The following is a 274,989-nucleotide window of genomic DNA, read 5'->3' as shown; positions in this document are numbered from 1 at the left end:
TAAGAATCTATAAATACAGGACTCTCTAAGAAAACACTGCAACTGAAGCCTCTGTTATTAAAGTTATTTATTTATTATTGAAGTTATTCTCTCTAGAATGCAATAAATAAAAAAATAACCACAGATGCATATACCACCTATTAGAATTGAAAAAATGGGCAAGAAATAATATAGAAAAAACTATCGCTTTCTCTGATCACAAAACAAAAGTTTCCTAACCTTTTCCAGCATCCTGTTTAGAAAACGAAGAAGTAAAAATATAGTCATTTCTGGAAGCACCACATCAACTTGATTTCCATTTGAAGAAAATATAAAAGAGAGAAGTTAATTCTTTAATTAAAAGTTACATAAGCCTCGAAAAAGCTCATGGGTATGATTTAATTACAGAAAAGGGGCATAAAAATAATTACCATCATTCTTAACTCTATAGTAAGACTTCAATATTTTTTAATGCAATGTAAAATAGCAGAGGTTATCCTAATTCCAAAACCAGAAAAGAACCCAGAAGACATGAAATCTTACAGGCACATTGGTCTTTTGTTTATTTTATCAAAAATATTTGAGAAGTTACTGCTGCGTAGAATAAATTCAGTACTACAGAAACGAGAGCATATCCCAAGCTACTAATTCGGTTTATAGAAAAAGTTTGGCACAATTGAACAAATAAATTGAGTGGCAAACGAGACTAATGAACTATGGCATATGGGATTTATCACAAACGAGACAATTATGGCAAAGTGTAAAATATAAAATTAAAAAGTCACTCCGTCACCATGTATATATAATTTTAAAATCATATCTGAGCGATAGATATTTTATAGTAAAATATCAAAATAAAAATCCTTCATGTCTGTCCAATAAAACTGGAGTGCTTCAGAGCAGTGTACTAGGACCAGTACTGTACCTAATATATACAGCAGATTTGCCAAATACAGACATGACTACCTGACGATACAGTTATTATGGCTTCTCATGAGAGCTCAGTTACAGTTTCTTATCTCTAAAAAACCCTCAAAAAATATAAGAACTGCTCCGTATTTGGAGAATAAAGGCATACGAGCTAAAAAGTCCGTCAATGTTACGTTTACCATGATAAAGAAAACATGTCCTCCCGTCCGATTAAATAACGCAATAATTCCACAATCAGATAGTAAGTAACTGTTACTGTTACGGTTACAAAAAATATTTATATGTATGTATTTTTAGATATTTACTTTATAACATACATATATAGAGCCACAAATGTACATATAATAAGAACGACTATAACTGAATTCATTTCATGTGCTGGTGTGTCACTTCCTTTATTAAAAACAATCATAATGAAAAGTATGCTTCGCCATTGTCGCTAACTATCGCAAAGCGAAATTTTAAATGAGATGGATAGATGGGAATTGTCAAGATATTATTGTTAATATCTGATCCAAAAAGAAAAAAATAAATACGGTATTTCATAATATTTATATTTTTGTAAAAATTACGATTTTTTTTCAAGCTAAGCAGTAAAATATGATAGTGGATTTAAACAGAACATCAAATTAGTTATTACAGTAACGAAAGTGCTAATTTTGTATATATTAATTTTTTTTTAACTGGTTTATACTATAGTAATATAAAACAGAAAAAAACATGTCTATGTCTATTTGTCCTTCTGGCACAAAAACTCTCCTTAGAAACGGTGAGCAATAGCGACGTGATATTCGCAAATGTAATTTTTCTACCATTTCTAGGTCAACTGTGCTATTTTCAACTTTTTACTATTTAGTTGAAATTTGAAAATTGAGCCAAACAGCGGCGTGCTGACGACCGATTACGTGCTACTGCAATACGTGAAGATGAAATATGGCAATAAATTAGTAATAACAGGATGAATAAAATTAATTAAAATGAATAAATATAGTTTATTCCGATTGAGCTAGTCATATTATATAATAAACACTCGGTTTGCCAATTAATGAGTTACTTTCACTCCTGTTCTCCTTTTCAACACCCAACGCACGCAGAGTTTTAGATAGTCTAATTTTAATATAATTACTAACAATTTTTAAGTGCATTAATGGTTCATCAAAAATAAGATACAAGGTGAATTTAATTTATTTATATGTATTTTATTATTAGTATCTATTTATAAAATACTGAAATGGAATAAAAATATGAATACTGTAATATTTTTCTGTTTCGATTTTTTTATTCTAACCTCATGCTACCGAACTACCAAACTTATATGTATATCTATGTACACCCTTATGTATATAAAACATCCGCTTTTAATTAAAAGTTGCTCTTAATTACATAAAATTAACCCTCGTTGTGGAGTTTGCGCCAAGGAGAGGCTACTACTCAATTAACCTCCATTAGACGCGACCTTTTCACGCAAAAACGAACAACGAGGAACAATAAAATTAAACTTTATTATTTACTATACATTAACATATTTAACTTTTAATTTACCAATACAATATTTTTTAATAAAAAAATGTGTATATTATAGCCTCGGTTATTACGAGCGAAATTATGCGTTTCGAGAAAGAAGGGAAAAAATCTTGTAATATACAAGAAAAACTCGTACACCGTACGCACTCTATCCACGTACTTTCGGTTTTCCCGAGTTTTCCCGTAAGGCTATATTAAAAGCAAAATGGCTACGGGCGGAAGTCTGATATTAATATTGCCACCCACCCTCTCTCCGGCATTGTTTGCTCTGAGGAGGTAACCTTTGAAAGCTACCCTCGTAAAAACAGAAGCCCAGTGATGATGAACCTTTGGAGAAGTTACGATTAAGGAACTTGATATATCAATGTAATAATAATTTAATTATATATTAATATTACGAAATCTATAAGTTTTAGTTTGATACATCTAAATAAGCGATTTAACATTGTATATGTAATTTATTATGCATTGAATGTTGAGAACCGCTGCCTTTATAACAGAGTATGAAAAACGTCGGCTCATATTGTTTGAAAAAGAGGCAACTACGAGTTATTCATTTTTTACTTCACTCGCGATATGAAACTTTTTTTGCGATAGTAACTACCAATGAAAAGCATAATTTAAATTTTATTTTATATTATTATTACATTATTATTGTAAATCTACTGCTGTAAAATGACACTGCATAAATCGTTACAGCAATGTAATCCATAAAATAAGGAATTCTAACAACACCATTCTGAAAAATCCGTGAATCGGTAGCGGTCCTTATTAAACATCTATTAACCAAAAGATGTTAAGACTAAATGTTAAGTAAAGAAACTCACGGCTTTGTTTTATTAGTCATTATTAACCAATGTAATGTGTCATTATGATATATTTGATATGTAATTAAATATATCTAAATAATTGTGTTGCAAGATTGGCTTAACGTACTTTTAAGATACCTTATAATTATTTCACAACATATTTACCGACAACATTCATACATTTTGGGAGCTTGGGAACCAGTTTCTTGGTTACAAACTTACGTCATAGAAGCCTTGTACGGCTCTCTATTTCGTCATTTAATAAGGGCAGATTATTCCGTATCAATTTTTGTTATATAGTTAATGTTCATAATGTTCTTGAATATTAACTTAAAGTGAAAGTAATCAATTCCTAGAAAATGTTTTTGCCAATGGCTAATATTACTGACCAAGCTAAGTAAATAAATATTTCCGATTTTGATAAACGTAAGCACACGTTTTGAGTTAAATTTATTACATTACACTTTGTTCAATGGACATTTTATGACCCTCGCAAAAAGTGAATTGCGACATCGTTTCATTGTTTAAAAAAATGTTTTATGATTTGTCGTTTTATGTATTCGATTGAGAGATCTCAAAAAAAGCGAGTAGGGGAACCACCTAACCGGAAGACGACCGGAAAATGGTACCGGAAGAGCGCACGCGCGTCACTCATGCTCTGTTCAAAGCTTCCGCATTTTGACGAATACATATAAAATATAGACACATCTTTATTTACTATTGATTTTATATACATTCTTTTCATCCTTACAAAATACATATTAAGCGACACAATTTCCCAAATGTTATTCTTCCTATTCCTGCATCGATTGCCAATCGAATGGAATCCGTTGGTTGTGCGTGTTTACCTTTCGACAGAGGTGTTAAGTATATTGTGTCCCTTTATAAAGTTGTTTGGGATTAAGTCCACAAAAAATGTGAAAAGCTTATTCAATTCTATTCGCAACAATGTCGTTCGTTGTGCAACCGGAAAATGGCGCGATTATCGCAGCTTTCAGGGTATTGCTATAATCCCGTGTTTGGTTTACATTTAATTTGCGTCAATGGAAACGCTTTATTCGAAGAAAAGATGCAATAAACTATTTACTGCTTTACTAATACACTACTGGCAAAAATCTTTCAAACGAATAATCGATATTTTATTGTAGTAGTTATTTTCTATGGAGTCTAACAATCAGTTTATAAGTTACTAAAAATATATTCAACTAGACATTGGTTTTGAGCGCGCATCTAATGATTTTATATCTATAATATATATAACTAGCTTTATTATATAGGATATATTTAAACTCATTCCTTATTCAGTCTCTTGTTTTTACGTATTGCAGTAGCACGAAATTGGTCGTCAGCATGTCGCTGTTCAGCGCAACTTTCAACTTAATAGTTGAAAGTTTAAATTAGCATGGTTTGCAAATATCAAGTCGCTACTGTTCATCATTTGCGTGAAGTAAAACACATACAATTTTCTGTTTTACAGTATAGTTTTAGAAAGGGAAATGTAAGATTCTAAAAACAATCTTGGTATTTAATGTGGTGAAAATTATAATATTCAATACTACATGCTTAACATGTTTACACTATAATGTAATATATGAATAATCTACTTGAATTTTTTTAAAGCAAAAACTTTAGTGGTATTAAAGGAGAGCGCGCTAGTTTTTTGCTTTGGAACACGCTTGTGCGTTATGTTCCTATTTATCATTTCATACACATAGAGTCAATCGTATCAAATCAACGTCTGGATAATTTTAAAATTAAGTACATTTTTGTGTCTATATCTAAAATCAACGTGTCCGAAATCAAACTATTTTATAATGTATTATATATATGAAGTACTTCTTTCAAACGATCACATAACTTCTCTCTATTAACTTGGTTACATTCGGTAGGAGGTAATAATCCAATAATTGATAATGGGGTGCGGCAGTGCGTTTCATATGTGATTTCCTGGTGTATAAAAGGTCTCGGCACAAGGAGAAAGACCTTTGTAATAATTCATAACCGATCATAAATCACGACTCGTAAATGAGCTCAGCAGTATCCAGCGCCCTTTTAGCCAGTTACACGCTCCCACACTCCCCCTTGGCCACTTATTCATACAGTGCTCGTGTCCTTTGTCGAGATCATCGGTAATGATAGATAAAGATTGAGTAAAAACGATCATCTGCGCCGAATGATTGAAGATATTCAATTTACCGATTTTATTATGATTTTTATTTAGTGATATCTACAAACATATTTATTTTCCCCCCCAATAATTAAGTATTGCAAATAACGGCGTTCCTGCATTTTTTTGGAAGGATTTCGCAAGTAAAAATCATGCCGAAAAAATATTTTTAATAAATATTTACATGTGTGTGAAGAAGCATTCATATTTATTTATTAAAAAAAATATTATTATGCATATTTTTATTATTTATCTATTATTTATAACAAGCATAAAAAACGCAATTTCATTTATATGTATATACAAAACTGCAAAAAAAATCTTATTTTATTGTTTTTGGACAAAATAAGTTTTTAGAAAGTTTAAGGCATTGAGGGAAGAATCAGATTTTAAAGACACGATAATGAAAAAATTAAATTTGTTACATAAGGTCACGCAAACTTAATTGCTCCTGATTTATATTTATAAGGATATTAGTACGAACTTAAGCTACGGTATAAGAATTAGTTAAAAGTTAGATATTATAGTCTGATGTGTGGAACAGCACATGTATGAAAATGATATAGTCGATATTTAAAGTATTAAGGCCAACATATTGCGTCATCGTATTGTCGTTATCATTTATCAAATTGTAAATATGCAATGTGTGTTTAAATATACATACACATATAAATATATGCAAAACCTTATCAACCTGTGAAAAATATACATTTTATGAATTATATATTTTGTCAAATTTATTTTATCAAAATACTTTTTATTACAGGTATCATACTCGTTGTAAAAACAACGGTGAGGTATATAAATAAACTGAATACCAGTGAAAGTATATTTTCACTAGCGTTTTAGTGAAGTCATATCTGAATACATCTAAATATAGTTTTTAACCTTTCATTAGGTTTAGGTTTAGCTTAATTTCTTTTAAATATTGTAGTACATATTTTGATGAACAACGTGACGTCACGATTCTGTGAATCTCTGATCATGTGGAAATACATGATCAGAGACTAAATACAAATAAATAATTAAAGAAAAATACCAGATCATCCGTTTCTAAACAAATACTGAGCAGTAAAATTATAAAGCAATTGTTTGCTACATTTAAACTGACTGAGTTAGTGAAATGTAAAAATATAAGTATACTAGTTATATACACATACACTATATATAGACGGTGACTAATACCTGAATGACCTGGATCCGAATCCCATATAGACCCTCAATATTTTTCAATTTTTATCGTGCTTAGTACATCATAATTAGTGATTATTATACTATATTATTATTATTCCGATCGATCATTACAGATTAGATTTTTTTAGTTTTTTATTATCTCACGGATATATATCGCGACGATCAATTAAAATAATAATAATATTTATCTATGATAGGTTATACATAATGACATTTATTGATCGTAAGCTATATTAACTGTTTATAATTAATAAAATATATGCCACTAATTTACAGGCTGATATCCGTATGATGTCTCATCACTGATTTATTGATAGTGTTTATCTCGATGTAACGCATTTATTATAAGCTATCAATTCTTTGAAAATAACGAACTTGCTTCGTTTAGATATTAAATTCGCTACCACATAACTTGCTTTTACTAATGAATAAGAAGTCATTTTTAAAAATAGTTGTAGTTGAGGAGTAAGATATTTTCAGATTTTTAATTTTTTGTATACGACAAATTCCTTGCAGTTTATTAAACTTTGAAACAAATTAAATATAATATAAAAATTTAGTTTTATTGTATTGCAAAAAATTGCACGCAAAATTATTTCTAAAACCGAAAAAAAGAAGATTACATTTTTTTTAAAATCATTATCTCGCGAAAAAGTATTAACAGCAAAAAAATTGTAATTGTATATAAAGTAGCAAAAGAAAATCAACTTTCTATAGTTTTAAAAAATTATTTGCAAAAAACTAAATGGAATTGAAATGGCTAGTATTATTTAGTCAACAAACACATGCAATCATACAATTGCTAAAATGAGAAAAATTGTATTTAAAGAAATTATTCAATCAAAAAATATAATTTTATCAATAATTGATGAACCAACCACCATAAGTAAAAAAACCTACCCTCATTATGTATGTTCGATAGTGTATGAAAAAGTATTGGAATGAATTCTCCGATTAATTTATTTTTGGACTTTTACTAAACTTGCGCTTTGTGACATATGAAAAGCTGTTTTAAGTTCCGGCATTTTATTTGTTTTAAAAAAAGCCCTTGTTATAGTATATATTCTCTATATGACACTAGAATTCAATAGTATTCGTTATACTTAACTCTTGCATGTAACTACTCATCGTATCTCTAACTGTAGATCGCTCGCCATCGAAACAACGGACACGACACTGATGACGTTGAAAATTACAGTTTAGCATAATTTCCCCTCGAGCTAGTAAAGCGCTGAAAGCCGTCCAGCGATTGTAGCATCGAAAACATTATGTCGCTCCAATATGTAGGGCAATAAGTGGAGTTATGACGCGGCACATTATGGCCTCAACCCTTGGTCGGACCCTCCCTTGCCATCAAACGGCAAACCAGCCAAGGGAAAACCGGCAGTCAAGACATGGATCATAGAGTAGGCTTCGGCGTATGACTTCGTCTGGCCATCATTTTTGTGAAACACAAAATATGACGCGTGTTAAGCCGTAGCTTATCAGTAATGTAATGCCATCTTTCGGTCAGTTCCGGTTCACCCGACCTGAATGAGACTGATAAGACACGGGTCGTGTTGGATGTTGTGAGGTGGGAGGGAAAAAACTAAAGGGCTTCATACAAAATGTTTTAATATATATAACACATCTTGAAGAGGCATGTTGAAAGTATTTCTATCGTGTAACTAACCTTACCGACACTTAACTATGTAAAAGTAATAATTAAAACAAAATTTTTACTCAATATCTCAGCGAATACAATTTGAAACATATATTGTATGAAAAACGTAAGATAGCTATTTATGGCATTTAAAATTAAACCGAAATTGTGCAACTGTGCCACAATTTGAATCACTGCTTAAACATATATTAACAAAAAATATGCTGCTATATTTGCGATTTTTTTTATTGCATGACTAGATTTTAAAATTTCAGAAAACTGCAACTGCATTTCTGTATATTTGCTACTCTATTCTCAGTTGACATCAATACAATATAATGTGTGGATTTTAATTAAAATATGTAATTTTAAGAAATATTTGTTCAAGTGTCTTAATTAGACTAAATGCATAATAAAAAAATACCCCGTACTTTATGAATATGTCCTGTTTTTGTGTATCTTTTAAAGAGTAAAAAATATTTCTTAATGCACGAGGGTGCATTAAGAAATATTTTTTTTTATTCCATTTAGGAAACCCATTAAAAAACTAAAAAACGTTCGTTAAAAAAATTAAAAAAAAAATTTATGAGCCACATATTGATGCACTGATATCGCAAAATCAATCAAATTAAGAACTATTATGTTATTTTTTTGTTATGTGAAAAGTAAAGTTGCAATCAACTGATTGGTAGTATGGGTTAAGCTCTAGTCAAAAATAAATATTAAATTTTAAATACCACCCCTGACAGATATTTTTCGGTCAATGCTGCATAGAAGATCCATATGGTTGGATACACCTGCTGTATTAGGTAAAATCAGAGAGTAGATTATAATGTACATAGAAGTAAAAATTAAATTATTTTGTGAAAATAGGTAATAAGGAAAAACACAGCCAGAGCTGTATGGCAAAATACCTTAACAATGTACGTTAATTGCTATAATATACAAATTAAAATATGATTTTGTTGAATATATATATAATATATATATATATATATATATATATATATATATATATATATATATATATATATATATATATATATATATATATATATATATATATATATATATATATATATATATATATATATATATATATATATATATATATATATATATATATATATATATGGTTAATATTTCTAGGAGTCGGATTACTCCGCGTACTTTTTTGATTCCGTGTGGAATCATGGTCCCTACGTTTCGGCCAGATTCGCCCGGCCATCCTCAGGGGAAAATTGAGAATATGAACATCCGGTGTGGGCAAAGCCCAGCATGTGGTTGTTCAGATCTGAACAACCACATGCTGGGCTTTGCCCACACCGGATGTTCATATTCTCAATTTTCCCCTGAGGATGGCCGGGCGAATCTGGCCGAAACGTAGGGACCATGATTCCACACGGAATCAAAAAAGTACGCGGAGTAATCCGACTCCTAGAAATATTAACCAAATATTTCTCCGCGAAAACGCATTCAACCACATATATATATATATATATATATATATATATATATATATATATATATATATATATATATATATATATATATATATATATATATATATATATATATATATATATATATATATATATATATATATATATATATATATATATATATATATAAGATATTCTATATGAGCTGCAGTAACTCATTATTTCATAATTTTCAATTACTAATGTGTACGACCTAGCTCGATTTAAATTAATCATCATGATATTCATCCGTGATATTAAGAAAATCTAAGTAAACCTTATCTGTGATGATCGATCGGATTTACAATTATTTAAGAATCATTAATTCCGATCTCCCAAATACTATAGGAATTAAAAACACTAAGGTTCATATGTGACTCAAATCCAGGGCTTTCAGGTCAATAAACAGCGACTTATACCATTCGTGTATCGTTCTGGTTGTAAGTTGTGTGTGACACTGTGACAGAATTTAGAATTTATATAGGGTATACTAACATTAAAAGAAATAAAAAATGATGTATTTATTAAATATAAATAACATTTTTATAAAATTTCAGTCATTAAAAATATCATAATTTTTTTTTTTAATAAATAATTAATTGAACTGTATAAATTTCTAGTTTATCTCGTTCTGTGTGCAAAACATTAAAATAAATTAAATATAAAGCTATGATTGTTGAGAAGATTTTAAATCGGATGTAGATAGCAGTAATCTAAGAAAACATTTGATTTCGTTTTAAACTCTCAACTATGCTAGGGGCACAAATTTTATTAAATTATTTTTGCCCTTTTATATATAAATGCTTATTATAAGGCTTATGAACATTTTAGTTTTTAAAAAGGTAAAATAAGACTTATAGCAATAAAAATACAAAAAACTTTAACTAAAATAAAAAATACATAACTTATTAAGACTTAATAATTGTTTTAATTTATCAATAAAATAAATAATAAGATTATTTCTATTACTATTACTTTTGTATATTACACAGTTCAGTGATAATGAATATTTAATATAAATTTATCCATTCACGATTTGATGAAAAAAAGTAAAGCTTATCACTGATAATGTAACTATCCTAAAGTTAGCTTTTTTCAGTATTTGTAAAAAATAATACATTCAAAATGATTGAATAAATAAGTTACTATCTTATTTATTTATTCTTTTCAAATTATGTGTTCAATTTTGAGATCAATTGAAATAATTATATATATGTACTAAACAAAAAATATACACATAAAGTAATAATCGACTTTGAAAAGTATAATATAAAAAGATAACAATTGAAAGCTCTAGGACGAAAATGAAAAAAGTGCGAATAAAGGAGCGGAAATATTACAGACGTTTCGGAATTTCCGAGCAATAAATTTTTGACCAATCAAAAAAGTCGACAAGCTATGTGCTCAGTCTCATTGTGCTCCACGAACTACTCCGCCCGAATAAGGGTGGAATTGGGGATGTTTATTACGTTTTGTAAAAATACTTTTTATATAAAAATAAAGCATAAACATGATTAAACCATGATTGCGATATAAAATTATTATTAAATTTAGTTATTAATTTTAATATAAATATTAATTTATTATAGGTAGACCAAGCCGTCCTTTTCGATATCACAATACCAAAGTTAGTGTGTGCTCTAGCGTCCATTGTCTGTTTAGAGTTATAGAGCCAAAGTTGGCGATGATAAAAAAGTAACATCCCCTTTCTCTATTGAAATAGAGTTGTAGACTTATCCAGCGACGGGCTAGGGGAGGTTTCCCTGTTTTTTGGACTTATTTGCCGGAAGTGGTGCGGATTTCCTGTTGCAATAGCATTAGAGAACTTTCTGCGTACTTGTCGTCGAAAATTCAAAGGAAAAAACAAGTTTGTTTTTTATCGTTTTTCGCGTTGGAGCAACTATATTATATTGTTTACATTACAGATCAAATTATCGATTGTGAATACAAATTAAAAGTCGAGTGATACATTTTGTCAAGAGTCTAGAAATGCTTCGTTTTTTATACATCGCCTAGCTTATGTACAATATATAAATAGTACACGCTGTATAGAATATAGGTGTGCATCGTATGCTTTACGATAATGGGGTTCGGTCAAATAGAAAAGCCTTCATCCGTAAGTAAAGTAGAAGGTCTTGTTCGCATCTCGACGACAATGGCTTCCGACCCCGTATCGTCGGTTTATCAGCGGTTTCCACTAAATCTAACTTCGTCGAAACGAGACTTCATGGAAAAAGGTCTCTCTCTCTCTCTCTTTGACCAATTTCTCATATTTTTTTCGGAGGCAGCTGATAAGTCACATTACTCATGTGTATTTCCACCAAGATGGAATATTCAACTGGGCGTGTGTCCATTGTGGAACGCAAAAAGAACATCAATCACTCTATATGTTTATAAATAACTAGTATATGTATCGATTATGACGAAAGTTTGCACTATTTCAACTATGTTTTAGAATTTAAATAGAGCTTAGAGTTAGAGGACATTATAAAATTTTGCTAAAAGTCGTCACTGATTTCCAGATTTAATATTAATGCTTACTATGTAATTATTTTATTATTTATTGATATTAATTTAAAAAAAAAATATGCTAAACAATTGATTCACTAATACAGTATGGGGTGCAAGAAAGCATTTCCAGGGGTGCGGGAGAAGTTTCTAACTTTTAAATGTGTAATATAAAATTTAAAACTGTCTTATGCTATATAAATTTAGCACGACAGAATCATGTAATCTTGGAGCCCATGATAAACTTTTTCTTTTTTTATATATGTACATATAATACATACGTATATATAATTCGACTAGCTTACATAGCAGATATATTCAGCTACCTAAATGTATAAACACAAATGCAAGGATTTAGTAAGGCCGATAATTAATAAAAAACCGCTCTAACTATAAGAATATTTTTTAATTATTATTAATTAGACCCATTTTAACATATGCCCGTCCGGTGTGGGGTAACACCAGTAGTACTATACATATAAATTACAAGTCATTCAAAACAAAGCTATAAAGTATAAAGCTTAAAAGTGCATATTAGCCTTAAAATACCAATAATGAAAGAACACTCATTGTCATACCAGAAAATATTATAGAAATATCTCGCGAAACCACACATTTAAAAAATCTCTTCAGGAACCCATTTAAGTTTGAAACAATTTTTGTAGATCTTTTTATCCATCCATGCTCCTATTTGGTTTTCCTTGTCTGGTCCAAAAGCAACCAATACATTTATTTGACACATCACACCAAAGATTCATATGTCACAAGATCACAACAAAAGCGCATTCTCAATCAAAAATGTTTAAAATTAATAAAAAATATATATGTATAATATATATTTTAAGCACGGATAATCCATACACGGATAATCGAAAGTACACGATATAATATTTGATAGCGTATGGTTAAAAGGCTTACGGATAGCAGTTAAAACTGTCAATCGGCAACAATGTACGGCTGTCACAATATTTGTTTGTCACGTTGGTGGGCCTGCTTTTATTTATGCGACCGGAAGCGTGCTGCCCACGAGACCACAGTGATTGAGATGTCAACGGGTATCGTTTTGTGATCGTCTGAATTATTGCTTCCGATGCTGCTAGCTGACCACAATAGTGTCGACGGACCACAATTACTTCGGGACATTGACCAACTGCTGGCCGATAAAATTAATGGCTTCGGACCACCCGCTAAATTCGCACTCTCAACTTCGATGAAGCAGACTGCACTTTCAAATTTGAACCACAGTCAAATTGCGGGTGGGCATTGCTTTGATTGTTTTTGTATCATTAATAAAAAATCAAATCTGACGCGTTAGCGATCGTTAATCTCCGAAGGCGCTACAAAAGCTTCGAAGAGCTAACGAGGATTTCATAGTTTTCGGTAGCTTCTCGAATTCCTGTCGGCGCGGAAAAAACGCTTCTTACATCAGGGCTAAATAAGCGCTAATAATTTATATTTAAGCAATGACGCAATTGTGATAATGTTTAATGCAGCGTAGCAGTTTTTGGCAATCGAATCACATGAGTATCGGCTGAAAAAAAATAGGTTAGCTTGCCAATCGCTCGATTTAAAATAGTAATTAGTATTTGCTGTTGTTGTATGCATTTTTTGCTAGTTTTTATTTATACTGCTATTAATTATGTTGTATAATAAATATCGATACATATCTTTATGTTTTTAATTAGTTTACTATTTTTTTAACAGCTACATTAGAGTAACTAAAAAATATATTCTGAAGAGAATTCTGAAGAGAATATTCTGAAGAGATAAAAGCTATTACAAAAAAATTGCTGTGTAAAGCTCAAATCGTTGGGAGATACTTGAAAAACTAAAACAGGGAATCTGGGTTGGCTTAAAGATGGTTAAGTGGGCGATACAAGTTTGATATAAAATCAAAAGATTTTTTTTTCAAATAATATTTTTACAATGAAAAAAAATTTAATAGTATGTATGATTTAGCAAACATAATTATTTTGATTAGTATAAAATATATAATGTTTTCAAAATTGTCCGACACAATTCTAGGTATAATAAATATCATTAAGTCAATTTGAAAGAAACGGTTGAAAAAAGAATCAAAAAGAAAAGAAAGGTGTGTAGAGTACGCTCGAGACAAAGATTCCGGTTTGTTATTATGTGCGTGAACTATGTGGCTCAAAACAATTTCGCTCAGAATATTTAATTTTTTTATTATAAAGGAAAATATATGTTTATTTAACATACATACATCTGAGCTAAGTTGGAAATTTCAACGGACAATTAAAAATATATTATATAATCGAAGAAACCAGACATTGATGTCATTAATTAAATATTTGTAAAATTCAAAATCTTTCACTAGTCAAAAAAATAATGAAGTCTTTAGCTATTCTTCAAAAGCAAAAAGATATAAAATGGGGAAAGAAATTATTCGCAGATTGTTTAATGGCTCGACGACTCTATTAAATCATTAGAATCCATTGAATAAATTAAAAAATTATCATTGGCGCAAAGATTAGAATAATAACTTTTTTAAGCCTTACAGAGAATAGTGTAAAGAAACCAACAACGTACGTATTAATGGAAAAATAATTAAAATATTTTAATCCACGGGTAAAAGAACGAAAAACTTACAGTCTATATTTGAAGCCTTGATATCAATTAACCCAGATATGCCCAAGAAATTTTGTTCTCTTAAAATTTCATTTATAAATAAAAAACAGTGGCACGAGTTTAGTGACATACCCATGGGACAGTGGGCATATCTGGGTTAAACCAATATCAACACAAAATTGTTAAAAATAAATCACTAGAGAAGATCGAACTTCTGTGCCACGCTGTAATGACGAATACCAGCGTTGACGAATCAGCGACTGTCCTTAAAAGAGATAGCGAGACAACGAAGTACACGATACATCGCTTCTCCCTCTCATATACATGTACACGCACACAATAACAAACCGGCATCCTTATCCCGAGCGTACTCTAATTAGAAAAATATGTTTTAGTGGTTCATATTTTTTTGTTATTATTTATTGCAGATTTAAATGTATTTTCGCATAATAAAACGTGTATATTCAATATTTAATATTTTATTACTTACAATTAAGAACTTTTCGCAGTGGAACAGTTAAAATTGCTATAAAAATGAAAAGGGGCAATTAAATATTAAGCAAAAATAGAGTTGTCATGAAACAGTTATATAGACATAATAATATTTTTTTGCAATCTATCTTTCATTCAGAAATTCAGAAAAACTTCTAGCATTAAATCTCATGTGAGTGAATCACCCATCAACGATTCATCAACTAACTTTAAAAAATAGTTATTAGTAGAGATGTTTTATTTTATACACTCGTTTTTCTTCCTAGTCCAAGTCCTAGTATGATAATGATTTGGACTAGTAAGCCGATAAAATTAAGAAAAATCGTACGTAGTTAAAAAAATGGTAATAATGTAGTGTTGAAATTTTCTTTCTAAATTACAATTTAAATAAAAAATTCTAAGCAAATTCATTGATATTTTAAATAATGGAAAATTTAAATTGATTTTTTAAAAGTAATGTTTTGTAATATTACTATTAATTACCACAAAATACTTGCTGTTTTTATATTTTTTTTTATTTTTCGGAAAATGTACTTCTGAGATTAAAAAAAAGTGTTTTCAAAACAGGTATTGTAAAAAGGGATTTTAAGAAGTGCCCAAATCAGAATCTCTAGCTTCCAACATTACAACAAGATCAAATAATTCTACTATTTTAATTTTATTAACTTCAAAGTTGACAGAACCTGGCTTTTGATTTCAAAGTCAACGTCCAAGATGAAAGCGTGAAGATTTTTTATCACAAAAGCGTATTCAAATGTAGTCTTGCTGGGTGGTTAATTCGACGTTGATCACTCAACGAACACTATTTATAAGCATGGCTCTTTGATATCACAACACGTTGGATTCTACGGCTCAAAAGCCTTTTCATGCCTAATGTGTTTTAAAGTGGTGCGTAATTTATCATAAGCGAATTAACAAAAACGGCGCGGACCCCCTCGCAGTCAAGAAAAGGTGACCTCTTGTGTTAAGAAAAAAAGAGCTAAGCTCTCGACGCCACAATGGTTTATTTTTATGTGTTCGATAAATAATGAGCGAAAATATTTTTTTGTGCTCTTCATTCTTATATTAGAGGATATAGGAAGCAATTTGTTTTACTTTAGCGCCGATAGGTCCGATATGTTGAATGACCCCTCGCTGAGAGATAATCTCGTTCTCCAAAAAAGTAAAAAAGTCCAATTCCAAACAATGGCATAAAAAGCGAGGGTTGTTTGTATTCTATAATATTATTTGTTATAGAGCGTCGGTCGATCCCTCTTATTACAAGTATTACTCATATACTGAGCGCAGATAGTTTTTATTCGGTAAACAATGAATAAATTCATTACTAGCTTAATTTTATTCCCACTCAGCTAGAATAATTGTATGAATTACATACGTGTTCAATAATGCTTTCACTGAAAATAATTAGCAACGTGCATTATTTTTGGAATCGATAAGTTGCTCATTTACAGATTTATAGAAAATAATTAGAAATTAATTGAGCTGGCATTGTGTGTAAAATCATAAGATTACTTATTACTTGTTTCAATACCTTTAACAAAAAACATTTTAAACTATAAAACAGATGGCAGATAATGTTGCAATTGCTTTTATACCCCTCGTGTGTAGATATAGACGGTCAGGTGTGTAAGTAAATATGACAAAAGAGATTACTTGAATGGGCGTTTGTATAAACAAGGAACTCGGGCTTAACAGGCGTGAAATTGAGGACATGGGGTCTACTACACTCTTATGCACTGACCACACCAGGTAGGCAATTGTTACCTGGAATTCATTCATGATTTCACTTATGTCACATTCTTTTCAAAGACTGCAATTCTTGCCACGCTTACGTTATGTTTTCTATTTAAAAAAAAATATAAGGAATTTTCATATATATATTCTCATCATATCAATATGTTTATAATATAATATTTGTAATAGAAATAGTGCTTATTTATAATTTCAGTATTATATAATTGATACCGGTGAATATGTGTGCAAAAATTTTATCCTAAACTTATATCGCTTGGTGCATTGTACTTTATTCTATTACAAATTCTGTTGGCGACAGGCAGTCTAGCAAACTGAACAACGAAATGTATTCGTTGTTGTTTGTTTATCAATAGCAATTTTATGCCATTTTAATGTTTAAATATAAAAAGAATAATACTGCGATACAATTAAATATAAACTAAAAATACTCATATTTGATTTATGGTATTTTAAAATACTATCAATAAAAAAGTGGTTATTATTATCTTATCATAATATTTAACTGATAATTAGTCGTGTTTTTTCCACAAAAAGTCAAAAATCCACGTCAAAAGCAATAAAATCGTTCCGTCGCCGTCGCAATGGAAACGTTCAAAAAGCAATAAAGTCAACAATAATTTTCAAACAAATCTTAACACAAACGGAGCCGCGTCAAAAAAGTACAATCTGTCCCTTTGAAAAATAATGTTTATTGTGAAAGTACTATCTAGTGGTTTTGAAGGCAATGTTCCGCTCCTTTTATTTATCGTATTATGTGTATAAAAAATAGCCAAAGGAACTTAGATACAGAAATTAGATATATCTCAAACAACTAGTTTATTTCAGATTCATATTTTGAGGTCGGTTTTTACTTTTTTTGAAAATATATTTTTACAGAGTTGGGCTCCTCAAAGAGATCGCGCCCCAGGAATTTGTCCTCCCCCCTCTCGGCAGACTTGCCCATATTATCAATAAGTCGATTACGACTTTATTATTTACACGAAAGATAACAACATATTATATTAAAAGTAAACACTGAGCCTTTTTTTTCGATATTAGTGCAGCAATATCTGGTTTAATAATGAAAGTACCGATGCAAATAGTATTTTAAATAAGCTTATTAGTTAATATAAATATACTACATATTAAAATTTATAACAAAATTATTGTCAGTATTGTTGAATATATATTATATAACACTTTTATAAATATAAGTTATGTTCATTGTTGTGTGTACTTTATTCGTATACAACATCGTTGATAGTAGTTGAAACTCATTATGTTCATTGGAACGACGCAAGCGTCTCTAAGAAGGCATTACAAGTTCAATAAGCTTCCTTAGTTCATTCAAATCGACTGATCCTCCCTCAGGGTAGGACAATACATCGCCCACCCAGGGCGATTGAATCACGACTTGCCAAACTGGACAGTGAACCTACAGATTTATTTCTGTTCTGTTATAAGTGTGGTTTGAGTTGGCTTTCTTCAATGAATACAAATAAACAGAAGCATTTTTATGTTATTATAACAGTTATTTTTGTATGATATTCAAATTATATTTTAAGTGTCATAATATATTATAATATGTTTATGTTTAACATTTTTCTGCCAAGATACAAGACAGCTTTTTGGCAATAGTTAACAAAATAAAGCAATATGGTTTTGAAACAATTTCAGTTCGTTATTGAGATATTTTTTATAATATATATCGAAGTTTCACGTCCAATTAATTATAGCACCAAGATGTATTCATTGTCAGCAAACAAATTCGGTTTTTAGATATATTGAAAAAATTAATGAAAATTGTACTGATAATACAAAAAAAGTATACTCTAAAATGCAGGCAATATTTACTGTATTTAATTAACAGTTAAATAAAAAAAAATAATGTGTTTTTTAAGATTAATACAAAAACAATAAATGTACTTTGTTCTAGTTACAAGTCAATGCGGTTACATGCTTAAGTAATAATGTCATATCATTAAAAGGGACAGTCCACTCTGTGCTGTTGACGCGAGCGGTCGCATTCGCGCTTCGCTCCGTTATCGTACGAAGGACACCCCCGCTACCGTTCTGCAACGATAGACACGCCCACTGCAATTAGCTACAAAGACAGCGCCATGAAGAAGGCGCAGACGCGCAAGCGTTCTCTTGGAACGTTGAAGGCGTACCTAAACGCCTCACAATCAACTTCAGGCCTGCCAGACCACGAGTGGCAGGTACCCAAAAAGACATCGAAAGTTTCCCAGGATGCTAAGATGCCTCCGACCACGAGCCAAAACAGGTATGAAAAGCTTCCCGAAGTGATCGAAAGGAAGCAGCAGAGGATACCGCCTGTGATCGTAGAGATCACGGGAACACACCTCCAGACGATCGACTTAATTAAGTCGATCACAAAAACATCGAACTTCTCGTTGCGATACACGGGAAGTGGCAATGTATCAGTACTTTGCGCGTCGTTTGAAGCACGCGCGTTGTTAATGGATGGACTGAAGGGCCAACGCGCCTTTCACACATTCACCGCCGACGACGATAAAACAGTGAAATCCGTGCTGAGAGGGCTCCCAGAGGTCCCCACCGAAGACATTGCCGCAGATCTCGAACGTCAAGGACTTAGCGTCGTCAAGGTGACGGCAATGAAGACCAAGACCGAGAAACAAGGAGACTCCAGGCTCTACCTTGTCCAGTTTCCGGCTAATACAACAACGAGCACTATAAGAAGCATCCGGTACGTTTGCTTCACCAAGGCCACGCTTGAAAAGTACAAGCGTAATAAGTTGCATTTAACGCAATGTTTCAGGTGTCAACAATTCGGCCACGCTGCAAGAAATTGTCAACGAGCTCCCAGGTGCGTCAAATGCCCCGGAAACCACGCCACGAACGAGTGCTCTAAGAAGGACCGAGAAGCACCCGCCATCTGCACTGGTTGTGGAGGAGACCATCCGGCCAATTTTAAGGACTGCCCTCGTAGGTTAGAATACCTACAGAAAACTCAGAAGAGACAACAGAGACCGACTCCCACTGTTCACTCGTCGCAGCTGAACAACATATTCAACCTCGAGCAAGCGCAATTTCCTGCACTAAAACCAACGAAACCAGCGTTGGTAAAAACCTCAACCACCCCAGCAGTGATCTCATCAGCCACTTCATGGAACGCCCAGGTTGGCGCCGCACCAGCACCAATAAACAAGGCGCCACAACGTCCCCAAACCAGGCAGCCTGAGGAGCCCCTCTCAGACACAATGCCAACTTCAGAGCTACGCAGGATGTTGCTCGTCCTTCAAGAAATCAGGACCAAGGCTGGAAAGTGTGCCAGCAAAATGGAGATCGCCTTGATGATGGTCGAATATCTCGATGTGCTCTTCTAAGGTGGGGCTCAACGTTTTGACGTGGAATTCACGCGGATTCCGAAATAAAACTGGAGAACTGGAACTGCTGATCAGTGAGTACAAAATTGATATTGTCGTAATCACCGAATCTTACCTCAAACCACACGTCAACGTTTTTATACCGAACTTTGTCTGCCTCCGGAGGGACCGTCTCTCAAGGCCAGGCGGAGGGGTCGCGATATTTGTAAAAAAATCAATTAAACACGCGCGCATTACAACAAACACGACTAATCTTGAAACTGTCGCGATACAAATTAAACACGATAATAAATTAATAATAATTGTCGCGGGGTATAATTCTCCCGGTGACAGGTTGCTTCGAGGTGACCTTGATGATGTGTTTCGTCTTGGAGAATCCGTGATATTAACTGGAGACTTTAACGCGAGACACATGCATTGGGATTGCCCCGGTGCGAATCGATCCGGTAAATTAATCTTTGATTATTTACACGATACGGACACTACTGTAAATTTTCCGAAATCCCCAACGCATTATCCTACCAACCACACGACTCCGTCAATTCTGGACATAACGTTGGTCAAGGGTAATTCCCGGATTTCAAACATGCACTGCATCCAGGCTCTGTCCTCGGACCACCTTCCAGTATTCTTTACGTTGGACGGTGAGGTCGAGATGGTGTCTGAGGTCGTTTTCAATTATGCAAAGGCTGATTGGAAGCGATTCAGAAGCATAGTAGAGTCTCGGGTATTGATTAAACGACAGAATTATACCTCAAATGACACTAAAACTATTGACGATGATATTCATTACTTAACATCCGTGATCGAGCAGGCCAAAATATCATCAATTCCGTCGCGTAAAAATATTTGGAATAACATAGAACTCACCCCAGAAATAATTAAACGTATTAAAATTAAAAATAATATGAGAAAGCAATGGCACAAAAATAAATCGCCCCAACTTAAAACTCTAATTAACAAACTAACTGATGAAATTCGCGTTCAAATTCAAAACATCAAAAACGCTTCGTGGTCGCGTAAACTAAAAGCTTTGAAACCGGGAGATAATTCCTTATGGAGAATGACGAAATCGCTTAAAAATAAAAACTCAAATATACCACCTTTAAAAACCGGAAACAACGTAGCTAACACGACTCAGGAGAAGGTCGAGATTTTAGCTGAGACATTTTCTACATCTTATCAACTTACGCAAAATTACATTGACCAAAAAACCCAAAATAAAGTAGACCGGGCAATTAAAGATATCAGTAAAACTCCAATAGATAAAAAATCCATTAACCAAGTCGGCATATCAGAAATTCTTAGTATTGTTAAACGATTATCAAATAGAAAGGCTCCAGGTATAGATAAATTAGAGAATATATTGATTAAAAACCTTCCTTTTGTTTGCTTTAAGTACTTAAATAACATTTTTAATTCATGCTTATCTTTTGGATATTTCCCAATAATCTGGAAAACGGCAAAAATTCATCCGATAAAAAAACCTGGCAAAGCAGATAACATACCAATTAACTACCGCCCGATAAGTTTACTTCCCTCATTTAGCAAATTATTTGAAAAAATTATATTATCTCGATTAAAGGAATCTCTTAATAGCAAACTCATTAATGAGCAATTTGGTTTCCGCGAAAATCACTCGACTACGCATCAACTTAATAGATTAACAGAGCACATATCTGCCGATTTTAATATGAAAAAAAGTTCTGGTCTTTTATTATTAGATATGGAAAAGGCTTTTGATACAGTATGGCATGATGGATTAATGTATAAACTTTTAAAATATGAAACTCCCTATTACATTATTCACATGTTACGGTCTTACCTGAAGAATCGAAGCTATGTTGTTTCGCTAAATAATACATTTTCGACACCGCGTAAAATACCAGCTGGTGTTCCTCAAGGAAGTATACTTGGCCCGTTTCTCTTCATTCTATATACTAATGATATTCCAATGTTAAAAAATACTAAACTCTCAATGTACGCTGACGACACTGCAATCCTTACTAGTTCTTATGGTCTTAAACCTATTGCAGTTAAACTTCAAAAATCCCTTGAAAACTTAAATAAATATTTTATGAAATGGAGAATTAAAATTAATCAAGACAAAACAGAAGCAATAATATTCACTAAACGTAGACAACCCTTGCCTGCACCCATTAAAAGTGAACAAGGGCATAACATTGAATGGAGAGCGAGCGTTAAATATCTGGGTATACACCTGGACTCCAGACTAAAATTCAATAAACATATAACTGAACTCCGGTCGAAAGGGCTCGGCGCCATTGCGGCTCTAAAATCAATATTTAATAGAAAAAGTGCGCTTACAATAAAAAATAAAATTCTAGTCTATAGACAATTAATCAGACCTGTTTTAACTTACGCTTGTTCAGTGTGGAGTAACGCGAGTAATAGTAATTTTAATAAACTTCAAGTAATTCAAAATAAAGCCATAAAAATAATTTATAATACACCGTTTTATACTAACCTTAAAAAACTCCACACCAAACATTTAATTCCTACCATTAAAGAATACTGTTATTATCAAACCGAAAAATACTATAAAAAAATCTCGCGAGACCACGCAAACCCACTAATTTCAAGAATCGGTGATTACGACAAAGCAAAACTTAAATTTAAATACAAACATAAAATGCCTAAGCACATATTGCTTTGATGCAGTTAAGCTCATCACAGTGTCATCAGTTTCAGGTCTACAGGGCTAGGTTTATTTACCTTTGTATGTGTTTTATTTTGTATATTATGTATTTTGTATAATTTGTTTTTCTCATCTGCTTCATTCTTTTCCAAAATTTTTTTTTTTTTTTTGGAGTTTTTTTAAATTTGTAAAAGGTTTTATGTATTTTTCCTTTAATTTAGTATATTCTCGTATAATTTATTATTCTTTTTATGTTATTGTATAACTTAACAATTTGTAAACAATGTAAATGGTTATGAACCAGTATTGTGCATTTAATATATCTGTATGCTATTTTACCTATGTCTATTTAAGAAATAAACTTTTATAAAAAAAAAAAAAAAATTAAAAGGGACATTAAATGCTTAGAACACAACAAAATACATACTGTGTATTTGTGGTTTCAATAACCGAAAAGAAACATAGTAGAATATTATCATGAATACTATAACAACTAAATTTATACCGTATTCTTTCCATCGCAATGATCTAAATATTAGGCAATCTCAAAATAAATATCGTTTTTTCTAGTTGAAATTAATGTTATCTAAGTGAAAAAATGTAATTTTCTTTGGTAAAAGTGTTAATATTCAATTCCAGAACCTGAGATTATCGCAAATATTACAATGTCCCAAGAATGGAAGCCAGTCTGGCATGAAAGGGGAGATTATGATTTTTTCTCAGGTTGGCAATATTGGCGTGCTGGAGCTAATTAAGCGGATCCGCGGTGACACGACTGAAGCGAGGAGGGTGGCAGCCACCGAAACTCATTGTCGGCTGTCATAGTGGCTAAGTGGATTAGAAGTATAAAGGGATCAACGATGGGCTGACGTTTCTTCCGCCTTACCTTCGCCCTGGCGGCTCATTGTCTGCACAAGGGCTGAGCTTTGCCTCCGCATCACACCTTTTCAATGAATATCATTGTGTGCACACACGAACACACGTGTAAAATTCCAAGAATATTTTTTTGCGAACAAAAATTATAATCATACAGTCAATTTTGTTAATTTTACAATTAAATTTCGGTTTTATGCTTTGATTATTTCTCGTTTCAATAAAACATTGCAGTAAATTTCATCAAAACACTATAATAAGTTTTGGATTTTCAATCAAAGTTATTGTTTTTGGTTATCTATTGTTAATTTATATTATTATAAAAACTTTTTTAACTTCTAAGCTCTGAATTATAACTTTTATTAATACGATTAATTTTCCGGAATTTTTAATTGCTTTTTAATGTCTGTTTAACTGATATCAGATTATAATTTACCACATATAGTGTACTCTCAATTATCCGGGTGCAGATTATCTGTGCTTGAAATAAATTCAATTTTTTCAATGAGAATGCGCGTCTGCTGTGACTAGGGATTCCAATCCCGGGCCAAAATTTTGATCCCGGGATTTCGGTATTACAATTAGTCGATCCCGGGATCCCGGGACCAGTCCCAGGATAATTTTCATGTTATTTTATCGATAAAAATAATTTAAAATGAATAATACAATATATTTTTACATCTGTTTTTTTGACGAACAATGTATAAAGTACGTATAATTTTAGTCTTGGGCTTAAAATAGAAAATAATATAATAAAAATAATAAAATTAAGGTCTTATATATTTATTTAAGAAGATAAAAAATTAACTTTTGACAATGTATGTACATATGTACATTCATAGACACAATTAATGGAAAACATTATTTTGAATAAGACTCACGAAGTAACATCAAAGCATCAAGCGTTTCATCATTTAGCCTTGATCTGATTTTGGTTCCTAAGCAGCCTGCTGCTGAAAAAGCACGTTAAGACTCACAGCCTCAAAGATTCACAGATGACACGTGCAACTCGCGCAAGTTTGTACACGAAATATTACGATTTTGTCAATAATAATTCGATTATGCTAGATAAATCAATCAATCCAAAAAATTCGGGATTATGTTTTATAATCCCGGGACTCATTGGGTATTGAAAATCGTTCGGGATCCCGGGATTCCGGGATCCGAGATCCCGGGATTGGAATCCCTAGCTGTGACATATGAAACAAACGTAAAGTAAGGGGACTGAAATGAAAAATACTCCTCTTGATTATTATAACCACAAAGAAGCACGGATGGATACAGTTTTTCGAATATTAGTTAAAAATCAAATGGGTTCCTGAAGTGAGATTTTTTAAAAAGTAAACTGTTGCCACATAACGCAGTATTGAAGATATAACGCAATAGATAATATTCCTTCTCATTCGAATGAAAGACGGTCTTATGGTTGCAAAATTTTTACCGTCTCATGTAGTGATAGCGAACCATGACACGCGTGTCAAAGGTGACATGTAAGGTTTTTCGGGTCCGGATATCCGAACTTGGACCCTCCAGGCTTAAGTAAAAATGGTCTAAGACTCGGCAGGTTCAAGTTTTTTTCTTCAAACAAGAATTTTCTAATATGAACTGAAGAATTTGTTAAGTTATTGAATCCAGATGTATTTCTAAAACGTTATTTTGAAGGGTTAAAAACAAGCGGTAAAAAAATACCATATGCATATTAACACATGTCAATTTTTGCTTTTGATAATATATCGATTAGAGCAATTACAAAATTTATCTTCATTCAAGAAAATTACACAAACTAAGATTATAAATTGCCCTGATGTGAAAGGGACAATAATTTGTATGAAACAAAAAACATTAAAATTATAGTTATTAGAAAATAAGTTGAAGGAAAGCCAAAAATTTAGTACTACACTTGAGTGGATGAGCATGAAAATGTTAAAATATTTAACAATCAATGTACATGAAAACGATAATGAAATGACTAATTTTGGCTTAGTCAGATTTTTTAACTCATGTTTAGCTACTCTGATACTTGATAATATAGATTTAAAAAAGCATATTGTTGGATCAATCAATGATGTGACAGTGTAATGGTTAAGTTTGGAAAAATATCTCACAAACTTTTTAACCTGTGTTTGAATCACATTATACACCTATTCGTTTGCTATTACTTTACAAGCAAGTTCCAAAATGTAATATCAAAATAAGATAATGGCAATAATAAAAATAAAGACAATATTGATGCTGTGGAAGATTTTTCTTTTAGTATGAATTTAAGAAAACAAAAAAATTGAATTAATAAATTCATATAAAATCAAAATGTTTTTTCAGTCGTTATTTTTAAAAATCCACTGAGCGAAATAATATTTTACAAAATAAAATAAATAATATTCAAGAAAATGAACCTAAATTAGCATTGAACGTAAAAACTCATTGGAATTATTTACTGGATATGATTTCAAGATTTAAAAAAATATTTGATACCATTAAAGAAGTTTTTAAAGACACTGGGAATTTTTTAATGCAATTGAAAACATTAACCTTAAATTATTAAACCTATTAAATAAACAATTTCAGCTTTTAGCATTGATAACAAAAACCTTATTACTTCTTAATTAGTAAGCAAATCTATGCTAACTCAATTTAAAATTACAAGGTTTTGATACGTTATATTTGGATATATAAATGCCTTGCAAAAAATGTAGAGACGCAAACTAATTATTTTCCTCAAGTAAAAAAGTATTTAGAGAATGCCAGCACAAGTATTCTGTACTAGTATATTATAAAATCGTTACTTGATCAGTTCAACGAAAGATTTAATGAATTTAAAAGCCTGGTACAGACAATTAAAATAATCAAGTATCTGGATGTACTTTGCAATTAAATGGTTTCCAATGGATACAAATTTATGATTTGAAGATGCAATTTGCAGAGTTTCAAGAAAAGATACAAACATAAGAATCTTGAAATAAATCGTTTGAAGAACGAAGAAGAGTGCCACTACGAACAAAAAAATTAGGAGTGCTTGAAACCGGTTACGTGACATTTTTAGCGCCTTCAAAAATTTAGCGATGGCTTTACTCATATTTTTTACGAGATATTATTCTCAGCGTTAAATAATATTAAGACTAATTAAAAGAGCCGACTGACTGATGAAGTTAGTAGCGCTTGATTGGGCTTGCAATGAGATAAATTTAAGTGGGTCTGAATTGATGGCGGTAGAACATATGCGGCCAAAAAGAAGACCTAGATGCTCATTTAATTAAGACTGTACAAAACCACTCATTTCACATTGTATCCATCAACAAGCATTATGTGAAAAATATCTGGATATGTCAGTAGTCTTAAAGCTTGTCGTTTCGACTGTTATTTCTATTCGGTATCACACACTGAACCATCGTAAATTACGTGAATTTATTTCAGAACTTGGAACGAGCCACTTTTTCATTAAATTTGCATTAAAAGCTTTGTGACGAGCTTAAAAATATTTTTTTGATCTTGATGTCATTAGAAATGATATTAGATTTTTTCAAAATGCTTTTACGTGCAAAATAGTAACTCTTCCATCAGAAATTCAGTTGGAAATAATTAATTTTTAAAGTAATGACATTTTAAAAGATAACTTTCAAAAAAATTGTGACTGTTGGATTTTATATAAATCTTCCACAGTCTGACTTTCAAGAATCGTATCATTTTGCTCGGAGAATCTTTTTTATATTTGGTACTACTTGTGCGAAAAAAATGGAATATATTGAATCTAAATATAGGTGATAAAAATTTGATAATCGGCACTAATAAATTTACACCTAATCTAAAAATTTACTATTCTCATTAAACGCGATTCTTATTAAGCATATGATATTAAAGCGTGTGAATATATTTTTCAATATACATATATCATGACACAGACTTCTGTGTAAACTTTACTGGACTATATCGATCAAAACGGATTCCAAAATAATGATACAATAGCTTTTAGAAAAATTCATACTGATACATGAAAATTATTGTGAGATCCTCAAAAGTAAACGAGAATCAAATATTTTATTAATAAATAAAAAAATGTGAATCTGTGTTGCAAATATTTTATATATATACATATTTTAAAAGCAAATAAAAATTGATAATTCTGATCATCCGTGATATTTTTTTAGTACACTAGCCCAGATAATCCAAAGTAATATGTATTTTTAGCAAAAGGATAAATTTGATGTACAATTCAATAAAAAAATCGCAACCTAAGGATGAAACCTTATTACATTTTATTTATACTTGTTGTACATTTATATTAAAAACAATTATCTAACTCTCGTGGGAATGTCATTCATTTATCAAAAACATTTTTTTCTCAAAATCCCAACGGTGGCATTCAATGGCCATCGTTCAGTACAAATTGCCTATAACTTGTATTCGCGTGATAAATGCGAAATAATCTCCAGCGTTTGTTGAACGGCGATCGCTGTGCCAACAATGGACCACTGAATAAAAAAAACATCACAAATCGATAAATATTTGTGTACATTTCGTTTGTTGTTGGCGTAGACCGCAAAATTTTACATGAATGGCCATTGAGTGCTGACAATGCATATGCCCACTCGCGTAATAATGGCTCGTCACTTGTCCTCGTGGGCGGGAATTTTCTTCTTTTGCTTCATTTTTTGCTTTATTTACTTCATAACTTTTGATGAAAAAAAAACGCATGCTAATCATTGTTATCATTGCCATTATTCGATCGTCTCACACCCACTCTCGTTTCGAGATTTCAAGATATAAAATATAATAAAAGTTTTGTGCTCAGCATTTTGGTGACTTGATAAATTGCTTACCGCCCAAAAATACTATTATATATGTTGCTAGTATACTTAGAAATTTAAAATTACACAATATCACTATGCGCTGTTGCTTTTGATAAAGATGCAAGTAACTTTTGATCTGTAATTTTGATGTCACATATTTGTTAAATATTTTTCAGAATGTAAAAAATCGCATCATTAAAAATATATATTTAATATTTTAGTGTCACAAATCATGGCTTGCTTTTTCAAAGCACAGTAGTATAACGATCTATTATACATATTATATATTTTCCTATTTTATCACTAGCTCACGGGATAGGTTTAAACTCATCCTTTATTCATTACAGTTAAATTTATTCATCCTGTAATGCATTGACGTTTTGTAGCATCATGTCGCTGTTCAGTCTCTTCAGGTTTTTCATTGGCACGTGTTACGGTAGCATATAGTCGTCTTTAATAAATAAAAGTTAAAAACAGAATTGTTTTTTTTTTGGTAAGGAAATAACTGTCGATTGCAACCAATCGTGAGATATTTTTCCAGAGAAGTATATTTTATTGAGGAATTTCGTGAATATGTTAATTTGTGTTCTACGTAATCAACAATTAATTACTTCTTAATGTTATTATTGTTTCCTGTAATATTTTTTAAACAAATTCGAACTATATATTTTTGACTATTCAAACACTTCTGGTGTTACAAGCACGTATTACATGTCATTATGATAAATTTAGATTTTATCTAGATTTATTTATTGATTTCTGTATAATCACGTTAGTCGAAATCAAATATCATGCGCTAAGGGGATTTAGTGAAAAGGCGAGATGAAATGGCCGTCTTTCTTGTTGGCGTTTTTCTGGTCCGTACTTAAGGGCTGATTCCGTCTTCCAATAAGATTCTGAGAAAGCTTTCATGCTAAAGCTCCCGTATCATCTTGTTAACGTACGCGAAGCTTGCCAGACGCTAATATTCCGTCTCCTTTTCACTAACGCTTCACATTGTACACTAAAAAGAGACGGAAAACGGTGACGTAAGACTTGTGAGCTTTTCACGTAGAGTCGAGAAGCAATATTTTTTCTCCAATTTAATCCCGCGGTGGTGGAGAACCTTTGGCTGTTATTGTTTGATTTAATTTTGCAAATAATAATACTCGATTTTAATTTCTACGAATCCACTTATTATATGGGGGTAATAATTCATATTTATGTTTGATTGATTCACTAAATCTTTTTGTATTAAAAAAATATTATATATAGATACCCAAATTGTATTTCTTGGCAGATAAAATAATTAAGCAAAACACATCGTCTATGGTCAATTGTTGAATGATACAATCTAAATGGGAGCAATATAAGTATGAAACAAATCGTTAAATATTAATATATTTTAATATATAAAAAAAATGTTGTCGACTAGTTCGTTATATAACCCAAGACGCCTGAAACTGTTTCATTGAACGAGAAATGAGAAACAGAAAAGGACGTCGCTCTTTGGACGCAGACGAGAAAGAAAGAAACAGGACCAGTCGTCGTCAACTCGAAGCGTGAGAGCTCAATAACGAGCCGTCTCAGAAAAGACGTTTTTCTTGCATAAGGACCTCTGCTAAAGCTTCCCAAAGTTTATTAAATAATTGTAATTTAATATAATATAGATTATTTGTGATAAATGGCTTAAATATTTTGCGCTAAAAGCAACAGGGAAAATGATGGGAAACATGATCAATATAAATAAATATAATTTTGAACAATACATAAAGACAAAATTAAAATAAAAAACTAATTGATTTATCTACTATAATTATATATTATATTATATTATTGTTTATTTACATATTAGAATTAAAACATATTAGCATGTACATTACCACAAATTATTGTTAACATATTAACGCCCAAGGACTCGTATACGAGTCTTGAAAGAACATTGTTTTGTGGCCGTGAACTCAGGCATGAGTCCTGAGTCATGCGTTTTCTTTTATTAAAAATTACTGGGATACTATAAAGTTTGTCTCTATATAATAATTAGAGATGGTGGTATACTATTTCTACGTACTATTAAATGAAAAATAAATTATATTTTACTTCAAATTTTTGTCAAAAGTCATCTTATCACATTGCGATGCAATGCAATGAGACGTCGCCTTTTTGGGGTACGTGGATTTTTTTTTATGAAATGTATAAGCCATAATTATTTATTTCATATAAAAAAAATTATGTTACATTTATTGAACAGAAATAAATTTCACGGTCAAACTGTCTGGCTAGGTAAACATAAAACCAATCCAATCAAATTAAATCGAAACATACCGGTTGATAGTAAATCAATTAACAAAGTTTTTCAACCTAAAATTCTGTATATTATTGCAAAATTAAAAGTAAAATCGTTACGGTATATGTAAATAAATTAGATAGCACAGTAATCAAAGAACTTCTAAAAAATATCATTCATTAACTTGCGAACATTTTTACCGGGTGTTTATTATTTTGAAATTTTCTCACCATTTGGAAAACCGCAATGATTCACAGATTAAGAAACCAGGTGAAAAAAAGCTACAATTCGGATAAATTATTGCCGTATTTGTTTATTGTAAAATAAACGAAAAAAAATATTATTGCTTTAAAAGAATCCCTGAGGAATAAAATCATGAATGATTTTTCATTTCTAATATTTTGTGTAAATTGAAAATGGTTAAAAACCAGCTATTTATAATTTCATAATATGTATTTTTCTATAATTTTTTGTGTAAACGATTTATAAAAAATATCCGTTTATATTATAATATAATTTGCACTTACCAAATTTTTCGGCGTCCTTTTCTGCTTACAACTGTCACATACACATTTATTTTTATCACTACACTTATAAACCACACTATATCTCTGCTTATATTTATTTTTATTATTTAAACTTTTTTTTATTTACACTAATCACATTTTTTGATACGTATAAAAACACTTGGCAATGTGAAGAGAAATTTCACTTTTTCTGCACTTGTGAGCTGTATCTTTCCCATTTCCATGTGCAAAATAAACACAATACTTTCTCTCACATATTGTCTACTTTTTATTTTTATTGGCTCACGGTTTTCCAGCTTATCCGTAAGCCTTTCTGGTGGATTGATAACACAGACACGGCAAGATGTGGTAGAAACTATCGAAATGTCTTCAGAATCGATAAATTCAACTGAATTCTGCATCCATCCTTTAGCCTTACTCAAGAGAAAACCTTTGAATTTAATTTTGCTGTTACGATTAATTTTTTTTATAAACACTGAACGAACAAAACAATGCGCATTTAAATAATTTTTTTTTTGTTTATTCTATTGTTTTTCAAAATATTATGTAAAAAAAAATATATATTTATTACAGTCCATTATAGTGTACATTGAGGCGGTTGTTCTGGTTCACAATCAATATTTACAATCACTTAGGGCGTTGGACAACGCGTCTTAATTTTTTTCTACAAAGGTTTCATCTCTTTCGTCCATTTTGGGGTGATTGAAAATATTTTTTTTAAATAAAATCCCGATCTCAAAATATCACTGAGTGATGAGGAATTTTCGCGATACGTTTCGGTCGATAGTTCAGAAGAGATTAAATATACTGCATTTCTCCGATTATAAAATGCATTTTTTTTTGTGTGTGGAACTCCTGAATTCGGGGGCGTCATATATTCTAATAGATAAATTTTCAAAAGGTATGTTTCAATATATTTATGCGAAAAATTATAAGAAAACTACATATTAAATTTCAATAAAATATCTTAATTGGTTTACAGGTTATAGGGAATTTACTAAAAAATATAATTGTTTGCCATTATTCTGCGAAATCACCCGGCCAGCAAGCAAAGTTTGATAAAAAAAACCTTGGGCGGTAAGCTGTTAAAATAACTTTTTAAAAAACACATACTCTCTAAAGTGGAATCGGTCATCCTTGTTAGAAAATTTTCGGCTGTGGAAAGTTTCTTTCGGCATAACAAATGCACTATTCTTTCTATATTAATCTGTAAGATTTTGGTTTTATTACATTACTCACTTTTAGACTAAAATAATTTATTAGTTTCAATTATTGAACTGATGGTAAATATAGATTTTTTCAGTAAACTCTATGGGTTTTATTGATTTTATGGACTATGTGGTATAGTATCCATAAAATGATTAAATAGCTTAAGAATAATTTGTTTACACTTCTCACACGTTTCTGCACTGGAAAATAATATATAAGAAAGTCAATGTGCATTTAATGGAGTATAATTAACGACATTAATGTTTTGCCTCTTCGCATGTTTATTTCTTCTTTAATTTCGAGCTTAGTTCTGAATCAATGTTTTTTATTGTTTTAACAGAAATCTGTCAATAGTAACTTTTTCTCTACTTAGATACCTAAAGTGATCATAATTAGATATACATTGTTTAAATTTCAAACAAGATCAACTTAAAAAACCTCTGAAAAACGAGATTTAAATTCGCTGTCAGGCAAACTTTATGGCGTAACTGTGTGAAAAGCCCTCAAAAATTTTTGCAATCTGCAGATTACTACATGAATTGGATTTTTCTTATCTGATTATTAATGTAGTTCTTAGATTACCAAAGCAAAGATAAAGCCGAATATAGTGGTTAAAAAATCGTGAACAATTTTTTGCCATTCAAATACTTCTGACCGCTATTAAAAGCTTCAAAAAAGAATGCTAATTTTTAAACATCTGTCACGGACGCACACTTTTTTATGCAATAATTGAATAAAATGCAAAAAAAATAAATGTATATGAAAATTTTTGACAAATGAAAAAATTCTCGATTTGGCTTTTTCAATATAGACATTAATGGCAATGTAATTAGGATAAACTTTTTTCAAGTTTAAGGGTGTGTAATTTTGTAGCAAACGGCACAGAATTTTTATCACTAAAAGTGAAAGCCTTTGCAGCTATTGATATAAAAATGATATATTTGCAAAGAACTGCGAATTAATACGTGCACATTAAAAAACCCCTGAAAGTTCTTCATTATTTACTGTTTGAAAAATATTACTTTTTAATAATTTGAATTGTCATATTTCAGGTATTTTAATGAAAATAAATTAATTAAAATATCACATCACAGTAATTTCTATATATTATTTTTATTATTTACAACAATTTATTATCACAAAAATTCATAAAAGTTTTCATTTTTTATTCTTCTTATTTTGTTGAATTATAACCTATTTTATATGAGGTGAAATAGCTCTATATGTACGACCTTGCTCGATTTTAATTAATCATCACGATATTCATCCGTGAGATTAGGAAAATCTAGATAAACCTATTCTGCAATTATAATTATATAAAAATCACTAATTTCTATCTCACAGAAAAATATTAAGGTTCATATGGGATTTGAACCCATGTCTTTCAGGTCAATAGTCAGCCACTTACACCATTTAATTGTAATATATTAATTATTAAATATTCGATGGACATGTTTGGCAGTTTGAGAAGGCGCGCAACGTGGGTGCTAAAAGAGCAACTACCCCCATGGAAGACTAATGGAAACAAACGACGCCTGTATATTAACCGGTAACCGTTCCACACCCCCTGAGCACACTCTCGTACAACCCGACGATCCTGTGCGCCAAAAAGGCAATGATGTTTAATACGTGTCAGTGATTGATGAATCATCTCGCGTTAAAATTTACATGAGAGATTTAAATTGAAATGCATGTGTAAATAAAAATCGATAAGACGCTCAAATTAAAATTCCATTTAGTTATTTATTACCAGCAACCCTAATTCATAATTTTATAAACTATATTTTTTCTATTGAAAACAAAAACGAGTCTAATCTCATAGATCTTTACTACATCTTTAACATATGTATATCTATTTTACAAGACCCTGTTTATAACGATTTTATTTTCTTTCAATTTTTGACTATAAATTTATTTAGTATTTTTATTATTTGTTGTTGAAATTTATTTGAATTAGACCTAATTTTCTGCATATCTATTAAAACACCATACCAAATGGATATCTCTTATATATATATAGTAAAGTCACATATACTTGTATTATATATGTGTATGTTTGTAAAAAACATATCTTTTAAATTCTGAATTAAATTCGCTCGACTCGCTAACATAATTTACACGTCCTACAACGCGATTTGTTGTCAAATATTTGATTAAGTCATTTGATGCTCGGTTTAATCTCCTCGCCCCTAAATCGCTTTCGTATAGTGGATGTAATGAACCGTCTCATAAATACAAATTTATATTCACCGAATAAAACCGCTCGGCTCGTTATCACCGACTCACCCCATTTTAATAAAATCGGCATTACGTACGGCGGCCATCCTATAAAGGGGTAGGTGCTGTTGGCAATATTGTCTATAAGAAAAATCATAGTGCGCTGGTTTTTATTCACTTTTTCAAAGTGAATTAAACGTATGGCGATAAGGACAGGAGGGACGTCACCCCAGCAAAATTTAAAGCCGCAATAAACTTTTAACTCCGTGATCGACCATCGTCCTACGTCATTATTGGGGTGTCATCAATCACGGCATGTCATTAGTGACCCGTTTTATTAAAGGTAGGCTGACCGTGCGTTTGATTTTTAGTGGGAAGGTTATGTTTTCGTTTGCACGACAAATGGACATAAACTAAATTTTTTATAGAATTAATAATATTATTAAAAAATCTGGCGATGTTATCTATAATCAATTGCGAGCAACCTGTTTTACTGGAAACAGTAGAAACAGCAGAATTTAAACCATTAAAAAATATTTGTAATGTGCCAAAATGAAAAAAAAACATGTCGGCAAAAGCTGTAAGAATTAGTTAAATTTCTGTAAAAAAAGTTTTTTATATATTTATATTTTTTATACATAGCGTACCAACTTAACCCAATATCGTATCAACTTGACCCAGACTGGGTTAAATTGACACACTTTATATTTTTTTCTAAAACTTTTTTTGACTCTAGAGATTTACTTATATACAAAATTAAAAGCCATTTATTGATCTAATCTATAATTTTCATTGTAGAAAAACGTATTGTTATAGTGAACGGCTCAAGTAAGAGCAATCAACGTGGTTCAAAAATAGCATGGTCATCATGATTACATCGTCCTCCAATCAAAAGGTGACCATTTCCGATTTATGTGTGGCATAAAAATTTTATGCGACCGATTTCGCGACTTATTGAAAGTTCCGGTTTTAAAGTCGCTCGTTAAGGAGCCCAAATGTTCCTATTGGGGTTTCTCTCTTTTGATATCGAATGGGTGTGTAATCGCGAGGGTGTACCGCCGATTCTCTCCCCCCGAGCGAAATAACTCTATTTGCAGTGCTTTATTAAGATTTATCGCTTTCTGGTTAATGTCCTAATACAACATGCAGTGTTATTGATTTCTTATTTGTACGCTTACATGCGATTACGTTTTTGGAAGAAGGGTGGATGGGCCACTTGCCGGCCGAGGGTCGTCCTCCTCCACCCACGTGTGCTTGATAAACGCCATGGTTTGATTATGCGATAAAAACGAAAAAAAACATATAATAAAAGTTTGTAGACGATGCCTAAAAACATTATTGAGCATTAAGTTTTGTATAATGGACATTTTCTTTGGAATTGTGTAGTAAATGATATCTTATTAAATAGAAAGAATACATATACATAATTATATAATAGTAATAAAATTCCAACGCTGTAAATATATGAGAATGAGTCAAATGAAAACCTTAACATTTGAATATATATCATAAATACCGCACTAATGGTAGTAAGCTGTAAGTAGGCACTATCGTTACTAATGACCTAAATAACTTTTGCAGAACTGCGATGAAATGATACGAAAAGTAGACAATAATAATACTTATTACAATTTTAACTTAAAAAAATATAAAACTGCACTATCTTATATATAATTGTTCTAAGCCGTCGTCGCTTCCGGACGCGCATAACTTTAAACGAAACATTCTCCGTTCAATTCTATACTCTATAAATCGTAACGCTTTGTATGAACGGTGTGTAACAATACACGTAAACAAAGGAAATATATTTAATTATAATAATAAATAATAATAAAAATTAAAATTTAATTTGTTCCGATTGATTTTCGAGCCGCCGGTAATGCGTTCTGTTGTTTCGACCAATCAAAAATAAGCATTCAAATATTCAAATAGCGTCGACCAATGAAAAATAAGCATTCAAATTCACATAGATAGTACCGTGACAACACTTTTAAATAATTATTATTTAATAATAAAATTTTGCTACGCGACAATAATTTTCATTAATTCGTCATTTGACTGAATAAAAATGAAATATATACATAATGTGTTGAGGATTAGAAGAATACATTGATTAAACTAGATAAACAATCATAAAATAATCTTCGTAATGAAATTTTCAAATTTTGAATTCCCGGCGACGGGCTCCGAGGCCTAAAAGTGAGTTTTTGCTTTTATAAATAATCGGATTGCAAATTAACTAGATGTGTTATAACTATGAAAATTAAATATATACATAATGTGTTGAGGATAAGAAGAATACATTGATTAAATTAGATAAACAATCATAAAACAATCTTTGTAATGAAATCTTCAAATTTTGAAATCCCGTCGCCGGGCTCCGAGGCCGAAAAGTGAGTTTTACTTTTATATTACATAAACATTATCATTGCTTTCCGATTTAATACATATATACGTTAGATTTTAAGAATTTTAAATTAACCAGTAATGTTTTAAACATGAACGTGTAATATATCCTTAGTATGTGAGGATTGAAAGTTAACGTCGATCAAATCGGCGCTGTCGGACAGCTTATAAATGTGTAGTTTCTTGGATGTTATCTAATAAACGACATTTTACAATGATTATAAATATGTGATTGCATACCTGGAATAATCGATAGCCAAAATATCTAAGAGTGGGTTATTTTTAATTCCGATGTGGCAAAATAGGTACAATTTTTGTTCTGTGCCATCATTCCTCTTTCTGAATAGCCAAATTTAAGATATTCAGTTACATCAAACTTATGTAGTATGTTCTTTATAAAAAGATATTACTTGCTGACAGTGACTTCAACACGAGAAGATTAACTCTTTGTTTATATATACCAATTCTACGTTGTAGCCATATAGGTCATCAAATTGTTCCATCATTGCTTCTGAAAAATAATTAAGAAACAATAAGACTCTTATCAAGAGTAAACATTGAACACATTATTACTACTAATATAATCCATAAATTAAATTTAAACGACAACCGAAGAACACAATTGATGGATGTACTGTAGAGGATTAAACACGTAGATTGGCATCTTTTCATCTTCTACAAAATTGTCACAATATGTCATATATTTTTTATTATTACTAGCATTGTAATATGTTTAATTAACTTCGGTATGTATACCTTTAATTGCCAAATCACCGCTGTTTGTCTTTTAATATTAGATCCTGGAAAGTCAATAGTAATTTTGTTAGAATAACCGTGTTATATTATTCATTTATAACTAAACACTTACTGGCACACCCGCAATTTATAGTTTTGTCTATAATTTCAAATGCTGCATCACTTGAATCATCTTCAATTGTCACTTTGTAACAAAAATGCCACGATTATAACATATTTCTTGCCAGATGTGACAGAACTGTCAAAGCAAATTTGGGAAGTCCCGCGCTTGAGAACGAACTAAATTGATTTTAACGAGCGAAATTGATTTTAACGAGCGAAATTTATTTTAACGATTTAAATTGTATAAAATTTATTAAAATATGTATAAAATTCATCAAATACAAAAAAAAATGTTTTTTAAAATATTTTTTTAGTTTACAGATTTAAAATATAGTATAAATAATGTGGATATGTATTAACTTCTCTATACAGAAAAAATATGTACCTAAATTTTGGCGAACGTTGGCAATTTAAAGTTTTAGTTTTTAGAGAATTTTTAAAACTTTACTTTAAAAAATATTTTAAACAAAAAGGGGCAAAGTTTCAAAATAAGTACTATTCATTACCAACCAACTACTAAGCGCACAGTATTGCAAAAATCCATCTTACTGACGCCTTTGAAACTAAACTACACAAAAATGTATAACACTAATTTAAATATTTTTTAAATTAAAAGTTTCAGAATAAAATTTCAAGATTTATTCAAAATATTTTTTTCAACATTAAAAATATTTTTTATTTTATTATGGATTTTAAATATTAATAATTTATTATAGATTTTAAATATCATTAGTTCATTATTAATTTTAAATATAGTGAAAACTTTTTACACTCATTAATTATTAAAATATATAATGCTGCGCAGAAAAACATTTACTTTAAAAAATATGTAAATCAAAATATTTTTTAATCAAAAAAGACAAAGGTTTCAAAATTATTAATATTTTTAAATCGCACTTTTGGTCTAAAGTAACAGATTAGGTGCTTGATATCTTTAGTTTATTGTTTCTTTCTCATTAGTAAATGTAATTAAAAACTGACTTTTATATTTACACATAAAACATAGAAATATTTTTTTTAAATTATAAAGTAACTTATGATGTCACCAAAAAACTTTTATATTACGAAAATTTAAATTTATGATATAATTGTGTTATGCAGCGTTAAAACTGGCACTCAAACACATAAAATACGCTAAAACACAATTAATGACTTATAATCACTCACATTGCACTAACTATATATGATCGATTATGTTGTAGCGTTAGTAAGGTGTAACAAAATATTTTTTCATATCAGTAATATTTTTGAGCGGATGTGTAACCGATGCTATTTATTATTATTATTATTTATTAAACTGTAAACCTACTTTTAAATGATACAAAATGTTACGTTTTAATATTATTTTTTATGTTGAAAACATTTTGATATTTTTTGTTTTAATAATATTTAGTAAAGTTACAAACCTATTTTAAAAAATATTACAACGAAATCTCTTTGTAACGAATACCGAAATAACAAAATTCCCAGTATAACGAATCTTTAATTTGTCCCCGAAAAACTTGCGTACAAAATGTTTTCATTATAACGAAGACTGATCTCAGTATAACGAAATATTTTGATCTGAATTTAAGAATGACGTTGCAACTTTACACAATATTTCTCCAAATTCAGTTCGTTCTTGACGTGGTGTGTGACAGATGTGTTCAAAAGCGACATTACAGGTGTTTCGCTGACCCTCAAACTTTTTTTATAAAACATTTTTTTCACAAATTTTATTGTTTCATACAGTATCCTTAAAAATGGGCAAAAAACTATCTGTCAACCTTATAAGAGGTTATTTCGATGTTGTAGTAATGTGATAATTAAAAATAAAATATATCATCTTCCTTACGTTCAATATAACGAATTTTCAGTATACCAAAATTTATTCATTGGTTCCGTGAGCTTCGCTGTATTGAAATTTCATAGTACAATTTTTAATTTATTATTATCTAGCCAAGTTTTAAACCTATTCATAAATGATATACAATATTTAGATGTATCATTAAATATCTAAGTTTCAATATAACGATAAAATCTAACGTTGTAAATCTAATAAATAATATAAAATGTTTTCTTCTGGAAATATTTAGTCAAGTTGTAAACCTATTTTCAAATGAATTGAAAATGTTAAGTACTTTTTTATAGATTGAACTATTTTGTCTATCATTGAAAATCCTAAATAGTAATGTCCAATTTGAACCATTAAATTTTAAAAAATGTTTAAAAAAATCAGAACGAAGCAAAAATTATATTTAAAACCCAAAAAGTTGAGGGTCCGGTATTCGCACACTCGCTAGCTATCGGTACCTCACGATAGTGAGGTACCGACAGCTAGTATTGTATTAATTTACTTGCAGGTTAAAATTTATTTCATTTCTAACTCCAAATTAATTAGTAAACGAGGGATTGGAAAATCATGAATATGTGATAGTAAATGTACTTTCGACAATAAATTGGCTAATGGTACATTAGCCTCTTATATAAATATTTAGGAAGCACTTATTTTGTCAAAGATGATGTTTCCTAGATAAAAGAAGAAAGCTTTGCCGCCCGCATTTTAAAAAATATTTTGTAGTGTATAAATAAATATGACAAAAAGGTTTCTGTACACAGTCATCTTATTGATTTGTATTGGTACTCGTAGATAACGCAATAAAGGATCAGCGTATAAAGTATTTTTAGAAGTACCTGAATGCAAGGATGATTGTTTAAACGCTTCTTATTGTCTGAAACACGAACTATTCATAAATAGTCAGGCGGATAATTAAGCATAAATGTCGGCAACTTGAGTCGAAATTTAACCTGATTGTTTATTATATTGCAAAAAAAATTACAAACATTAAGACGACACTAGTTACAACGTCTTCGTTCAATATCGTCAAAGAAAATGTTCCAAATTTTATCCTAGGATTTTCCCGCAAAATTTGCAAGCATATATTAACATTCAACAATATATAACAGCATAAACTTAGTAATAAAACATTCATTAAATGGTTACATATCAGATAAGCCGACTAAAAAACTCATAAAGATAATAAACATGTGTGAATCTTTAATATTATATATGCTATGGATATGAATGTATATACGCGCATATTTGAGTTGCTGTATTGTATATGTATGTATGTGAATATGTTTGTATAATGGCCATCAAGATGTATTAGAGAACCTGTTAGGACATAATAGTTATATTTATAATAAAAATTAATAAATCACATAGAAATAATAAACAAAATTTTAAAAAGATAAATAATAAATCAGTACTATTAAGGGCACTAAATTTATAGAAAATAAAAATATATACTGTATCAATTTTTCAATTTTTCATTTATCAATTTCAAGAATCATTTAGTAAACATAATCACGAATAGAAAATGTTATTGTATGAGTATAGTAGGAATTTTAGAAATGACGTTAGTTCTGTGACAGACTAGATCAAGCAAGAGGTAACACCAATTTACTTAATACATAAACGCATATATAAATATAGATACACCATATCAGTACGTAAATTTTCGGTGTTAATTGTAGTAAGTATGCTAAATAAAAATAAGTAGTCTATCTGACCAACGCTTAACTTAAAAACAACACGATTATATGTATTATATATGTATATATTCTTAGATTTTCAGAAGATAGTCAAAATTGGCTAGTCACACAATTTCGAAATAGAGAGAGAAGATATTAAAAAGTTATTTCAAAAGCGGTTCAAGGAGGGTCATTAATGATTCAATTTTAATATAAACATTATATAATAAATTACAATATATAGTATATAGCACAAAAGGAAATCGTGTATCTGGTCACGGTCGTTGGTAATTTGGAAGGTGTCAGAAATAATAGAATTGTCTCAGCGGGACACAAACTGGGAACACTTATTGAGCGTGAAATGGTCACATGGGACTATTTGTCCAAAAAATGCCACCCCCGCCCTACAAACTTGCAAGCGTGCGTTTGACTCATTCAGAGTGGACACACATTGAAGACGACGAAAAATCCAATAAATTATCAAAGAGAGATAATAAAAATCGATCTTAAGGATATCCCCACCCGCTATCGCTTTTTGGCGAATGCATTTGCAAATGAAAAGATATAAAAAGGGGGGCAGCGGAAAAAAACGGGGCCGTGGAAAACAACAAACCATGAAAGTCAATCTTTTGGAAAAACAAAACGCGGGTTAGAGAATAATTTATCTTATTTATGTTCCAGCGTCCCTACGCGAGCGGCTTGCCCATGTCGACAATATGTCGACAAGGGTTAATAAAGTTTTTATACCCTCTGCGCGGAAGGGGTTGCTAGACGAAAAAACGCGTTTTAAAATTTCAATATTGCGGCCGGCGATGGATTTAACATGGATCTGAAAGTTTTTTTATGTATGTGGTTTTGCGGTACATAAAGGGGAGTATTTATGTGACATATAAATATATAGTTGTAACATAATATAGATAAGATTTCATTCTATAACAGATGCAGGCGAGCTGTATGAGACTGCAGTTATAATTGTTATTAAATATGAATGCATTTAATTTAATAAATATCAGGAGTTACATATATCAAAGCGTTAATTATTATTTAATATTATTTAGATAAAAAAATATTAGAGATACGATTTTTTCAATTTTTGCCACTGATACTTAGATTTCCATTATATTCGTACAAGATCGTCAAAAGCAAAAGGAATAAATTGATGTGAAGGGTTGTAGCGTGCGATATTTTGTTATAAACCCCAGATTGAACCATTACCGAAACGCGCAAATTAAATATTCGCACATATAATTCGGCGTTTCCGACGCGCCACGGCTATTACGCCAATCCCGCGAATCACGCCATTGTCTTTGAGAGGAAAACCATGTTGCGTGACGTCAGCACATAATGAAAGACCGCGAAAGGCCCGAATATCGGGTCTCACCGGTCCGGATGCGGATATTGGCCCGCAATATCCAAAGTCTTAATGGCTTTATATAGAACGGCTGGCACTTACCGAAATATATGAAAAATCGTTGATAGCAAATAGAGAGTGTTATGGGCGAGGGGTATTTTTATTTATAAATATATACTTTGGCTGAGATGTTTTTATACTCCATTTCCATCCATTAACATTTTGATTTCGCATTTACGCCGTGGATCATAACGGCGTTGGCCAAAGGAGCGTCGGTTATTTCGGTAGCGAGTCAGTCAACACTAGAGCTACTGTTTGATCAGATAAGAGAGCGCAATGAGTGAAATAATGTTTTATGATATAACTATTTGTATATATTAAATTATAATTATTGTATTAAATTAAATTATAAATTTACAGTTGTAACATAAGCGCTAACCCAATGCGTCATATCGCGGTATTAATCAACACATACGAGTATGGATTGTATTTATCTGAAAGACATTAGTCTAAAATTGGAGTCTGGAAATTGGTGATATTTATTTTTTAATATAGCTTTAAGTCATGCAGATTTATACATATTGTCCTGCATAAAAATAACAAGGAGTACGAAAAAATAAAAAATAAGGATTACCATTTACATTTTCAATGAGCTAAAACGATTAGGGAATTACTGTTGATAATTAACAGGTTCTCTAATGCGCCAAAATGGGCATTATATTTACAAAAAAATATACAATTTAACTTAAAAATAAATAAATAAGTAACAGTGCACACCTAAAATAGAAGAGCATCATCCCACATATTTTTTTCAGCTACTCATAGATATCGCCGAAATCATCTTGTGCTTGACAAGCTCGTTGAGAAGCTGGGTGGCTTGGATACAAATACGGACACAGCTAGTATTCCTCTTGTAGAAATATATCAGAAAGATTTAAAACTTCCTAGAGAGAAAAAAAAAATAGAGACAATGTGAAAATATTCTATCGTAATATTTTAAATCAAAGCCTCCAACATTTTATGCTATTAAAATTAAAAAAAAAGATCGATAAGTGAGATACAAATAAACAGTTAAAAGTGATTATTTTACATTCATTTCGGGATAATCTAATATATGATCTCTCAAAATTGACATACAAATAGTATTATTCTATATTTTATGAGACACTTAAAAGTAAATTCAATTAAATATTATATGTAGCTACTTTAGGGTTAACCCGAATTCCAACGAAATTCGCAGTCGAGTACAACAGTTTTGGAATGAGACCACGTCAAGAAAACCCTCGATTTTTACTTTCGTCAGCATTTCAATGTTTTCATTACCGTTGTGTACGTTTTTTATTTTCACATTCCTTTGCGTCAAACATGTGTCAGAAGACTCGGCAACTGTATAAGTCTATCAGTGTTTCTCAACAATGTGCTCATCCTACAGGATCGAATCGTTATGCAAGATTTCGCAAAGAAGCATAACGACCGAATCGCCTTTCTTGGTCTGGTACTCACAAGACCGGATATGACGAACAAGTCAGACTAACGTGAATAGTGATGGCATTGTTGCACAAAAGATTCTTACGCTGCACTCGTTTTCCCAATAAGTACGGGTGACCATAAAATGCGTTCATAGGAAAATGTTTTTTTTTAAATACCAATGGAATTAACAATCGCTCTAAATTTTCATCTGTGTTTCTATAGAAACTAAGGTTTAATGCAAACTTTTATTTGAGTCTTAGTAATTGGCAAGGATCCGCATTTTCATCACTACCTTAAGACAGTTTCTTTAACTTTTTATTAAAATCTTAAAAGTGTGTATTATATGAATATAATGATGCAAATATTCCACTATAAATAGACATTGAAACAAATATGTAGGTTCTAAAATTGTTTGACCTAAAATGCCTTTTCATACCCTAAGTACTTAAATGCTCTTACAATTTGGTGTTCCCATATTATATCTACCTTAATATTCCAAATATCAAGAAATGTAATTCGATTGTTCTAGTATATTTTCTACTAGCAAAGTCATAAATTGTAGCAAAAAAACATTTTTTTTAATACATCTGCTTCTATACTTAATATATATAAAGAATCAAGCTTACCTTGTTGAATAATTGTTCTGTTGTCACAACAGCTGAAAATACCTGTCACTTTCAGATTATGATTGTTTAAAGTTGACATTATGTAGTAATTTCAATAATCACTCTGCTCTTATCATATGCATAGTACAAAAAACGTAGAGAAAATGATACAATTAATTCCGTATTAAAATTTCTAAGTTACTTTAAATATAGACGTGTTTCAAAAAGAATTAAATAAAACAATAAAATCATCTAATTACTGAGTTTAGTTGCTTAAATCAGCCATTTTCAGACAGGAGGTCACTGAATTTTATATTGATTATTTTTTATTTTATTTTTTCCGGTAAATAAATTTTAATTAACAGACATATGTGTGAGTACATATATTGATAAACAACAAGCGTTGACGTTTTTAAAAATTTAGAAAACAAAATATATTATAATATTTATTAATTCAAATACATGTAAAGAAAGTATATATTTAAATTTGTACAGATCAAATCTTATTTATACACATGATATTAAAATATTTTTGTAGTCTAAATATAAAATATAAAACAACTATCAAACTCTAGCAATCTTGATATATTTATAATATATAGGTAAATAAAAAAAACATATGGAATCTATGTATATAAAATAAAAATAGAACTTGGCAGTGAACTATTTCATTGAGACAGAAAAAAACATATTATTGGTAGAAAAATATTGCAAATGACACCGTTATATCATGTATTGTATTATATCTTAATTTTAGCGAAGATCTTTGTATTTCTTAAATTATATTTTTATTTTAATTTGCAAAATTTTATATTATAGATTTTAGATAATGTTCTAGATTTTTGAAGTTTAAGATCATTACTCTAAATCAATTGATTCTATTAGACGCATTTGCTTTTTTTTGTCAAAATGTTGCTATAATATTTTGCTAAATTATCGCATAGTTGTCATTTAAAATTGCCAGTTAAAGTCAAAAGTATGGTCACCCCAGCGATCAGTCTCATTGAAGCTATTGTACTTCGCCGTATCAAAAGGACCCTGGAGGATGTTTCCACCCACAAGATCTGTAAACAAGCCAATTTGCTGTGTCCTCCATTGTGACTCTTTGACTTTTACGGTTCTAGCCGCTCGCTAAGCTTGCACAATGATACTTCCGCCGCTAACAATCGCTAACATGATGTTAAGAAAAATATTACTGAAAAAATATAGATTCGCTACAATAATGTATATACTTATATAACGCAAAAGATTTATGAATGACTTTTGAATTCGCTACGAGCGACCCATTTTGATGTATTTTTTTATAACGGATATCAATCAACTCTCTCGCAATTCGGACGCATAAAAGGGAGACAAGATTCAGGAATTATTTGATGGGGTAGAAAAAATATTATCACTAATTTTATTATATTAATATAGGTTTGATATGTTTCATCACAAAGATGCGTTAATATGTATTTCAAGAATAGCTCTAAAATAGTGAACATATAAATTTAATGCGTTTTAGGTAGAATTGATTTGATACCGTACCAACATTTCTTCTTATTGTAAAATTACGTATTTGATAATGAAAGAGAAATAAAAATTGCTTTAAATTTGGCAGTCATCTATTTTATATTAATATCAAGAGTAGGGACGAGATCTGCTGTTAAATTAAGCTCGTTAATTTTTGAACAACACGTTCTCCTTATTTTTCTATAATATACCTACTTGTTAAAGTTGATCTTTTTGTTTGTCCCATTAAAAAACACAGAAACACTCTTGCAAAATAAATTTTTAAGGACGTACCTACTGCTGAAAATGTACATATATATATGTAAAGAAATTTAAAAAATACTATTATACATATATGCAGTAGGGATTCGATAGTTCGAAATCGGGTAGTAAAATAATTAATGAAGAGAATATTGATGTCAATTTCCTTATTACATATGACGTTGATAATCGAAGAAGAATTAAAAAAACACAAGTAAACCACCAGAATATTTATCTAGTAAAGAATAATAAATGTAATCAAATCTATTAAAGAATAATAAATGTAATCAAATCTAGTAAAGAATAATAAATGTAATGAATTTAAGATTTGGCAACCAATTAGAGAACGGACTCAATATCTATTTCAAACCTTTATTCTGCTCTCAACTAAGCCAACATCAACAGAAAGCAAGTATTCTCAACGGCAGAGATGCTTTTTGAGCTTTTTAAAAAATTATATTGACTAGCAATAATAAAATATGGATTTTTTTATTTTTAAAATATAATTTTACAACTGCTTTTTTGTGTATATATATAGTCAAAATTGCGTAATTGCAAATAGTTGTTATAAATAATCAACTAATACAAAAAACTATGACTTTCATTTGGTTTATATATTTTTTTAAATAAATTATTATGAATTATTTTTACACATGTATGTTTATCAAAAAAAAATGTAATTATTTTATTGATAAGCAATCAAAAGTTTCGATTCCTGGGACTAGAAAAAAGCTAAGACTTCAAAATCACTATTTAGTAGGCGTTTAGACATATCACATAATTTTAAATATTTTGTCTTAAATATTTCTTCAAAATGTATCTACAACAAAATGCTTAAAAACGAGAAATTAATGTAAATTAATGTATCAGATGAAGTGCTAAGCGACGCGACGCAGATCAAGTACTCTCTCAGTCTCTACGACTGAAAAAAATCAGATAATGAATAAGGTTGGATCCGGGATCTATTTTTGTTTGATACTTTTAATTTCAGCATACCTTTAAAAAAAAACAGTTAATTGATATTTCAATTTTAAAAACGAATATGCTGATTGGAAGGAAAAGTAGATCAATATTTTGTTTGCATTGACATCCTTATGTGAAACCGGCTTTTTAATGTTAGTTGTCATAAAAACAAAATATTGATTAAGAATGGATCCAGAAGATAAGTTAAGTCTTACATAGATTAAATCATGAGTTCTTTGCAAGCGCATATCTAACATTGAATTCGTACATTTTTTTAGTATTTTACATTAAAAAAATATATATCCACATGCATAAATATAACCATATAAAAGCAGCCGATTTGTCAATCAAGGTCAATATAGTAAATAACCGGGTTGCTATTTATAATTTGGTGATGATGTTTTATCTGTTTTAATGTAGAAGTTGTTATTGTAATTTTTTGGGTCAATATAAAATAATACGGTGCCAACAAAATACTTATGATTCTTTTTTATATAAGATCGTCTTAATTAAAGCACTACGCAGCAGAATTTAGAAGAAATATAAATTTGTATTTTGGAGAATGTTCTGCGAGCTAGAGATCTGTTAAGCCATGGCTTAAGATATCTCCATTTATTATTAATGAAGGACGTTTATTGTATGGCGCTGTTGATATAATATAAAAATACTGCACAGACACCACAATATATTTAGACGTTTATGTTGCAAAATTATACATTTGATTGCCTTCGAAAAGTATAAACTTTTTAAGGAATTGATTAAAGAAAAAGAAGCTTATGCAGATGATTTAACTCGGTTATTTTCGAGTTATTTGAGGGATCGAAAGTTCGTAACACATAGTGGCCGATAGTCTAAAAGACATTTCACCCTCGGGGGTTCTTCAAGGATCGAACCTGGGCCATTTGCTCTTTGCGTTATTTATTAATAATAAAAACGGCAGTTACAAATCGCCTTGTCGCCTTGCGACTACCTGATAGGTCACGATGCACTTAATTTAATTTATTAAAAATAATATTAAACAATAAATCTCTTTCTATTTTGAATTATCAAAAGCAGTTACTTCATAAATGAGATAAACTTAAATTTAAAATAAACACAATGACACTATAAATAACCAAAAAATTCAATCTGTATCAATCCAACCAATTAAAAAAGCAACATTGTTCCAACTACCATCAATATCAATTAAATTCCTGCCAATCCCGTTGCGCCATTCGCATACTCTCAGCATCCAAGTCACGTGACCGACTTATCCCGAGCTCGAGACGCTCCATCGATCATCGCTTCTCTCCTCGGCACAATGAACGAGAGCACCACTCGGTCCGTCGACCCAGGGCTCCGACAAAGAGCCCCATTGTAAGCGCGGGGGCGCAGCCGCTCCTTCCACGATCCTTCCTTTCTTCCCCATCCGAGTTTGATTGATACAGTCCGACTTCCGCCTCTCTCGGCTCAAACAATGGCCGGGCTTCAAAGCCGGTCTTCCGCAGTCGGCAAACACATTAAATCCATTACCGACAATGGGCGAACAAGATACCCGCGAGCCGGCCCTGTTATACTTTTTTCGCCCCCGATTGCATTCGTATTGCGTAAAGTGACGGAAGGTGACTGCGCGCGGTGAATCGATTATCATAAGGGAGCGTTCGCACGTTGTTATTTGTTCAGGTGTCGCCTGGACAGCTTTGTAAGGGATCACAATGGAAGTTTAGTATTTTTTTGCTAAAATTGAGGAACAGTTTAAAGATAATCGCTTGTTTATGTATTTGTACGGATACAGTAACTGGAATAAATGAGTATTTGTATTAAAAAATGATGGTCAAGGAAACCCAAAACAGGTAAAAATATAGGATGATAACACTAAGACTTTTAATAACAGTATTCAGGCATTTAGGACAATTTTTCAATACCATAATAAAAGCAGTAAAAAAATAAAAATTCAGGTATTTTGGTATCAACTATTCAAATTAGGTCTTATAAAATATAAAGAGATATTGTACTTTTATATAATAATTGTAAACAATTATAAGTTATTTCTATGTATAAACTTATTTAAATACATGATCGCTCAGAGAGAAATTCTATTTTTTTTAACAATATTTTTTTGTGTGTAAGAAAATTTAATATTATTATATGAAAACCGCAGGATTTTTATTACACTGAGTTCTATAAAAAGTTTAAAGAAAGTATATATCTAACTACATTTCTACAAAAGTTATTTGAGACGTTAACTTCTGCCTAGGAGGTTTTAATTTGCAATTTGTATAAAATGGCAAATGTTTTAATGCAAAGTTATGTATTACATTGAGTTTAGGGCGGCGATAGGTTATTTGACGCCCTAGGCAAAAACTAAATTTGCTTAAAAGAATTTACTTTTTAACAATAAATTATATAAAGAATTACCGCTCCTTTTACTAGAAATAATATGAAGTAGTCAAGTCAGGTTTTAATTAATATTATGAAGTAATCAAGTCAGTTTTTAATAATACATAAATTGCTTAGACAATATTAAATTTTCATTGTTTTAACACTTATTATATATAACACACTTCTTCATTTTAACAGGTATTACATAACCCATTTAAAATAAGCACATTCGTACGCAATCTCCTTGTATTGTATCAACAATGAGAGATCTCATTTGGAACATTTCCATATTTTCATCCAGCGCCCATAAATCTCCTCTTTATATACAAACGGAACGATTCGTTTATTTGCTCCCAAAAATTATTACTATCGCTCCAAGCTATTCTTAATTCTTTTTCGGTGTTTCGAAAGCCAGCACTTACAATTCGGAGAGGGTTGCAAAATTTTCGGGGTTGGAAATTTTACGCTGCGGCTTTATAATGTAAACACTGTAGCAGAAAATTTTCCCGTTCGATAGATGGCTTCCGCAGGACCGTTCCGACCCAAATGGATAGTTTCCTGAGTCGATTTGTCATCCTTTCTTTGGAATAAATTACAATTTCAGATATTGCATAGTAACCGCAGAAAGAAAATGAGATTTTTTGAGATTTTATTGTATTTTTATATTCTTATTGTATATAATAATACCACAAAAATGTTCATCATGGTAATGATGAGTACTCAATAGTTACGAGTTGTGTAGATCCTGAATACACATTTGTCTAACAGTCTCGTAAAATGTGCATAAATATACACTACATATTAGAGGTTGTTTAAAGATTTGTTGAAGGATTGCTGTGTTCTCAATGGCGTATTTAAGTTTTATTAGAATCAATAAAACTGATTGAAATACGTTTATTTTATAAATAAATTTATGATTAAAATTTGAGGTAATTTTTGCAGAGAAAGGTGATTATTCCTCTCGATAAAATATAATACGAATGTTATCAGGTAAATAATCATATACATTGCAATTATTAATACGAAATTACTATTAACTTGAAATTCAAACACCATTTTCATAGTTAGCGTACTTAATTAATTATGTAAAATATCATAAAAGTCTATTTTCTTCTTCGATTATCACATTTGAATTGCATTTATAAATTATTAGTAGGATTATTGTGTACAGCTTTGTATGTATGTACATAGTTCTTATTGCTTATAATTATTTTAAAAGGCAACGAGAGATCGACGTGACGACTTATTTGACGATTCGTAAAAATTTATAACGCAAGAATATTACTATGCTACCCCGAATAGAAAAATGAATATTGCTCTTGAGCAAATATGATGCCAATTTATTTAGCTAAAGAACCACATACTTTAAAATTATAGTAAAAAGAACATGTAATACTTAAAAAAATTAAAATATGAAAAAAAATTTTTAACGTAAATACGATAAGGATTTCATTATATATAATTGGTAATATTAATTGATTTAATTATACTAATTAAAGTATATCGATAGACAATTTAATAAGTTGTGCTTTTCATTGTAATCCTAATATTTATCTTATACCAATATATGATATCTATTAAGTCAAATGCGCACGTCCAACGACTTCGGACTTGTTCTGTATCTTATATATAATTGTTCTAAGCCGTCGCTTCCGGACGCGCATAACTTTAAATGAAACATTCTCCGTTCATTCCTCTACTCTGTAAATCGTATCGCTTTGTATGAACGGTGTGCAACAATACACGTAAACAAAGGAATTATAATAATAAATTATAATAAAAATAAAAATTGAATTTGCTCCGATTGATTTTTGAGCCGCCGGCAATGCGTTCTGTTGTTTCGACCAATCAAAAATAAGCATTCAAATATTCAAATAGTTTGGACCAATGAAAAATAAGCATTCGAATTCAAATAGACAGTACCGTGACAACGCTTTTATTTAATAATAAAATTTTGCTACGCGACAATAATTTTCATTAATTCGTCATTTGACTGAATATAAATAATCGGATTGCAAATTAACTAGGTGTGTTATAACTATGTTAACTTAAATATATACATAATGTGTTGAGGATTAGAAGAATACATTGATTAAACTAGATAAACAATCTTCGTAATGAAATCTTCAAATTTTGAATTCCCGGCGACGGGCTCCGAGGCCGAAAAGTGAGTTTTTCCTTTTGTAAATAATCAGATTGCAACTTAACTAGGTGTGTTATGACTATGAAAATTAAATATATACATAATGTGTTGAGGATTAGAATAATACATTGATTAAATTAGATAAACAATCATAAAACAATCTTCGTAATGAAATATTCAAATTTTGAATTCCCGTCACCGGGCTCCGGGGCCCAAAAGTGAATTTCTCCTTTTATATTACATAAACATTATCATTGCTTCCGATTTAATGCACAATTTTAAACGTGAACGTGTAATATATCCTTAGTATGTATGAGGATTGAAAGTTAATGTCGATCAAATCGGCGCTGTCGGCTATATATATCAACCAACGGACAGCTTATAAATGTGTAGTTCCTTGGATTTTATCTAATAAACGACAATTTACAATGATTATATATATGTGATCGCAAACCTGGAATAATCGATAGCCAAAATATCTAAGAGTAGGTTATTTTCAATTCCGATGTGGCAAAATATGTTCAATTTTTGTTCTGTGCCTTCATTCCTCTTTCGGAATAGCCAAATTCAAGATATTTAGTTACATCAAACTTATATAGTATGTTCTTTACAAAAAGATAATACTTGCTGACAGTGACTTCAACATGAGAAGATTCACTCTTTGTTTATATATACCAATTCTACGTTGTGGCCATATAAGTCAACAAATTGCTCCCTCATTGCTTCTGAAAAATAATTAAAAACACCTTTATCAAGAGTTAAGCATTGAACACATTATTACTACTAATATAATCCATAAATTAAATTTAAACGACAAGCGAAGAACAAAATTGACGGAAGATACTGTAGAGGATTAAACACATATTATATAATTAACTGTAAACGATACTATATAGTGGGTAAAATGTTACTTTGTTTAATAAACTTTGGTATGTATACCTTTAATTGTCCAATCAACGCTGTTTGTCTTTTAATATTAGATCCTGGAAAGTCAATGGTAATTTTGTTAGAATAACCGTGACATATTATTCATATAACCAAACACTTACTGGCACACTCATAATTTATAGTTTTAATTATGTTATACACTTTAAATCATCTTCAATTGAAACTTAGTATGAAAAATGCTTTGTTTAATTAACATATTTTACTGTTTATTGAATCGCACTAAGCTGTAACCCGGCGCGCGCTTGACTGATGACAGAACTGTCAAATGTAAGCAACTGAGGGGATATCCCGATACATGATCGGGATATCACCGCGCGCTTAAGAACGAACTACGAAATTGATTTTAACGATTTAAATTGTAAAACACTTATCAATATATGTTTAAAAATCATCAAATTCTAAAAAAAATATTTTTTAAAATATTTTTAGTTTATACGGTATCTAAAATATAATATAAATAATGTGGATTTTTATTAGCTTCTCTTAACAAAAAAAAAATATGTACTTGAATTTTGGCGAACGTTGGCAATTTAAATTAATAGTTTTTGGAGAATTTTTTAAATTTCGCTTGAAAAAACATTTTAAAAAAAAAGTGGGGAAAATTTCAAAATAAGTACTATTCATTACCAACCAACTACTAAACACATAGTGTTGCAAGAATCTCTCTTACTGACCCCTTTGAAAGGAAACTACACAAAATTGTAAAATATTTTATAACTAATTTAATTTTTTTAACTTATTTAAATATTTTTTAAATTATAAAGTTTTAGAATAAATTTTCAAGATTTATTCAAAATATTTTTTTCAACCTTAAAAATATTTTTTATTTTATTATGGATTTTAAATATTCTTAATTTGTTATAGATTTTAAATATGTTTAGTTTATTATTAATTTTAAATAATGTGAAAATTTTTTGCACTTATTAATTATTAAAATTATTAATGCTGCGCAGATAAATCATTTATTTAAAAAAATATATAAATATAAATATTTTTTAATAAAAATTGACAAAGGTCTCAAAATTATTATTATTTTTAAAGCGCACTTTTGGTCTAAAGTAACAGATTAAGTGCTTGATATTTTCAGTTTATTATTTCTTTCTAATTGGCTTTTATATTTACACATAAAACATATAAACAACTTTTTTAAATTATAAATCAACTTATGGTGTAACTAAAAAAAGTTCTTATTGCTAAGATTTAAATTTATGATAAAATTGTGTTACATGCAATTTATTTATTGGTTCCGTAAGCTTCGCTGTATTGAGATTTCACTGTACAATTTTCAATTTATTATTATCTAGCCAAGTTCTAAACCTATTTATAAATGATATGCAATATTTAGATTTATCATTAAATATCTAAGTTTCAAATATAACGATAAAATTTAACGTTTCAAATCTAATAAATAATATAAAATGTTTTCTTCTGGAAATATTTAGTCAAGTTGTAAACCTATTTTCAAATGAATTGAAAATGTTAGTAGTTTTTTATAGATTAAACCATTTTGTCTATTATTGAAAATCCTAAATAATAATGTCCAATTTGAACCATTCATTTTTTTTTAAATATTTAAAAAAATCAGAACGAAGCAAAAATTATATTTAAAACCCAAAAAGTTGAGGGTCCGGTATACGCACACTCGCTAGCTTTCGGTACCTCACGATAGTGAGGTACCGACAGCTAGTAATAATATAATGTTTCTTTATTTTAGTAACTTGTATAAATCTCATATGGTTTTTAACTATTATCGGAAGCAATGATAATCTTGATGTATTACAAATAAAAAAAACTCACTTTTCAGTCTCGTAGGCCATGCACGGAATTTAAAACTTGAAGATTTTATAAAAAGATTATGTTTTATAATGTTTTTATAGTTTAATTAATTTATAATTTTAACCCTCACACACTTTATATATGTATTTCATTTTTTTAGTTAAAACGTTCCTAATTAATTTGCAATACGAATATTTTTATATTTAGTCAAATCGAACAAATGCACTACATGTGCGATGAAAATTATTTTTATAAACAACTGTCACGTTGCTACCGGCCATCTTGTTTTCTTCTAAGTTTTTTTCAAAGCTTCCTATCAAAAAACAAAAGAAGTTTTAATTTTAAAGTAAGCGCATCCGGAAGCGGTTTAGAATAATTAGTTTCTAAATATTGAAAAAAATCTGAACTTAAGAATAAAAATCTAAGCAAAACACATTTGTGAGCTTCAAAAATATTTAAAATTCTTTATTGATATTATTAATGATATTATTTTCTAATAAATAGGGGGCTTTCGCCCCCTATTTATTAGAAAATAATGTAATTTTTAATTTTTCAAGATTTTATTTTCGTTGCGAAGCAAACTAAAATAAAAATTAAGTAAAATTACATTTAAAGAGTTTTCACTACGCAATTAGCTAATAATATTAAAAATTGAAGATTATAATTTTTTTAAAGTTACTTCTTCATTGCTATTTGGAAAACATGATTTTTTTACTTTGATAACAATCAAGTTGTTTTTTATTTAAGAACATTTTGTTAAATTATGAATTTTTTAGGTATCTGTGAATTTGAAATAAAACACAAATTTCATTGATAAAAAAACTTCTGAAATATAATTTACACGCATACAAATATGTTGTCACTACAATAAATAATTAGTAATTTATATTATATGCCACAGTTCTCAAAAATTCTAAAATATTATTATGTACTGACATGTTTCACAACTACTCTGAAAAATATTTCAGCGCAATCCCTATATTTCTTACGCTCATATTGCTCTATTTGAAATATTTAATTTTTTTTTAAATAAACACATGTACAACAGAGCAAGCGGTTCAAGATACTGTAAAGGAAAAATGTGAAGATATATTAAAATAAATTAAAATTAAGTAAAATCAAAGTACAATTGAATAAACAACTAAACGGTAAGTTTCACGAACTGTACCACGATTTTCGGAATAAATTATTTGCAAGCGTTGTTCTGGAATCAGCTGTCAGCTGTCAAATTGATTGTATCTAGAAAAAGTGTTGCCAATTTGAAAAACAAATTTATAAAAAAAAACACTTTTATATATAACTATAATAATATATGTAAGACAAATAATTTAAAATAAAATACATAATAAATTTAAAAATATAAATATAAATAAAAAAATATGCGAACAATAAAATGGCGAAAAAATTTAACAATTACTTGAGGGCGATATTATATATTTTTCGATATTACGTTTCCGATTATTTTTGATTTAAATATTTAACAACAGATATTGCCACTAGCAAAAATGTTATTTTGCCATTGGTATCATCATCAGGAAATTTGTTATGTGTATTTATTTTTTAAACGATCAATTCTTATATAATTATGTTTTTATCACTCTTCATTGATATATATTTAACAAATCAGCAGCTAACGTTTTCATAATTCAAATTATTAATATACTTTTAATTTTTTAATTAAAAATAACCAATTACTACATTATTATTTAACTCTCATAAAACCAAATATAATTATTTAAAAAAAAGTGTATGAATATTTATTAATATATTATTTCAATCAATTGTTTTCATATTGAAATTAAATAACTTTCGTTAAAAAACTAACCTTTGCTTAAACTGTGCGAGTTATGTTTCGTGTGAGTAATCACTTTGTGAGTGGTCAATTTTCGTGTGAGAAGTTGTTTTGTGACTATGGTTCTCAATTATTCGTAGTTTTTGGATGAAGTATTCGAACATACTCGTAATTTTTTTCGGTTTTTACCGATAATAATTTATTGCAAAATTTCAATTTTTTCATGTAAAATATTTTTTAATTAAACTTAATATTTGTTGAAATTACTTTTATAATCGTTTAACTTTTTGATTTTTATAAAATATACATAACTCAATACTCTGCTATTTACTGATCAGTGAGGACATCAAAACTAAAATGCTTAATTTTATTACATACGTTTGATCAGAAACGTCTTTCAGCTTTTTTAAATCAGAAAAATTAATATCAGCTGCGATTGCATTATTTTAAATATAAAATTTTATCGAATTTATTCTAAATACAATAGCTAATAATGTTTGGAATGAATTTTATATACACAGAGATCAGATCCGTATTGGCGTTTGTCTTGTGCTGATTTGTAAATACATTAAATATCTAGAAATAAATTAACTGCGATCGAATTATTGAACTAATTGAAATAAAATATATTTTTTTATTTTTCAGATAAGCGTTAAACGATAATAAAGGGCGGGCCTTTCCAATATTTTGATTCGATTAATGAATGAATTCTACGAATTTCGGCGATAGTATATACAGCCGATAAATACTTCATTCACAAATGATTTTCGAAGGCGTAAAAGCAAATTTGTTGAGAAGAAGCGTCTTATTGTCTCGCATTTTGCAATAAAATAAAGGCGCATAAAGGTCAGTGGATTTTGGAGCGGCTCTAATATATTGAGAGAGAAAACGACTACCTGTTTTTTGCTCAAGTATACAAAGTGTTTCATTCTAAGATTTTTTAAATTTCATTTGAGTAGGATAAATTAATATTTTACGAATATTTGGCAAGTAATTCGAGTTATTGAATATTCGATTGGGAATCCTACATTTTTTTTTATTAAAAATCAGCTATTCATAATTTTAAAATAGTAAGAATCACAACAATATATTTAATTTACTAGTAGAATAGCCCTTAGCTAGAAAAATAAATTGAATATTTAAAATATATAAACACTTCTATATTGCCGATTTTTTGTTACGTTTGCAACATTGCCGCGAACACGATGGCCCTCCACGATCGCGTGTCAAGAACGGCTCTCGTGTCGGCGCATTATGGAACATTTTTTTCCCGTGAAATAGCAAATCATCGCAGGCGAGTCACTCCCCTGGAAGTGGGTTCGAATCCCGGCCATCGTATAATAAATCACGACCCCGCGAAAAAGATGGCGGATAGTAGTGTGAATGCGCATTGTTGCGCTCGGGTCATTGTTCATGCCGGGGGAACGTGGCCAATCTATTGTCAATTTGGAGTAATTTGTCCATTGACACTGAGGTGTGCGCAGCTGCCGAAAGTCAGTCACGCCCTTCGCAGGAGACAAACGAGCCTGCCTCCATTTTGTGCTGAAAAACCGCAGGCGAACGATCACCTTTGTCCGATTTGTACAAATTCTTCTTTAATACATTTCTAAAAGCAAATCAAAATTTAAAAAAATTGACAACAACGATTTCATGCCTAATAAAATATTTTTAAAGAGGAATTTAATTGAAAAATTATAGCAAATGTTAGAGGTTAGAAATGTGCAGAAACAATTATTGATTATTGCTAGCTAATGGTCTGTAAAAGAGTTCAACTGTATTAAAAAGTAGTCAATTTTTGCGTATTTATTTAAAATAATTTGTTTGGTTTTATATTTTTGCTGCATCCCTTTATAGAGAACTGACATACTAGCAGCGTTATCGTAAGACTGCCCTCTACATTTTGAGAAGCTTAGCTTACAAACTTCACTTAGTAATGGCAAACCTAATTTGCCATTTATCCCTAGTATGATTTTTCATTTCTTAAAATCTTTTTTTTGTAATATATTACAATATCTATTTTTATTCTATTATGATTTACTTATTATATTTTGTAAGATATAATTAGTAAATCATAATAAATGTCATTTTTTAAATTTAAATTATAACAGTCAGTCATGCTTTGGACTAAGTACATCTTTAGTTATATCTGTGTTGGCACACATGTGATATTTACATTCCGATATTTAAAAACAAAAATTGGGCAAAAAAATTTAAGAAAGTTACGTTTCTTTGGTCTCAAAAGCGATTCATTGTTTCGCGATCGACCGGATTATAGCCAGATATCAGCAGATCGTCAGCATGTCGCTGTTCAGCTCAACTTTAAATTTTGAACTTAGAAGTTGAAAATAGTACAATTGACCTAGAAATAGATGCAAATGTCAAGTCACTGCTGTTCGTTGTTTAGGAAGAGTTTTTCTGTCAGACAGACAAACATATATATGTATTTTCTGTTTTATAGTATAGATCAGTGGTTCTTAACATTTTCAAAGTCACGGTGCACTTTTGATCATGGGAAAAAGTGGCGGTGCACCAGAATTAAGAGGTAGAAAAAAATATGTGGACATAATTTTTATTACATATTTAAAAAAAATAATGGTGACATACAAAATTACATACAATTTTTTGTTAAATTATATAAAAAAGTTTAATATTGAAAATAAATTTAGTTAGTTAATTTTGCCCTAGAAACAATTTTATACACGTTTTATTAAAAATATTTGTATTAATATTTGAAGGTGTTCTTTGGGTGGCAAATCTAAGTGGTGCATTTTCCCCCCTTTGTTGACCCAAAATGTCCCTGCTTAACATAATGGAATTTATATGATCAATCAAAAAATAATTAATGTGATACCTGAGCTTGACTTTTGCAGATATCAGAAATATTAGGTCGAATATTTGATATAGTTACCTTCAATTCTTCGTCTTTTCTGTCTTTCTCGTTTTTTAGTTTTCATATTAGTTATTATTGAGAAACCAAGCTCACACAAATATGACGTTGAAAGCTGAAACAAAATTTTCAGTGCCTTTGTGTAAAGAACTGGATATTCCTCTTGGACAGAAATCCAAAAGTCCTTCATGGTCATTTCAGAAAATATAATTTTTAGAGTACGATCAGTTGACAATGAGACTAATTCTTCTTCTTCGGCGTATGAAAATCAATCAATCGTAGCAAATGGATTCCGTATCCAGACATAATTTTCTATATTTAAGGATGGAAAATAATGTGCAATCTTTTCTTCCAATAAAGTTAAATGTTTTATTATTGCGGAAATAACTCCCTCGGGAATGTTTTCGTTAAGTGAAGGAAACATATCTACTTTTTTTCTATTATTAAGAGTTATTTTTTTCCGAAATCCTTTTAATTTGTCAATGGATGGCAAAAATTTTTCATGTTTTCCTTGAATGCTTGTGTTATTTAAGTAATTAAAAATATTTGCTAAATATGCCACTTTAGCATACTAATCATTATTTTGAAGACATTTTACAAAATCATCCATACCGTCATTTCGAAAAAAGATTTCTATGAATCGGCATAAAACTTTTCCCTTAGATAACCACCTGACTTCAGTGTGAAAAAGCAAACACTCGTACTTAGCTTCCATAGAAATGCAAAGTTTTTTAAACATGCGTGTTTTTAAAGGTCTTAATTTTATGAAATTCACCACCTAGTACAGGTTTTAGTGCTGCTGGTAATGTTTTCAAAACTAAAGATTATCTATGTAAAAAACGGTGCGTAGATATAATATTAGGTTTTTTTGTCTTTGCAAGGGTTACAAATCCTTTAAATGAGCCTACCATTGAAGGAGCGCCATCCGTAAAAATTCCTACACATAACTCCCATGATATTTTAAATTGTTCTAAATATGAAGAAATAAGATCAAAAACATCTTATCCTGTATGCTTGGTAATTTCTTTGCAGCATAGATTGATTCACTATTTTGTTTTCATTTATGAAACGAACGAATCCTAGTATTTGTGCCTTACCGCTAATGTCCTGTGAAACAAAATATCGCTTGGAAAGTTTATCGCTAACTGTTTTCTCAATATCATCCGACATATTTAAAAAAAAAAAATATTGTACCGTTTGAAAGAGGAATTTTCATAATTTCCTTTTTTGCTTCATCACCAAACATAATTTTTCCTATTTCACAACATACATGTAAAATTAGAGACTCTGCTATAGTATGTGGTTTTAATTGCACATCATTCTTATCAGAAATTTTAACAGTTTTTTCAAAATATTTCGCATGTTTATTTTGCATGCTTAACAATCTTTTGAAGTAATCTTTACTTTTTGATGCAAGATCGGCATGCTTTGTAGTGAAGTGGCGATTTAACTTGTCAGGATACATCGCGCTATTGGACAGTTTTTCTCCACATACAACACATAGCAGAATATGATATCCTTCCTCATTGATGCTAGTAAAACCGAAACGTAAATATTCTTCAGAATACTGTCGATTATTTTTTTGATTTTACTGGACATATTTTCTTTTGAATGAGACGTATTTTAGACTTGTACTCCCAGTGTCATTAATATTTTGGTCTGATTCACAATTTCGTTTGGTAATAAATTTATGCATTGTGGGGTATTGATTGAAACATTAAGATTTTACTATTTTGCTGATTTTTCGTTTTTACCAATTTTCTCGTGGTGCACTTGCAATATGCTCGCATTGCACTGGTGCACCGCGGTGCACCGATTAAGAACCACTGGTTTAGATGGTTAAAACTACTCGTAACTATGGTATAGGCGTTGTTTTTAATAGACTTCTTCCCTAAAGCAATTTCAAATAAAATAACTCCACAGGGATGCGTCTATTGGAAAACTTTTACTGAATATTGTTTCAATAAATTAATCCCCGTAGCACAGAGGGCAGTGCGGTATAACGATAGCGACTCAAATTGATATTGTGTTCGAAATCTGCACCGCATAGCGTGACTCAGACCTCTCAGTACGAGGGTCCGCGGAGACCTCAGGAATTATGCTTCGCGTCTATCCATCCATCCGCTATGATGTTTAGACTACGCTAATAGACCGCGCTTGATTGCGTTTTCAAATACAATTAAAATCCACAAAGCTCACTTCATATAATGTCCCGGTACGACGGTTTCAACAATTACGAAATTGTTTTCAGCAAACTATTCATAGTGTGCTATTAATAGGAAATGTTCACGGAACGAATTGATGAAATCGGTGCGCCGGATTTGGGTAAAGCAAGGCAAATCGTATGATATGAAACGTATTAATAGTTTCAAAATTGAATACGAATTCTAGTGTAAGTAAACACAGTTCTGTTTCAGTAAATAAATATAATAAAGAGATCAATATGATTAATTATATATTTATTTCGATTTAAATCAAAATTTATTTAGCTACTCTTAATTTTTTTTTAATATATATTCAACTTCGTTTTTACCTTTAATATATTTATTATTAAAATAATTTTTGTGTAAAGATATGAGTTATTATTGTAATATTTATAAAAAACATTTTTCACTGCGTCATCTATTATAGTGTTTAAAATTTTTATTTGTTATTACGAAATGTATCAATGTGATGCTGAAAAGTAGTCGATTGCCAAAATAATTTACTTTCGTCTATAAACACAAAAATATTATCAAAATGTAACTCTACCATGCCTGTAGTAATACATTATTAAAATGAAAGCAATGATTTATATTATAACAAAGTAGTAAATATTTATCTATGAATTCTATCAAAACCTTGCAGTAAATCGTTTCTAATTATATTTTTCTGTTCATTATTATTATTACCACGATTTAAAATGTTTTACTTTGCATTATTTTTTTTTTATTTTTTTTTTTTTATTTATTTTTTTTTTTTTTATTTATTTTTTTTTATTTTTTTTTTTGAGATACTTATGGCACAAAGTCAGTTGTTTGTGTTCATCGTATGTGCATGTGTCTGCCGTGCAATTAGCCAAGATTGTGGTAACCAACCCCTTTGGAGGTGAAAACCGGCAGATATTTGCGCGTAAGTAGCACAATTTAATAAATAGTATAAATAGATTGATTAATATAATATATAAATAGTATAAGATAGAAATAATTAGTATTGTTACATAAAAAAATGGCCGATAGCGGCGTGAATATAGCGGGCGTAATTACGCCAGAAAACAGAATAAAAGAAATGGATGAATTAAAAACAAAATTAAATGTATTGTTATCAAATGGTAATATTCTATCAAAAGAAAAAAAAACCATTATAACTAATACATTTGATATTATGTATAAACATTTATTAGATGTGTTAAAAAATAATAAGGACGATGTAAATAATAAAAATGAAAATAATAACTCAATATTTGAGTTGTTAAATGAAGTTAGAAAAGATGTTTATAATATAAAGGATAAACTAAATTTAAATAACAACATTATTAAAAATAAAATGCAAAAAAAACATTATTCGGAAATCGTAAAAAAAGGAAAAGATATTGCGATAATTATACCTAAAAATTTGCAAAATATTGAGCAGACAAAAAAGGATTGCAAAAATTTAATTAAACCAACAGAATTAGAAGTTGGAATACAAAATATAAGACCAATAAGCAAAGGAGGTATAATAATTACATGTGATAGTAAAGAAGATGCATCGAAAATTACGACAGATGCAGTAAAAAAACTAGGAGATAAATATAATATAAAAGTAGGAAATTTAAAGAAACCAAAAATAAAAATAATTGGAATTTCTGAAGAATTAAAATATGATCAACTAAAAAAGTGTATAATGAAACAAAACACATGTGTAGAAGAAAACAAATGCTATTTAGAAGTAAAATATATTAAAAAAAACAAATTTAATAAGTATGATGCTATTATTGAAGTAGATGTTACGACATTTAAAAATATAATGGATGTAGGCAAATTAAATATTGAATGGGATAGGTGTAAAGTATATGAAGACATATTCATATACCGTTGTTATAACTGTTATGGTTATAATCACAAAGCCAGTGAATGTAAAAATAAAAAAAATTGTATAAAATGTGGTTCGGAAGAACATTTAATAAATCAATGCAACAAAAAAGAAAACTGTGTGAATTGCTGTAGAGCAAATAAATTACTAAATCTTAATTTGAATGTGGAACACAACTCCATGGATAGAAATTGTTCAATTTATAAAAGATACGAGCAAAATTACTATAATAAAATACAATATAATATAGTATAGCAATTAAAAAAATCAAGTTCATATGGGAAACAAGAATCAGTAACTGGGATATTAATCAATGCACAAGGTTATTTAAAACATAAAGAGGAAATAGAATTAATTACTGAAAAGGAATATCCAATATTTTTAGGGTTAACTGAAACCCATATCACAAATGACATTGAAGAATTTGAACTAAATATTGGCAATTATAATATAATTAGATGTGATTCTAATTCCAGACATACAGGAGGTGTTATACTGTATATTAGAAATGATATAAAATTCAATACTATATTTAAAAATAATCAAGATAAGACATACTGGTCTATCACAGTTAAGATTTTTATTGAAAAAATTCCCATAATATTATGTATAGCATACAGATCTCCAAATAGTAATCCGAATTTGTTCATAGAATTTATAAATAATATTGCAGAATGGAGTTTTGATCAAATTTTGGATATTGTTTTAATTGGAGATTGGAATTTTAATTGGAACAAATGTGAAGATTTTTACACAGCAAAATTAGAAAAAATATCAAATATATTTGGTTTAAGACAATGTGTCAAAGAAAATACAAGGACTAATAATAGATCGAGCACATTAATAGATTTAGTATTTACCAACAACAAAAAAATTTATTGTGAAGTAAAATCAACTCCAAGAATAACTGACCATTCAATTGTGTATATTTATATAGAAAAACATAATGAACTTAAGTTTAAAAAAACAAAAAAAATTGATATAATTAAAAAAATTAATTTTAATAAATTAAGATTAGAATTACAAAAATGTGACTGGAATGTAGATAATATGGATGTTAATAGGATATGGAACAAAATTTATAAGAATATAGTAGATTGTAAAACAAAAAGTCAATATAATTTTAAAAAGGAATATCGTTACAACCCAAAACCGTGGTTTAATGATGATGTTAAAAATGCTATAAAGAAAAGAGATGAGTCATACAAAATTTTTCAAATATTAAAAACAGAACAAATAGAATATAAAGTCTTTAATGAAAAATGGAAAACATACACACAATGTAGAAATATGGCAGTCAAAGTATTAAGAATGGCTAAAAAGAAATGGTATGAAAAATTGATAGATGAAATACAAAATGATCCAAATAAGATGTGGAAATCAATAAAACAATTAATTAATCCAACTCAGAAAAACGACATAATAAAAATGGAAATTAATGGAAATATATATCAAGATCCTTATATAATGGCAGAAAAGATGAATACATATTACATTGAGAGCATAGAGGAAATTGTAAATTCAATACCAAGGATTAGTAATTTAGTACAATATAATAATAAAACATTAATTGTAAAATTTAGTAAATTTAAATCAGTATCATTAGATGAAATTCATAACATAATATGTAAATTTAAAAAAGGAACTAGTACTGATGAACTAGATATAAATATAATTAAAGAAACATGGGAAATAATAGGAACTAAATTAAATTATTTAATAAATAAAGCACTCTCATTAGGAGAAATGCCTGAAAATTTAAAGATTGCTACTATTGTACCTATACCTAAAATAAAAAATAGTAAAAAAGTTGAAGAAATGAGACCAATCAACATGCTACCGTGTATAGAAAAAATAATAGAAGAAGTAGTAATCAAACAATTAAAGGAATTTATTACTTCTCAAAACATAATATGTGAACAACAATCGGGATTCAGAGAAAAGCATTCCACTGAAACTGCATTACAAGTAGTGATAAATGATTGGCTGTTGGCTAAGGATACAAACAAAATCATTGGAGCAGTTTTCTTGGATTTCAAGAGAGCCTTCGAAACAATAGACAGAGAAATAATGATGAAGAAATTGGAGAGTATAGGTATAAGTGATATAGTTTTGAGATGGTTTAATAATTACTTATATAAAAGAAAACAAAAAGTTAAGATAAATAATGTATGTTCTGAAGAGAGGTTAGTGTATTATGGAGTACCACAAGGGTCTAAATTGGGACCATTGTTGTTTGTTTTATATATAAATGATATAGTTAATAACGTAAAAAAATGTAAAGTTCATCTATTTGCGGATGACACATTGATCTATTGCATGGGTGATAACATTGAAGAAGTTGTGAGTAATTTGAATGATGAATTAGGTGTATTAGAGATATGGTTAAAGAATAATGTACTTAAATTAAATGAGAATAAAACTAAATGTATGTTTATTAATTATAAAAATGTGTTAGATGATAGTACCAAAATAGTAATAAATAACTCTAATATAGAAATAGTGGATAATATAAAATATTTAGGAGTAATTGTTGATACAAAATTAAACTTTAAAGAACATTGTAATTACATATTAAAAAAAATTAGTAGAAAAATAGGTTTATTATCTAGATTAAGAAATATATTAAGTATAAATACAAAAAAATTAATTTACAATAGTATAATATTGCCCCATTTTAATTATTGTGCAACACTTTTAAATATGTTGAATAAATTAGATAAACAAATGTTGCAAAAGTTACAAAATAGGGCAATGAGAGTAATCTTAAATAAAAATAGATTAACTAATTGTAAAAGTATGATTGATAGATTAGAATGGTTGAATGTTCAAGAAATATTGAGTATGAATGTATTAGTATTTATATATAAGTTAGAAAATAATATGTTACCACACTATTTTAATAAGTATTTAATAAGAAATAAAGATGTACATAAATATAATACTAGAAATAAAGAAAATTTAAAAATAATTAAGTATAAGAAAACGAGTACGGCTAGGGGAATTATGTACGGAGGTTTTAATTTATATAATAGTCTTCCAAGAGAAATCCGAAACAGCAAAAATATAACGGGTTTTATAAATGGAATAAAAAAACACCTTCGTACATATAGAAATAAAATATTATAATATTAAGTCTTTATTATTGTATATTTTTTCTTTCTGTTATGTATTTTTTATATATTTTTATATATGTTTACTAAATTTGTTAGATGTAAAGATTAGCTATTAAGCTAAATAAATTAATAAAATAAATTATAATATCATGGTTTTCCAAAGAGGGTATCGGTTTTTTTGTATCGTGGTTCGATAGACATAAATTAAAATGAAATATAATATATCATCCCAATCAACTATGCATTGTTTGATCGAATTGGAATAAATAGATAATTGCCAAAGTGATACCCTAATCGTATCTGTGAGTAATCATCGAAACAACCCCTGGTAAAAAGCTAAACACCTGGATTTTCCCGACGATTCTATCACCTGTGCGTTTATCGTCGGACTTAAAAGCAATATAGCATTATCAATATTGATAACATCCATTATAGCATAAATATATCTATATACATATGTATGTATTGTATATACACACACGTGCGTATGATATTATAAGTTGCAGCTTCTCTTGACAGATTTATTTTTAAAAAAGGCGTGAGCATTTTATTTTTATAGCTCTAATTTTTATTTTTGACGTCTTATATAAATATTTTAGCTCTTACTTATCGAACATATTTAGAAACTAGTATCGTGCTTGTTGTATAAATTATCCGATTACTCATATATTATATTTATTATATATACAAGATTTAATTTATTGAATTTACATAATTTACTTTAAAAATAATATTTGCATCTGAAATATTAAGAACATTTAATGAAATATTTATAAATACATATTTTTATAAAAAAAATCATTTTATTTAATAATATTATACGCTCTCATTCAAATAAATTAAGTGGATTTAGAATGTTCTGTTTTTATAAAATACAACAAAAATTTTAAGCAGTTCATAAATATGACTGGTTATTAAAAATAAATTATATTTTCCATAGGCAAAAATATATTTTGCTTTATTTAGTACGTTGATTTTTTCAAAGGGTAGTATTATGATATTAATATGTTTTAAATAAAGCTAGGTAATAAATTCACACGCCTTGCATTCGAACAAAGCGCGGACGTGATGACCTTTGTCCCAGAAATGCTACAATACACTGTCCCTTTGTCAGTTGCATTTTGCATTTTTACAACCCTAAAATTTTAACAAGAGACGACCCACTACAACATTAATTTGTCCCCAAGATAAATTTTGTTACGTGCTGTTAAATATAAACACGAAATTCACGGTTGCGAGAATTCCAAACAGTGACACTAAATTCTCAAAGTGTCATGTATTTATTTATTAAAATACACAAACTAACATATAATAATTGTAAATTATAATTCAAGTAAAGATGTCACTGTTTCTCCAGTCACCAATTGGTATTGATTCACCACGTTGTAACGCATAGGGTTACATTTTTTTTTTAATTTTTCTTTGCTAATAAATTGGCTATTGATTTCTTTGTTAATAAATTGGCTACTCTCAATGTGCTCAAAACTTCTGGCAACTGTCCTCACCAAAAACTGGATAGATTAAAATAAGACGGCAACAATCATACACCATAATGACTTTATTTAGAGCATCATTTAATTTTTGCGAAAAATAAAATTTCGATGCGGACTCAATTTTAGCTACCACATACATATTACTTTTTAATAGTGAGTTATTTTTGAGCAATTAGCAATGGTATGGTCATATATTTCATTATATAGTTATATTAAATCAAAAGTAGGGTAAGCTAATTGATACTTAAAGCCATTGATATATATTTCGCTTTACACTATACGCCTATATTGAGCAGTACTTTGCGATAATTCCAGGCGTGACTAGATATAGCTAGTCGATATCTTTTGATTAAACTTCAAGCAAAATTAAATATTTATGATCTTATTTATAGTATTTTATATACATTTTCATGCGGATGTGCGTCATATATAAATATTTTTTCTGAAAGTCTTTCATGAATAACATTTGGATTGTATTATATGTACGTCACAAATCACAATGGTATATTTTTAACAGAATTCTACTGTTTAGAAAAATTATCCATCACCACCTTATATTGTATATTATGTTTACAGTATCTTGAGTGTAATTAATATACAATTTATATAAGTTAGTGTTTAATGAAATCAATTTTAAAATTCACAGTTTGGAAAGCGTTGGCGCCCGGGCATAAGTGAGTACAAACAAAGGGTTGGCGCACGCGGCCTCCCGGAAAGAGGAGCTGGACGTCCACCGGAAGTACGAGGTGATGCCACGTGCCGCCATTAGCGTCGTAAAAGCACAAAAAGCACAACGTCACATTCCCTGACCTCTCAACTCTATTGAAAGCACAAATCTGGTAATTATTACAAACATTCGACACGACATGCTGATCGCTGAGAACGCAAACCAGCGTCACGTAATCGAAAGAATATGAAGTTTATTATTTTTTTTATGTGAAAATTTATTTTAGAATTTGGCAATATGAATAACCACCAAAAACAGGTAAAGGACTATGTATATTAGTGTCATATAAATAAACCCACTTTGTTTATTTATTTTTTAGTAACTACCGAATATCAATAAAATGAAATGTTTCAGTTACACAAAATGTTTTGCAGTTACTAGATCATAGTATTTTGATTGCTAATATGATTTTTATTTTTAGACCATGTTATTTATTTACTAATATTTTTTGCCTTTGCTAGAACATGATATTTTATTTTCCTATCTAGGTTTGGTGGATGTTTTTATCAATATCTATTTACGTATAGTTTTTCTCTTTTTATTACATTTTTGTTATTATATATATAAATGCTAGTATTTTATTATTTATATAAAGGAACATGATATAAATTTTTAGTTAAGGAGAATTTTATTTAAAATTTTATGGCAAAAATGGTGATGTAGATTTTTTATGGTTGTTTAAATCCCATGATATATTACGCAAAAGTGTGACTTAGATCATTTTATATACAGTAACCGAATTTTTAGTACGTTTAACCACAATTAAAATATGTTTCATTTACAGAATTGAACTTGATGATATTTTTAACGATTTAATAATGAATAAATCCATAATTCGTAAAAATCTTAATTTTTCATTTTAATCTGATTATTGAATTTCGTATTTTAAAGAATTAATTTAAAATGCTTAAAAATGTATTAATCTGTAGAAGAACAGTCAGGGGAATATGTAGGTTGAAATAAAATATTCAATCTTAATTTGTTTAATCATACAATAGTAATTAGTAAAGTATGAGACCTTTCATTATAATGGGGGAATATCGCTCCAAGTCTGTTTATTTTTTATGTTCGCTTGCAATTTCTTTATACTATAATTTTGCGATTTTTAATACGATTCTTTCAATTATTGTAATTTCAGGTACTTATGTTAGAAAATGCTACACTTGCTATATTATATTTAGCAAGGGCGTTAAGAATCGAAAAAGTTTCATTACCATTGGTTGAAGCCTAATATATTTTTGCTAATAAATCGCCTATTGATGTTACTCACAATGTGCTGAAAACTTTTGGCAACTATTCTCACCGAAAATATATAAAATTGCAAAAAAAGCTGCAACAATCGTACACCGTTTACCGATGGTTTATTTAAATAGTTAATAAATGAGCTACTCATAAATTTACTTTATTATTAGCCTCATTTAATTTTTGCAAAAATTTCACTGTGATAAAAAAATCCGTCGCAAACCTCCTAACTATTCTGATCATTACTTTTCTGTGAGTGCTTAGTCTAGTCATGGTCCACTCTGTTTTAAAAGCAGTCTTTTCTTTTCAGACTTAAATAATGACAAGAAGAATGTTCACGGATAATAAAATGAGAACGGAGCGCTGAAGATGCTGTTGAATTATAACTGTGTATCGTAACGTCTCAGCGGAATGCGAAGCAATAGGAGCACCACGGTTGACCGTTTAAATAATATTCTGTTATGAATTTCTCATATAATTTATTATTTATATGCGTATTTAATTCTTCTAGTATTTTTACCTAATGCCATATTTTATCTTCATACATATAATCATCGCATTTTCTCTTGCTAATAAATTAGATACAATATTTTATGTAACTGAATAATAGCGTTGTATATTCAATTAATGTGTATCTTAATATACTTGAATATTTAACTACATATCTCCCATAAAAATATAGAAAATGACATCATTTTTCTACGTAGTTTCCATGGCATTCAATAAAGTTTTGTAGCACTTAGAAAATGTAAGGATACTTATTTAGAAAAAATATCTATGTGCGACACTCTACAATTAAACCTCTTTTTTTCCAACACCTCCAAAGCAGATTTTGGTTCTCTGTAACCACTGAAACAACATTTGGCGTCACCATCTTCATTGCTTTTGACGTGAATTTTTGACATCTAAGAAGTGATAATTGTTTTTGCACCCTCTTATTGACAAAAATTCGGTTTGAATACACTTTAATCAATACTTTCATATCAAAAATCCGTAGTAATATCGGTAAGGATAGCTTTAATATATTTAAAATATTTTCTTCTTCCGCTTATTTAAGTGTGGAGTTAGCTTAGTTTGTATTTTGGACTTCACCTAATGAAAATATAAAATTCGACTAATTATATAACTTTAATTAGTTTTAGAACTTTCGTTAGTCAAGTTTCGTTTGGTTGATTTGAGCAGCGAATGTACTTTTGCAACTATCAAATTGAGTTTCAGAGACATCTTAGAGCAGCATATAAATTCACTAGAGCCTATCAGTTAAATTATAATTTTGCTAGTAAAAATATATATCTTCTGGTGAAAATATATTTGCACTTCACAAGTGAAAATATATCGCATATAAATAAATAATTATAAGTATGTAAATATATATATATTACTACGTGTGGAAAAGTTAAAATCGTATAATTTTAATAGCACAAGCCATATAAATGATATTTTCACTGATAAAAGTATATATCTACCAGGGAAAGTGTATTCCGATATGATTTCACTGAAATAGCATATTTTAAAAAATACGTTCGGAGTAGATTTGAGACTGTTTTTTTTAGAAAAAGCTTAAATGTCGTCCCTGATTCTAAACCAGAATCATTCATTAAAGCATTTTTCAGGGGCGGGGGGGGGGGAAGTTAGTGCTCGTATTTTTTAATATTTAGATTTCATTAAAATTCATAGTATTTCATTAAATTACAAACATTTATATATTTACAAATTTAAGGGGGGAAATGCCACCACTTGCCCTTCCCCCCAAATGACGTCCCTGCTCTAAAGATACTCTTTATTATAATCAAAAGAGATCCAACATAATGTCCTTTCTTGTTTTTGTTTTCGGTTGGTGTAATTAAATTTAATTCGTCTTACAAACCAATACATTTTGCTTCAAAGTGCCTGGCAGGAATCAATACATTTTTGTGTGATGTGATATCAATTATGCAGATATTAATCCATATCAGTTTATATAACATCAATTATGTACATACATATATATTCAGACGTATATGAGATTCTGATTTATAACATTTAAGGTCGGAATAACGCAATCCATAGGTATCAGATTGCTAACTAGAGGTCGCGGGCTAGAGCCACGGCAGCAAACTAGAATTTTTATTTATAAAAATGCGCTAATAATTAATATCAATGACATATATTGATTATAAATTATATTATATATAATAATCTATAACTATATATTCGATGTCACTGATTCTCAGACTTTCAGTCTTGTGGTTAATTATACATTGTCTCACTGATTTACCCATTTGGTATTGTTTCATCCCGCTGTAACGCATTGGGCGTACGCTTATAAGGTTATAACAGAAGATTAAATAAAAAATAGTTCTCGAGATGCAGGTATTATTATTTACCTCATTACTAAAACTAGAGCGTAAATATTCGTTGGCTTATGTTGCAAGTGCTGCGAGCAGTTTTAGCTACTGTTGTGCCTTCATGTTGCATGCAAATTATAAAAATCTTAATAATATTTTCCTGTATTATTATTACGTATCGTTGATTTTTCTACCGGTACGATATTAGTAATAAATACAAGTATGCTTATACCTTGCTTTTGATAGTAATTGATTATTATATACCCTAATTACAAAACAGTCCACAAAAATGTTCGTACACACACGCAACACAACGACCCTTTTATTCCTAGTACAGATGTAATCTGACCGTGTGAGGGAAGTGACATTATTATTGCGGGGATGATATGGTCCGGGGTCGAAGCGACCCCGAAGGGAGGCGCTCGATCCCGTCACGAAACAGTTAATGGTGGGAAACAGAAATTAATTGCGCTCGTTTAATGTGAAATTTCATACATAGAGGGAGAGACAGAGAATTATTGTTTTCGTATGAGCTGTTAACTTTCGGCGCTGATTAGGCGCAGTCAACAGTTTGCTCAGGTAAAGCGCGGTGAAAGGGGGTCGCGTGTACCCCGGGCAAATATTTGCCTTGCCTGACGCGTGCCCGCGACAGTTAATTGCGCTCAAACGTCGTTTGGTGTTTAGCTTAGATCGTGGGAGTGACTTTAGCACCTACAAACAAGTATATTTTTGATAGGTATGCCCTCGCAATTTACAGAAATTGGTATGAAAATAGTATTGAGGTTGAAAGGACGTAATGCTTGAACTTCAATATTTCTAAGTTGGAATGACAAAAATATACACTGCACATGTTTTTTTACGTGTACAGTTACATTCTGATTTTATTTGTATCATTACATTTTTTTCTATATGCTTTATTATTTTTCTGATTTTATTTTTGAAAAAAATCTTTATATTCCACATTGAATGTAAAATTGTAGTGTTGTATAGTAACAATTAACAATAATATAGATACTAATTATAAATAACATTTGAAGGTTAGCTTTAACGACTACATATGGTTAATGTTGATCTTTAAAATTTTCGTATGTAATAAAATCACTTTGAAAGCATCCAGTTTTAGATATAAAATTTTCGTTATAATAAAAGTGTAAACGAAAGATTCACCAAAATATGACAAATCCAAATATTTATACTTCTTTAAAATTAAATCTAACTTCTCGTAGTTTGAGCGACGTTTATATCAATATATAGTACAGTTAAACATAATTTAAATTATAAAAAATAAAATAAGAGCTTAATTCGCTAGTGATATTTTATTTTAGGACTTGTGACGCCTGTTCCTTTCACAATAAATGATTAATCAATAATAGTTTATTTTTTAAAGTGGGTCAAAACAATAATTCAACACGTCCTTGAATAATCAAAATATTTATCTAAAGTTAAGAAAAACATTTTTAAGTCGTTGGAAATAGCCGTTCTGAATTGACCTCGACATCGTTTTCTTTCAAAGTTTTCTATCATCTATCGACCTATCATTTATGTATAATATGTAGTATATACATTTAATTCGTACCATAATTATTATTGTTAAGAGCGCTGTTAATCTGCATGTACTTCTCTTATATGGATTATTAATTTCGATTTTTAGTTAAAACTTAAAAGTTGAGCTTAGAAGATGACGCGATCGTGATTTAGAAGAGCAGTGAGACTTTCAAAATTAAGTCGGGAATCAAATCAGGCCTAGAAGACTTTAACTTCTTAAAGCCGTATTTAAGATCTGTACTCCCAATTTCCTTAATGATCATAATTGTAGAAGCGAATGAGCGGAAGGTAAAAAATATTTCTCGAAAACAGCAATAGTTTGTAAACCTTCCAAAAATTTTCCATAAAAGTTTATCACTTTTGGCGTCGAGCAAGCAACGCATTTAGTGTTAATAAACATCCAGAAAGCTTTGGGGTCATTAATATTTTGGTTTTGGCATCCTTTGTAATAATTGTGAAATTATGAAACACTTAATGCGCGCTCTTAATGACCGAAAATCCTCGAGAGCAGGTGGATTTCCCGGTCTCTTTCATAACTTATACAATGCGTACTTTATGTTTAGCAATAAAATGCTTTTAACAGATATGTCACGTCAAGTTCTTGATGGCGCTTTCGAGTGAAGTACTGATCGAATGCACAATATAGCACCTCATAGAAGGCCGAAAGAGTAGATTTTACACCAACGCATTCGCCCACTCGTTTCAAGTACATGCCTAAATATTGTACATAAGTACAAATGATTTGAATGAAATTCCACTAAAATATCAAAATCAAAATCGCCACCAAAAAATAAGAATTAATTTGTTCAATTGTTTCAGTCATACTTTTTTCTCTGATATAAAATTTTAGGTTTCTAAATTAAAACCAGATTTCCAAAATTTTTACAACTTGTATTCGTTAGCCGTTTAAATTATTTTAGCTCTGTTTTCAAAGATGTTAAAAATAATGGAATGCCGCAATGATACAATTTCAGTCCACCACTGTTTTTTTTTTGAGTTCACTCAGTTAAATTATTATATAAATATGTATATTAAAAAATATGTAGTATGTGATTATAATAGTATATTACTGTAGATATCCTTATATTATTGATGATAACAAACTTTAATAGGATGATGATTTTTTTATTACCTTTGAATAGTCGAAGGAACAGAACGGATCGATCACAGAGTGTGAGGTTAGATAAAATTTTTGGCTCCCGTATTTATACCCATAGAGAAATTTGTCAACAACAGCTATTGCTACTTCACATTTTGCGTATTTTGATAAAGATAAAGATAAAAAAACCGCTTTGGATTATTAAAAAAACGAGATTTAAATTCACCAACAGATAAATTTTAAGGTGTAACTATGTGAAAAGCCCCCATACATTTTTTCAATCTGCCGATACTCACTCAAAGAAGTTTTTTTATTTTTTTTCTTATCTGATTATAATCAGATTAGAAAAAAATGAATCTTTTAAGACATCTTCACGGAATCACGTCTGCGGACCGAATCAATTTCACAGTGGGCGAAGAAAATGTCAAATTTAATTCACGTATCAATAAAGATAAGATTATTCTTTCATCTATACATATTAAACTTTGACTCTTGAAAAAAATTGTAAAGCATTTATAAAAAAAATTGATTCATTTCGTTACTTGAAAACAGTGTTTCTGAATTTATCTGATGCTAATATCAAAGAAAATAAAAGCTGTTCAATAACACTAAATTCGATTGAATTTCATCAGTGAATTAGTTTTGTTGTATTGTTGCTTGCTTTTTGGGAAACTTCAAAAGCTCAAATTACAAAAAATGTAATTGAACATTTGCTTACAAACTATGAGAAAATTTGTATGATTTTCATATCATTTCCATTTTTTACTTTATTCATATTCTTCTCATTTTATTGGAAACAGTCGTGAATATGTCTTTAAAGATAAATTTTCTCCACTCTCATTTGGATTTCTTCCTTGATAATTTTGGGGATAAAAGTGATAAGCACGGTTAATGTTTTCATTACTAAATGAAAGCCATGGATCATGGTTATCTAGGATTTTTGGACGAAGCGATGATGGGTGACTTTTGTTGGTTTCTCACTCGAGAAACTGACAATATAAACAGAGGACTGAGCAAATTGAACAAAAATTAATTTCTGTATTTTACTTAAATTTTCTAAAACCGATTTGCTAAGCAACCGATTATTTTCTTTGTAATAAATTGCGCCTTAACATCCAAGAAATTGGGGAAGAAAAATTCTTGTGTAATTTACAGTACAATAATTTTTTTTTTTTTAATTTTGCTAAAAATTATTCAATAGTGCCTTAACCAGGATTTCAAATAAAAAGTGTATATAAAAAACTGAAAGTAAATTTAATTATCTTTAATTCTATATAAAATATTATACAATCGGCTTAAACACTTTTTTATTAGAGTGAAAAATATGAAAATTTTAACAATAATTAAAAAACTGTTTTATCTTATTAGTTTTAAAGTTTAACGTAATTTTACATATAAAATAACAAATTTAGCTCTTGGATTACTAAAGCAATGTACATAAAATACTTTTAAACTATATTTAAAGCATGCATATTTTGAAACATCTGGCACAGATCCACCCTTTTATACAGCGTTGTAAAACATTAAAAAATATTCGTACAAATATATTTTTATTTTGCTAGATATAAATATTATATTAATATATTTCTTACCTAAAGATTTAAATTAGGCAATGATTTTTACTTTGTTAAGTAAAGCGTCAAGAACAAGGCGTTAGGCTTTTAAGACCTGTGCTTATATTTACAAAATAAATAAATTAGATTTTTTAGGTATTGTATTATATATTTTTAGTTTTACTGTAACGTAGCGATCCTACTTAAAACCTCTTCTATTCGTCAAGACCTCCGCTACGAGTGACCCTCGAAATGTGTAGAGCCCTCTTTTATGGATCTGCAGAGGCTTGCGCGCGCATCCCCGGCACTCGGGGCTACGCCCACTTCACGGAAAATCTAACCCACCCCTTCAAACAAGCACCGGGAAAACTTACCCTCTTTACGACTTTTCAGGCGCGCTCAACTCCGTTTTAATCGCGGCGATTTATTATTTTGTAACAGACCTTGTCCTTGAATTGTTTTGTTCGACGTGAAATATTTTCACTAGAAAAATGTTTCAATGTTAATTACGCGGTGGGTCGCGTTGTAAAAAATGCGCGTATTTTTACATCGCGTCTAAAATACACGCGAAAGTTCAGACGGCCGCCATGCGATGACATTGAAGCGTTTTAAAACATGAAACGAAAGTTGATCGCTAATGCGAGCATGCGCAACTTAAATTCTTTCATTACCTCTCACAAAAACAAATATTTTTTTGATTGATTGATTTAAATCATAATTATATAACACAATGTACTGGTAACATTACTATAATATAATATTTAAATAAATTAGAATATAACACAATAATCGACTCGTGCTTGATTAGCATATTATCAATTTGCTTTTTACAGCGTCCTTGAAAACTATACGTTCTCATGCAAATATTCAATAAAAACTTCATAGTTCCATTCGTTTCAAGTAATCGCCATCGTTTCGCCGTATCACGACACATTTCATCAAGTTTATGGGACACGAGATGAATGCGAACAAGTATTTCATTGCTAAATTCGCTCGTATTTTATAGTTATACATGCATATTATACATAAATTTTAGACGGCAGATACAATGTGTACATAACCTCAAAATAAACAATAACAGGTGATAGGGATAAATCAAGCGACACGCAATATGAAAATATTTCAATAATACTTGTGCTACGAATCCACTATGTACATACATCATACTACTAGGTCGTCGTGTTTGCGTAAGCAGCGTTTCTCAAATGATATTTGAATGTCATATATTATTTTCTGTTGACGTTAGCTTCGTATCCATTTAAAAATATTGCTCAATAATAAATTATTTATGTATAATTAATATAACTAAGCAAATGATCTATACCTTACGATATAGTTATTAATTAAATGTAATATTGCGGATTACAAAAATATCAATAAATTTTCACTTGCTAAATGAGCAATGTCTTGTAATACAATCAGTACGTATGGCGTCACTTTCTCCCCAACGAAACATATGAATCTTACTGCAGTGAAAACATACTTTTTAGAAAAGAATTTGCTACTCAAAGTCTTCTTGGTCATGGATAATGTTCCTACCCATCTTCCAGACCTTGAGGACTATTACATGTAGAAATTCTTCCTTCTAACACCACTCCATCAGCAGCTCATTTCGGACTATAAAAAGCTTTACACCAAATAGCAATTTAAATTCATACCTTCATAAAATATTCGATTGACAATACTCACTTTACCCTTAAAGTATCTTTATTTATAGAATAAAATCAATGTATACATATATATTTTTTATTATATACTGATACTCTGGTAACATATTATTTTCTAATGTATATAAAAATACTTGGACATTTATTTCAATATTCCTCAAACATCCATTCATATATTTTTTGCAACATCGTTTTATTTAAATCATAAATAAATATTATAGCTGCACTATAATTAGTGTAAAGAAATATAATAATATGTTTGTAGATAAGAATCATTTTTAGTAGGTGATATTTTGAATATTTTCATAAATTTTACCACTCTATTTACTGCATTGTTGATAGAGTGACATCAGTGAATTGACTTTGATTTGAAATCTTTCAGTGCAAACTCAGAATTGCCGAGGTGAAATTCATAAGCGATGCATAATTGGTGTTCTGGCGTAGTAAATTTTCAAACGCGTATCATGATTAACCGTCTGTTACAATACAAACTATTTGACTACTTAATGAAATACTATACTTTTCTGTGCGTTTCTTTAGTAATTTCGCACTAGTAGTGTTGCTTATTTCTCGAGATTTTTTAAAGAAATTTGGACATATGAAAAATATATGTAATATACAGTATGTATGTAAATATAAACGAACGTAAAGAATAATAAAACAGTTATTAAAACATACGAGTACATAATTATTAGTATATTTATATATATATGATATATAATTGTTAAAATCTGACTAAAATATTTTATGTATGTTAAATTAATGGCCACTTTTCAGCACATATTTACATAAAAATGACAACATCTTATCGTATAATTTATATAACATTTACATAAAAACATTTACTATTGTTTCATTCATCAGGCGAATAAACCCTTGGCAAAAACCTAATATGTTATTGGTTCTTGCATTCTTAATTTTTTGTTGAACACCAAATGTTCGCGAAAGTCTAAACGAAATGTTTACTAATCATAATTCTTAAAGTCGGTCAAACAATGTTTTCGGGAGGTTAATCTTGAATCCCTGTCCTTTTGTAACTACCTGCTCTGAATGCAGCTGTGAATCAAGCGCATTAAAACTCATATTAAAATTCCTGATAAATCTTAAAATTTCGTATAAAATGAGAAATCTTAACTTTAAATTTTTTTAGCGAAATTCTAGAGAAATTATTATCGATTAAAAATTACAATGTAGCAAGATTAAAAATTTATAAAGAGACCTACTCGATTGTTCTTAAGAAATAATAAATTCTTAATTTTTTAGGACTATGTACATACAGTATTATTCACGAGTCTCGTAAATCATGATACAGAGATTTTTAACTTAAAAACAACTAAATTAAACCCTCAACTCACGTTTGTATTAAAAGACATTTTTTTCTGATTACATCAGGAGAAAACCGTCAATATAATAGAGATGGCACACCATGATTAATGCTATGCGATAGGCGTACCTTTACAGCATAAACTAATGTTTCATTGTTGCATTCTGACACATATAATGTTTTATAAATAATAGTGATCTTGATCAGATTTATTAAGAATACAATAAGGAATCTAATGACACCCATACCGCAAAATCTTGTAAGTTATACTATGGTTCTGCAAATTTATTTGTATAATATATCCCGAAATATCCATTCGATCCGTAAATACCAAACGGAATCAGCGAGTAATAGATCGCATCCCATTTCCTGTCCAAATTGCCCGCATCCGGCGTTTTTCCCGCGATTTTCCTACCCGCTCATGATGAATATGTCTGTCCAACTGTTCGGGAAAATTACCGGGAATTGGCAAACGAATTGTTGTACGAAATTGAAAGTGTTATATATGTTTTGTTCATGTATGTAAGAAAAAATACAACAATAACGGAAACTTTTGGCAGCCATTTCTATACGCGCCATTTTCCAAGAAAAACATCAGATCATTCATTCATCACGTTTATATTTGAGACTTCTGGAAGAACATATTCTGAAATGGTAAATATTACTGACGCTAATGCTATGAGTATAATATAAATAGAATATGAATTGTGCAGAGTGAATTTGATTTCATAACTGTGAATGCGTGGGAATGTATCTTTAAGCTTTTGCTTGATTTGATAATTTTATTCTTATTTTTTAAATTGATAATCTTATTTTAATCAATTATATCCTCCAAGAACTAAAACTTAATATATAAAAAAACTGTTAAATACAATTCTTAATTTATCAAAATTATATAATAATTGTTCCCTATTTTATAAAATAGATAGTTTTTAATATTTAATTATCAGTAGTATTGACAAATCATAAGCTAGCTTAAAATCAACTTCAAACCTTAACAAAAAATTAAAAACATTTTTTTAAATATTTTTTTGTAAATTCTACAAAAAAATTTTTTTAAAACAAATATGATTTTTTTACTTAATACTGATGAAAGCATTATTTTAAATGATCGAAAGTCGAGCATATTAGGACATGTACACTGAGACCTCCTGTCATTCATCTCAGGAAATCAACCTTAGATGCATTTCACAAAAATATAAAATATTAAAAACGGCATATTTAAAAATTACATATATTCACAAATTTCATTTGGTATGCTACTTTAGATTAATATAATCAATTGCTAAATGATTTAATAAATTCATTAATAATAAAAACTAATACGTGTCAATTTAAGCATAAATAATGTATTTGTGCCATTGAAATAAGCACACTAACGGCAGCCAGAGTTCGATACGGTTCAAAGCTCCATTTTTATCTAATCTAGTCCTCGAGCGTTTGACAATGACTTCAATTTCAATCTGTGAATCATCTAATGTCTATAAAAAAACAACAACAATAAACAGTCGATTGGCTGACTCATTTAATCTAGTGCCAATTCAATTACAAATATTTACATTTAATTGCTCGTTAATTTTTTGATTTACACAGTAAGAGAAAGTTAAAAAAACAATCAGAATAGGCGTGATTCATGCTAGATTAAAGCTCAGATTTGAGTTGACAGTTTCAACGTCAGAGAATAAACATCTCACTTGTGTTAACGTGAAATTTCCATAGTTTGCCAGAGACTGACTCACGCTTTTGGCATTTCAAAACGTTTATAATAAGATTTAATCAAAAAATGAGGTAAGTCTGGCAATTCTATTATCCTCAAGCAACTGTGTTTATTATATAATATAAAACGAGGTGATGATGGAACGTTTGCCTAGACAGTAGAAATCTGTTAAAAATATACCACTGTGACGTATAATACTGTCCAAATATTGACTTGCGAAAGTCTTTCAGAAAAATATGGATATACGACGCATATCCGTTTGAAAATGTATATAAAATGCTATAAATATGATCATAAATATTTAATTTTGGTTAACGTTTGATCATAGAAGGCGAGACGTTAATTTTAGTCTCGTTTGGAATTAACGCAAAGAAGGAAATAAGTGAGTAATGAGTGAAAATAAGGAATTATTCAGCTTTTTATTGTAAACCGTGTTTTTAAAATATTAATGAAAGGAAAATGATAAGGAAGCAGCAATGTCTCCTGATTATATTATTGTCACGAAACTTTGTTTAAGTTGATCGTTGATCACGAAAAACCCGATGGCATTAGATGTACAAGAATTCAACAAGTACAACTTTAAAATATAGTTTCTAGGATATTATACAATATATCTCAAGTAAATAAAAGACGTATTGTTCCAAAAGAAAAAAGATTTGGCGCTCTTATTTACAAAAAATGAATGAAAGTAAAGAAATTATTGCAAAATAAATATTTTTATACCACACAGTACTCGTAGACATCACAACAAAGGATCAGCGTATAAAGTATTTTTAGAAGTACCTGAATGTAAAAAGCTTCTTATTGTTTGAAATACGAAATAAGCATAAACAGACGGACAGCTAATTGCTCATAAATATAGACAACTTAAGTTGAAATTTGATCTGCTTGCTTATTATATTGAAAAAAAATATGAAGACGCCTATATTTATTACATCTTCATTCAATATCATTAAAGAAAATGTTCTGACTCTCGAATTCCTGGATTTTTTCTCAAAATTCGCAAGCATGTATTAACATTTAACAATATATAATATGTCATTTTAGCTCGACCTTGAATGAATGGACATTATTTTTTCGGTCTTATATATTACCAATTAATAATAAAAAATAATGGCAATAATACCGGTATTATTGTAATCCCTAGTTAATATTATAATATGTGTTTTACTGATATATTATGTTCTTCGTTAGTAAAAAATCGATATAACATTTGATAGAAAAAATATATTTTTACAGTATCTTATTATAAACTAAACATTTTCATTGAAATCTTAGATTATAATTACTGTTAAGCAATAAAATTTAATGAATTTCTATGTACCTTTATATTATAAAATATTTAGCTATAATTATTTATCGGACGAAGGTAATGAACTAATTTATGATCATATTTTTTACACAAATTCCCCGAATTTTTTCAACTGTAAACTTCTTATGGATTTAATCATTGTATCTAAACTTTAAAAAAGTGTATGACTAAGTATATAACAAGGTGAACTTGATTGTTGCAGATCGGCCAACAAATCGAACGCCATAAGACGAACTTAGAGCGATCATTATTATTGACATTGGCGCTGTTGTAGATCATTTGAAGATGAAAAACAACGCAAGAGCACATCTGTTCGCTATGAGACAATTTAATAGCACGTCAAAGGCGTTTCAGGACTTTTCGCGGACGCCGATAGCTGAAAATGTGTGATGGTCTAGCATATGTATTAATAGAGATAGAATGGCCGTGAATTTTCTCGCGTCGACGTTAGTCCGCGTCATCACTACACCAAATATTGTAAACAGGCCCCTGCACAATCGATGATTTCGGATAATGATATGTATTAGATTGTAACATATTCGTGTTTTTAAAAAAAAATATTTGGTAATTTAAAATTACTTCAATTAATTATATAGGTGTATGTGTATCTATCTTTCTGTTAGCTGATGGTTTTCTGTAACTTATTAGCAAAACACTGATACAAGTGGTTGTAACATGACATGAGTTAAAATTTGACATCACTAAGAGCGTTCTTTCGAATTTTAAAATAAATGATATTATGAAAATGCAAGGTTTGGACTATATGATAGATGCCCTAAAACATTTCAGCGAAGTTATAACTTCGTTGTCTGGCATTTTCATTACAGAGCTTAATCACTTTTTTTATTAAATACCTCTGAGCTCTTCTTATCGACTGCTTCTTTCAATTTGTTTAATAATTTTAATCAATAGTTTAGTTTACTGGCAGCAACTTGAATGCCTGTACTATTTCATCTTACTATAACCATAAACTTTTTCAACTAACGTTGTTGTACTAAATACAGTTTTCATCACTTAGATAAGTTATTTGCGAAAACTTTTCGTTATTATATTTAATTACTACAACCTATATCGAATATGTTTTTATATGATGTACGAGTATAGTCTTTATTTAATTACATTTTTAGTATGTTTTACTTCAAACAAATACTAGGTCATTTTCTCGATCCAATTTGCAATGAGATAATTCCTACGATCTCGATGGTAACATTTTGGCTAGAGCAACTTTCATTAAAGATCTTGGAATCACTTTTGAGTGTAAGTGGAAGTTCTCTCTACACGTAAACGACGACTACGATACATTTTTCAAGATGCTCGGATTTGTTAAAAAGAGAGCGATTCACTTTGATAATCCATCAGTCATTCGTGTCATCTATGACACTTTATTTCACAGCATTTTTGAATCAGAATCTATAATTTAAAATCCCCGAATAACCAAATACTATTTTCATAACATTTCAGTAATGGATCCCAGAACTTCTTTGAGAATCACAATCGCGTTCCCTTCTGATACCCGCTAGAACCAGGACGACCGTACTAACAGACTCGCAACTAACAGATGGCTGTCGCAGATCCAGATCCTTAATACGCTGTTATTACACATTGATATATTTTAAGTCAACTACGAGGAGCTGGTCCAGTTTGTATAATTTAATTTTAATATTTTTTTTCTTAATATTTATTATTATTTGTATATTCTTTTTTATATTTTTAATTTTTCAATAATCAAAAAAAGGGCTTTATCAAGTACACTCGTCGACGAGACTCGAAGGAACCATATCCTAGCATTCCATACCCAGTAATTTTGTTTAAAAAAATTATATTCCATCTTCTACAGGTATCTGAAAACCTTTTTTTGCACCTTAAAAAGACGTTATAATAGAACATTTTCCTCTATATGTAGGGAAAATAGGGAATGCGGTACTCGATGCTAGGATTTTTGTCCCTTTTCGTTGTATCGTGTATGGGCCCGAGTGGATTAAATATTGTAAATGAGAATAGCAACGCGAAAATCTTCGCTGGACGCCCACAGGCACACGGGCAAATTGGCCGAGATCCATTTATGGCGGGCATCTCGTGTTGCTTGCCGTCACCTATCGTCGTCCATTCAACCACCGACCGCTTTTCACATCGCACCGATGCAGCTGTCAAATTTTGACACTGCAAGGTCGTAACGCGCCTAGTCTGACATTGCTAACATATTTTAATTAATAGCATAACATATTATGAAAAACAAATCAATCAGAAATTACAAATCCAATGAAAATAAATGTTGAAACATGAGGAAAAATGGGAACATCGTTCTGCAATATTTGAATTCGTTAATTCGAAATTAAGAAACCAGCATGATAGATCAGAGGTATAAGACTATGTCTTACCTGATATACCTGAGTTCAAAGAATTAAACAATTTTGTTGCCCCCATATTGTCTCTAACTCAATCTTCAAAATATCAAGAAATATATACAGTAGAATAAAACTTTCTTGTTCTAAACAAAACTTATATTTATTATTAGAATACAAAGTTCATTTTGGATAACTTGCAATTTCTTTAAAAAAATCTATTACATCTTAAAAGCTTATGTCTTTGATCACATCCTCAAAACTAATTTTCAATCAAGCCTACATTGTTGCATAATTGCTCTGTTAAGATTTTTATGTATTTTTTATGAACAAACAATGTGATACTTGAGCAACGCAGGTAGTCGTTTTTTTTTCAATATACTCGAGTGACTAGTGCCGCTCTAAAATCCATGATCATTTATGCACCTTTATTTTGTTTTGAAATGCGAGACAATAACGCTCTATGCACTGTTTGTGGTGGTGTTTACTATGAACAAATCCACAGAATTTGTTGAAAGAAACAAAATGTTGGGAAGGCCAACCCTTTATTATCGTTTAACGCTTATCTCAAAAACAGGTATGCGTCGCAAATTTTTGTGAAGTTATAAGTTATTTGTATTTGTTGTTTCAAGACACAACGATTGTATATCAAACAGTGCAATAATTCGATTGCGGTTAATTTATTTCTATTAATTTCATTTATATACAAATCCGCACCAAACAAACGCTTGTATATCAACATCTTCCAAACATTATTAGCTATTATATCATATATACAATAAATTTGATAAAATTATGTATTTAAAACGTTAATCGAAGCTGATCTTAATTCTAGTGATTTCATTTTACATGTAATTCCACACAAAATAAACGATGAAACGACTCCGATCTATATGTACCTACAACGAATTTATTTCTGTGAAAAATATTCCAATATGCTCGGATTTGTAATGAGTCAGTCCTGTATGACACTTTGATTCCCAGCGTTCTTGAATCGGAATAAATATTTTAGAATTTGTGAATAACCAAACACAATTTTTTCTCAATCGAAAAAGTATAGAAATGGTTTTTAAGATACTTTTATAAGAGTATATTTGCTTTTTATCCGTTCTTGTATCTCAGCGCTTTTCTTTTAAGAACGTTGTAATACGATTCGCTTAGTTTTCGCAGAAAGTTGTATATCGCTAAGCATTTTTTGAACTACTAAAGATGATGTCAAATTGTGTAATCAAACTATTTTCGAAAAATTCTCCGAAACATCTTTGAGAATCACGATCGCGTCTACTTCTGATGACTGCATTGCACATTAACCTATTTAACGTCAGCTACGAGGAGCTGGTCCATTTCATATCATTTAATTTTAATATCTAATATTTTTTCTCTTTATTACTATGTATTATTTTTTAATGTGTTATAATAATATAGTGTATCCTTTATTTTTTTGCCATCATGACGCATTGGGGTTAACTGTTTAATTCAAATAAATAAATTAATGGTGTCTTTTCAATTGAGATCAAACGCAATTTCAGTTTCAATGTATTTAAGAGATCATATAAAACGTTCTTCCATCATACTTGGCTTAATTTGGAAAAATAAGTTTCTACAATTGTTAACAATAGATATAGTTGTTATTGTATTTATTTTTATATTATTTTACTGTTTTATATCAGATCGTGATCTGCATAAATATAATTAGCAATATATAATAAGAATTTTGTTAGAATACGTTATTTATTACATTATTATACAACAAATTTTTACTGTGAGAAAAATCATCGGAAATCATAAATCACGCGTAATTTCCATTTTTTAACACAGATAAATATAGAAGATCATTATAAACGTCTTGGTAGTGTCTGGCGCCTGCAATTTATTGTACCAAAAAAATCTGTAAACATACAGTTGCTTTTTGATAGCTCTTTTATAAAAATACCTAATCAAAGATTTAGAGCGCCCTTCGACGACCTCGCATAACGTTGGTTCAAAATAACCAATACGATTCTGAATCACTTCTAGAATGTAAACATATACGCTGTCTAACGACGATAAAAAATATTCTTCGATCAATGAAGAAAAACTTTACAAATCATCGCTGAAAATACGAAAGCGAAATTGGCAGCAATGACCGTTTTCATTGGCAGTTTTGCTATGATTTTATAATCAAATTATAAAAGATTTACAGCGTAATTTGTCGCCAAATGAAAGTGTTACATAATGTCGCAGGAGTGACGACATGCTCTAAATTTGGACCATAGTTATATTTAAGTTCGCGCCAAAAGTTTCATTTTATTGTTTTCGCATGCGTCATTTTGACGTTGCGCATATTTACGTTTTTGAGCAAAAACAACGCGAGAGACGCTTGTTTTCGAGACGCGTTTCTAAATAGAAATGGTAAATGTAAACTGAAAGTGTGAGACGTTTTAAAAGTGAGGATAGTGAACTAGCGAAGATGTGAAAATGTGACGGGAGTAAATAAAGCATTCAAAATAATCAATTATCTGTTATGCACACGTAAAAAATAATTGTCAATCAAATGTGACATAAATAGAGCATTAGTTTCATAGTGGATAACTCTACAAGTTTATAGTGAGAATATACAGCTTTACTTTAAAAATATTGACACTTTTCCCCCATGAAACACTTTCTTAATCATTGGCAAATGCCGCGATCTATGAAGAATACTTTGAAATTAATAAAACATATCGAAAATTTGTAACTTTAGTTTGATAAGGTACATGAAACATTGTCTGGGATGTTATTTCAACTTTTTTCCATGGGGGGAGAGGCAAAAGTTGACCAGTCAGTGATCATTTTATAATATTTCATTAAATTACATGCATTTTTTTGCAAATTAAAGGGAGCCCTTTTATAATCCACGTCAAAAGCAACAAAACCGTGCCGTCGCTGTCGCAGTAGAAACTTTACATAGATTTCATTAGGTCAGGTTTGGGTTTGAACAGCAAATACACACCGCAACTCTCAAATTGACTTTTATATATATTTTAGAGAAATATATAATTTCGCTAGTGCATATCAGTTAAATTATATTTTCGGTAAAAATATATATCTATCGGTAAAAATGTATTCCGATATGATTTCACGGAAATGACATTTTTTAAAAAAGATTTTCGGGATAGATTCGGATATTGTTTCTTTATTAGGGACGTCATTTCAGCTTTTTTAAGGGGAAGGGGCAAAAGTTCATCGGTCAGTAGTTATTTTTTAATATTTAAATTTCATTAAGATTCATAGTATTCCATTAAATTATCTACGCCCGTCAAATGACGTTCCTGGAATATGGTTTCAATACAGTCTGATTGTACTCCGCCTCGACATCTTGCAGACTGACTCAGTGATCTTTAATGGAAACATTGCATTCTATAACCAGATGTGCATTTTATATATTTTAAATGTCACTTTTGAAACCCCTTTTTTAATTCAATAAAATTTAAGCTATTTCTGATGATCACAGATTCTTCTTCCTGATGTTTCGTTAGCATTTCTACTAGGTTTATATAATGCTTTACAATGTTCAACAACTGTAAATTGTTTATACTGTTTCATATGATTGTGTGTTATAAAAAATAAATACCAACGCCCCATAACTCAATATAATTAGCAAAAGCCACCAGAGTAATAAATAACCAATAAGATTTGTTTATTAGTACTTTAATGTTATTTTACTTTATTTACTTGCGTCATTATCAGCTAATGCGCGTTCGTTTTTGATCATCGGACGGAAATAAAACATAAAAACCACATGTCGGCAGTTATTGTTACGTTGGCAGCACTGATTTGTTGTTGCCGATGGCGGAGATGACGTCACGGGGCGAAACTTTCACGCGCACTTTGGTCAAAAATACACATTGAACTCACCACAAAACAGTCCCAATAAGCTCATTGGGACATGGCCAAATTGGCATTCGATTATCGTTTATGAACGCAAATATCCATCAAACGATTCCATACTCAGATTGAAAGATACCAATCTATATTGAGATTGATATCTTTTTTCCACATGAAAAATAAATCACTTTTTCAAAAATATGTTATTGAATGTCTAATATTAAACATCGCATCATAGCAAAATATTCCAGAGACACTAACACCCCATAAGTTTGAAAGTCATGCACGAAACGAGAATAACTTGTGCTTCATATGTCATACGAAAGTCCTCTTGAAAACGCAGAACGGTCAAACCTTGATCCATTTATATTCTCTCATGTTCTTCTTTATTTAGTTTATTTTTCTTAACTTCATTAACATTAAAATATACTCACATGACAGAAGCAAGGTTTAACTTTATAATACAAGGCTATGAACTTTTTAAATTTATGTGTTACGAACATGGTAGACCAGTGGTATAAATCGGTGACTAATTCCAAAAATACATGGATCGATCGTCTTCTTAAATATTTCTAATCTCACAGATGAATATCGTTATGCATAATTGAAACAAAATTGTCGTTCATCTATTGATTGTAATCTGTAATAATATTTTTTAATTAATAAAGTACATGTCGCTGATTTCTGTCTGATGTACTCCGTTAAAACACATTGGGCTAACGCCAGGCATGTTGCAATAACATATTTCAAAAAGCACTTATTAAATAATATTAATTTGGTAGATTCGCCACTAAATATAATTCATTTCGTTCATTTCTTAGGAGTTTCAAAGGCATATCTTAAACTTTGGTTAAACAATGAAGTATACATTGAATTTCAGATCTGTCGTTTTAATTTTTAATGTTGCGGCTTTACTTTACAACCTGACAATGCCATTCAATGCGAGGTCAAGAATGTGAGCTTTCATAACTATGATAATGAGTGCTTGTTAATGACTTTTAAAAGTTTATGGTTATTGTGTAATATTGGGTGTCATGCACAATTTCTATATCTATCGTTGCGCTACTCTTTTGTTGTATGACAAATCTCCGTTTGTTTGAAGCCACTTATTTTTATTCGCGTGAGGTTCAGAGATTCATCGGTGACGTTATTGTTGTCTTTAATAATTATATTTCATTAGAACCTCAAATATTAAGAGCTGTAAAGTGTTTTATAATTGTAGATAACTCAAGGATATGAACTTACTAGTACAGAAATCAGTTAAAGACATTATCAAAATAGCTTTAATTTTGATATTCGTTCAAAACTGAAGCAACGTCATTTCTTCAAAACTTAAAGTGAAAATGTTTTTAGTAAATTTATTCAGTTTCTTAATGAGACTTTTATAATTTTATACAGTACTTGCTTTATTACCTGATAGATTCAAACTCATTATTTATTAATTTTAATTATTTTATTCATCCTGTCATTACAACTTAAGAAAAAAATTTGAAAATTTAAAATTACACATTTGCCCTAGAAATGGCAGCTAGAATGACATGTGCAAATGTCAAGTCACTATTGTTCACCGTTTGATAGTTCTTGTGACAGCCACATGTAATTTCTGTTTTATAGTATAGATAAGTTTTATTTAAATAATACGATAATTTAATACTCTTATTTAAAAGCGTAGTTAAGTTAATTTGTAAGAGCACACGAAACTTTCTATTCTCTACTAGATATTATAATTTATTATTTTAGACAATAATGTGATGACATGTCTTTACTTTCGAGTTTTTTTTTAGATAGTTGTCATCCGTTAAGAATAAGGATAGAGGTTTGTCCTCTAAATTTAATTGAAATAATCATTTTATTTTAGCCAGTGAATCATTAAATTCGCAATTTGGTATGATTCATGGAATTGGAAGCCGCCAAACGCAAATGCAGGTGTCCTTTGCGATATCGCTGATCTATCTCGTCTTGCGCAATGTCAACAACATCACCTGGAGTCGATACGCTCGTATCTGTCGGGATCGTAAATAGTCGATCCAAGACGAGAATAGCCGGGATTGTGCGAGGGGAGGTGGGCGTGGGTCCAGGGAGGGATCCCGGGAGGTCCGCCAGGAGTTCTACAGAACGGCAGTAGCCCCAAAGGTCTCACAGCGAGCAGCCCGCACTTAGCCTGCTCAAACGAAATTCGACTTTTTCATATTTTCTAGTTTTTATTATTTGGTAAGCATTCACGACATAGAAAAACTAATAGCGACACATTTTTAACCGAACTTAACATTACGTTACTCTCAAATAAACATACACAACCATATTAATATTTTAATTATTAACATCGACATTTATATATTTTGTGTATATCAAGCAAAGCAGTGGTTATAGAAGAGGGAAAGTGAAAATTTGTGCGACAACATCGAGTGCTTTTGTGATTGTGATTTGGCTATTTTGTCGAACGCTGTTAATTGCATATATGTATTGTGAAACGTGTGACACAATCGAAACTATTTATAATCTGAATTACGCTATGTAGCCAAGCTGATGAGAAGAAAATGCGTTACAAAATAGTAACGCGTTGGCGTTGGAGAAAAAATTGCACTTTCGCAACAAGTGGTTAAAATAATTTTCGCGCGTATTAGAAATAGTATATGTAATTTTAATAATTATTATGCTAATATATATTTTTCATACAGCAGTTCGATGAAAAATACTTTATGAATAGTAATTTCGATCATAGGATCAAAATTAAATGCGTTATAGCCAAATTTAAAAAATATTTTTAAATGACATTTAGATATTAATGATCGGTGTTCGATTTCTGAGAGTATTATATACAGATGTTTTATTCATTCTTTTATTATTAAAGTTTTTTAGTTAATTTATTTTAAATAACTCTATAAAATAACATTTTGATTAATATTTTTTTAATTGTAACCGAAATTAAAAGCCTTACGGCCAAATTAAAAAAAATCAAATGACATTTGATAGATGGTGGTTGTTGTTCGATTTCTGTCAGAATAAACTAGAAGTTTCCATTTGTTCTTCGAAAGTAAAGGTCATTCGGAAAAGTTTTTCTCTTAGATTAGATCCCGTTTCGTTCGGAGCTTCTGGGAAATCAATGGCGGCTGGCTCGAGTATGACACAACCGATTAAATTTGATACTCGTCAGGCTATTTGCGGAGCTCCCGGGACTCTCCCGTGCGACCGCCTCACCCCCCTCCGCCCACCTACTGTTAAGCTCCGCGGGGCCATAACGGGATGCCGCCCAAATACCTTCTATATTTAACGAATACTTGGTCTCTTACACACGGTTATGCGATGAAAATGCTACGCTATGCGTCCTTGACAGAAATGCCGACTGAGATTTTCGTTTTTCACTCGACTCTCGCCGGATGAACTCATCTCTATATTGAGATCATTCGAGTGGTTCGCTATGAGATAACATAGCAGATTATTAACAATCATATTTTGCTTAAATGGCAAAATTATACACTTTACTGTTAGTGTTGCCAGATGAAAAATATGTAAAAATTTCATTATAATCTAAAATAAATAAATGCTAATTATTTCATTTCTATGATTATATATTTTTCGTTATGAATAATATGTAATATTATAGCTTGATTGAGTATTATTTATATTTAGTAGTTTATGTTAGTCATACGCACGCGTATAAAGGGCACCAATCTAGAGAGGGTGCCAAAATCATCAATTGATGACAATTGATTAATTATAATTCCTTTGACAAACTCCAATATAGACCAGCTTTCAATTTCTTTTTAATTGTAATAAAGATGCTCTCTTTATTTATAGTAAATATAAAATGCTCCTGAGTTATTTTCCTTTTAAACAATAAATCATTAATGGATAGTAAAATATGGTTCACAAAAGGACTTATCTTATTGCGTGGCCTAAATGCGATTTTTTTAAATATTTTAGAGTTGTATATCGCGTTTATAATAGATTCTAAATGATCGTCTTATTAAGAGTATCAGTAAAACTTTTGAGAAAAATATTAAAACAATTGGAAGGGGGGGGTGGAGATATTTTTTTCCAGCTAAATCATAGGCTCTTCATTTTTTCTGTACTTTTAAATAAATAATTATATAAGAAATATATATATACATACATACATACAAGGCAAGTTTTTTAATGCTCTTAAATGCATGGGTACATATAGAAAAGCTATTTTTAACATTTATACAGCGCCTCCTTGAGCGATTCGAAGAATATCAATTAGGACTTTAGTTTAAATATGATTTTTGATCAAATCTGCATATATCGTACTGTCTAACAGTGATCCTTTAAATATGTCGTATTTAAAAAGTGATTTTATTAAAAAAGTCAATACAGAACATAACTGAAGCTTATTTGGAAGTTTTTAGTTTAATCATACACTTGCTAGAATGACAAATATGCATCACCATTCTAACCTTTCATTTGAATTTGATGAATATCAATGTGTTTCGCTACTTTACTACTCCAAAACAAACTATATAACGCTGTTCTACTTTCCTGCATATAAAAAGCTGCTGTGCCTTCATGATTTATGCCTGATTCGTACTGCCACTGGTTGGCCCCTCATCGAATACTGATAAAACACAAAAAGCTTTAAAAAAGATTTATATAATAATCATAGGTAAATCGATGATAATTTTTAATCTTGGCAACGTTCGAATAACATCTTAGTATTGAAAAAAAATGAAAGAAGCCCCACTTTATCTTTTTGCATACTTGTCGAAGTTGCTAAACAATTGATCCATTAAATTTAATTGATGTTTCGAATGGCATTTCGCTTCAGGCGGCCATTCTTCCGCGTCTATAAATACAAACGCGTTTAATTTAACATTTGCGCGTAGAGCTTTCTTCGAAGCTTTTCCTTTTTGCCAGGCTCACTGCAATTTCATTAATACACCAAGCTCGTTAGGAATTTCTATTTTCCGTCGCGCCTTGTCCCTGAGCTAATTTGCGGTACACTTGACACACATAACAACAGTATAATACTGTGATTATGGACCTATCACAGAAATATAGCTTAACCTGCATTAATGTAATAATAAATCAACAAATAAGTTTACTAGTTTAGTTCTGTCTGGTTTTTAATTTGCTAAGAAATATAGCTTTATATCTATACATTTATATATTTATTGTAAGTCTTTCGTTAACAAGCAACATGACAGACATTATCCCAATGTGTTACAACGAGGTAAACACAATCAACAACTACTAAATAATTTGTGAAACGCTAGACTAAATTCAAAGTTTGTAATCAATTACATATTTTTTATTAATTATGAACTATTATTATAGATTACATACTATAGAAATTCATCCGTGAGATTGTGAAAATCTAGGAAACCCTAATTTGTGATGATTAATCGGAACTATGATTATAAAAATCACTAGTTTCGATCTTTCAGACACGATATAAATTAAAAAACATTAGGGTCGTTATGAGATTTGAACCAAGGTCTTTCAGGTATTAGTCACCGACTGGCTGGTTGTAATGGTTGTAAATAAGGAATTTAATTAATAACGTATTATTGTAACGTAACGTAAATTTAAAAGAAAACTTTTTTATGATACGTTTCTTTATCTGATAACTGCAATGGTTCGTCACCTTCCACTGTAATTTGGTAAACTTTTTTGGTTAATTTTTGCACCTATGTACACAAAGTGGACGCCAGTATTGATATGCAATATGTTTCACCCAGTTATTTGGCGCCCCAGGCAAAAACTAAATTTGCGCCCCCCCCCCCCTATTAATACTTGATGAGTGCAAAAATATAATTCAAATTAAAGTAATAATATATTATATTTGACACCATGCTCTTTTTACGATTGTGGGTATTTAAGAATTTATAATTTATTTTTTGTTGTGATTTTTTACGTGTGAAATAATTTAAAGAGTACACAGTAGTGTATAAAAAACTAATATCAGATTATATTCTTTAACAATATTGTTTGATAATTTTAAGTGAATATTGCGCCTTTATTTGGTATCACGGCGCCCCACAATATCTAGCGCCCCAGGCGATCGCCTGTACTGCCTGCCCCTCGGGCCGGCCCTGGTTTCACCCATTGCATCTTAAAGTTGTCATTAAAGAAATTAGCAATTTATAAGCAAAATATTATTGCGTTACACAGTCAAGTACATTTTTGTAATTTAATATGAAAAATAATAATTTACAACAAAAATTAAATTCAGAACATTCATGGCCAATACAAAAATGCACAAACAATATACAAAAAATCGCACTGCTTGGCAAAATACCCTTTATTTTTTATTTAATTAAAATTATGGTACGTTAAATGTTTTTGTAAAATTATTTACAAAAAATAAAACTGTTCTGTGAATTAGATATTTATTTATAATTATCTGAGAGAAGTGGTGGTTGGGAAGGGTGGGTAGGGGGAGGGGGGTTAAGTTCTACTGGTAGACCGCCATTATTAATTTCAGTAGCAAATCGACAGCGGGGCATAAAAGTTTGCTCTCTCCTGATATACTATATAATACATAATAAGGTATACAACTATTATCATTACCACACATCAAGACTAATGGGGATATTTTGCAGCTCAGCACAACTTATTGTGACAATTTGCTATAAAAATCCTTTTTTTTTTAATTAAATACCAAAGCCAATTTATCAACGCAGTGCTTCAGATTTCAAAGTTCTATTTATTAGCAATAATTTAATTTAAAGAATATGTCAAAGATTAATCTATAATTAAGATTTGTTCTTTCAAATTGCTATTTTCTAATATTAGGAGTTCATTTGGTAATCTACTTCTTAAATAATTCATTTTTTTAATTTATATTCACTGATGATTGATATAATTTTTATTTAATACTAAGATGATATTCGAGCGTTGCAATTTTTAATATTTGTTTAACACTAAGATGCTATTGTTATTAAGTATGTACAATATGTCATTACTTATGTTTTTGACGGAATTCAATATGGTACTTGAATGGCAGGGCTTGCATATCGCGCCTTTTCTCTTGCCTAAGTTTCGACTTCCGATGTTGAAGTCATCATCTTTAGCGTAGACTAGATATTATCTCATCCGACGCACATTTTTTAACTGCGTGTTCTTTAACTTGAATGTGTAGCTTAATCTTTTTTGTTGTTATTGGAACAAGTGTATTAAAAAGTATGTATAATTGAATTCCGTGAAAGACATAAACAATACATAAAATCACACGTCAATTTAAAATATATAATATATACAATATGCAAGATTTAATATTTAAGTTCATATTTATTTTTATTTAATACGTTAATTTAGATATAATTATATTATTTATGATATAATTACTATCCACTACATATAAGCAAATAAATCACGTTTAAATTTATTTTTATTTTTGTCAACAGCGAACGAGCGGGTATTTAGAAACCTAGCAAAATGTTTAAAAGCCACTTGGACATGATCGGCAGAAACGAGACGGCGACAAAGAAAGCCAAATTCTGGCAATCTTACGTCAGGTCCCTGAAGGGTGAGTTTTCATTTTGTTATATCCCTGATAAGTCTACAAATATATATATTTTTTAAAAGCTATGATAAAACTTTTAAGTCATTCGAATTTTATATGTAAATTAAATTATATAGAAATACTGGCAATAATAATTTATTATTTTAGAGATTTTTTTTCTATATGAATTTTTACTTTAAAAATAATACTCCTATGTTTAATACAATATTTCAATGCTGTACTTTGATTAACTTTATCATTGATCGAGATAATGGCACTTTTCCAGCATAATGGACGCTTAATCCCGATTACATCGTACGTAACTAAACCTTGGATTAATTATACTACATGTTTGTATAATACATTTTTTTTATAATTATACAATACAATTAGATTTTTATTTTTATAATTATACTCTATAACAATAAGGCCAAAATATTATTTTATAAAAATGCGCTATTATTAAAAACAGGACCCAGCTACAAAATTACATCTATTGATTGTAAGCTGTAATCAATTTTATTTATTATAGTTTATAATTAATAAAATAGATGTCATTAATTTACAGACCTTGTTTGAATTCTAGTCTTTTACCATTTACTTGTAGGTATTGATTGTGTTTACATTAGTTTCACGCCTGTCAAGTTGTAGCGGAAGGCTAAAAAAATTGCCACAAAGATTAGATAATTCATCGGTTTTTTAAATGTAAAAATTTACGGTTTTTTCTAGAATTGTCACATTTCTACTAGCCTAGTTAAAAATTTGACTCGAATACTATTTTTTAATAAATATTTTATAACCAGCTCTGACTTGTTGATTTTCACTATTACTTTGACAACATATATTTTTATTATTAAATATGCTAAATAACTTTCATTTCAATCTAGGTTATAATTATAGATTTTTTAGTATCAAAAGTTGCAAAAATTGAGCTTGATATAGCATGTATTTAACTGTAAGGTGACAAGATTTGCCAACAGGTTATTGATCTTACTGTAGGAAATTTTGTTTATTTTTGTATTCGTATTCAATTATCTTTGAAGTATTGTTATTTTGGTAATTTAACATCAATCATCTTGACAATGTCGACTGATCTCAGTAGTCCATGTCAAATAGTGACGGGACAGCTGTACCACACACGAAGCGACTAATCGTGTCAATGCAAGCTCGTTAGTAATCAACAATAATTTTTTGTGATACGCTATAATTTAAGATATTCTGAGACTAAACTTAATACTCTACATCACATCTATAACTAAAATTATCACTTTGTAAAATAAACATTGATTTTTTTACTATATCCATAATTATAGTTTTATGCCAGAAAAAACATATTTAACAATACAATATTTTCTATAAATCATAGTTTTAGATGAAATGTTGTAAAAAAGATAGATATACATATATGTTTACAGTATCTATAATATTACTACAACCATCGCTTTACCTGTGCATAAAATTCCATTTTTCGATTAGGATCTGAGGACATCCGTGCCGACGACCGCTCGCACTCGCGCCGCAGCGTCTTCCCGGAGTTGTCTAGCACATGGCCCTACAACAAGTCCATCTATGACGACCCAGCTCACGCTGCCGAACGCATCAACGTGCCCGGCTACCGTTATCTGCCCATTCACCGAGAAACCTATGGCTACTCACCAAGGCCGATCTACGCACACAACTACCCATCGTCGTTGGACCGGTACAGGCCAAGTACGTACCGACCTCTCAGGGGCTGAGCGCTGCCTCTCAAGTGCCATGAGCGACTTCCTTGGCCACCTCCAATGCTTCGTTTAAGATCAACGTCATCATCGTCATCATCATTTATGTCTTTGTATATATATTTATTTTAAAACAAGATCTTTTAAGCCATTTAAAGTTTTAGTTTTAATAGTAGCACTGTAGATATTATTACATTATCGTTCATCACAATACATTTTATACATATATACAAATCAAAAGCTGGAGGTTTATGAGGAAGTTGCTGCTGTTTGAAGAACATCTGACGGCACTCAAGAGCTAATCTTATACATATAATATATATTCTCATTGTAAATATCTTGAGAATGCAGACTTTACGTGACAATAAACCGCACGTTCAATCGTATCACAACAAATTCATACATTTATCCTTACAATTGGCGGTTTCTTGTGACGGTAGCATGTGGTCATTTCGCAGGTTGAAGGTATTTTCATCATTTTGTATATAATATATCAGGTTTGATACACGAATGTTACTACAAAAAGAAATGTTAATATCTCCATTATCTTTTCTCTCAAAATACACGAATTTCTAAAAATAACTTCAGTCAAAACACTAAACACTATCGTTGCAGCAATTTATAATGTATTTTGCATGTAGATTTCAATTTGTTAACATATACAAGTCAACTGAATCCAGATGGCCTAGCAATTTGATTAAAATTCTGGTAAAACTCATCTCACGGAACACTGTGCATCTTTGGCTTTCAAAATCTCACTACTCCTGACTTTTATTAATGGGGATATTGTAAGCAAAAGGTATACAAATCTAAGTCACACAATGAGTACATACTAAAGGAATTCATAAGACGTTTTGGTTAGATGCAGGACTTTAAAATAAAAAGCAACGGAGATATTTATATTTATTATTGGAACAAAATTTGTGTCTCACCTTTAAAATATAGGGTAAAACCTTCAGCTTGCTGTAAATGATTTGGCATTTTGCTCTATTAAACACTCATTATGATAACATTAAAAAAAGCTTATTTTTCGAGGGTGTAGTTAAACATGAACATGGCTTTGTTAAGAAACCTAAATTTTCGTTTGACACGTTTTAAAATTAATCTGTTTAGGCTTTTTTTAGATCTCAGGGTCTGGCTTCGTTTATGCATAGCTATATGAGTTATTACCCTGAGACAATATTGGTGCCGGGCACAATTCTTATGTGCTGTTTAAAATGTTTCAGCGTAATAACCATCCGCTGCAGTCGGGGCAGCGGCCGCTTGCCTGTAACACTGGGGTTACCCAACGCCGGATCACGTCACAGCAGAAATTTACACCTTACATAATCCAAGTTTCCATATGAACTGAAATAGAGACTTAAACTCAAAGAAATTATATATACTCTTGTGCGCCAATTTGTGCGATAATTCTTAAACAAAAATAACTCTATCGTGATATGGATCACATTAATTTATAATTTTATATATAATATATCTCTTAACACATTAAGGACGTTGAATTGTGTATATATAATATATACATATACATATAAATTGCGATTTGCTTTTAATTTTTTTCCACAACATAAATTTGTATAGAGTTCACATACTCGCCCATTGTACTCTGTCTTGCAAACATTTGTAAATAATATACTTTTTTTATGTATCGCTGTCGAGGGAAATATGTGAGAGGAATTTGTCATCTTAATAGAAATTTTGGTTAATAAAAACTTTTGTGGGACGCGAAGCAAATCGAACATCAGTCCCTGCCAAAGGCTCGGAGTTCTGCGTGACGCGCTAGCGAGTGCATTCAGCTTTTACTCTAACTCAACGCTGTCCAACCTTTAGAGTTATATCGACGTTGTAATTTATTAACAAGCTTTTTTATTATTATAGACGTAGTCACGGTTGGACACCGTTGCTCTAACTGCACATTCCTGCATTGTGCTCTGTTCGCTCCTTCTAGCGTTTGTCAGGGAATGATTCTTGTCTTTAATTGTCCTAACTATTATCCTAAATACACACATACACATATCTATTTTATAGAGCTTATTCCTCTCCTGTAACCATTCATTAGATATGTAAATGTAAGATATGTAAATGCAAATATAATTTTCATACTACAAATTGACATTTATAAATATATTAATTAATTGCAAGATGGATGAAGAATAAGGAAAGAGGTAAGAACATTCATCTAATTTAACACACAATTACTCCCCATTTTAATCACTTTTTTATTGAGCTGAGCTTTTGATTAATATCAACTAGCGCATGTTGTGCAAAGCAAACTGAAAAATTATATAAATAATGTTATCTGCGCAAAAATGATATAAATAATGTTATCTAGCATTGAATAATGTATTATATATATGATATAACACATCACTCTTTCCTCATGGACTAATGGTGACTGAGTATATGATTTATATATAGTAATTCCATTGCCTTTTCACCAGAATTGATTTTAAAATCTAGATTGCTTAGTCTTTTTTTTGCCTGCAGAAAAAAAACACACCAATATGATTACAATGGAGAATTAGCTTAGATAGATTACTGTTATTGTATTTACATTTCATTTTCAAACCCGTCTAGAAGTATCTAAACATAAAACATGTCTCGGACACTGGTGACTGTAAAGCTGTATCCACGCTGTTATACAATTTGTTACATAACAAGTTTTTTTTAAAATGACTGTTGGATGAGAACTGCATAAATGAAGTAACTCATACAACAAGTTATATAACTTTGTTATATATTTAGTTCCATCATTTTGCTCTTGAAGTTTCTTAAAAATAAATATAACTGTTCTTATTTTATGTATTTAAATAAAACATAAAATTGACCACACGAGGAGCATTCCTCTGTTAAATAAAAACCTGTTACATTGAGCGTGTTGCATCCACGAATTTTATGTAAGACAGATAAACTGATTATTTTAGTAAATGTATAAAAGGCAATGTATCAATATACATATGTATATAACTATAAAATATGAATAGCTCAATTATAGAATAAAATATGTATTTTGAACAAAAATGAGTTGAAATTATACTATACTTTCTTCTCAATCCAAAGGAAACATGATTGCTCTATTTATAATATATGAGCATTAGATACTGCTCAATATTTTAATTTATGTAATGAATATGTTCATTATAAAAAATCATATTCGCTACTATTGTTTTAACATTGCACACAGATCATAAACAAAATTCAATTTTCTTTATTTATGTTTCGCTTTCATTCAATCATGTGTGATTTTCTTTAGGTATTATTAAATCTAAAATATACTCACATGTAGATAGTTTAACAAGAGTGATGCTTAATAATCATTATTAACACAATCATATAATTTAATTTAATTATTATAATGTATTTTAAATCATTTCTCTGTGGTGTTATATTACAAATACTTCATTTTGATGTCCAGTTTACCACGTACCCAAGAAACACGTGGATCCCTTCGACACCCACAAGGCCTGGCAGGATCATCTCGATCGCTTGACCGAAATCGACAAACTGTACCCGTCTCGTTATGGATTATACTTAAAGGACCGGGCCAGCCCGTTCCCATCTACCGGCAATCTGAAGGGAGTTGAATACGAACCAGAAAACAAACCTCATTTCGGTTTTGATGGTAAGTTTAAGTATACTTAAGCACGAAAAAGAAATAAAATATAAATAATTTATAATAATAATAAAAAAATACAGCCAATACTAACGTTTTGATAACGCATTCGAGATGAATGGCAAACGATTAATTATAATATAAGCTTAATATATTTTATAAGACACCTGTGTCTAAAACGATGTAATTTTATATTATCCGATCAGTATTAAGTGTACATTATCGAAATTTGTAAATATTTGAATGTATAATATATGTATATACTGTCCAAACTCAACTGAATATGTTTTTTACCTATCTATATGTAAATATATCCGTGAACTTTTTATGTATGTCCGTCTGCATTTACCTACGTAATTAATATATTAATAACATCTTATATTATACGGTTATGTTCTATATACATATATAAAATAAAAACATTAATTCTATGTATAAGTTCTAAAGTATATACTATAACAATAAATACAAGTATTTCAAAACTTGTAGTTTTCTTTTCTATATAGGTATAAAGGCACGAATGCTGCTACAAAAATGTGAATATCTCTCAATTCTGGATTTCGTTATTTTTTCACAATAATTAGTGATATGTACTTATATATTTTTAAATAAACAGGATTAGTGATGCAGATTGAATAAGGTTGGTGCAATAATACCGCAAGCCGATATCTTCAATTTTAATTCAGAGTGCTTAAAATGGAAAGAAGACACTTAAATCTAGAAGACTTCAATTCGAGTTCTGCTAAAGGAAAAAATCTTTTCACGGAGCCCCCAAGTTCACCATGCCTCATTTCGCCTGAATTTTATTATTGATATTGAAAACATGAGGTATACAAATCTAAGTCACAAAATAATATCCATAATAATAGTAGTTTAAGAAATAGCCAGACTGCATTAATAACAGCAATAAAAAATGTAAGGCTTTCAATAATGAAGGTTAATGAAATATAAAGCAAATTATTAAAAAAATAGTACAATTCTTAATCAGAAATAAAAAAATAGTACAATTCTTAATCAGAAATAAAAAAAATTAAGCAGAGATATTCACATTTATTTGATTAATGTTATTCGTGCCTCGCCTTCACTTCTAATATCATTGCTCAGTAACATGAATTTGGGGGGAAAAAGTGCTATGTTATGTTACAATGATATCTAATAGCTAATTAAGCTTGTGTTGCACTCGGAAAGGAAAAGGTTTCGGTGACCGCGTCAATGCAGCTTTCGATGAAGCCAACAAGTTTCTCAATATGGATCGCTCGTCTCGCGCACGGTCGCCCACGCCGATCAAACCGGGAGAATTCGCACCGAGAGACTCAGAAGTAGCCTACGACTCTGAGGGTAAGAATTGGTCGACGATCTGAACACCGGCGTGAAGATTGGAAAATTCAAATACATCATATCTTTCATATCGATCATTGATAATTGCATTTAATTGACGATTACATATATGAGGTGTTTGAAGTTACTGTGTGAATTTAGCCGAACCTAGGGAATAGAATTCCATGAGTGTATCCTCAACTGTGAAAGTGATTTTGAGGATGTTTTTCTACCCTGTGTGTCTCTTTCACAATTATGATTACAGCAACGTCCAAATTAATATCAAATGTACATATTTAAGGTACCTATATCCACTTTGTTTATATGTATATAGTAAAAATATATATTTGCACTATAACATTATATAATCTAGTATATTTTGAATGTAATAATTATTTGTCGTTGATTTTTGTGAATAATTGTAGTTTATAAATATACACATGTCGTTATATATCATATTAAAACCATTCAAGTCACCAAGATATGTATTATATTTTTGTTACAATTTAATTTTTTTTTAAAGTTATTTGAGAGTAGAAGCTTAATCTATTTCACGAAATTTGCACGAATATTAAATCTAGATACACAGTAAAGTAAAATTATTATATCAACTTTTTGGTTTAACTATAATATATACTATTTAACTTGACTTGAACAAGTTTGATATTTAACATACGTCATGTTTAGAATCAATATTACATTTACTTGTGAGTGAAATGCAAAATAGAAATAATGTACAATTATGAAATTTTATTGTCCAAGAAAACATTTCTATGTATATATTTATTAGAAAAAAAAACATAAAAATTGCCATTTCTAATATCGATTCTAGACCTCCATATATCTTTAATACACTGTTATGAGAAAAACCTTATTTTTAATTAATAATAACAGCATGCATTTTTTATTATATTATATATAGTATATGTATACATAAAAACCTCATCGAATATACATAGTATATGTATGTATACACAAGGATGATTCAAACGAAAACTTGAAATATTTTTTCTCGTAACATATTGAACGAAAAAAGTATAAAAGGATAAAAAAAATATACTTATTCTATTAGGCGATTTCCATTAATGATGCCCTAAATTATCGCAATTTACTCTTGCTAGAGTGAGACATGCATTAGCATACTGAAGTATTCAAAAACTACTAAAAAACGATCGACATAGCACTGCTCCACTTAGATGCATATCGCAATTGCGGCAGCTATTTTATGCTACTGCTCTACCTTAGTGTTGCGTGCCTGAGTCGTACTACCATTTGTCAGCCACTCTTCAAAGTATATGTGTAACTGTTGCCAATTTACAGGACAATAGAGCGATATTTTAAATATTTATTGCATTTTCAAGGATTTCATTTGACTTAGGCCTATATTTTTTTATCATTTTATATTTGGTCAATTACTTGATTAAATGTTTGTTATATTTAACATATTATAAATCAGCATGATATTAATTCATTATATTGTTAGGTATGCCGATTTTCTCTCGCGACGGACTAAGAAGGAGACCATGGTCCAGTCTATTGAACCCGAGCCCTTCAATGCCCATGTCAGCCATCACTAGGGATCCCTTTTGGTGGGATTTTCCTGAATTGAAACCCTACACACCATACAGCAGTTGGGGAAAGAGCCCGTTTTATGTACGAGACTCTTACCTCTCACCAGTTAAACGCACATACTTATGGGACAAACATCCAATCAGGCCACTTGGTTAGTATAATATAATTACAACAAACATAACTTATTTATTTATAAAAAAGCGATTAACACGTGAAATAAATCTTTCACTGCTATATTTATAAATGGGTGTATAATAATTAATAATAATTATATGAAATTAAACAGATCTGATGCTGAATAACTTAAATGTCGGAGACTTTACCAAGATTCAACCGTTTCTAAGAAATCTTTAAACTAAAAGTATGATAGACTCTATTTAGTCTATTTTGTATACCCCAACCATGTCCTTAACCTTTTAATGATAATATTTTATACACAGTGATTATAAAATATTGCTACAAAAAAATGTGAATGTCTTTGCTTTCAATACTTAAATTAGTAGATCTTATGAATGTTTTAAGAAAAAAATATATTCACATTTATTTTTATAGCAACAATAGTACCCTTACTACATGTTGATTGTTCTAAGATTGCATTATTAGCCGTGCAACCCTCTCATAATATACCATAATGATTATATTACATTTAGCCCAAATATTTTACCCCTCCTCTCTTTATATCTTCATCAGTGAAAGTAAATTATTTTATTTATGTCATTATAAAAGCTAAACAATATACTTTTTGTCCTAAGCCATACAATCCTTGATTAATTAAGTACATATCAATAGAGAATCCTTTAAACTAATTTTGCATCAAATGTAGTATTACCTAAAAAATGTATGTGTAGTTTTTAACCATCCATCTAAAAGTAACATTGTATGTTGTTCTAACTTTGTTGATATATCATCCATACAGCGGCCGTGGCGTGATTTATTCGCAGTCATTGTATTGTTCATGATCCAGTGCTTGTATCAAAATTTGGTAAGATTATTTGTGAATAATGAATGATCGTGCTATATTTCACATCCAAATATAAATAATGATGAAAATATCTCTTGCATGATATATTTTTTTATGCATTTGTCATATTTCTCATAATCAATTTATTTTTATTAAAGATTATTTTTTTATTTCAGGTCATGCTTATTAAAAATTGAAGAATAAGCTTACTGGATGTATTGAGTGATGTTACGTAACAAACTTTACTTTTTTTTAATAAAAAGTGAAGATCATCAAAACACGAAACAAAATTGGATCTCATCACAGTTGCTCGTCACAAGTTACAGTTAAATTATTCTAAGCCGTATATTATTCTATTATGCTATTATTTATTTATTTTAAAATAAAATTTATAAATAAATAAACTTAAAAATGAATATGTTTTATTTAAAAAGTCCTATAATTCGAGTTTATTTAGGGACCATTCATTCAGATTTAGTTGATAATTATGTCATTCAAGAAAATATTGAGTCGATTATAAAAAGTTCAGAAAAGTTATAGAGCATTTAAATCTTAATGAGAAAACTAATAAATATTTATCCAAGGGCCAAGATTCCTGCGCTTTATCAAGCTATTACCTAATTCAAGATATAAAAATTGTAACAATAACGTTAAAATGTCTAAAAGAATAAGATGGGTAAATATCGGAAAATAAAAGTGGATGTAGTAAAAAAAAAAAATATTTTAATAATCAATCGTAGATATACATATCTGCATGTATTTCCATAACCTTTCCACTGTATTCCTTTGTATAATAATTTATATTGAACGTAGCCAAACACAATTTTAACAATATAAAAATACATTTAGAAATCAATTATCGGTAATTTCTTCAAATATTCTGCAGGTTTTAAAATAAATATGAGTTTAAAATTGAATTCGTACCTTAATAGATATATTATGAATATTTTATATTTGCAAGTTTGTTTCGAACAAAATTGGAACACAATATTTGGTATGAATTTAGTTTTGGGCAAAAATTTAATAGGCGGTTTTCAGTCTCTAAATAAATTTAATGCTATTTGTTTACAAACGTAAATATATAAAAAAAAAAATATCATTGATAAAAAGCACCTTTCAGCTTCATAACTTCTCTATTGTATTCCATATTTGCGTCAATGGCATTGCGAAGTGTAACATTTCGTTTTTGTGCGTCTGTGATGATCGTTTGGTGATTCTGCAATTTATTCCATTCAGAGAGCAACTCTTCTTTTAACTTTGCTACTTTAGCTTCTTCCTCGTTGGCAATAGTATTATAATAGTCTCTAATTGCCGTTTGCAATAATATGTCAAGATGTAAAACTTGATGTTTTATGTCACCAGTTACAGGTCTCCTGTTTCGAAACAATAAATTAATAATAATTAAAAAAAAAATAAGTTAAAACCAGGAGCATTATTTACCAGTCTCTCTCCGAAGTGTTGGCAGATTCAAGTCTCAGCTTTTCGATCATGTTTATTTTGTCGCTCAACTTTTCCTCTTCCCACATCTCGTTCGTTATCTCGGTGACTTCTTTCAAAATCTCCGACTTGAATAAGTCGTATAATCTCATCCAGTTAACGTTGCCGACTTTTTTGTTTAGTGAATTGTAAAAGTTCTCATCGCTGCAAATGTATAAAAAATAATATTTATAATAAATATAACATTTAAACCCACTTGGGATAAAAAAAACAACCTGATTCCGTTGACAATATTAGCGAATTCCTGTAAAGCATATTCGTGCAAATCGTCGGCCGCCATAACGTTCAACGGATGGTTTGAATTTGACAGCTTGGCAAGTTTGCCATGAAGAAAAAAAATGGCTTAAACTTAAAAAATCTCTCAATGATTTATTTTATAGATGTTCTATATAAAAATGAGAATCAGACAATGTGATAGATATTTTTTTCTATTCTTATAATTTTTATATCAAACAGTGTTTAAATTTTACGGAAATTGTGGCAATTCCTTAAAAAAATATCACTATTCAAATATATCTAAAACGCGAATTCCAATTACTAATTAAAAATTGACTGAATAATTTTTAAGGTAGTTATTATAAAATATATTTTGAGCTATTTTAGGTATTTACTGAAAATATTAAAAAAAACTTTATTTTATAAAATTCACGTTTTTGACACTGTTTGTTTTTCAGAAAACGTAATTAATTTTAAGAACGATAAAAAACTGCGAGTGCTACGATCTTAACCCTTTCGTGGCCGGTGGGAATACGGTTTCCCACTTTCGAAAGAGCCCTAAAAAGATCAGTGGGAATTACGTTTTCCAATTTTATTCACTACTGCCATCTAGAATTATTATTAGGTATTACGATAAAACATTTACCTACTTCATCGATTGAACTTAAAAGTGGCAGTTGAGTTTAAAATAACACGATTTGTATTATTTCGAGTCTCGTGTGTTAGATAATTTGAATTTGTAACAAAACTTTTAAATTTTATGGACAATAAGGATTTTGACGGTTGATTTGAGTTATAAAGACATTTTTTTACTGTATGATATATAGATTAGGGGTGATTTGATCTGAATTTTAAATTAGCCTTTAGAATATCTCTAGAAAATTAGTTGATCGGTAAGTTTTGTACGCTGAAACGACCATCAAGTTTTTTGGCTAATAATGCCTGAGTACTAAAGAATATACCCCTAGAATCTGTAGATAAACATATGCCTCTAAAAAGTGAAACTTTCAGAAGGTGTAGACTTTGTAGAGTAAAAAAGAAGGCGAAACAAACTAAATGCATGTGTAGAGGTTGCGATTTACCACTATGTACATATTTCACCATTTTTTGATCTTTTTCATAAGAAATGATTTTATTTTTATTTTTACCTTAATAATATTGTTTTTCTACTTAAAATAAATTAGGTAAATAAATTAAATTCTTAAAAAAAAAAAAGTTTTTCTTTTTTGCGCACAATAAGTACTCTACCAAGTATCAGTGGGAAGTATAGATCCTAGTAACTGTTTTATAAGTTCCAATCGCTTTTTTTTAATATTTTTTTTCTATATTTCTTAATAAATAATAATGACTAAAAAATGCAAAAAAAAATTAAAAAAAATGAAAAAAAATAATTTGAGCACGAAAGGGTTAAACAGTGACTTTTATTTGCAACTACTTATCACTCGGCAACCCTATATTCAAATTTAATTCGAATGAAATATAAATATTAAACTGGAAATCGTTTTACTAATTGCGATTTTTAACATATATTTGCGGAATAAAAAACTGAGTTTTAAATTTTAAAACGTATTTATGTACCAAAACGTTTTGGTCATTTTCTCAGACGTTAGAGCCAAAAGTTGGATTCTGAGCATAGCGCTGATATTATTAACAAGTACATACCTTTTTATTTATGGATTTCAAATTAAAGATTTTTTCTGTATATAAAAACATTTTTAATTTATTTGTCAATTGAATGCCCTAAAGATGTGAATTAGTATACACTTTAATTATACAAATTTTATTAGTTATTTTGGCTATTAATCTGTGCATCCTTTAGTCTTTGATATTTAATTAATTTTACGCAATGGTCAATAATTTCGCTGTGATGGCCACACCGGTGGTCGAGAGCATGGAGAGCTGCACGCCATCGTCTGACTCTTCTAAACAAGATGACGTAAAAGTAAATATGGAATCCGATCCAGCCAAGGCCGAAGCTCCAGCTTGCAAGGAACTCGCGGCTGTCGCGGAGCCTCCGGACACAAATACGCTTATAGATACAAACAAAAAGTCAGATCTTGATACGATCCCTAGTGCTACAAAATGCATTATAGCTTCTAATAAGGAGTGCTCGGACGAAACCGGGGACGATGTCGTCGAACATTTTTTTGAAGGTTTGGACGAGGAAGCTTTCATAGCTGATTTGCAAGTTGTTAGTTCTTGGGAGGGAAACCTATTACAAAACGATATTTCAAGAATCAAAAAGAAAGGCACAATGGAGAAAAAAGGTAGTAAGATATCAACCATTCAAAAGTCTCGAGTGCGTCCCAGTGTTCATCAAGAAAGTGCTCTCAGTAGATTTCAAATGTTCATCGCGGACGACAAGACTTTGTCGTCAAAATTAGCAAACAGGCAAAAGGCAGACGGTTTTATCGATAATAAAAAAAAAGTGCGCGATAATTTGACACAAATTAAGCAGACACCGAACAAACCTAACGAGAATGCCAAAAAGGACGTCCGGACTAATTTAAAAGAAATTAAATTAGTACCAAACAAAACTGACGATTCCGATAAGTCGCAAATTCTCTCAAGGAGAGATCCCGATAAAACCAGAAGAGACATAGAAAAAGACAAGGTGAACAAAACTAACGAAACTTTAATCAAGAAAATGGAAAGCGGATTACTTCCTCCGGGCACAGAAATGGAAATTACAAGCGCTGCGGATTCAACCACCGGCTCCACTGAACGAAAAAGTAAGAAACGGCGTTCAAAGAGTAAAAGTAGAAGTAAGAGTCCGTCGTATACGAGACGCAGATATTCTCCTAGATACTCAAACCAAAATTTAAGAACTACACTACGCAGCATATCTCCACGACGATCGCCGAGAAGATCGCCAATAAGATTATCATCGATTAAAATTGGGCATACGAATCATGGCAGATATTCGCCGTTCAAATATCAGAAGAATAAGGCGAGGATAGACGATGACGGAAGAGATAACAAGCGAAAATTTGATAAAACGCACACCGATGATATATTCGAACGTTATCGGCGAAAACCCAATTCTAGATCCAAAGAATTTTCTCCCAAATATAAAAGATCCGAAAAATCTGAGAATTTCTTTTCGTATCTATCGAAGCATAATCTAATCACGCCGACGGATAGGGCAAATTATACCATTGCAAACACTTCGGTGACTTACACTATGACTCCCGAAATTAATTCTCAGCAATATTTGGTACCAAATTATGCACCTCCGTCTAATTATATAAATCCAATGATGCATAGTATGCATCCTGGAATGATTCCCGAAGGTGTTCCTCCACCTATGATGCCACCGCAAGGCTTACCCACCCCTGGAATTCACGGAATGCAAGAGATATCTCCCCAAGGAGTGCCGCCGCCTATTATGCACGTCGGTATGGAACAGCCTCAAATAATGGAGCAGTATTATAATAATCCACCACCAATTTCCTACAACACTATGCTAAATAATGAACCTAATTATATATATACTAATGGATATATACCTGAAACAATCTACACGCAGATAACACCTGTTATACAAACTACTGTGACAAATGTAACTACTATATTTTTATTATATTTGTATATAAAAAAAATAATTTATTATTTTTCATTTACATTTCAGAGTACTAACACGCAATTTTGCCCTACTGAAAAATCACATGGTAAGATATATTCAATTTTTTGTAAAAATATATTACAGTAAATGACCAGTTGCCCAAATTTATGGAATGATGGTCTCATTTTTACTAGTTATTTATTAAATTACAAATCCCGTCAATTTGATGAGTGTCAGTAGAGATAGATATATAGCCGTGTCTGCCAAACTATGCCAATACAATTCGGAACATTCGATAAATTTTTATTTTTTTATTCAAAAGTTATCATATTTTTTTGTTACATCTCTGTGTTGTGCAAAGTTCTCGGGAAACTGTCTGTTTTTGCACAACACGCAGCAAAAAAGCGATCCATCAATCAAGTGTTAATATAATAGTGAGCTGCTGTTTCTTTAATAAATTATAATAATTCCTTAAGAGCCCTACGGCTGCAAAAGTATTCATTACTTTTGAATAATCAATATTTTTTCCAGTTACATGACAAAACGTTAATCAACATAATGTTAACGACTAAACATTAAAGCGACATAATGATGCCCGAGAAAATGTTATCATTTAAATATAAAAATGAATGTTATATATTAAATAATAAATTAATATTGTATTCTATAATATTAAATAATAGTACAAGGTAGGTGTATTGCTTAACTTCGAAACAAGTGAAAATTTTCGAAACAAATTTAGAGCTTCATATTAAATAAGTGTTTATTTTCACAAAAAATTAAAGTTGCAATCCTTGTATTTTATTTCTTAATGTTTTGTTTTCAACTAATAAAACTTATTTGAAATCAAAAAATTTGGAATTTTGACTTTTAATTATTTTCATTGTAACCATTTTGTGTAAAACAACACTTATTAAATATAAAGTTCTAAATTTGTTGAAAAAATGTTCACTCATTTCGAAGTTAAACAATACATCTTGTAAATATAATATTTTATATTATAGAATACATATTAATTTATATACAATAATGTTATTATGTTGTTAGCGTTTTAAAATCAATATATGATGCAAATATTTAAAGAAATATTTAACCCATAGAATTGCTAAATAAAATATAACAACTCAATATTGAACCAATATTTTCCAATATTCATATTGGTTTAAGATTATTTTGTACAATACCAGTGACTATAGCTCAAGCTGAACGATCATTTAATTGCTTATCATGAATTAAAAATGTTTTGCGGACAACTATGTGTCAAAATCAGTGTCACCACAAAATGCTAACAGACAAAACTTTAACATAATTTTAACGACTAAACATTAACGCGACATAACACTACCCAACAGTGTTATCACAGCCTCAGGAATTTGTCCCTGACCTCCCTCCCACCCTCTAGGCAGGCCTGATTATATTGCCTATATATATATTAACCTTTTTAGTGCCAAGGAAAATTAGACGGTGTATGCTAAGAATGCCAAGTATTTTTTTGGCAAATATAGATAATTTTATAAATATTTAAAAAAATATTTCTGTAATTTAATTTTTTTTTGTGTTAACCACTATTTATTATAGGAACAAAATATACGTAAATACACAAAATTATTTCATAATCTTACAAAAAAATTAGACACGCATCCTAGCGGCCATTCATGTCGTCGTTCGTAAGCAGACACCGGCATCCTTATGGCATTCAAACGGTTAAATGTTCATAAAACATTGTTATTTTATTGTTACTATAATAATAGCTTATTCATTTTTATTAATGCTGAAGTATATTTCATTTTGTTGGGATTTTTATTTGGTGTGCTGCAAAATAAATTCTTCTCGTCCAGTGTATCATAAGGTAAAAAAGTTTGGCAGACACTGGTATATACCAGATTTTCAAAAATAAGAAGTTTTTGAAAATAAAAACAATGTTAATATATTTGCATTGTTCAAATATAAAAGGACGTAAAAAAACACTGAAAAAATACTTTCTGATACAAATCAAATCAGAAACCTGTCAATTTGACGGGTGCCATAAATCTAGTATTAATGCCTGTCATCTATTTATAATAATTAAAGATATTTAAATAATGCCATACATGGCTACTTTTTTCAAAAAATTCACAACACTTAACCGACGGGTCAGATAGTCCCTACCCATTAAGTTCGCCGATGGTAATCCACGGGACAGGTAGAATCTTCGTATTTTCAACGGGTCTTGTAGTATCTACCTATAAAAATTGAACTTATTGTGCTGATGGAATGAATGTTTGTACTATATGAAAAAATATTACGACCTTATTTATTCCTGTGAATAGAGATCAAAGATCATTTGTACACAGACACAAATATCGTAAAATAACTAATAATAAGCTGTTATAACCCATTGGTGACTGAAGTTTAAGCTAAAAAACAGATAGTGTGGTATTATATCAATATTTTTTTTATACTATCAATATAAAAATAAATTATTTACATTCATCAAGACATTCACGAATAGCATTCACCTCCTGCACAAATATAGGTGTTTCTTATATTGTCTTTCTCACTATTATACTATTTATTACTATAAATTTTTCAAATATCTTATTCTTTCGAAAACAAAAAATCAAACTCGTCAAATGTTTAAGACTTAATACTTTTCAACACAATAATTAAAATTATATAGATACATATCTATATGTGTGATAAGTAAAATGTGATGATGCAATAAGAACATAAATTTATACCCTTTTTATCTTAATCTTAATAGTGTTTTTTATTATTTTTATTCAGCTCCAGAACTTGATCCAAAAGTTGTGAAAAAACAAGAGGAAAAGGATAGAAGTATGTATATTTTTTATTTATATAAAATAGATTTAATGTTGACACTCGTTATAATACGATTACTTTGAAAACTAGAAGTTTGGTCGAAACCGTTTTAGAAACTATGTCGTATTAATGGTAGAATAATATAGTATATATTAATCAGAGCTATGGAGATAGTATCCGAATCCAACAGTTTATTGTGTTATCACAATAGTTCCTACTCCTATTAACATACCTAGTGTCCATAACTCCTACTCCATAGATTTGGTCTTAACTATATTTTACTACTGCGTTTACATCTTTTCAAGAAGAACGCGCCTTGCGCCACTAAAGTTTAATTTGTCTGATTTCTGTTTACACACATTCTAATGCGTCGATTTCATGACTTCTGCTATGGTTCTATTCCAGTTATTAAAAATTGCGAAAACGTTTTGAAGAAGTTGAGTAACCTTTGCGTGCCATCTCGCATTATGATATCGTCCGAGGAAGACGCGAAACAAAGAGATTGTGCATACGGTAGGGGAAACGAAACTGTGAATTATATATCGCCGCTGAATCGCATCCCTTGCACGTACAGCTTCACCAGCACTGGCAATCGAAACAGGATGATTCTCCCCTCTATCATATCCAGCTTAGACGACGCTGCAAAAACCACCCCCATATCGAAAACGGTCGACAAAAAAGATTGCTCGACGCAGACAGTCGACTTTCATTGCGACCGCTGTCACTTGCTCGAAAGGTTCGACCAAGAGGAGAAGTCGACGTCAACGTTCGGAATGATCACCACAAAATCTGAGTTTACGCAAGTCGAAGACTGGTGTTTGGCCAATTCGAGGATGCTGTTCATGCCGAATCAGAAAAACGTCGCGCCCGAGCCCCAGAAACCTGTGTCTCTGACGCACTTGACGCCGGCGCAGATTTTAGTCAACGAATTGGCCACAAAGACAAAGTTCATGCAGCGGTCGGCAGTGGACAACTTCCGGCAAGCCGGTGGCAGTTTAGAAGATGCGGCTAAAATGTATGGCAAACCGGAGCAGATGCATTATAAAGGTCACGTGATGAAAAATACGCAGGCCAGATGGGACTAGGAATTAGGAATTTTAACGATAAATGTTGATTTGTATTTATGTATACATGTCATGAAATAAAAGATAATTTTCAGTATTTGTAATTTAAGAAAAACATACTTATAGACTCTGTCGGTTATGCAGTCAGTACAGGCAATAGAATTTCATTGGTCCGGTTTAACTGAAAAGATATCCAATACAATTTTATCGTTTTATAGACTAATGATTATATTGAGTGTACATATGTACATGCTTAGATTTGAAGTGTACTGTAGGAGAATATGTAAATTAAAATTTGTCATCTTTTAACTAACGAATATTGGCAATAGCTTCGTACAGACTGGATGTATCGGATAGAGTATAAAATAAATTTCAGATGTGATTGTTTTGTTAATATATAATAAATATAATAAAAAAATGTTAATTTAAAATTGGACATATCTACTTCTAATTCCATAATATGGATATGTTTTGTTTTGCGTTTTAATGTTTTGGTTTTTTATATATTATATATGAAAGGATGGTAAGTTTTTAAAAATGCATTTAAACTTTTATGCAAGACTTACTGGTGTAAATTTATTTAAACACTTACTAGCCATTCATCATATCCACATCAATGTTACTATAAAATATGAATATCAAAGTTACCCACTAGCCATAATTAAACTGAAAATATTACATCTTAATCTAACTATAAGCTTGAGTTCTATTCTTACATTTTGTTTATACCATGTATGGTCTTTTCCTTCTGAAAAGAACGTAACATTTAATTACATAACCAGAAAATACATTAAAATCTTTTAATTGTAATCTTTGCAATAACATGATTTTTAACACGATAAATCAATTAAACTTAAATAGGGATTTTAGTCATTTCCACATGTTTTTCGATGTATTTTATTTTTACAATATTGCTATGTAAATATATTATTTATTTCACATAGTTAAATATACAAATCGTAACATTTGTCAATGCGGATTGAATTCTGCTTAGAGGTGTCGTCAAAACACTAGGCGGCAGGATCTCTTAATGAAGCTTAATTTAAATAGTTTTTTCTGTTATAAGTTAGTGTGCTTGTATATGATTTTCTACATTTAAAAAATATAATATACGATGTATCATAAAAAAGTGAAATTAGAAATAATGTTGATATGTATGTACACACATTACTTTAAATAATGTAAACTTAGGACGTGTTTTGAAAATATTGAACAAATATCTTTATTTAATTCCATTATGTTTTTTTTATATGTATATACGGAAAAAATCTTTTACTTTACTTTATTGCAAAATTGTTGTGTATAAAACAAAACAATGTATAGAATAAGATTTTTAAATCAAAACAAAACTGTTTTATTTATCAAAGTTATTACCTGTTCTTATATCCTCTCGGTTTACAAGAAATTGCAATTCCAGATTAACTACTTGTTATAAAACTAATTTCTTCCGTCCTTGTCTTTTCTGCATTGTTGAGAATCGTAATTCGAAATCACCCTTAACTAAATTTCTACACTATATTTCTCTGGTTAAACAATATGATTGTATACTGAGCTCCTGTTAAATCGAGAACAAAGTTCCCTTTTCTCTCCAAATGACATCTTCCTTCAACGTCACATTTAAAATGTGACAATCCTCTTTTCTTTACTAGTCCTTAGTCCGCAAACAACGCGTTTTATGATATGCTTTTATTACTCTACATCTTCGTCAGCGTTGACCTGCTTCTTTTAGCATAACATTTTTTTTATTTCGAGATCACATCCATCGAAGTGTGAATAAAGTTATGGACAATTTTACTAACATTAACTTAAGTTAAAACGTTACTAGAAATAGTATTATTTATTACAATTAGGGTATTTTTGCTTGAATTTGTACAATAATAGGTCAATAATACAAATTGCTATTATTTTGCTTAAAAAATATGTGGTAATTTCTTTCATGCATGTGCATTTAATAATACTTAATACAAGTGTCTTAATTTTCAGGGTAAAAGCAGTGAAGTGTTTTTTTTTGTTCCAGCTATAATTATACAATGTATTTTTTTTCACTAATCGGTATTTCTTTCAGCATTAAAATATTTACAGTAATCCTTGTTTAATCTGCTTGAAGCTTATACACATTGGATATGGAGGTATTTATTATGCTTACCTGAGGTTACATCATAGCTTATTATAATGTCCACTGGTAAGTGTATTGAAATATGGATATAAAGTAATAATTTTATTGATTTAGTTCTAATCCCATAAAAGTAATTTTATTATCTAAATTTGTTTTGCTTCTTGCAATAATATTCCGTACATCCCAATTTAAGATACAATCCAAGCAATATTTTTTACGACTATAGATTTCTATTTTATTCTGAAATATTATGTATAAATTATTACGTGTCTCGCCTTCCGCGTTAAGCCATTATGAATCATAGTACTACCGACAAAATTGTGTTTAATTAATAAGAAAATATCGTAATAAGTTCATGAATTTGGGAGTTGGAGTATAAAATAAAATAAATTTTGATAACGAAGAAAACTGACCCGTTATTTATTTTGTATATGTGAATTTATTTTATTCTGCACAAATAAACACTATAAAAACGTCACTTGTTTTTGATTACTTTCCATTTATTCCCTCCTGTTTCGTTTATTTAAAATACATAGATTAATATTTTTTAAAATGTTGTATATGTACATATAGCCAGTAACAGGTTCATGCTGATAATATTTATTCATATTTTTTATAATGCATAAGAAAAGATTTTTTTCCTGGTAAAAAAAGTGCATTGAAGCGCTTTTGAGAATTCTAGTAACATATCCCTATATATGTTACAGTTGGGCTTACCATACTTTGATTTATTGGAATTATATTTATACTAGTGAAAATGTAATTTTACTGGTAATACATATTCACTTGAACATATACACAAATAAAAAATTGACTTCAATGAGCATAGTTTGATACTTTCGGGATTCTAACTCTGAGGGGTGTGACTTCGCAGCAAGTAAGACGCAGGTGGAAACTAATGAGAATTTTATTAGATTATATTAGATATTGCGACAGACTATGAATGGCGATTTTCTCCAAACAGTGGTGGAGAAGCTGGCGCAGCGATGTTGTCGGTGGAAGATTCTCAGAGGTCTTGTAGGTGGCGTGGCAGCGACAGTATAGCGGAAATGTATCCCTCTGCTACGGTGCTTGTATGGTGAAGTCCCTCCCAGGATGTGAGCGTCATGACAGTATGTTGTCCGTGGACGAACGGGCGTCTGCTAGTCTCTTCGAGTCTGCCCCGTTTGGACTGCTCTTATGTATTCAGGGGTGCAAAGTTTGTTCACCAATTACAATCATGCCGCAATCATCCAGCCAATCGCTTCATTCGCTTCTTAGAAGAACGAAATAAGTATACGCCTTTAGAAAGTGACATTTGCTTTTGACATTTGCTCGAGGTCGAAGAATTGTGAAACGGAATGTTGGGCCTTACAGTGCTATTTGTCTTCCGGTGATATATTGTTTCCCGTGACCGTTTCATAAAAATAAATATTTATTCAATGCACCAGAGAATCCTTGCGTGCTATTTATAATGGAACACTTAAGCTTTAGTCGTATCGAGAGTCTTTGTGTAATTGCACTATTGTTAAATAATCACTTTTGGTCACAATATTTACGCGAGTTTCAAGAAAGGTCGTTTACAAACGTGGCTCTGTGTGATACCCACAGATACTACCGGCGAAGTAAGGTCACGAAACAAAAAATAAAAGCGGCGCAGTTTAGTCTTGTTATTCGAAGCGTTTCCGTTGTTCTGGTGTTTAGGTGTTTATGTATTTATAGTCGAAACTGGACGATCACCTGTTGTTGCTATTGGAGTTCTCTCCAAGTAGTGGGCGGGGTTATGTAACACTTGGAAGTTCCGGTCGGCCGAGTAAGTTTTCAAACCGCGTCTACAGGAAGCTTTATACAGGCGAGTTGCGTTGCAGCGGGTCGTCATTGAGTTTATAGTTAAAACTAGAACGAGCGGTTGGTACTGCAGGTCGTCATTAAGTTTACAGTTAAAACTTAGACGAACGTCGTTGCTGTTGGAGATGTGACGTTGCAATTAGACACACATTGAGCCACTGCAGTAATATTTTTTATTGAAGATTTCTAGTTACATGTTGCTTATATAAATATACAGTGAACCGTGCGCAGGACCCACACCAGGTGGTGAGCCCACCAGAGTCGACAAAAGAAGAGATTCCGTCATGCTAGTGCTACCAGAGTGCCGCTAAGTTTTGGCCATAATAAACCTAAATACATACATACATATATAAATAGACCCTCTACACAAGTAAATAGTTGTGTTAATTTGGAGATATATCCATAAATTGAAATTGATAAGTTTGCAAACTAAGCTTTGGTTAAAATAAATAATTTAACCTTTACAATCCATTAATTAATAGTAATATACAACGTCTATACTCGCATTACAAATGCTCGAGAATAATGTTGTATTTTATTGAGGGAGAATAGATTTTTTTGTAAATAATTCGACTGGTGTTTTTTAAATATAATATACATAGCCTTGGAAATGATATTATCATGTCAGTTAATATGAGCTAATACATATAGTTATTGTATCACGTCCTAAATAAATCGATAAGCGGAGCGATTGCTGTATTTAACTCTAAAAATCGACATGAACTTTTTAAACTTGCTAACATGGCTTAATAAACATTTAATGTTTTGAGATCGAGTTATTTATCGTAGGTAAAGGTCATTTTGCTACTCAAACCCACCCAAATCTACCTTTCTAAAATCTGAGATGTCACAATGTAAATACATAATAAATAACAAAAAAACTGGTTATGCACGAGTCAAGTAAGAAAAAAAAGAAATAGCAACTTTATTTATTGTTTTTATCTAGTGTTTTATTTATTTTCTAACTACAAATTATTTATAAGATGACGTTTGCTCTTAATGGTCGAAAATGTTTCGCTAAGGCCAAAGTATACGTTGCGTGTTTGGTTGGCAACAACGATCGCCCAAGTGTCACCGGCCTGAGTTCGATGGCTGTGGGCGGAGTTTCACTTGTTAAAACGAACCATGGCCCCGAGGGCGTCGAGGCTACGCCCCTTGACGACTGGGGCATGGCGATCGACAAGCTTTATCGACTGGGCCTCTCATTTTACCGCGGTAAGCTCCCTTTGTCGCAACACCGCAACCTGCACCCATTATCAATGTTTTCGCGAAGGCAATCGGCTACGCTACACGTATGCAAAAACATCAAGATTGTTATCTTAATAGAGCAATAACAACGCATAAAAATATTTTCAATATATAATGTGGTTTGTTGAGTTTGATGTATTTTTATAGAAAAGGAAGGTAAAGCGCTGCACCTTAGCTATGAAGAAAAGTTGAAGCTGATAGCTTACACGCAACAAGCAGCCCACGGATCGTTCAACGATAAAACAGCACCGCCCCTCGGAGTTTTAGACGTAATCGGAAGAGATAGAAGAGCAGCATGGCTAGAATTAGGAAATATGTCCCAGACACAAGCGATGATAGCTTTTATTCACATGTTAGATAGGTAATGCCACATGAATATTTTAGTTGCAATGCTTTTTTTCAAACTTAATTATATTTAACAATAAGAACAACGACATAATCATTTGTTTATCTTATAGATTATGTCCATTATTTAAACCTTACATAGAAGCCAATAAAAACAACAACATAGAGAAGCTAAATGAGAGGTAAGTCTATGCAGAAAATATATTAAAAAATACAGTAGATTTCTAGTTTTATTTTGTGAAAATAAAATTATTTGCAATACCGGTAATACCAGTATTGGGGCGATAATATTGATATTACAAAATGAAATAACAGTAGTACCGAAAAAAAAAATTCAAATTCGTACATTTTATTTGCTGAAAATGATATCTGATGATGATTTATGTTGCTTGAAAGCATCAGCACAAAATAAACTAATGCTCATTGTAGAATAATATTATGCAGTATTTACGTATTTTTAAACATTTATAACTTAAATTTAATTAACCATTAACGTGAGTAGAAATAAATATATATATACGAGAGATAAATGTTTCGAAAATAAATATTAAATGTGCAAATAAAAGATATAATGTAATAAAAAAAATCTACTTAGAATCAAACAAAAAATTACAAAACATAATCAATGATGAAAGGGATAATGATATAATTAAAATATTTGCTGTATCGTAACAATAATTGCAGGGGTATTCAAATGTTTGGGTTTTGCTAACTCAACTAAGTAAGCAGTATTCAGATTATTTTTTCGGTTTTTTTATTACCAATTAATTAAAATAATAATAATGCTAATACATTCAAAATAAGTTTAAGATTGATGAATGTGCATAAGAAGGCCAACATATGATGATGGGATGTAAATAATAAAAAGGATAATAATAAAGTCACAAAGCAGACGGAAAGTAGAATATCGATTTTTTAAACTATTTTAGTTTATATGATATTAGTGACATTCTTAGCTAAAGGGCTAAATAAATTCGCAGCTTAACATGTGTGTTTTCTGTATGAAGTTAAATGACAAAGCACACAAATTTGTGTACACAATATTCAATGTGTTAAATGCTATTTCATTATCATAATATACATATTAACCTATTTTTAAAACTTATAATGCAGTCATCAGATGAATATTAATTGTTTATATATTATTCTGATGACACATTTATTTATAATAGCATTTGCTTTGTGTGCTTTAATCTGCCACTAAAATAATTGTTTTAAGATGCTTCCAGTAATTGTTAATTGTCAGATTTTACAATTATATGCTTCTAGTGTTAAAGATGATAATAAAGAAATTGAAGAAATGCAAAAACGAGCCGAAGAAGAGCAGCAAAGATTGCAACAACAGAAAGATTTGGAGGAAGAGCAAATGTAATAATTTTTATTTATTTTCTGTTATTTATTATGAAATGATGGTATTTATTTATATTTTTTATGTGTTCAGAAGACGCATAAAAGACGCTTTGAACGAGCAAACTTACGATCAGTTCTTACAGTATGCGTCACAGCAATTTCCCGGAAATCCAGACCAGCAGGCAATTCTGGTTAGACAATTACAAGATCAGCATTATCACCAATATATTGAACAATTATCGCTCAACAGGCAATCGGCTGCTAATCAAAGAAATTTAAATAATGCGAACGTTACCATTGGTGACGATTCTGAAAGAAAAGCTATGTTTAATGAAAACGAGTGAGTTTATTATTTTGCTTAGATCGTATAAATTTATGTGGTTTTATTAATGTTCCTTTTGTTATGTAGATCTAGTCAAATAATAGAGGTTGTCGATAAGCATGCGGAGGCTAATGAGGATAGTTCTCCCGATCATAGCCAATCGGAAGACGGAGGTATGAATGCAACGTATATCTTTTTAGATATATTCTCAAAAATATAAAATAAAAGACCTTTGAAACGGGTTATGATCGAACATAGTTACATTTGTATGTTTACGTTGTAGTTCATATACTGAACGTTAATTCTAGGCACTGAGTTCAATTGAAATTTTATGCTCTATTTAAAAATATGCATATTACAGATGGTTTTCCCACTATAGCTTCCGCTAGCATGTGGACTCGTGGCGGTTCGACTCAATTCAAGCAAGCCGTGCGCAACGCCGCCAACGGAGGAGGCGTACTTCAAGTGGGACACGGAGAAACGGTCACGATACGTGTGCCGACTCATGTTCAAGGACGATGCCTGTTTTGGGAATTTGCCACGGATAACTTTGACATAGGTATATATCGTCATTGCACAAATATGATACAATCAAGAAAAATACCCTTTTTTAAATTTTGTTTAATAATGCCTTTTATTTTAATACTTGTTAAAAATAAAATAAAAGGAGATTTAACCTCTTAACATATTTAACTCTAAATTTGAATCTATTTTTTAATTACATCAATTAAATGAAATGTAGGTTATAATTATTACATAAATATTAAGGGTGAGAAATATATTTACACAAAGTATACTTTAAGAAAGAAGATATAAGGTTTATAAAAATGAAAGCAAAAGTTGGCAGTACTGCCATATTTGTATAGGGAACCGTTTATTTAATATGAAAGGAGAAATTGCTGCTGAAATTCATTGCTGATTTTTTTATTAATAAATACAGTTTTAAAGGCCATTCATTGTCACCGATAAACTCCAACATAGGTAAACAGTAGTTTTGCCCTTGTGTTGAATAATCAAAGAACTGCAAAAGCAATGTTAGGATGTGTCTATTGAAAACTGCAGACCTTACACGCAAAAAAAAGAGCAGTGCAAAACTTTTACATTAGGATCAAGAAAATCGTTTCCAAGCTCTTATGTTCCATATGCACTGGGATCCATAGTGATTATGTTAAACATAAATAACAAGGGGAAGGTACTAAAAGTCAGTTCCATAATATGCATTAAAAATATTTTTCGGACCTAATATATACTTTCCGATATCTTTTGTAGATACATACAATGATATATTATTTGCTTATATTGCAGGATTTGGAGTATACTTCGAGTGGTCAAAATCGCCGACCACACAAGTGACCGTTCACGTTGCGGAGAGTGATGAAGAAGGTGATATAGACGCTGATACCTTCGATGAAGATGACGATGGTTGCTATTGTTAAAATGATTGTGTCATATTCCATGTGTTGTGTATAATTTTTCGTTATTTATTTCAGAAACGTTAGAAAGGTGTACTGAAGATTTAGAGAGCGGTGCTCAGATTGAAGGGCAAACTACCGGATCATCCTTGAAAGCACCTATAAGTATAATTATCCCGATTTTTAGAAGAGACAGTCATTTAGAGGTGATAATATACTATAATTCTACTTATACTAATAAGAGTAAAATAATATATTATAGTTATATTATTTTTAGGTCTACGCTGGTTCACACACTTATCCCGGAGAAGGAGTTTATCTTTTAAAATTTGACAATACTTTTAGTTTGTGGAGATCAAAAACACTTTATTACAGAGTTTATTACACCAGCTAAAGTTTTTATATGGAAAAAGGTCCACATATTTTATAATCACACGTATCCTTTTTTTTCATCATGCATTGTGGCAGTTAATTTAGTGAAGTTGCTAGTCGACCGAATGCGGCGACGGCGACAGCTTATGCACAAAAATATATATTTAATTGTACAGTGCATCATGTCAGTTAACCGAAATAGTGCCAAGATCAAAAAATGAATGGTGATTGATAAAATATATATGCAGTATTTATTATCGTCGTATAAAATAGTTTATCAAATGAAATGTTCATTTTTTAGTGTTAATTTTTGATTATGTGCAATCTTATGTATTTTTACACCTTAAACTATATACTATGGATTTTGTTAGTTTAGTACGGCATTTAAAACTATGTGTTATGTATGTTAGATGAAACGTTTAAAAATAGTCCATTTTATGTAATCGTATAATAGGAAATGATACATTCGTACTATTTTTGATTGTAACATTTCATAAACGGCAATGTTGTAATGGAATATTTTTAAAGTATTTGATGATGTTGTGTTTAATAAATTTTATTATAAATATATATGAAAAATTGTTTTATTCTTAACCCGCCGTTGGTCGCGCGAGTGTTGCATACGCCGTTGGTCGCGCCTGAGCGAATAGCCGCCTCTCAGTTCTTTATGTTTTTAAGTTTAAATATCGAATATTTATTATTTTTTTTATTTTTGGTTTATTTTAGTGTTGTATATATAAATTAAATAAATTCTTTAAAACTTTTATTTACATAACGAAAGAAGAAAAATAAAATAATAAATATTTTATAAGTAAAATATTTTTTTTTTAGATATATGCTTATAACTTTAAAAATAACATGAAAAAATATATATTTTTTTTGATCTTGATTACTTGAATACTTAGTTATGCAATCTGGACATAATGCCGATGAATGTTCTTTGCATATTGGGTTATAGCACATGTGGCATTTGATGGGGATTTTGCGATTTTTTTCCTAGGGCAAAAATTACATTTGGGACGATTCTATTCACTTGGTTCTGGGTGATGAACTATCGCAGTGTCAGGTTTCTCTCCTAAATACTGCTATATTTTTATTTGCAAACTTTGCGATAAATTTGTTTAATTTTTTTTAATTATCTAAGGCAGTGGTCGGCAAACTTATTGGCCGAAGAGCCAAATATGTACATTACAACGATTCAAAATAGTTCTGAGAGCCAAATCTGTTTTTTAATTTAGTAAACCTTAATTATAATTTTAAACCTTCATTAAATTACAGGTACACTGAATAAAACTTGATTTCACACTTAATAAAGATTTATTAGTTGATAAACAATAATATGAAAGTAAGGTATCCATAAATTTAAATCATAACAATGACTAACAAACACTTAATGCAAACAATGTCCTTGCATCTCCTTGGAAAGTTTCAGTAAGTCAGGTTTATATGTTGTTGTTTTTGATTTTAGGCATGATTCCAGGTTCTCATCAATAAGACAACTTTTCCTGCAATTATATTTCAAATTTACTAATGTCAATGCCAAAAGGAGAAAATTTCAACTCAGTTTATTGTAGCATTAAGAAGATTTTTGACGAATGCTAAGGTCGCTTTGAAACCTGCTGAGAAATGCTTTCCTCATATTTAAAATTGTTGTTTTGAAATGGTGTTTGTCAATAGAGGAATTATTTTCTTGGCGATGCTTCAGCAGGCTCGGAAAGTGAAACAATGTTTCCCTTTCAAAATCTTGAGCAAAAGCGTTTTAAAACGTTCCCTCTTGATAACCATCGAACCTTGTTATGAAGCAGAAAATCAGCGTACTCACTCTTCATTTCAACTAAAAATTCTCTGAATTGACGATGATTAAGAGCTTTAGCTACAATGGAGTTGATGATCGTGATCACTAATCCCATAACTTTACTAATTTCTTCCGGAAATATCTGCGCACAAAGCGCTTCTTGGTGAATAATGCCATGATAAACCAATATCTCGTAATTCTTTTTTTCTTTCAAAATGGCAACAAACCCTTTTCTGACGCCAGTCATACTTTTGGCCCCGTCTGTAACCGCCAAGTACGCAGATTGACAGCTGTCATACTACTACGCTGCGCTGCGCCCCTATCGGACGAAACAGATACTACGTCAACGGTCACGTACACATTCAACGTTGCATGGAAAGGACACTCGACCAGAATTAGCGCCCGGGCCCGTGGATATTTGTGCCAGAGCCGCACTCAAGGAGCCAAAGAGCCGCATGCGGCTCCGGAGCCGCACTTTGCCGACCCCTGATCTAAGGAATCGAAAAAAAAATTCAAAATAGTTTTTTTATACTATGTATCAAAAGAGTTAAATTAAATATATTTATAAAATAAATTAAAAACATAATAATAACAACAAAAAAGTAAATAATAATAAAAAGAAACTACCAAAAAATATAATTTCCAGCACGAATCTAACCCGCGTAAATAACGTTCTCTCTCGATCCTTGATTTAACACAACTAATACGCAAAACCAAATGTATATCAAATTAGTAAACACGTGTTTGAGCCTGCAATATTGAAGAAAACATAATTATTGAAAAGTAGAGGGACCCACAAGTTAATATGTTTCATACAAAAAAAACGGCATCAAAAAAACCGATAGGGTGAGCGCTGCGCCGCCGTGCGACCAACGGCGGGTTAATGATTAATCATTAAATATGTAAAACTTTACTAACTGAACATTCGTTTTTTCAACAACTGATGGTTGACGACTGTCATTCACTTTATTGAGTTAGATATAAACATACTATTACTAAATATGTATCATGTACCATTTGTCAAATTACTATTATTTAATGTGAGGTTTTGTCTTATAAGATTTTTCTTTGGCTTCCATGTGATGCAGCTATCATAAACCGGCTGTGACTCAAATCTTATAAAAATCACAATGAAGTTTAAACCCATTCGTGCCGATGAGGGATTCGGATACCCCAACTTTTTATTATTTCTTGAATAACTCGTTTGATATTAATACTATAAATTTGAAACTTTGTTAAAAATATGTCAAGGATTATATTTCCATAATAATAATTGCATTTTTTCAATTATAAATACAACAAAAGAATATAAAACTACGATTATCCATAAAATTTGTGTACATGTGCATTGGAATGCGTGCGTGAAGACGAGCGGAGCAGAGTATTTTCCCCACTCCACCTTCCAGACGATAGTGTTACTCGATAAAACAGTATATATTATATGATATTTTTTCACCTAGTGTAGGATTTTATCATAATTGCTTGAATATGGCAGAAAAATTTATCCCTGATGCGGAGTTACTTCGAATTATACAAGACTCGGATGAAAGTGATCACGAATATGATAGTGATATTGATATTGAGGAAGGATGTAACATGACCGACGAAGAAGATTTAATAGAACGCGATAACAACGACATTGACACGGAAGAAAGGGATGAAGACTTGGAAGATCATAACAATGCAAAGACCGAAATCCAAGAACTCGACGATGGATTGATATACGTTTCAAAATCGGGATTTAATTTTCCAATGAATGGAACTTCTTGAAACAGGACGTACCTGTTTCAAAAAGTTCCATTCATTGGAAAATTATTAACTCTTGACACCTATAGATGCTATCGAGAAAATCGCCATTATGCATTAGGCTCCAAAAGGTGTCATGAGCCTCATAATTTTTTTTTTGTGTAATTAAAGGGTGAAAAACACTTTATTTATTGAAATAATTTATGGCATTTATGGGCGCTCCCCCACATATTAACAAAGTGCGAAATAACGTTAAAAACTACCAGCCGCGGGCAAAGGGTTAAAGACCATATTTACGTCCTCGTAAAATTTTTTTCTGATGTAAATACCTGTTAGCATCAATGAACGGTCTTTAGTTCAGTTGAATAAACTTTTATTCTTACATTATCAAGCATTAAAATTTAAATTAAAGAGTTACTATGCAAAATGTAATTTATTTCTAGCTTGTCGGTTCATTGGTTCTTATATTTGTAACGTACCCAAAAATGTTTCGTTTCTTGTTTTATACATACAATTTTACTCTATCGGGACTACTGGATAAAAATGACAGGTTTAAAATAAATATTTAATACGATAGTATGAAATATAAACAAAATGTATTATTAACGCATATTAACCGCTACAGATTAAAATAAATAAACTATGAAACTTTGTCAGGGATCACTTCTTTAGTGAGATCTTCTTTCGTTTCCATATTTTTGGCTAATTCTGCATACTTTTGTTTTCTGTATTCGTATTTAGCGGCGTCTAATAGAACATTGTGAATGAGAAATTTGTTAGACATGATCGGTTTCAGCGAGGGATAAGGATTTCCGCGTAACTCCAACACAGTTCTAGGAAATGTAGTTTTTTCCGTAATGTGCGGCGCCCTGTACGCCCTCGTATATGACAGATCGCAATTTTCGAATCTTGGCACTAAGACTTTAAACAATTTGTGGACGAGTTGTTCTTCGTTTAGCCAGAACGTGGCGGTTTCCATGGTTTGTTTGTGGCAATCCCCATAACGTATAGCCTCAGAGATTAACTGTTAAAAACGTAATTATTAGACATGTGGATTGAATGTCAATATACTCTAAAGTATAATGCTCACCCTCTCGGCGTATTGTCTAGCTTCATCGGCTCGTTGGTAGTTGAGCTCGATACGCTCATGTTTGATGAGAGCTGTCACGGTTTTGCGTAGTTTTTCTAGTCTGCCTTCGGGGCCTTTGGGGCACGATAATTTCCTGTGTCTGTTAGGTACATTGATTCGCAGACGCGAGACCAACTTTTCGACATTAGCCTGATTCATTTTCACTTTGTAAAATGTAACTTGGAGGCCTTCCCACTTAACCTTAAAGTGTAGGCCAAATTTCGACCATAGCCAAAAGCTTATAACAAAATCCTAAGCTTACAAACATTTCAATTAAAAATATTACTTTTTCAACACTTTCAAGATAAGGCTAGATTTTAATAAAACTGTTTTTCATTCATTACTGTAATTTATTCATATTTATAATAATTTTATGGCAACAATTTTTTTAGAATATTTAAAATATCAACAGCAACAACTCAATGGTAGAAAACGGCCTGTGGTCGGATCTCTGCAGATTTTACGCGTAATTGTAGATATTCTGTGATTCGTTCGTCTGTTGCTCGATCTTGTCGATGAACTTCTTGGTCTGCGTGCCGTAGAACTTTTCCTTGGTCTAGACCTAGAGCCATTTCTATTCGATCTTCTTAAAGATCTACTTCGCATAATAGATCTTGCTCTTGACGTTGAATGTCTCCTACGTGTCGCTGATCTCGGAACGGTGCAGCTTACAGAAGATTCCATTAAATTTGTATTAAGCTTCGTTGCTTTTGTATAAAATGTTGAATATTATAATAGAGTTAAAAAGCAAACGAATGTAATTTGGAAAATATTTTAAATAAACGAAGAAACAAAAAATACAATCATTAAAGATATTTCCTAACAATATTTTCTTAAATTTAAAATATAAAAAAATCATTACAAGTAGCTAACAATACTATATATTAAGCACTCATTACATATTTTAATATATCCCAAGTTGTTCCATTCGTTGCGTTTTTAAAGGTGCAGGTAAAATGAGTTGAAAATTAAATCCTGTAATACTTTTACTAAATTATATATTCTCCATCTTTTCCTACAATTATTATCCATATGATCATCCACTTGAAAGCAATAAATTCTTTAATGCCGTTTTTGTAAAATATTTTTATCACCTAAAAACTATTTCAGAGATCTAAATAGATGATTTATGATCATTTAACGCAATGTTTGTGAGATACGATAAGTGAGAAAGAAGTTCATAAGAAAATTGATTGATTATTTTTATTGTATTCTTGGATGCATGCGGGTGAGCGCTGTTTTGATATAAAATTACCCTTCTTTAATTTATAAGGGAAGGTCTCTTTTATGGTCTGAGTCACTTTTAAACAAATTAGTTGAACACAATATGTATCTGTCATAATTGTTTGCATATAATCTAATAACTTTTAATGAATTATTCTTTTCATATCCCACCAAGTGTATAACGTATTTATTGAAGTGTAATTCTGTTCTTGGTGTTGGAATTGGAGAATCATTGGCCTCAAACCACTGCTTTTTACGTAGCGTGTTAAAGAAAGGGATCCACTTCTAATCTTCAGTAACAATTTTACTCAAAAATATTTTTTTCTAAAATCATTTTTTATTAGTATATTGAGATTCGTTGCGCGAGATTTTCCTCAGACAATTTATGCGATACCCATTGTAGAGGGCCCATTTATATATATTTATATTTAGGTTTATTATGGCCAAAACTTGGCGGCACTCTGGCGTGATGTAAGCACGTTCTCTTGGCAACTTCGGTGGGCTCACACAGCCGGCAAATGTTCATTGCCAAAATTCCTGGAACCAAATTGTTTGAACACATTTGACACTTTCTAAATTTAATCGCATTCCTGCCAATTGGATTACAGATGTTTTTAACAAATATTGTCGCATTTTGACCAAGTTGAAACTCATAAAACATAATATAGCTTAACTGGGATTATTGTATCTCCACCTCTATTGTTAATTTAGGGGTAAGAATAATTACAATATTTTTGATATAAATAAAAAAATTGAAATATTAAAAACGTATGTTAAAAATTTATTTTTTATCAAATTAATAAAATATTGTCACTAAAACATATAATGAATTAATTGCCTTAATTCTTAAATTAATCTGTAGAAAAATATAGCGTTTATATATATTGTCGAAATGTTATATATATTGTTTATATATATTGTCAAAAAATATAGCGCTTAGACCAAAACCTAACATTAAAAAAGGTCGTGCAGTTTGACGTTTCGAATGGCGGTAGTGGATCGAAAATCCTCAAAATGTGGCATATCATAATATTTAACTAATATTAGTTAACTTTATAATGCTTAAAGAGAAAAATAGTTTTTTATTATTTCATTTTGTACTAAATATGAAGATTAAACTGCTTTTAGAACGATACGTATCCAACTTGAACTGACATCTAATATTTCATTATAATTATGGAGTGCCCAGAAAGCTTTACACATTTAGCCAACAAAAGCGCATTCGAATTAATCACTCGTTTGTGCGAAAAGATCGTTTCGAAAGATTCGACAAGCGAGGATTTGATACAAATCAAGAGACCGATTGTGAGAAGATTGCGTTCCAAAGCTTATGAAATTCTGCTCAATAAATCGAATGTGCCAGTTAGTAGAGAACCACACGAGCCCGTTATTGATTTACTCTCATGCTATTTCGATAAGAATCTGAATAAGAAAGATTTGACTGATTATTACGATTTGACGTATATAAAAGAAAAGATCGATTGGATAATCGATCAAAAAATCGAAGAGAAAGAGCCGAACTTTAATGAGATATTAACATGCATCGTCTTACTACAAAACACAGTACCGACTGATAATGGAAAACATTTGTATGAGAATCCTTTTTCGTTTGGAAAGTTGGATCAAATTTTACCAAATGTTGCGAACGTTGGAAAGAACGATCCTAAACCTTATCAACACTATCCAGCTGAAGTATTCCATATACCATTTAACATATCGAACGAGTTGAACAATGAGAAAAACAACGAAACATCTATTTATCCATATTTTATCGAAAGCTTCACTTCAAAACCAGGCATTTATTATATATTTTTATAATAATTTATAAGGATTATGTTATAAAGATTCTGTTATTAAAATAAACAGGTACAAATCTTACTCACTTGGGAACTACAGGAATTTTACATTTACAATCAAACAGCTCAAGTCAAGAAAATAAACACCCTTCATTATATATGAAAAGTTTAGAAGGATTGCAGACTTATTCGTTTAGAATGTTTGAACCGAGAGACTTATATGTTCCGATTGATCAACATGAGGTTTGTTTTATTCCATTGTATATTTGCATATTTTTAACAGTCATTAAAATCAATATTTATTTCTTAGGATAAAAAAAAGATTATGAAAAAGTTGAATTTTACTGAAGATCATTTTATACCTTTATCTCCAAATATTGCCGAAAGTGGTCCTCCAGCTACATTATGGGAATTAGCCAGTATGGAAATTAATTATAAATCGGACATTTGGGAAGAAGCTTGTAAGTGTTGATAGAAAAAAATACTCTTTAAGATTTGTATTAAATCTTATTTTTTGTTATAGCTAAAATGCCATATGTTGAAAAACGGGGATTTATATCATCATCTCCAAGTCAAATAGCCAGTTGGAAGCAAAATCATTTGAATAAAGTTGATCACGTGTGCATAGTATCCGAAGTTCAGTTTATATTACACCTCAAATATCTCACAAGTGAGTTTAATTATAAATATGTATTTTTTTAAACTGTACATATATATAAATACATTTTTATTTTAGTCGGAATTGAATCGAGCTCTTTTATGTTCAATAAAATTAATGGGAGATTTATGTTGAAGCCAAATTTATGTTTAGAAGGATTATTGCCTATTAGTATGCAAATGTATATAAGTGATCTCATTAATATTGGCACATGTTATTATAAGTTGAATCATTTAGTGACGCCTCATAATAATGGTGATGAAGTAATTCAAGAAGCATTTATATTCAAGGTAATCGATTTTTTACTTATTAGTAGGAAACCCTAGAATATTGTTATCTTAAAAAAACGTGGAAAACTATAAATATGTAATTTTAGGCAATGTGTGACAGTATAAAAAAGTATTTAGTTTGGTTTCGTCTTGAAATCGATAAAATATTCGGTGACGGTTTGATAACGATCGAGAATGAAAACAAACGATTACCGACACTGATGGAAATAATTAGAGATTTAAAACCGTTATCTGCACAAATTCAAACTATGATGAGAGTTTACGAAGTTTATGAGAAAGGTATAGTATTAATTTCTTTGTATATTATATTATTAAAATACATATTAATTATTGATTGATGTGTTTTAGAAAATTCTGATAAAATAATACGCGGAGCTGGTCTTATGGCTTGTCTTTATAATGAAATAACATTGATAACTCAGAGAGAAGTTTCAACAATATTATATGCAACTTTGCAATCGAGTTGCTCAGTATATTTTAGGTTAATTCATAATTTATTTAATATTGATAATGAATCTGTGTTAATCACTATATTTTTATTTTATGTAGATTTATTCAGAGATTTATATTCGAAGGCGAGTTAGAAGACCACTTTGATGAATTTTTCATCAAAAAAGACGATCAACACGTTGATTCATACAATAAAAGATACTGGAACAAGGGATTCATCATCAGAAACAATGAAATTGTTCCTGAGTTCTTGAAAGGAATGGCAAAATATATTTTACTATGCGGAAAATCTTTAAGATTACTTAAACTTTGCAATCCTGATGTAAATATATGTTAATTAATTTGTCTTTTAATAATTATATCATATTAAATATGTATTAATTCAAAATAGGATCCACTTTGTGTCATGTTATCGTCAGCTTATCCTCATATAAAATGTTGTTTAACATTCGAAGAAGTTGAAAGCCAAAAGATGTTGTACGATCAATATAGAACGCAGTGTTTGTATGTTTGCGGTGAACCGATTACTTTCCAGAATTTGATGATGCAGAAAGAAGCAGAAAAACGGGCTTTTAGAGAAATTGTTGTTCTAAAACAAATGGAAAACATGGAGAGGCTCATTGGTAATAATTTTTATCATCATCTTTGAACTCATATGATTGAGTTATTTAATAACATTAATGTAATTTTCAGAAGAGAGAAAACGACTATCTCGTATGCTCCAAATAAACAAAAAGCAACAGTTTGCTGCATTACGAGAAGCCGCCGAAAAATCTGTGTTAAAAAGAAAGCAAGAAAAAGAGCAAGACATTAAAGAGAATCTGTTGAATTTGGAATATTTGAACGCCAGAGACAATGTAAAGAAACTTAAGATGGAGGAAGAAAAGAAGAAAGTCATAGCTTTCTATAATGAAATCGAAAGAGAGGTTCTGAAGCGGCAAATGTTGGCCGAATGGAAAGTTAAACGATTGCGTTTAGATCAGAAGCGTCTACAGTTGATCACTAGCGAAAAATTGAACTTGGACAGAGAACGACTTGAACTTCAACACGAAAGTAAAGTTATCGAATCGCCGATAAGTCAAAAGAGCGATAGCACCGTTTTATATAATAAATTTTTATTAAATATTGAAACAACTCCATCACCGTGCGATAGTACTCCGAGCACTTCAGCTTTTAAAAGCACATCGAGCACGATTGACTCACCATCGCCCATTTTAAATGAAGATCAAGATTTCATCAATCAAAATGTTATTAATTCAGATTATAATTTAAATCTGAGTCCTTCCGACATCACTAATAGTAACAATTTAGTTCCGAGTAGGGACGCAAAAGCCAATGTTTTATATGATATATACAAATCCCAAAAAATCGAAGCAATCAAGAATAAAATGAAGGTGATGTCGCACGAGTTCGGCTCTGATAGTACTCAAGTTTTATCGGCAATCAACAACAACTTGACGGAAGCGCAAAGAAATAAAATGAGAATATTCGGTTCAAATTTTGATTCTGAACCAATTGTGTCTGATAATAATTACAATGAAGTTTCGCAGTATGATACGGAAGCAAGTAGACAAGCATTAAAAAATAAACAAAAAGTGCTGGGTCACGAATATGGCATTGATGTAAGTCTGTTGAAGAGATCGTATTCTGTGAAGCAGAGAGAAGGTTTGAGACTCGATTTACAAAGATGCAACAAACCTGCAAATGCTGATTGGACCGATGGTAAAAGTACTAATTTGAACATTCCTGTTGATTTTACACCGAGCAGTTGTACCAATACTCCCGGAGATTTTAATCTTAGGGTAAGTTGCATACATATAGTTTATAAAAGATAGTAACAGTATACTGTATATATTCTTAATAATTTTCATTAAGAATCGTATACGGTGACTTAAATACCCATGTATATGTGTTCTCTTGGGAAAGAGTAGGTATGGTAGTTTCCTGTTGCCTTCTAGACTAGATTTTTTAATAGGATATGTGGGAAGGAAATATGTAAACGATAAAAAAATTGTTTAGAGACATCACTTATACACTATTGAAGACTATTTTATTAACTTTTTGGCTGCATTCAAAAAATTTCCATACAACATCCGTGCTTTCAACTTAAAAGTTGAAAATACCACAGTTGACATAGAAATGACAGTCAAAATGACATATGCAAATGTCATGTCACTACTGTTCACCATTTGGGATTTCTTGTTACAGACAGACAGACATGTGTAATTTCTGTTTTATAGTATAGTTTCTGCTCTTCATATGAACAAATGTTGAATTTCTTGAAAATAATCCTTATGAATAGATAGTACGGCTCTTAGAGCATTTAACTAATTTTGACCAGTCGAATTTCTTATGTGTTTTTATACGTTTTAGAGTATTACAACGTTCGGCATCAGCTGTGTCACTTAAATAATTTCAATTGATTTTGCCACATCGGAAAAATTATCGAACAATTTATTGTCTTGTATAAATCGGGATAAGGCGTTGATGTTGGGTATATCACCAAAAGTTGAATTTTCATACATAACATTTAATTTAGATATCAACTTGACCCTCTGGAATTTATCCAGAAAAATGCATGTCATTAATGAAATACTATTAATCTTAATGAAATCGAAATATAAAAACGACCACTGACTGGCCAACTTTTGCCCCCCCCCCCTTAAAAAAGCTAAAATGGCGTCCCTGGTTTTTTATACATTAACTTATCCTGTTAATTCATAAAATATAATGAACATGTCAATTTATATCTAATGTTTATTTCAATTCAAAAATTTACTCACACGCTTCATACAATTCTATGATACATCGATGGCAGCGCTGCGGTGGCGAGAATTGGAAACACCAATAATTTTTTGAAATATGTTTCATTTAAATATATCTACAAATGTTTTTAAGCAAATCTCAACAGATGTCGTTAGATAACGGCTTAACTAATCCGCTCAAGCAATTTCAACCTTAAAATATGTGAAACAACTGTGATTATATGGTTCAAAAGTTGACGGCCAGGCCCGTCATCTGCGCCTGGGACTTGTTCGCCATTATGGCTGGAGTCGTAGGGTTATAACGTTTTGATGTTTGAGATTCATTTTATGATTCAAATTCTTGTTGCAAGGGTGATGATAAATTTGATCAAAAATTAAATGTACCTCTACTCAATGATAAAATTAATATTTTCAGCTGGATATAGAGACACCTTCAACCTTTGACATCGGACCATTTGGTTTACCATCAGCGATGACCTTAAGTCCCACATCAGCTCAAAACGATGATTTTAATAACGCCGCAGTATCAAATAAAGGCTTTCAGTTTCCGAACGTTATTGAAGAATACAATTCCGATGAAGAGACCGTTCCAGACGGAATATCAGGAGAACAGGCGTTACAATCGCTAGATGATAAAGTGGAATCGTCGCCGCTCAACGTCAAATCCACAGTTTGGAATTTTTCAACTCAAGATCTAAACTTCAATAACTTTAAGCCGTTCGGTATTGAGAGAACAGAAAATATCAATTTCATTAAAATGGATTTGTTCGAAAAAGGGTTCAATTTGGTCAACGTCAATTCGCCTTATCAAGATGTGAACGATATCATAGAGAAAGCTGAGAAGAAGCCGATGACGGACACATTCAAAATGATTAAATCGTCAGACGATAACGAAGATCTGCTCTTGAAAGTCAATGATGTCGATTTGTCCACGATAGCGACTTGCCTCCAAAGATCTGTGATGATCCCTCTCTCTTGCCAAATGGAAATGGTCAATAATGCCACTTTAAAATATTTCTTGGTCAACTGCGATCTGTATGATCATTTAAAGAATATCAGAGATTACTTCTTCTTGATGGACGGCGAGTTTGCTAAAACGTTTTGTATGAATCTTTTCGATAAATTAAACACAACTGAGAGTCCTAGAGAATTATTGAATTTTGCTACTCTTCATAGTATACTGGATAAATCTTGTGGATCAACAGTTTATGGTATACACATTTACGACTGATAAGTCATGATTTTATTATAATAAATGTAACTTTATTGTGATTTTAGGTGCTAATAAGCATGCTGAAAATCTATCGTTCATCATAAACGACATGCCAATGAGTTTTCATCATAGTTCGCCGGACATATTGGAGTGTCTTACTTTGTCTTATAATGTGGCTTGGCCTTTGAATATCATAATATCGCAAGAAGCCATGGAACGTTATATGAAAGTGTTCCAATTTCTTGTGAAGCTGCGTAGAATATCGTGGATACTCGAACACGACTCTGAGGTAAACTTAATTTTTTTATTAATTAATTTAGCTAATAAAGCTAATTGTTTATACACTAAACAAATATAATGAAAACATACATATAAAAAAATATTTTAATATTATAATTTATTTCTTAATGCACAAATGTGTTTTTTTTATTCCATTGACAAAACCCGCTACATTTTTATTTTTACGAATTGTCCTAGGAATATTATTATATAAATTCACACCTCCGTACAATATTCACCTAGCTGTGCTCGTTTTCTTATACTTATCTATCTTTAAATTATCTCTATTTCTAGTATTAAATCTATGTACATCTTTATTTCTTATTAAAATACTCTGGTAACGTATTATTTTCTAACATATATAAATATCTTTAATATTGTTTGTATATTCAACGATCATCTTATTATTGTAGGTATTAAAAATGTCTCTCAAGGAAGAGTTCATGGTATCCAGAGACTTACTACGTTCGCCTCAATATCACTCAATTCAACTGTATCGTTACATAATGTCATCGCTCATTAGAGCTCTCCATAGCTACATATTTACAACTTGCTTGTTAACGTCTTGGTCGGAATTTGAGAAAAGTTTGAACGATGCACGCACTTTAGACGATCTATATTCTATTCATGTCGTCTACATAAAAAAGGTGCTCTTCCGCTGTCTCTTGAACAACAGATCATCTTCCGTAATGAAAATATTGAACGATATATTTACCGTCATTTTGAGGTTCCATCATCTTTTAAACGCAAGGTATTTTTATTTATTCTATTTAGTATATTATGGAAATTATTATTCTTAATTACCTATTTACAGATGCTGGCACATAGCCGAAAACGAAATAAACTACACTCATCCGCTGTTCTCACAAATGCGAGATTCGTTCATAACGTTTGAGAAGCTTTCGAAGCATTTTTACAAAATGGTTACAAGGCTCATCGATTGTGGTTATCAGCCGCATCTCGCTGAATTGTTATCCGTTGTCAACATGAACGATTATTATAAATTATCGTCTAAGCGATAAACTTTTAAGATTTGAGGTAATGTTATGAATCCCACCTGTTTTATTTGTTTAATGCATTGGATCTTTAAGAGTCGTATTTTATTATAGTATGTGATATTAGTGTCCGGTGTAGTGATATTAACGTTCCGTACGATTTTATCATATTTATAATAATCTTGTTGATTAAAAATGCACAAAAAAATGTGCCAAAATTTATATTAATTTGTGATAAATTATAGAAAATGTTTTCATTTTATGGTATTTATTGTACATGTGATTTTTAATTTTGATTAAATTTTAGGCAATTCAATTGATTGATAAAGAAAAAAACAAAAGAGAATATAATGAGACCAATTTTATATTTTAATAAAGTAAAGGTGAAGTACAACTATAGATACAAAAATAAACGTAAATACTAAATCATAGCTAATTATTATTGCTGTAATGTGGTCCGGGTTGTTTCAATAATAAACTAGCTTCTTTTAACTGTAGCTAAGATTTGCACGAAATTTTAGAAAAACAAGGGTGAGTCAAATAAAGCCATTAAATATGTTCATTTCGTAATTTATGGAGCGAAAAGAATACAAAATGAAATTATTTTTCTATGTAGTTTTCACGGCGATTCATACAGGTTTTCTAGTGCTTAAAATAAGTGTTTACTTAGTGTACTCCTGTTGTATTTTTTTGTCGGACCTAAACCTCGCCTTTTTACGGTTAAAATATATGAGTCACTAAGGATAAGATCTGGCAAGTATCACAGATGTTTAAGATACTCAAAGTGCAGATCTTCAACCGTTGCAAACCTATAGAGCCGAGCATTGTCATGTTGTAGCAAAACATCTGAACTATATTTTGCTTCAAAGTACTGCACTTGACAGACATCTTTATATTGTTCTTTCAATTCTGAAGTTAGTCGGTGTGTTGCAATACTTTATAAAACTGCTGAGTATCATGGACAATGTAGTGTGCTGATACATGACTCATGCCATTACTTACTTGCCTTCAACTGCTGCAATAGATTCTGCTTTCACTATTCGATATACTTAACTAGATCGAGAAAAGCCTGCTACAGTTCATAGTTCACTTGCTGGAGTGATAGACATACATCACCGTACTGAACTTTCATTCGTCGATAAATTTCAACGGGCTTTTCACCCCTTTACTATTTTAAAAGGAACAACAAAGCACTGCATATTGCTGTGTTGTCATTTTAAGCTACGTTTTTTTTTTGAATGTTGTATGTCTGATTCGTGCCACCATTTATCGACAATTCTTCAAACTATACTGTAGAAAATGTACAGAATAATAATGGTAAAATTATTTTTCAATTTATTTTTGTAGCAATATATATGCATAATATCTCACCCTGTTTTCATTAATATACCTAGTATAAAATATATAAATGATTGTTTATTTATACTGTATTAAAAATAATGCACAACCACAAAAAAAATAGTATTACAGTATTATTTCGTCCAAAATATTTTCGATAAGTAGTGAAATTCTATTGAATGCATTAATAACATATTTAGATAAGACATTTATCTGAAAATTTATTAACAAATATATTATCACGACAGATAAAAACATATTAACATGTTACATACCTAGTAGTTCTATGTTAACAATTTAATTAATTTAACACAAAGTTATAAATTAAATTGGCTTTACATCGTACATTGTTAAATTGCCTGTAAAATGTATATAAATACGTTAATCGTTAATATTAAATTGCATTTACTAGTTATATAAGTGTTCACCTGAAACAATCTCGATCAGATCTTCTAAATATGTTTGTGTATTTTTATCCTTTTGGAATCCGGCAGTAATATTCAACTGATAATCTGGTCCGTATTTTAGGAAGAAATTATTATCTGGTATGTCGGAGGGTAAATTGTTTTGATTGGCGATGATCGCAGTCAAATATGTCCAAAGACGTGCCGCATTCGGTAAATTGTATCCTCCTAAAAATATATTATAATTGAATTGAGTCTTACTTTTTTAATAATTAATATAAATTAGAGTATTACCTCCTCCAAGAAACATTGTCGGTTTATTCCATTGTAAAATTTTATTTACACATTCACCTATTGATTTTAACGTTAAATTGCATTGTCCAAGCGGATCGCCGTTTAAACAATCACTTCCACATTGCACTACGATGACTTCAGGTTCATATTTGTTGTAAATCTTCAACGCAATTCTGTTAAAATAAAAACTTATTAATTATTATATATATAAAAAAATATGGTCAATTTTCAGATATTGAATTGCTTTTACTTATTTATTATCATTTAAAAAACTGCTGTTTTAGCTTGTTCAGATTACCTTTCAAATAAATGACACATGGTTGTGTCCGATACACCTTCCTTGAACGGAACATTGCAAGTGTATCCTTTACCGTTACCAAAACCGATGTCGTTCACAGAACCGGATCCTGGATAAAATCCTGGTTCGAATTTATGGAACGAGAGTGTGAAAACTTTCTTTGTGGAAGCAAATGCATTCTCGACTCCATTGCCTGTTAATTAAAATATATATTTTATATAATTCCATCAACGTAAACAATGTAAATATGTTTACCGTGATGAATATCTAAATCTATGTATAAGATCCTCCTGAATTTCTCTTTTAGTTTTTCGATACCTATGACAATATCGTTTACATAACAAAACCCCTCAGCTTCGTCTCTGAAAATATAGCAATTATATTTTTAATAAATGCATATTTTTACATGAATATTTTTGAAACAATAGATACATTTTATAAATTGTGATACTAGCGTCTTATAATGTTTTTTTATTACTTATCAAATTGTTCGTTTCATGTGTAGTATTAATTTATTTATATTGTTAATATATTAATTAAATAACACGTTCCTTTTCATGTTAATAAACATATACACGTTTAATCCATATTTATTTCATTTATACCTTTGCGCATGATGCCAGCCTCCCGTCCAATTGATAGAAATTCGAGATCCATTTATAAGTTCAGAAGCAGCCGTTAACGTTCCTCCGACAATACACAATAATGTGTTATATAAATTTTCAAACGGAGGGCAATCGTAACCTATGAAAGAATGAATTAATATTGCAGACATATTATATCAAATAAACATTAACCTTACACAATCCATATTCTAGTTGCTCTTCTTCAACATCGTCTAAATTCAAATCGCCTGCGTCTTTCATATATTGAACGTATGCGCTTGAGTGAAAAGTTTTTAGATCTTCATATGTTGCTTTCGTGCTTGGAGTGACTTTTACATGTTCCAGAAGGTCGTACGATTTAATAAGATCGTGGACTATTGAAGCCTATTAAAATTTTGAGGTTAAATTATCTCAAAATGAAGTATTCGTCTCATAATTTTAAATTTAAGATATTAAAACGTTTAATTCAAAGATAAAATAAAACTTATTACTCTCTCGGCAACTGCGGGAATATTATCACAAATATAAATAAGTTCATCATCATATATGTATGAAATTGAATTTGACATTTTATAAGCGGGAAACAAAACAAACATTCAAGATGTTGCCAGTAAGAAATATAAATCAATTATTTAACTATTTACAAATTATATTTTAAATGATATTGTATTAAAAAATCACGTTTATTCATTTCAACTTTATTGCACTACTAAAAATGCACTGGTGCTAAAAATATGCAACCAAAAAATAGGTACTTACTAAGCCTTTGAGTAGTGAGTTAATTTGTACAAATTTGTTAGTATACACCTGGAAGTTAGTTAATTTTACGTATTTTTATAAGATTATTTGTGTTATTTAAAAATTATTATTTTCTATTACATTCATAATATATTACGGGAAAAAACAGTGATTTTCAAAATGGTATTTTTCATTACTTTTTTGTATTAGTATGTTTTAATAATTTATTGTAACTATAATTAAATTCCGTTAATTTATTTTACATATTTTTTGTATGCTACTCGGATTTTGTGGATTGTTTTTATGTCAATTCAGAGGCTCTCAATATTTTTTATAAAATTAATATAAAATATTTTTTTTATGTTTAATTTTTGGCGACGGGAGGTGACGGGTGGCAATTAGACACAGATTGAACCGCTGCACTAGTAGTTTTATTTAATTGTACTACAGTTTACACGGTGTTTACAAAATGCGAGCCCGCCAGAGTTTTCCAGTCGAGAGGAATGTCCGTTACGCCAGTGTTACCCGAGTTTTGGTCATAATGAAATCTAAATGAAAATATATATATATATATAAATAGACACCCAACAATTTATTTCGTACTCTTTACTTTATTGGTATTATTTTCAATAAAAACCATTTACAAATATAAATCAAATTTAAAGAAATAATTTATAAATATATTGATTTTTATTTATTATTTATTCAGTTATATATGTAAATATAAAACTATCTGGAGTACCTCAAAACATTGATTACCGCTCAAAGATTATAGTTATGAACTTTTCACTGCGTTTGGCCATAGCTACGAAAGCGGGCAACAACATTTTGCTACATAAACACGTTAAAAAAGTGAAGCTGGTTAGATGTGAGCGAGCGTTGGAACTACTTATGTAAGATAATTTTTTAAAATGTATATTCCCCTCCTTTTAAGTAGATTCATTGCATATGCATGGAGTGCTTACTGTTCTGACCAACGCTCGCTTGCTACAGCGGAAAGTTCATATTCATTAATTAGTAATAAAACTACTTACTGGAAAATAAAACCCTGCTAGACTCAAGCTAATCGCATTTATATTTAGTTTAATTAAAAATATGCTGTAAATTATGCATATAGTATTTAAAATATATTGAATATTGCAGCGTACTATATTGTATTTATATTTACGTTAGTGAAAATCATTATGTTAAAATAGTTACGTGTTTCCTTGACTTAGGCGGATTCAGATTTTTCGTGATTTTGGTGCCCCCACCCATTTATCTAAGATGATCAGACGTTCTCATTTGAGAACGATTGTCCTCACCAAAAATTTGCTCCTCTTTTTGTTTATTTTTGTTTTCCTCGAACAAAAATGCCCGAAGTGACCATTTTTAAGTTCCTGCAGCATTCCTAAATGAACAAAAAAAAAATTCGTGATGAGATTGTTTTTTCAAAATCTGGGCACCTTACTATATCACATTGCGTACGATTCTTTTTTCACAGATTATCACAACTCCGCTGAACCCCTTCCGTTAAAATAATGGAAGCCGCCTTAGCTAAACTACAAATCTATACTGTGCGTACCGATTTATTTGGCACTCTAGAGCTACGCTGGAAGAAGTGAACAATATATCTTTTACAGCAGTTAACTTGTTTTATATTGCCAGTTCGTTACCACCACCCGCTAAAATATTTTCCAAGCTCTAGCAGAAAAAAATATGTTGATAGGTACCTACTTACGACGGACATTTAATTAAATTAAATATAATGTTACATGAAATTTAAGAATTAAAAATTAAAACTATAAAGTAAATATTCTATTTGAAGGCAAGAAATGTAAAATATATAATTGTATTTTCAAAAGTTCTTTTTAATGTTATTTAAAATTTGTCAACACGCGTTTGCTGTTTGACGATTAAAATTTGGCAAACTGATTTTTTAAGCTCTTTTAATATATACTGAATCTTCGCTGGGTGATATTTGGAAAGCACTATATATTGAACAATTTTTACAAAATTTTGTTGGTGGTAGAGATGGTAGATCGCAAACTTGTAAAATTACTTATTGGTATGTAAATTATGGTAAATATTTGGTATATTTTTACGTTAATAACCAAAATAATCCTTTTAAGGTTAATTTACGTTTTGTTGATTAGATGCACGTGATGATGAAACATGTAAAGATATGCCCGCAATTAATCGTTTTATGACCGAGATTTATAATAAAAAGTAATCATCTCGTTTGACGGATTGTGACAGACCCTTTTGTATGTTCGCTTCAATAATGAGCGCTTTGTTTGTTTTATTGATAATAATGAACTCATAGCGTTAAATTATCAACGTTTGAACGACAATGACGATACAATGTTAATTTTACGCAATCGTTCAGTTTGGTATTGAAATCAGTCGCATTATATCTGTTTACGATGGAGGTGAACCCGCTGAGTATAATTTTGGTCAAGTCCGATAGCAAAGGAGATCGCCTTTTGTTTCGATATCCGTACGAAGCCGATCTAGCCAACGACATCAACGATCAGAGGAACGGAAAGAGGAATCCTTATGCGTTAAGTGTCATAGAAGATTTGCTACAGACTCCAATGCCACAAACGTCGAATATACACAAAGGTATTAATCGTTCGATCGTAATGTTGTGAATTTGTAAATATTTTATCATAAGTAATTGATTCAATGTTTCTAAATCGATTTAGGTCAACTAACTGGATTCACAGATGAAGTTTTATCAACATTGTTTGCCGTCAAGCCGGAATTGTGCAATCGAAAGTTTGAGTTAAAGGTCAACGATGTGCGGTTCGTGGGTCATCCGACGCTCTTGCCCTTTAGGGCGAACAAAGGCGACGGAACTTCTTCGATGATATTGATTAATATAGTTTTCGCTCTACAAGCGCTGGCTAGTCATTCTGTTGGTTAGTTTAATTATGTTGAAATTAATGATAATGAAATATATTATGAAAATTCGTCAATTTCATCACACTGAAGTATTAATCATACTAATAATATTTATTTTGATATGTTGGATTAGTTGAAATGAAATGAATTGTTCCATTAAACGAATTATTTGTGTAATACTACAATGTATTCTTTTTCGAAGAAAAAAAATCCAAAGATAAACCTTACATAAATACACAAAAAAATTGTTTTATGGAACAAAGTATTTATTTTAATGCACATATCTCTCAAAATAATTCCCTGTTAAATAATATCCAAATGAAATTATAATTATTTAACTATATTAATATTGTTTTATTCGTTTCAGTAAAATGCTATTATGATTTAAGCAAAAGGTTAGGTAAAGCGCTTAGATATGAAGAAAAAAGATGTGCCTTTCTATCAGACGAGATGAAAATAATGGTAGAATATTGTTCATAAAATAAAATTAATTCTTGCGTAAATCATATAGAAGTATTTTTTTAGATAACGATACACGACGAATTATCTTCGATGGATAGTGACACTGAAGATAATCTCGACTCCTCTGAGAATTGTTCTCCGATGGACGATCCCTGTCGATCTCCGTTTCATAATATTTTACAGAAGAGTTCTTTAGCTATTAGTTTGAAGATCGTTTTTGAGGAACTCAGTAGTACTGGTAAGTTTAAGACTCAAAAGCGAGAATACTTGAACTGATATAAATATAGTTTCTGTATTTAAACATTTGCATATTTGTATCTGCTGCTTAGCTTGTATATATTGACAAATATGAAAGCTAATGGAATGCATATAGTAGAATTAATATCTTTGTAATAATTTCAGGCATTGTACAAGTACGAATAAACGACTGGACATTAGTTTCCTTTTGTTTACCACATAAAGCGCATCAATTCCACAACCGTGGATTGATTATCGAACCGGAAACGATCGATAGATGCCTTAGAAGTCTCAGACCATATCATGGATTGTTACTATTGGTAAATTTTAATGGAATACAAATTTTTACATATTTTCAGTGTTTATTTTAGTGATTATATATTTTTTTTATTGCTTAGATCGATCCAAATGAGTTATTGGATTCAATACCATCTGATAGCAATTCTTCTCTGATACGTCTAATCACGCAGAACAATCCTTTAAAGAGTTTACAAACGTTAGCCATTGATACGGACCTTCCACTTCAACAGGTTTATTTTATTACTATAAATTCATTTTAGTATATGAATAATTGGATAATATAAAACTTTAATTTATAGATTTTCCAATTAACTGGCCATTTGGTCTATTGGGCCAAAGCGACTATAATTTATCCACTTTGTGAGAGTAATGTGTATGTGATAGCTCCGGATGCTCAAGTACATTTACATTCTGCTTTGGTTGAAAAATTTGCCGAAGATTTCCCAGGCTTATGTCTCATACAGGTGAGTGTATAATCTTTAACCTCTTAACCGGGCTTGATGCCTGAAGGCTTCTTAATTATTTTTTATACATAATGGGTGTGACGCAATAAGTCATTGAATTTTAAAAAGTGTTTTTAACGGGAAGGATGAATTTTGTCATACCTTATATTATATCATCACAAGAGCCAGTGTGTGGCCGTTCTGTGATGACTTTTATAGTCATCACTTCTAAATTTTAATTTGACAAATTTAACAGCCTGTTTAAAATCAGTTATTTTTAATTAAATAGAAAAAAACAGCATGGTTAAGAGGTTAAAAACGTATTTTGGATAAAATGCAGTCCTTTTGTGTACTGTTTTTTATAAATAAATGTAGACATCAATTATGTACTAGAAGATTTTATACCGGCTACCGTTACGCTTGCACACGTATACGATCACACATAATGAAGCAATTTGCCGCATGTGCAAAAGTCGTCTTAAACTCGAACGACCGATTGGTCATTTGTTCATTGCGTGAAGTGTGAAATTGGCTGTTTTTCGAGAACTTTGCGCAACAGAGTTATAAAAAAATATATGATATCTTTTGAATTTAAAGCAATTAAAAACCAAAAATTTATGAAATGTTTTGACTTGTATTGGTACTATGTTAAAATTATTTTATCCGTGATTTTCAATTTATGGTTCGATTTAGATCAAAATTAAAATCATAGAATTTGTTTTATTTCTAGTTTAAAAAAATATTTACAAAGAAACTGAATATTTTGTAATTTAATATAAATAAAATAAAATTAAAATGCCAGTTTTGAGGATTAGTTGATGATATGCGTTGATTTCGCTTAGTACTTGTTTATTATCATGTGAGGCATGCTCAAATTTGACAGTTGCGAAATTTCTATTTGCTGTTCAAACCCAAACCTAACCTAAACTTATATAATAACAGTATAATGGTTAGTTTGTTTAGTTCAAGTTTGGGTTTGAACATCAAATAGACGTTTCGCAACTGTAAAATTTGGGCGTGGTGCCATGATAATAAACAAGTACCAAAATTTGGTTTAAATAAAATGATTAATAAGTTAATTTTTTGGTACTTTACTGTTATCGGGAGTCAAATTTATTCTAAAAAAATATTTATTAATTTTATTTATTTATATACAATTATAAATGACATTTTCTTAAGTAAATTCGTTGTTGAGAGTTATTCATTGGGTGTTCACTGTTCTGACTTAACACTCACTTGTTGCTGCTCATTTGCACCTAACCTGTTTACGTTAAATACGTTTTAAAAGTTAAACAGGCTAAGTGCGAACAAGCGGCAGCGAGTGAACATTGGTCAGAACAGTGAACACCCCATAAGCACAAAAAAACAGATTCTAGAAGGAATTGTACAGCTTCCAATTGCTTCAGTGTATATGTGCAAGCGCGGTGGTGGCCTAATGTTACCATAGATATTAAAAGATTATTAATCATGTTCCTTTTATATGTAAAGGTGATGTCAATGCTATCTCTCCCTGCTCCTTTATGGTATCCTGCACGGGCATGGGCCGGAGGAGCTGCCTTGTTTGCTAAATGTGTGGTTTGGATGTTGCAAAGGCACTTGTTGTTACAGTTGCACACTTACATACAATTTTTGCCAACTGTAAACGGACCTCCACGAAATGGTAATTTTATTAGTAACCTTATACGATCAATCAGATTGATATTACATTATATCATTTTTACCACTTTAGTTATTTAAAATAGTAGACATTTTTTTTTAATCTGAGAATGGATTTTTAGCATAATTTTTTTTTAGATATGGAAATTTCATACTCAAGGTGCTCACTATTAACTTTGGCATAACTGTGCTACAAGTTAAGTCACCTCAATCTTGAATGATTAATGCTCTGTCTAACCAAATATCATTTATTTGCCTCATTATCATATCATTACTTGCCGCCCCCGTTAGATACCAAAATCTCTTAATTTGAACATTAAGTTGACTAATATTAATATTAATATTTTTACAGGTACAAGAGATTATTATTGTGAGAAGCATAATGGTCCTAGGCCAGTGTTATCGGATTCATTAAATTCTCTCAATCATATACCACATACTTCAGCTACGACTCCATCGTCAGAGAATTCCGGAGATGAATCGTTAGTTTTATGTGGAGTCGATAATACCGAATGGATGTTTCCAGCAAACATATTCAAGATTAACGACATTAACTATTCTTCTAAAAAACACGATAAAACTGACGTAACCAAAATTAACGGCAAGGTGAATGAGAGTGATAAGAATAGAATTGATAATCCCAAGAACGTATTCAGAGAGAGTAACTTGATATTCGGTGACATCACTCTTGGATCGTCGGCTGATTCACAATCGACACTGACCGCTTCTAGTGAACACGATTCATCGATCGATAACGTCGACGATATCATCTTAAAGTTCAACAATAACGAACACGACAAGTTGCAAAGCAACGGCATAAAACATGCGATTAATGGCAATAAGAATTTAACACACGACAAGATAGTAAATGACATAGAATTGACTAATAACGTTAGTAATAATAATTTAAAAAATACTCTATTAAATATAAATATTGGAACTGATAGTATTTTAAATATCGAGAATGACGCAAAGGTGGTCGTGAATGGATTGAACAATTTGAAGATCGAAGATAACGTGGTGCTCAACGGTAAAGATTCGAACGAGAAAGAAAGATGTCAATGGACATTAAACACTAGCAATTCGAGTTCCGGTAGTAATCTATCGGAGAAGAAGTGTAATAATGTTAACGTTAAACTTGTAGATACTTCGTGAGTATTATTGCTTGGTTAAATATTTCTTAGATTTTAATATATATAATATACTTATAATCTTTCAGTTTTCAACCAAATAACACGTTAAACGTCGTACATTATAATATATGCCAAGTGGATGGTTCGAATAAAAATTCTAACGCATCAATCAATAATAGTAATGGAGAACCATTTAATGAAGAAACGTTGTTAGCTGAGTTTACCGAAGAAGAAAAGATTGCGTTATTTCAAATACCAGCTGCTCATAATCCGGAAGATTTACATTTGATGGCAACTTTATATAAAAAAGGTAGAAATGAGTTCAATAACAGATTACTTATAAATTTTAAGAAACTACACTATCTGATTTTGTTATTTTGCTACTACACATACTGAATCAATGATCATGGAGAATCTAAGGATTATACGTTTTATTAATTTTGTTAATATTTACCATATTTATAATTATCGCTATTTACTATTTTTTTAATTTTACTGCCTGTTGATTATGTATTAATATTTCTTAGCTGGAAAATCACTTAGCCATTTTTATCTCTTCTTTTACTCTCCTCACACTAAGTTTTAATTAATCATCTCGTCTTTCACAAACCATATGGCATTTTAATGTTTTTGATTGGAATCTGAATTAATTCGATGCTGAAATTTTGACTATTGCATATATTGAAACTTTGTTGGATGTTATTGAACAATACTAAAAGCAGATCGTCCTTTTCATCAAACTTAACAGTTTTTTATAAATATTTTAATGTTTATTTTTTGTATAGGATACTTTAAAGGCGAGCAACATATAGAAGAAATTATGTTTATGGAAAATTTGACAAGGTCGCAAGTGTTGCAGCTGTTGGATAAGTTCAGAGACGTTCTTATCACGTATGAGACTGAAGATCCCGCAATAGCCATGCTCTATTCTAACATGTAATCACATTGTGTAGTTCTGACGTGTTTTACACATTTACAATGCATATAAAAATAATCCCTTTTACAGTATGTATATATTTAATATATGTAATAGTGTTTTATAATAAATTTAATATATTTTTTCTATTATACTAAAAACAGTTATTGTGTCTGTGCGTACATTATGATTATTATATGTAATATTGTATTTAATATACAAGCATGTATCAATTTATAAATAAATTATTTAATTATTATTATTGCGTTTGTGACAGGGTAAATAAAAGGCATTGACAATGCTTTATAGTTTATTCTATAAGAATGCACTTAGGTTAAAGACAATCTTCAATTTTATGTATAAAATTGACGATAACCATAGCGATTTATGGTTAATTATAAATATGAATATCGACAACATGAATAGATTACTTTAATTTAACCAATAACATTTCAGACGTCTTAAGGGGAACTATTTAATTAAATTATGCATTAAACAATGATAATAATCAAATATATTGTTAAAGCAAACTAATAATTTATTTTAAATTCTCTTTTTAAATTGAAAGATCTAATTACAAAAATAATTAAAAAAGCTATAATTTAACATTACATTAGAACGATACTAAAGTGCAGGTTTTTAAAAATACATTTGATAAAAAATAATAGTGAAGCGTTTATAGCCTCTAACGTTATGTTATTAGTCAGAGTACTTTTGAATATTCTTATGTTACAAAAATACATTTGTACATCATATTCTCATTCAGGAATATTTGTTCGGAACTAATAATCAAATATAATAAATCACATTGATTCTTAATCATAATATAAATGGATGGCATCGTAGTGTTTAAGGTTATACATATAATATATATTTATTTACATGTTGATAAATTTGATTTGTACACATATATTTTATATGTAAATAAAATCGTTTCCAAACGTAAAAATAAACTTTTTACAATAAATATTAATAAATTCAATCGACGTTAGTGCAAAAATTACTCAATATTATTTATGATCTAAAAAAATGTATAATATTACAATTCCTTAAATTGTTTTGTATTATTTTTGCAAGCAATCTCTTTCAATACATTATATTCTACCCCTCTAGTTTGTATAAATATTTCGCTTTGTTTACTTTTAAGGCATATTATACATTGACAGGCATTAATTAAATACATATTGGTCATAAATTGTCTGTGCGATTAAAATGAACACTCATACATAATTGAGTTTCACTTTAAATTAATTTACGTGCTATTAATTAAAAAGGTTACAGCCAGTCCTCATTTTTGTTAGCTTCAGAGTTCTGATAGTGTTTAAGCAATTATATTATTTTGTAAGACAGATATAAATTGTATTTTAACTTTGTTCAAAAACTCTCGAGTCCGCAAAAGGGAGATATTAAAATTATTCTTAAGTACAGGGGATCAAATTTTTAATATTAAATAAATGTAGGTGATAATAATAATTCTACCAAAATAGGTACATATATACAATTCCATAGTACATGAATATAAAATTCTTAAAGATTAAATAAAATTTAAAAAATGAGGAGTGACTGTGTCAGGTCGTAAACAATGATTGGGAGTTGTTTTACACTGTGAAAGATTCAAGAATAGTATGTATTTAAAAATATTTCCCAATTCTAGTTACATATCTGTGGTATTTGGTAAATGTTTTATAATTTTTCTTTTCCTATTCTGAAAATTGAAAAATAATATTAAGTTGAATCATAAAAAACACTATTTACAAACATTTTCTATTGGTAAAGATATTGAGATGGAATAACTTCAATTTTCTTTAAACATTGCCTTAGATTAACTGCTACAGAAGTTAATATTTTCAGCATCAAATAATTTGTTTAGGATTTCTCTCATATTTATTTTTTCATATTTATCTTTATACTACATAAGCTTCACTCTAAATTCCAATTAATATGGATTAGTGAACGTTTTTGTTATTATATTAAACTACAAGTTTGAATGTTTTGCCGTAAGTATAAAATAAATCGTTTTATATGTTAAAGTATATATTGATTAAAAATATTTTAGTTTTTCATTAAGATCTTTTAATTATTTTAATATATCGTCGATTTTATAGTAAGAACACCGAAAGGCCTACCCCAGAAGCCATCATGGGCCGAATTGTAGCAATTTCTACTACAACGGAAAGAAGTAAAAACACGATTCAATTTATTTACCTATATCTGCATTAGAATAAAAATATGGATTTTTAGTATAAAAATTGGTATAAAAATGTGTTTAATTATTTAACGATATATGCATTATGATAAAGTGTATCATTATCTTCATATACTATAATTTTATTATGTTGTGCTGTCTTATATATAGAGAATATGACACTAAAATATTATTATTTTCCCTCGCTGTGAATTTTCTGCTTAAAGTAACTTTTTTAAAACAATAATACTATGTAGATCAGCACTTAAATAATTAATAAAATTATAACAATATATAAGGGATTAAGTTACGTTATTTGTACTAAAAAGACAAGGAAATTAACCAAGAAGAAGCTATCAGTTATACATTTATTTACTAAAATACACACAATGCGTAAAAAATGATCTAAAAAATAACATAATTCATATAATATTAAATCGCTATTAAAAAATCTGAAATTATATTAAATTAATCGGACCAGCTCCTCATAGCTAACACCGAACAAGTCATTGATGCTACTGGCGTATTAAGAAACTGGATGGCTATTGCCATAAGCGAGTTGGCAATAATAAAAGGATCAAAGATTCTCAAAGAAATGATTAGAATGTATAACTTTGTACAATAATACAGCGAATCATAGCACAAAGCGTCTAATAAAAAGACGTTGGGGTGCAGGGAAGGATAGTTACGAAACTCCCTCATATAAAGATATCTTAATAATCTTTCTTGGATTTTCTCAAGCATAAGAGAATATTTGGCTTTGCAGAAGTTCATGTTTCTAGATTGAAGGATGATGTTTCAAGATTTCTACGAGTCAAAGTGTTATAAAGGAAGCTAATCACTGATAATAATATCGAAATGAAACGCACTCCTTATAACAAACAGAGCATCTTAAAACTATTGTTGAAATGTAAAGAAAATTTCCATTTTATCTCAAAAATAATTCCGAGGTCTCTACTGGAAATGTTTCTATCCAGTTTATTTTCACCTAGGGAATAAGAAAACTGAATTTTATGAATTCAAGTAGATTACCAAAGCATTAATTATCAAGGCTAGTAGACCTATTATGCTGCTGAAAAAATTGGATCAATCTAAATTTTTCAACAGAACGTGGTGGGTTGCGATAGCATTGATCACATACATATGTAATTGAGGCATCAATCTTGACTGGCATATTTAACGTGGCGTTATGCCAAAAAATAAATCGCTCTATATATCAGAAATTTATTTGCGATGAATGCTTATCTTACGATCAATTTTATAGCGCAGTATCATAAGTGAAGCATCCAAAACATCAGCATGTGTTGCTAGGTAAAAAATAATTAAGATGAAACAAGAGACTTGTCATTATTATTATGATTAATCATTTATAACTGAGAAACAAGTTTAGCACAATAAATCATAAAAAATGCGTTTTAGAGAGTAGCGTGCTTTACATATAATTTAAATTATCTAAATTTTGTGAAAAAAAACTAGTAATTTGACCAAATACCACAGATATTCATTCAGGGGAAAGGGACTGAATACACACAAAACCGTCATATTGAATACGTCTCTCGATTAAAAAAATAAGCTCTATCTTTGTGCAGATATTCTTCTCACAAATTGGTTTCCATGTCTGTGGCGTTTTCCCTATTGGACGACCCTTCGAGGAGTCTCACCGCGTCCGCACCGGACACAATATTATCCACACAGGATCTTCTGTTCAGCAGTGTGTCGTTGATGAAAGCCCTCGATTGACCGAACAGCTCACCCCTATCCGTCACCGACCTCGTTATTCTCCTAAAGGGTGGCATATTCACTGCCACTTCGTACGGGGGAGGGTCTTCTGTGGGGGTAGTTTGTCGTCTGCCCCCGAACGGATCGTCAGGGCAGATTCCCAACAAAGGACTGGCGAAATAAAAACCAGAACATCTCTCGTTATCTTCCTGAGCCGACAGATTACGATCGATGGACTGTATTTGAGACATCGGCATCGGATCTTCGCTATGTAATATAACAGAATTCACAGCATTATGGGATTCATTAGTCTGTTTGATCAGAGAATCAGTTAGAGAATTCTTCCTGCAGTTCAATAGAGGAATCGGTCTGACTCTAGCGCTACAATGACTTCTACCGCTATTGATGGGCTTAGATAAGAATCCGGCCCAAGATTTTCGATTTTGGGCTTTGTAATGACTCACCGAATTTTTGTCTATCGATGCGTTGTTCGCTTTTAGGTTGTAGCTGGATTGCGTTACTAAAATCCTAAGTGGCGATTTGTTTGAAGATTCGCTTATGGAATCGTCCGTGTCGAATAGACTAGAACAATTGACGCTGGAGTCTGTGACGTTGTATTCTTCGGCTATCCTCAGCCGCTTTCTGGTGGGTGTGATATTAGGTCCTATAATGGCACTTTGGTAATTTAGAGTTTCAATATTTTCTTGCGTTAATTGGCTAATGTTATCTACGTTTGACGTCGACGGAACTATTCTTTGGTTCTGTTCAAGCGAACGGCGCGAATATGTATTATGATTAAGACTATTTCTACAGTTTGCTCCTGCGTTGAGCACCACAATTTGAGCGTCTTCTGGGTTGGTTTGATTTTCGTTGGCACTTGGGGCAGTATCGTTATTCATGGAGGATAGGAGGAGTGCTTCTGAATAGGAAGGTACTAAGGTGCAGTTTTCTCTGATGGTAGCGAATAATTCTAAGCTGTCAATGGTGCTAGTGTGAGACATCATAGCTCCTTGATCTATATTGTTCCTGCTCCTAGCTAAGGCTAGAATATTGATTGGCTGTGAAGAAACTGTACTAGGTCCAACGTTCTGGTTCACTATGGTAGCCGATTGAGTGGTGTGGATGACTTCTGGTAAAGTTCGGCGAGGACTATTGTTGGTCGGCTGCACCATGACTGGATAGTGGTTCAGACTTTGCTCAAGCTCTTGCCTTCTGGTCGCTTCGATGTCGTAGTTCACTCCAAAAATTTTTGTTATCTGAAAAAATAAATAAAAGGATAAAACTTATATAAAAAATAAAAATAGAGTACAGCTGGAACTCTCGTTGCCGAGCGTTCCTACTGCAACGGTTATCACTTCTCATAAGTCAAAGATTCACGTCAAAAGCAATAAAATCTTGAAGTTGCTCCCAAAAATATATTTTTAATAGATTTATCAGAACGATTTTTTTCTGATTTAGATAGTTCAGAATCGAGTGAAATACAATTAATGAAGATGATACCGAAGACGATTTCTTTTATATTACGTTGACAATCAAAAAAGAATAAAAAAAATAACTAATAAGCCACCAGATTTTTTCTCTGGTAAAAAATAATTAATGTAGTCGACGAAATGAATTTAACATTTTGCAACCAGACGGAGAATTTAAATCTTTTGTATAAAATTTGGCTCACAATTAAGCCAACATCAACGGAAAGCGAGCGAGTATTCTCAACGGAAGGAATATTCACTACGAAAATTAGAAATAGACCGTCTGATTCCTCCCTAAATGCATTCATTTTTCTGAAAACTTATTTTGTATAGAAAAAATAAAATATGTATTCATATTTTTATTATTTAATTTTACAACTAATATTTTGTATAAATAATTAAAATTACATTTTTGTAGTTGTTATAAATAATAAATAAATATTTTTTTTCTCTAGAGATGGCAATGTGTACATAAATAATTTCATCGTCAGCACATAGAAATATATAAATTTAAAATACCGCAAAAATAGTGGACCGTAATGTGTCAGAATTACTCTGAAGGAAGTGCTGAGTTCAGAAAATGACATAATTAATTAGGTCATATAATTTTTTTTAATAGTTTTTACTTTCTTAGATTAATATTGATTTGACAAGTTTATATAATTCTATTGGTTAAGTATATACACAAATGATGGAAATAATTTACATCTCAAAATTTACCAAACTTTTAATTGTCACTTTCAGCTCCGGAATCTAGATTACATATACATGTACATATGTATTATTTATTTACTATATAACCATATTAATGCTATCAGAGAATTCTAGAAATACTCAAATTAAATTCTACTGTATTTTATAACAATATTATTATACTCTTTGCATCCCTCTGGGAAATCTATGCGAAACGATTTTATGAATTGTTCTTTTTTTATTTATTTTTTTTAAAACAATTGTACGAGATGACTCACCGACAGAACTCATTTTAAAGGTCTTGTATTTTATATATGTATATATAATATTATGAGCTAGAGATAAATATATATATTATATAAATTAATATAAGTTTAATTCAAATGTTTTTTTCTAGCCTCTTTCAAAATATTTATGTTACCGTTTCTATGGTACTTTTTTAGTAGCTATTAAATTATTTTTCTATTAAAGTGGTTTAATGACCTTTATCTTTCATCGATAGAAAGAGACTGAATGGAAGTTTTTTCAAGTTGTCGAGGTATTTTGAAATGTTTATTTATATTTAATATATTGTTTATAAATTTACCGTATAATGTACGTATGATGTGTTGCATTCGATAAGAATACGCAAGGGCCACGAGAGCAGCAGGCACGAAAGCACCCAAAAAAGCACGTGACTGGAATACCATGGCATGCTATCGGAATCCCTGGAACGAACAAAACATAACAAGTGAGTAGCTGAAATTATATCACACTTCCGCATATACATATATTTCGTTACGCCATTTAATAAGCGTTGACATTTGGAGGCGTGGAATGATTTCGATGGAAAACAATACAAATCACCACACCCATGGCAACTAGCAACGGTGACCTCAAAATGGTAAAAATCGATGAAAACAGGTGCGTCCGGTCATCGGAAAGCAATTTGAATAATTGTAGGCAAATATAATTTATGTAGGACGGCTTTGCAAGAGCTTATAGGTATTCAGGTAGTTGTGTATAAGGACGTTTTGGATGACTAAGCTTTAAGCCAGTTGTATTTGGTCGCTTTGATAATGCTCAAGTTTGAATATAGTAAGACGTAATTAAGCCCTTCATTCTCAGTATATTTTTTGAGTTTATGGTTAGGTCTTTATTGTCATGATTAAGGGTTCTTTCTGGTGTCTTTTGAAAATCTCCCCTTCTCTTTCTTACATATAATTAGGTAAAATTATCTCCTTAGCTTGATTTAACTATCAATACTTCAGCATTAGTATGTTTATAAGTTGATATTGCGCAAATATTGAGGCGATCGTGAGGAAAAAGATAAAACAAAGTAAGCACCTGTAAGCTACCATGTATTCCTTAAATGAAGAAACGCCGACCAAATCGAGTCCTTCTCTCATCTCCATATAGTCTCCGAAACGTTCATGATCTGCGAAAAATCTCGAACGTTGATCTTCAAACTCTGAAATATATTTAAATAATATTAAGCAAAAATACATAAGCAAAAAAAAAAATCGATAAATATTGTAAACAGATTGTAATTTACTTGATATTAAGTTTCAAGTCTGGTGTGTTTATTATGCTGTCAGGGAATTTGGATCTATCAAAGTTAGTTGTAAATGCATTAAATATACACGTGATTTAGGTATGATCCTAATTAGCATATCGAATGTGATAATGTGTTTCTGTAAACGCGGGTTAGGCCAGTTACTAAGCTAGTTATTTGATGACAATCTGATTCTTGAGAAAATTTAAAATTCTGTGTAATTTTCGTTATCAATATAAATTAGGTATTCCGAATTGCAAGCATTCTGGCGTAGAAACACGTTAGAGTTGAATGTTTCATTACTTATGACAATCTTTCGCGAACGTTGGGAGAGTTGGTCATTTTATTTTTATAAATTAATATAGCAAATATTAGTTTAATACATTAGACGAAGAAATAAAGTTATTAATTACACAGAAAATTAGCGACGTCTCCCTCGGTGGCGAAAGAAAGTTTTTAACTGAAGCGTAAACGAAGTAACTTTTATATAAAAGTAAATTCGAAAGCTCGTCAAGGATTAGCCAGTTCTTGATAAGTAATCAAGTCCCCTTTAATTTGGAAGAGACATAAATAAACAAACAAACCACTGGCTGCTTCTATGTTGGAGAATGCGAATCCTTTGCTGAAGCGTATCTTAGTGATGGGACCCCTGGAGTCTAGAATCAAGTTGCGAGAGACGTCCTTGTAACCGCAGTAGGCGTGGACGAAAGTCGCTGAGGCACTGTGGGTGTTGACCCTTTCGTAATACACCTGAAAACGACATGAATTATTTAGCTAGTGAAGGATAACGATGTTACTCTATTACCACTCAAAATTCGTATTTTGCCAATTCAATTTATCTAATATTTTAATTTGCAAACCTAATAAATATAGTTTATATTGTAATATTTCATATTTATACACAGATTTATTAATAAAAACATAATGCAATGTCTTATTACTATTTTTTTTACTTATTATTCACATGATCGGTCGGTCGAGAATAGTGCTTCTCAAATTCAATGCTTCTGGAACGGAGCCATGCTGTATATCAAAAACTAATTACTATTTTATAAAAAGGGATAGATGTGTTTGATGCATACATTTTAACTGTATCATTCATAGTAAATTGGCTTTTTCGTGAAAAGGTTTAAAAAATTATAAGTTAGTACATAATATGAACGATCTTTCTTTTCACTGAAGTGATGGAAAATAGTTGTTTTTTTCGGGTTTTGAGGTCGAAGGATATACAATAAATCACATATATATTTTATTTATTTTAATTTTTATTACAAATCTGACCATCATCATTAACAATTTTCTTCAATGTGTCATAATGGCCAAAAACAAACATTTAAAAAATAATAATAAATAAAACCACATAAAATAGATGAGAATCATCCCACATAATTTTTTTCAGTTCCTCATAGCTATCGCCTAAAGCATGCTTGTGTTTGGCAATATATATTCAATATATGTATATTAACTAAATAAAATATTGAAGTGACGAAATGAGATCAGAATGTCTCCATTGAGATCGGGAACTGAATATGATTTGTCATAGACGGAACAAAAATACTAATAGCTGTTTTTGAAAGTTTTCGCTGGAGTGTCGCGAATTATTGTCGGTTGTGATCTGTCGTGATATGATTTTGTGATAATGCTGGACTTCCGTTAATGTGCCTCGTGCTAGGACTCCTCGGGGTTGGTCTCGGGAGCCTCTTCCCCTGTCTACCTCTTTGACCAAGTGTCGCATCTTTTATATTTCTGATTCGAGACAGCTCTGGCGAATTGTAGAAGAGGATGTTCGTGGGCCAATTGCATCACTCTTTTGACAGACCTATAAAATATATTTACGCCTTAAGGGTAAATATATTTTATAGGTCTGTACAATTCCAGCAGAACACTTTCGGCGATCGTTAACAAGGTGGTCCGTAAATATTTGCAATTATTAATGCAATTGTTTCATCCCGAGCTCTCTTTTTTCATTGTTAAAGTCTGACTTGGTATTTCTTTTGGTAACGTCACAAATGAGCGCAAAAAAATTAATTATAAGCCTTATAAGCGCTGCGTTTTATATATATATATATATATTAATCTTTGATAAAAAATATTTTTTTTTGTAATCTGAGATGCACGACATTTTAATCGTTATGGTTTACATGAAGTATAACCTTGAACTCGTTTGAGCTTGTTTATGCATCTCGAAATATTTAAAAAAAAATCAGTAGCTATGTGACGTCGGACGCGTAAACTGTTTCGTTACATTTTTGTCGAATAAGTGTTTTTATAATAATATCCCTTTCGATGTTTTTAATTATAAAGTGATAGTGTAATTTAGTGTATGTGCTAGAATTAAGCAGTGTATAATTCAAATTAGTGTTTATAATAGTGCTTAGTTGCATCGGCGCGGCGCGGCGCGGCGCTAGCGTCCTTACCGATGCCGCGCCAATGCGCCCCCACTACCCTACCCGTCACGCCGAAGGACAAGGTAATGTCTTTGGAATTTTCTGTGTCTTTCGAATATAGTTAACCCTTTGTGCTCGTAAGTCCACATGTGTCGACATCGTATTCGAAGCGTTGCACTCTTACGTCGACAAAACTTGAAATGCATTTATTGGCTTTGTGTTCGGGCTAATTTTGCCAATTTATATTTATTAATAGTAAAAAAACCTCTGGTAAGCACATTTTAGTAATATCGAATTTTTAACTTATACAAATAACTCAATAATCTTAAATTTACGAGTGTAAGTTTATTGTAAAATTTTTCATCGGAACATGGTCGTTTCGTTTGGTGTTAAGACCGATACTTGACAGTTTTACGGTGACAATTATTGCTTTTAAACTGATTTTTTCCTTCAAAGGGCATCTATATTTTTATGATGTGGGATGAAACGGGATCATATGCTCTAATTGTGCATAATTGTTACTTAATATTGTGTGTCTGTTATGAAATAAAGAGATTAGAAAATTTAGTATGACGGAAAAAAAGAGCGAGATGCAAGCAGAGCTCGCTATATCGCTCGCACTATTAAAATGAGCGATTGACAACTATCGACCTGGGTATCGACATTTTTAGCGGCAACTCAAATAATAAAGTCTACACCAGGTCTCGGCAACCTTTTTTGGCTGCGGGTCAAAATAATTAAAATGTCAGTGAATATTTTTGGTCCTAACAACCATATATGTGGTCTAGTCGTAGCACGTAATCTGGTACATGCACATGTATTTATAAAATCGAAATTCTATTTGATAACTCGAATGTGTCACTTTTTCAAGCTAGTAAATTACTAAATTATGTAAAACAGAATTAGTAATCTGTGTTTTAATTATTTATAAATACATATATTGATTTACTTATAGAAATTATCCGTGATATTATTACTGTGACAGTAATAGTAGTAGGAATGATATCTAACCACTTAAAAGAAGATGGATTATGCCAATATTTGATCTAATTATAATCTTAAATAATATGACAATTGGTATGGTGCGCCAAGTAAATATTGTTAACCAAATATAATACCTCTGCACCAAGAGATCCTTTTACTGTCCAGATACCCAGAGACCCGAAACTATAGAATAATATATCGATTTATAAAAACACTAAACAATTTACTAAGAGAGATTAGCACAATAGCTTATTATTATTATTCGTAAGCTAATAAAAATATTGTTTCTAAAACAAGTTTATATATGGTCCCCTTTTAAAATTGTAAATTCTACAATTTTTAATACAATTTTCATTTTAATTTTTAATTTGATTTATTTTATACACTTTATGGATTGATAGTGTACCAAGGGCATTTAGTACATCATAGGAAATCAAATTTATCATATGTATTTAATGCGATTCAACGACCTGAACGAACGTTTAACATCAGATTTAGACACGTTCATGCTAAGACTATTTCTACCAATTATAAATCTTGTACAAGTTTCAAGTTTTAGAATAATCTTTTAATGTAATCATTTTTTATGATCAATTTAATTATTTTTTAAAAACTGTTTTAATGAATTCCTAAATATTTTGGTACGTCCAAATATGGTTATAATTTCAAATAGCATTAGGGAATAACAGTATTTTCCTATTTCCAAGGTATCGGGTTTTGTAATAAGAAATTACATTTTTTGTCTTCCACTGGAATTAATATATAATTGTCAATTTGAGTTTGGTAAGACTCTTTAAGAGATTTGATTTTTTCATTGAGCAATGTTTCAAAATATTGTAGTGCTTGTTTACCTGTTATGTAAGTGTAATTATTTTATTGCAAAACATTTTATTATTCGATTTTAGTGATTATTTTTAATATTTTTCTTAAAAACCATAAGATTTTATGTCTGTTTTTATCATCCAAATTTTAATGCCTAGAAATATTGGGCGATATTTAAAGCTAGTTATGGATAAAAAAAATATTTTGTCAAATATTGACAAAATATTCTTTTTATAATATCGCATTATTGCTAAAAGATTTTATTTCGATTTCCGAAAAATATTTAAAATACGGAATTTTTTTGAGCGTTGGGGCGTATCAAAGTCAAGTGTATCTAGTCCGGTTTTGTGCTGCGTTATATACACCGTCATACCAACACCACCTAGATAGTGGTGTTGTCTATAGCGTTGGACCGTGACGTCACGGCTATGAGAAAATCCTACGCGTTGGCCTTATAATACAGAATGGTGTTGGTCATACGCGTAAGCTGTACCCACAAAGATTTTATTTTCGTCAGCTTAGTAGTTCGATCGCAGTTAATTTATTTCTATTTAAAATTTATATGCAAATCGAATAAAACTAATTTTCAAAAAATAAATACATAATATGTTTATAAAATAAAGAAAATAAATTTAAAAATATAGTTTTTGTTCCCCCTCCTAACCGCATACCCTGTTTCAAAGTCACCGCACGCCACTGATGTATATCGTATGTATGGGGATTGGGAGCTATACTCGTATGTACGTAATAATTATTAAATAATAATATTTTCATTGCCTAATCATTTTAATTGTCATTACGCTCTGGCACATAAAATACTAATTTTACCGCCTATATCACGTGAATTTTTATTCTTTGTAAATTTCTCACAATTTACTTATATTTTGTATACCTAATTCCTAAAATATTCATTATTTGATTTTCTTCAAGTATTTTTGCGCCCATATGACTGTCTGCGCATTTGACGTACGCTATTTTGTTACACCGCTACTTTGGTAAACGCTCTTATAACGCAGCGCTCATATGACGGCGCTCATTTGACGCACGCTCTTTTTACCGGCTACCATTTCTTTTCTATGGATCGAAATGATCGTTAGAATGTCATCTACGTTAATTTATTGTTTCATATTTGACAGTTATTTGTAACAAAATAAATAATTTGAATATATATTTTTATGGAATAGATATTAACGTTTTAATTATAAATACCAAACTTCAACCTTTCCAATAGTTCTCTTTGTTGTAAATATATTTCAACGACTTTCATAAAGGTTTTAATAATAGATATAAAACTTTTTGTTTAAATATTTTTTATGATAAAATATATACTTCTTTTCACTTTCGTGATTAAAATTGACAGTTTTTTTAATAAAAAAATGGTATGTTTTTATAAATTGAATATTTATCGTAATGGAAAATCGGATTATTTAATAAGATCTTAATAAAATTATAATATTAAAATATTCACCGAGTTTCTAATCGACTCAAAATACTTCCATCGAGGTATGGAATATTTTAATTTTGGTAAAATTGAAATCTCCTCCCGTGATAATCGACATCTTTTGAATAATTCAAAAGTTCTCGACATAAATACTCGACCGGAGTGTTTCGTTCCGTAGTTAATCTTTTGATGCGCCAACTTTGGAATACCGAAAACTTTCCAACAAAGTCTCCGCCAGAATTTCGCGAAACTTTGCACTTGCTCGCACGATGGTATTGTGATAATTTGAGTACACCGAATTACACGGTTTATATTATGTAACGTGTTTACTTCGCGGAATGCATCGGAATTAATTGCAAGATTGCGTGTTTTAAGCATTAATTTCTGGAGTTTAAAGCTCTAATGAACTTGTGAGAAGTAAGGTATCTATATGAATATACAGAACACTGGACCATGATAAATTAGGTATTATTCAGTAAACTGAAAATAATGTCTGCTTTAGCAGACACTTATTCACTGTAATTAGAGCTGGAATAAAACATTTAGATGACCCCCAAAAAATTCAAAATATCAATAAATACTAATTGTAAAATAAAACATTATTGTTTGAAACAAAAATTACACTTAAGATAGAATATTATGTTTATATTTGTTAACTCATTTTGTAACGCCCAGATATTAGCAAAATATTGATCTCTACATAAAATTTGCTTTGCCATTTATTTTCCGGTATTACTTTTATTTCTAAAAATGTTAAATATCTTTTAATAGGTTGTCCATTACTTAATTATCTAAGTACTAAATTAAGCTAGTTGACATGTTGCAAATTTGGTATTCACTGATATACTAAAATATTTAGCTGTTTATGGATTTTTGTTTTGTTTAAAAAGTATTTTTATGTGTATTTTTGTGGTTCTTTCTTTCTCCTAATACAATAACCACGTAGTTTTTTAATGATAAATCCAGCACATTCCTTTTATCGTTTGAAACCTTTCTATACACTGATATAAAATAAAATAATATAAATAATAATAAAACTAACTGATATTCTTAAACTGTAGTATATATTTAATTATCCTGAACATCATATATAGTTTACTTGTTCATGAAAAACGTGCTGGAAAGAGATTGGGTTGAATACTATGGAGAGATGCTTTGTGCAAAGATTTGATAAAATATGTTTTACTATAAAATAAATTAATAATCTAGAGTCTCATAGGAATTTTTTTATCATATTCGTTTCACGCGATCACAAAAATACGTACTTTGAATAAATATTCGCACAGCGTTGCCTCATTTCTACTGAATGCAATTATATATGATATATATACTATATATATACATATAAGTTCTATGCTATTATATCACAATGTGAAGTAATATAGTCATCATCCCGTGAAACATGGTCCATCGCCACTTTATTAACGTTTCAATACCGTATTTCTGCAAAGTGCTGTTTTTCAGTACGGAATCAAAGCTTTTCAAAAATATTATTATGCAGGCTGTGACATTTCATACCTAACCGCAAATTCGACACCGCCCAGGTAGATTTTCATCATTTATACCCATACATTATATAATATTGCCAACTATATAACATTCAGAAAGCTGAGCTTTCTGTGACAAAAAATATATGAATTTCCATTTAAATGCGTATATTTATATCTGCCTTTCTCGGAAGATTCGCATCCGACACTTGTTCATGTAATAAAGCAAAAGTATGTTTGTCTTTATCTCTTTCTCTTTTTTTATATATGTATATACATATATATTTTTATTTCTTCCTTCTTACATATTTATATTTTTTTATATAGGCTGCGACCCCATTTAATGCTTACTGATCTCGAGAGTTCTTAGAATTTGATGAACACACTTGTGTTTTGATTATTTCTTTGATTCGATTCATGTTCATAAATTATTCGTATTGAAATATGTTTCCAGTTATATTATTTCTGAGGTAGAGAGACTTATTTTTGTGTTTCAAACAAATTGTTGTTTGTATCCTAGTATAATAATTTTGGAGCTATAATCAGTAAGTTTGCTGAATGGATCTTAAACGAGCAATCGTTACATAGGAATGGTATTATACCACCATTCATATATAAATATCGAATCGATATTTTCATACACAATAATTATTATATTGATCACCAAGCGACTTTCAAAGCAAAATATATAGACTTGTGTGTAGCTAAAATATTTTAATAATATTAACAAAACCTATTGAAGAAAATATTCTATCGTTTCAAGGATAGCAAATCGTCGAATTTGTTTATTTCATCTGGAGAAGTGCGCTCAAAGTCACATTGAGTGAATTCAAGTTAGAGTATCAGAATATGTTAAATTATCCAATTAAATTAAATTAAGATTATTGTGACCTAACAGGTTATCCTAATGCACCACGATCGTCAAAAAACAATATATAGCGTTAAAAAAATGTGAAAAAAATTAAATGGTACGAACTGGACCAGCTCCTCGTTGCTGACATTAAATTTATCAATGTGAGTCGGCTACATACCGGTAATACCGGTATTGACTATTTTTCTCTCTAACGGGTATCAAAAGAGGACGCGATCTTTATTCTCGAAGACGTTCCAAAACCTAAAACTGGTTTCCTCGAGAATAGTTCGAGGTTCGATTAATCGTATCCCAACGCTTCAAACACTTCACCCTCGGGATTATTTCAGAAAAATGGTTAAAAATAATCATCTTTTTATATTGCGATTTATTGTGTGATGTTGTATAAGAATGATATAATTTTTTTTTATTGATTATTATTTTTAATATTGCAATTTAATTTTTTTTATTAAAAGTTGCCTTGTTTGCTGTTTTTACAAATTCTGAAAATATCAAAGAAATGCATATGTATGTGTACACAATACTTTTTGTCAAATAAAATAACAATACCTTATAATTTTTGAAACACATAATGCAACCATACAATTCGGACAATGGTATTAAGTGTCTCTTTTATTTTTTTCCATTCGCATCCCTTTTTTTGTACACACGATACATGATCTCCATGGGTTTCCTAGGGTTGCAGATGGAGGGAACATATCTGGAAAGTATCTTTCGGTCAAGCGGTGGTCTTCCTTGTGGCTTTTTCTCCACCATTGACTTAATTTTAATTCCGAGGATGCTAAGGGGTATTCAATATTTGCTACAGATGATCATTTATACGATAAAAAAATGTCAGATCAAATAAAAAGATCACAAAAATCATACAACATAGCCACAGGGACAAACTAAACTTTGGTTTTAATTTTTATGGATTTTATATAAAAATATTTTACAATCGTAACATAAGTAGAACATTTGGAAAAATATTTGAAGCATTTGACAGAAGGCGTAGCTAGAATCCAAACGTGTTAAAAAACACTAGGACCATAAAGTGTCTGTTTTATTTCTTGATTTATGAGGGGCAAAAGTATTTGATACAAATGCACATATGAGAGAGCGCGTAGAATTGAAAGGTATTTCGTGGAATGAGTTTTTTTTAATATAGAGTTCTCACGCACCCGTGCGTGCATGCGTCTAACGCCAAATTCATTTTGCACGCATCGATGCGCGAATTCGGGTGAAGTGGAAAGGTGCTGAGATACAAGGACGGACAATAACCAAATATCATTTTCCTTATCCTTTACCTTTTTTGAATTTTTTCGATTTGGAGGATATTTTGTATTTCGATGATTCCAAATAATAGATTGATAGATCAATATTAAATAAACTCATTTTTATGAAACTTCTTCAAATATTAAGTTTGGAAAAATGAACAATTTAGGGTTAAAATTAAAGATAATATCAGTCAATAATCCATCATATAGGCAAAGTGTTGTATCATTGTAGAGAATTTAACCTACTAATCTCGTGTATCGATTACTACGATAAAAACAACCTTAAATTTAAATACAAGCTTAAAATGTCAAAGCACGTATTGCTTTATAGGCTAAAACAACAAAGCAATAATTCCAGTTCTTTAATGAAATGAACTCACTTTCCTTTTTTTATTATTTTTCTTTCGCTTAAATTGTACAAGGGTTTTTATTTTCCCTTAAATTATAACCACAAACGCTTTGTTTTATTATCTTATTATTTATTAAATTGCAGCTAAAAATATATAATGAATATCTGTATTTTTTTATATTATTGAAATAAACGTATATAATAATATAATAAAAAAATGTAGAAAAATTCATACTACAGTCGCTGATATTAAAAAGCATTAAAAAACCTGTGCCTTTAATACTTTTTGTTTATATAAATATTACACATTAATTTACAATTCCGTTTATCCATTTCTTACATTGATCAGTAAAAGTGATTAAAATAAGCATTTCTGTTTATTATTTATTATTATTATTAATAAAAAAATATTGCAATTTAACTTTCATCTACCATCTTTAAAATATTGTCTATTAAAATCCAAAACTACTGTTGCTACCATTACAATGATATCATGCAATAAAATCCAAATATACCTGTTTTGTAAGACAAATTTAATCTTCTATATAAATAAAAGGCAATTTTCGTATGTATGTACCCTATAGACTCAAAAACTACTGAACTGATTTTGCTAAGAATTTCACAGTTTGTTATAATTAGTGCTTGGAATGTTTAAAGAACAGTTCCAATAAAATCTGTTAAATAGCGCTGTTGTTTTTACAGTGTTATTGGGCCGCAAACACGATCGCGATAATTTTGACGTCATATAACGTCACATCGCAGCTGTCGTATTTTTCTTTGTTTAAATACTCAATTAAGTATCACAAGATCAATAATTACAAGTATGTATATTGAATTTAGAGAATCTATGATTTTATCATATAGCAATATCAAAAACAAAACAATAAGGAAACATAAAAAACTGAATTATTCCACATGTCATTTTAATTGAATACATGAATTGATATCGAACTTCTATTGTATTTATTTAATTCATATACATATCTACTCAAATTTAGCACCAGCGCTAGTAATATAAAACAGCATTTGTATAGTATTTTATATGTAAATTAATAGTCTCGTGTATGTTATTCCACTTTAGTCTTTTAAATGCAATTCATAAAATTGTATTATGTATTTTTCTGGGAATATAAAAGTTTTCAAATTTAAAAAGGGGATGCTGCTGGAGCTATTATTAAATATATATAAATATGTACTTCTAGTTAAACTCATGTAGTTCTTGGTAACATATACCATTAAACTTATATTATAGAATAAAATAAGATTTTATTATAGAATACCATTTACTATTCAAATATAATTAAATCATAAATTCAGATATATTGTAAACATGCAACTCAAATATTGATCATATTTGTAAATTTTAAAAATACATATGAATCTATTGACTGACCTAAATATTTTGTATCGTTATTAATAACACGAATTATAGAACATGTACCTGTGTAGTTGTGTACGAATCGCCGTTTCTATAGCGCGTGACTTGTTGTTTTCTTCTGACGTAGTGATAACATACAGCTTTCCACCTACGGAATAAAAAATACATACAATCAATATTAAAGTATATGTACCCACATGAAATATGATAGAAAAGGAATTTGTTAAAGCACCAAATTATTAACAGGCGTATCGCGCAGTATAATTTAGTAATTAAAAACTGGAAAGAGCTTTAATATTTTTTAATTAAAATAAATGCTACTTGTATTGCCTTTGAAACAAATTTAATTAAACCTGATATTTTATTCTGATATTTGACTACATAAACTAATACAAACTATCATTATTTCGCTTACTAAAATGTAATTATTTTGTTAAACTTTTGTATGCAGTGTTTTTATTTTAATTAATATACGAAAAATAAGTTGCTTAAAGAAAAACTTCATTTTCATATAATTTTTAAATGTGATACATCTTCATACGGAGCAAGTGAATCTGATTAGAAATGAAACACTAATTAATTTAAAATTTTGCTACGATAAACTTTTAAGTTAAAAAAATTACTTGCATTATGTTGAACAGTAATTAACTCATTAAGTTTAACAGTTAATTAACTTAATTTTGCGATTCACGGCCAGTATATAACTCGCCAACATATCGATTTCGAGAAATTAAGTGAGTTCACTCTTGCGAAGTCAATTCGCAAGAGTGAACTCTCAAATTAATTGTGGGTTACCAACACGACTCACAGCAACGTCTTCTCTCATATTGAATTTAAATATAATCGGATTGACTTTGATATGTTAAGATAATTGCGTATTGAAAGTAAACATTTCCATTGTGTGATACGATACCTCTAATATTTTACTATTAAATTATTAGTGACGGGGAATATTATTAGATTTTGAGCTTAATATTTTATCTTAAGAGATCTTACGTGATATAATCGCATAAAATGCTGTTTACGTAATAAATAAAACCAAGATTTTATCCGGGTCTTCGGTTAATTGGCATTTTTGACAAGGGTTTTATTAGAATATAGCTATTTTTTCGTAGAAAATAATGAGAGGGATGATAATGTCTGTTAGATGAGACATGCTGACGTGATGTATTTTGTGTGTGTAAAATATACTATATAATATACGTATGTATTTATGAGTGTGCGTGTGAGTAAATGTTTGTTGAAGGTAAATAGAAAAGAGAGAAATTTCCTTTATTTAAAAGCTTTTGTGCAAAAGCTCGAAGAGTCCGGAAATAAGGTTAGTCTCGAGTCTTTCGAAGAAAACTGAAAGTATGGTCGCTATGGGGTATAAAAAAGCGTCTGCTCCTAATCTTGTTTCAACAACACAACTTTATTTAAAAAAAACTATACATATTAAACGTGTAAAATATTATTTTATGAAAAATACACAATTATTTTAGCATTATATTATTTTTGGCCAAAGCTGATACATAGTATTATTTAAAGAAATATTTTAGAAGTTCTTACTGCAGTAATTATTCACAGAATATTTAAATAAGTATTCTCTAATATTATTAGAAATGCTTAAAAATATTATCATTAAAATCTTTCATATAATTTTAAAATACGGTTTTTAACCAGACGCGTATGGTAAGATACTTTACTTTTCACTCGCTCGCGTGTTAAGTGAAGAGAGTGAGTGAGAGATAAGGGCGTGTGGAACGTATGTAACGCACACCCTTATCTCTCTCTCACTCTCGTAATTTAACAAGCGAGTGAGCAAAAAGGAAAGTATCCAATTCCATTATTATTTTTATTTTTTAATTTAACGCAATAATAAAAAATACTATACATACAAAAATATAATAAACTCTGTAAAAAATGTAGTCTTTTGTTATCTAGCTAAATTATCAGCACAATAGTAAAAAATATCACGTTGAAAAGAAAATAAATTTAGTAAGGATTTTTAATACAGAAAAGTTTTGTAAAGCAATTGGTTTTAATTTTTAATTAAAAAAATATGCAAGGATTTATGAACTGACTTAATATATTTAATAGTAATTTTGTAATCTAAATGCTAAATTCTGACCCTACATAAATTTATTTCGTCCAGACTTCGGTCGTAATATCTCTTCAAGGATCATACTATCAAAAGCATTCGGTTCAGTCTGGGATACATCTGTCAACGATCTAATCCGCCCTAACGTCACACTTTAATCACACTGTAACATCTGAGACGAGGTGCAGTACTTATTTAGGGTTAAAGTTTCCGTCTATTAAGCCACGGAAGCTCCCCGTAGAGCATGACCGTTGTATCCGGAAAACTTCTCGTCGGCTGTTCCGGAACACGTCGTACTAAGTGTGTGCACAGTGATCCGAAAATGTTTTATAATGTCAAACTTATTTTATAACTTTGACCTCGAATCACGAAATAATTTGGGTTGGTAATATTCGGTTACCGTGATTTCCCATGGGTGTGATCTATGTAAAGATATAAGGTAATCCCGAAATGGATGTCGTTTTTTTAATGTAGAAAATTGTTTTTATGTTAGTGATTTTAAATATATATTATTTTTTTCTTAGCTCTCAGACAATTGTTTTAATTCTATTAGCACTAAATGTTAAAGGCTGATTAAAAATATTCCAATAGCACCCTTTTGCTTTTTGGTTTATATCTCGTTTAGAAAGTGTTCCATTAATCAAAATAAATAGTAGTCGGAAGGAGCAAGGTCTGGACTATAAGGTGGATGAGATCGGTTTTGAATTTGTCGGCCAGTTGATAAATAATTTGAGTAGGGTTTGTTTTTATTTCTGCAGCCAGGACATCATATTTGCTGGTCTCTTACGACCTTTTTTAAGCCGATTTTTTAAAATAAATTTATATAACATGCAATTTTGTATAAAAATTTTGGGGACTATTTTTTTTAAATATCGGAATATGGAATCTATATGGGCATCAACAAAAACATGACTGTAATAATCTAATTTTAAACTTATATCGTAAAAAATAAGTAATGTTTCATATTTAATGTTTTTAAACATACGGAAAGTATCAATTTCACGAGTGATTTTAAATATAAATTTTCAAGCTTAGAAAAGAATCTTTCGACTAAATTCTGGCTGGATATATGAATATAACAATACTGTTTTCTTTAGTTGACATTTTTTTAATTCTTCAGTTCAGTCAAATTTTCATTACTTAATTTATCAAGTCAGGACTTTGATCATGAATTTTGCAGTCTAGTGATTCTACTATGTTAAGTGTATGTTAATTTATCCGGAAGGGCAAAAAATAAAAATAAGTTAAATTCAATTTTATACCTCATGTTCATTTTACATGAAAATTGTGTAACGTTAAGCTATGTTATCAACCACTGTTTTATGGTATTTTATCACTTTTTTGCTATTTGTTTTTTATGCACATATATTTTCTCTAAATATGTTCAATTAAATATTATATTTACATATTTAAATGTATTGTATGTATACAGATTTTATGTACGAATATTTTTCCACTACGCTTTACGGCATATTCAATTTAAAAATATGTTCGAAAATTTATCTTGAAAATTCGACATGAGTGAAATTTTCCCATAACGATGTTATTGGAAAATATTATTTGTTTATGATATATTTATGTATGTTTATGGAAATTTTATTCTGTTTCAGCTAAAAGCAAACTTAAAAAACGCAATTCCTATATAAATGGAAATAAGTATTTAAAAGGGTCTTTCTGTGTTAAAAAATATATGGTGTATACCGCCACTTAAATTTACTTCGATAAAACAATTATCGCTTGAATTTTTAACGAGGGCACATCGCAAATGACGGCGATGGTGGTTAATAATATATAGAATTATCTGACGTTGTCGCCATGTATATTTTATATCGAGTATTTTTATTCTAGTCTCTATATAGCCTTTGGAAATAGGTATATATTTTTGTGACGTGGTGTAGTGTTCTCAATAATTTTCTTTTCTTAAGAAATTTGTTGATTTTTTAAGAAGTTTCATTAAATGTTTTACAGCCGCTGATTTTTTAATACAGCTGCAGATGTTTAAAAATATACATGGGGTCTTGGTATTTTAATTGCAAAAAAATGTTAACGATTTTCTTAACTACTTTTGTCGGCGTTATTTCTGCTTTAGTAATATAATAACTACATTTATATTATAAATAATCAGATAAAAAGAAACCTCTTAGCGCGGAAATCGTCAGATTGCAAAAATGTACAGAAGCTTTCGACAGTGTTAGGCCACTTGCCTTTTGGTGAACATATTTATCTAGTTTTGTCTACTACATATCGCTCGAGCCGGTAAATATAATGTTTTACAAACATTTAAAAAAATACAATTTATTTTTGGTCTACCCTGTATTAAATTAATTTTGGCCAATGGGAATATATAAGTATATCTGTGTCTTTGATTACAAAAGTTATGAAGACAAGAATACAAAACATTAAAATCACATAACACACATACGAATTTTAATACGTGTATTCTATTTTCAACAGGAAATTCTACGCGATAGCATAAATTATGTATGAAAAGTTTAACCTTAACCTTTAAAATACCATTAGTTGATTATTATTAGCGTGTTTTTGGATAATGGACGCTAACTTTAGCATTAATTACGTCGACTCTGAGACGTCGCCCTAATGGAGGTCACTATTTCAAAGAACTAATCAAAATCAATTTGTTTACTTACCAAACTTTCGGTTTGGCCAGCCGCATCGCTCTCACCCTGTCGACCACGGCATTCACGTCCACCCTGTGTGCCAACTGTAGTCTGGCCGTACAGTGATAGCACTCGACCAGGTACACCAGATACAAGAGGCCCATAAATGCCACTGGTATGTAAATGTATCCATCGTCGCACGGTGACATTTGTCGAGTCCGCTTTATGGGATATCTGGAATTTTTAATAATATATTACATACTGAAACTTGACAGTCATGAGCCCAATGCGTTGCAATGGGTAAATTATTAATATATTTATACTTACACTGAAGCAAGTCTGGAAATTAGAGAACATCTGCTTTTTTAATTGTTAATTATTTATATTTGGAGATATGTTTTAAAAGTTTTCGAAATCGGGTATAAATATAAAATCCTTTTTTATTATGACCGCATCTAATATTTTGCTTAGGATTCAATATATACAAATGTATTAATTAATTAATTATTATGTGTTTGAAGCGGTCGTGTCACTTCTTGTGAAGTTCGTTCGTTCAGTGATCACTCTTCTCTGTGTAATAAATCAGAATCAGAAACAAATTGGTTGTGAAATCATCTAAAGATTTTATTAAATAGTTATAAATACATATCTCAAAGTAATGCAGTTTTTCTTTGATCAATTAATACAGTATTTTATCTTAATTCTTACTCTCCTGGAAGCATGGAGAGTATATGTTTAGTTCTTTTAAATAAGAAAATAAATTTCCATAAAGTTCGTTAATCTGTGTGTAATTTGTTGTATCATTTTTAGATACATAATTATTTAACCAGTATTACCTTTTTGAAATCCAAAATTAATCTTGATTATTGTTATATCTGATTTCGAAAACTTTCTTGATAGATCTGCTTTTATCGCAATATCACTAGAAGCATGAATCAGTATTTTTATTAATAACGACCTTTTTATATATAAAAAACGATTTTACTGTAGGGAGTCAAATAATTAATGGATATACTGATCAAATATATATCTGTTTGTGGGGTTGAAGTATGGTAATGGTAAATCGTTCCAGGGTTAAAGCTTGCACGTCCAAGGGTATATAAATCATATATGTATGAACACAGTCTAAAGATGGTTTAAGTTTAATCGGGTTCAAAGGGTGGTTTTAACTACAATATATGCGAGAAACGGTAGCGGTTTGGTGAACATTGTTATGTTAACATAAACATTTGGTTTCGGTTGTTCTAAACGTGCGTTAATCGGGTATAATGTTTAAATATAATATTATTATTATTATTAGTAGGTTCAAACTATTAGTTTACCATTGGATTCAATTTAAGAGCGGTTTGGCAATCTGACAGGTTCATCTAGTTAAATTTTGGAAGCATGCCCAAAATGTATTCTCTTCATTATAATGCTGCACCATTGTCGGATTAAAAAAAGTTATGTTACGAGTTTATATAATATAAATAAATACATGTTACATAATATATTTAATTTAAAAATATGATTTAAGCATTTAACATATGTACTTAGTAATAATTAGTAAAAGTATAATAATTTATGATATTAAATATATAAAAAATAATTATAGAGAAAAGTATTGTAATTGTTTGTTTTCTTTCATTATTCTTCACTATAATATGTATTAAGTAATCCTGAAATTAATGTGCTTTGGTCGTTGACAGCTGAGTACGTCTTATATTATATCTGTGTTGGTACAAATCTGACTTCACTTCACTTAATTAAGCCAAGTGGACAATTAATGTTATATGAATTTCATAAAAAAAATCGGAAATTACAGCCACTAAAAACATTTGTGAACTGGAAAGTGATTCATTACATATCCGTAAACGTTAAAGAGGGTTCAAAAAAAATGTGGGAAAGCATCAAAAATAGACGATGAAGTCTTGGCTGCAGATATAGAAGCAAATCCTACGCATACTATCCGTCAATTGGCCGAGATACTAAAGCAGTACTTTTTTTCGATCATTTGCTAATCAGAGATTATAAGTGAATGTTTTACGACAACAATCGTCGCAGAAGACGATGGTTGTCAGGTCAAGTAGCGAAACTTGAAAGCAGGGCTCATTGTAGAAACATTTTTTTTTGTGTATATGCTGAGATTTTAAATGAATTGTGCATTACGAAACTCTTAAACATGGCCAAACAATTGATCAGTTGGCTTGTTTATACGAAAAAAAAGGTCCGCTGCTCGACTTTTGTTAATAAACACAATAATGAGCGTCCCCATGTGGCGAAACTGACTCATAATAAAATCAAAGTATTTGGCTGGAAGATTTTACCTCATAACATTAAATTTGGAATTATCTAATTTATATGTTAGTGCTAAATTTTGATAAAGTATAGAATGAATTAGACAAAGTTTCGAGTATACTTTCCCTAGATAATGTATGCTTTACCTAGTGAGTATGTAAATTATCCGACGTGAACTTTGTCAGACAAGCATGTTTGATAACAAACAGAGCAAAAAAAAAAAATCGTTTGACAGACTAAGCGAGCGAAATAAATTTAATTCAATTTTTGTGCCTTGAACACAAATAATGAAAATTCAATTAAATTAATTTTATAGTTTTCATTTTTAATGCTTAGTACAATATTTTGTTTATAAGCTATTTATGTTTCATTTTAATTGATTAATTGTGCAAATATATCCAATATTGTGATAAACACAATTTTTAATTTTATTGTTTTACATTTCTGTAAAAGTAAGACTAAATTTATTAATATATTTAATATTTATTAAATTAATAAACTCAATATTAATGATTAAATTTAGTAATATTATTTTAATAAGTTATAAAAAGCTATAAATATACTTTCTATTCTTATAACTCACCTTAGATAAATTATTATTTGATTTTTATTATATAATCTTATTTATTATATATTTATTATATAAAATAAAAGTTATAAGAAGCTCTAACATTTTAGACTTAAAAATTAATCCTTTTATTTTTGGTTTGGCCCAAGCTAATAACTCAGCTACAATTATTTCTTAACTAAATAAATAAATTTAATTCCAAAGATCTATATTTAGCTGAATTATATTTTTTTGGTCAAAATACATTTTAAATAGAATAAGTCTAAATTCAAGGCTGATATAAATTGGTTGTACATATTAATTTTATAATAAATAATTATTAACTTTTTTATTTATCTATAAAAGATGTAAATAATAAACGTTGAAATACCGCAATTTATATGTAAGCCCACCAACGTACTAATTTAAATGAAAAACATACAAACAGTTCGCTTTGATCTGACATTTCATGAATAAACAATCTTAATTATGAATCCTCTAATTAAAAATTGAATTAATTCAACCTCGAATAATTAATTTCATTTAATAACTTTCTCAAAACAACATTATGTTAATAAATCGATATTTTTATTTAAAACATAACTATAATATATTGGAAAGTTAATTATCGATTATAAACATAATTTTTTGGTTCTTTTTGTAAATTGCTGTTTGCGAAAAATCATACGCATCAAACAAATCGATTTTTCACACTAGGTGTTGTTACACGCACATGACGTCAATGCCTTATTTAAACCTTTTTTTCGGATAGCGAATAATATATTTTATTAGAGAGCGCACGTTAGCTTTCCCCCTTGAAACCTTTGTGTGATTTAATTTACATTTTTACGTATAAACATCATTATTAGGTACTATATACACAATGCGGTAATCTGATTTTTTAGCTGGTATATAAAAGGACCTGAAATACGACATTATGCAAATGAAAGGTGATATTTGAATACATCAATTCGAATGCTATTTGCCACCACAGATTTTATATATAAGAAGTTAACATTTATAAAATCAATAATAAAATGTACCTGATATATATCAAAACTTATCGTAGACATTTTAACTGCTCAGAAAATAATTTTATACTATTTTAAGAAATATTTCTGAAAAACCCGTATTACGCGGTTTATAAATTAAAAAATTCTCTACCATTTTATCAGATACAACCTCTGTCTATTTGTGAAAAATCCAATAGTATTTGATTAATCTCATCTATTGGTTGCTTTTGAATTTCTTATATTTGTTCGAAGTCTGCTGGTTGTTCTTCAATATCTTCTCTTTCTCTAACATTTTTATTATTTTTCACCCATTGCTCGATATTTATTTTTGAAAAAACAACCGTATTAAAATATATTGTTTGATTAAGCGAGATTTGCTCTATTTCCTTACGTCTTTTTGTATTTTGACTCTAGATACGTATGTTTGTTTCATAACTTAAAATATTATGATATATAGTGATTTAAATATTTTTGCACTAACGGAATAAATTATTTTTATCCACTTTTGGACAGCCTCGCAACACTTTTATAATTTTTTGCAATCACAATGTCATAGTGAAAATGTTTTGTTTTTAAAAAGCGTTGATTAATTTTACCCTTTGATTAATGTTTAAATTTATACAAATATTACTATGATATAAAATACATAACTTTGCGAAAAATCGCAACGAATGCTTGATTAAAACTAATTAGAATTAACGATTTTCAACTGTCGTTTTGCGGACTAAAAATATTTCGTCACCGAATGAAGACGATAGCCGTGTATTCGCATGTATTCTCGGAAATACGCATTAACGTGCGCGCGTAAACGCGCCATTGACTTTTGTTATATATATAAATTAAATTATTTTTTCCTACGGAGTGCGACTGACTTCGCAATTCTTCAAAATTAATTTGGGAGCCATACAGGCCCAGAAGAACGCACTGTCTTTAACTTTTCAATGCCGTATTTAAATACGACATTGATAAGTGTAAAATTATTATAAGCTATGACCAGTATGAAGGCTGAAATCTTAAGCTATAAGCCAAGGGTGGCCAACCCAAATGATATTGCGGGCCACTTTGGAAATGCATCATAACTCTGCGGGCCACATATAAAATTATATAATATATCTCTATCTTAAATTTAGATACTCTATGGAAATTTTTTGTAGTAAAAAATTGTTTATAGAGTATTGGCCATAATAAAATAAATATATTTTGTAAAAGTGTGATGAATCTCGCGGGCCGGATAAATGTTCAAGGCGAGCCGAATGCGGCCCGCGGGCCGCGGGTACAAGGTAGCGATTTAGCGGAAGCCGAACAAGATTCCTCGAAAACAGAACTAAATATGTTTAGTAAATTAAAAAAATATCGCTCTAGTTTTCTTTTAGTTAATTTAAATTATCCTTTAAATAAAATAATTACTTAGTTTTTATAAATATTATTTTAACTTTTATATATAGTCATATTTATTGCATTATATAATATTATACGAGCAAAAATCTATATTTGAAACCGTTGGCATATTTCTACGGTTACATAACTGATTTTCAATTTTCGTTTGTTCTAAGGATTGTATATGAAACATCGAACAGAGGGTTGGCCAGACTCCAAGGCGCCTGGCTTTTCGGCGCCGAACAACCTCCACAAAAACATTTTCAACACAAAAACATGGTTGTACAAGTATTCGCTACGTGTTACAAACTTCGCGTTGCCCCGTGTAAAAAAAATAAAAGCATACGTTGGAAAAAATATAGTTTAAATACGCCAATGCGGTGTACGAATACGTTATGGTTGTCCTTCATTGAAAAAAAAATTTTATGTTGTCGGTTTAGTTCAAAGCTACGTATTTCATATTTTACATTCGAAATATATGTACGTATAATATATATATATATAACTTTTATTTCAAGAATTGGAAGAATGGTAGAAGGAAATTATATTCGAATCAAGAAAATTAAAATTAACGTTTAAAATATTTTTGTATCAAGTGGTTACTTTGCATCAAAATGATTGATTGTATTGGACTTAATTTAATATTAAATTTGTGGTAAGTTTTATAAAATATGATTGCATAATAAAAAAAAAACATGATACAAATTTATTAGGGTGCCTCACTAATTTTGAAAACTTTGTATATCTACTATATATATAATTTTAAGGGTAATAGTCAAATTAATATTGCCCAGGCTAACTGATAAATGAATAATTAAAATTATTTCAATGTTACGTAATTGAGATATTTTCCCTAAAAAAAATATTATTTGCTCTTGCTCTCTAAAGTGATTAAATTCCAAGCTACAAATCCTACGTTAAGATATCACGTAGAAGGAAAACGACTCTCATCGTCTTAGTCAAACTAAAAGGTTTTTCTTTCTTGACCCAATTCTACTATTACCTGTATGCAAGTCGTTCATGAAACGTGACTTTAATAACCGAACTAACATTGTCAAAAATTTGATATTTTTGTTTATGTTCTATCTTGTATTTCTTTAAATATAAATTTTATTATTTGTTAATAAATTGAGTTATCTAATGCATTTTAACATATTATCGTGACACAATAAATTAAAGTAAACGATAGTTAAAATCGAGAGGTAAACAAACTTGTAATAAAATGTCACTAGAGTTAATCAAATTAATTTTCGCCATTGTAATACGGGTGTGTTAGGTTGTTGGGAATGTGGAAAATATGGTAATATATTCAAATGCCCTCTATGCGAAGATCTGTAGAAAGCTATATTTAAATTAAGTGGGCTTTATTCATTTTTCCTGTCAAATGATAGATGGGTTGTGTATCACGTAATATCTGGGTACATAGTATACAGAAAGCCCTAAATAAATCTCTTACCTTATTGTATCTATATTTAATTATTTATATATGAAAGGTAGCATTTTGAAATAATGATGTAAAACGTTAAGACTAGGATAAAATAAATTTAATATATATTATAAAAAAAATGGAAATGTATTGTGAACTGTGTATGATATATAAATAACAGAACGATACTGACGCATCTAATTAATTATTTAATTAACAATCTGATTTTTTTTAAATTATACTATAAAAATATTGAGAAATTCATTTTGGCCTTAATTCTAAGGAAAAATGTTACAGAAGGGATAAATATAATGTTATACATTGTATTGAGTTTTTTGATAAAATCAAAACCATTTCAATTTATAACTGTGCTACAATAAATAAATACCCGCTTTTTTATCGTTATGTATCAATGCCGCAAAAACTCGTTATTAATAATGAAATGTATTTGTAGCAAGCTTTATATTTTTAAAACTCATATAAAATATTTATTATTTCATATTATAGATTTACATATTTTAAAAATCAATTATGTAAATCAAACACTTAATGTAGGTATACAATTTCCATCGGTTAATAGATTTTCGTTTAGTATGCAGCGGCAGTTATAGTCCATGGTTTAGTATTTCGGATAAATAAAATTTCAGGATCAATTATTTTCAAGGTTAAACGCTAAATCAAAAGCTACGCATAATTTTATACCCCTATATATATCGAAAGATAATAATTATATTCCCACTATGAGATCAGATAGGGATTCAATTATTAGTATTGATGGCTTTGAAAGGAGAATAGAATATAAAAGAAATTATTTTGATTAAAGTCTAGTATCGAGGATATTTTATATTATGTACAATATATAATTAACGTTTGATCACTGAAAATATTATATTACAATATAATTTTAAAGATGAAATGTAAAAATTTAGAAATATAATTTTTACCATTATTTAATGTATATTTATATAATTTTATATTATTATTGTAATTTAATAGTAGTACATATTAGAAAATTTATTGCCTAATTTTTAAGAATTGATATATCAAACATAGAATTATACGTATTTTCGATTGATATAAAATATTTGTCATATGATGTATTTTGATTGCATTATCTCATATCGAATCACTCACGAAAGTACATAGAACAGAAAACAAGTTGACAAATCCCCAGACGATGTCAGGGAAATCAGATAATAGCGTTCGTATGAGTGAAACGATAAAAAAATACTCACTCGAGAAAGTGAAAATAGAAGTGAAACATAAAAGGCATTGCGGATGAGGGAAAAAATAAACAGATGTAAAGAAGCATTTGAGAAGACTTTGATTGATTTGGCTTCTTATCAAATCCTTTGGGTGAATAATGAGGATTGTTGTATATCAGATGGAGATAATTTTCTTAACTATTAGGTAATATTTTTTCATTCACAATAAGTATTGTACATATATTTTAAATTGTTTGTCCATCAACAGAGAGGTCGAGGTTGGAAGGGGCTAGATTATACTTTCGCAGACTTCTCGGTGGCAACATGTTGCCTAATTAGCCTTCTCTTGGAAATGGAGTAGGTCTTGAGGGGTTGACGAGCAGATAAATAATAGCGTAGGGCGCTCGTTAGCTGAACTAGAGGTGCCAGTGGCGGCGTGTGAACGGGCTTTATTATTATTTTCATTAAAGTCATGCGCCTCTATGAGACACGATTACTCGGCGAGATTTAATAGAGAAAATTTGCCTGCATAGTTATAAAACTATTAATATATAGTCGTATGTTTACGTTGGAATAATCAAATTGTTATCATATTATAACAATCTTAAATATGAGAATGATATGTGGAGTTCAAAGCATTTTAGAGAAAGTGCTGCATTCACATCCATTCAGTTTCTGTGTTTTGTCCTAGTCGAAAATGAGTCGATAATAAATTTATGGCTATGTACTCAGAGATGGATATTAAACTAAAATAATGTTTTTAATAAACATGACAACAAAGAAAAATCGAATAGATTTTATTTCTTTTTAATATAAGGTGAAATTGAATTAATGTATTTTATAAAGAGTATATTAATCCTTATATTACCTTAGCAAGGATCTTTATTATCAGGGTAATAGTTAAGTTTTTAATTAATGTCACAAAGTGTTTAGCAATGAATGCATAAAATGAATTTCCAGATAACGTAAGCAGTAACTATGCTTTAAATTTCCCTCATGATAATGCAATGTAAAATAAATGTACAAAATAGTTTAATTAAGCAGTGACACATGTCTGTTTTATTATCAGGAAGAGAGAATTACAACATGGTTTCACATTATTGTTTATTTAAATAAAATTAATCTCCGTTCCACGAGATCATAATTTTCTTAATTTGGGCTTCTTGATGCTTTACAAAATTTGGAAAAAACATGCTTTCTTATTGCGATAACTATTTTTGTATTTTTGTAAATTCAACTTCAACGAACGCGTATACCAAGCTGCAGTATCTTAAAGTGGTTTACAACATCTTTAGTTGTAATGGTTAAACTATAAAAGTTCGTAATATGCTACCTTTCTTATCTTATTTTACTCAACACAAAGCATAAACTTTTATGATAAGTTTCGTGTCACATTGTTGTAGACTGAACATTATTCGATAACCAAGAAATGAAAATTGGTTGTATTTTTGTTTTACACTTAAATAAACACACGTAGAAACACAATCCATTTACTTCGTAGCCGGAAATTGACATAGAACTCAAACATCGTACATTAGAACCACCCCTATGCGATGCAGATGCCATCTTAAATAAATAAGTATCTTTACACAATACCATATGTTGTTAGTTTAATTAAGCTACATTATATATTTTTCTAACAACTTTCAAATTTTTATACTGATTTATATTTAACGAAAAAAATCACGTATATTGATTGTACATTTAAAAGCATTGATGGATCATATGTTAAAAAAGAGTTTCAACTGGTTGTCAGTTTGTTTCAATGATAAAACGGCTGAAGTTCAGCTGCTGAATATTTAATATTATACTTTACGAATCACTTATATGTACATATGTTTAAAGCCATGAATAATAAGTCAGTGTCCATGTCACTTTGCGGTGTTATATCGACGTTGTAATGTGGACCACAAAACCCCTCATCAGATCCCAAAACGTCTTAACCTGCTTCAACTTTACCGTCTATATCCACAGCGTATGGCTATTGCGGGTTTCGTATATTAAATTGCTTTCCTTTGCGGAAAAGTTTCGGACCGCTCCTCGATTTATGTATACGTCGTTTCAAAACTACACATCCGTCAGCTTAACTTTAAACTCCATGTTGTAACCAAATATAAATATTTATTTAGAAAATCTGCTTGAGATTTTAGTGAAACAAATAATTTTTATTGATTATCAGCTTCTACTAATATATTTGCAGATGAGATCATTATATAGACTGAGAGACAAATAACCGATTCTCTTAAGATTTGCAGATTTCACCGAATATATTGTAAGTAAAATATGTCTGGGTGGAGAGAATGACAAAAAAATATAATAACTATTTGAATATTAATTATTATTTTAGCACAACACTTGGTGTATAATTCCAAGAATATAATTATATATATTTAGGAGACATTTCGTACGTGCTAATATTTCGCTACCAGAATATCTTTTTACGCGTAACAAGAACATGTTGATAATACGTAATCGTGTTAATTGGGCAAATTTCATCAACGCTTATTAGGGTGAATGGTTAAGAACCTTCCATAAAGCAGTAACGAACAAACAAGCCTTAAATAAATTGATTCGCCGAAAATCGGTTAATATTTTCCCCAGCAAAATATTAACAATATTTATAGATATAATATAATATACGATATATACCTACACAAGGATATATAGTTAGGTTTTGTATACTGTCTTGATTAAAATATGAATTTCAATAAAACACAGGTAAAAGATTTTTTTATACAATTCATAATTTGTTTTGTATTTTAATCTAAATTTTATGGGATCTTTTGAACGAACCAGAGCCTAAGTGCAACGCACTTGCTGCATCGCCCTTGTTGCTGTTTCTATGTGTATTTCAATTTAAATAATTTAGTAAACGTGTTAATAAATGTATAATTTTTTCACATATTAATTGTTTTGAGTTAGGCTAGGTTAGGGTACATTCTATCGTAGCATAGCCTAACTCAATCATTTATATAATGTGCACAAACCTAACCTAACGTAGCGCAACTTATTTTTTATAAAAATAATATTTTTTATATATGAAAAAGTTGTCTTATATTTTTAGTCATAATATTATTAAAATATTTCTAATTATTTATGTAAAAATATTAATAATTAAATATTTGTAATTATTTGTATAAAAATAATTATTTATATAAAAAATAATTATTTATATATATTTTTAATTTTACTCAGTAATACTAAAAAACGCTATAAAATGACAAAAATAATTATTATAAAATATTTTTAAATAAAATATTTCTATTGTATTATATTTAGATCATGATTTTTATGTTATTGTATTTTTATTATAGTTTTATTTTTTTTACTAATAATAATAATAAATTTTAGTTATTTGCTTTAATTTTTTTATTGACATAAATAAAATAACTACATAACTATATTGTTGCCAAATTCTTGCTATTTTAGCAAAAAATATCTTATACTATTAAGAAAAAAATGATATACTTTTAAAACTCTGTATGGTAGTTGCTTCGTAAGAAATACTTTTTTTTTATTATATATAATTCTAATACTTAAATATGTATTTAAAAAGGCTTGACAACAAAAGGATTAAAGTGTTGATAGGGTTTTCAATTAATAAAGAAAATAACCTATCTTATTATTATTCAATTATTCAAAAATAATATTAAATTTGCTTATTGAGTTATTTATTTAGTTACTTAATTTAGTGTTAAAATAGTTTGTGTATCTCTAAAAAATTACTTTAATAGTATATTTTTTTTTTTAATAATAAAGTATTTTTAATGATTAAAATGCATTTTAATAATTTATTGCAATACATTTTAGCATTGTAATATCAGTATTAAAATACTAAAGTGCATTAATATAATATAATTAAAATAGACTTTCGCATTTTAATAATAATGAAACTACTATATATACACTTATATTATTACTATACTTTTTATTGTGTATTAGAAACATTTTATCAAAAGCTTGAAAAGGGTTTTTTGCGAACATACATTAAGGACTTTTTTGCGCCCTTTTGTCGATGAGCTCTTTTAACGACGTGGTTTGTTACTGTACGCTTTTGCATAAACGATATATACCTATTTATACCAAATTTTATTATTAAAAAAAAATTTATTGCTCAAATAATATTTAAAAAAAAAAATATTATAAATCTGATTATTTAGGTTTCACCAATGCGTCATGATGACCATTATATTTACAAATATTGATAAGAATTTAAAATAAATAAATAAAAAACAGTTATGAAGCACACCTAAAATAAATGGGCACCATTTAACAACACCGCCCTTAGCAGCTTTAAAAAGTGCTTCATTGAATATAAGCTACCTTTAGAATGCAATGAATTTGTTTTCCAACGTTCCTAGCAAAAAGGAACTAGGATATAAATACGGATACGGCTTCACTCGGATTCCAGGCAATGGAGACATATTCAAGGACTTTACGAGCAGGCGTATTGTACAGAACGCGTATCAGCAATCAATAATTTAAGTGAAACCGAGCAATCACGACGCTTTATGGAGAACTTTGGCGATGATCATAGAAAATCTCCGACCCTGTTCATTATCATCAACGTTATCAACGAAAGTATTTATGCTTAAAAATTTCGCCTAAGCTGTAAGATAATTCAGCTGGGTAAGGGGATCTGAAAAATGAGGCAACGTGATATATGGCGATGTCTTTCAGTAAAGAGAGTGAATCCGAATTTATGCGAATAATATGAAATACTTTTAGGTCATCAGCAAATAATGAATATTCCAAGTTATTAATTGTCGCATGTATGTAGCAAAAAGAGCAGAACAGCCTGATTGAATGTGCAAAATACTCATCAGAGCGATGATTGCCATGTCTGATAATATTTAAGAGCAGTCAAAGCAAAACGCAATACCCGAATTATCGAATTTCGCTGCATTTCTTAAATTGTTAGTGTAAATATTAAATGAACTAAAGAGATTCAGCAGCACTCAAAATGATAAACATTTTCTTTATGAATTTTATGGAATAAACATTATTACTGTATTTTGCGTATAGATTTATATTTTCAACACGAAAGACCAGGCATGCTTTGATTAAATTAGAATTTATTGATGGTACTAAAAATACGTTTGAGCTTTGTTGGCAATTCTATGATCAATATTTTCATAGGCTATACATGTGGACATACTATGGCGAAGAATTGATGGGCACTATACTCTTTTCTCATTTGCACTTTTAATTCAACTACAGCGTCAATATACCCCAGATGATTGAATTAAAGAAAATGCTGGAAAATAGCTGTGTGTTTTTGGATCTTCTTTTTTGATTAATACAACATTTTCATAAGATGCAGTTTATGCAGACGAGCATTTTTTTCGAAGAAAATAAAAGTTAATATTTAATTGAAACGTTATCAGTTCTATATAAAAATAAGCACGCATAAATTGACGCAATATTCACAAATGATTTCCGGAAAATTGAAAATTACGGGAAACGAATCTTAAACGTTGCGATTTCTTATGAACCTATGCTCGCTCTTTTTTATTTTCCGTCGGAAGCAATTATATCCATATATATTTTTTTCACTCACAAAAAGCACGTGAGGTCAACATTTTTGTATTATATTTGCAAATCTGCATCGTAATCAAATTTGATTTGGCTCCCTAAAAATAACAATATATGTATTTGCACTGGTGGAAATTTTCCTTTATTATCGGTACACTCTTTACACTTTTTTTTCAAAGCGAAAGCTTAAGGGTCTCTTTTTTGACTATAAGAAAAAACCTCATTTACAATTTAAATGCCGAATTTAAGTATTATTTCTATTCAGTGTTCTCTTAAAGAAAATTCGTACATGTATATAAATTACTTGTTAAGTTGTTGAGGTCGTGTAAAATTATTTATACTTAAAATACATTCATCACTCAAAAAAAATATATATATTTATATATTATTAACTAATTTGTGCATTTAGTAATTTCCGTATTTTATGAAAAGAGGTGCTTAAATATTTATTTAAAAAAGCGTTTCAGCCAAAGCGAGAAGAAATGTAAATTAAAAATATACATATTTTTCATCGTATTTACTCACCGTTTTTATATAAAAAATTATCGTATAATATTTTCATGTTTTTTCTCGCAAGCTCAATACATATACAAGTTACATTAAAATTATATTAAATAAAATACATATATATTAATTTGAGTAATAAGTCATTGCGTATTTTTTAAATTTACAAATGTGCCTTTTTCATTAATATAATATATTTGCCATATACTTCAAATTGAAAACTATATAATATATATTACGAATATGTAATAAATTTATTAAAAAATCATTCAAGTTGTATAGATATTTTTATTTATGATTAATTGATGTCATAATAAAATTAATTTGAATGTATATAACATTAAATAATATAAATTTCTTTTTAATACCAACTAAACTTTTTTTAGTCAATAAATTGAGTATAGTCTTAAACATTGGCATCTGATTTTATTTGTAATAGTTTAACATACATTTTTTTCAACATGTCTGCATTGAGTCGCAGTGTTGTAAGCTCCTGCTAAATTGGTGACAAAATTTATTTATACGTATACTCGGATTTTGAGAAGGCCTTCGATAAGGTTTGTCATGAGTTGCTCGGATGATTTAACTCAATTATTCTTAAGTCATTTGAGCGATCGTAGACAATTTGTACTTTTGGAATCCTACTATCAAAAAAGTATTTCACCTCTTCGGGGGTTCTTCAAGGGTTCAACCTCGGCCCTATATTTTTCACATTATTTATTATTAACATAAATACGGCAGTTACAAATCCAAGTTTTCTTGTGTGTTTTAAAATTGTTTGAATACATTCGATATGCTACGGGCTCCTTCTATCTACAGAATGATACTGTGTCATTTTTATCGATCCCATTCGCCATTATTTTTTATTCCTACGAACTAGTTGGGAACATTATGGTTAGACATAGTTCTACTAAATATCTCGGAATCACTTTTGAGAGTAAGTGGAGGTTCTATCTACACGTAAACGAAGTCGGCGAAAAATATTTTAAGATGCTAGGTTTTGTTATGTACGAGAAACGCATTTCACTTGTAATCCTCGAATAACAAAAAAACTTTTTCTTAATCGAAAAAGTTTAGAAATGGTTCTTGAGATATGCATTTATTTTAGGAGCGTTTTTGCAGAAAGTTCCACTGAAGGGTGATGTTAACAATCAAACTAATCTCGAGAAAATCCAGTTTTGGGTTTCAGAACATCTTCGATAATCACGATCGCTTTCTCTTCTGATGACCGTTAGAGCCAGGAGGTCCGCACTAGCCGACTCACCTATGGCTGTCGCAATCCGGCTCCTTAATACCCTGGCATTGCACGTTGCTTTATTTAATTTTAGCTACGGGGAGCTGGTTCAGTTCGTATCATTTAATTTGAATATAAATATTTTTTCTTTCTATCATGTATAATTTTTTTGTGTATTGCAATATTATTATGTATCGCTTTTAGACCATCGTGATCAATAGTTTTAATTTAATTCTAGTAAATAAATACATGTTACCTTAGTAATGCTGGTTAGTGTAACATTTAATATTATAGTAATTATTTAAATAAAGTTTGAAATTTGTTCGATTCGTAAAGACTTATTAATACTTATCTAATATATGCTTAAAATATACATTTTGCTTTATTATACATAGATGCTTTATTGATTATAATCATCACATATTTTGCTTTTATTTAATGGCTTTAAAAATGTTCATAATATCAGTTTTTATCAACATTGATAAAAACTGATCAATACAATTCAATAGATTTTAACAATTTGAACAAAACGCAATGATTTAGTACTCAATTTTTAAAATAAATAATGTTTTTTTTTATATTTATTTTTAGACGGTAATATATTTAGAAAATGCTAATTAAAACTGTTATAAATAAATAATGTAAAGTAGTTTTTTTATATAGAAATTGTTAAGGAAAAAATACAAGTGCAATTCAAGTGTAAAAATTTAACGACGTACACTAACTTATATCAAGCTGATGTAGGTTACTTTTATTTTTGCCTTTTTTCAAGAAATACTTCTCAAATGCCCATTAGAGATTTCAAATTACGCCCTTCTGTCACGCAATCTTCCGTGCGAACTGTTTTCTCTGGATTGGACTGGTACGCTGGCGATGCTCACTATGATTTTCCTACATCTACATATATAAGGTTAAGAATAACGTAAACAAAGAAGATGGAATATTTTTTATTATAGGGTTATATTGGAAGAAATAAGTTTCGGTATTGTTTTTTGGCGTAAAAGGCTGAAAAGCTAGGCGGAGTTAATCCAAATTTTACCTTACCTAATGGTGGTTACCATCGGAACACGATATAGATCCGAGCTGCGATTACAATAATTACATTTTTATGTTATTATTTTGGAGTTAAATTATATTTATTTAATTTATAATTTTATTATGTGCGTCATATCGAACGTGTGTGTGCGATTGTTATGCAAAATGTCACGCGTCGTGTTTTTTAGCCGCAACTCACGCACAATTGTAATTATTTTATGAAGTATTGATATTACGAGACCACAGGGTAAATACAAAAAAATGGAATATAAAAAAATTGGACTTTTTAATAATAAGTAGCATATTAATAATAATTTAATGATATAAACTATTTAATTAAAAACATTAATATATCAAGAGCTACAATAAAAAACAACTTAGAAACTATAAAAAAAGCAATAAATATCTAATAAGTTTAACTTAATTATGAGTTAATCCGTATTTGTTTAATAAAGCTATTCATATCATCATATTTTAACTGAAATGTGTTATACAGTTTTATAAGCTATCTAATCTATTAAATAGTCCCGAAATGAGTGCCGTTTTTTTGGACAAAAGTCAGTTTTACTTTGGCTGTTGATACCCGAGTATGTTTTTTTTATATATATGTTGGCTAAAAACATTTGTGAAATGGTAAGTGATTCATTACATATCCAGAAAATTTTAACGAGAAATTACGATATTAGGTACTAAAGCTTGGAGAGAAGGTATGTATGCGCTCCATACGAATTGAGCGAAGAAAATAAGTCGGTGCGTATCTGTATATCTCAAGAGCTTTTAGAACTTTAAGCTGGTTGCCTTTTGTCGGTCATTTGATAACCGGAGATGAGAAATGGGTGTTGTACGACAAGAATCGATGTAGAAAACAGTGGTTATTCAAAAGTTAAGTAGCAAACCCTATGACGAAGCCTAGGCTCACTGTATAAAAAATATTTTGTGTGAATGTGCATTATGAAACTTTTACATCTGGCCAAAAAATAACAGCGAGATTTTATTGTAACCGACTGGATCGTTGCACACGAGGAAGTGAAAAAAGTACTGAATTTTTGGAAAATGACTATCGATAGCATCAAAAAACTTATCTAAGTGGTTACATTTTATCCACTTTATTTTCCATACCTTGCTCTTTTCGATTACCATTTATATCGATCACTGCAACAGTTCTTAGATCATTTTATGCTAATGGAACTAAAAAATTATTGCGAAGTAAGAGAAGGTTAAATTATTATTCTATCTATTTTTTGTGACACTTCATAACATGATTTCTCTTTTGTAGCAATTACATAATATTTCCAAAACGTAAGTTTTGTTTTCATATATTTTATGCCTATGTCATTAAAAATTAACATTTATAGAAAGTATTTTAGTATTACAATTCTGTGTATTTTTAATTATTTTTTTATATAATATTATACTAGAAATTTACTTTTATTATATTTAATTTAATTGAGATTATTATTATTATCTCAATTAAATTTAATATAAACTGATTGATGAAAGAAACTTTTATACGACTTATTGTTTATAAACATATGTTTTAATTTCATTATATATGATAAGCTTTACAAAGAGCGAAAGAATCGCAGCGATGAAATTTTTCTCGTAATCCAAACATCCATGAATTTCTCAGTAATCTCGGAAAATGCCTCAGACTCGGCGACATTAATGGAAAAACTTCGCATAGATTTTTCTTGGAAGCTGATATTAAAAAAATAAACAGACAAACACGCATAATTACGGTTTATTATGCGATTTCGTAACTTTCACATACAAACATTAAATTCTTGAGCTTTGAGAGAGCGATACGCCGCGAAATTCAATTTAAAACTTTGAAAGCTCAAATTATGCGTAGCGTAATTTATTCGTTTTGGCGTTATGTATTTTTTCACTTATTCTACACCTTCACTCCCATCAAAGGACGCGAATGTAACATTTTCTAAAATATTTGTATTCAGAGCCGAAAATGTCTATTGGATCTTTAGATGGAATTCAGAGGAAACGAATGAAAACAAATTTAACTCGTTTCATAGAATCAACGCGGAACGCCTGCCAAATGCAGGAACCCCGAATTACATCGCAAATGAATTATTTCATTATATTTTATAAATAAATAAAATAATAAAAAGGGTATGCAGATATTGCGTAATACAGACGTTAATATATAATATAATTATGTATATACATACTCCATAAATCGCTTTACTATTTTTGTCTTTTAATTAAACTATAATAAAATAAGTATTTTTAGCCTCAAATATAAAATTACTCGTTAAAAATATTAAGTACTGCGCAAATATATTTTTTATTATTTTTTCATCATAATTTTATCAATTTATAACCTGAAACTATTATTTTCTGGTACTTTGCTCTTTAATATTAGATATTGTATCATAACTGTTTCATAGACAAGAAGTATAGTAAAGTTCATATTTTTTCATAAAAAAAAAATTACAGTGTACTCTCGATTATCTGGGTACGGATTATCCGTGCTTGCGATATATTTTTTTTAATTAATTTTAATTTCTTTGTATAAGAATGCACGTCTGTTGTAACATATGTTGTTTATTAAAATTAAAAAGGAGCATTAATGGATAGAGTGATCTTCAAAGATCGGTTCAAATAAAACGTAAAGGGTATGCCACAAAAAGCAACATTGTTAATAGACAATGCTCATTCTCATACGAATGAAAGCATATTGAAAACGAACAATGGTTTTATGGGTGCAAAATTTTTACGTCTAATGTTACAAGTTTAATTCAACACATGGACCAGGGTGTTTTCATCAATGATATGTCTTTACTGAAAAAAAATGAAGACGTTGGATGCTATACAAGGAATAGCACAAACTTGGTCAAAAGTGAAGCTAGCAACACTTGGAACACCATGGAAATAGATGTTTTGAATTCTGAAGAAACTAAGGCAAAAATATGCAGATTAATAGGAAATCTAAAATGCGTTGAAAATGTCGATCGAAAGAACATTGAGGAGTGTTTCGATCGCAATTGAAATGATCTGTGGTTTCAATGCTTAAATTAATAAAAGCGGAAGGTAATGATTGTGAGAACACAAGTGAAGAAGATACTAACAATTATATTAGTCACAAGACGGCACTGACTTCTAGTAATCATTTACTGAACTAAATTGCTCTTATAAAAAATCGTATTAATAATCGAAAATTAATGAGAGATTCTCAAAAGCAAACGAGAATCACAGATTTCGTTAATAAATAAAAAAAATGATAAGCTGTATTGTAAATACATTTTAAATGTTTATTAATAATTCGTAACCTTTATGCTCAGCATTAACCTGGATACTCGAGAGTATACTGTAAAAACATTGTGCTGTTACATATAAAATAAATACTTTTCATATTTTATGATGATAAGAAATCTAAAAATAAAATTTAATTCTAAGTGATTAATTAAATTTATATTTTAGCTTGAATATTTTTCATAGAAACAAAACCCAAGATACAATTTTGAAAACATAGATTCGTTGGAAATTTGATACGACTAATTAGAGGCTTAGCAGCGTTTTATTACGAAAGAGGTCTCAAAAAAAGAACGACCAAATTAACTTATCGGTTTTTGTGCACACGTATACAATTCGCCAGGGCAAAAATTTCGAGGTCTAAATTAGGGCGACGATCAAGATAAATTAGTTATATACCAACGAGCAAAAAGGCGTCATTTTCATTAGATTTTTTAGTCGATTGGGGTAAAAATAGTATTTTTTCAAGATTTAATTATAGAAAATTTAAATAAATAATGAAAAATAACTCACACTGAAAAATTGATGACGACTTTTTGGACCTGGGCCAGTCTGCACCATATAGCAGCCCCTATACACCCTGCCAAGAGAGCGCTCAAAAGAAGACATCTCCAATTTCCTTCTCTTCTTAGAACTCCGCCAAGGGACTGCTGACGGGGACGCTGAAAGTATAGTGAAATAAAATATGTAAATTACGTCAGGTGCATACATTATATTTATACATTTTTAATATAATACATATAAAAATATGTAGATATCGATTTGAGAAACATCGCAATTACAATTAACGTTGTGATTATTCATATGTATATGGTTGTAGTTTTTAATAAACTCTACTAAAAGGTACAATAGCTAAATATCATACAAGAAAATATTTTATTAAAATATCATTTAGCCAAATTTTTTTACAAATGTATGTTTGCTTTCGACCGAAATATATGATCGAAATCAAACATACACCAAAATTATTTGATATCTATAGAGTTCAACATAAACACATAAAAATATATATAAAAAACTACGTGATATCTATTATTTATATTTATAGAGCTTAACATAGACACATTTATTATTATATATGAATGTCAAATTTTGATCAGTCGAGGCTTTGTCTTGTGTAAATAATTTTCTCCAGTTCTTGTGAATGCCACTAGAATAATTATGATCGCTGTCAAGTGCTAATACCAAGTTTATTTGGAAGATATGTGTACTAAAATAATGCATTGTTTATAATAGAAATACACCTCACATTCTAATATAGATATAGAGGTAGCGCTATAGCGATACAGTGCCGATATAGAGATAGCGCTAAATGTATTGCTAACTTCACTGATATGGGTTTAGTGTCACATATCATTCAGTTGCGAACATTATATTATTGTTAAATAAAATATTAAATAGTCATTTTTATATGAATATTTTTGGGGTTTGAACCGAATCAAATTATGTTTCCATTGTTCATTATGGGAAAATTTGCTTTGATATGCGAGTGTTTTGAAATACGAGTATGTTTCCGGAACATATTATGAAATGCATGCACCAAAATTACACTTATTTTATAGGACCAATCCATGAATTAAATTGCCACACCTGGTTTATTAAAAAAATAAATATATTATTACATTTGTAACTGATTTAATTAAAAAAAGACCTTTGCATAACATTGGTTAATTATTAATTTATTAAAAAAATAAACATTTCGTTTTTTTCAAAGACAAATTAAAATGAAGCAAATTAGCAGAGACAAGCTGAACACAAACAAAAAGAGACGTTTATAGTACCGCAAAAATAATCTGCCTTCATACTTCCGAAGGACATTCACGCCCCTTCAACCAGACACGATCTAATTACGAGCCCGTTTGATCATTTATCTCCCGAGCAGACATCGAGGGGTGTTTTGCTTCACAGGTGAGAGCAAACAGGACCAGCCACAGGTGTGGTTCTTGGAATTATCTTATTGTATAATTTATATATTTTCTTCCACATCGCCTCTGTTTTTCTTTACCTTACTTTTTTCTTTAATGCTGCTTTCAAAAGGAAGGGTTCGGGTTCAAAGCGGCGATACGAAAACGTTTGATCCTCAAAAGTGTAAGTAATTTTAAGTAATATTGTATTGTATAAGTGTTCGAATATATTCGTAATTTTTTTCTCGGTTTTTACCGATATTATTTTTTAAGCAATGGGTGCAAAAATTAATCAATTGCCTGTAAAATATTATTTAATTAAAAAATAATAATTATTTTAATTATTCATTAATTATGTTCATAATTGCTAAAAAAAATATTTTATTAAATATGCATAATACAATGCTATGCGAACTGTTAATCAAAAGGCAAATTCTTAATTAAATATTACAGATATTTTTGATCAGGGGCGCTATTTCAGTTTTTTAAAATCACCAGAATAAAGATCAGCTGCGATTGAATTAATTTAGCAAAATTAATGAAATGTTTTAAATATAATACATAATTTGATCAAATTTATTGAATATACAATAGCTAATATTGTTTGGAATGAATTTGATATACACAAAAATATGATTTTGTGTGGATTTGCATATAAATTAAATAACTATAAATAAATTAGTCGCTATCGAATTATTGAACAGATTGAAATAAAATCTTGAAACAATAAATATAAAAGCGTAACACGAACTTCACATAAATTTGCGACGCACACCTTTTTTTGAGATAAGCGTTCAACGATAGAAAAGGGTAGGCCTCTTACACATTTTCTTTCGTTCAACGAACGAATTCTGCGAATTTTGGTCATAGTAGACACGCCGATAAATATTCTATGCACAAATGTTTTTTGAAGGCGTATCAGTATTATTTTGTTGAGAAGATGCGTATCATTGTCTCTCATTTAAAACAAAATAAAGGCGCATAAAGAGCCATGGATTTTGGAGTGGCTCTATTTTTCGGGTATATGAGAGAAAAACGAATAGATATGTTGCTCAAGTATACAAATTGTCTCATTCTAAGATTTTTGAAATTTAATTTATGATAGTATTATTTGATATTTGATCAATTATTCGAATATTCATATATCTTATCACTAGATTTAAGGCACCTGTAAAATTGACGGGTTTTTGATTTATATTCTGATTTGATTTGGATCGGACAGTATTTTTTTGGGATTTCTAACGACTTTTTTATATTTGAACAATGCAAATATTGTAGCACTATTAAAGATACGTTTCCTTTCGCTGTTCGAGTGAGAAATAAGGGCGTGCGGCTCGCACGCCCTTATTTCTTACTCACTCTCGTCACTTAATACACGAGCGAGCGAAAGGGAAAGTATCTCACCGTAATACTAATGCGAGATCTGACTTTAAAAAGTATTACAATAAATAGACTGGAAGCGTTTCAAATGTACCTACATTGGGGTATGCTGAAAATTACATGGATTAAGAGTCTCCCATGACCGATTTATTTTCATGATAGAAAGCGATCGAGATCTCTTTATAACTATCAAACGCAGGAAGATTGAGTACCTCGAGCACATTTTTTGAGGTCCAAAATATGTTTTTTTCATATATTAGTAATGGGAAAAATTTAAGGTAAAAAATGGCTCAGAAAAAAGAATAAGCCTTAGCTGTGAAATATACGCCTATGGATAGCCGAAGAAATGTTTCGAGTAGTCGAGGACCAGAAACACATGTCACGAGAAAAATAATAAGCTTAGAATGTTCGCAACTTTGTGCTCTAATAGCATTTTTATATATTTTATTGCGCTTTTACTTTAGTTTCTTAGTCCCTAGATGTTATCAATATTAGTAAGTTAGTAAACACATCATGATAATCTACTTTTAATAAATACTTTAAATTTAAGTTAATTTTTTTTATTTATCATTCGAGATTTTTTTTAATTAAGAAATTCTGAGATTAAATTTCGAGTACACAATAAGAAATTATTATCAAACAACTAAAATGCTTGAAAATGCCTCTTCTCCGCCACGAATGTACTTTTATTTTTTACAAGGGCTGTTCTTGAAACGGAAGGGTTCGAGGACAAAGCGGCGATAAATAATCGCTTGAACCTCGGGACTGGAAATGATTTCGGATGATGTACCCTTTGAGTTTACATACGAACGAGTTGGCGATGCTCGACGCGGATTGGACCCCTTTGAGCAGATTTTATATTCTGCAGATTGGCGAAAATCCAGTGGAGCGATCCTTGGTTACGCTCTCTATAAATATCGAATGTTTGCCTATTTTTGATACTGCGGAAGCTAAATTAAATAATATAATGAAAATTACCACAGTCATGTTTGATTAAAAAGATAAATTTACGAATATAGCGAGCATAATATAGATGTGAAATAATTACAAATATTTTATTTATAAATATTTTTTTAAAAGCTACGTTTGCGTTTAGTTCAATTTTTTTCTGGAAAAAAAGAAATAAAAAACAGTATATTTTGGGTACATAAGTTGGAATAATTGGAGCCAGATACTTTAGGACGTATCCATATTTACATACATATATGTATTATATATTATATTGAGATGATTAACTCCAGCGGAATTTAATTAATATAAAAATGAGAATGTATGCAATTATTTAAATATTTTGTATATAATTACAATTATTTAGACCCTGCAGAATGTAATTACTATTATATTAATTGACATTGCTCTAATAATAAAGCAATAAGGCAAACCTTTATTATTATGAGACGCAGCACTTCAAAATTATGGTATGGTTGAAACGTGCTTTACTCTCTAGTTTTCATCTTCTATCTAATAATAATTCTGTTTGTGTACCAAGAGGTATACAACTTTTTAGAACGTATTATTATATATACTAAAAATTTTCAGGTCAATCTAAACAAAAGAAAATAATATTACATTCTAATTATTTAAATTATATATTAAAACAACAATCAACTTAGCAACAGATTTTAACATCCTTTTTAAATTATTTTTCTTTATGAAATTAATTATCTGGTATATTTGATCACTACAGATTATAAGTTAATTTTCTAGAAAATGCAGATAAAAATTGTAAGTACCATATATTTTTCTCATAAGTACCATCGGTTTACAAAGCAAAATTAACCGTTTAAATTGCTCTTAAAATAAAAATAATCCACTTGAATTAATATTCAAAAATATTTTTTTAATCTTGAAAAAAAAAACGGTTATCGAGCGCAATGCGCGATTTTATAAGCGTATTTCATAAAACAGAAATCGGCAGGCCTAGATTTTTTTTATGATTTCGTCTTAAAACAATTAATAAAATTAACTACTTATTACTACTTTACAAAATCATCTGTCTATTAAAATAACTTATTTTTGTATAAAACATGTCAAAGGTTAATTCAGTAATTCGAATAACACATCACGTTTCGTATATTGCAGTTACCTTTAACATCTGAGCTTAACGTAGTGCGACAAATTGTATGTGAAAAAATTGATTTCAATAATGAATAAAAGGGGTGGAGGGGATTACTATTGCACGTTTGCAAATAAAACCGTCAATGGAAAACGGGGGTAATAGGAGCGGGAAACTTTCCTTCGGGGCACATATATGAATATTTCATATCGCATACCTTTGCTCTTGATCGATAATGGATAAAAGGAAAGAATGAGAACGAATATCCAAGAAGAGTCGACAGCAACAATATCTCTAAATATAATTATGACTATAAAAACCTTTATATATATGCTCAACAAAACGATTTAGCCTTTTTTAATAATGAATATTTTATTAATGTTTACAATAGCTCACAGTTGGATACAATTCTTCCAGCAGTATTCCGTATATTTTATAAAAAAAATACTAAAACGCTAATGAAGCTAATTGCGATTGAAATATTGTAATACATATTTTATGAATGGTTACTAGTTTGACGGACGGTTTGTGACGGGTGCAATTAGACATTAGTAGTAGTTTATTAAAATTGTTATGTATAATGTTGTATTAATGACGATGTAAATGATCGGCGGATGAGGCACCGCCGGTCGTTGTCTTCCCGTCCATGTCCGCCAGTGATTGTGTTGTCTTACGCAGTGTCTCTAGTGTTAACAAAGTGCCGTTTATTTTTGGCTATAGTGACTAAATAGCCCCCCACCCTACAAATTGATTGTAAGCTGTGATAATAGTTTATAATAAGGATGGAATAGTGCAGTCCATAACGTTTCAGATTAGTAACTCTGAAGTTGCGGGTTCGAATGCGCTATAATTAAAAACCGGCCCTATCTGCAAAAATGAGTATATATTGATTTAAAATTATATTCCATATAATAATTGTAAAATAATAATATAGATGTCACCGACTTTCAGTATGGTTGTTAAATATTTACTTGTAGGTATTCATTAATTTTGATTGGCAGTTGGTACACCCCTTTGTAACACATGGGCTTACGCCTGTCAGGTTTCAACGGAATATAAAAAATAAATAAATAAAAATATGTATTAAAATATATATCACTGATTAATAGACTTTGAATTAAGTCTGGCGTCACACTTCTTACTTAGTAATTGTTTATTGCGCTTACCCCATTGTAACGCATTGGGCTAATCCTAGTGTTTCTCTAGGCAAATAATTTATTAATTATCTTTTTAATCGATCATCACAGATTACATTTCCAAAAAATAACGTTTGTGAATTTTGAGTAATATTTTAAGGATTCCGATTTTTTTTAGAAAAGCTTTATATCAGATTGTATAATAAATGCGTACTTTTGCTTTATTATAAAGAAATAAATCAATATATATATATATATATATATATATATATATATATATATATATATATATATATATATATATATATATATATATATATATATATATATATATATATATATATATATATATATATGTAGTTATGATTCGAACCTATGTGCTTTTCGGGAGTTGGAATTTGTGAGGCGGAAATTTAGACTTTATGGTTATTGAAGCGAAAGTTTTATCGACTGTGTGTTGTATAATGTTTAGTGTCTTCTTTTAATTGTTCCGCCTCGGTATTTTTTTTGTTCTTTGCAAGAAACTTGAACGATAAAGTTACGTTAGAAAAGTCGAGTCAACTATGTGATGTTCAACATTTATTAGTTTTGGCTTTTACCTGGCGATAAAACACCATGTTCTATATATAATGAACGTATTCTGAAAAGAAATGGTGTTTAATATTAAGTGCATGCCTTGCAGGAATATTGTATATATTTTTTTAAATTACTACTGTTTAATTAAATGGTTGTACTTAAACATATAACCATAATAGCAAAAATACAATAATAAAATAATAATAATAAATATATTTTTACATATTATTTATACACGCTCGGGCCACGAAAGTATGCACAGAGTGACATCATGCACTCGAATGACGTGCGGCTTCTTAGCATTATTATTACATTACGTTTACATGCATGATTAATACTTAGTTTACTATTGCATTTTCGACGAATACGATTCTAGTTATTATTTATTAACTGAAAATTATATAGCAATATCTAGTATGTTATATTATATAAGTATCTGGGTTCCTTGTCTGTTCTTAATACTTTATTTAACTTAAAAATAAACACTATTTTAATAAAGTTCTCATACTCTCTCATACTCATTAAATTTATTTTTTCCAAGATACACAAATAGTTATTGCAAACAATAAATCTAATTTATATAAAGCGATAAGTATACTATGCATCTTGATAACTATACTACTACATGTTCTCTAATTTTCTAGGACTCGAGCTAATATTAATTTACGAGCCACGTATGAAGCAGTCTTTTACTCATTAAACACAATCAGACAACTGCATCTGATTCATAATTGGATAAACCGACCTCTGCGCGTACCAAGCTAAATACTCAAAAGCAGAATTCGAATGTACCTGATCCAGATTCAAAGAGTAATTAATTTATACCAAACACAATCCTACCATCCATAAGCTAAGCATTTGGAATTATGCGAAAACGTCACGTAGAGGGCGTAGTGTGGCCCGACCGCTTTTAAAAAGTGAATAACGACAAAGATCTTTCTGTTACTGGTCATTAGGTCGCAATGGGTAATTTAAGCTCTTCTGTGGCAAAATAGCGTGCTGTATCTCTTTTATTGCAGGATACTCCCAAATCACCCCAGGATGAAAAGGGTGAATTAATCAAAACTATTTTTAGATTCGTTATATACATATGAGCATAAATATATAATATTAGTAAAGATTCACACTATATGAATTCCTGTTATTTTTTATACATGAACTAAATATCGATCTTTAATTAAAATTTATTAATATATTAAGTTATCCATAATTTTTTGAAGTTTTACATTTCTCGAGAATCATATAATCATTTTTAAGTTATTGACCATTGCATTACTATTTTTTTATTGACCGGCATATATTCAAGCAAGTCAACTAAATGTTTGCTGTTAATATTTCATAAAATCGGTCATTAAACTTATACTGTCAAACAATGTTTTTGAAGTGTTAATTAGAAATCCCTATTCCTTTTCTTACTACCCGATTTAATTGCAGCTGTGCATTAGCCTATTAAAATGTCACAAGTTAACCAACCACTCAGAGACCAGCATTAGGTGACGTCATAAATCATTATTTCAGGAATTATGACGCCACTGATCTCGATTGTTTTATAAGCCAGTCCAATAATTTGAACGTTTTTTAATGTACAAACAAGCCTAAAAGACACTTCACTATTTAAAAATCAAATACCTTTTTTAGAGCTAAATATTTTTTTTTCTCTAGATTATACAAATAGAAGCTTAGTAAGACAAGACTTTTCTTTGCACATTTTACAAAGCGTTAGCGATCCATTGTTCTTACTCAGAAATAATTTTCATAAAATAAATTATTTTTCAAAAACAGCGATAATGTCATTGGCTTGTCGTTTCTAACAATAAGGGTACATTAAAGTTCTTCCACGTAGTGGATGACTCCACTCAAGTCGTATCCAGAAAGTATTAGTTACAGCTATTAAAAAACCAGGGACAGGAATGTCATGGGGGGGGGGCATTTCCCCCTTTAAATTTGTCCAGAAAAATGCATTTTATTTAATGGAATATGAATCTTAATGAAATCCAAATATTAAGAATAACGACTAACGACTGGCCAACTTTTGTCCCCCCCCCCCTGGAAAAATCTAAAATATTGCCCCTAACCAGGGAATTCCCATTGTGTATTTTTTTAATTTTTGCAGATTTATTTCTTGGGGATATTTAAATAAATTTTATATTAAGAATAGGAGTAAATTAAAATATATTATTTAAAAAAAATATTCACGATATATAGAATATCATGTAAAAGATGAATAAAAATAATGTGAGGGGCCATTTATATATGTATAATATATACTATTTAGGTTTTATTATGATCAAGATTTGATGGCACTCTGACATTCTTTTGGCGAACTGGCCGGTACTGCCTCGTGCACCATCATCTATATATTGTAATAACTATGCAAATCATTAATAAAATACTATTGCAGTGACTCAATCTGTGTCTAATTTCCATCCGTCGCTAAAAGAAGTTATTCAATTTTTAAATGTGAAGTGACTTTTAGCATAATCTGTACAAACCTGAAAGCAATAATAAAATAATTAGATAATTATTTTGTAGACTTCTGTCATCAATCAAAACATAAACACTTTAAATATAATTAATTATAGAAAATTATTATAATTTTTCTTATAGACCGTTTTAAATATTATTGCAAAGTAAATTTGATATTGAGGAAACAATTTATTTCTTATGGACAAGGATCATTAATCACAATTGACATTTATTTATCTAATCATCTAAAGATATCTTTATTTTATTGGTTTTACGTTACCAGTGATAAAATACTATGTGAGAAACCAAGATCTTCTCGTACATAACGTTAACTGACATTGATTATTTTCTTACTAATAGAAACCAGAATCCCATTTCAAATGTCTATCTATAGTCTCTCTCTAGAACTTTATTGTATAGAATGTAATATATATATATATATATACAGTAAATAATTATTCATACAAACATATTATTTGAAGATCCTAAGGCAATCAAATGAGTCTAATTTGTGTGGGCTCTTTTAAATTAATGTACTTAGATGTAGAACTGCTCTCTTCTATGAGAGCCAAATATATAATTCACAGTAAGGATGTTATGAAAACGACCTCAAGAAAAGAAATATGTGATTGTTGCATAAAATTGTTAAATATTTAAGCAAGGTGTAAATGTATATATTTATCTTTAATCTTTTTTTCGTAATATATTTTAATACTTGAGTATATGTATGTTATGCATGCCCATTATAAAAACATGGCTATCTATTTTTAATGAAATTTGGTAGTTTCAATTTGGGAAATTGTTTAAATGTCGTTATTTATCATGGAACATAAGATATCCGAACCCTAATTGGACTAATTAAGTCAGGTAGTATGTTCCTGTCTCTGGGTTTTTATAAATTTTTCTATTAATTGACCACTACCACTTCTAATATATCATAAATTTCCAGACTTAATTTCAGTCTGATGTCAAAATGTTTGTACATGTCGCTTGATACTCGATGTAACGCATTAGATTTAACACTTGCCATATTACAACGGAAGATTTACAATAAAAAAAATAAACAATGAAAGGTATAATAAAAACAAATATTGTTATTTGTTTGTTGGTTTATTCGTTTTAAAGCATAAATTTGATTGATTCACCAGAATGAGTTTATATCAAATTCATCTTCTTCAGTAGTATGTATCGGTAACATGAACGATTCTTCTTTAGGCTGTTTAGGATAGGACTTCTTTTCTATAGTTGTCGGTTTAATTCGTATTTCTGGTGTGGATTGTTCCAGCGTACTTTGCGGCGTTTTGGAGTTATTGTTATCTTTACACTGATAATTATCTATACCCTTTATTGGATACGAATCCAACATGTTTTCTCGAAGTGTACTTATAACGTTTAAAGATAAACCCTTAAACTCTTCTATGGTAAACAATTGTCTTATAAAAATGTGCCTCTCCGGGCAATCCATGTAGTGTTCTTCAGTTTTGTTGGTAGGAAATCGATGGGAAAAGTTGTAACGACACTTATCCAGCGGAGGGTAATTTTTTTCACATTTAACTAAATGGCGTTGAAATCTAAATTGGCGTACCACGTGTTTACTGTCATATGGACAAATAATTAGTCGATCTTCGTCCATGTTCTGAAAGACAAATGAGGTTTAGATTGTTATAAGCATTTGTTAAATATCATACACGCATTAGAATGGGTATTTGTTTAAATTTACCTGCTTTAAAAACGAACAACAACAAACGGCGGAGGGCGGTTATAAAGTGACAGATGCCGGCTATTAATATTTGGTCATAGCACTGAAAATTTTGATCATGAAATATTATTTATTTTTTATTCATTGAATAATATATATAATGAAGTCTAATAATAATTTAAAAAATATATTTGAATTTATGTATATATATAATTATATTAGTTTATAATAAATAATTTTTGGCCTAAATAAATAAAAAAACGCATACAAATTTACAACTTTTATAATTTTTATGAATAGTTTTTGATAATCAAATAATTAAAATAAAAAATAAACGCACAATAGTTGTGTGATATTATAGAATTTCTTAAATTTATTACTGTTTTAAAAATGTATGTAACGTAAAATTAGTTATGACGTTACAAGATATTTTGTTTGTCATAAAATATCTAAAATTGGGAAGAGGGGGGGGAGTGATAATAGTACTAAATATAACCGAATATATTTGTCACGGTGTGGTGCAGAATCACTTTCATTCAGAATTTAAAGGTCAAATGCGAAATAATATGGCTATACAGAATTGGCAAACGTCCGACCTCTACGGCCGCTGAGCCGATAGCGAGCACGGAACGCGCGCTTGCGCACTGCGACGAATTTGGCCTTAACAACATATTTAATGGTCTATGTTGCTTCTCTTACAAATTTATATTGTCTGTTACGTATAACTAAATAATAAAACATATCAATATAGTGTATATATAATATTATTTTATTTGTGTTCTGAGTTTTTTTTTATTAAAATAACGAAGATTAAATGGTTTCCCGTTTGTTCTTACATCAGATTTGTTAGAAAGAGGTGTTTACAGGGCCGGCTGGGGATTTTGCGGGGCTTTGGGGAAATATTAAATGCAGAGCTTACTAATACAAAGGTGGAATTAATTCAAGATCATGGTTTTATGTATGCTGTTTTATGTGCGGGTCCACGGGAAAAATCCTGAAATCCCGACAATGAGCTAGCTCTGTGTGTTTAAATATAGTTCCTTCGTTTCTTATTTGCGCAAACAAATACATAATAAACGTATGAGAATTTAATAAATGAAAAACATCTAGAAGTATTTACAATCTCTATGGCATTGTGAAAAATACGTTTTATAGCGCTTAAGTTGTATATCACTTATAAGGTGTATGAATATGTTTTTTTTTATTTTTTGTGTAAGTGCGCCTTATACATCGTTTGCTGCAGCTTTTTGTCGAACCTGAATCACCTCTTTGAGCAGTCCAAAGATGTGAAAATTGCCTGGAGGATGCACCAGGCTGCTCATGTGGACATGAACAATAAGATACTGAACGGAGCTTATTTCAGCATTGAAATTTACTAGGACTGAGTACATCTAGGAGGCAGGGGGGAGGGAGAATGGACTGCCCTGAGCGGCAAATGCTTGGGGGTTGCATTTTCGCGATGGAAGGACCATAATTCTTAAACTGATTGCGTTAAAATATATATCAACAAACAACAATATGTGATAAAAATAAACAACAGCTTAAAAATGCTAAAAATAAAAGCCGCCCCTAATGATAAAAATATTTTTGGGCGGTCCGAAAATTTGCCCAGTTTCTTAGAATCGGTAAAAGTCGAAGTTACACTAGATATTCTCCATCGTTTATTCGAGTCGAGCACGTGCCAAGATAATGAAATGCCTGATAACCATTAACATATTTCATCAAACTTGAAAACTGTTTTGCACATTTTGTTATGTAAGATCTGTTTTTGTATTAGATAATTGTATGGGGGAGGGGGGCAAAGTTAAAGATCTTTTCCAGGCGGCCAAACTTTGGCTACGCTACTAATCCAGGGGAAATATTAGATGTTTGAACATATTTGTTAGGTTCATGAAAGGAAAAAAAATGTTCGCCCTTCTTATGGAATGTTTATGAGTTGATGATGATTTTTCTCTAACGAAAGAAATGATTTTATTGCTTTTGACACGAATTTTTCACTTCTGAAAAGTGATAATTATTTTTGCGCCCTTCTATTGACCAAAATTCGGTTTGAATATGTTTTAACCAACACTCTTATATCAGAAGTCTGTGGTAATATCGGGTATCTGTCTGTAATTCCTCTTCCGCTTATTTTTCCCTGAGAGCTGAGTTGTCTTAGTTTGTAATTTGGACTTTTTCTAATGAAAGTTCTAATTAGTTTTAGAACTTTCATTACACTAGGTTTGGGTTTGAACAGCTAATGAAAATTTCGCAACAGTCAAATTGCATTTTATAGATATTTTAGAGCAGCATATAATTTCACTAGTTCCTAACAGTTAAATTATATTTTCACTAGTAAAAATATATATTAAGGAAAAAGTTGAAATCATAAAATTGTACTTGCACCTGCCAGATAAATTATATCTTCATTGGTAAAAATATATATTTACTGGTAAAAATGAATTGATACGACTTCGTGTATTTTGATACGAATATTGACATGTCTTAAAAAATATTTTCTGATTCGATTTGAGACTATTTTTTTAGATTTTATTTAGGGACAACCCGAGAATTTCAGCTTTTTCTACGGTGTTATTTTTAATATTTAGATTGCATTAAGATTCATAGTATTTCATTAAATGACATTAATGGCCAAATTCTAGGGGGTGGGGAGACAACCCCCCCCCCCCAAATGATGTCCCTGCTAGGCTAATTTACACATTTGTGGCGACATCGTCGTCATCGTGGAGAAAATATAAGCCGTGAGACATATACAACAACTTATCACGCAACCCACTGTCTTTCCGACAACCAAAAGTCGTAGGAATGTGAAAGATCTTACTTGATTAGAAATAAGGCTAAAGCGAGGTGGAAATAAAAATACTATATTTTTTGTCAGCACTCAATGTTTGCTACAGAATTTGAATCAGATCCACCTGTGGTGACATATGTACATGCATCACTACACTGAACTGTCATTTGTTCTAATTTTAAGTCAAAAATTTATATTGATTTTAAAAAACATGCTTTCCTTTCTCTTCATTCAAACACTATTTTTGTCATTTCGACAATAAAATATCGAGATCTAATTGAATGCATATTACAATTATTTTTTCATATTATGTTTCTATGTTCGTAAGAAAGTGTGGATGCGCCTTGTTGTACATTCATTATTAACTATAACTATGGTAATTATTATGCATGATATTACCAATAATTTAAATTATTTTTGATATTATATTATACGAGTATACGAGTGTTTAATCAGATTATATTCATTGTGTATGTAATATAATGTAAAAGTAATATCATAACATGATGGAAAAATGGGAATTTTACCTCTCACCTATATTTTTATAGGTGAAAAATAATCAATGAGACCTTCATGTGCCCGTTACTTGTCAAGCACACTATCGACATCGGATCTTATATCATAAATGAGTATTTTTTCGCTGTCGTGATAAATGTTTACTTTTGGCATTAAAAGACTACTGAGAATATTTTATTTTGCTTTTTTGTCGAATTATTATGTGAGTAATTCAATATCAACGCTCAAAGGCCAAGATTCCACAAATTTTCTATTAATTTTAATAATTACCTTATCTTTTTTCTGAGATATAACATTCTTTTAAATTTAATTAGATTTTATATTTAGCTACTTTTCCAGGAAAATAATATTATTTATAAATAAATTATAAATTTTAATAAACAAATATAAATACATATTTTATATATACATATTAATAATGATATTTGAAAAAATATGTAGCTCGTATACATATATATATATTTGACTGCTTGATACCAAATTGGAAAACTGTATTTTTTATTAGCAATGTATGACAGATGTCAAAAGTTTAAAGTCAGAGTTCAAACATGTTATGAATGCAAATGTAACATTCGACTATTTCAAATTCGTTTGAATTTATTTTTGAGGATTTTTTCTACAGTGGTGAGAACTTGTCAAACAAAACATTTGTTCACCTCTAAAAGTCTTAATTTATTTTTTATATTTTTGATATAAAAAAACACACGCGCCCCTGGAATATAATGCCAGAATTAAACATATATACAGCAAGTACATGTTAATTAAAGAGCATTCTCGCTATTAATTCATTTTAATAACATATTCTCGCTATTAAATAAAAAATTAACTCTCATAGAAACGTGCAGTTGACATGTTTTTTAATTGCCAGTTCTATACATTATATAATATATGGTTTCGAGCAATGTGAATGTATTCTTTTGGAATGCAGATAAAACCTAGTGTGACAGATGTTCAAAAACTGATGTTGTATTACAAATAAAAATTTTCATAATGTAATTATTATTTAATCGGATTCTAAGCAATTGAGATATATTCAAGGTTGCTATGAACTAGCGAATTGTACAGAACGCGAATCATCAATCAATAATTGCAGTGACATGCGCTCCGCATAACGAAGGCGAGCGGTCTTCTTAACGCTTTCAAAAAAATGTAAAATACTTATTTTATTTTGATTATTACGATAACGTTTTTAATAAAACATTTTTGTAACACCCTATCGCTTATGCCGTCCCATTTTCTAAGGAAACATTGGTCGAGTACACCGTAAATTTTGTTATAAAAACCGGTAAGGGTCGATATGGTCCAGTCCAATTGCATTTCGTCAACATGCGATTAAGTAAATCAAAATTAACATTTTTATATATGTATCCGCGCATATAAATGTATTAATAAAACAAGGATTAAAATAGTTTAAAAACTAATTATGTAAGTAGTGTTTCTAATTTTACGAGAATTCTTGAGAAATTTGGACATATAAAAAAGATATGTAGCTACAGTATATTTTAATATCGTTAAAATTAATTTTCTGTATATAGAAAATGTAAAATTTGGTTGATTTTAATTATAATTTATGCATTTTATTTATAATAAAGCTAATAATTAAAATAAAAACAAACGCGAAGAATGCTTAAAAAACATACAAGTACATACAAGTACTTTTACTTAAAACCAATACTTTTCTTCAAAATTGCATTTTTAATAATAAAAAAAATATTTAAAATGAAAATCCTTCAAAACTGAGAAAGCATTATTTTGCATTTTTTCGGAAGTATTGAAAGTGCTCAATTGTAAATTAGTTATGATCAATGGTCGGGCCAAAGAAAGAATTTCCTTATCCCTTACTCCATAAAATAATAATAGAATATATTTTGCTATTTATACAAATAAATTGGCAATGAATTCATATTTGCCAGTATTAATGCAAGCACGTTTTGACTCGGATTTACACGAGTAAAAAAGTGATTCTATTTTTTTAGCCTTGTATATTTACTTTACAAAATTATAAACATTACAGTCACAACGATTGATTCACACAAACTAAAAATAACAGTGGTATTGTGAAAAGTTAATGGATTATCTATCTAAACAACCATATACTACAATGTATACGATTGCATGCATTATATTATGACACACACGTGTGGCACGTACGTGCCGATGGGAAAGGGTATGAAATTTACCGCCAACCCCATTACATTGCCATCAAACATCGCGGTTATGGCATGTAGTATCACGCCAGTGCAATTGATAAGTATTGGTGTCAAACCATACCCATCTATATACCACCATTGTTAACGAGCATCCTGTATATAACAAACAAATATAGGAAAATCTGTTTGATATCAGAGCAAGTGGCAATTCCGCGTGATTGAATAAACACGTCGTGATTGATGGCGTCAGGCGTGCTTAACTTAATCCCACGAGATGTTACAAGAAATCTGGTATTTTTGTCTCTTAAGTTCTGAAGACGTATGACTGTGGAATGCAAACAATAAGGCGAATTGAGCTTTCAGATTAGAGGATCGAAGGTGGAATGCCTTTGGGGATTATAATAAATGTAAGATGTTCAATATAATGATTCGATTCATACATTATTGAAGTAGTACCTATACCAAATGTTAAATTTAACCCGAGGGATACATTAAAAATCGCTTATATAACGCTAGTTTCATTCGATAAACGGGTGATTATTTTTATTAGATTTTATGCAAGACTCAGTAATGTTATAATTGTAGTGTTTAAATTGGCTATTAAACGTTAATACGTCAATTAATTGTGATTTGTTTATTTTGTAAGATAAGAGTTTAATATTCGTTCATGAACGATGTCAAAAAGCGTCTTATTTGTTATACAACATTTTGAACCTATACTGATGTAATTTTATATATTGAATCGTACTATTATATAATGTATTATTTTAAGGCACAATGGCATTAAGCTGACAATAACATCGTAACTCTTTTTAAAATAGAGCCTTAACATATATTATTTTTATAGCTATACCATAAATCTAGCCACATAAGATCTACTGTAACTCGATTACATAACAGACAATTTCGTCCAGCTTCACCAAATTCAATTTAAGCTCACACAGAACCCAGCTCAAACCGCAAAATACAATTCGGCAACACACTACGATCACACCGTTAATTTTTTATGCTAATTTGCAAGTCAGCTTTAGTAGCCGATAAAGTAGTCATTTGGGCTCCCCGTTTTTCGAATAGGTACCTAAAAGATTTTTCCGGGCAATGTAGCACCGATGTGCTATCGTCCGAGACCGATGTCATATTCGTCGCCGCACATTTTCCGAACAGGGGAAACGTTTCGCGTTTATCGCGATCGGGGTAATGCGTCGCGTTGCAGGGGTGCCAATCTGGTGAAAAAGGGGCCAAGATAAGGTCACGACACTTTCGGACGGTTGGTACCTTTTTCTATCTCTTTTTTCTTTTTCTCTTTATTTCATATTATTATTAGTAGAGCGCTACAACGTGATAACACTCGACACCATACAACTAAGAATCCGATATTTTTTATTAAATATAATTACTTAATTCTATATGTAGGATGAAGTGTATATTATAAAATAATATTAAGCGTTCTTAAGTACAAAACAAAATTCAGCAGTTTCTGCTATCGAACTATGTGATTCGACCGCTTATTTAAACTCTCAGTGATGATATTTTACTGTAAGTAGTAAAATATATCAAAGCCAGTCTCATAAAAGTGAATATTCAACCTGACGAGTCAGCTGATGTTGATAAATGTAATCGGCTGTTGGTATTTGTGTAATACATTATGAAAAAATAAATATCAAAATAAAATGTTGATGTCAAAAGAAATTTATGTTTTCAATCGGTTCGGTGCTTATTGGGCAAACGAAAACAGCGCACAGCGAAAATTCCGATCATAAATGATTTCGCAAAATTCCTTGCTTGATTCAATCGTCCTTAAAAATAAATTAAATTAAAGTTGTAATACATTTACAACAATTCCGTCATTCATTTCATGGATATTTTTAATATTAGATATTAGAACAGCTAAGAGATGAATACTAGTTTCGGGGTTGGTAACCCTAAGGGGTGTTGTAGGTGGCAGCCATTAAGTTGCAGTTGAAAACTAGTGAGAATTTTATTATACTATATTACATATTGCGACAAACTATGATTAGCGGGATCGTTATTCTCCGAGCGGTGGTGGAGAAGCTGGCGGAGGGATGAAGTCAGTGAAAGATCCTTGGAGTTCTGATCGGTGGAGTCCCTCTCAGTATGTATGTTGTCCGTAGCCGTACCGAATCTGCTCCTTCGAGTATCTGCCTGGTCTTCAATGGAGACCAGCCTTATTTATGTATCCAGGACTGAAAGGCTTGCTGACATATACTTGATGGACATCTTCGAGGTCGAATTGTGCAATGGGAATGTTGTGATTTTTATCTTCCGGTGATATATTGTTTCCTGTGACCGTTTCGTAACAAAGAAATATTCATTCAATGCACAGGAGAAAGATTTATTTTCAATAAATTCGAATTATTCTATGTCTTGTTGTTTTTTTTTCTACTTTTATGACTGTAAAATAAAGTCTGCTGATAAATAGGGCTAAATATGCAACAGATATACAAATTATTGTTTCAGTGTAAATGATGCCTTGAGGGCATCGTTTACACTGAATCTCTCCTAATATTAAAATAGCTCTTTATGAGTATAATAACTAACATTTTTGCGCTTGTAAGAAGTGAATATTTATGAGTAAAGTATACAAAAAATTGCGAACTGCGCCAAAATACATTTCTCAAGTAAATCGTAATATATGGATAAAGCTTCGATCCAAATAAATCTTGGCATTTTATTAAGGAAAATTGTGGTTTATTAGTAAAATATCCAAGCAATTACTGTTATTTTAAATTTAAATTAAACTAAAAAGGTACAGTATATTGTAACTAATATGTCTTGGCTTAATCCGCTTGCATTCAAATTTAAGTCGGGACCATCGTTTAATATGTATAAACTTTTATATAAAGGTTTTTCATAAGAAATCGTTTCTATAAATAATAATAATAAACAACATATTGTGTAGAAGGGATGAAGTTAATCGCAAGTGAAACGCCACATATTTTATTAATGGTTTTCGATTCGGCTAAATGTATATAGCATTTTTTTTGTTCAGAGGTGTATTTTTATTCTCTTCATTACTCTGAAATAATTATTTTTGGCAATTCGTTATTATTTAGTTTCAGGTTAATAGTTTTTTATTAAAGTTTTGTGTTATAAAATCACATAAAATGGGTAATAAATACAATATGGTAATTTAGTAATGTATTTAACTAGAATGTACTGTCTGCTATTTTTTAAGTGGTATTAGTTGTAATATAAACATGGGAGTCTCAAGTTTCTAACGAGGTCATGTAAATTAATCACGTCTAGCTCATTAATCGTGCCATAATACAAACCTATTTGGCATGGGTTCAATTGCAAATGAAGTTTGTTAGAAGTACTTAGTTTCTATTAGTATTCATATATATTTTGTTTCGTATTGACTTTGTTTAGAGGTATATGAATAATTAATTAATATTATATGATACATCCATATTGAATATTAAACTTTTATTTAATTCAAACAACTAACTAAAACCAAAAATAATAAATATAAATGAAAGGATCCGAGCCTAGCGTGGGATTATCGAGATGAGAATAAAATTGTATTGAAAGTGTGTATATGTACCTTTACTTGTGTATAGCCAAAAGGCAATATTTTCTAACTAACCGACACGCCCGAGGCTAAAATTATTTTCGCAGAATCTATATTTCTACCTCACGTGTTACATTATATTACATAAGCATCGGAGAAAATTACAAAAAAAGTTAGACCACAGAAAAAATCGGAAAAATTTCCACGCGATGAGATATTATCGAAAGCGTAGAAAAGTTTCGGTACTTTTTTTGCCCCTTTAGCGTCAAGTTGACATCTCCGATATAGAATACGAAATCTAGAGCGTCAAATACTATATTTTATAGATCTAAGAGTATTTTATTAATTATTTATCTATGCATATTTACAACTATACAATTGTAAATAATTAAACAAATATTATTGCCATAAAAATTCCTATGTATGATAGAAAAATTTGATTAATTAATATATGATACACTTAATTTTTATTTGTATGTATGTATAGATTATATTTTTTTAAAATACGAAAATAAGAACATTTTAATAGTTACCGTTGTCCAGGACTATTCTTGATATTTAAATTATCTGTTCAAAATGTATTAAACCTTCCTGACATTTATTGGTCGTAATTGCCATTTTTTCAATAAATTCATATAACATGCAATTTTGTACGAATTGTTTACTTGGTAAAAATTCTGCCATGGTAAGTTTTGGGGCACGATTTTTTTTTAATAAATGTCGAAATATGGAGTCCAGATCTGCACCAATACAGGTGTCAACGGTCAGCATCATAAGATTTCCTATCGAGCTCGACGGTTTACCGTCACATTCTAACTAGAATCCACTACTATTTGCCTCTCAGCCATACACCGTGGGGGTGTTACCCTGCGCTTCTAAAGAAATATTTACCATTTTATTTTTATTATATAATAATGCTCTTTTCTTATAATAAATATAAATATTTTATTGCTTTTGGAAATAACTATAGTAGGAATACATTTCATAATGACTATAATAATTATATTTATTTAAAAAATCGTTAAAATTTTGCGCAAAATTAAAAAAATCAGATACACAAGTAGCAAAATTATAGAATGAAGTTTTGGGATTACCAAGTACAATATAAATAAATTTATGCATTTTTTTGTTTTTTATGTATTAAAAAAAATTGTCAAATATTTGTTATTTTATTCGAATTATAAAAGATAAAATATATTTGCAAAGTTATAAAAATAGAAAAATGCAGTTCGAATATTATACATAAATATTTCGCTATTTACATTAAAATGTATCAAGACTATATGTAATATTTTAATTTTAAAAATAATATAACATTTAGTGTTTTATTATTTAAATAAGCTTAATTTTATTTTTTTCTGCTGCTAAATAGACTTATTCAGTTGTTGTTAATGTGGCCTTTATTATCAATATTGATTTTCAGACAATTTAAAAAAAAAAATAATACTTAAATTTATTAGTATTATTAGTATTGATTTTAAAGGGATAGAAAATTTAATACCAGAAATTTAGCAAGTTCACAGCAGCATATTAAATATTTCGGCAATTAAAAAGGTTTCTTGTATCCTTTTATATGCGATTTCTTAGGCTTTTAAATGTATATAATATCTATCTGGGATAAAAGTTTACTATTTGCGTTGTTAAAAAAGTTAGTGCAATATTAATTTAAAATTAAAAAAATTGAAATATTTCATTATAAATATGATCAAATAGTTGTAAAAATATTTGAATAGCAAATAGTTGAATCATGCTTTTTTCACTTAGTCGGCGAACCGATACTTGCCAAAGGCTTCAAAATATAATTGTTTTAGTACATTGATCCTTAATTTTTTTTATTTTCTGTTGTCTGGAAAATGTTAAAGGAAGTAAATCGTAATTCCTAGAGTCTGTCATTGAACGAACATTAAGTGTTAATCAGAATAATTTTTATACTATCATATTGAAAACAATACTTAAGTGATTGTAAACCATTTAAATATATTCGTATACATTTCATTTTTAGCAATTAAAAACATTGAATGCGAATTCTTAAAAACCTGCAAATAGCGCAAAAAATAAAAAGTCATAATTTTTATTGATAAATAATTATTAAGAAGAAACACCAGTGCAAGCCCAATGCGTGACAATGGGGTGAACACAATCAACAAGCAATTTTATTAATTTTGAAATTACAGTTAAAAGATTATATAATGCGCAATTTTATTATAATTATTTATCACAAGTTTCATCCGTGAGCTTAGGAAAATCTAATCTATGAAAATCGATCGGAATTATAATTAAATAGTAGTCACAAATTACTATCTCATGGACACGATAGATGATTAAAAATATTAGGGTCCATAATGGATTCGAACATATGTATATCTTTTGGGTAATAATCATTATCGTGCTGGTTAATAAAATATTTTTTTAATCTCAATTCGTTAACATTATTTTGCCTTGAGGTATTTGTGTACACATGTTTTATAAATTTGTCATATTAAAAAAATTAATGTGGCGTTGATAAGTTTGAGTAATTTGCCTTTTATATGTGAGCATAATAAATTATATTAATTATAAAAATTACAACGAACTCGTAAGGTATTAATGGCGACCTAGTTATTTTAGGGCTCTTTTGCTCAAATCGCCGTTTCTTTTCTAATGAATAAAAATCGTAATCGGCGATGAGAAATAAATTAATATAATATAATTAAAATCCAGATATATTTTATAATATATTTTAAATTTTATTACCTTAATATTTAAAACACTTAAGTCTACCACGAGTTCAAATTATACATCATTATTAATTAATTAAAATGAAATTGCTGACGTCTGCAAAAATATTATATAAGGGCGATTCTCATCACAAAAAGCAAACATTGTATACGTCTGCGCTTCACTTTGAAATTCATTAAAACGTTTTATTAATTAGGTGTAAGTCTCTGTCACAGCTCGACGTTATGGTTTCATTGTAAAAAGCTTAATATTTAAAAGCGACCATTGGTCTGAGATGGCTGGCAAAAAATCTATTTACAAAAAGACAATTTTGTTGCTTTAATTTTTTTCTAAAATAATAAATCAAATTTGAATCACACTGTAAGCCACCGAGATGAATAAAACACCGTAGCAAATTTGATGCGATATTTAGTGGTGTAATAAACTTGATCCTTTGTATACCCAAACAATGACGGCGGTGTCATATACTCTCGCGTGTATTGTGGAACAAAAATGACAAACGGGTCATAAAAAAAACTTTCTACGCTCGACCGTCAAAATTTTGAAAAAAGAAAATAAAAACAACGTATGCAAAACACTTGCATAATATATCCGAAGCCATCGGGGGTATTTCACCCACCATTGTTCGTGATCGTTATCCCCGTCGTGAATATTTCAACGAGTTTAGACGCACACACACACAACAATAAAGTCGCTCACTTTTACGACATCTGACAGCTCACAGACAATTTGCTAATGATGTTCTTTCAAGTCGAGCAAAAAATCAATAAGTCGATTGAAAAACAGTTTTAGGCCACGCCTGTAAAGATAGACGGTGAACTGCACGCATTATCGACATTATACTTATCAGGAGTAAATTAAGATTTATTTTTATATATGTTTATATTCGACGTTCAGGCAATCTATTTTTATAAACATGTCACCGTATAGCTTTTAAAAAGTAAATACGAAAAAATATTCAAGTCTGATTTAATTCAATCTTTTATACTGTGAGCATTATTTGTTTAGTTTGTAAATTTAACCACTAACATAATAAATTCTAATTACTATTTTCTAGATAACTTATTTAATCTGGCAAAATACTATAATACTCTTTAAGGTTTGAGAACCCTAGGGGGGTGTGACTTCGTAGCCAATGAGACTAGTTAGAATTTTATTATATTATATTACGATTGCGACAGACGATAAATGGCGAGATGTTTTCTCCGAGCGGTGGTGGAGAATCTGGCACAAGGATGATGTCCGTGGGAAGTCCTCAAAGGTATTGTAGGTGGCATGGAAGCGACATTATGACTGCTTTCACACAAAATCTTCCTAATAATCAAAGCGTACTTCAAAAAATGTGTTGCTCAGAGCAGCATTTTTGGATCGATGCTGTATCTATCATGGCGTCTGAGACTGACCCAAAAATAGCATCGAAAAAACTACAAAATCATCTACCTACTACTACTAGTTATACCTAAAACTTCCTTTATTAAATTTAATAATGAAATTTATTTAAAATCTAAAATCTCAAGATTCCAAAAAATGCATAGAATTAGATTTATTACCTAATATAGAATTGCCTCTATTTGAAGTTTCAAATCGTGCTAATTTAACACATGACGATAAACCACAAACAACCACTTCGGACACGTATCGATACCGAAAACCTATTTGACCCGACCGATCCGTCACGGCTCGATACACATCCACATAATGCCGAATCATCGGGTTCCTACCGACAAAAGCGTTTTATTTTTAGCCATGAATAGAGATCAGAGAAAAAGAAAAAAACAAACATTTTTATATCGAAATGGTAGACCGCAACAAGCGTTTCGCATTACACACGTAAGAGAGTAAAGAGAAGAAGAACGAGCCGAGAGTCTGCTCGGGATTATTAGCATAATTCTTCTTTCGCATTTGTGGTATCACTTAACATTATTCGCAAATAAGCTTAGCAAGCCTGAATATAAAACGCGAATTGTTCCGCCTACGGACATTAAGAACGAATCCTTTTGTGGCGCTTTCGCAAAATCTCGGGCAGAGGATCGGATCGCGTGCCCAGAGCTCTCCTTTTTAATAATCAAGGAAGGATCTTTAGCTAATATTAGCCTCTCAGCATTTATTTTTAATAGTACACATTTGATCTAAAACGTGCAAAGTCAAACCCTAAAATAATACAATAATCTCTATAAGAAGTTAATAAAATATATATTTTATTATCATGTCTAAAGGGGTAAGACTTACATTTGAAATTTTGTATAATTGGGTATAGTTCAAAGAACGTAACTATATAATTTTAAATAAAATATAAAAATGCTTGGATGATTTGCTTGTAACGTTGTGATATAAAGTTTATCAAGAAAGAAGCATTTATTATATCTCTCAAGGCAATTCCTTGCGAGCTATTGCAGATTACATTAATGTGTCGGGCAAGATAGTTAAAAGCACATATTAATTCAATGGTTTCCCAACCATTACACAGCTTAAATAGATAAAAACTACATATTACTACTACCCTTGAAGGAACAATTTCTCAAATATTGACACCCATTAAAAAAATCGGGCTGCTGATGTGATTAATATGTCGATCATACTAACAATGATATTAGACGCAAGACCAAAGATATTGTTTTATAAAAGGTGTTGATTTTTTCATCGCCGCGGTAATAGATGATTATTATTGGCGTTTGAATGTTTGTGGTTATTGTGCAATACTAGGTGTCATGCACGATTTAAAGATAAATAAATTATTGCGACCGTTTTTTCATTTATTAGATCTCTCGTTCCTTGCTGAAAACCACGTATTAACACTCGCGTGAGGATTACAACGCTATTATCGTCTTCAAGATATATTATATTTTATTATTTAAGGCATTTATCGTTCTATTATATATATATTAGACAGACGTTTTTAGAGTTTTATATTTTTTATTACTTTTTAAAATTAGTATAAATTGTGTATTTTTTTATGTATAAATTTAGAAAAATTGATTAATCAAATATCAAATAAAATTAATTAAATAATGTATATACTTCTACATGTTTGTTGAATATACATATGTATGTATGTATGATGTTTTGAAACAGTACCACATTGTGATTTTCATGCATCATTATTGTTTTTCAAGATGTCTAACCAGACAATGGTTGAAAGATGGCTCATTTTCTTATTTCAGGAAAAATATACTCTCAACGTCTGATGCCATATGCTATCGTATGTTTTTGTTTATCAGTCAGACCTACTTCCACGCTGACGAATGAATGAATAGCTTTTTTTGTTTGTTACGCACTATGCAAACATATGTATTATATTATATTATACAGTGAAATTATATTCAATTTTCAGTAGTAAAAATATATTTCACGAACTAACTCAGTAAAAATGTATCAAAAATTGATTTAACATGTACCACTCGAGTTCCAAATATGTCAGTTTTTATTAAAATATAAAAATAATAAGCTTTGCACATAAATATTAAACGACTTTTTTATACTTATGACAGTGTGATATTTATGTGGGTATTTTATATTTTAGATAATCATTTCGTATCACTTGGTTTTGGAGTTATTTTAGGCACAAAAATAACTATCTAAGGCTTTTGGCTTCTTTAAGCTTTACGCTTATATGCCGAGTGAAAGCCGACAAAAAACAAGTCTTCAGCTGTCATTGTGTCGCTTTGTTTCATGGTTATAAACTAACATAATGTGTACATGTATATTTTACGATTGTACAACAGGTAATGATCGTAAGTCGAGCTTTGCGGTCCATTAATTTTTGTTGTCTATAGCCTATCTTGACAAAATGGCGGGATGCGTTATCGTGAGCGTTGTAACGACCCACGCTGTTAATTTTCGTTTGTGCCGAACGTGTAGGGGCTTATACAGTTTTTTTAGTCTTGGGTCACTCATAAATATATAGAACACACGTATACTCATGGGTTAATTATACAGAGTGATACGAGAGTTAATATAGAATTTATATTTAAATACAACATATTAATAATATATTTAAATATTCGAGAAATTTATTGAAAAGGCATAATTTACACTGTAAAATAATTTTTATATCAAGCTCATATTTTAAATAAAATTAATAATTTAATTTTGTAAATTTATTTTAAAGCACTATGCATTAAATTAATTTAGCACTAAATAATAGGCACTAGTATATAATTATGGGCCCTAAAATGAAAACATCATAGTATAGAAATAGATTAAGGCTACAATTGAATGGTATTTATAAATTAATTGTAATTTATTTTGGTTATTATTATACTATTGGAGATTCAATGTGACTGCTTAACTGAATAAAATCAGATGATCGAAGTGGAGCGGCTGCTCCGATTCTCTGAATTACATAGTAAGCACCGTTAAATTTTAGTTGGAATTTCACTCTCCTGTATAGTAAGTGAGAAACGAAATAAAATTATTATTAAGTTGAAATAGAGTTCAAATTAAACTTATGAAGTGACTTTTCAGCGTTCATGCTCACGAATATATAACGGAAATCTCTGTTTGTTATTTCCAAATATCTGATTAGACTTCACTGGGTTGCGTAAGTTCAGCAACAATGGAATTTTCAAGTTGTACTACCTGATATAGCTTGAAGATTTTTTTTTTGGTTGGGATTTGGTTAATCTTTAAGAACGCTGAACGAATAATTTTATTATTTGTGGTGTTACTATAGATCCTGTTTTTACGTTAATTACTTTCAGCATAGATATGCATAGTTGGTATGCTATTATCCTCAATAATTTTTTTAGAAACCCCGTTCCTTTTTTAAATACAAGAGACAGAAATACATTAGTTTTGTATGACTCTTTCTACGAATATTATGAAAACTAATTTCAGCGCAACGATTATGAGTATTAGTTCGTAGTTTTGTCAAGTCTTATATTATTGTATATATTAAGTAAATCTATTTTAACTGGTATCCGGAAACTTCACCGACTGGAAACTTTGTCGAACGAAAGTTCACCGATTCTGTGTACAATTAAGCACTGGTTTTGTAAGTCAATTGTTTGATACATTATAACTAGTTGTTGAAATTATATTTATACTAGTACAAATTCATACACCGCGCGATCTTTATTGAATTTTGTGACAATTCGCTGTCACGCAAAACAGTGGGCTCGCAAACACTGCGTGATGTGGTTTCTGCACTATTGTAATTAATTATAATTTATTCCTAATCAATGAGATGTACTGAATATACATGGTTTTGCAATAAAATATTATCTAACCCACCTGAATACTCAGAATCGACAATTCTCATTTCGATATGTCAATTAAATTGGCAAATAGCGAATTCGAAATCGGATATAAGATGGCGTGCAACAGCGGATGCAATTAATACACTGCCTTATTGTACTTAATGTATAGAATTTATGATACAGGAGAATTCTACGATGAAGTTGTATGTGTATTGGCACAGGTTAATTGACCGAGTCCGAGCAGATATTGTTCGCCACTGACAATATATATTAATTAAATATATATAGATGGAAGTTGTATATAATGTGCGAATATACAGTTTTATCCACTAGTCATCACAACTAGGCTATTTTGTATTAATAAATTGTATGTTAGTTTTTTTTGTATGTGAATTAGTGGCAAGATAATATATTAAAAAAAACACTCTATATTTTAGTAAATAATACTATATGTACAAATCTAACAGTATATAATTCATGCAAATTCGATACTGCATATGTTCGTATGGCGCTCAGGGAATAGCAAATTGCTTCTGTTTCACACAATATGTACATATTGAAATATTTACGAGAGTTTCACATGTGTATAGCACATATTGACAGTATTCTAATGACATATCTATTCTTTGCGAAGAACACATGTTTTCTCACTAAATGTAATTTATGAAGAATATATTTGGTCGTTTAAAATGTTTCATAATATATATACATATGTAGTGTACATTTTAATATTATAATGTAAAGCGATATTTATTATTACCAACAAAATTATTCTTTGCTCTCGTTTATCGTGTTTTTCTACTAAGAAAAAAAGAGGTAAACTAAAAATCTTTTAAGATGCTCGGGTTTGTTATGAGTAACACGTCTTACTTTGACAATTCGACAGTTATTCGTGTCTTCTATGACACTTTAGTTCACATTATTCTTGAATAAAAATCTATAATTTTGAATCACTGAATAACCAAATACTCTCTTTAAAACGAAAAAAGTTCAGAAAATGTACTTGAGATACCATTATATGAGGATATTTAGTTATTATCCGTTTTTCTGTACACACTGCCTTAAAGCGATTTTTTTTACATGAGTTTTGAGCCTCTGAAATTTTGACCATCGATTTTTTTAAATTATTTAAGGTAATATAATATTAGTAAGATCTTTGGCTAGAGCATTAAATTAATACCTTACGTGTTATTTTATTATATGAATTTGCACAAATTGCACACACGGACGCAACGTAAGGTTTTATGAAACGCACAAATATGTGCACACGGTATTCAATGTGTTAACGACATACAATTTTAGCGAGAATTCAGTAAATCATATTCCATCGCTCCTTTCGTATTCCAGCGCTTTTTTTAAGCGCTGCGATACGAAACTATAATTAGTTTTAGAGCTTTTATTCGGTTGTAGTAGAAATATATATTTATTTGCACTTTACTAGTAAAAATATAAATCTACTGAAAAATACACATTCACTGCATCGTTAATGCATCGCATGTAAATAAATAATGATAAGTATGTTAATACATATATATTACTATATATGGAAAAGTTGAAATTATATAATTTTACTATCACCTGCCAAATAACTTGAAATTTCGCTGGTAAAAATATATATTTACTAGTGAAAATGTATTTTAATATGATTTCATTTAAAAGACATATTTAAAAAAATATTTTTGTAAAAGATTCGGGAATGCTTTTTTTAAATTTTCTTTGAGGGATAACTTGAGAATTTTTGATTTAGAATCAGGGACGTCATATTAGTTTTTTAATTTAGCATGTAAGTATAAGTTAAATGTTATATAATTTATCTTTAATGTACAAAAATTCAATACTGGTATTTTGGATGTATATCTTGAACTAACGCAGAATACTATTAAGCCCGAATTGATATTTATTGTGGCTTCTGCTGCTTTATGCTTCAAGTTGAACCCTTTCAAACAATGATTCGTAAATCTTTTGTAGACAGCATATTATATGATATAAAGATCTAAAAAAACAACCAAAATCGTGTGAAACAACCCATTAGTACGAATAATAATTAAATTAATCTCAACGTTATTTATGTCGTAATATGCAAATAAATAACGGTCGTTTAATCAACGCAAATGAATTGAATCCTACATTTGCGCAATCAAGCTAACTTAACCATCATGCAATCCAGTCGTGCACTACATAAAACTCATAATTTACTAAGAAATTTTGCAGATTACAAACAAAATATTTTTTAACAGTAAAAATTCCTCGCATAAAATCGTACGGAAATTTAAATTACAACCGAATAATTAACTTCTTCCTAACGCGAGTTTTGCGATGAATAATTCAGCATAAAGCAATTATTTTATTATACATACACACATGTGTGTGATTAACGACGTCCGACCAGAAAACTCTTAATGTACCACCATTAAAATTGTTTTCAACAAAATCACGGGAAAAATATTCAACTATAATCGTACATTGTAGTTACGGATAAGTGTGCGTATTCACGTATATTATATAAGTATAAACATTCGATGACGTCATTCAGGTTCCGATTTAATAGTATACTATAAAATTTATGATTATTGTTTTATGAGTTGTTATATACTTATTAAATTTTGGCAAATATACTTTGCATAGATAAACATTGAAATTCGCGTCCTCATTTTCTAAGCGATCTAAACGGTATTCATTTGCATTTTTTTAGTCTATAATATTGATGTTTAGAAAGTATAAATACAGTAAAAAAGAAACGGTTTCGCTAGGGTACGCGTGCTGTGACAGTTTATTTGCTTTAGTCGCAGCAACATATTATTCGCAGTGTTTTATAGCAGTGTTAATTCTTAACGTGAAACTTGTTTATGTTTATAACACCAACAGTGTGATCAGACGAAATAGTGTCTTTAATATTTTAAATATTAGCTAGATTTGCTTTTATCAATTTTATTAATTTAAATACACGTGCAGGACATTACAGCTTTAAGTCAGTACACTAATACACAATAAGAAGCTACATATATATTTGAGGAACAATTATAAACAATATATACAATAATAACTTGAAGTTTGTAGCAAAAGTATGTTTTGTAATTTAATATACATATACGTTATGTTTGGTTACATATATAGGAGATCCACCCAGCTGCGCAGAAAACGCTAGAGTCGTTCAAAAGACTTATCTTATATAATGGAAATAATAACTCGTTTTCACAAAAGGTGTAATAAAAATAAAAGTAACCTACCCATTGCACTAACGATTAGAAAGTTAACCCTGTGAACATATTTACTGCAAGCGATGCAATTGGCTCACCAACATCTGTATCTGTAATTCGTCAGAGACGTCTCGAATTACGAGTATAAAAGAGCTGACAATAAGTCAAATCGGCAGATAATCAAGCGATTTAAGAATATCAACAGATTCGAGACGGTAGACAACCATACCGAGATCGAGAACAAAAAACATCTGGAAAAAAATTAAGAAAATGACGACTGGTACTACAAATAATAAATTTGGAGTATTTGGAACCGATTACCGGACACTTTTATCATTTAGAAAAAATTAGCAACGACTTTATTCCACATTTTTCCCACTGCGTATTTTTATGAGACCTAATTCTTAGTGTTAAATAATATTAAAACCAATAAAATAAATCGACTGACATATAAAGTTAGTAGCGTTTGCTTGGGCTTTTTAAAGTGCACATAATACCAACTTTCAATTGAAGATTTAGCAAATGCAATTCAGAACAAAAAAGTCACTAATGTAAGAATTATTTATTTTTGTTGTTTTTAATAAAATAATATATCAAAAATAAAACATTTTTTACCAGGGTTTCAAATATCACAATATTATGGATATTTTAGAAGTTCTTATTGAATCTCAGATTTTATGTATTACCTTCCAGCAACTTGTGGAAGTGTTCCCCTAAATTCACTCCTTGATATGACTCAAAGAAATCATATTTCAGCATACCTTGTAGGAATATTTTGGAAGATAAAGATGAATAATATTTATATTTCCTCATATGCAGGTATATGAAAATTTTTTTTGGACCTTTTCTACAATATCAAAAATAAGTCGATTGCATTATTTGACAATCAGACCAAAAAACCATGCTCAACTTGGTGGTAATAAAAGGCATGCATGCTCGATTTCCTAAATTGATGTGTGTATCACAAAACAAATCACAACATCTTTGAGGCTGTATTGCATATGATTTCCATATGTTGGTGAAACCGTAGTCCCATTGAAATGGGATACCCAGATTAGTTACCACTTCTGTGCGATGAAAAACATGGTTATCCATTTTATAATCAAATTTAAGTAGTGCCCTTGATCTAGGATCAAAAATATCATTTTACGACATTAGCGATTGAGCACTCACATAGATTTTCAACAACAAAAAGTTTTTTTCAATTCATAATCGAATATATTTTTAAGAATACTTTAATGCTGTTAGTGAAAAGTATAAATTTGGGATAAGGAATAGCAATAAAAGAAGAATAACAAGCCAAGATAAAAACCTTGAGGAAATAGCAATATATTCAGACAATATTTAAAAAGAAAACATTGCTTTTATTTATCAACCATGTTGTATCTAAACATTATTAGTACAAAAATATTCTATAAATACATTTATGAATGTTTCACAAATAATAATATGCTTGGGTCATACCATGATTTATGATTCCCTAACGTAACTTATATATTTAACTACAACACTTTTTCTTTAGTTTTGAAACAATGATATTTCGTTTACGATAAATAAATTCTGAATAGGCGGTGCGCAAAACCCTTTCCGAAATAATATTAAAGTTATTCACATTATAATTAATATTAAAATTATTCACATATTATACATATTAGCATAAAACAATTGTTGTTTTAACCAGTAGTGTGTAGTTATATTATACAATAACACGTTCGAGTAAATGGGCCACATTTAATAGAACTACTGGAAAATAAATCAGTCGTGTTAAATGAGCGTTGATTTATATGCTTTTACAAAAATTATGTATGCAGTTTCAATAGATAAATTTCAATTGAAAAAACCTATTCATCTCGGCATTAATGAATTGGACTGGATGCAAACTGTAGATAAAGTGACAATAATAACGAACCTATTCTCTGCGTTCGGAAAATTCTATTGAAATTTCGATATTATGTTAGGACTATGGTCATAATTACGTATAATTTTATATATATATTTGATTAATAGCTAATACGCAAAAAATCAATTTAAGGTAAAAAATATAGTATGAATTACATAGCAGTTTTCTATATATTTATTACCTATTAAAAATGTAATTCTTTACACCTAATGGATTTTTAAAAGGATTACTCTTATCCTAAGAATATATACACATTGCCTTATTGTATTTTATTTAAAAAAAAAATTTAACGCATGAAAATATATGTGATACCTTATTAAAACACATTTTGATATTTATTAACACAAAATTCTAAAATAAAGTACTTTTTTTAATTTAAGTTTTAACAGAAAGTCGTGCCTTGACCCTTGAAACATGCGTTGTTAAACCTTGTAATATCTGTGCTCTACAAATATGGACTTTACATTCTGATATTTGAAATAATGAGCCACATAATTTACAATGGTAAGAATTTTTACCAAGTGAACAATTTATACAAAATTGCATATTATATGAATTTTTTAATTTTTTTTTGCAACATTTATGGAGTGGTAGATGATTCATTAGATATTAAGAATAATCCTGAATATGGGAGATTAGTAAAAGTAGTAAAACCAAACTTAAAGCCATGGCTCAATGCAGAAAAAGTGGATAATGTGGGATTGCATTGTGTGTTATGAAACTCTCAAACTTGTCCAAACAATAATATAAGGCTTATATTGTGATTAGCTGGATAGTTGCAGAAAAAAATGGATCTGCTCTTGTCAAAAGGATTCTTTATAAAATCAAGGAACTTAGGTAAAAAAAATATTTCATCCACCTTATTCAACAGACCTTGCTCTTTCCGACTATCATTTATTTGAATCGAATACTTCACAGACAAAAAAATCAAAATGCAGACGATGTGAAAAAGGGACTATCGGAAAAGATTGCATCAAAGTTTATACCATTTTAGGTAAATGGATTTTAATTAATGACCGAGCGGTATGAGTATGTTATATTTTCAAAAATAAATAATATTTCATTAAAATAAAAAAATTTAGACTAAAGAAAAAGACTTTTATGCTACAAAAAATATATATATTTTTAGCAAATATATTTAATTTTATATAAAAAAGAATAGTGTATTAATTATTATACTATATCTTTAAAAGTATTAATATTTAATAATGATTTCCGTACACTTTTCCGTTATGATATTAAAATTCCGATCAACGGTACCTATTTATTGAGATATTAATATGTCAATGTGAAACACAATATAATATTTATAGAGCTGATTTTTACGATAATAATATGTATATATTCCGCGCATTTTACATTATCCATACTATGTAAATATTGGTTGATGAAAATTGAATAGGGTAACGTTCAATTTTCATCAACCAATAAAAGTAAATCGATTTTGTAAACGACTTTAAGCGCGACAGAAATACTTTGCTTTAGATGCTAATATTTCTCTAAATATATATATATTTTGTATTATGTCATTTAATTAATTCACGAAATTTTAATTATAAGAAATATATTTGGTAAAAGAAATATTTTCATTAGCGACAAAACCATTTGTAAAAAATCTTTTGTCAAACACCTGATCTTTTAACGGAATCGCCAGCTTTCACGGTTTAAGCATTATTGAAGTTGATTGCCATTGTGTTTTAAACATTTAATTAATTTGGTTAATGTTTAATATTATTTCTTACAAAGCTTATTGTGAAATATGTATTTAGCATTGAATAAAATGAATGTTTTTTAGTATTAGTCTTTCATGTCTATTTTTATGAAAATCTTTTATATTTGTAGATTTTGCATTAAGATAAATACTGTTATTTTATGTTTGAGTACAGTTTAAATGTTACTATTTATAATCAATTTAAGAGCTATATTGTACATCTCAAAACAAAAGTTCATATGAAATCAAAATGAATGTCGCAATTTTGGTAGGCTATTTGCGAAACAATTGTGCACAATATTAACAATCTCCTTTTCAAACGAGCGTCACTTCTCAGAAATTTTGATCAAATCTCACGAGTTCAACATAACAAAATTGCTTTCACGGACGTTATACAAAATCGTTTGTTGTAATAAAGTTTCTCCTTGCACGTTGCGGAAGAGCTTCAAATGAAACAAAGCAACCGAGAAAAACAAAGCATTATATTTTCACGATATCCTTCCGCTTTTGCGAGTATCCTGAAAATGCATATAATCCTTTTTCTCCTAGGGCTCAGGTGGACTCAGAGGCGAGGACAACTTTACTGTATAAATAAACGCTGCCTTTGAATATGCTTATACATTTACAGATGTGTTTACGGAACAATAATATAGTCATGTTATTTCAGGGTACATTAAAAGAAGTGGGATAAAAACTTTGTATTATTATGGTGATAAAAATTGTTTTTAAAATTATATATGTTAATTATAAAATATTAGGTAAATATTTTTTTTTTAATAAATTAAAAAATACTTTTAAATTTTTATTTTATTGATTAAATAAATAATTTCGTACTACAAATATAACATTCCCCCACATAACGGTAATTTTTTTAATTCCTTAAGCATAAAATATTAGGGACTTTGATAAAAAAGTTCAAAAACTGCATTGTGTACAATAATACATATTGTGTACAATAATAAAAAAAGGTAATGGAAAGATCTATTATTTATTGTTATATTCATATAAGTTTTATTTATATCAATTTATCCACGTACACTTTATTTTCTGACAGGTCTATGAATAAAGCTATATTTAGACATTTTACCGTGTTGCTTTCAGTCACAAAGGAGTTGTCAAATTTTCTTAAGACGTCTTTTAAGGATTGCTTTTTATACATGAAATGTCCAAAGCATATATAGGACGATGGGAGCAACTTAAATATAATAAGTCTTTTTTTTATTAAAAATCGATTTAGAAAATGAACACGTGTAACTATGGATATAATGTAATTCTAGATAGTTTAGTAGCAACGCTGACAATTTATAAAATGTAATTGTCTTAACTAATTTATATAGATGCGAGTATGTCTAAGAATAAAGACTTCCGCAGTTTTTTAGATTTTTTTTGTAAATCAAACCAAATTATTAAATTTTGCATTTAATATTAATACGTTTTATGTAAAACTTTGCGAATATTTATATATTCGATAATGAATTCGTTTTTCACTATTTATACATAATATATGTTCATAAGTTATTACTATATTTTATTACAAGAAATAAAAAATATTGGTTTGAGAGGTCATTTTTACAAAAACAGAGTGGGAGAATTACAATATTTCGAATACAGTAAGATAAAATTATTTCAAAAATATCAAATTATGTTGTGTACACAATGAAACCATATGATATTATTGATGTTTTTCTGCTCTTCTGAGAATATTAATTCAGAGAAGTCCTATATTTATTACAACAAACAAAACACAATATAATAATAACGAGGATCGAAAAATGTGACGTTATAAGAGATATATTATATTTATATGTTAATATATATATTTAAATATATATATATATATATATATATATATATATATATATATATATATATATATATATATATATATATATATATATATATATATATATATATATATATATATATATATATATATATATATATATATATATATATATATATATATATATATATATATATATATATATATATATATATATATATATATATATATATATATATATATATATATATATATATATATATATATATATATATATATATATATATATATATATATATATATATATATATATATATATATATATATATATATATATATATATATATATATATATATATATATATATATTAGGTTGATGCATAAGTAACGTCGTATTTTTACATCGACTATCATTTATTTTTTTTAACCAACTGTTTTAATATCTGTGCTTAATGTTGTATTTGGATTATATAAAGAAGGGACATTTTTTTAGTCTATCGTCAGCGGTTGAGTTATACAGAGCCCTTGTGATTTTTTTGAAATGTCAGAGAAAAAAGTCCATATTCGGCATTTTTTACTTTTATTTTTTTTAAAGGCCATAATGCAACATCGGCAAACAAAAACATACGAGATGTGTACGGCAGAGGTGCTATCGATGTTCGAAACAGTCAACGATGGTTTGCTAAATTCAGATCTGGGAATTTATCAACAGCTGATGAAGAAAGAGTGGGGGGCCCTTCAACCACCGATAATGATGTTCTGAATAACATACTTGAAACTGATCTTCGTCAAAATACCAGGGACATCGCAATGAAGATGGGTATAATTCAATATACGGTGATGAGGCATCAGAATCATAGTGGAATGGTTTCCAAGTACAACGTTTGGGTCCCGCACAACTTGTCACCCGCAAACCTGCTAGACCGAGTTGCCACATGTGTTTCTTTGTGTGCGAGACAAAAGCATGAACTTTTTTGCTTCACTTAGTGACTGGGGATGAAAAATTGGTTGTCTATAACAATAAAACTAGGAAGCGACACTGGGTCAAGCCAGGACAAGTCCCAATAACCACTCTTGGTGGGATATGAAGGGTATTACTTATTACGAGTTATTGCAACCTAACCAAACAATTAATGCTGATAGATATTGTGTACAGCTGCAAAAATTAAACTCGGCACTCATAAGAAAACGACCTGAACTTAGCAATCGCAAGGGTGTCATCTTTCATCATGACAATGCGCGGCCTCATTCTGCAATGATGACACAGCCTAAATTAAAGGAGCTCAATTGGGATGTTTTAAAGGATCCACCTTATTCTCTTGACTTAGCTTCTTCTGATTTTCACTTGTTTTTATCTCTAAAAAATTATTTAAATAGAAAAAAAAAATGATACAACAGATGAGGTAAAAACAGCACTAAATTCGTTCCTTGCATCGAAACTTGAAAGTTTTTATTCTAATAGGATTAAAAAGTTGACAGAAAGAAGAGAAACAGTCATTAGCAGTAATGGAAAATATGTAGTTGATTGATTTAATTAATTTTATCTAAAAATATTAACTTTTGTTTTCTTAAAAAAATACGACGTTACTTATGCATCGACCTAATATATATATATATATATATATATATATATATATATATATATATATATATATATATATATATATATATATTAAAAGTGATCAGCTGCTTTTTTTTTATAAGTATTGAAGTTCCGAAGTAGAAATACGTGTCGGAGGAATAAGGATAAAAACAAGTTCATGTATGTTGCCTGACCTTTAGGGGCCATTATATCTCTTAACTCTATCTCTTGATGAATATCAATAAGGTTTCACTTATTTTTGATCTTACTAAAGGAAAATTTATATATTATAGTATTGATAACCTCATTATAAAATAAGAAAAACGTTAATTTAATCAACGTTTAATGATCAATATAACATACATTTGTTATAGTGAAATTATTTTTTACGTAATACTTTTTGTTGTTATAGTTTGTTCGGGATATAACACTAAAGTTTCCTAATGCATCGCTTGCATATTCGACAAAAAAATATGTTCACGCCATGAATAAGTAAAGCTGCAAGATAGGAACAATTTTGAAGGTCGGTAATAGTAAGTAATAGCGGTTTTTATGTTGCTGGACGCATTGTCTACTGCATTATTTTTGCCCAAAAGAGTTGTTTTATGGTGTTTTATGGCAAAACGCGTTTTTAATTATTTTTTATAAGTTTGAAATTGCCATTTGAATGACTTTTGTTTTAACTGTGCAGTTGTATATGCAATTTTATATATTTTTAATATATTTAAAAAAAACTTTTATTTATAGTTATGTAAAAACAACCCAAAATTTGCGACATAAAAATTCCCGTTCAACATAATTCTTGAACGTTAAAGTGCATGAGTTTTTGTTTGCGTGTTACATACAACATTAAACATTATAAACGTTGAAGTTATTTATGAAAAGTATTCACCCGATATATTGACCTTATGCTAATAGAGCCATTGTTCGTATTGCGAATAAAATATTCAAATGTAGGTTAAAGAAGCAATACAAGGTTATGGAGGCTGTACTTGCTCGACATCTGCTCCTAGTGGTACATGTAGGTCGAACATCAAATATTTATACGCGATACACCCCTCTGCAACAGAGATACGAAGCTCATACAACATTTTATGAATGATTTATTGGAAAAAATCAATCTGCCTTGTAAATACGACCGCTATTTTGGATTCATGCATATGTTTGCGTATATAGGATTAAAATATTAAGCATTTTTATGAGAGAGATTTTCGAGCCATACAATTTATGATTTCCACGGCTCGTTAACTTTTTTTGAAAATCTTAAAAGTCTTGATTTAGAGCTTTTCTCGTCCATCTCATCTGCATATCAAATAATAGGCATTTGTTGCCGAAATGTTTTTGTAACAATATTTTCAGACAAGCTTCTCACAAATATTAAATAATAATAATGACAAATTAACGGGGTAAAATGTATACAATGCTAGACAGATATAAATAAATTAGTATATTAATATATTTATGAAAGATACTTTTTAATATTTTTCATATATTAATATATTTTAAGTGGCTTTTCTGTTGCACTCTATAATTATTAATATTCTTCTAAATAACATATGTATTTATAACCTTCAAATAAAAAATACAATTACTCACGCAACCTACATCTTTATAGTATTTTATATTTTATATAATATGGTATTTCCGAGCCAAGAATTTGCTTGTCGTAAAGATCTAAACTGCTGCCGCAGTTTCGAACTTTTATTCAGGATTTTTTCGAGCCATTCATGGAGAAGATAGGGTATTGAATGTGATATATTCAAGATATTCATCATTCGTGACTTTGTTCGAACTACGTTGAACTGAACCATTTATAAAATTTACAATTGATGCCAACCGAGATATTGAATTATGGTTAGAATGTGTCAGGTCCCAATTGAAGGTTGTACATACTAAATATAATAAAAAGCCGCATATATGCAATGTATAATAGATAGCGTGACGAATAAATTATTGAAACTTAATCAATATATTTAGATATTATTTAACTTTTAATTATATAATCGGAGCTGTTATTCGTGTCGTAATTTAATAATGGGGAAAAACAAATAATCTATTCTTTCGAGATGTGGTGTCTGAGAAATCTGACTGACGAATATTTTCAAGAAAAAAACACTGACAACTATTTTTAATTGGAAAAATATATTCCTATATAACTCCCAACAACAACTATTTCGAATAATGACTTTTCAACACATTCATTAGTAAAGACTTTTTGGTAATGAATGTGTTGAAAATTAACAAATTAACCGCGATCGAATTATTAAACTGATTTATGTCTTGAATCAATAAATACAAAACGTAACATAAGCTTCATAAAAATTTGCGACGCATACCTGATTTTGAGATAAGCGTTCACCGATAATAAAGGAAGGGGCTTTCATTTTGTTTCGTTCAATGAACGAATTCTGTGAATTTTGGTCATATTAGACACAGCAATTCACTATTTATTTATTTATTATTTTATTCACAAAACAAAATGAATTCGCATAAAGGACCATGGATTTTGGAGTGGCGCTAGTCACTCGGGTATATTCTATACACTCGGGTATACAAATTGTTGCATTCCAAGTTTTTTTTTTAAATTTTATTCGAAATAGTATAAACAAATATTTTATTAATACTTAAATAAGTTTTCAATATTTCATATAGTTTTAAATCAGACGAATAATTCGAATAATCAAATATTCGATTGAGAACCCTACTTGTAAGTTTAATTCTATAGTTTTTGATGAAAGGACTTACGTAGCAAAGACGCAGTACAGATATGGTTTAATTTCGTTTGAGGAATTGACAACAAATTTAATATTAACGAAGGACTGACTTTTCTAGTTTCCCTAAAAAGTACGTTTGACATAGTCACTGATGGTTGGATAAATAAAAGTCTAGCGAAACTATTTGATGATGCAAAAATCTATAATTATAAACCCTTATTATATCGGGTAGATGGCTTTACAATACATCTCATAAATATAACATGATCATTTTATTATTACGTAATTATTTTAATTGGGTAAATTACATCAACGCTTATTAGAGCGAATGGTTAAGGACATTTCGTAAGGCAATAACGAATAAATAAGCCTTGAAATAAATTGATTCGCGGAAAATCGCTAGATATTTTCGGCAACAAAATAATATCAAAATTTATGTTTGTATTGTATATACATATAATGTATAAAATATAGACATACATACACTCCTTTAGGCGTTGGGTTATATCGCGTGATTGATTTCGATTAAAATAGGAATTTTGTGACAACATAGGTAGGTGGTATTTACATTTTACAATTTGATTTCGATATAATCGCAGATATGCAGTTCATAAAAATCTAAACTTTTTTATCATACGTATACAATCTTGCCCATAATTTTAAGGTTTATCTAAAAAACTGTTGAACAATTCTTCATAAATGCATAATTTAAGCAATATATTTTAACAATAAGTTTTTACTGATTTTCTGGTAAAAAGCTTTTTGATAACTCAAAAAATATTGTTATGATATTATACAACTTTAGATAAAGCGAGTGTAATGTTTGGTTAAGTTTAAAAAGTTTATATTTTATTGGAATAAATTAGACTAACATCGGTAAAATAATTAATTGTACAAAAAATGTTAAAAAAACAAAAATAATATTGTATGTACGTCTATTAAAAAAGATGTGAAACTTTTTATAAGTAAAATAAATAAAATAGGTTCAATAACATCGAGATGGGACACTTGAAGATTGCGTGAACGTTATTTGGTGCATTTAAGCTTACCATTATTTATATTTTAAATGTTAAAAATTAATCATTATATTGAAAGGGTCTTGAAGTTTATTTTTAGTATCTAGGGATCACAAACTTTTTTTTACAACATATTTTACGCTCGTTGGCTAGAAAAATATTTTAATACAATACAATATTTTTAGCAAAAGCTGATTTAAATAAAATAGCTAATGGCGGGTTTTTAATGCGTTCCTTTGAGTACAAAAATCTCAATAAAACATTGATTTGCTGCATTGTTGAATAAATCAGGACTTTCATTTCTGATGAAAAAGTCACGGAAACTGACAACGATTAAATTTTCTGCTGACAGTGATTCAATATTTCAAATAAAGTACCTGCTGGTGTACCTTTTGTAACCACTAGATAAGGGCAAATAAAATCTTTTGCTTTGCTTTTAAATAGGCAGTTGATGTAATGTGCACATCAACTATTTTTACCGAAAGCCTGATAGATTAAAATAAGGCTGCAACAGTCATAGACGACTTTATTAATTCACTTTTAGTAAATAGCTTTATTTTATACTAGTGAACTGATTTTAGTTACAGCCTCATTTTTATTATTTTATAAAAATAAAATAAAAAAATCTGTTTGAAGCTTTTTAGCTTTTTTGCATGTTGTATTATAGTGCATACTTTGTAATTTTTTGAGATTGAAAATGTAAACTATATTTCCAGCTCGCAGGGCTGTAGTTTGCCGACCCCTGTTTCAGACAAGAAGGCTGCCAAATACAACTGATAATACAATTCGAGCTTTGAGTAATTGTAAATTTAGTAATGAATTTTCTTCGTCTTTTGTTTGTATTAAATGATTAGTTCAAAAGTTTTGCAGCTGTATTTAGAAACTTTAAGCAATTTACAGTAAACACAGATATGAAATAATAAAATGATATTGCTGTCGTACTGCATTTTTTTTAGCTATATAGAACTACGTTTCTCATGTATTTCCTATTTGAAGTTATAATAATTCAGACGCGATATTCTCGTTACACATTTATAACGTACCTGAAAACGGTACCATAAATCACGTGAAAGCGTTTTCACTCTCATCCTTCTACAATTTTTCACAGAAATTCACGCTGTATTTCGTCGGTGAACGATGTTGAATTTACAATAGCCAACCTAAATCAAATATGTGGAAGAATAAAAGAAGAGCCGTCGTTAAACCGAAAGCTCATAAAACGATGCACAAATAATTACGGCGATGACAATAAATAGGAAATTAAATATTTCTGGGAAAATTCTTTCATTCTCTGTTGAGTCGATATTTCATTTGGAAATAATACCACAATCGAGCAGTTGTTCTGTTGTGGTTTTAAGCCGATAACAATAGGAAAAGCAAAGATATGCTTCCTTGTTCAACAAATTAAATCGAGCGAACATTTTCAACAATCAAGCAGCACTTTCTAGAACGTACATACACTTATACAAGTGTATAGTATAGTACATTTACTGGTATCATAAGTATATATAATTAATTGCATTCGTAGAGTAATGTAAATCTCCGAAGCTGGTGCTTTTGATCATATACGTATTTTGTAGTTAATGTAAAGAAGACCCTTAGTGTTTCTATAACATAATTTATTATAAAATATTATATGAATGAATTTAATAAAATAAAATAAAAAATTCAGTTCGTTTATTAAAAAGCATACATTTTTTAATTATTTTTAAATCATGATTCAATATACAACATGGAATGTAATTCTCAGTTTAAACAAGCGAAAATATTTGCGCAAATCGAAAAAGGTTGAGCTCTGCTTTAATGTGAACAAATATTGTCACAGGATGGATTTAAACGGTTTTATCTCCTACATCAACATATTTATATACTAAACACACACCCGAAATAATAACAAATACGCAAAGTACACAAGTATAAATGTACATCATCATACGAAAAACCAATCGTAAATATTATTTCTAATAATAGATCTCAGAAAATTTTTAAGTACGATATTTTTACTTTCAACAACTCGCATTTATTCCACCGTTTTCCATCTTCAACGCAAAGAGTTGGGCAGTAAGTTTACCCATTAAATTTGTCAAAAGAAATAAAAAAATAATGGCGAACTTTTATAAGCAAAAACTTAAAATATAATATATGGATTTAATAATATATTATTTGTTGACTATTTAAGAAAAATCCTGCACTTTATATTCAGTCCACTCTCTATTCATTAGCTTTATAAGTTTTCTCTATGCCGCGTCGTGAGCTGAATTACGAAGTTTATCATTATGACTTATAAATTAAATTATAAAAAATTAAGACTTTTTATATATATTTTTCCGCACTAGAACGTAAATTTGTGATATTAAATCTGAAAAGTTTCAATGTGTTTTGCTTAACTCTTGGGAATTGCCAACTGGCCGAGTGTCGTAAATTTTGGTTGAATTTTTAATAAAATTATTATGTATAATAATATAATTTTATAATTTACGTTAAAACAAATATAAAAGAAAATAAGATAAATATTTAATATTGTTAAATTAAACATAAAATCGTCGCACAAATTTAAAAGATTGATCATTATCATAAGAACTATCGCATTTATCAACAATTACATATAAAATGACATGCATGTGTGTTGTATTGATTTTTTTAATTTATCATAATTTTAACAAAATGTTAAGTAACTATTAATTACAGTTTTACAAATTTCTTTTTTTTTGTTTTTTTTAGTGGGTTAATTTCGTTTCGCGAAATATTTTTTATGGTATTTTCTGATATGAAAATGACAAAGTTATATAATATTTAGTATCTAAATTTTAGTAATTATAAAGATTTTTTACGATAAATATAAAAAGTTGTAATATATATATTATTGTATAGCTTTATTTTGAACGACTTGTAATTAAGAAAAAATAATATTTCTAGTATTACTTTACACTGGTCAGGCATATATTAACTTCTGGTAAGTGTACTCTTTGTATTAAATATCGGGCTAAGGTCAGCAATGGCGGCAAGCCATTTAGAGTGAAGCTCTAAAATATGTTAATTAAATGCAAGCTTCGACTACAGATGGAAGCCCATGTATATAATGCTATATTTCTATTCTATAATAATGTTCTTTTCAATTTGAAGGAAACGTGACAAAGTTTATCTACTCGAAGTATTTATTCAGGTTTCCAAAGATTTTTATAATTTATTTGCGAATAGTCTAAAACTACAAGCACTTGTTAAAATAGCTGTTTGGTCAACACACATAGATATTTTTACGCGTATTTTTAAATTTTGCGATATCGTTTGTATACAAGATAAAGAGAAGCTGGAATTTTACCCGGTATTGAGTGTTCAGTATTCAGTGAAACAACATAGCTTCTACTTTTCAAGTATAAGCGTATTAATCATCCAGTCGGGAAATCTTGTATTTGTATACTTTGTGAATCAAACTGTCATGTCATACCGTTTCGACAGCTATTTCTATATCTAGCATTAAAGGACCTTTTAATGTTGGATATAGATATGAAAAAGGGTATCTTTTTTCATAATAAAATTAGCGAACATATGCTTTGCCAAACTATTAAGTTGTTGTACTGTCGATAAATTTTCGCTGAAGCGAAACTATTCGTTAATAATATTATTCTCCAAAGATTATTTTAAACTCACGAGGTTTACTTTTTCAAATATTTTACTAAATGACGGTAATATATTAATGAAGTAATAAGTTATCGGAATTTCAAGCTCCTTAAATTTACAGTAAATTAAAATTGCTCCATCACATCTGACATAAACACAATCATACGACTGTTTGACATTCGATTGACCGCATCATATGAATAATTCTATGAACTATTATAGTCTAGTTTACTTTTAATCTATGTATGTAATTTCAAGTGACTTCAGTGCCCAAGCGTCTACCGGGGAATTTAATTTCCATACAGTATAAATATGTATGTATAACATATAAATAGTAATTTGTATGTATATATATATGTATGTTTTTATAATTACTCAACTATAATGCTACAAATAATATATTGTCCGTTCAGATATCAAGGGAAAGCGAAACAAACACGTAAAATTAATATATTGTAAAATATATATTGACATAATCAAGCAGAGAATAAATATTTTAAATTTAACCAGGATGCGAAAAAGAGATAGATTTCAGATGAGGTGGATAAACTTCATCTACTATGCAACTACTTTAGAAATAGTACACTGTTATACACAAACATATTATATACTGAACTAGTATATAATAAAATGCTATAGTAACTGATGGTTTAAATGTATTAGAAAAATATTATAATGCTCATCACCGATAGACATATTTTTAGATTTATACTATCTCCATCTCGGTAAAAATTCTTGTTTACTTAGGAACGAAACCTTTCACGTGTCTACAATTTAAATAGATCCAGAGATTTTAAAATAAGTTTGTAATTGCCGCATTAGCTTTAACCTTTTTTCAAAAATATATCAAATACATATAGGAAATATTGAAACCGGTCGCTTCAAATTTACGTGTATTAACGATGATCATTAGGAGACGGTCCAAATATGAATATGTATGTATACGAGCAGTTGTGGTGAAAAAAATCGGAAATGACCAACCCTGCTCCTCCAACCCCACACCCTAGAGTCTTAAGTCGTACCGCGACACCCTCGCGGAATATAAAGGACGTTTAGATAACGCCGCGATGACGTCATACGCTACACGGGTAGTGTCCTGTAAGCGAATTTTTCACGGAACCTTTTGATCCCGGAACATCCATCAACTGAAACGTGGCCAAAGTATGTTGCACGATATGTATGGTACAAAATTCCTGCACATGTGTGCGAGGATAAATTTAATTATAGGAAAAATTGAAAGCTTTGATCTCGGTTATGAAATCCTGAAATTAAAATTTCCATTTTGATTACTTAGCGTGTGCGAGTTTTGCTGAGGGAGATTAAAGTTGCACGCAAGAACGAATACGTGTACGTGATAGCGTAAAATTTGAGATATGACCGTACTATCCATACTGTTGAAGGTTATAGTATGATTTACGATTTACCCCTTTAAAATTGAAAAAATACGTTTTACTAAAAAAGGATAGTGACTATATTAAAAAATTTGTTCCGCACGTTGTATTTTTGATTGAATTATTTTATATTTTATAAAAATGCGATTTATTTATAAATTTTAATATAGTAAAAAAATAATGTCAGATTTAAAATCAGAGTATAATTTTACCTTGAACCTTTGTGGAAAAAATAGCGAGATAAAAATTGTGGTAACAAATATTTTTATATGTTTTTACAAAATTTTGTCTGTCAACGCAAGACACGTGCATTGGAATCGATCTCAGACGACGCTTTTTAACTACTTGTATGACACGGATACGATTTTAAACTTTCCAAGATCACAAACATATGTCAATTTCAATTTCATGTAAATTTTATATATTGCGTTAGTTAAGGTAAATGCTTAGGTCTTAGATATGCAATGCGTCTGGCCTTTGTCCTCGGACCACCTTTCTGTATTTTTTTTGTTTTTGCTGATTGGATGGGTTTCGAGAGTATTGTCGAGTCCCGTATAGTATGCCCCAACGAACAGTAAAACTATTGACGATGATATAAATTAATTAATAACCGTAATCAAACAAGCAAATATATCATTAGTACATAAAGTAAAATATTTATTAACAATAAGTTTTAAAATGTTTCTTTATATATTGTTTTTCTAGTTAGAAAAATAAAAATTTACGCTAAAAGCCTAGATGTAATAACATTTTTCTGTGTTATAATACACTGTAATAATTCAATTAAAACATTTTTTTTTAATTCTTGAGGCAAAAGTGAATCAATAACTTTTGCTGAAAAAAGCTCGAAAATATGATTATTAAATTTAAGATTGAAATCCATGTGTAAGCCCAGGTACCTAACGCTTGTTTTCCAATTTACGTTACCTCCCTGTTTATTTTTAGAGAGGCGGTGGCAGAGTTTGTCCACATTTTTTAAAACATAATTCTTTCTATTTTACTTAGGTTTATTTTAATCTTCCACCTCTCGAAATATTTATTTAAGATTTCTGTAATTTATTCGCGATTAGTTTGCCGTAAGCTCTTGTTAAAATAGCTGTATCGTCAGCGCATTGATAAATCCGTGTTTAATATTAAGATTTTCTTGATTTTATTAAATGAGATACCCTTGTCCGCTTTGACTTAAAAATATGCTTTAGTATAAAAAAATCTATGATAAATATCAATGTGTATTTGACTTTAAACGAACGCATTTCTCCGCCGATTTTCTGGAGAACTTTTATGCTGTGGAAAATGGAGAAAAATTTATCCTAAAGGACCCGAGAGGAGAGCAGGGTCACGTTCTCGTCATCGGTAATGTCGCCCGCGGGACAAAAGCCCGGATTCTGTTCGGAAAGACCCGCATCGAGATTGCACACGTGTAACGGGGGTCCACTTTGACATGGGAAGAAAATCGCTCTAATCGCTTTTCGGCATTATGAACAAAAAGGTTCTCACAGGCTATGCCAATTTTCGACTTCTGAAATAGAGAGTCAAAATATCAATAGACAATGTATTATTCAAACTATAATACAAGTCAATGTTTTCGATTCGAATTTAATAAAACAAGCAATTTAGATTTTGCGCTCTAAAAGAGAGTCTATGCCTCAGTTAATTTTTTCGATGATGAAGAATGCGAGTGAAAACGAAGGTATTTGATTTGTTGGAAGCAAATAAAAGCGATTTTCAATTTAGCAGTATTTGCCTTTTACAGAGAGCATACCTATTTTGTGCTTAGCAAGATATAATTATATTGATTTATTTAAGTACAATAATGGAATAATACGCAAATTTGTTGACAAATCCCGAAACATCATGCACATACGCAATACAATATCGCTCAATTAGTGGCAAATAATTGCATATATGAATTGTTCATGTGCAATCATGTTTGCTGTTAAGTATGCCATATAATAATTTGTTATTCCATTTGTGGTATGGTATGGTTAATTATAATAAATATTGAATGCAAATGCATCAAGAAATATTGATGATTTGAAAACAAACATATATTTTTACTTCCACTTATATTTACCGTAGCTTAAAACAATTTAATACAAACAAATATTCTTTAATAACTCACAATATATTATTGAGTAATGGCATATATTAATAACTTTAATTCCCAAGATAATAAAAATGATCTGAAATTAACGGATTATTGTCATGACACCTAACATGTCCCTAAAGTGCGCCAGACTCAAAATATGTTTGAAACTCAAATTCAACATCACTCTTCATTTATGTAATGCTAAAATTTAAATCTACCTACACTATATATATATATATACATATAAAAGCACAATAATTAGTTAACGGTTACCATGATCTTTAACAATTTATTAAGTCGACTTTCAAATTTATCTTCATTATTCAGACTATACTTTTATATACATTTTTAATATTTAGTCACGGGTAATTTAAGAAACACCGTTAGACTCCTAATAAAAATAATGTTGATGTTCATATGTACATACAAGTATAATAAAACCATAAGCTCGTTACTAAAGTTAGAGAATTAAGATTAAGATTTGTAATAAATTTTTAGTAGAATAAATCTTTTAATAAAAATTAAATAATCTGTTTCAAAGATTAAATACATTAACTAATTTTCATCTTGGAGATGTACATATGTTCAGTTTATTTAATAAGCAGTGCTATGCAAAAGAAATGTTAAGCCGGCCATTTTAAAATTTAATTGCAGATTTTCCTTTTGATACATATTAGAATCAAAAACTTATGAGCTAATAGTAATTTAATCCTTTTAACTTTTATTATATTTATTGTGTTAATGGCAACATTTATAATATTGTCTATTTAAACGTCGCTTTATTGATAAAAAATGCAGTGAGACCTTAAGAAATTGAAATTATCCATCCTTTTTGAATCGTCGTCAACTGGTTTCATCAGTTACTATGTCAAACTTAATCTTGCTATTGTTACTTTTTTTGATTTATACAAATCTGTGAAAAATATTGCCTTTTAGAGGACTAAGAAAGTCAGTTATTCTGTAATATTAAATTTGTTGTAAAATATTTAAGAGTAATTGTATCGTTTCTATAAACTCATTACTTTCATCAAAAGCTATGGAATAAGATCTGTAAGTTTTAGAACAGATTATTTCTTTTATGCCTTGAAAACATTTATTTATAAAAAAAAAATCTTGTAAAAGGTATAAATAACTACACCTCCTTGTTTTCCAAAAAAACAACCAACTCAAAATTATCTCCAATTAAAAGGTAAAAAAGGCAGAGAAGCAAAATTTTCATCAACGATTGAAAACCCATTTTTACCTAATAATTAATAATATTTTCATGCACTCAAGAATATCACTATATGAAAATTGAAAATATATTCTGATATGCGAGTGCTAAAAATCTTAGAATAAGTTATAGTGGATATTTAATACGATTAGAAAAACAGGAAGCATTTGAAATATTGATTGAAAGGATGGCACGATTTACACGAATAGCATTAATGGATTACTAATCTAGAGTAGCTGGTTTATCTTTCGATCTTAACTTAAAGCTTAATGTCAAGCTCTCGAGACATACATATATATTATCTTTAGGATTAAGTTACTATAATGCGATCAATTTCTAACGTTTAATAGACAATGTAATATAATATACTTTATCTCTACAATGTAATATTTTTTTAATAAATATAAAATTGATCAGAGCAAATCATTCGAATCTAACAAACTATTATATTTACTTACTTCTCATTGGGGAATACTATTATTTCAAACTATTAATTTTATATTTTTGATATTTTTTCATAGTATGTTGATTCTAGATAATATAATCAAAGTTGTATGTCAATATGTTACTAGTAGTTTAAATATATTTTTTTAAATCACTAAATTTATAACAAGAAAATATATATATTATAAAATAAATTAATTTACAATTAATCTACATCAACAATAAAAAAACTCTAGTACTTTATCTGCATAAAATGGTGTTAAAACATCTGGAAATAACTTAAATATCTGTGGTAAATACTGACTTAAAAAAGATAATTGATAATGTTTGTCAAAAAAATTAGGAATTGTCGAAACTATATTTTTATAGCGTTAATCAGAAATTTCTGTCCCTTTTCCTACCACCTGCTCTAATGCAGCTGTGAATTAAGCTGAGTAAAACCAATATTTTCACAAAGTTTCAGCGTTTGTAAATATTTTAGAAATATTCGGTATTAAATAATACTTTAAATCTACTGTTGTAAAATAATTGCCAATATTCTATTATGTTTTAATTACGTTATAATCAACACTAACGAGCAAGTTTTGTTACAATTAAATAATAATACGTACAACTGTTTCTGACCGTATTCAGCAATTCGGTATCCAATTTAATCATTTGAAAGACGCGGTGCGGTGGACACTATCCCGCTTAACGGTCAGAACCTAACCTCAATTCAAACCGTTTTCGTCTAAGTACAAGCGTCGCATAATTTGGGGTAATATGATTAAAGCACGGTAGCAATATAGGCAGGTATGGGCGCCACACCGTGTTTACAGACGATCGTCAAACGGACCGGCCGCTTTGTGATCAACAAAGCGTAATTCAGGTGAACGCCTTTTTGTTGTATGTGCGGCCCGCGCGAACGTTTTGCTTAATTAGCCCGTGGGCGCGTTTTGGTCCAAACCGCTCAGTTTCCGACCATGCATGGTCAAAGGAGACAATATTTCTAAATAAACATATGTACATACATATGTATGTATACGTAAATAGTGTGCTATATATAAATACCTTTATATCTGGATTAAAAAAATAATGTAGACGTATAGTAATTAAGTTTATAGATACATATGAGATTAAAACATTATAATTCATAATTATGTATTAATAAATTTATTTAAATAAATTTAGAGCCATCATGCGTCATGAAAATTATTAAATAATACGAGCTGGACCAGCTTCTGATAGCTGACATTAATTATATAAATATGAAAACTCAGCATATTAAGGAGCTGGATGGAACCATAGACGAGTCGGCTAGTGCGGACGTCTTGGCTCTAACGGTCATGAAAAGAAGACGCGATCATGAAATGATGTTCCGGAAATCAAAACTGAAATTCAAAGAACTCAGCAAATCACATCCCAACTCTCCTAAAAGAAAAATGATCCGTCAAAGTAAAATGCATTCTTCATAACAAGGCCGAGCATCTTGAAAGATATTTTGCAGATGTTGTTATGTGTACAGAGAACTACCACTTGCTATCAAAAGTGATTCCGGGATATTTAGTGAAAGTTTCTCTAGTCAAAACGGATTCAAGAATAATTGATGGAAGTACATCTCAATAGAAAATCTATATCACCATGTTGAGAGAAAGAACCCGCAGCATCAGAAAGAATGCATCTAAACAATTAAAAATCATCAGCATACAAAATAAAATAGTTTTTACCTGCCGTATTTATATTATCGATAAATAATAAGAAATACAAGCAATACATTTCAAGCTCAATTAAACAATCACGTTTTTTAAATTATAAATTTAATTCTATCTAAGAATTTAAAGAAATTTAAAATATTATCCTAGCACCTTATGTATTATATAATATCATTAAAAACTTTCGTTCAAAAATGTTGACTTAACGCTTATTAAAAATCGTAAACTTACACAACCATTGTATTTTCAGAAGTTATTAAAGATATTCTCCTGAAAAAACAATTTCTTGCGAAGGAGACTTTAATTGGCCTTCCAGGAGTTCAGATTTAACTTCATAATATATGTGGATATCGTAAAAATAAGAAAGACCGTAATAAACAAAGATATACCGTAATAAAGAGTATTTCACGCGATGTATGTTAACGTGTTTTCCACAAGTTAGGTAATTGGTTTGAAAAGTGCCAGCGCCAGAACGTTTTACTTTATATTTTTTCACTTTTATTTTCCAAATATTATGCATATATGTCAAATAAATAAATTTATAAAGTCTCAATTCATAATTAAAAATCTATTTGGAGCAATCTGTATGCTTGTATTTATATTTATGTTTGCTGATGTTCGTATTTATGATTTACGAAATATTTTATTATGGAGGTCGTAAATGGCGTGTTTAGTGAGTATTTAAAGGTTATGAATTGTAGTAAAACCATGTTACTATTTCATTTATAATATAACGCTCTTAAACACACGTGTGCAATGATAGATTACTAAAATAATTTTTAATAGGCAAAAGTTATAGTGACACGTGTAAATTTATGAATATTGATGTAAAAAGCCTAAATGGAAATTTTGGAAAATAATATATATCAGCAATTTTTTAACATTATACATATTATTTTATATTGATACACTATAAATAACCGTATCATTTATTATGATTATCGTCTACAAATATTAAAACTAAATTTATGTAATAAAGGGATACTCGATGATAAGTGGAAAAAAATGACAAGAGCAATATTAAATGATTTTTTAATTAAAAATTATATTTTTAATCGTCAATTACATTTTATTAATCGACATTTTTTATCAAAGAACGTACCATAAAAGTTATAAATTAAATTAAATACTAATATTTTACAATCATTGCTATGCGAGGGTTATTTGAATATTAAATGTTGTTGTTAAATTTCTATGTTAACTCAATATTATTTTATTTTATGATGGATATGATGATGAATAAATATTTATTTTTTACTCATAATAATAAATGCTTAGAGAATTTGATAATAATATCAAATTCGCATTTTATAAGCAAACCCCAAAATCGGGAAAATATCTGCACGAACATACCTATATGTAAGCATAAAATTCCCACTGTGTCCCGAATACGGATTCAGCTCTGGTCGTTATCTAAACCTCGAACCGTGCTCGGACTTTAATAAAAAGATAATAAATTTGTTTAATTTAAATATTATCAGTCGGCTGAGTAAATTTGTATCATCATCATCTTTGATATTAATTTGGACCCCTCGGGGACTAATTGGGCGTATAAAAATTCGCGGAACTTTTTCATCTTGTCTTCCCTATTGCCCTTTTTGCATCCATATTTAGAAACTTGACAAATTGACCGAATTAAAAAAAGGGTCAAAGAAGAAACGGTGTTGTTTCTGGACTGGTGCCCCGCGGGGGTTGGAGTTTGTTTCGGAGAATCGTTTTTGGTCGTTTTCGGTAAGGGGGCGACCACCTAAGAAAATAAGGGAGGATCGGGAGATAAATTTCTACCCGGAGACGCAAAATAAATTCGGCAGTAAAGCAACTTGGCCGATGAGAGAGTAACGCATTGGGATTTTTTTATACGTGAGATTTATTGGGGGAGGCTTTTATGGTGTATGAAGAAAAACACTCACGAAAGACTATTTACTTTTTACTTATATGGACATGGACGCCTTTTTCGCGGTGTAAAGAAGATTGTTAAATATAAAATAAATAAAATAAAAACATTATATTATTCACTTAATTCTTGATCAATATATACATAGTTATATTTCTAGTGTATTTAATTGAGTTTAAGTAGTCATAATTACTATATTTTCTTTTGCTTATTATTTAAACAAACATTAGTTAGATGTAAATTACCCCCTTTTCACTTTCTTCTTATAATTTAACTCGCGGTCTTTCAGCTGGGCGTGTACCCTCTTTAATTTGCAAAGTTAGTGAATAAATTATTGCTCTGCGCAAATGGTATTAAGCATTTCTTAGTAAATTACATTTTTCAAACGCGAGTTTAAATTTTCTTGAAAATACGGTTAATAAACACATTTCAGTAGATCTAAACTTTCTAATTATATAAAACAGTATTTTATTCAAGTTAGGAAGTCGGAATGGTTGGAATGAACAGAGTGACTCGAGCTAAACTGAATTATAATCTAAACGAAAATTAACTCTTATAATAAAACAACCGTGATTATAAAACTTTAGAATATAATTTACTGTGTTGATTGAATTATTATTTATTATTATGTCTATAAATACACTACCTTACAATTGGGACATACACCTAGATAAATCGGAAAGCAACAAGTAGTTATATATACATCTAAATTGCGTTTTCTCTTATGTTTACATTTTTCTAAATTAACAGCTTTATTCCATGACAATTTTTTTATGTACCGTATGTTTTATTTCAGGCAACATTTTTGAAGAAAAAATGATAATTAAACAGAAATGCAATATGCTTATATCATTTTATTTTTTAATGCACAGAATAATATAAAATAATGAAGAGAAAAAATCAAAATATATTAAAATTAAACTTTACGAAAAAAATGGCACAATGTGGCACTTAATTTTTCTCTTTCATTAAGATTCATAGTATTGAATTAAATTACGTTAATTTTTCTGGCGTAATTCAAGGGAGTCTCTGATTAAAATCCACGTCAGAAGCAATAAAATCGTGCCGTCGCCATCGCGGTAGAAACACTCGGTTGTCTAGCGTTCATATTAAGACTTTTTATATCAATATTATGACTTACTGGGAATAAAATAAAGCATATCCAAACCGAATTTTTACCAATAAGAGAGCGCAAAAACAATTACCCCTTCTCAGAAGTCAAAAATTCACGTCAAAAGCAATAAAATCATACCGTCGCCATCGCGGTAGAAACGCTCGTTTGTCTAGCGCTCATATTAAGACTTCTTATAACATTATTATGAGTCACTGAGAATAAGATGAAGCATATCTAAACCGAATTTTGACAAATAGAGTACAAAAAACAATTATCCCTTCTCAGAAGTCAAAAATCTACGTCAAAAGCAATAAAATCGTGCCGTCGCAATCCCACTGCGACTGCGCCGACACGATTTTATTGCTTTTGATGTGAATTTTTGACTTCTGAGAAGTGATTATTGTTTTTGCGCCCACCTGACTGTTTTTTTTAGATTTCATTTGAGGAATAGCACAAGAATTTCTAGTTTAAAATCAGGGACGCCATTCAATTTTTTTTAGGGTAGGCGCAAAAGTTGGCCAGTCATTGGTCGTTTTTTTAATATTTTGATTTTTATAAGATTTATAGTATTTAATTAAATTACAGGATTTTTTTGCCCAAATTCAAAGGGAGGCGTTAAATGACACCCTTGCCACTGAGAGTCTAAATAATTATGTAAAAAGAAGAAGACCCAATGCATTTAACCAATTTTAAATAATCTGGATATAGCAGTAAACTTAATATAATAAAAGCAAATAATAAATAATGGTCCAGGACCACCCGAAGGGTTGAAATATTAATTTGACAATCGGCCGCTATTGGATATAAACTGTCTACGATCACTCAAATAACTTTGGAACAACCGAGTTAAATCATCCGAGTTTGCTTAGTAATAATCCATAATGAATCTTGTCGAAGGTTTTTCTTAAAATACGTATATACGAGTCTGAATTATTATGTAGAAAAATGGAGTCCGCAAGATCAAATGCATATAAACAATTTATATCACTTACATACATAAAAAAATTGGTACTGTAGTATTTATGTTAATAATTAATAACTTGAAGAGCAAGGGGTTTAGATTAGACCATTGAGAAACGCCTGAATGGGTGAAATGTTCTATCGACGATCGTCTGCCATAATGTATGATCTCTCTACGATCGCTCAAACCACTTGAGAAGAATCGATTAAATCATCCGAGCAATCTGACAATCATTTTACTAAAAACCTATGGCAAACATTGTCAAAGGCTTTTTAAAATTCATAAACACGACGTCCATTTATATATCATTTTTGACGCAGGAATTTCGTTCTTTAAAGTAATGGATAGACAAATTTGCAGTCGACTTTTGTAAATTAGTAATAAAATGTTTACTGCTAGTTCTCGGTTATTAAAGATAGTGTCATTAACATGTCATGGTAACAATTTATTTATTTTATTAGGAAATCTAGTCAATATTTATTGACTATGAAGTTTAAAATTAAAAAATAATTGCAAATATAAATTTATCACTTTTTAATCAATTTTCAAATGAGCGTTTCAAATCAGATTTTTTTTGGCACTCCGCAAATATTTTGCAATAACTCATCAAATTCAACATTGAATAAGTCTTCGATTAAACTCGCTTGGGAAATCACGTGTTTATAGCGACCGAATCGTATAAAGTTTACATTTCTCACCCATGCATGTTTAACGCGACCCTGTCAAAAGTGAAACTAGACTTCGGGGGAGAGGTGTGTCGTTTTTACGACCCTGACTCCTTTTAACAGGTTACCGAGGACGTAGGACGTACCCCACTGTTTTGCATAATTTATTGGGACACGTAAACCGAAAAACCCAACTTGTCGCCGCGTACCTGCTCGATCATAACGTGAGCGCCCCATTACAAGCCCATTACATCCCGACCGGCAAAGTCTGGAAGACGCGAAAGTAATTGGGGAAATCAAAACTTGGCGTTTCCGCCTCTCGCTTGCGCGTTAATTGGGGGAGCGGAGTTTTCGGCAAAGTTGCCTCTTTGATCCATTGAAACTTTCGCATTGAATTTTGAAAATTTTCAGATCTTGCGATAGTTGCGCTTCACTTTGCCTGATTAACCATTAATTTATAAATTCTAATTTTTCAGATAATAATCAGAACAAGTAATCAACTGTTGGACATGCCCAATCCAACTACTTTACAACAAAAAATAACATTATTGGTACATTCTATCGAGATCAACATTTGATAAGCCTCAAGAATTCCTGTGAGTGTTTTTTGTCCATTCTTTATTAGTAGGTATGTATAAATAAATGCTTTTTATTGAATTTTTTAATCTAGAATTAAATTATCAACCAATTTTTTACTTTAAGTATACGAAATAGTTATCATATACTTGAAAATATATATTATACTTTATCTACAATTTTCTCAAAAAAATTGATAATTAATAATAAAGAAGCATCAGTTAAAAATTAAGATTTAAAAGATATATTTTAATGTTTTACATATATTTTTCTGTTCTCACAGTTTACTTAATTGTATCTTTGCAAAAATTTTCACTGGCGCGAAAACTATTGCTCATTTAGTTACTTATACCAATATGATTTTAAATCTTTGCTTAGACACTACCCTATTTCAAAATGTCCTAATTATTATAAACAGTGATCTCGTATTTTGTAAATTACTGTAATGACAGACAGGTAACGCTACAAAAAATCGCTTATTTAATACGAGATAGGTATTAATTAAAACAATTTAAACTTTGTTACTAGAAACACGTATTTTGATTAATTTGCGATTGATGCTGAAATTCGTAATAAATTATATACAAATAAATAGTAAAATTTAAGAAAACTTTGTTTTTAGAGATTTTTCACCAAAAAGAAAATTTGAAAAAATAATATTGTAGCTCATTAAATGTTTTCGGAAGAAATGACATTTTTTTGAGCTCACTTTAACAATTTTCATGAATGAAATATGCTATTTTTTTTTAAATATATGCTAAAATGTAGAATAGATGCGAAAAATAAAAACGAAATTGAAAAAAATTGTAAACGATATTGTAACATAGATTTTAATTTATTTAATATAACTATTAAGTTCAGTCAATTTTTATTAATAGCTTAATTTTTACTATAATGTAGCTTAAATTTTAATTTACTAATAAAAAGTATTTTTTATGTATTGTTGAATAAACAAATATTCAAGTATCTATATTTTTATTCTTATAGTTTGTGTTTATTACTAAAACTCGCGAATAAAACACTCAAGCGATATTAATTTTTGCTAGACGTTCTGCTGCAAATTTTTAGGTCAAATGATTTTTTTAAATATATTTTTTAATAATATATGTATGTACAATAGTATATATTTTTATCAACTTAATTACCTAAAACAATCGCAATCAACGTAAAAGTCCATCAAATTATTTTTTTAATTGTAAATTTAATACCAAATTTAGTATATATGTATATATTTTACAAGACATATTTCGCATATTAAAAAGCGATTTTAATTTTAATTTTGATTCACCTTTAACATAACATTGAGTCACAATACGGTTATAGAATTATACAGACATTTGATTAAGAGATGAACGTCTTTCTCGTGGTATATTTTATGTTGCTTATGTATTGTATATGTACTGGAAAAATAAATAAACAGAATACTACGTAAATAATTACGTGTTAAAATATGCAATATTAATGCATATTTGTTAGTATTCTTTTTTAATTATCAGATTAAAAATTACAGAGAAGTCCGTTTTGATAGATTATGATTAAACATTTCTTTTGCTAAATAATTGCATTCATCTTAATTAATATGACAGGTATAATTTATATTTTAATCTGTTTATATAACCACATGTATATAAAATTAATGTCAGTTAGATATATAAATATTATGACAAATATTGTAAGCATCAAGTAGTCGAGAGCTTTGCCCCTTTCTTCTACCTCTTTGTTTGATAATTTAAGAGTTCTTGGGTTTGAACTCTTGTGAACTTTCTTTGTGAACCTAAACTTTCCATATTTATGAGTAGTTTGTTTTAAAATGTATTTTTTATATGTAGGTAGATAGAGTTATATATATATATGTAAGTCAATGATTATTACTGAAATTAGCAATATAGTATCGTCTATTATATACTTTACTCTATAATACCAGAAAGTAAGATAAAAACATAATGTGATGTAGGAATATTATTTTTTAACCTAAACTAACAAGTCGTTTGATTTAATTTATTTTTAAAAGTAGGCAGATAGAATTATATGTCAGTTAATATTGACAATGAAACGCTGATAATAATAATAGCGATTTAGTTCCGATTAATATTTTAATACTATAGTCTATTTATTTTCAAGAGTCAGTGCGCAAGAACATTGTTTAACGCGTAATCAAAATGTGCTCTTAAATTTCTGAGTTGTGCTTGGTCCTTCTCAATGAAACGATTGATCTTACGGCGAACGACCAATCACAGGGCAGAAATTTAAAAGCATGTTATGATTACGCGTTAAACAAAGTTCTTGCGCACTGACTCTTGAAAATAAATAGACTATAGTTTCATTTTTTTTGTATATTGATAGTGAGTTGATATAATAAAATAATTCCACATTAACAAAAACTTTTTACAAGGTTCAAGAGTCTTAATTTTTACTAATGTAATACGTTAGGGTAGTATATAATTATAAACCAGTGCAATAAATTAAAGTATAACATAGGTTATTTGTTTAAAAATTTAAAGTATAACATAGGTTATTTGTTTATAAATACCTAATTTTTTTATAACATTATATAATTTTTTATATATACAATAATTATGAATTATATTTATTTAAAATCATTTTCAGCTAATAAATTCATAAGAAAAATCAGGTAATTTATATAATTTTGATGTACTCTCAGTTGATTGTATATACAATCATTTAAGATACGTCATTTAAGTTCGAGATCAACCATTGAATGTTATAAGTAGGGTCGTACCTACTTTTTATGTGTCCTATAAAACCTTTATACTTATTCTCGGAAGAAATGATAGTAAACCGTTCATACCTTTTTCGCTGTTACTAACATGCTGTCTTTACAATACAACAGTAAAAAAAAATATCTTGATGTGGAAATACAAGTTGACGTCGTACACACAGATTTTGACAAGGATTTTGACATGTATGTCATGGGTTATTAATAAAAAAAATTGTAAGACCTCGGTTGCTCGGATGATTTAACTCGGTTATTCTCGAATTATTTGAAAAATATTAGACAGTTAGTAACCTATAGCGGATTATTGTCACACCTTATAAGAGGTAGAGGTGCAACCTGAGACCTTTACTATTTAAGTTATTTACTAATGACATAAATACAGCAGATACAAATTCATGTATTTTTTCTGTATGCAGATAAAAGCATTCGAAAATGTTTGTTAAAACAATTGAAAAATATTAATTCTAAGCTAAGCTCGAAATTTCAATGAGCAATTAAAGAGTAATTATATAATCTAAGAAACTAGACATTGATGTCATTAATTAAATATTTGCAAAATCCAGAACCTTTACCTGATACTTTAGTTATTCTTCAAAAGCAGAAATATGAAAAATGCAGGAAAAAAATATTTGCAGATATCTTAATGGCTCGATAAATTTTAAGGACCCTCGCGACTCAATTAAATCATTAAAATATTCAAAAATTTATAAATTTATGGTTAATTATCTAATAGACTAATATTTTTTTATGTTGTATTTTATTTTTTATAGATTGTAATGTTTTTTATGTATTGTTTATAACCATTATGACGCGTTGGGGCTACCTGTTATGTCACGAAGGTCTTAATTTAATTTAAATATATAAATCAATGTAATATTATATTTATATTATTTCAAAAATTAATTATACATTTAGAAAAGTCCTATGTTTCTGCATCTATAATATGTTATAATATAAAACATACATTCGTACCATACTTATGAACATTATCTTGCAGAGTTGCATGGCAAAATTTTCCCTAACGGCCACGAAGCCACAAAACGCCCTTAAGATACGGTCCATATATTCGCCGAATATCCCAGATAAAGAGAGCGGTAGATACGGGGTTATTCATAGAGGGATGCGGGTGGGTACAATAATTCTACACGTAAAATTGCACCCGGAGTGAACGCCCCGTTTGATATTCATACTTATTTTATTCCCAAAACTCGATTGGGCTTAATTAAACGAGTTTCCGCGGAGTGCGTTGTCATGTAATAATTTTACGGTGGTCGACGCAATTACGATGTCGCCCTGAGACATAGATAATGCTGCCCTATGGTATGTGGTATGCGTATGACAAAGGATAACGTTGCACGACTAGGGTCAACATAATCTAATTTACCAAAGCGCGACCTCTCTCTCTATCTCTCTTAGGGTTTATGTATTAAAGGTGCGCGGAGGTGAAAAAGCAACCTTTAACATCATATGATAATTACGTAAATCTGTTTAAATTTAAAATGATGAATTTAATTTTTATAAACACAAAATTTACTAGAGGTTGGTTAAATTTAAATACAAATTACATAAATAGCAGTAATATCGATAAAAACGAAAAAATAACTTGCCATGTTAACCAAAATCTAAATACAACAATGGAGTATAATATTAAGTAAAGTAATCAATAATTCAAACAACAGTGAAATATTTTCAGAAAAAATAAATTCTACTGTGAAAATTTATTAATGCCACTAGTGTATATTCTCAAAAAATTTATTCACGAGAAAATGCATAATAACGATTTTACATTTCTCGAAATGTTTAAAGGTTTCTCAAAAATTCTAACAAACTATATATAAAACAAACTATAAAAATTTCTCGAAAAATTAAAATTATCGAGAAATTGAAATACCTAGCTGTCACAATCCGATTACTATTTATCGCTGGTTTAATGTTAACTACAAGGAAGTGGTTCAGTTTCTATCATTAAATTTCAATATCGTATGGTTTTTTACCGTCTAGTATTTTATTTTTTATATATTGTATGTTGAAAACTACGAGTATAGAACATTTATTTTTGCTTTCATTAAACATATGTCGGGCAATAAAAATTAATAAAGCAAGGATCAATGGCTTAAGAACGGTTAATATTTTAATGGTAATGATATAAATTAAACAATAAGATTTTTCCATAATACGATAAAAAAGATCATGTGATGAAATAAAAATCATTGGGACCATTAATTAAAAATGCTTTTATATCCGAAATAAGAATAATAAATAAATTATTTATGCATTAAATATGTTTAAATATAATTTTTACTATTCTTTCCGTTCGTTTCTACTTTCATTTAATTAATTTAATACACCTATCATAACTAATTGATGTCATATAAAAATACATAGTATAAGGAAAAGTTTAAGCGAAAGATTTAGCAAATTTGTCTCTAGAGCAAAATTAATAATACTGTCATTACGTTTTAATACGAATATAAAAATAAATTATGTCAGAGCCAGCGCTTTTGATCTTTTTCTCAAAATGTGTTTATTTTTAATATTATAACTGTTATGTCAATAATACAAAATGAGCTATAAATGCTTATTATTTGAACAAACCTACATAGTTATTTATTTATAATTAATTATTCATAGATAATTATGCTTAGCAGTGCCAGTAATAATAAATCAATCATTACGCTTAATTTAATTTTCTATGCTAATATCATAAAGTGAGACATTATGGCAAACTTTGTCAGTATTAAATTACATCGATTATATTAATCTAAGCCTCATTGAAGCATTTTAGGCTCATAATAGGCAAGAATTTGATTTAGTGTATTCATTGGATGTTCGCAAATTATTTATTGCATTAATAATGCGTAGGCCATGAAATAGATTACAAATTATAGCTCATAATACAACAATGACTTTTACGATCCCTTTATATAACAATCCATTTAAAGAAGACATGCAACAATTACGTCAGAACCTCTCAGTATTTTTTACTTATGTATGCACTGTGTATACAGAAACTAACTACGTAAAGCAGTGGTTCATCTCGAATGAAATATATGACATTGCAAGAGTGTCTACACTACTCAAAGGGACCTCTTTATATCCTTACGACAAAGGGGTTGTGCAGGTTCGCAAACGAAATGGCGCGCACACACCCTGCCAAGTTTCCAAAAGAGACGTCTTTTTCTACAGAAAAATAAACTACATCATCAGTCGGGTCACGTACTTGGTGTTGGAATTTTCGTGTTTTTCTTTTATTTAGGAATGAAAACATCAATAACGTGCCACAGTATTATGCATATATTTCGGTTCCATAGCATTTTATTTGTGATTGTTGAAGATTTAAGAAACACAATACGATAAATCCTTTATTCAGGTTAAAAAGTAGTATTTATCTTTAAAAAAACTGCTTTGTGAAAAATAGTTATTTTACACCCTTTCCATTGCAAAATTAGTTAAATAAAAATATAACACATTTTACACCCATTCCAATAATATCCCAAGACAAAATTAGTTGCGTAAAAATATATTTCAATTAAATACAAATTGACAATATCTTGTAAACTATTATTGCTACCAAAAAGTCTATGAGAATTTCAACATTTTTGGGTCATTTACAATAAATTATGAAGTCACCATAACAACCACTTGAACAGCTATTACAAAGTTATCAACCCATTTACGATAACCTTACAATAAGTAGGAGCATGCGTCTAAAATCATTTTTATTTGACCCCTCTGGTTACCGATATGTGTAAGAAACGATGCAATTGGTTCGTAAACATCCTCATCTGCGATTCGCCAGAGCTGTCTCGAATGATCAATAAAAAATATAGGACACTTGATCACATCGGACAGACTTTGTATAGACACCGAGATAGAGACTCGGACAGACACAGTCAGAGCCACAGAGCAGCAGAAGCAGATCGTCCAGAGAGCATCATGAGAACACAACATCATAACAATCTCAGCTAGTTCACCAGCATACCAGCAAAGGCTGTCTGACTTCCAAGAGTCGCATTTTGATACGATACTTTTTCGATACTGTGGTAAATTGTAATATAATAAAATAAACTATCATATTTTATTGCGTTGATTTAACTTCAAAGTCACACTCCTTCGGTCCAAAAACCATAAAAGTATAATATAAGAAAACTTAGATTTCATTTATGTATAATATTATAAATAAAATTAAAGGGTATAATAGGAGCATTGTTTTCAAGAATCATACTTTTATAAGTTAATTTAATTATTTTTCGGAAACATTTTAAAATGTTGGAAGATGTAACATTATCGTAAATCAAGAATTATTATTTCTAAAAAATACTTTTTTATTAAAAACTAAATTTGTACGAATATTTTTAAGTGCTCTACAACCACTGCATAAAAAAGGGTAAGTCAAAAAAATATGCACACTATTTGAATGTCTAAATTTGCTAACGACCTTTTACCTACTTTAACTGCCCTTATATTTTCTTTAGTAATTTAATAAAAATACTAATAATCAGATTAGAAAAAACTGATTCGTGTGGGAAACGGCAGATTGAAAAAATGTACAGAGGCTTTCCACAGAGTTGCGTTTTAAAATTAACTTGTCAGCAAAGTCAAATCTCGTTTTTACTCATTCAAATATGCATCAATCAATTTTGTTCCATAAATAAAAAATGATAAGTAGCAACAGCTGTTATTGACAAGTTTTCTACGATTAGGGTATAAATATCAAAGCCCGGAGTTCCTTCGTAACTTTACAATGAACTTATAAAATCATATGAATCCATAAAGTCCACTAAAAAATCAAACATTAATATTAGTTTAACCGTTATCAAATTAATTTATTTTAGTCCTGAAGAGAGTAATGTAAAAAAACAATATCTCGCGAATTAATGGAGAAGAAATTCAATATATTTTAATCAACGAGCAAGAAAACAACAGGTCCTACATACTTCTTTGATGTCCTGTTGTTGATTAAACCGTCGACCCAAAACGAAAGAAACTTTTCCACGGCCGAAAATTTTTTTACAAAAAAGAAGAACAACGATGGCTGATTTCACTTTAAATTATATGTGATTTTTAATTATTAGTAGTAATTTTTAATTATTAGTATAATGTACCTGCTGATATGTTTTAATAAAATATAATTTATTATTCTTAAAGTTCTTTTATATTTTATTTACTATGAATGATGTAATTTATATGCTTAAATATTGGCAAAAATATAAACAGTAAAGATATTTTACATAAATAAAGAAAACTCTAACAATATTCTGTATTATTATAATGACGTACTACATACATCTATTTTTTTAATATATTAAATATATATTTTTTAATTTGTAAGAATTACTGGAGAAAATAAAAAAGGTGTGAATGAAAATTTTTTTCTCAAAAAATGAAAAGCATCGAGAAATCAAAATGATAAATTATAATAAGATGTATACATTAATGTATTTTTTTTACACAAATTTGTAAAACATATTGCACATATTTATTCCATATTTTCTTAGTGTAACCACCTTGTATATAAAACGAAAATATAAATTCACTAAAGAAATAATCATCTTTACCTAAGGCGTTCGTTTGTGGATTTATGGGTATAATAAGATGAAAGGCCAATTTTCCGCAATTCAGCATAAACTTTGAGTCTAGCATGTCTGGAAATTCGTTATTTTGGTTCGTATTAAAGTTAACATAGCATAACATGGCATTTGTGTAATACCAATAAATTTAGAGATTAAGCTGGCGTATATATAATACTGAACAGAAAGACGCTTTATGTATTTATTTATGTGCGTAAACGTTAAACGTGTGCATGCATTATATCAGTGTTAATAAGCCATTATGGAATAAAGATTCGCTGAAATCGCTGAAGTCATGTATCGAAAGGATTATTTTAAGTAATTTTAAAAATAAATGTTTTTTGTTGAGAAGAACTAATTTTTTTATTTTAAGTGGTATAATTTTTCTCATACACTACTTACATATTTATTATGTAAATTTATTGCTATGCAGTGTGACGTATTAACTAAAGCAATCTAGATTTGTAAACTTACTCAGATGAAAAAGCAAGATTAGCAAATAAGAAGTTTGTATTGAAAGGATACAATTTATAATATAATTTCTAGGACAAGTATTTATTTTTATAACAGTAACATTATATTAAATACACAAACCTCACAGACTTCATTTTTTCAGTTTAATTATTTCAAAATAAAATTAGTGAAGTTGTAGAACTAATACTGTTAAAGCCTATTTACAATTAAGCAAAATTATCGACTTAGATTCCTAAGCATTACTGAGCACAACGCTTGTGTTTCGAATTTTTATGTCTTTGCTAGTAGCAGAAAGTGCTCTAAAAATAATAAAAAACTTTCTACGATCAATAATGAGTCATAAAGTGACTACCAGCGCATATTTAAGAATATTCTGAAATAATTACCAAATTTACTGATGGAAATGTGCGCAAAACTTCTGCGAAATATTTTATATTTATAATCGAATAAATATTTAATACCATTAATTTTATTGTATTGCCCACATTTTTTTGGCCCTCTAAAATATTAGTTGCCTTGGACCTCGTATTTTCTCTGGAAAGCTCTGCATACATACATATATTTTTTAACCTTATTGAGTTACTGCGGGTCTCTAACAATATTAGCTCACTAGGCAGGTGTGTCTAATCAAATTTTCGCGGACCGCGACGAACGTTGTAACTGTAATTTATTCAACCCGATTACCCAAGAGAGATAAAAATTCGTTCTGTGATATTTTTTTATTCTTGTTTTAATTAAATTTATAAAAAAACATACGTTTATTTTTTAATATTTTCCAAGCATTATTTAAGTGAGAAAATTATTCGTTTATTAGGATTAAAAATATACATGTTTGACAACTAACTAAATATGTATAAATTTAAAAATAAAAACTGAGCAATTAAATGTCCAATTATAAAAATTAAAATATGTTATTTAACTATAACAGTGTTTCAGACCTTAAATTGTAAGCAAAAAGTTATTTATTACCATTATACGTTTACTTAATTTTTTATTAGAATAAGACATAAACTAAATATATAATTGAAATAAAAGTAATTTTAGTAATATTTATTACATATTTTTATGTTTTACTAAAATATGTACATTATTATTACATTTATTCTACATTGTACATATACCTGATAAGTGTTATTATTATTAATAGAAAAGTTTATTTAGGCTACGGTAATGTTAAATTTGAAGTCATTATTTTCTTTACAGCCTAATACAATTTCAACCACTCCACTTGGGCTCATTAATGTCACGCATTAATTTTCTGAGATAAAATATTATATTATATACAATTTTAAGTAGGCTTTCAAATTGTGCTTCTGTAATAAAACTGAAACAAAACACTCTTAACGATGATAACACTGCGACAATGGAACACTTTAAAGATTCGCCAGATTACATTTTCAGAAGCACAAAAGTCACGCAATATCGTCACGTGTGTCAAAGGTATTTCCCTTTGATATTATGTACATCATGTAAAGTTTTTGAAGTACGCAATTTAAACATTTTCAATTAAATCACGACTTGGATAGAACAAAGACAATAAAACTCAATACTTTTCCGGGTTTTGATCTTACAACCAAGAGACAGTGTACTAAATTTTCATGGAGAATTAACCGTAGTATATAATTTAACATTTTCTCTGCGTCAGTATTTTAACATTATTTTTCTCGTTATTAAGTTACATAGAAATGTTAAAAGCACAAACGAATTTTAATATCGGCCCTAATTATAAACATAAAAATGAGATTACGCAGACGAGCGCCTTAATGGAATTTCACCCTTCAACCGCGCATTGCAAAGATTTATTAGGGGATGTTTAGGGGTGTAATCTAGTTAAATAATCTCTTTCCCGACAAAAGTCTTTCGCGAGATGCGGATGTAGCAATTTCAGCCTCGAGCCTCTTTCGCAATGTGTGTATTTTGGAAATTCGTTACCTTCTTATTACTTTAGTATATCGAGTGAACGTTTATGTGGCCCAAAAAAACTGAACAGATTTTTAATAACTAGTAATACCATTAAATATGTTTATTGCCTATTAATAACTGTTTAATTCGAGCTTCTTTTATTAATGTGAAATTTTTAAAGTGACCATTGTGTTATCAGACCCAGCGGCTTGGTAACAAAAATATTACAAAAAATTTAGTCTTTCGAGATAACTCAACAATTGTTAAAGCTACAGAAAAAATAAAAACAATAGATATAAGTTTATGTGTTACGCCAACAACAGTAATGCCTGTTGTCCGAACCGAAGTTACAACTGAAGTCGGCCGAGACCTACGACTTCGAGTAAGCGATCACACTGCCGCAAATTTCATATGCCATCCGGACGGCAGCCGTTCATGACGTCCGGACGGCGGCTTCTGGCATATTTGCGCGCGATCAAAAAATGTGCCAAATAATCGCAATTTTAAAATTGTCATTTTATTAAAATTACGCTACTGATAATTATAAAAGTTTGTGTGGGCACCCACACAATATCAGTGAAAACTTTTCGGTCATAAATATTCAATTTACTCAAAATCTTTGTCGGCTTTTGCAAAATGACATAAGGCATAAAAATGATACTTCAGAATACGAACACCACATCTGTGACTATCCTAGAATTTGTCGCCATCGATTCTAAATAAGAATTCGTTATGGTGTGACATTTATATAAACCGATCTAGGAAAATACACAAGGATATTCGAAACGATTTTTTTTAACAAAATCAAGTACCACTAATTATTTTTTAATTATTTAATTTTATATGAAAAAAAATATAATAACGATATCTGTTAGAAGAATATACTATCAAAAATATAATTAATCCTTTTTGGTGCCCTAAAATATTCAAAGATGTCAGTAATAGTCTGTTGAAGTCTCCGATAAGCATGTGGTATTATAACTTGACCACGTGACCACGATGCAGTGCTCGACATGCGTGTTGACCATAGGACGTCTACGCGCATACTGAAATTGAAGCGAGTTACTCATTCTATCTTAGTTTGCGAAGCACCATATAATTATTTCTGTCACTTTTGTCACTTAACACGCGAGATAGCGAAATGGGAAGTATCTCACCGCTTGCGCTCGAAAGAGCAGTTCCGACTTCGGTCCTTTTGCCGACAATGTTCGGAAGGGCTCGAAGCTAGCCAAGTCGACTGAATTACCCCCATTTTACCTCCCGTTCTCGGTAACCTCGGACAACTTCCGAGAGATTTTAGAGCGGGCAGAACCGAACCTGACCGAAGTAACCCACTGTATTCTCCGTCCTTGGCCAACCTTGGCCAACTTCCAGAGAGTATAGTGCAGGTATAACAAGGTTTTTTACTGTTGTTGCCGTATAACATTTAAAACATTATCTAACTTTGTTTTTAATCAACGATATAACTCTTTAGTTTATACGTTCATATAGTTGTATGTATTACTAAAAACCTATATTTACGTAACGTAAACAAGCTTTACCACCGTCCCTCCAAAGTGAATAGAGCAATAACATAGAATGGATTTCTAGCGTTAAATACATAGGATTCTAGGACTAGGACTCCAAGCTTAAATTTAACAAGCATATTTTGCCATTTTGCCCTAAAAAACTTGCTGCTATTCGATCCTTAAGCCAATAAATAGAACGAGTGCGCTTTCTAAAAATATAAAATCATAATATATAAATAATTAATCTCATTTATCAATATGTCTGGTGTGAAATAACACTAGTAAATTTTTTTTTATAAATTACAAATCATGCAAATCAAAGCTATAAATGCAATTTATAATACACTTTTTAATATCAATTGTAATATTTTTAAAAAAGCCTACAAATACCAATAATCAAAGAACATTAGCATTTTCATACCAAATATATTTCACGTAACTTTTTGGTATGAGAAACGCATTTCACTTTAACAATCCGTCAGTTATTCGTGTTGCAGTATTTTTAAATCAGGATCTATAATTTTTAATTCCAGAATTACTAAATACTTCTACTTAATCAACAAAATTAGGTAGAAAAAAGGTTATTGAAATACATTAAAAAGGAGATTTTCGGTTATTATTCCTCTATTCCAGCGCCTTTCTTTTAGGAGTATTGAGATACGATTCGCAGAAAGTTGTATGACGCTAAAATAGTCTCCAGTTTCAGAAACCGGAATGTTTTCAAGAATCACGATCATGTTAGAGCCACGCCCGCACTAACCGACTCGCCTATCGCCATCCAGCTCCTTAGTACACTAGCATTGCATATTGAATGTTAGATACAAGGATCTGGTCCAGTATGGTGTATTATTTTTTTGGGTGTGTTTAATCTATTGCTTTTTTTACCATCGTGACGCATTAGCGTATCATTTTAACATAATTTTACGCCTTCAAGGGATCCACCTTGTCACGGTTGTTATTATTATCTAGAAAAGATAAGAGGGGGAAAGAGGCGAAGGATGAAAATATCGAAGGGGGGAATTAAAAAGCTTTCTTATTAAGATGCGGCGATAGGATAATATTTCACAAACGAAACGTTATCCGATTGCTTACGAAGAAAATAAATCGCCTCGGGATGTTAATTGATTTATTTAACAAAACAAACTTAGGATAATGTGTTTAGGATCAATATTTCAGCCGCACAACGAACTAAAATCAGCTTTGTTTAAAACAGAATATTACAAAAATTACACACAATAAATAATATCGAGGGTATATTATTAATAATTTAAAAATATAAATCCTGGTACAATTATTAAAAGACCCATATAGATTATCAACAAAAAAATCCCAGATCAGAATTATTTTGTTTATTTATTTTTATTACAATTCTGAGCACTGGACCACGACGGGAAGACAACGGTCGGTGGTGCCTCGTTCCGCATTTACTCGCATATAAATATTATCATGTAATATAATTTATAAGCTATTTTAATAAAAATACTACTGCAGCGGCTCAATCTGTGTGATATTAAATCCTAGAATATTGTGAAAAAGTCTTACTACTATACCTATATATATGCGTAACATGTGTAGATCGAGCCTAGAAAAGTCCAATATTGATTCTTTTACGTAAGTTGGAAGGCTTTATTTACATCCACATAATGAACGTTGTCAAACACTGGACGCGTTTTGACCGGAATAAATCGCGTTATAAGAATATGTGTAAACTCGGTCGTTTGTCGTAGCACACAATTGTGAGCCTCCACGATGGAGGGTTCGTAATAAAGGTTCCGGAAAAGGCAATTGGAAGCGGCATAGGTTCGCACGTGACATCGCCAATAAAATGGCGGTCAAAATTTACGACCACCACGTATACTTTCCCGTGTGCATCCGTTTCGCAATGCAGCAACGAACGCTTAGCCCAGCCTAGGCCCCAAGGCGGCTGAGGCCTTGGTATAGCAAAAAAGTCTTGTATTTTATGTGAAAAAACAATCGATAAACCGATGACCGACCTCGAATAAAATTCAGCTATTAATGGCAGAGGAGAGCACGCGACGCCGAACATGTGGTGAATTTTGGCGAATCGGGTTAAGCACGCTATTTATATGGGGTGATTCAAAATTGAGATTGTTTTATAAAAAAAATGTTTTAGATTTAAATAACAAAGGTCTTAAAATATGTTGGAGTAGTAGGAGGTCCTGCATACACTTGCGAAAACCAAAAAACAAATATCAAGTAATCATAAAAATATAAACAAATTTTATTGGTATAATCAAAATATAATATTATGAGTAGGTTGTTCCTTCTAGAAACTAAGTTCCCTAAATAAAATTCTGAGGGCTTAAACAAACAATAGTAAAACTAATAAGCTGTTATTTGATTTAAATAAGATGTCAAGGGCTTATTAATAATAAAACACCAACTCATGTTAAATTATTATTTATTGAATTTGCCGTTTAAAACTTTTTTAATATTTTCTTATTTTTTAAATAAACAGGAATTTTTTTATTTAGGTGTTAAAAATTGTTAAACCAAGGATAACTTAAGCGCACGATAATAACCCAATCAAGCATGACCCAACCTAACTTAACATAGCTTTACTAATCTAATATAAGCCATATAAATAACCTTCTACTTCTGCAGGTTTAAACTTATATAATTTTGTATATGTGTTATATTTCATATGTGTATGTGTTTCTGTATGTATTTAAATGTATGTTTGTATGTATGTATATTTATCAGGTGCATTCTGTGAGATACATTCCTTTCGCTCGCTTCATGTTAAGTGACGTGAGTGAGAAGAAGTGGGCGTGCGGAACGCATGTAACGCACACCCTTATATCTCACTCACTCTCGTCACTTAACATGCAAACGAGCGAAAGAGAATGTATCTCACCGTACGCGCCTGATATGTATGTATATGAATGTATATTTTTATTTTTTTATATCTGTTAAAGGTTTTATGATTTTTTCTTAAATTTAACTATAGTTACAGATAATTTATTATTTTAATTTTATCATATAACTTCAACAATTGTAAATAATGAAAATGGTTATGGACCACTATTGTGCATTATATATGTCTGTACGCTTTTGTACATATAATATGTATATTTTAGAAATAAGATTTTATATATAATTTAAAAAAAAATGCTATAAATAACAATTATTTCTAATTTCAATATTCATAGCCACAAATACTAATCAATCGAATCTTAGTAACTTTAGTATTGTATCCATTTATATTAAATAAATTAATTACATCTAGACTGTAAGTCAATTTCCAAAGTGTCACAACTCACGCATCGTAATCTCAAATCAAATTTTACAATCAGAAAGTTCACTTCACACTTTGATATGCCAATAAATAATAATAATAAAACCTTCATTGGTAAATACTTAGCATATTTATAAAAAAAAAAAAATAAACTATATTTTTATTTTATATTTAAAAATAAAATAAAATATAAATGTAAATCCTCTTTTCATGCATCAGTTATATAAGCCAATTTATATATTTAAATTCACATAAGTGAATTCGAAAATGGTTGAATTACAGACGCAAAACTTATCACCCTATATTTCAAAACTTTCAAGCTAGTCAACTGTAAATTATTTTTAAATCCAATGAAATGAATAATAATTGTTATCAAAGCTCTCAAATTGTGTTCATACAAACAATCTGTGAGTACTACATCAAACGTTCAAAGTGCTAGACTTTGTAATAGGTTTATACACGAATATTACATTTATATCATCATATTATATTTTGCCCTACTAAACCTCTTCAAATAAAAAAATATTTGCTACACTCTCATAACTGACATAATACACTTAAACAAACATAGTTAGTATGATCGCCTAAACAAATATCATAGTTGAATAAGTTAGTGAACGTACAGTGTAATTTTCAATTATGTATTAATACATATAAGTTTTTTATATATACATATAATACATTTTATCGTGTATAATATAAAATGATTTGACTCCGTCAGACTTTTATAATACAAAAACATAATTTTTATTACGTTTTATTAATTTTTACGCATTTCCTAAAATAAACGCCATGAGCTTTATTACCAACAAGGACTAGAACGGTTGATGATTAATTGATAATTTAACTATTGATTCATATTTTTTTTAACGGATCATGCTGTACATAAAAGTTAATATGTATTTTATACATTATTATCAAGATAGATACGAATCTCCCATAACTATGATATGCGTCCAAGGGCACTATAAACTACTGCGAATTCTTGAATCGATAATTGGTTATGTAAGCAGGAATAAAACGCAATTATTACGAGAGCATTGAAAAAGTGTCTTCGCTAATTTGATCTCGAGCTTCTCTTGTCCAGTTCTAAAGTATTCGCTTGATTAAAAAAATGGTAAAGTATTTTTTTCCTGGGGTATTCAAATTTTAATTCAATTACTCCCGAGGGACGCTTCAATTTGATCAAATTGCGCGATGAAGATTAGTTATCGAGTGTAAAAGAGGTTATTAAAGAGACGTCGAACTTAACACAGCTAACATAATTAAATGGATTACAATAAGCTTTCGTTCTATCAGACAGGATTATATAAAGAATAAAATCGATAAAATGTTTAAAATGAACTTCTAATAAACAGCTAAAAAGATCTCTTATTCGAATATGTTACATTCTATGTTATATTGATATTATTTTCTGCAAAGCATAATTGATTTTATTTTAATAATAATAAAATATTATTAGCAGTTCAAAAATGAATAAATTATATTTTCCAAAAATTAAACGCAAAAAATTATAATTTTATATAATACATAAGTTCTATAAGGTTAGATGATAGAGATTTAAAAATCTGTATTGGAATCAAACCGAAAATATTTCAGACTAGGGTGTGTTTTTCTCTTATTCTATTTAATATATATTACGAAACCATATTTAAAGAAGCACTCCAGAGACAAAAAGGAATAAAAATCGACGATGAGACAATTAACAATATTCGTTGTGCTGATTTCACGGCAATATTTGCTGAGACCGTTGAGGACCTTCAAAGATCTCTAGATAGCGTAAATAAGATTTTTTTAAAAAGGGCTCCATAAATATTCATATATTTTTAATATGTTTTTAAAAGGATAATACACGTTATCAATTATTTAGCTTAGTAAAGAAATACTTAAGTGGGTGAAATTGATCCTATAAACAATAATTATTTCGGTACTAATTCGGCCAAATCTCTGAATGGTATAACTTATAAACTATGTCTATAACATTCGCGGCCAGAAATTAATAATGTCACCTGGCGGTCAACCGTGACAGTTTGATCGATATCCCATTGTTTGACATCGGGGTATTTTTGTCACATTCAAACGCCCTATTATACTCCGGAAAGGGAATCAACCCCTACAATGAAACCGTTCCTATAAATTATATTGAGCTCGATTTTTTACATAGACCGAAAATAAGCAATGTTTTGCCACGGAGATGATGATTTAGCAGCGAGAGATTTAGGGGTTCAGTTTTATCTCGTGGAGGGATTCGAAATTAGCCAAGGGATAGAATGCTTTCCGAGAGCGGCGTTTTATCTTATAACTGGTTTTTTTTCAAGGCGTGGAAAATGGAGCCATTGGAATAGGGCATGTTATAAAAGTTAACGTGTAAAAGTATATCTCTTTTTATAGGGTGTATTTGGAATATGTTTTATTTTAATACAAATTAACGATAATCTAACCGACAATTGCATATATTTTAGAAATTTTACATAATTATTTTTAGAAACATTGTTGAATTTTATTTTTTAAGCCCTAATGTTGTGAGTGATTAATTAAAAAATGCTAATTTGCTATTTACATTAAATTATTCTTTAAAAATAAAAGGATTGATTTAAAGATTTATATTATATAATTATAAAAAAAAAATTAAATATTGATATTAATATACAATTCTGTAATATCAGTATGACTAAAATTACAGTTTATCTACTATTTTACCACACGTATATACAGTATTATTTTCACACACACTGATATTTCTTAAATATTGTAAATATAATATAATACCTATATTACCAGCTATATTGAAAGAATTAATATTTTATGAATTTATGTGTAAAGAAAATTCTCTTTAATGCAAATTCTCTTTAATGCAAATTCTCAAAAAAAAATGATTTCTCTTTGCATTATCGTGAGATTAAAATGTTTACTTTTAACTGTAATTTTGAATTGCTTGTCTTTTTATTATCGTAAGGTGACTGCTGCTCTATTTACTGAATGGTTCACAAATTGCTTTTTACCCGAAGTAGAAAGATATATGAAGCAGAATGCTCTCGATTTTAAAGTTTTATTGATTGTCGACATTGCACCATTTCATCCGCATTTAGAACATCCAAATATGCAGATAATATTTTTTCCACCCAATACCACAAGCATATTTTAGCCATTAGATCAATGCATAATTACTTACTTAAAAAAATACATTAACAGCACCTATCAATGTATTGTGAATAAACTAAAGAAAAAGACATTAAAACTATTTGACCTTTAGAAAGCATTTTGTATTTTGGACTGTTTAAATCATGTTTTATCAGCAATAGCTGAAATAATATTACACATTGGGAAGCAGTATGGCTTTGGTGTGTTACAGTCAGTGAAACCATTGATGCATCATATATATTAGTAGAAATTATTTACTCTGCCAAATGAAATTGGTATAAAAGATTTTTTTAGTCTAAATGATATCGACAAGCTACTTGCAGATAATCTTTAAGTAAATAATAAAATATTATTAATCCAACTTTAGTTATTGCAGAAGATAATGAAGCAAAATAAAATCCAGTCCCATTTACTGCACATATAGTTTTAGAAAATCTTTGCAGTAAATTGGAAAATTTATTTTATTTTTAATAACACTGATTCTGAACGAGCATTGAAATTCAAACGCGTGCTTAAGAATTGTATGTCCAGATATCAGGAACTGGATAAAAATTAATCATCGAACCAAGAAAATCATCACAAAGTATAATAACAGATTATTTTGTTAAAGAGAAAAATCAACATAGAACGGTAATGAAGATAAAGCTAATTCTATTTGTGAATATTCATCGTCTTTAACATGAATGTATGTATTTATATCTAATGCACATATTCTTCTAGTGATGAAACCGATTTATAAATTGTGCTGACTAATGTTATATAAAGACGATAATTTTGATAAAGATATTTAATTAAATATGTTACGTTTAACTAAAATTAAATAAATAAAGAGTCACAAATGTTTTTTTAAACCATAATATAACACTGAATTTTTAATAAACTTTTTTTGTGCGATTCTGGATATATTTTAATTAACTGTTTTAGAGTTATGCGGTTTTGGGAAATTAAGAAACGCATTATGATGGCTGTTACTTTATATTACATTAACATAAATTGTTTATTTTCGGTCGTGTTTATTGATTTTTAAACGTGAGTTGCTTGCTTTTGAGCAAAACCAATAAAATTTATATGAAATGACTTGTATTAAATTATTGCTAATTACATTAGCGGCATTATTTTTAACTGAAATGCATCAATTATAATTAAACACGCCATTCATAATTCACGATGGGCTATAAAAGTTGTCATATTCAGTCTATATATTATTCCAATGAATTGCAAAAAATATATTTACATAATTATGTGGCAAAATATTTTTTTTAACTACACAAATATCAGTATTATCACAGCTAATATATAACATTTATTTAATAATATTAATAAAATATTTTTTTTAACTATATAAGTTCTTGTCGAAATATTTATTAAATAAATGCGAAGGATTCCGAAAAAGGAAAGATACAAAGCTAGTAAAAATGAAAGCATTTTTTATTTCCTTTACAACAGTATTAAGTCGCAGTATTAACATTTCAAATCTTTCAGCTGAAATTGCTGTTGAAATTCCTCGTCAAATTGTTTCTGTTTATGTCAATGACGTCATAAATATTCATAATGTTTAATTTAAATTAGGAAGAAGTTACGTTCATGCTTAAAAAAAGGAAAGGCCATGTATTGTTACTGATATGCTCATCAAAAAAATATGTATAATAAAATGACGAAAAATTTAGTTATATAAATAAAAATTACCCACGCGTGCCTAATACATTAAATATATAAAGGTTTGTAAGTAAATATTAAAATTAAGTGCCAAATAAATATTTTAATAATACCAAATTAAAAACTCTGTATTTTTTTGATAAATTACTCTAATCGGTGAGTATTATATTTTTATATAAAAAATATTTATGTGTTGCACATATAAAATATATAAAATACAACAATAATATTTTTGATAAGCAATTATATTTTTTTCTAAATGATAGTTTGTGTCATTAATGAATTATATTTTCTATTGTCACTATTAACTTTTGTCAATGACATATTTGCTAGGTTGTAACTTCGCGAGAAAAATACCAAATCGAAAATTCTCATTTATTGAAAAATTTGCTGAATTTTCAGGGCTATTTATAATTGAAAATTAAATTTGGACGAATATTTTAAAATGTTTTATAACTGCTGCATTTTTCATACCACTGTATACAGTAGTATGGAAAATACGGCAGTTAGTAAAAAATAGTAAATGCACGTTAGTAATAAATAGTAAACTACATATAATTAAACGTGGTTCCAGAGATTTTCCAGTGAAGAAAATTTTCATGTCTCGCGCCGCACGACTTATCACCACGGACGTGGATAAAATCAAGACCATGATTGATAGTGACTGCCATTTGACGACATGTGAGATCGGTCAAGCACTTAACATTCCTGTTACTGCTGTTTCGAGATATTTACAAAAGCTCGAGATTGTACCAAATATCTAATTGCGAATTGTTTTTTTAAAAATAATAAAATCTAGTTTTTATTTAAACAACTTATTACTTGCAATGTGAAGATGATTCAGTGCTACATCGTTAGGGAAAAAGATCACAGGCAATCGCTGAGATTGGATTGGAAACAAATAAGATCTTGTTGTGTATCTGGTGGAATCTAAAGGGTATCGTATACTCCGAGTTGCAAACTAAATAAAAAAAAAGCAATCGACAGGAAGATAGCAAAGTTAGGCAATGGAAAAGTCATCATGTTCTACCACAAAAATTCTAGACCACACGTCTTTATGGAGACCAATAATTGTTGTAACTTGGCTCGGACGTTTTAATGAATCTTTTTTTTAATGAATGTTTTTCAACAGATTTGGCTCTAAGGTTACTTTTTGAGTTGTATATGTTTCTGTGCCCTCCATATCATAATGGTTTCTCGGTTTCCCTCCATAATGGTTAAATTAGAAATGTCTAATAAAGTATGGCTAAAAATAGCTAAAAAGTATAGCAAGGGCTGAAGTTAGATGTAAGCAAAACAAGTAGGGAAATAATTCTGAAAACATGCGAATTTTTATTTCATAATAATATTATTTATCTGTTTTAAAAATCTCGTAACAATATTTTTACTATGAATAAATGTGACCTATTTTTGGTTATGACAAAAATACGTAACATTTATTTGTAATAGAAAGCTTTTAATATTTTATTTTGTAGTTCTACTCAATTAAAAAAATATATTTATATTAATCACATTAAAAAAATATGTGTGTAATTTAATAATTGGTATTATTAAATTTATTTAAAATGAACGATAATATTTTTTGAGTTTTTCTGAGAAACTAAAGGTAACATATTAAAAAATGAAATTGGTAAAGCTAATATTTAGCAACTTTGTTTGCAGTATTTTTAGGTTCAGAAATAATTGTAATACATTAGTGTCTTAGAGGTGAAAATAAGTAACTAGCAAAATTATTTTTATGTGATACCATCATTGTAGTATTTATAAAGTAATATAAATTAAAAGTAAAAATAGCACTCATTTAATATGAAATTTAAAAAAAATAGTATACAACTACATTTAAACTTGTAAACGTGAATTTTCAAAATTGTTAGGCATTTTTCACTCCCTTTTTTCCCTTCTCGTCATTTTAAGGACGACATATTATGTACATATATTTAATTAAAATAAATATATGCGTTCAAATTTACTATATTTATAAATTTATATTTTAATTGTTTCATATTTTTAATATTTTTTTTGGTGCAGTGGTACCCTTAGACTTTTATGGGTCTTCAGGGGAGTTGCATGGCCCAGTTTAGAAACACGTTGGTTGCGGTTTAGAAACCTTGTTTGTATATTCCGACTGTCATTTGTTTAGAGCAGGGGTGTCCAACCCACGGCATGCAGTACACAACACTTTATTGCTAAAAATGAATTTTAAATATGTTTTAGCATGGGCTGTACATAATTTAAAAATAGAAATATACGAAAAAAAACTAATGAATATTTTTAGTTACAGAAAAATAAATCATTTTATTGTCTTTGAAAGTCATTATAGGTTTTTGCTATTAAACTTTAAAATCACAAAAAATGTGCCGTATACAAAAAAAATATCTTACGTCTAAACAACAAATTTAATTTCTAAACAAAGCAAACATGAATTTATTAAAGCTTGTCTTGAAAGTTTAGCTAAAATAATTTGTCCTAAAACATACAGATACTGTCAATTATTATTCCATAACTTTGCATGAAAGCACTTCTTTCGGGGAATAGACAAGGAATTTAAGATTACCAAAGAACTGACTACTTTTACGAAACGACAAAAGATTTGTATGAAGAAGAAAAAGCAACATTTGCAAAATTCTCTTAACCATCACATGTTTGATATAGTCACTGATAGATAAAAGAAAGATTAGTGAAACTAGTTGATGACAATACAAAAAATATCAATAATTTCTATTACAAGAAGTGGCACTGCATTTAAAATCAATATTGTATGGTTAAATATGGTCAATATTATATAAGTGGTATTACCAAAATAAATTTAATAAAAGTTAAAAGGATTTAATCACCGTTAATTTCAACTTTCTGAATCTTATGTAAACTAGCTACGGAGACACTGTGTAAAGTGATTGAGTCATAAAATTTGCACTTGAATTTAAAATGGCTTATTTAACATTCTTAGTGAATATCATTGTTCATAATTATGAACCGAAAACACATCTCCAAAATGAAAATCTGTTAATAAAATTAATCTTTCAACAGCGTCGGCATTTGAATATCTGAGAATAAGAACAGCAGCTTAATTCACTTTGAACATTGTCTGATCAAAGCAACATAAGCAGCAAGAAAACAGTAACTGCATTTTAGTATATTTGCTACTCTATTCTGTATTGACGTAGACATATTGCCTATGAGCTTGCACATACATATAATGTATAGACTTAAAATTAGATATGTAATTTAAAAAATATTTATTTAAGTGCCCTTATAATATTTATGACTGCATAATAAAAAATGTCATACACTTTAACAATATGCCCTGTTTATGACGTCTCTTTTAGAGAGAACTTTTATTTTAGACCAGCATTATTGCATCGCTATTTCCATTATTAAACCAGATATTGTTTCACTGAAATCGAATAAAAATAGCACAGTGCTTACATTACGAATAATATGTTATTATATTTTGTGTGCAAAGTAATGTTAGTTACACTGTAGAAAATAAAAAATATTCTATATACAGCCATTGGAAATTTTATCGTGCAATGCGGTCTAGAAAATCCAAAAGGTTGAACACTCCTGGTTTAAAGCTTCATAAAACTCTCTTATTAGTGTAAATTTACCATATTTAAACTCCTGACAAAAGCACTTAGATAAGTTTTTTATTAACAATTCCCATAAATTACTTAAGAGAAGAAACCTTCAGCAACCATAAAGTTGAAAGAAAGGCATTAATCCAAAATATTCATACATAGTTGATTAAACTTATATCTTCATTCACGGATAAAAGCAATACATATATTTTACAATCTATTATATTACTTTTGTATTGTTGTTTTTTCATTTGCAAAATTTGTGCAACGTTCAAAACATACATGTTTTACACAATAAATTCATATTAAAATCGCTTACTTGTTCCTCTGCGTTTTCGTCGATGTTATCCGAATTGATAGTCGTCATCGTGATCGTCCCTTGTTATAAGTCCATCTTGACATTATAATTTACCTGGGGAAAAAGTCACTTTTCCACCCACAAACAAACTAAAACCCATTTTGAAATCCTGACAACGAAATATCCCCACTAAACCGCGATTAAAAATCTTAGAAAAGTTCACGTCAGTGTGCGGACATCGCAACAATTTATCAGACCAGGGTGGCGTGCGCCTCGCTCCCTATCCGACCCTTGACTGACGAAGTTGAACGGGCGCGAATCGGGGGCGCCTGCGTCCCGGGGGCCCGACGGCGTCCGACGTCGTCATGGTGATTCGTCTGTTCGCGCCCCCTTTCCGTTGTTATGTAATCCCTTGTAATCCTGGATATGTATCCTTTGGAGATTTCACCTGCATTTGTCCGATGTAAAGACGTATCAGGAGATTATATTGACACTTAAATCCCTCTTTCGT

General features: G+C 29.7%; 9 protein-coding genes and 2 long non-coding RNA genes across 20 annotated transcripts; 6 read left to right on the top strand and 5 right to left on the bottom strand.

The window, feature by feature from the left end:
• Positions 1 to 19,053: 19,053 nt before the first annotated feature.
• LOC148231866 (uncharacterized) lies at positions 19,054 to 23,439 on the top strand. Its single transcript, XM_088193199.1, has 2 exons — positions 19,054 to 19,780; positions 19,853 to 23,439. Exons 1-2 carry the CDS (start codon positions 19,173 to 19,175, stop codon positions 20,418 to 20,420), a joined length of 1,176 nt encoding a protein of 391 aa, XP_088049325.1. The 5' UTR covers positions 19,054 to 19,172; the 3' UTR covers positions 20,421 to 23,439.
• A 67,827-nt stretch (positions 23,440 to 91,266) lies between these two features.
• Positions 91,267 to 106,208, top strand: Mf (myofilin). Of its 6 annotated transcripts, none has more exons than XR_015810629.1 (8): positions 91,267 to 91,357; positions 96,514 to 96,635; positions 98,088 to 98,321; positions 101,745 to 101,951; positions 103,131 to 103,280; positions 104,743 to 104,982; positions 105,748 to 105,813; positions 105,969 to 106,208. XR_015810629.1 is itself a non-coding variant. In XM_088192049.1 (8 exons), exons 2-7 carry the CDS (start codon positions 96,545 to 96,547, stop codon positions 105,183 to 105,185), a joined length of 990 nt encoding a protein of 329 aa, XP_088048175.1. In that variant the 5' UTR covers positions 91,267 to 91,357; positions 96,514 to 96,544; the 3' UTR covers positions 105,186 to 105,192; positions 105,969 to 106,208. The 6 variants fall into 6 exon arrangements, 5 of the variants coding, with proteins under 5 accessions (XP_088048175.1, XP_088048179.1, XP_088048177.1 ...); XM_088192049.1 differs by lacking the exon at positions 105,748 to 105,813 and adding an exon at positions 105,118 to 105,192; XM_088192050.1 differs by lacking the exons at positions 91,267 to 91,357; positions 105,748 to 105,813 and adding exons at positions 95,574 to 95,656; positions 105,118 to 105,192.
• A 615-nt stretch (positions 106,209 to 106,823) lies between these two features.
• LOC148231864 (uncharacterized) lies at positions 106,824 to 107,616 on the bottom strand. The gene is made up of 3 exons (XR_015810630.1): positions 107,505 to 107,616; positions 107,233 to 107,433; positions 106,824 to 107,165 (listed from the first exon to the last, which is right to left on the bottom strand). It is a non-coding gene; the product is annotated as an uncharacterized LOC148231864 (long non-coding RNA).
• Positions 107,617 to 109,336: 1,720 nt separating this feature from the next.
• LOC148231863 (uncharacterized) lies at positions 109,337 to 117,530 on the top strand. Its single transcript, XM_088192950.1, has 4 exons — positions 109,337 to 111,067; positions 111,137 to 111,176; positions 113,837 to 113,887; positions 114,278 to 117,530. Exons 1-4 carry the CDS (start codon positions 109,352 to 109,354, stop codon positions 114,955 to 114,957), a joined length of 2,487 nt encoding a protein of 828 aa, XP_088049076.1. The 5' UTR covers positions 109,337 to 109,351; the 3' UTR covers positions 114,958 to 117,530.
• Positions 117,531 to 119,949: 2,419 nt separating this feature from the next.
• LOC148231862 (Golgi resident protein GCP60) lies at positions 119,950 to 124,496 on the top strand. 2 transcript variants are annotated; one of them, XM_088191484.1, is made up of 10 exons: positions 119,950 to 120,094; positions 120,275 to 120,488; positions 120,586 to 120,654; positions 121,742 to 121,840; positions 121,914 to 122,162; positions 122,232 to 122,317; positions 122,524 to 122,703; positions 123,450 to 123,566; positions 123,635 to 123,762; positions 123,834 to 124,496. In XM_088191484.1, the coding sequence occupies exons 1-10, from the start codon at positions 119,968 to 119,970 to the stop codon at positions 123,948 to 123,950; spliced, it is 1,386 nt and encodes a 461-aa protein (XP_088047610.1). In that variant the 5' UTR covers positions 119,950 to 119,967; the 3' UTR covers positions 123,951 to 124,496. The 2 variants fall into 2 exon arrangements, with proteins under 2 accessions (XP_088047610.1, XP_088047609.1); XM_088191483.1 differs by having other exon boundaries at positions 122,506 to 122,703.
• Positions 124,497 to 128,048: 3,552 nt separating this feature from the next.
• Positions 128,049 to 128,807, bottom strand: mRpL17 (mitochondrial ribosomal protein L17). Its single transcript, XM_088192737.1, has 2 exons — positions 128,560 to 128,807; positions 128,049 to 128,493 (listed from the first exon to the last, which is right to left on the bottom strand). Exons 1-2 carry the CDS (start codon positions 128,755 to 128,757, stop codon positions 128,110 to 128,112), a joined length of 582 nt encoding a protein of 193 aa, XP_088048863.1. The 5' UTR covers positions 128,758 to 128,807; the 3' UTR covers positions 128,049 to 128,109.
• Positions 128,808 to 130,756: 1,949 nt separating this feature from the next.
• Positions 130,757 to 138,609, top strand: Grip163 (gamma-tubulin complex component 6). 2 transcript variants are annotated; one of them, XM_088192200.1, is made up of 15 exons: positions 130,757 to 131,617; positions 131,689 to 131,861; positions 131,929 to 132,079; positions 132,142 to 132,288; positions 132,355 to 132,566; positions 132,653 to 132,845; positions 132,915 to 133,047; positions 133,116 to 133,338; positions 133,408 to 133,639; positions 133,710 to 134,818; positions 136,197 to 136,992; positions 137,060 to 137,283; positions 137,687 to 138,024; positions 138,088 to 138,311; positions 138,576 to 138,609. In XM_088192200.1, exons 1-14 carry the CDS (start codon positions 130,999 to 131,001, stop codon positions 138,293 to 138,295), a joined length of 4,758 nt encoding a protein of 1,585 aa, XP_088048326.1. In that variant the 5' UTR covers positions 130,757 to 130,998; the 3' UTR covers positions 138,296 to 138,311; positions 138,576 to 138,609. The 2 variants fall into 2 exon arrangements, with proteins under 2 accessions (XP_088048326.1, XP_088048325.1); XM_088192199.1 differs by having other exon boundaries at positions 138,088 to 138,609.
• A 7-nt stretch (positions 138,610 to 138,616) lies between these two features.
• Positions 138,617 to 141,945, bottom strand: LOC148231859 (histone deacetylase 8-like). 2 transcript variants are annotated; one of them, XM_088192203.1, is made up of 9 exons: positions 141,699 to 141,945; positions 141,405 to 141,591; positions 141,208 to 141,346; positions 140,858 to 140,964; positions 140,603 to 140,795; positions 140,305 to 140,477; positions 140,035 to 140,238; positions 139,882 to 139,965; positions 138,617 to 139,819 (listed from the first exon to the last, which is right to left on the bottom strand). In XM_088192203.1, the coding sequence occupies exons 1-8, from the start codon at positions 141,801 to 141,803 to the stop codon at positions 139,931 to 139,933; spliced, it is 1,143 nt and encodes a 380-aa protein (XP_088048329.1). In that variant the 5' UTR covers positions 141,804 to 141,945; the 3' UTR covers positions 138,617 to 139,819; positions 139,882 to 139,930. The 2 variants fall into 2 exon arrangements, with proteins under 2 accessions (XP_088048329.1, XP_088048328.1); XM_088192202.1 differs by having other exon boundaries at positions 139,808 to 139,965; positions 141,699 to 141,944.
• A 2,198-nt stretch (positions 141,946 to 144,143) lies between these two features.
• On the top strand, positions 144,144 to 150,237 carry Nprl3 (GATOR complex protein Nprl3). Its single transcript, XM_088192980.1, has 11 exons — positions 144,144 to 144,549; positions 144,633 to 144,848; positions 145,199 to 145,293; positions 145,357 to 145,531; positions 145,696 to 145,850; positions 145,929 to 146,060; positions 146,130 to 146,294; positions 147,762 to 147,933; positions 148,282 to 149,080; positions 149,149 to 149,372; positions 149,848 to 150,237. The coding sequence occupies exons 1-11, from the start codon at positions 144,351 to 144,353 to the stop codon at positions 150,000 to 150,002; spliced, it is 2,487 nt and encodes an 828-aa protein (XP_088049106.1). The 5' UTR covers positions 144,144 to 144,350; the 3' UTR covers positions 150,003 to 150,237.
• A 3,403-nt stretch (positions 150,238 to 153,640) lies between these two features.
• LOC148231856 (uncharacterized) lies at positions 153,641 to 274,775 on the bottom strand. The gene is made up of 8 exons (XM_088192296.1): positions 274,500 to 274,775; positions 193,188 to 193,336; positions 173,282 to 173,485; positions 168,617 to 168,701; positions 158,163 to 158,328; positions 157,371 to 157,494; positions 156,631 to 156,751; positions 153,641 to 155,138 (listed from the first exon to the last, which is right to left on the bottom strand). Exons 1-8 carry the CDS (start codon positions 274,545 to 274,547, stop codon positions 153,762 to 153,764), a joined length of 2,274 nt encoding a protein of 757 aa, XP_088048422.1. The 5' UTR covers positions 274,548 to 274,775; the 3' UTR covers positions 153,641 to 153,761.
• LOC148231857 (uncharacterized) lies at positions 203,284 to 204,526 on the bottom strand. 2 transcript variants are annotated; one of them, XR_015810637.1, is made up of 3 exons: positions 204,388 to 204,526; positions 203,913 to 203,994; positions 203,284 to 203,828 (listed from the first exon to the last, which is right to left on the bottom strand). It is a non-coding gene; the product is annotated as an uncharacterized LOC148231857 (long non-coding RNA). The 2 variants fall into 2 exon arrangements; XR_015810638.1 differs by having other exon boundaries at positions 204,488 to 204,506.
• Positions 274,776 to 274,989: the final 214 nt, after the last annotated feature.

The sequence above is a fragment of the Plectrocnemia conspersa genome, unplaced genomic scaffold (assembly GCF_051122295.1).
Source record: "Plectrocnemia conspersa isolate PC_06_02 unplaced genomic scaffold, ASM5112229v1 ptg000009l, whole genome shotgun sequence".
Classification (NCBI taxonomy): Eukaryota; Metazoa; Arthropoda; class Insecta; order Trichoptera; family Polycentropodidae; genus Plectrocnemia; species Plectrocnemia conspersa.
Note: the sequence above shows the minus strand (reverse complement) of the source record. Positions and strands in the feature narration are given on the sequence as shown.

Coding starts and splice junctions, on each gene's coding strand:
- LOC148231859 (XM_088192203.1), bottom strand. CDS start 141,803: ATGTTTGTTTTGTTTCCCGCTTATAAAATGTCAAATTCAATTTCATAC. Junction 141,592..141,698: donor TTCCCGCAGTTGCCGAGAGA/GTAATAAGTTTT, acceptor AAATTTTAATAG/GCTTCAATAGTCCACGATCT. Junction 140,796..140,857: donor AGATTTAGATATTCATCACG/GTAAACATATTT, acceptor TTTAATTAACAG/GCAATGGAGTCGAGAATGCA.
- LOC148231862 (XM_088191483.1), top strand. CDS start 119,968: ATGGCTGTGGGCGGAGTTTCACTTGTTAAAACGAACCATGGCCCCGAG. Junction 120,489..120,585: donor TTTATTCACATGTTAGATAG/GTAATGCCACAT, acceptor TTTATCTTATAG/ATTATGTCCATTATTTAAAC. Junction 123,763..123,833: donor GAAGAGACAGTCATTTAGAG/GTGATAATATAC, acceptor TATTATTTTTAG/GTCTACGCTGGTTCACACAC.
- mRpL17 (XM_088192737.1), bottom strand. CDS start 128,757: ATGAATCAGGCTAATGTCGAAAAGTTGGTCTCGCGTCTGCGAATCAAT. Junction 128,494..128,559: donor CTAGACAATACGCCGAGAGG/GTGAGCATTATA, acceptor CGTTTTTAACAG/TTAATCTCTGAGGCTATACG.
- LOC148231866 (XM_088193199.1), top strand. CDS start 19,173: ATGAAGAAGGCGCAGACGCGCAAGCGTTCTCTTGGAACGTTGAAGGCG. Junction 19,781..19,852: donor AGCACTATAAGAAGCATCCG/GTACGTTTGCTT, acceptor GCAATGTTTCAG/GTGTCAACAATTCGGCCACG.
- LOC148231856 (XM_088192296.1), bottom strand. CDS start 274,547: ATGACGACTATCAATTCGGATAACATCGACGAAAACGCAGAGGAACAA. Junction 168,702..173,281: donor CTGGCCAAACCGAAAGTTTG/GTAAGTAAACAA, acceptor TTTATTCCGTAG/GTGGAAAGCTGTATGTTATC. Junction 158,329..168,616: donor ATTCGTACACAACTACACAG/GTACATGTTCTA, acceptor TGTCGTTTTCAG/GTGTATTACGAAAGGGTCAA.
- Mf (XM_088192049.1), top strand. CDS start 96,545: ATGTTTAAAAGCCACTTGGACATGATCGGCAGAAACGAGACGGCGACA. Junction 98,322..101,744: donor GTTGGACCGGTACAGGCCAA/GTACGTACCGAC, acceptor TTTGATGTCCAG/TTTACCACGTACCCAAGAAA. Junction 104,983..105,117: donor ACATCCAATCAGGCCACTTG/GTTAGTATAATA, acceptor GAAATTAAACAG/ATCTGATGCTGAATAACTTA.
- Grip163 (XM_088192200.1), top strand. CDS start 130,999: ATGGAGTGCCCAGAAAGCTTTACACATTTAGCCAACAAAAGCGCATTC. Junction 132,289..132,354: donor ACACCTCAAATATCTCACAA/GTGAGTTTAATT, acceptor TTTTTATTTTAG/TCGGAATTGAATCGAGCTCT. Junction 136,993..137,059: donor TTGTGGATCAACAGTTTATG/GTATACACATTT, acceptor TTGTGATTTTAG/GTGCTAATAAGCATGCTGAA.
- Nprl3 (XM_088192980.1), top strand. CDS start 144,351: ATGGAGGTGAACCCGCTGAGTATAATTTTGGTCAAGTCCGATAGCAAA. Junction 146,061..146,129: donor CGGACCTTCCACTTCAACAG/GTTTATTTTATT, acceptor TTTAATTTATAG/ATTTTCCAATTAACTGGCCA. Junction 147,934..148,281: donor AAACGGACCTCCACGAAATG/GTAATTTTATTA, acceptor ATATTTTTACAG/GTACAAGAGATTATTATTGT.
- LOC148231863 (XM_088192950.1), top strand. CDS start 109,352: ATGGTCAATAATTTCGCTGTGATGGCCACACCGGTGGTCGAGAGCATG. Junction 111,068..111,136: donor TACAAACTACTGTGACAAAT/GTAACTACTATA, acceptor TTTACATTTCAG/AGTACTAACACGCAATTTTG. Junction 111,177..113,836: donor CCCTACTGAAAAATCACATG/GTAAGATATATT, acceptor ATTTTTATTCAG/CTCCAGAACTTGATCCAAAA.